This window comes from Macaca mulatta, chromosome 7, assembly GCF_049350105.2.
Source record: "Macaca mulatta isolate MMU2019108-1 chromosome 7, T2T-MMU8v2.0, whole genome shotgun sequence".
In the NCBI taxonomy this organism is placed as follows: Eukaryota; Metazoa; Chordata; class Mammalia; order Primates; family Cercopithecidae; genus Macaca; species Macaca mulatta.
The window spans coordinates 80189028-80419149 of NC_133412.1; the positions used below are offsets into that span (position 1 = coordinate 80189028).

At 43.0% G+C, this 230122-nt stretch overlaps 2 protein-coding genes, 3 long non-coding RNA genes and 1 pseudogene across 7 annotated transcripts; 4 read left to right on the plus strand and 2 right to left on the minus strand.

Annotated features, from left to right (window-relative positions):
• Positions 1 to 45149: 45149 nt before the first annotated feature.
• Positions 45150 to 73322, minus strand: LOC144330109 (uncharacterized). Its single transcript, XR_013395984.1, has 3 exons — positions 73216 to 73322; positions 70369 to 71729; positions 45150 to 45196 (listed from the first exon to the last, which is right to left on the minus strand). It is a non-coding gene; the product is annotated as an uncharacterized LOC144330109 (long non-coding RNA).
• LOC702869 (gamma-aminobutyric acid receptor-associated protein-like 3 pseudogene) lies at positions 46377 to 47073 on the minus strand (annotated as a pseudogene).
• Positions 49555 to 66275, plus strand: ZNF774 (zinc finger protein 774). Of its 2 annotated transcripts, XR_013395974.1 has the most exons (5): positions 49556 to 49734; positions 52003 to 52125; positions 55908 to 56014; positions 56779 to 58258; positions 66070 to 66275. XR_013395974.1 is itself a non-coding variant. In XM_001097129.4 (4 exons), the coding sequence occupies exons 2-4, from the start codon at positions 52022 to 52024 to the stop codon at positions 58017 to 58019; spliced, it is 1452 nt and encodes a 483-aa protein (XP_001097129.2). In that variant the 5' UTR covers positions 49555 to 49734; positions 52003 to 52021; the 3' UTR covers positions 58020 to 59073. The 2 variants fall into 2 exon arrangements, 1 of the variants encoding a protein (XP_001097129.2); XM_001097129.4 differs by lacking the exon at positions 66070 to 66275 and having other exon boundaries at positions 49555 to 49734; positions 56779 to 59073.
• A 13806-nt stretch (positions 73323 to 87128) lies between the features above and the next one.
• IQGAP1 (IQ motif containing GTPase activating protein 1) lies at positions 87129 to 203696 on the plus strand. 2 transcript variants are annotated; one of them, XR_013395971.1, is made up of 38 exons: positions 87129 to 87248; positions 89629 to 89728; positions 123937 to 124093; positions 127441 to 127518; positions 131412 to 131488; positions 138067 to 138134; positions 139245 to 139358; positions 140231 to 140409; positions 142172 to 142256; positions 147642 to 147805; positions 148940 to 149024; positions 152127 to 152290; positions 152482 to 152642; positions 153791 to 153915; positions 155506 to 155669; positions 165203 to 165293; positions 165472 to 165639; positions 166659 to 166801; positions 172127 to 172297; positions 173009 to 173092; positions 173190 to 173261; positions 173361 to 173430; positions 173789 to 173997; positions 175954 to 176109; positions 176358 to 176521; positions 176955 to 177179; positions 181223 to 181363; positions 181460 to 181544; positions 182622 to 182854; positions 183795 to 183927; positions 185598 to 185700; positions 187177 to 187341; positions 187667 to 187795; positions 191429 to 191641; positions 192612 to 192778; positions 194788 to 194910; positions 198001 to 198109; positions 201454 to 203009. XR_013395971.1 is itself a non-coding variant. In XM_015143023.3 (38 exons), exons 1-38 carry the CDS (start codon positions 87194 to 87196, stop codon positions 201565 to 201567), a joined length of 4974 nt encoding a protein of 1657 aa, XP_014998509.2. In that variant the 5' UTR covers positions 87129 to 87193; the 3' UTR covers positions 201568 to 203696. The 2 variants fall into 2 exon arrangements, 1 of the variants encoding a protein (XP_014998509.2); XM_015143023.3 differs by having other exon boundaries at positions 187177 to 187312; positions 187708 to 187795; positions 201454 to 203696.
• LOC144330103 (uncharacterized) lies at positions 94038 to 96495 on the plus strand. The gene is made up of 2 exons (XR_013395978.1): positions 94038 to 95479; positions 95658 to 96495. It is a non-coding gene; the product is annotated as an uncharacterized LOC144330103 (long non-coding RNA).
• On the plus strand, positions 110387 to 113675 carry LOC144330107 (uncharacterized). The gene is made up of 2 exons (XR_013395982.1): positions 110387 to 110453; positions 110647 to 113675. It is a non-coding gene; the product is annotated as an uncharacterized LOC144330107 (long non-coding RNA).
• Positions 203697 to 230122: the final 26426 nt, after the last annotated feature.

Below are 230122 nucleotides of genomic sequence, written 5' to 3' on the forward strand. Positions count from 1 at the left end.
TTGGTCCTCTCATCTCTGAAATGGGCATGATACCAAATCCACGGACTCTTTGAGAGGCTTGAGTGAGGCTGCATCGTATGCACAAAGGGAAGTCCGCCAGTCCTACATGGCTGGAGCAGGAGGAAGAGAGAGCCAAGGGCAAGGTACCCCACATTTTACAACAGCCAGCTCTGTGAGAACTCTATCATGAGAACAGCAAGGGGGAAGCCTGCTTCCATGATTCAGTCACCTTCCACCCGGCCCCTCCTCCAACACCAGCTCAATCTTCGCTCACTGCAACAATCTCCGCCTCCTGGGTTCAAGCGATTCTCCTGCCTCAGCCTCCCCAGTAGTTGGGACTACAGGCATGAACCACCATGCCCAGCTAATTTTTGTACTTTTAGTAGAGACGGGGTTTCCATGTTGGCCAGGCTGGTCTCAAACTCCTGGCCTCAAGTGATCCACTTGCCTCGGCCTCCCAAAATGCTAGGACTTATAGGCGTGAGCCACTGTGCCTGGCCTGTCTTTTGAATAAAAGCTATTTTAACTGAAGTGAAATGATGTCTCATTGTCATTTTGATTTGCATTTCTGTGATAATCAGTGATGTCGAGCACCTTCTCATGTATCTGTTTGCCATTTGTATGTCTTCTTTTGAGAAGTCTCTATCAGATCTTTTGCCCATTTTTCAGTTGGATTATTAGATCTTTGCTATTGAATTGTTTGAGGTTGTTATCTATTCTGTTATTAATTCCTTGTCAGATAGGTAGTTTACAAATATTTTCTCCCATTCTATGGGGTGTCTCTTTAGTTTATTGATTGTCGCCTTTGCTGCACAGAAGCTTTTTAATTTGATATGATCCCATTTGTCCATTTTTGCTTTGGTTGCCTGTGCTTGTGGGGTATTGCTCAACAAATCTTTGCCCACTCCAAAGTCCTGGAGAGTTTCCCTAATGTTTTCTTTCAGTAGTTTCATAGATTGGAGTATTATAATTAAGTCTATAATCTATTCTGATTTGATGTTTGTATGTGGCGAGAGATAAGGGTTTGGTTTCATTCTTCTGCATATGGATATCCAATTTTCCCAGCACCATTTATTGAAGAGACTGTCCTTTCCCCAGTGAGTATTCTTGGCACCTTTGTCAAAAATGAGTTCACTGTCGATGTATGGATTTATTTATGGGTTCTCTATTCTGTTCCATTGGTCTATGTGTCTGTTTTTATGCCAGTACCATGTCACTTTGGCTACTTAGCTCTCTGGTATAATTTGAAGTCAGGGAATGTGATTACTCTAGTTTTCTTCTTTTTATTTAGGATAGCTTTGGCTATGGTGGGTCTTTTGTAGTTCCATATACATTTTAGGATTTTTTTTTCTATTTCTGTGAAGAATGTCATCAATATTTTGATACAGATTGCACTGAGTCTGTAGATTGCTTTGGGTAGTATGGACGTTTGAACAATATTGATTCTTCCAATCCATGAACATGGAATATCTTTTCATTTGTGTCCTCTTCAATTTCTTGTATCAGTGTATAGTTTTCATTGTAGAGAACTTTGGCTTCTTTGGTTAATTTCTAAGTATTTTATTTTATTTGTAGCTATTGTAAATGGAATTGCTTTCTTGATTTCTTTTTCAGACTGTTTGCTGTTGACATATAGAAATGTCATTTGATTTTTGTATGTTGATTTTGCATCCTGCAACTTTACTGAATTGATTTGTCAGTTCTAATAGTTTTGTGTGTGTGTGTGTGTGTGTGTGTGTGTGTGTGGTCTTTAGGGTTTTCTAAAAATAAGATTATATCATCTGCAAATAAGAATAATTTGACTTCGGCCGGGCGCGGTGGCTCAAGCCTGTAATCCCAGCACTTTGGGAGGCCGAGGGGGGCGGATCACAAGGTCAGGAGATCGAGACCACAGTGAAACCCCGTCTCTACTAAAAATACAAAAAATTAGCCGGGCGCGGTGGCGGGCGCCTGTAGTCCCAGCTACTCAGGAGGCTGAGGCAGGAGAATGGCGGGAACCCGGGAGGCGGAGCTTGCAGTGAGCCGAGATTGCGCCACTGCACTCCAGCCTGGGCAACAGCGTGAGACTCCGTCTCAAAAAAAAAAAAAAAAAAAAAAAAAAAAAAGAATAATTTGACTTCTTCCTTTCCAGTTTGGATGCCCTTTATTTATTTCCCTTGTCTGATTGGTCTAGCTAGAATTTCCTGAACTGTGTTGATTAACAGTGGTTAAAGTGGGCATCCTTGTTATGTTCTAGATCTTAGAGAAGAGGCTCTCAGTTTTCCCCCATTCAGTATGAAACTAGCTGTGGGTCTGTTGTATATGACTTTTATTATGTTGATGTATGTGCCTTCAGTTTTTAAGGGGCTTTCATCATGAAGGGATGTTGAGTTTTATCAAATGCTTTTTCAGCATTCATTGAAATTATCATGTTTTTGTTCTTCATTCTGTTGATATGATGTATCACGTTGATTGATTTGGGTATGTTGAATTATCCTTGCATCCCTGGGATAAATCCCACTTGGTCATGATGAATGATCTTTTTAATGTGTTGTCGAATTCAATTTACTAATATTTTGTTGAGGATTTTTGCATCAATATTCCTCAGTGATATTGGCCTGTAGTTTTATTTTTTGGATGTATCTTTCATTTTGGTATCAGGGTAATACTAGCCTTGTAGAATGAGTTTGGAAGTATTCCCTCTGCCACTATTTTTGGAGTAGTTTGGGTAAGGTTGGTATTAGTTCTCTTTAAATGTTTGGTAAAATTCAGCAGTGAAGCCATCCCAGGCTTTTCTTTGCTGGGAGACTTTTTATTACAGCTTTGATCTCATTATTTGTTGTTGGTCTGTTCAGGTTTTGCATTTCATCATTGTTCAATCTTGGTAGGCTGAATGTGTTTAGGAATTCATCCATTTTTTCTAGGTTTTCCTATTTTTTGCATGTACTTGCTTATTGACTGACTAATGATCCTTTGAATTTTTGTGGTATCAATGGTCATGTTTCCTTTTTCATCTCTGATTTTGTATATTTGGGTCTTCTCTCTTTTTTTCTTAGTCTTAGGCTAAAAGTTTGTCAAATTTGCTTATCTTTTCAAAAAACCAACTTTTCATTTCATTGATTTTTTTATTGTTTTCTTCATTTCAATTTCACTTATTCCTGCTCTGATCTTTATTCTTTTTTTCTACTAATTTTGGGTTTGGATTGCTCTTGTTTTTCTATTTCTTTAAGATGCATTGCTACATTGTTTATTTGATGTTTTTCTACTTATTTTTTGTTTTTGTTTTTGTTTTAAGATGGAGTTTCACTCTTGTTGTCCAGGCTGGAATGCAATGGTGTGATCTCGGCTCACTACAAACTCCGCCTCCTGTGTTCAAGTGATTCTCCTGCCTCAGCCTCCCAAGTAACTGGGACTACAGGCATACGCCACCACGCCTGGCTAATTTTGTATTTTTAGTAGAGACAGGGTTTCTCCATGTTGGTCAGACTGGTCTCAAACTCCTGACCTCAGGTGATCTGCCCACCTCAGCCTCCCAAAGTGTTGGGATTATAGGCATGAGCCACCACACTGGGCCTGTTTTTCTACTTTTTTAAGGTAAGGGTTTATTGCCATAAATTTCCCTCTTAGTACTGTTTTTGCTGTATCCCATAGGTTTTGATATGTTGTGTTTCCATTATCATTTGTTTCAAGAAATGTTTCCTTGGCCGGGCGCGGTGGCTCAAGCCTGTAATCCCAGCACTTTGGGAGGCCGAGGCGGGCGGATCACAAGGTCAGGAGATCGAGACCACAGTGAAACCCCGTCTCTACTAAAAATACAAAAAATTAGCCGGGCGCGGTGGCAGGCGGCTGTAGTCCTGGCTACTCAGGAGGCTGAGGCAGGAGAATGGCATGAACCCAGGAGGCGGAGCTTGCAGTGAGCCGAGATCGCGCCACTGCACTCCAGCCTGGGCAACAGCGTGAGACTCCGTCTCAAAAAAAAAAAAAAAAAAAAAGAAATGTTTCCATTTCCTTCTTAATTTCTTAATCAACCCACTGGTAATTCCAGAGGACATTATTTAATCTCTGTGTGTTTGTATGTTTCCAAAATTTCTCTTGTTATTAATTTCTAGTTTTATTCCATTGTGGTCAGAGAAGATGTATGACATTACTTCAATTTTTTAAAATGTATTAAGACTTGTTGTGTGATCTAAGATATGGTGTATCCTTGAGAATGATCTATGTGCTGAGGAAAAGAATGTGTATTCTGTAGCCATTGGATGCAACATTCTGTAAATATCTATTAGCTCCATTTGGTCAACAATACAGATTAAGTCCAACGTTTCTTTGTTGATTTTCTATCCAGAAGATCTGTCCAATGCTGAAAGTAGGCTGTTGAGGTCTCCAGTTACTATCGTATTGGGGTCTATCTCTCTCTTTAGCTGTAATAGTGTTTGCTTTATATATCTGGGTGCTCTAGTGTTGGGTGTATATCTATTTAAAATTGTTATATCCCCTTGCTGAATGACCCCTTTATCATTATATAATGATCTTCTTTGTCTCTTCTTATAGTTTTTGTCTTGAAATCTATTTAGTCTAATGTAAGTATAGCCACTCCTGCTCTTTATCAGTTTACATTGGTGTGGAGCATCTTTTTCCATCCTTTTATTCTCAGTCTATGTGGGTCTTTGTAGGTGAAGTGTTTCTTGTAGGCAACATATCATCGGGTCTTGTTTTTTTGTTTGTTTGTTTGTTTTTTCCATTCAGCTACTCTGCATAACAACTGGTTATGATTAGGGCCAATGACTCCCCCTCCACTTCCCGGCAGATAAGTCTCAGGTATTGAACAGAGAGTCCCTTTGGGCCCTGAGGATGCAGGAAGTACCTGCTCCCACCTAAGACCTCCATCATTGCTTCATCCAAACTACTTCCTAATGTCAGAATAAGAAACAAGTCTCTTCTGGGCCCACATAGGGTATGTGTCTCATTTTTGCTGGTTGTGTCATGGACTCAGGGCCACTAAATGTGATTGGGAAAAGACCATCAGGCAGTGTTGTAGAATACTGTAAGACTGGTCTAAGGAGAAGGAAAAGGCTAAAGGGGTGCTCATCTTAAGAATACCAGGCCAGGCGCAGTGGCTCATGCCTGTAATCCTAGCATTTTGGGAGGCTGAGGCGGGTGGATCACCTGAAGTCAGGTGTTTGAGACCAGCCTGAACAACATAGTGAGACCTCATCTCTAATTTAAAAAAAAAAAAAAAAAAAAAAAAGGCCAGGCACGATGGCTCATGCCTGTAATCCCAGCACTTTGGGAGGCCGAGGTTGGCAGATCACAAGGTCAGGAGTTCGACACCAGCCTGGCCAACACAGTGAAACCCCGTCTCTACTAAAAATACAAAAAAATTGGCTGGGCACAATGGCTCACCCCTATAATCCCAGCACTTTGGGAGGCCAAGGCGGGTGGATCACAAGATCAGGAGATCGAGACCATCCTGGCTAACATGGTGAAACCTTGCCTCTACTAAAAATACAAAAAAATTAGCCAGGCGTGGTGGTGGGCGCCTATAGTCCTAGCTACTTGGGAGGCTGAGGCAGGAGAATGGCATGAACCCGGGAGGCGGAGCTTGCAATGAGCCAAGATTGAGCCACTGCACTCCAGTCTGGGAGACAGAGCGAGACTGTCTCAAATAAACAAAAACAAACAAACAAAAAATTAGCCGGGCATAGTGGTGCACACCTGTAATCCCAGTTACTTGGGAGGCTGAGGCAGGGGAATTGCTTGAACCTGGGAGGCAGAGGTTGCAGTGAACTGAGATCACGCCACTGCACTCCAGCCTGGATGACAGAGCAACACTCCATCTCAAAAAAAAAAAAAAAAAAAAAAAATGCCCAGACAGAGACATTGAGGAGTGGGATCAGGGAAGTGTTGACTTAAAAGAGGGAGGAGTGAAATTCAGTCCAAGAAAGTGTCAGTGAATAATTGTGAAATCAAGTATTGCATGACGCATGCCCATGTAAAAAGAAAAGCTACAGCAGGAATTGTGTTTTTTTTAGAATTTTTTTTTCATCCCCCAAGGCCAGTATTGCTTGCATTTTGTATTAATGGTTTGCATTAAGTGTGACAGAGGGAGACCCTTTAGCTTTAGGCTTTGGACCTTGTGTTCCTCCTTGGAGGACACTGGTTTTTCTCTTAGTTCTCCTGTGCTGGCCTGAACTTGTCCAGGACTGGATTCCCTAGGCCCTGTTCCAGCCCCTTCTAGCCAAGAGGAGGAAGGAGAATGGATTTACAACCTCTAGCCAGTTCCCACGCCCTATTCTGAACTGCGCTATTCAAGGATACTTGTGGGAGGACACAGGGGTGCTTCGGGCTGCACAAAATGACTCAGAGGCAGCCCATGTGGGGCGGTCCTTGCCAAGACACAGAGACAAGAGTGGTGCTGGAGTGACTTGGGACAGAGTATGTTTTAGAGGGGACTTATCTCCGTAATCTTTAATGTCCCCAAGCTATTACAAGTAAAGACTAATTATAAAGACTGGAAGGAAAAACAAGGGAGGGAAAAAATTTAAATACATACACACGTATACATGCATATATATTTGTAGCCCCCCGGCTGTTTGGTTTATAGGAAGAAAATTATCCCTAAAATAATTAGTTGGCCATTGGAAAGAAAAAAAAATCTTGTAAACTTCAGTAAAAGCAGTGACTCTTGGCAAGCAAAAGTGGCTTTAAGATAAGTTCCCTAACCAGCTTGTCAAACCAGACTGCTGCTCCCAAACTACACCTATTACAAATATTAAAGCCACTAACTATGAGATTTACCGAACCACATGACCTGGAGATGGAAACATCCTCAGGGAATGGTCTGGTGCCAAAGACTGTTCCCTTAATGGCTTTACTGTTCCCTTAGTGGGCTTTTACTACTGTGTGTTTGATTCACTTCATATACACACAAGCAACTTGAATTTTTTTTTTTTTCTCCAAGAAGGAGTCTTGCTCTGTCACCCAGGCTGGAGTGCAGTGGCGCCATCTCAGCTCACTGCAACCTCAAATTCCTGGCACAAGTGATCTTCCCACCTCAGCCTCTCAAGTAGCTGGGACTACAGGTGCATGCCCTACATCCAGCTAATATTTTAATTTTTTTTGTAGAGACAAGTTCTTGCTATGTTGCCCAGGCTGGTCTTGAACTCCTGGCCTCAAGCGATCCTCCCACCTCAGCCTCCCAAAATGTTAGGATTACAGGTGTGAGCCACCACATGCCAAGCCATTAATTTTTTTTTTTTTTTTTTTTTTTTTTTTGAGGCAGAGTCTCTCTCTGTGGCCCAGGCTGGAGTGCAGTGGCCGGATCTCAGCTCACTGCAAGCTCCGCCTCCCGGGTTTACGCCATTCTCCTGCTTCAGCCTCCCGAGTAGCTGGGACTACAAGCGCCCGCCACCTTGCCTGGCTAGTTTTTTGTATTTTTTAGTAGAGACGGGGTTTCACCGTGTTAGCCAGGATGGTCTCGATCTCCTAACCTCGTGATCCGCCCGTCTCGGCCTCCCAAAGTGCTGGGATTACAGGCTTGAGCCACCGTGCCCGGCCTTTTTTTTTTTTTTTTTTAGACAGAGCCTCACTCTATCACCCAGGCTGGAGTGCAGTGGCATGATCTCGGCTCACCGCAACCTCCAGCTCATGGGTTCAAGCAATCCTCATGCCTGGCTAATTTTTTGGTTTTTTTTAGTAGAGACAGGGTTTCACCATGTTGGCCAGGCTGGTCTCAAACACCTGACCTCAAGTGATCCACCCCCATCGACCTCCTAAAATGTTAGGATTACAGGCGTGAGCCACCGCGCCCAGCCCATTAATAATCTTTAAAATGCAAATGAAAGCATATATACACACACACGCGCGTGCGCGCACACACACACACACACATATTTATCCTATAGTGTTGGGTATGGGCAACTTTTTTAAGTGTAATAATACACAATGGTGTTGGTAAGAAAATAATTCACTTTCACACTGTTGGTTATAGTATAAATTGGAATATATCGTATAGATGTAATCACAAAAATATGCCAATATATGTACAAGAATGTTTATTACAGCAATATTTATAACCAAAAGCAGAAAAACAACTAAATTATTTAAATGTTTGTGGACAGAGGCCTAGCTTTAAAACATATGGGACATCTATACCTTGGAATTCTATTCAGCCATTTAAAAAAAATGAGGTTGATTTTTACATACTTTAATTAATTTATTTATTTATTGGAGACATGGTCTCACTCTGTCGCCCAGGCTAGAGTCCAGTGGCACGATCTCAGCTCACTGTAACCTCCACCTCCCCAGTTCAAGCGATTCTCCTGCCTCAGCCTCCCGAGTAGCAGGGATTACAGATGCACACCACCATGCCCAGCTAATTTTTGTATTTTTAATAGAGACGGGGTTTTGCCATGTTGGCCAGGCTGGTCTTGAAATCCTGACCTCAGGTGATCCCCCTGCCTTAGCCTCCCAAAGTGCTGGGATTACAACTATGTGCCACTGCACCTGGCCATTTTTTTTTTTTTAATGTATATGCGTATGGTGTAGAGGCCAAGAGGATAAGTTCTTCTTGGCCTTCTGAAGTTTCCCTGAAAAATCAACTTGGAAAAGGCAGGTTAATAGGAGAAAAAGCACACAGATTTATTTAGCAAGTATACAATTAATGAAGACTCAAAGATACAGATGGAATTGTCTATTTTTATGCTTAGGTTTAACAAAGTATGGAGAGCCATGTAAAAATATGATTGGAGGCCGGGCGTGGTGGCTCAAGCCTGTAATCCCAGCACTTTGGGAGGCCGAGACGGGCGGATCACAAGGTCAGGAGATCGAGACCATCCTGGCTAACACGGTGAAACCCCGTCTCTACTAAAAAATACAAAAAAACCTAGCCGGGCGAGGTGGCGGGCGTCTGTAGTCCCAGCTACTCGGGAGGCTGAGGCAGGAGAATGGCGTGAACCCGGGAGGCGGAGCTTGCAGTGAGCTGAGATCCGGCCACTGCACTCCAGTCTGGGCGACAAAGCGAGACTCTGTCTCAACAACAACAAAAAAAAAAAAAAAAAAAAAAATATGATTGGGCCAGGCGCGGTGGCTCACACTTGTAAGCCCAATGCTTTGGGAGGCTGAAGGGGGGGTTGATCGCCTGAGGTCAGGAGTTCGAGACCAGCCTGGCCAACATGGTGAAACCCCGTCTCTACTAAAAATACAAAAAAATTAGCTGGGTGTGGTAGTGGGCACCTGTAATCCCAGCTACTCGGGAGGCTCAGGCAGGAGAATCACTTGAACCCCGAAGGCAAAGGTTGCAGTGAGCTGAGATCATGCCATTGCACTCCAGCCTGGGTGACAGAGCAAGACCCCATCTCGGAAAAAATAAAAAATAAAAAATAAGACATACAAATGGCCAACACGTTATGAAAAAATCCTTCATCTCATTACTCATAATGGAAATGCATAGCAAAACTACAATGAGATATATATCACCCCAGTTAAAATAGCTCTATCCATGACGAAACTCCATCTCTACTAAAAATACAAAAATTAGCTGGGAGTGGTGGCACATACCTGTAATTCCAGCTGTTAGGGAGACAGAGGCAGGAGAATCGCTTGAACCTGGAAGGCAGAGGTTGCAGTGAGCTGAGATTGCACCACTGCACTCCAGCCTGGGCAACAGAGCAAGACTCCGTCTCAAATATATATATATATGTATGTATATTACTGGACAGAAAGGGTATGGTCTACTGCGAATAGACTGAGTGGGGAAACCCAGCCAGGCCTGTCTGTCCAGATTCTTGGCCTTTCTCTGCAGCATTCCTTCCTTCTGGATAAGGGGCAGGGACCTCCCGGGAATGAAGGTCTTATGATCTACAGTCAAACAAGGTAAGTCAGATAATTTTTTTTTCTTGAGACTGGGTCTTGCTCTGTCACCAGGCTAGAGTACAGTGGCATGATCATGGCATACTGCAGCCTCAGCCTTCTGGGCTATAGTAATCCTCCCACCTCAGCCTCCCAAGTACTGGAACCACTAGAGTGCACTGCCACAGCAGGCTAATTTTTTGATTTCTATTTTTGTAAAGACAGGGAGTCTCCCTATATTGTCCAGGCTGGGTCTTGAACTCCTGGCTCAATCAAACCTTTGCCTCTGCCTCCCAAAGTGCTGGGATTACAAACATGAGCCACTACACCCATCCAGATAATTTCTTTTTTTTTTTTTTTTTTTTGAGACAGAGTCTTACTTTGTCACCCAGGCTAGAGTGCAGTGGCATGATCTCGGCTCATTGCAACCTCCACCTCCTAGATTCAAGTCATTCTCCCACCTCAGCCTCCCGAGTAGCTGGGACTATAGGCACACGCCACCATAGCTGGCTAATTTTTGTATTTTTTAGTAGAGATGGGGTTTCACCACGTTGGCCAGGCTGGTCTCGAACTCCTGACCTCATGTCATCTGCCTGCCTCAGCCTCCCAAAGTGCTGGTATTATAGGCCTGAGCCACCGCACCCCACCCAGTTAGTTTCTTTATGGGCAGTTTGACACAGAAAGGTGGAGGAAAAATTCGAGTAGTTTTTTTGTTTTGTTTTGCTTTTTTGAGATGGAGTCTCACTCCATCACCCAGGCTGGAGTGCAGTGGTGTGATCTCGGTTCACTGCAACCTCTGTCTCCTGGGTTCAAGCGATTCTCCTGCCTCAGCTTCCCAAGTAGCTGGGACTACGGGCATGCACCACCACACTCAGCTAATTTTTGTATTTTTAGTAAAGATGGGGCTTCTTCATGTTGGCCAGGCTGGTCTTGAACGCCTGACCTCGTGATCTGCCCTCCTTGGCCTCCCAAAGTGTTGGGATTACAGGTGTGAGCCACTACACCCGGCCTAGAGTAGTAGTTTTAAGTTTTATGGCTGACTATAGGGAAAAGGGACTCTCATTTTTATGGCTAACCTCGGGGGAGAACGGTACTGAGAGAAAGGAATGGAAGAGAAAGTCAGAGGAAAACGTTTGCTTACGAAGCTGCTGCTGAGGTTCTCATTTTAGGCTATTGTTTTCTGAACCCCAACAGTGGCCAGTTGTACCATAACAATCAGGATGCACTTAAAACTTTTTTACAAACTAGTTCTATCCTTTAACTACTGAATTAGCCAATTACCTCCTTCTTAGAGCTACTCCTTCTCTGGGATTGCCCAGGAACCTGAGGCATATGTAATGCACAAAGGAGTCCTGTGGACATTCATACCCCTTGTAGCTGAGCCCAGGCGTCCCTAGCGCTGGTCTGTGGCTGTTTCTGCCCTTGCTCTTGACCACCACAAGGTGTCACTCTTTGCTGCTCCTGCGCGTTCCCACCAAGGCGGTAACTGCTGTCAAGAGAGTAAGAATTCCGCTGTCCCAGCACCAGGTAATCGAGTCCTTACCAGTTCCCAGGGCTTCATTCATAGTGCCCAGCCCTTTCAGGCCCCCCCAGGCCTCGCCCCACAAGCCCCCCGCCAGCCCCAGCACTATGTCAGGACTGGCTCAGAGGAAAACCCATTCCAGACAGTAACAACATTTTCTTTCTTGCCCAGGTGTTTTCCCTTTTTTTTTTTTTTTTTTTTTTTTTGAGACGGAGTCTCGCTCTGTCGCCCAGGCTGGAGTGCAGTGGCGCGATCTCGGCTCACTGCAAGCTCCGCCTCCCGGGTTCACGCCATTCTCCTGCCTCAACTGTCTCCGAGTAGCTGGGACTACAGGCGCCCGCCACCATGCCCGGCTAATTTTTTGTATTTTTAGTAGAGACGGGGTTTCACTGTGGTCTCGATCTCCTGACCTCGTGATCCGCCCGCCTCGGCCTCCCAAAATGCTGGGATTACAAACATGAGCCACCGCGCCCGGCCTTGCCCAGGTGTTTCCAACCCTTAAACCAGACTGGACTTGTTCTATTTTTACTTCTTAAAATTTCAACTCCTCTAACTATCATTCCCAAATGGGCTTGTTCTAACTCCTTCCTGGACCATGGAGCTACAAAATTCCCCCAAGAGTGACTTCCAATAGATTTTTGGGCATCCTTGGTGTGCCCTTTCATACGTAAAGGTAGGTCAAGGGTCCCCCACCTTCCCTGACAATAGAGCCTGATTGTCTCCACTTGGGAGACCAGCCCTTTCAAACAGGTAAATTCCTTTTACTTTCCCTAGAGGAAGGGGAGCTCTGTGGGGAGTCAGCTACTCAGGGGCAGACTTTCTGGCATTCTTTGGAAAAGCAGTGAAAATAAAACTCACAAGTTACATCTTCAGCAGAGTATCTGCTACATATGAATATATTGTACACATATTTTATATGGTTGCAAACATAATAAATATAGGTCCATGTCCTCATTTTTCATGCACTGCAATGTATGTTGAGTATTTTCCATGTCATTGTAAATTCTTCATAATCATTATTTGCAGTGGTTGAATGATCTTTTTCATGATAGGGTTCTATTGTAATTTTGTAATAATTTACTTATTTTTAGACACTGATCATTTTGTTTTTTGCTGTATTGACTATTCTTATCATATATTTTTGTATGTATTTCTGATTATTTCCTTATAAGAGACCTAGTATTGAAATTACTGAGTCAAAAACATTTGCAAATCTTTTTGTTTACGCTGCAAAAAACTTCCTAGAAAGCTTGCATCATTGTGTACTATCAACAGCAAGTACCATAAGGAATGTGCACCTAACTGCACCCTAATCAAAAGTAATGAAAATAACTTTATAAATCTCTCTTATCAGTGCGCTGGTTAAAAAAAAAAAAAAAAAAAAAAAAAAGATGTTTTAATTTGCAATTAGGCTGGACGTGGTGGATCATGCCTGTAAATCCAGCACTTTGGGAGGCCAAGGCAGGAGGATCACCTGAGGTCAGGAGTTCGAGACCAGCCTGGCCAACATGGTGAAACCCCATCTCTACTAAAAATACAAAAAAATTAGCCAGGCGTGACGGCATGTGCCTGTACTCCCACCTACTTGGGAGGCGGAGTCAGGAGAATCGCTTGAACCCGGGAGGTGGAGGCTGCAGTGAGCTGAGATCGCACCATTGCACTCCAGCCTGGGCAGCAAGAGCAAAACTACCATCTTAAAAAAAAAAAAAGAAAATTCAATTAATTACTAGTATAAATGAACATTTTAAAATGTATATTTCTGTTTCTATAAATTGTTAGCAGTTTTTACTTATTTATTTACTTAGAGACAGGGTCTTGCTCTGTTCCTAGGCTGGAACACAGTGGCAAAATCGTAACTCACTGCAGCCTCAAACTCCTGGGCTCAAGGGGTCCTCCTGTCTTGGCGTCCCAAAGTACTGGGATTACAGGCATGAGCCATGATGCCTGGCCTTTTTACTTAGTTATTTATTTATTGGGATCTTAATTTTAAAATCCATTTGTATGACCCCTTTATTTATTGAAGATACCAATCTGTTGTCTGCTATATTGTTATAAATGTTTTCTCAATTAAGTCTATTGCTTAATTTATAGTTTTATGAATATTTTTGTCACAGGCTGAACCCCCAATTTTGGGGTTCAGTCAACCTGGGAGGCCATATGGGTTCTTGGCTTTGCACAAGAAGGAATTCAAGAGCAAGCCAACAGAATGAAGAGAAAGCACATTTAATAAGAAAGTAAAGGACTGCTGGGCGCCGTGGCTCACACCTGTAATCCCAGCACTTTGGGAGGCCGAGGCAGGTGGATCACCTGAGGTCAGAAGTTCAAGACCAGCCTGGCCAATACGGCAAAACCCCATTTCTAGTAAAAATACACAAATTAGCCGGGCGTGGTGGCACACACCTGTAGTACCAACTACTTGGGAGGCTGAAGCAGGAGAATTGCCTGAACCCGGGAGGCAGAGGGTGTAGTGAGCCGAGATTGTGCCACTACACTCCAGCCTGGGTGACAAAGTGAGACTCCATCTCAAAAAAAAAAAGAAGAAAGTAAAGGATTTTGGGAGGCTGGGATGAGTGAATAACTTGAGCCCAGGAGTTCGACACCAGCCTGAGCAACATACAGGGACCCAGTCTCTACAAAAAATTTAAAAATTAGCCAGGCTTGGTGTTCTGCACCTGTAGTCTCAGCTACTTGGGAGGCTGGGGCAGTAGGATTGCTTGAGCCCAGGAGGTAGAGGCTGCAGTGAACTATGATCATGCCACTGCACTCCAGCCTGGGCAACAGAGCAAGACACTGTCAATAAATAAATAAATAAATAAACTGAGCAAAATCCCCTGGTGACCATCCAGCAGGCCCCAGAGACAAAAACTCCCTGTCTGAGGAATTTGGAAGTTATTAGACTTCCCTGTTATCTAAAGACACTTGGTTCCAGGCCTCTTTTCAACTTAAACTGTATACGTAACTAGGATTTCTGTACATCTCCGGAATGCATGCATGCCAAAACTGGTTGTTCAACCCTTGCTAACATTAAGACACCAAAATGTCTAAAAATGTAATCATTTATCATGCAGGTTACCCTTCAGCTCCTGCTTTAGGTTCATAAACATCCCTAAGGAAAAGACCACCTCAGTGGCTCAGTGCTCTCGCTGACGCACCCCACTGCACTTTTCTGCAATGTTCCTTCTTTCTATAATAATAAAACTTTCCTTTTTCACACCTGTACTGTTGTCAGTAAATTCTTCTTACCCATCCTCAAGTCGACTGTTACCAGAAAGGGGTCCCAGTCCAGACCCCAAGAGAGGGTTCTTCGACCTCTCCCAAGAAAGAATTCAGGGTGAGTCTATAAAGCAAAAGCAAGTTTATTAAGAAAGTAAAGGAATGGGTGGGGCGCAGTGGCTCACTCCTGTAATCCCAGCACTTTGGGAGGGCGAGGCGGGCAGATCACGAGGTCAGGAATTCGAGACCAACCCGGTCAACATGGTGCAATCCTGTCTCTACTAAAAATAAGAAAATTAGTTGGGTGTGGTGGTGGGCGCCTGTAATCCCAGCTGTTTGGGAGGCTGAGGCAGGAGAATCATTTGAACCCAGGAGGTGGAGGGGGCAGGGAGCCGAGATCATGCCATTGCACTCCAGCCTGGGCAACAGGACGAGACTGTCTCAAAAAAAAAAAAAAAGAAAGAAAGAAATATATTCATGTACATTTCCACATTTCAGATAAAACAACATGGAGTCCATACACTATAGTCTATTTGTGGTTTTTTCCACCTCATTGTAGCCCCTTCTCAAGGCCCTAAAACTAGTGGAGCCAGTGAGCTATTGGGGAGTTCCTGAAGGGTGAGCACTCTTTCCACTCATTTCTAAAATAATAAGTTTTTTTTTTTTTTGAGACGGAGTCTCACGCTGTTGCCCAGGCTGGAGTGCAGTGGCGCGATCTCGGCTCACTGCAAGCTCCGCCTCCTGGGTTCACGCCATTCTCCTGCCTCAGCCTCCTGAGTAGGTAGGACTACAGGCGCCCGCCACCGCGCCCGGCTAATATTTTTTTGTATTTTTAGTAGAGACGGGGTTTCACTGTGGTCTCGATCTCCTGACCTTGTGATCCGCCCGCCTCGGCCTCCCAAAGTGCTGGGATTACAGGCTTGAGCCACCGCGCCCGGCCCTAAAATAATAAGTTATGAAAAAAATAATTTTTATCTGACTAACGCTAGTCCTTTTTTTTCTTTTCTTTTCTTTTTTCTTTTTTTTTTTTTAAAAAAGGTCTTGCTTTGTTACCCAGGCTGGAGTGCAGTGGCATGATCACAGCCCACTGCAGCCTCGACCTCCTGGGCTCAAGCAATCCTCCCACCTCAGCCTCCCCAGTAGCTGGGACTACAGATGGGCATCACCACACCTGGCTAATTTTTTTTTTTTTTTTTGTAGAAAAGGGGTTTCTTGGCTGTGTGCAGTGGCTTAAGCCGTAATCCCAGCACTTTGGAAGACAAAGGGGGGTGGATCACTTGAGTTCAGGAATTCGAGACCAGGGTCACCAACATGGTGAAACCCCCATCTCTACTGAAAAGACAAAATTAGCAGGGGGTGGTGGTGCATGCCTGTAATTCCAGCTGCTTGGGAAGCTATTATTTTTAGTAATAATAATAAGTTAGTAATTTTTGTATTTTGTATTTTCACCATGTTGGTCAGGCTGGTCTTGAACTCCTGACCTCAGGTGATCCACCCACCTCAGCCTCCCAAAGCGCTGGGATTACAGGCGTGAGTCACCACACCTGGCCACTGAAAACAGCTTTATTGAGGCAGCAGTGTTACAGCTCTGTAACTGCTCCTGCAGGACAGAGCTACCCAGTAGTCAGTGTGTTGAGAGTAGCAGCTAAGGGGCAGTTCCACAGTCATATTTATACCCACTTTTAATTACATGCAAATTAAGGGATGGGTTTTTCAGAAATTTCTAGGAAAAGGGTCTAACTCCCAGGTTGTTGCCATGGAAAGGGGGAGTAACTTCTGGGTGTTGCCATGGCAACGGTAAACTGACATGGCATTGGTGGACTGGTGGACACATCTTATGTAGAGGCGCTTTCCCCTCTTCCCTGTTTCAGCTAGTCTTCGGTCTGGTCTGGAGTAAAGACCTGCCTCCTACCTCACAACTGCTGCTAATCAGGGTGTATACTAATGGCAACTTGACTCTATGCTCCCAGTTTGCAATATCTAGCTTGACCCAAATAGAACCTCTCTCTTACTATTGTTATTTTTTTAGAGAAAAGGTCTTGCTCTTGTTGCCCAGACTGGAATGCAGTGGCAGGATCTTAGCTCACCATAACCTCAAATTCCTGGGCTCAAGCAATCCCCCTGATTCAGCCTCCTGAGTAGCTGGGACTACAGGCATGAGTCACCATGCCTGGCTAATTTTTAAACTTTTTGTACAGATGGGGTCTCACCATGTTTCCCGGGCTGTTCTCAAACTCCTGGCAAGCAATCCTCCCACCTCGGCCTCCCAGAATCCTGGATTACAGGAGTGCGCCACTATGCCCAGCCCCAAATAAATTCTGTACTTATTTTAATTTTGCTTCCTTTTAGGTTGACAGTTCCCAGTTGACTCTCAAAATGTTTATGAAATTAAGCCATTTCAGTGGGGCGTGGTGGCTCACGCCTGTAATCCCAGCACTTTGGGAGACCCAGGCGGGCAGATCACTTGAGGTCAGGAGTTTGAGACCAGACTGGCCAACATGGTAAAACCCTGTCTCTACTAAAAATACAAAAAAAAAAAAAAAAAAAAAAAAAAGTCAACTAGGCATGGTAGTGCATGCGTGTAATCCCAGCTACTCGGGAGGTTGAGGTGGGAGAATCACTTGAACCTGGGAGGTGGAGGTTGCAGTGAGCCGAGATCATGCCACTGTACTTCAGCCTGGGCAACAGAGAGAGACTTCATTTCCAAAAACAAAAAATAAAGGCTGTTTATTTAGTGATGTAAAAGTTTTCATGGACATATAAGGGAATCAGGCAGTCCTCAAGGAGGAAGAAGATGAAGCAACAGAGCAGGGGAGGAAGAGGAGGGAGGAGAATCTCCCCCCAGGCTGAGCAGCCCAGGGCACTGAGCTCTAGATGTTTGCACCCCTCCTTTGTTTTCCCCATCTCTTCCCTACTCCCCAGGCCAGTCACATGGCAAGGCCTGGACAACTGGAAGGAAAGAGAGTGAAGGATGGAACTGGGACAGCAGCTGTGATGGCCGAACAGGTCCTTCTGACTGGGCAGCATGGAGGCCACTTTTGTCAGCCTGAGAGTTGCAGAAGTAGACGGTAGGGAATCCCCTGCTTGGGGAATGGCACAGTAGGTAGATTAGAAAGTTGGAGAACGGGAACTGTAAGCCACTAGCAGGAACATGGTTGAAGAGACGACTGTAGAGTCCAGACTGAGGGGAGCAGGTAGAAAAGGAACAATAAGCGAGGAAGCAGAGGAGGCTGTGGCAAGGACAAGGGGCAGCCCCAGTTATTCTAAGGGAAAAGGAGAGATGGAGTTGAGAGGCTGAAATGGAAGGAGCTCTCTCATGTGGCCAGCGTTTCGAGGTTACTGGAGCAGAGAAGGTAAAGGGACCATGTGCACCAGTGGTGGAGCTGTGATAAATAAGTATGAGGCCGGGCGCGGTGGCGCATGCCTGTAATCCCAGCACCTCGGGAAACCAAAGTAGGTGGATCACTTGAGGTCAGGAGTTCGAGACCAGCCTGGCCAACATGGTGAAACCCCATCTCTACTAAAAATACAAAAAATTAGCTGGGTGTGGTGGCAGGTGCCTGTAATCCCAACTACTCAGGAGGCTGAGGCAGGAGAATCACTTGAACCCGGGACGCGGAGGCTGCAGCAAGCTGAGATCGTGCCATTGGACATGACAGCCTGGGCGACAATAGCGAAATTCTGCCCCCCCCAACAAAATAAATAAATAAATAAATAAGTATGCTGAAGCCACTGAGGATGAGGGCAAGACACTGGGATAAGGGGAGCCTGGTAACCAGGTCCCAAAGCCATTCCAGAGGGCTGCGGAATGGCCCAGAGAAGAAGTTCTCAGCTAAGGCAATGACATTAATGACTAATTGATGGTTGTAATCATTTCTTCCTCTTTTTTTCTTTTTTTTTTTTTTTTTTTTGAAACAAGGTCTTGCTCTGTCACCCAGGCTGGAGTGCAGTGGCCCAATCTTGGCTCACTACAGCCCTGAACTCCTGGGTTCAAGCGATCCCCCTTCCTCAGCTTCCCAAAGTAGCATTACAATCAGCACCAGGAATTGAGCCCAGCTGAACTGTGCCACCATATGCGTAGCAACTACAACTGAAATCTAGATGGGAGTGCCGTGTGTGAGGCAGGTGTTGGTAGGTGACAGTGGAGAGGACATGCAGATATCCTGCGCATATGTAACTACTGTTGGAGTTTGGAGGAGGTCAGTAAACAATGCCCCTCTTTTCTTCACCCAAGTTTAGAATTAATGGAGAGATGGACTCAGATGGAATCCATTCAGATGAATCGCTCACTCATTCAACAAAATTTATTGAGCATTATTTATATGTGCCAGGATGTACCAATGATTCAGAGAGAATAAAACAGCGAAATCCCTACTCTTGTTGAGCTTACATTCTGGTTGGAAGAGATGGACAGTAAATTAAACAATTAAATAAAGCATAGGCTGGGCATGATGGCTCATGCCTGTAATCCTAGCACTTTGGGAGGCTGAGGCGGGAGGATCACTTGAGGTCAGGAGTTCAAAACCAGCCTGGCCAACATAGTGAAACCCCGTCTCTACTAAAAATAAAAAAATTAGCTGGGTGTGGTGGCAGGCGCCTGTAATCCCAGCTACTTGGGAGTCTGAGGCAGAAGAATTGCTTGAACCCGGAAGGCGGAGGTTGCATTGAGCCGAGATTGCGCCACTAAACTCCAGCCTGGGTGACACAGCGAGGCTCCATCTCAAAAAAAAAAAAAAAAAAAGGAAAAAAAAATTAAGTAAAGCATATGGTATGTTAGAATGAAGCAGAGAAGAGGAGTGGAGAGTACCGGGGTGTGACTGTGAGCAAGATGGTCAGGAAAGGCCTTGCTGATAAGCTTATGAGGGGGAAAGACTGGAAGAAGATGATGGTTCACACCTTGCTGCTATCAGAAGGAAGAACATTTCAGGCAGGAAACTGCAAGGGCAAGGCCCCTGCCACAAGACTGGCTTGAAAGCATGATGTATGCTGATATAATAACAACAACAGCAACAACAACGACAACAAACGACTGTGTAGCCTATCTGAGAACTCTAAGCTAATCATGCTAATACTATTTTCCTTCCCAGTGACTGGTGTAAGGGGTGAACAATTCTGACACATGAGGTGATGTCACCTACCTAGGGGCTCGTGAGAATTGTTTCCACACTCTGACGAGAGGCCCACATTCTGTCTATGGACTTTTCCACAGTTGATGTGATGTCTGAAACTGTTGTAGCCATGTTGTGGCGAGAGGGGACCCAGACTGAGATGGCAGAGCCAGAAAGACAGAAGGAACTTGGGTTTTTCATGACATCAGTAAGCCACTGATAATGCCAAGGCTTCAGCTGCACGAAGACCAATTCAGTATCATGTCAACCCTGGGCAAGTTGGTGTGTATGGTTCAATGAATGTGTAGGTTGATGACAATGTGTATAAGTTCAGAAAATTATATGAGGATCCAGCTATTATACTTTTTCATTAAAACCTTATAAAAACAAAATATCATTATATGACAATCATATTGTCAAAAATAAAAAATGTCAGAGAGGGCTAGGTGCAGTGGCTCACACCTGTAATCCCAGCACTTTGGGAGTCTGTGACAGGAGGATTGCTTGAGCCCAGGATTTCAAGATCACGCTGGGCAACATGGTGAGACCTTGTCAGTATAAAAAATTTAAAAATTGGCCGGGTGTAGTGGCTCACGCCTGTAATCCCAGCACTTTGGGAGGCCGAGGCAGGTGAATCACCTGAGGCCAGGAGTTCAAGACCAGCGTGGCCATTATGGTGAAATCCAGTCTCTGCTAAAAATGCAAAAACTTAGCCAGGCGTTGTGATGGTAGCCTGTAATCCCAGCTACTCGGGAGGCTGAGGCAGGAGAATCACTTGAATCCAGGAGGCAGAGGCTGTAGTGAGCCAAGATGGCAACACTGCAGTCCATCCTGGGAGACAGAGTGAGACTTTGTCTCAAAAATAAAAATAAAAAATAAAATAAGGCCGGGCGCGGTGGCTCACGCCTGTAATCCCAGCACTTTGGGAGGCCGAGGCGGGCGGATCACAAGGTCAGGAGATCGAGACCACAGTGAAACCCCGTCTCTACTAAAAATACAAAAAATTAGCCGGGTGCGGTTGTGGGCGCCTGTAGTCCCAGCTACTCGGGAGGCTGAGGCAGGAGAATGGCGTGAACCCGGGAGGCGGAGCTTGCAGTGAGCCGAGATCGCGCCACTGCACTCCAGCCTGGGCGACAGAGCGAGACTCCGTCTCAAAAAAAAAAATAAATAAAAAATAAAATAAAATAAAATAAAAAACTATTTAGCATGGTGGTTCACGCCTGTAGTCCCAGCTACTAGGGAGGTTGAGGTGGGAGGATCACTTAAGCACAGGAGTTCAAAGCTGCAGTGAATTATGACCATACCACTGCCCTCCAGCCTGGGCAACAGAGAGAGACACTGCCTCTTTAAAAAAAAAAAAAAAAAGTTAGCTCTTAGTACACAACAGCTACCCATTCCCCACCCTACAGAAGGCAGCTGTGCACCAGTTCCTGGATCAGCATGTAAACAGCTTGCATGAGCCAGGGTATGCAAAAAAAAATATGCCTGATGTCCAAATATTGAGGATCTGTGCTCAGATCCCTGATTGCTGCTTTTCATCAGAGAGGTGCAGAGAAAGAGAGAGGTGGCCATTGTTTTCTGGACATCTCCCGTTGCTGCAAGCCCCTTCCACTCTGACTAACATAATTCCCAGGACATTTAAAAGGCCAGTGCCCTTTTTCTTCCTCTTTCATTTTTCTCTTTTTTCCCTTTTGAGGGCCACACATTAAAGACCAGGACATTAAAAAGGAACTACATATATGGGGGATATTAGAAGGTGAGTGTTCATGTTCAGGGAAAGGCTCAGGCTCAGAAAAGACCTGAAAACATAAGATTACTTGTCAGGATTATCATTCTTGGTACAGAGACAGCCTACAATAATTTTTTAAAATAGAAAAAAAACAATAACAACAACAACAAAAAACCCCAGCAAATCCTAGTGGAAGGAGAGAATCTGATTTCCAGAGTCATCCCATTATTAGATTCAAATGTCCAGTTTTCATGAAAAACTCACAAGATATACAAAGAAACAGGAAATGACTCATTCAAAAATAATAATGTCACCAGAAACCATCCTGTAAAAGACCCGATGGCAGATCTACTAAAGACTTCAAAACAACTGTCTTAAAGATGCTCAAAGAATTAAAGGAAGATATGCAGAAAGTCAAGAAAATTATGTATAGCCAGGTACAGTGGCATATGCCTATAGTCCCAGCTACTCTAAAGGCTGAAGCAGGAGGACCACTTGAGCCCAAGAGTTCAAGGATATGGTGCACTATGATAGTATCTGTGAATAAGTGCTGCAATCCAGCATGGGCAACATAGCAAGACTCTTGTCTCAAGAAAAAAAGAAAGGGAGAAGAGAAGAGAAGAGAAAAGAAGAGAAGGGAAGAGGAAAGGAGAGCAGAGGAGAGAAGAGGAGAGGAGAGGGAAGAGGGTAGAGAAAAAAGAAAAGAGAAAACAAAACAATGTATGAACAATATATCTATTGTTCAATTTATTCAACAATAAATTTCTATTTATGATAGAAATATCAATAAAGGCATAGAAAACCTAGAAAGAAACCAGAAAGAACTTCTGGAGCTGAAAAGTACAATAACTGAAATGAAAAATTTACTAGAGGGATTCAAAAGCAGATTTGAACAGGCAGAAGAAAGAATTGTTGAATATAAAGATAGGACAATAGAAATTATCAAATCTGAGGGACAGAAAGAACAAAGATTGAAGAAAAGTGAACAGCTCAGGAAATGCTGTGGGATGCCATCAAGCAGACCAGTATAGTCATTGTGGAAGTTCCAGAGGAAGAGAAAGAGGCAGAGAGAACATTTGAAGAAATAATGGTTGAAAACCTGCTAAATTTGATGAAAGACATGAATATAAATATCTAAGAAGCTCAACAAACTCCAACTAGGATGAATTTAAGGAGACTCACACCAAGACACATTATAAATAAACTTTTGAAGGCCAAAGACAGACAGAGAATCTTGAAAACAGCAAAAAAGAGTGATTTATCACATACTAGGAACCCTCAAAAGGATTATCAGCAGATTTCTTATCAGAAATTTTGGAGACCAGAAGGCAGTGAATTGATATACAGTCATGCATCACTTAATGACAAGAGTATATCTGAGAAATGCACTGTGATTTCATCCTTGTGCAGACATCATAGAGTGCACTTACACAAGCCTAGATGGTGTAGCCTACTATATATCTAGGTATATGGCATAGCCTATTACTACTAGGCTACAAATATGTATGGCGTGTGTGTGTGTGTGTGTGTGTGTGGTGTGTGTGTGTGTGTGTGTTTAGACAGAGTCTTGCTCTGTCACCCAGGCTGGAGTGCAGTGGCGCGATCTCAGCTCACTGCAACCTCCAACTCCCGGGTTCAAGTGATTCTTCTGCCTCAGCCTCCCAAGTAGCTGGGATTACAGGCACACACCACCATCCCTGCCTAATTTTTGTATTTTTAGTAGAGACAGGATTTCACCATGTTGGCCAGGATGGTCTCGATCTCCTGACCTTTTGATCCGCCTGCCTCAGGCTCCCAAAGTGTTGGGATTAGAGGTGTGAGCCACTGCGCGCTGACCAGCATGTTTGTTTTTTGGGGTTTTTTTTTTTTTTGGAGACGGAGTTGCACTCTGTCACCCAGGAGGGAGTGCCGGGGCGTGATTTCGGCTCACTGCAACCTCTGCCTCCCTGATTCAAGCAATTCTCCTGCCTCAGCCTCCCGAGTAGCTGGGACTACAGGCGCATGCTGCCATGCCTGGCTAATTTTTTGTATTTTAGTAAAGAGGGGGTTTCACCATGTTGCCCAGGCAGGTCTTGAAATCTTGAGCTCAGGCAATCCTCCCACCTTGGCCTCCCAAACTGCTAGGATTACAGGCATGAGCCACTGTGCCCAGCCTGTTTTGTTTTGTTTTGTTTTGTTTTTTAGATGGGGTTTAGCTCTTGTCTCCCAGTCTGGAGTGCAATGACGCAATCTCGGCGCACTGCAACCTCTGCCTCCCAGGTTTTTGCGATTCTCCTGCCTCAGCCTTTCAAGTAGCTAGGATTACAGGTGACCGCCACCATGCCCAGCTAATTTTTATATTTTTAGTACAGACAGTGTTTTGCCATGGTGGCCAGGCTGGTCTCAAACTTCTGACCTCAGGTGATCCACCCCCCTCTGCCTCCCAAACTGCTGGGATTACAGGCATGAGCCACCGCGCCCAGCATAGCATGTTACTGTACTGAATACCATAGGCAATTATAACACAATGGTAGGTATTTGTGTATCTAAATATACGAAAAGTACAGTAAGAATTCAGTATTATAATCTTATGGGACCACCGTCATATATGTGGTTCATTGTTGACTGAAACATTGTTATGTGGCACATGACTGCATATGCTGTTTATGGGAAGCTGTCTTTAGATCCAAAGACACAAACAGATTGAGAGTGAAAGGTTAAGGCCGGGCGTAGTGGCTGACACCTGTAATCCCCGCACTTTGGGAGGCCGAGGTGGGTGAATCACCTGAGGTCAGGAGTTTGAAACCAGCCTGGCAAACATGGTGAAACCCCGTCTCTACTAAAATTAGCTGGGCATGGTGGTGCACACCTGTAATTCCAGCTACTTGGGAGGCTGGGGCGGGAGGATTGCTTGAACCTCAGAGACGGAGGTTGCAGTGAGCTGAGATCGTGCCACTGAAGCCCGGGCAACAGAGTGAGACTCTGTCTCAAAAAAAAAAAAAAAAGAGAGAGAGAGAGAGTGAAAGGGTAGATGAATTCCATTCAAATAGTAACCAAAAGAGAGTATGTGTGGCTATACTAATATCAGACAAAATAGACTTTAAATCAAAACAGTTTACAAAACACAAAGAACATTACGTATTACAAAAACATTCCAAGCAACAAGATATAACAATTATAAATATTGTGCACCTAAGTTCAGACTACCAAAAATATGAAGCAAAAAACTAACAGAATTAAACAATTGTACTATTCTCCAATAATAGTTGGAGACTTTAATATTTCCCTCTCAGTGATGGTTAGAACAACCTCCCTAAACTCCTAAAGTTAGACTTTAATACCTCCCCCTCAGTGATGGTTAGACAGAAGATATGTAAGGAAACAGAAGATTCTAAAACCACAATGAACCAACTGGATCTAAGAGACATATACAGAACAGTCTACGCAATAACAATAGCATATACATTCTTCTCAAGTGTACATGGGATGCTTCCCAGGATAGGCCATATGTCAGGCTACAAATTAAGTCTCAATCAATATTATTTTATTTTATTTTTTGAGACGGGTGAAACCTGAGAACATTATAAGTTAAATAAGCCAGTCAGACAAAGACAAATACTGTATGAGTCAGCTTATATGAGGTACTTAGAGTAGTTAAAATCTTACAGGCCAGGCACAGTGGCTCACACCTGTAATCCCAGCACTTTGGGAGGCTGAGGTGGGAGGATCACTTGAGCCAAGGAGTTTGATGCTAGCCTGAGCAACATAGTGAGACCCTCTCTCTAAAAAATAAAATAAAATAAAATAAAATAATAAAATAGGCATGGTGGCACACGCCTGTAATCTCAGTTATTCCAGAAACTGAGGTGGGAGGATTAACTTTGAACCTGGGAGGTCGAGGCTGCAGTGAGCTATGATCACACCATTGTATTCCAGTCTGAGGAACAGGGCGAGACCCTGTTTCAAAAGAATAAAAAATTAAAAAATTATAGAGACAGAAAATATGATGATAATTGCCAGGGGCTGGGGACAGGGGCAAGTGGGGAGTTACTGCTTAATGTATGGTATAGAGTTTCAGTTTCACTAGATGAAAAGAGTTCTGCAGATGTGTGGTGGCGATGGTTGTGGAACATTATGAATGTACTTAATGTCACTGAACTGTACACTTCAAAACAGTTCAGGTGGTAAATTTTATGTTATGTGTATTTTGCCAAAATTTTATAAAAAATTAAAAATAAAAATAAAATAATGGGAGGCTGAGGTGCGAGGATTACTGGAGCCCAGAAGTTCGTGAGTAGCCTGGGCAACACATCGAGACCTCATCTCTATGAAAAGTTAACGATTAGCTGGGTGTGGTGGCACACACCTGTAGTCCTTCCTACTTAGGAGGCTGAGATGGAAGGGTCGCTTGAGCCCAGGAGTTCATGACCAGTCTGGGCAATACAGCAAGACCCGGTCTCAAAAGGAAATAAAATATAATAAGTAAAATATATTGGTAATATCCAGTTTGATAAAGATGCAGAAAAAGAGGCACTTCCATAAACTGTTAGTAGAAGCATAAATTGAAGGAGCCTTTGAGAATGTGATTTAGCAATACCTATCAATACTTTAAATGAGTACGTTCTTTGAATTAACTTTGTACTTTTGGGTATCTATTCTGAGAAATATTTGCATAGGTGTGTATAGAGACATGCACACATTGGCTGTAATGTAAAAAGGTTGGAATCAACAATGAGTGGTTACACTGATTATGGTAGAGTCATATTATTTAATTGTAAGTACAGTTGATGCTCATTATCTGAGGGAGTTGTTCTCTAATATCACACTACAAACACTGAATCCATGAATATGGAACCATTGCTCCTAGAGGAAATACAGGGTTGGTTCCTGTAAGCCTCTGGTCACAATATTTACATTCATCAATCATGTGTGCTTCTGTTTGAAATACATTATTCAGTATATTTTTCTTACAAATGATTGATTGCGTAGTCCTTCAAAGATTTAAAGCCTGGGATTTGGAGACTATTTGCATTATATAGGCTAATTTGCCAATGTCCTTGTAAAACAAGCCAGTCTCATCAGAGTTGAAAAACTGCTTTCCTATCTAACCCTTACCCTTTTTCCATATTACACTTAGCTTGTATAGCTTTATTTTATTTATTTATTTATTTATTTATGAGACAGGGTCTCACTCTGTCGCCCAGGCTAGAGTGCAGTGGCATGATCTCAGCTCATTGCAACCTCTACCTCTCAGGTTCAAGCAATTCTCCCACCTCAGCCTCCTGAGTAGCTGGGACTACAGGCACGTACTGCCACATCCAGTTAATTTTTGTATTTTTTTGGTAGAGGTGGCTGGTCTTGAACTCCTGACTTCAAGTAGTGATCTGCTTGCTTAGGCCTCCCAGAGTGTTGGCATTACAGGTGTAAGCCACCATGCCTGGCCTTGTATAACTTTTTTTCTTTTTTTGAGACAGGGTCTCTCTGTTGCTCAGGCTGGAGCGCAGTGACTCAATCACAGCTCACGGTAGTGTCGACCTCCCAGGCTCAAACGGTCCTCCCACCTCAGCCTCCCGAGTAGCTGGGACTACAGGTTCAAGAAACCATGCCCAGCTAATTTTTTATTTGTAGAGACAGGGTCTCCCTATGTTGTCCAGGCTGGTCTATGAACTCCTGGACTCAAGCAATCCGCCCACCTCGGCCTCCCAAAGTGCTAAGATTACAGGTGTCAGCCACCATGCCTGGCCTTTAGCTTGTATTTTTAAAATTCTTCTGCAGCCTCCCTATCTGTAGAACTTGTCTATAAAAGTAACATTTTTAAGGTTATAACACATTTTGAAACATTTGAGGCAGCAATACTAGCTAAGCCAATTTAACATTTTCCTGACCCAATGTGACTGTAAATTTCTTTGACTTTTCAGCCTCACAACAGCTGTTAAATGTCCCCCTTTTTTTTTTCGGTCATCATCTCCTGAATCCACAAATTTGGCCGCTTTCGTATCTTTTCCACAGCTTCACCATGCACTACACACATTACTCTATGTAGCACTTTCTGGAGCAGCCTCATGTACAGGTTGGCCAATTTCCTCTTCGTTTTTTTAGGTATGTTGTGTCGTTGATTCATTGAGGGACTCACAGCACTATGACTCATGTCTGAACGAAGCTTATCTAACTATGTCTGTCAGGCACATCCCATCACAGCCTTCTTGATCATATAAACACTGGATAACATTTCAGCACTGCACTACACTTCAGCTTTTTTGCATTTAAAAAGCAAAATCAGCCAGGCACGGTGGCTCACGCCTCTAATTCCAGCACTTTGGGAGGCTGAGGTGGGCGGATAATTTGAGGTCAGGAGTTCAAGACCAGCCTGGCCAACATGGTGAAGCCCATCTCTACTAAAAATACAAAAATTAGCTGGGCGTGGTGTCATACATCTAGTCCCAGCTACTAGGGAGGCTGAGGCAGGAGAGTCACTTGAACCCAGGAGATGGAGGTTGCAGTGAGCCAAGATCTCACCACTGTACTCCAGCCTAGGTAACAGAGCAAGATTCCGTCTCCAAAAAAAAAAAAAAAAAAAAAAAAAACAAAAACAAAATCAACAGCAAAAAGCATAAAAATTCAGAAAAAAAGTGGCACCAAACGGACCACAGGAAGAACACTTGTATGACAGCTGAAACAAGAAGATAGTGTCGCCCTGTTCAGCCTCATTTAGGAATGTGTGCGTCAAGCAACTCAGATTTATCACTGCTTTGCGCAAGTCTACAAATAATCCCCAAAGCTATATGAATATTGATTTTTGGGTTACAAATAAATGCAATGAGTAGGCAAATTCACACATATGGAATCCACAAATAATGAGGACAGACCATACCTATTAAAAATAATACAATAGGCCTGGCACGGTGGCTCAAGCCTGTAATTCTAGCACTTTGGGAGGCCGAGGCAGGTGGATCACTTGAGGTCAGGAGTTCGAGAACAGCCTTGCCAACATGGTGAAATCTCATCTCTAGTGAAAATACAAAATTAGCCAGGCATGGTGGTGTGTGCCTGTAATCCCAGCTACTTGGGAGGCTGAGGCAGGAGAATTGCTTGAACCTGGGAGGCAGAGGTTGCAGGAAGCTGAGATCACACCATTGCACTCCAGCCTGGGCAAAAAGAGCAAAACTTCATCTCAAAAAAAAAAAAAAAAAAAGAATACAGTAGATCGGTATGTATTTGCATGGAAGGATGCCTGTGATATGTTTTCAATCAAAAAAAGAAGCTAGGCCGGGCGCTGTGGCTCAAGCCTGTAATCCCAGCACTTTGGGAGGCCGAGACGGGCAGATCACGAGGTCAGGAGATCGAGACCATCCTGGCTAACACGGTGAAACCCCGTCTCTACTAAAAAATACAAAAAACTAGCCGGGCGAGGTGGCGGGCGCCTGTAGTCCTAGCTTCTCGGGAGGCTGAGGCAGGAGAATGGCGTGAACCTGGGAGGCGGAGCTTGAAGTGAGCTGAGATCCGGCCACTGCACTCCAGCCTGGGCAACAGAGCGAGACTCCGTCTCAAAAAAAAAAAAAAAAAAAAAAAAGAAGAAGCTGAGGCTGGGAGCGGTGGCTCACATCTATAATCCCAGCACTTTGGGAGGCTAAGGTGGGCAGATCGCTTGAGGCCAGCAGTTCAAGACCAATTTGGGCAACACCTGGTTGCCCAAAACCCTATCTCTACAAAAAATACAAAAATTAGCCAGGTGTGGTGGCCTATGCCTGTAGTCTCAGAGACTCATGAGGCTGAAGTGGGAGGATCACTTGATCCCAGGAGGCGGAGGGGTCTCAGTGAGCCAAGATCATGCCACTGCACTTTAGCCTGGGTGACAGAGCAAGAACCTGTCTCAAAAAAATAAATAAATAAAATAAAAGAAGCTGGTCATGATGGCATGTGCCTGTGGTATCAGCTACTCGAGAGGCTATGGGAGGATCGCTTGAGCCCAGGAGTTTGAGACCAGCATGGGCAACATAAAGAGAACTTGTCTCTACAAAGAAAGAGAGAAAGAAAGTCACAGAACAACACGTACAAAGGTTTTTTTTTTTTTTTTTTAAAAAAAAAAAAAGCAAACACTTGTAAAAGTCAGGCAGGCAACATAAAATGGTAAGGCAGTCCAGTGTAAGACACCTGGGAATGGTGGGGGCTGGAGAGGAGGAGATCTCGCTCTTCTACCAAGGGCAGCCCACTACTCAGTGTCAGTCAATTATTCCCAGGCAGCAGGGCAAGCCCAGTGATGCCTTATTTTTCAGGTGACTCCCGTGAAATATCCCAATTTTAAAAGCTGGCTACTAATTCAGAATATAAGAAGAAAATACTGCCAGGCATGGTGGCTCACGCCTGTAATCCCAAGCACTTTGGGAGGCTGAGGCGGACAGATCACCTGAGGTCGGGAGTTTGAGACCGGCCTGACCAACATGGAGAAACCCTGTCTCTACTAAAAATACAAAATTAGTCGAGTGTGGTGGCACGTGCCTATAATTCCAGCTACTCAGGAGGCTGAGGCAGGAGAATCACTTGAACCCGGGAGGCAGAGGTTGCAGAGAGCGCCATTGCACTCCAGCCTGGGCAACAAGAGTGAAACTCCGTCTCAAAAAAAAAAAAAAAACAGAGGCCGGGCGCGGTGGCTCAAGCCTGTAATCCCAGCACTTTGGGAGGCCGAGATGGGCGGATCACGAGGTCAGGAGATCGAGAGACGATCCCAGCTAACACGGTGAAAACCCGTCTCTACTAAAAAATACAAAAAAATAGCCGGGCGAGGTGGCGGGCGCCTGTAGTCCCAGCTACTCGGGAGGCTGAGGCAGGAGAATGGCGTAAACCCGGGAGGCGGAGCTTGCAGTGAGCTGAGATCCGGCCACTGCACTCCAGCCTGGGTGACAGAGCAAGACTCCGTCTCAAAAAAAAAAAAAAAAAAAAAGAAAATACTATACGAGTCAAACAAAACCCATTATGGAGCCAGGCTTGGTGGCTGCTATAGCTGGGACTATATACTATGTATGATGGTTGAGGCGAGGGCTCAGGAGTTGGAGGCGGCAGTGAGCTGTGATTGCACCACTGCACTCCGGCCTGGGTGACAGAGTGAATCCTCATCTCGAAAAATAAAATAAGAATAAATAAAAATCCAAAACCCATTATGGGCTACATTTGGACTACATGCTGGCAGACTGGGGCCTGCAGTGTGTGGTAGAATTTATGAGAAAAATATACACATGAATAGAAAGGTACAGAAAATGATCTATACCCCATTAGACCAGTAATAATGCGTACCTTGGGGTAGAGAAGAACGAGGTCACTGAAGGTATGGATTAGGTCTTTATCTTTTCTGTATTGTTTGTGACCTTGAATGTGAAAATGTAGTTACCTATTACCTATGTACTTTCTTTCTTTAACTTTTTTTTTTTTGAGATGGAGTCTCGCTCTGTTGCCCAAGCTGGAGTACAGTGGCACAGTCTCGACTCACCGCAACCTCTGCCTCCCAGGTTCAAGTGATTCTCCTGCCTCAGCCTCCCGAGTAGCTGGAATTACAGGAGCCTGCCACGACACCCAGCTAATTTTTTTATTTTTATTTTTAGTAGAGCTGGGGTTTCACCATGTTGGCCACGCTGGTCTTGAACTCCTGACCTCAGGTGATCCACCTGCCTCAGCCTCCCAAAGTATGGGGATTACAGGCATGAGCCATCGCGCCCGGCCTACCTATGTACTTTAAAAAGAAGAAAAGTGCCCCCTGAATTAGAATACCAAACATTATTAGTCCTGTGGCCCTCTAGGTTGGGCAATGTTAGAATTCTCTGCTTTGGATTGCAAGCCTTCAAAAACAAAGCTTATATTTCAAACTTGCTTTTTAAAAAAAGTCATAGTAATGTTTTCCTTATTTGGGGAATGCTGATTTTCAAAGAATGAAAACTCACTCAGAATAGCACCAGAACAAAAGAGGGATTTGGTGGGAAGGCATAGGGTGGTTTTGTAGCATCCAGGGCATGAATTGAAACCAGGCGCACAAGGAACAAGAACCCCAAGGCTGGAAGCCACGTGGCCCCAGAGCCAGTCTTCTTGTCTTCTCCTGTCAGCTTTCTGCTGTTTGTTTCTGCTGTTTATTCTTCTGCTTGTTTGCCCACTAGCTAGTTCGTTACACATGGCCCTATGGCACCGTCAATCACAGGGTTGCCATGACTTCACAAGTCCTGCACACTTGGGTAGGAGTCTCCAAAGTCCCACGTCCATATTCCTGGGACAGAGAATCTGACTGTGGCCACTGAGTTTATGACCTAGATCAAATGTCCTCTCCCATCCAACCACTGGACAAGAGGAAAGTGGGATCCTATGGTTGGTGCAAACTGGCCCCAGGGACCTTCTCCGGCAGGAAAGGGCATTTCTGAGAGATGGAGGATGCAGCCTGGAGAGGGGCCTCAAAAGGAATCCACAGATGCAGCTATTGTACAAGTTCCATGTTTATGGGCACTTGTGAATGCTGAATTGGATAGAACACATTTGTTCATAAGGGAGGTAGCAGAGCAAAGTGGCCGAGATCTGGGACTTCAGTAGGATGACTAACCATCCCAGTTTGCCTAGGACTGAAATAGGTTGTAAAATTGAAAGGACACAGCTTTTCATGTAAAATTGAAAGGACGCAGGCTTTCAATTTTAAAATTGGGACAGTTTTTAAAGATTTCCCAGCATGTGAGACTTTCATTGCCAAAACCAGGAAAGTCTCATGCAAACCACGATGAGTTGGTCCCCTTAGATTTTGGAGCTGGATCTAGTTATGAATCCTGGCTCAGCCGCTGCAGCTGTGTGACCCTGAGCAAGTCACTTTGCCTCTTATACCTCAGTTTTCTCCTTGCAAAATGAGAATAATAATAGTTCCCACAGTAAGATAAGCACCTACGAGTACTCAGTAGAATTAGGCAATTAGGTAATGTCGACGAAAAGAGTCAAACTCTATAACATATTTGAAGAAACTTATTCTGAGCCAAATATAAGTGACCATGGCCCATGACATAGCCCTCAGGAGGTCCTGAGAACATGTACCCAAGGTGGTCAAGGTGCAGCTTGGTTTTATACATTTTAGGGAGACGTGAGACTTCAATCAAATACATTTAAGAAATACATTGGTTTGGTTCATTCAGAAAGATGGGACAACTAGAAGCGGGGCATGGGTTCCAGGTTATAGGTGGGTTTAAAAATTCTCTGGTTGACAGTTGGTTGAGTTTATCTAAAGATCTGGGATCAATAGAAAGGAAAAGCCTGGATTTCCTTTCTGGAAACCAGAAAGGATTGCAGAGACCAAAGTTCTTATTTTCAGGGGAAGCCTTCAGAGAGAATACATTATAAAATGTTTCTTATCAGACTTAATGCCTGTGTTGATGTAAATGCCAGCAAGGTATAATGAGGCATGTCCGAACCCCACTTCCCTTCATGGCTGAACCAGTTTCTCAGGTTAATTTTATTATTTTTTTTTTTTTGAGATGAAGTCTTGCTCTGTCGCCCAGGCTGCAGTGCAGTGGTGTGATCTCAGCTCACTGCAGCCTCCGCCTCCCAGGTTCAAGCGACTGTCCTGCCTCAGCCTCCCAAGTGGCTGGGACTACAGGCACCCACCATAATGCCTGGCTAATTTTTTGTATTTTTAGTAGACATGGGGTTTCACCATGTTGGCCAAGCTGGTCTCGAACTCCTGGCCTCGGGTGATCCACTGTGTTGGGCTCCCAAAGTGCTGGGATTTCAGGCAGGAGCCAACTTGCCCAGCCTCAGGTTAAATTTTAAAAGGGCCCTGCCCAAGAAAGTACATGGTTGGTGGGGGCCTTAGAATTTTATTTTTGGTTTACAGTAATAATATATATGGTTAAAAAAATGTCTACAATCAATAATAATTTAATTGTACATTTATTTATTTATTTTTATTTATTTTTTTTTTTTGAGACGGAGTCTTGCGCTGTCACCCAGGCTGGAGTGCAGTGGCCGGATCTCAGCTCACTGCAAGCTCCGCCTCCCGGGTTCACGCCATTCTCCTGCCTCAGCCTCCCAAGTAGCTGGGACTACAGGCGCCCGCCACCTCACCCGGCTAATTTTTTGTATTTTTTAGTAGAGACGGGGTTTCACCGTGTTAACCAGCATGGTCTCGATCTCCTGACCTCGTGATCCGCCCATCTCAGCCTCCCAAAGTGCTGGGATTACAGGCTTGAGCCACCGCGCCCGGCCTTAATTGTACATTTAAAAATAACTAAAAGAGGGCTGGGTGCAGTGACTCACGCCTGTAATCCCTGCACTTTGGGAGGCCAAGGCAGGAGTATCACTTGAGCCCAGGAGTTTGAGACCAGCCTGGGCAACATAGTGACAGCCTGTCTCAGTTTTGGAAAATAATAATAAATAACTAAAAGAGTATATAATTGGATTGTCTGTAACACAGCGGCTTTTGAGGGGATGGATAACCAATCTTCCATGATGTGATTATTACGCATTGCATGCCTGTATCAAAATATCTCAGGTACCCCATAAATATATAAACCTACTATGAACCCACAAAAATTAAAAATAAAAGCAAAATTTCAGGCCAGGCACGGTGGCTCACGCCTGTGATCCTAGCACTTTGGAAGGCTGAGGTGGGTGGATCGCCTGAGGTCAGGAGTTTGAGACTAGCCTGACCAACATGGCGAAACCCCGGCTCTACTAAAATTACAAAAATTAGCTGGCCGTGGTGGCGCACGCCTGTAATCCCAGCTAACTCAGGAGGCTGAGGAAGGAGAATTGCTTGAATCTGGGAGGTGGAGGTTGCAGTGAGCCGAGATTGCGCCACTGCACTCCAGTCTGCGTGACAGGAATGAGACTCCATCTCAAAAAATAAAATAAAATAAAATAAAATTTCAAAATTGAAAGCAAAACAAACAGTGAAAAGTAAGACTCACTCCCACCTCTGTCGCTCAGGCCACAGGTCCCCAGTTCTCTTCTCCAGAGTAACCACTTAGCAGTTTCTTATGTATCCTTCCAGATAGTCTGTGAATTATAGAAAGGTATATACAGATCTTTTTTTTCTTTCTTTCTTTATTTTTTTTTTTTTGAGATGGAATTTTGCTCTCATTGCCCAGGCTAAAGTGCAATGGCACAATCTTGGCTCACTGCAACCTCCACCTCCCAGGTTCAAGTGATTCTCCTGCCTCAGCCTCCCAAATAGCTGGGATTATAGGCACCCAACACCACACCTGGCTAATTTTTTGTATTTTTAGTAGAAACTGGGTTTCATCATGTTGGCCAGGCTGGTCTCGAACTCCTGACCTCAGGCGATCTACCCACCTTGGCCTCCCAACATGCTGGGATTACAGGCGTGAGCCCCAACACTCAGCCCAGATCCTTTTCTTAATTTTTTTTTTCTTTTGAGATGGAGTTTCACTCTTTTGCCCAGGCTGGAGTGAAGTGGCGCAATCTCAGCTTGCTGCAACCTTCAACTCACCAGTTCAAGCAATTCTCCTGCCTAAACCTCTCGAGTAGCTGGGATTATAGGCGCCCACCACCATGCCCAGCTAATTATTGTATTTTTAGTAGAGACGGGGTTTCAACATGTTAGCCAGGCTGGTCTCAAACTCCTGACCTCAGGTGATCCGCCTGCCTCAGCTTCCCAAAGTGCTAGGATTATAGGTGTGAGCCACCACACCTGGCCCCAGATCCTTTTCTTATACAAATATTAGTAGACCACACATTCTGTTCTGTTGAAAGCTTTTTTCATGTAATACTACATCTTGGAAGCATTCCATATCAGAATGTTTAGGTCTATCTTTATTATTATTATTATCATTATTATAATTATTATTGAGACAGAGTCTTGCTCTGTCACCCAGGCTAGAGTGCGGTGGTGTGATCTCGGCTCATTGCAATCTCCGCCTCCCAGGTTCAAGTGATTCTCCTGCCTCAACCTCCTGAGTAGCTGGGATTACAGGAAACCACCACAACATCCAGCTAATTTTTTATGTTTTTAGTAGAGATGGAGTTTCACCATGTGGGCCAGTCTGGTCTTGAACTCCTGGCCTAAAGTGATCTGCCCACCTCAGCCTTCCTAGGTGCTGGGATTACAGGCATGAGCCACCGCACCCAGCCAACCTCATTATTTTTAATGGCTACATACTGTTTCATGGCCTTGGAATCATAATTCATTTAGACTTTCTCCTATTGATTGAGATTTGGGTTGTTTTCATTTATTATTATTATTATTTTTAGAGATGGAGCCTCACTATGTTACTCAGGCTGGAGTGCAGTGGCTATGCCCAGGTGACATAATAGTGTACTGTAGCCTTGAACTCCTGGGCTCAAGGGACTCTTCAATCTCAGCCTTCTGAATAGCTGGGGCTACAGGTATGTGCCACCATGCCTGGCTGTTCTACTCTTTTGTTACTACAAACATTATGACAAACAACGTAATATTGTCTTGTATACACAACTTTGTTTGCATTCATAAGTATCTCTAGGATAAATTCTTAGAAGTGGAAATGCTCGGTCAAAGGAGCTATTATTACCATTCATTGTTATTATTATAATTAATCTCTAAGAAGTCAGATGTTGGATCTACTCCTTCCTTCTAAAGGCAAATAGTAGCTGTTATATCTGAGCATAAAGAGATCTTCTATATCTACTGCCTTTTGTGAGTAAAAAATTTTTAAGTCCTGATACTGACATCTTGGAAAATTCCAGAATGCTTCTGCTATCTCTCCTATGTTTTCACACCCATTCTCTTTTCCCTATTTACATTGGCACATGACCACATTCCCACAAAATGTGTCGGTTGAGTTGGTGTCTTAGCCTGGGTTCCTTAGAAAACAGAGCCTGAGGCAAAGCTTTATGAGAGTGTAGAATCCCAGGAAGGCATGAGTAAAGGGAAAAGGGGAACAAGTCAAACAACGAGGACGAGTCAACATAACAGCGTGCATGATGGTCCTGACCACAACTTAGGCAACACAATTGCCTCCTCACTCTTAGAAGAAGCAATTGAGCTCGCATAGGGGAAACAAGTCTCTGAGAAGCCAGAGTAAGCCACTGCATCTCTGCACAGTCTGTGGAGTCACAGGAAGAGGCCCGGGTGGGGAGGGGGTAAGGAAGGGAACACATTTATCTACAGGCTGCCATCTCCTATTGGTCAAAGTTTGCCCCTCAGGGTGTCAACTCCTTTTAGCTTATGAGCTGAGCCACCTGACTCCTCCAGCAGCCATGGAGAAAGCCAGAACCCAAGACAGCAGTGTCAGCCTCTATGGCCAAGCATCAACCTGGAGGGTAAGCCACTGCACATCCATGAGGTTTGAGATGGTCCACAGGCTCTCTCATATCAATAGCAACAGGAAACCCACATGGCAAGAGGATAGGAGCAGAGATGCTGGTACAAGGCCAGGTGCTACTGTATCATGCCCTCATGTGACATGAGGAACCTGGAGTAGCCACCAAAGAGCAAGTCGTTGCTAGAGTTCTGGCCAGCAAGGCAAGCGCGGGATTTGTAATGGCATGTAAACTGAATCTGGTACAGGGCCAGGCTTGGTGGCTCATGCCCATAATCCCAGCACTTTGAGAAGCCGAGGCAGAAGGATCACTTGAGCCCAGGAGTTCGAGACCAGTCTGGACAACATAGAGAGACCTCCGTCTTTATAAAAAAAGATTTTTTGGCCGGGCGCGGTGGCTCAAGCCTGTAATCCCAGCACTTTGGGAGGCCGAGACGGGCGGATCACAAGGTCAGGAGATCGAGACTATCCTGGCTAACACGGCGAAACCCCGTCTCTACTAAAAAAAAAAAAACACAAAAAATTAGCCGGGCGAGGTGGCAGCGCCTGTGGTCCCAGCTACTCGGGAGGCTGAGGCAGGAGAATGGCAGGAACCCGGGAGGCGGAGCTTGCAGTGAGCTGAGATCTGGCCACTGCACTCCAGCCTGGGCGACAGAGCGAGACTCCGTCTCAAAAAAAAAAAAAAAAAAAAAAAAAAGATTTTTTAAATTAGCTGGGTGTGGTGGTGCACATCTGTAGCCCCAGCCACTCTAGGGGCTGAGGTGGGAGGATCATTTGAGCCCCAAACATTGAGGCTGCAGTGAGCCATAATCATGCCTTTGCACTTCAGCCTGGGTGACAGGGCAGGACTCTGTCTCAAAAAAAAAAAAAAAAACAGAAAACAACAAAAAAACCAGTCTGGTACAGGTGGGAACACTGGCACATTGCACTCATTCTGAGATGGACATTTTATTACCGTTTTTTTTCTTTGAGTTGGAGTCTTGCTCTGTCGCGGAGCCTAGAATACAGTCACGTGATCTCGTCTCACTGCAACCTCCGCCTCCCTGGTTCAAGCGATTCTCCCACCTCAGCCTCCCGAGTAGCTGGGATTACAGGTGCCCGACACTATGCCCGGCTAATTTTTGTATTTTTAGTAGAGACAGGGTTTCACCATGTTAGCCAGGCTGGTTTCGAACTCCTGACCTCAGGTGATCCGCCCATCTCGGCCTCCCAAAGTGCTGGGATCACAGGCGTGAGCCACCGCACCCAGCCATGTTATTACCTTTTAACATCATCGAAATCAGGATTTATCTCACAATTGACAGAATGTCAGAGTTTAATTGGCAGTTTCGTTCCCTTTCTTAGTGGTATATAAGTGGCCTTCTAGATGAAATAAGGTAATGTATTTAGACTGATGTGTACCAACAAACATGTCTCTTGATATCCTTGGCCCAGAAATGTTCTCACAAAAGAGGCGCTGCCCATCTCCTATGAGAAAGACCCACAATGGGGAAGAGCAATTGGCAAATTCGTAAGCCAGGGATGTTGCATTCCCATTGTCTATAACAAGCATTCATTACAATTACCATTAATATGACCAATTGTTGCTTATAGGTAGCGGTGTTGAAATGTTTGCTAATGTCAACCCCAGGCGGTGAAACAAAAGTTCATTCATGTGTTCATGATGAGTAATGGCTTTGGTTAAGTCAGAACTCAATGCTAAAAATCGATACCTCATTAGCCTTGATAAAGGAAGTGTAATGGGGTGTTTCAGCAGAGCCCAGGCTGGGAATCAGTTTGGTTGTATTTCGATCTGATGGGTCATGATGCTTTTGTGGATTTGTTTGCATGAATCATTATGTTCATAAATATGGTTAAGTTAAAGAAGCAAGTTACTAAATAATATCAACACTATGAGTTCATTATTGCTTGTTTGAAAAAAAAAAGTGTGTATATGTATCAGTGTGTTTAACCAGTGTGTTCCAGGTTCATGTCTACATTGATATCTTAAATCACTGTGCTCTAAAATGTAGACTTTGGTGTCTAAATCTTCACTACTCAAAAGCGTTGTCCTTGAACCAGCAGTATCCCAAGCAACACCTGGGAAGTTGCTAGAAATGCACAATCTCAAGCCCCATCCTAGACTGGCTGAATCAGAATATGTATTTAAAATGCAAGCTCCCACATTAACTGATGAATGGATAAACAAAAATGATACATTCAGTTGGGTGCAGTGGCTCATGCCTGTGGTCCCAGCTATTCCAGAGACTGAGGCAGGAGGATCACCTGAGCCCAGGAGTTTGAGACCAGTCTGGGCAACATGGTGAGGCCTCACCTCTACTAAAAAAATACAAAAATTAGCCAGGTGTGGTGGCACGTGCCTCTGTAGTCCCAGCTACTTGGGAGATTGAGGTGGGAGGATCACTTGAGCCCTGGAGGTTGAAACTGTACACGCTACAATATGGAGAAACCTTGAAACATTACACTAAGTGAAACAAACCAGACACAAAAGGCCACATGTGTGATTTCATTAGTGTAAAATGTCCAGAATAGGCAAAACCATAGAGACAGAAAGTAGAGTAGTGTTTGCCAAGGGCTGGGAGAAGGGGTAATTAGGAAGCACTGCCAATGGGTACAGAGTTTCCTTTTGGGGTGATGGAAATGTTGTGGAATTAGATGCTGGTGATGATTGCGCAACATTAGGAATAAATTTAAAAACACTGGGCCGGGTGCGGTGACTTACGCTTGTAATCCCAGCACTTTGGGAGGCCAAGGCGGGTGGATCACTTGAGGTCACAAGTTTGAGACCAGCCTGGCCAACATGGTGAAACTCTGTTTCTATCAAAAATACAAAAATTAGCCAGGCATCGTGGCACCTGCCTGTAATCCCAGCTACTCCGGAGGCTGAGACAGAAGAATTGCTTGAACCCAGGAGGCAGATGTTGCAGTGAGCTGAGATCATGCCATTGCACTCCAGCCTGGGTGACGGAGTGACACTCCATCTCAAACAAACAGACAAACAAACAAACAGAAAAAACAAAAAATAACATACTGAACTGTACACTTCAAAAATTTGAATTTTATCTTGTGAATTTTTTTTCTCAAAAAAATTAAAAAACAAAACCAACTTAGCATATTGCCTGGAAACTTTTAAAAATAGCATATTGCTTTCTTTTGTTCCCACAAAGGAGGAAAAGAAAATGCTGTGAAAGTCATCATATTCCAAAAAATTGCCATATGATATTTAATGTTCCCTGAGTACTCAAAAATACTGCGGATTTATTTTGGATCATCCATGTAAGTGTAACGTACAAGGTTCCTTGAAAATATAATGCTGCTGCTACCGTCATGAAAAGTAAAAATGATCAAATTAATAAAAGGTGTTTAAAAGTTTTTTTTTAAAAAAATGCAAGCTCCCCAGGTGTTTGAGATGCAATTTGAGAAACACCATCTCCTTAACTACATCGCCTCAGTGTTCTTTCTCACCGTCGTTCAGAAAATCCTTCCCTTTTCATTTGGGAATCTCCACAGGTGGCACATTTCGCATATGAAGCATATCCCCTGCCCTAGTTTGCAGCCTCCTCCACCTCCCCGCTGCCTGCACTGCAGCAGTCCTGCTTAGCAGCGTAGCGCTACCATGGGGAGCCACCGTCAGCAACTGATTAAGGACATGGCATTGCCTGGAACCAAGGTCTCACTCCTCTGTTCTCAGTTGCTGTCATGGGCTGGCAGAAGAAACCAGCTGACATCAGACTGTTCACCAGTGTCCTCTCTGCTTCCCTAGGCACCTCTGTACCAAAAATCTCCCCTCTCTTTAAACATAAAAGTGTTTACATTACAGGTTCATGCCTGTAATTCCTGTGATATGGGAGGCCGAGGCAGGAGGATCGCTTGAGCTCGGGAGTTGAAGGTTGCAACGAGCCGTGATCAATTTAAAAATTTTTAAAAAGAGAAAAAAAACACCAGATGTCAACACACATAGAGGATTCAAATGGAGTAGGGAAAGAAAGGAAGGAATCTCTCCCTCTCCCCAGAGATGTCTGAACTCTAGCTTCTGCTCAGAGACAATTTTCTATTGCACAGACTTGAAAGATATGTAACAATTTTTTTTTTTTCTTGAGATGGAGTCTCACTCTGTCCCCGGGGCTGGAGTGCAGTGGCAAGGTCTCGGCTCACTGCAAACCTCCATCTCCCAGGTTCAAGCAATTCTCTTGCCTCAGACTCCCGAGTAGCTGGGATTACAGGTGCATGCCACTACACTAGGCTAATTTTTGTATTTTTATTTATTTATTTATTTATTTATTTATTTTCTTGAGACAGAGTCTCACTCTGTCTCCCAGGCTGGAGTGCAGTGGTGTGATCTCGGCCACTGCAACCTCCGCCTCCCGGGTTCAAGTGATTCTCTAGCCTCAGCCTTCTGAGTAGCTGGGATTACAGGCACCCACCACCACACCTGGCTAAGTTTTTTGTATTTTTAGTGGAGATGGGGTTTCACCATGTTGGCCAGGCTGGAGGTTTTGTATTTTTAGTAGAGACAGGGTTTCACCATGTCGGCCAGGCTGGTCTCGAACTCCTCAACTCGTGATTGCCCTGCCTCGGCCTCCCAAAATTCTGGGATTACAAGCATGAGCCATCACACCTGTCCTAATTTTTGTATTTTAGTTGAGACGGGGTTTTACCATGTTGGTCAGGCTGGTCTCAAACTTCCGATCTCAAATGATCCGACTGCCTCGGCCTCCCAAAGTGCTGGGATTACAGGCATGAGGCATAGCGCCTTCAACAAGCATCTTTAAATAGAGAATTTCTGTCTTGCAAAAATTAGTGTACGAAGGTCACAAAGCCTTCCTCATACGGTTCACAGCACACAGAACAGTCTTTTTATAAAGGATGTGGGGTTGCAGAGACAGGAAACGAAGTTGGTTCCCAGATCTTGGCAGGCATAGATGGGGAGGCCCTCCAGAAATCTACTCAGGCCTCCCTCCTGCAAATGTGGGCATGCTGACCCCTGTTATCTGTAAAGAGGGAGCTCTTAAGATAACTGTCCATTATCAGACCAATTGGTGATAATCCCTGCCTGAGCCTTTTAAATCACTTAGACCTAGACATTAAATACTTTGTTTTGAATTTCTACCAAGAAGTTGAATTGGTTAATTATCCTGGAAGTGGTTCAGCTTAAAAGGGTTTGAGATAATTTTGCTATTTTGTTATTATTAGCAAGGATGAAAACCTCTCATTTTGTTTCTAATTTTATTCACTTTTGTGTGAATTATCTGGACTCTTTACAATGAATAATTTTAAATGGGTAATTCTAAAAACTGGTATTAAAAATTAATGTGTTCTTTAAGGTAGATTTAAAATACAGATGAGCAAAATGTATTCCTGTACTATATTTATGTACATGTATGTGTATATGTGTATACATATGCATGGATTCTTTTTTCAAACAGAAATGATGATGCATTAGTGGGAAATGTTTGAATTGCAAGTGCCTGGACTTTACCACTCAAACTATCTTAGGCAAGAAGGGAATATTTATTGACTCATAAAACAAACTTAAGGAAAATTCAGAGTTATTTCTGGCTTCAGTGACCCAGGACTCAAAATGCTCTTAAAAGTTTTCTAGCTTCTGCCCTCTGCTTCCCTCTCTCTGCCTTCGTCTCATTCTCTCGGAATGCGGTTCAGCTGGCAGGAAATACGGCTGCCATGGCCTACAGACTCACATCTTCCCATCTTTACTTCCAGAAAGGAACAGGTCCTTTTCCTTTGGTTCCAGCTTACAAAGTCCCAGGAAAGGTCCCTGATAGACTCAGCATGAGTCATCTGTGCTCTTCTTGACAAATCATTTTGGGCCAGATAGCACAGTTCTGCCGTCAGCTTGGTTTGGGTTGAGTGCTCACCTCCAAACCAGACCCTGTGATAGAGAGGAAGGATCAGGTAAGCAGATGGCAGCTCCCATCTGAACTATGCATGGGGTGCTGTTCTGTAAAGAAAAATCCGGTGCTATTTCCCCTAGAAAGATAGTGTGCTGGTAGACAAGTGACAGATATTCACCAGATGCGAATGGAATCATATTTCACATGTGTTTTGCCACACACTTTTTTACATCTTTCATTTGTCTATGTTCTATGACATAATTTCAGTGATAATAACATTTAATGACAGAGCAATATTCTATTCTGGAATACAGCCATGATGACTGGAAGCGACCATGAAGACAAGAGCCACCCACCAAGGTTGACAGAGCAGGAAGACAGAGAATACCCAGGTCCTTGACGGCATCCTAGAGTTGCTTTACTAGACATGTATTACTAATCTCTAGATTTTTTTTTTTTTTTTTTGAGACAGAGTCTCTCTCTGTCATCCAGGCTGAAGTGCAGTGGTGTAATCTCGGCTCACTGCAACCTCTAACTCCCAGGTTCAAGCGATTCTCGTGCCTCAGCCTCCTGAGTAGCTGGGATTACAGGCATGCGCCACCATGGCCAGCTAACTTTTTTGTATTTTTAGTAGAGACAGGGTTTTGCCATGTTGGCCAGGCTGGTCTCAATCTCCTGGCCTCAAGTGACCCACCACTTCAGCCTCCCAGATTGCTGGGATTACAGGTGCGAGCCACTGCAACCGGCCTTTCTCAACTTCTTGATACGTGAGAAAAATCCCTGATTTGGATAAACTACAGTAGTCAAGTTTCTCTTGCATATGGACAAGTGCAGTTCCCAATAAATACACTTCTTGACAGCCTTGCATGATTAAAGGTAGGCCAGGGAAATTAACATCAATGGGAAAGGTAGGGAAGGGTAATGATAGGAACCCCAGAGAGGTTGAAGGGAAGCTGAAATAAAGGACCTTGTAGCCTACTCCTTTTTTGAAGTGTTGAAGGAAACTGGCCCATAGAGCATCCTGGAGCCAACATTCGGTGGTTGCAACAGAGTAGAACTGGCATTCATAGCTGAATTGAGTAGCAAGAAGGTAAGAGGTAGTACCCAAGACTTTGATCCTATGTAGCATGAAGGGTTGCAGAAGTCTCTAAGGCTCCTAGTTTGAGTAATGGGATCATCTCCCCCATTCCCCATACATAGAGATCTTTAAGTTTCCTTAAAGAGCTGTCATAGGAGCATGACAGAGTACATCAAGGACAATGTCCTAAAGTCCTCTGTAGTCCCTGTGGTAGTCAGCCTCCAAGGTGGCCCACTATGATGGTTAATTTTAGGTGTCGGTTGGGTGTGGTGGTTCAAGCCTGTAATGCCAGCACTTCGGGGGACTGAGGCAGGAGGCTCACTTGAGCCCAGGAGTTCAAGACCAGCCTCAGCAACATAGCAAGACCTCCTCTCTACAAAAAATTTTAAAATTTGCCAGGTGCAGTAGCACATGCCTGTAGTCCTAGCTGCTTGGGAGGCTGAGGTGGGAGGATCACTTGAATCTGGGAGTTTGAGGCTGCAGTGAACTATGATCACACCACTGCATGGAAGCCTGGGTAACAGAGTGAGACCCTGTCTCTAAAAAAAAGTTTTAGGTGTCAACTTGACTAAATTAAGGAATACCCAGATAGCTGAGAAAGCATTATTTATGGTTATGTCTGTAAGTGTGTTTGGAAGAGACTGGCATTTAAATCAGTAGACTGATAAGGAAGATCTGCCCTCACCCAGGGTAGATGGTACCATCCAGTCAGCTGAGAGCCCAGATAGTGCAAAAGGACAGATGAAAGGCGAATTTTCTCTCTCTTTCTTCTGAGCTGGGACACCCTTCTCTTGATCTCAGACATTAGAACTCCAGGTTCTTCAGCTTTCAGACTTCAGGACTTGCACCAGCAGCCCCTCAAGTTCTTGGGCCTTTGAACTTAAACGGACTCACACTACTGGCTTCCCTGGTTCTCTATATCTATATATCCTATTGGTTCTGTCTCTCTGAAGAACCCTGACTAATATACCCACTATGATCCTTGCCTCTAAGTATTCACACCTTTGTGTAGTCCCCTCCCACACTGTACCAGGGTTGGTCTGTGTGACCAAAAGAGTATGGCAGAAATGATGGTCTATCACTTCCAAGGTTAGATTGCAGCTTCTGCTTCTTTCTATCTTAATCACTCACCCTGGGGAAGCCAGCTGACACATTGGGAGGAGAAGCTACAGGTGAGGAAACAGTCACATGAGGGAGATTGGGAGCAAGCAGATCGTCTGGCCCCAGTCAAGCCTTCAGATGACTGTAGTCCCAGCCAGTGTCTAGACTGCAACCGTGTGAGATACCTTCAGAGATACTCACCTAGGCTGTTCCAGATTCCTAATCAACAGAAATAAAATAATTTTTTTTGAGACAGGGTTTCACTCTGTCTTCCAGGCTAGAGTGCAGTGGTGCCATCCTGGCTTACTGCAGCCTCAGTCTCCCCAGGCTCAAGTGATCCTCTTACCTCAGTCTCCCAGGTAGCCAAGACTACAAGTACGCATCACCAAGCCTGGCTGATTTTTTGGTTTTTAGTAGAGACGAGGCCTTGCCATGTTGCCCGGGCTGGTCTTGAACTCCTGGGCTCAAGCAATCCTCCTGCCTCAGCTTCCCAAATTGCTGGGATTATAGGCATAATCCACTGCACCTGGCACATGTTTTGTTTTGTTTTTTAAGGTAAGCAATTATTTTATTTCCTTGGCCTGATGGCATTGACTTCATTACACAAGAACTTGCAGCTGACAGAACTGACACACAGATTTCCCCCAAGAGAAAGAACCCTTTTCATTTGCAGAGATGAATTGAAATGTCATGTCTGAGTGCAATTCCTGCTCCCCACTCCCACCCCAAAAACCCTAAAAGTGATAACAAATCAATAAATCAGTAAAATTCCCATGATTTACTAAAAGTCATCCCTGCAAACCTTTCTAACTAGCAGCTGCAGTGGATAACCAAGAAGGGAAGCAGTTGGCCATCACATAGTATTTCTGTGTGAGACTGAAGGGACAGTGGCATGGGAGCAAGAATCCTGAATGAGTGAGAGGTGTAGATAATCTACCTTACTTCATACCTGCCCCTTCCCTACATAAGACATCTCTGTCCTGATACATGGAAAATACTAGAGAAGATGCTAGGAGTGGTTTTATTCTGCAATTGGAAATGCCTGAAGCTTATTAAATTCCAAGGTAGGGGTGATAGAAGGAGCACCAGAGAGAAAGAACAGTTTAGACAGAGATGCTCAACACTCTGTCAATTCCAGTTTAATGCCATTTAATAACAAAACTGTCTTCTTAATCATAACCACCCTCATGCCTAACCCCTATTTTCCAAAAATAAGAGATCCCTGTCTAAATTTCTGGGTTGATGTCTACTGCCTCCCCTGGGGTGGCACTGTGATGTTTGTGAGATTGTAACTGGGATAGGAGAAAAGAAGTGTGGGACAGGGAAGATCAGGGGCCACGATGCATCAATTACAGTGGGTCTCTTTTGGTTCCCAGGTATGGTCCACTACCACAAGTCCCCTTTCCCTACCTTTATTGTGCAACTGTCAAAAATAGAATATGTGCCTAAAGAGAAGGGAGTACACGGAGTTGCTGCTGGACTGCCATCATCTCTGACCCCAACTTGTCCACCTCCTGACCCTTCTATGAAATTGCACAAAAATTAAATCTCAGGAATGCCGTAAAATTACATCATCCCCATTCCTCTATCAAAGCCAATGCAACAGCTCCGTCCTGATAAGCTTTCTCCCTGAGCTGAGGAAGCAGCAAAAAATATCAATTGAGCATGTGAAAATGTGATGACGGTGTATGCGGTGTAGTTTCTAGATGTCTTCACCTTCTGTCTCCTCGCGGTGGGAGCCGCCCTCTCTTTCCCCAAGTCGCGCATACACCCCTCCCCTACCCCCAAGTCCAGATGCTTCCATCTGCTGGGCTTCCAACCATTCATTTCCCATAGACACTCTCATTACTGTAGGCCACATACAGAAAATCATCTTCCTCATGACTGTCCTCATACAGTTGGCCCACGGTAGCACTAGTGGGAGGGACTGTGTTGTTGACAAAGAAGAATAAGGCGTCCTCAGGTCTCAGGTGGATTCTCTTCCGGATTAAGAAGTAGAACTGGCCATTGGTAAGGTCGGAGGGCACTAGGTACTTCCTCTTGTCCAGATCAGGCACCCTGGCTTTTGGAGCCTTCTCTACAATCACAGGTACCCTGTCCGGATATTTCTTCCGGATATTTTCTGCTTCCCTTTTCCGCTACTCAAAGGGATGGTCCTCCTTGTACTGGAACTTCATGATGAATCACATGGCTTCCGAGATTCCCGCGCAGGGCCTGCCTTCTTCGCCGCTGACCGCAGGCCGCGTCCCGCTCCCTCCGCTGATGTGTGCTCAGAATAGGGGCAGAAATATCAACAGCGGTGGTCCGAGTGTGCGGGCGGGCGGAATGTGGGGTGGGAGGGGGACCTCAGGTGCTCCTGCCTGGTGGTAGAGGAAAGCCAGGTGGAGAAATACTGGCGGCTTTTCCGAACAGCTGGGAGCACAAAACCAAATATTTGGTTTTTCAACCAATAAATTTGGGGGTAATTTGTTACACAGCAACAGATGATAGACTCTCTCTTTAAAAAAAAATCAGTTCTGGCCGGGTGCGATGGCTCACGCCTGTAACCGCAGCACTTTGGGAGGCCGAGGCAGGCGGATCACCTGAGGTCAGGAGTTCGAGACCAGCTTTGCCAACATGGTGAAAACCGGTCTCTACTAAAGATATAAAAAATTAGCCGGCGTGGTGGTGCACGCCTGTAATCCTAGCTACTTGGGAGGCTGAGGCAGGAGAATTGCTTGAACCCAGGAGGCGGAGGTTGCAGTGAGCTGCAGTCGCGCCACTGTACTCCAGCCTGGGCAACAGGGCAAGACTCAGTCTCAAAAAATAAAATAAAATAAATAAAACAAAATAAATTCAGTTCTATTAACTGCTGAAGTCTTTCTCTGTTTTCATGCTCCTTGAAGTCCTTTCACAGTTTTTCCTCGCTCCTCTATGCCTCCTCTCAGCCACGCCCTTTAGCACCCAACCCCCAACAGGTCATGATCCTCTCTTCAGGTGGCCATTGCGGGTACACGATTGGTTTCCTGCACTGACTGCTCTTGTCATGAGACCAAACTTCCTTTCCATCACTCCCCACACACCTGATCATTGTGAACAAACCGCTGAGAGAACAAGGTAAGGCAGAAGGAACAGAAGCTGGAGAGAGTGACAGGGATAGCCACCAGCCAGATTCTGTGACTCTTCATTCATCTCCCCACTCCAGTCCCAGATTGAAGAGTAATCTTCATGATCTCCCTGATGGCAAAATGCTAGAAAGACTTACCGAGGGGCCTGAAGATGCCTTCAGTTCTCCAGGTCCTGAACTCTGTCAGTTACAGAAGGCCTGGCAATCCCTAGGTTTCCTGGGCATTCCTTTGTTACTGAGCTCCTCTGGGATTTCCATTTTCCTCATTTTCATCTGACTAAATCTAACTACATCTAACTACCTCTGCTAACCAGGTATTTGTTCACAGTCGACAGAGTTTCTGAAAATGCAATGTAGTTATCTTGCAGATGACTACAATTGTAGCAAAATAACTAAGATGCAACTGGCTATATGAAAAAAAAAAAGACAAAATATTACTTAGGATTTTTTTTTTTTTTTTTTGAGACGGAGTCTCACTGTGTCGCCCAGGCTGGAGTGCAGTGGCCGGATCTCAGCTCACTGCAAGCTCTGCCTCCCGGGTTTTTACGCCATTCTCCTGCCTCAGCCTCCCGAGTAGCCGGGACTACAGGCGCCCGCCACCTCGCCCGGCTAGTTTTTTGTATTTTTTTGTAGAGACGGGGTTTCACCGTGTTAGCCAGGATGATCTCGAACTCCTGACCTCGTGATCCGCCCGTCTCGGCCTCCCAAAGTGCTGGGATTACAGGCTTGAGCCACCGCGCCCGGCCTACTTAGGATTTTGATACCTTTTATGGTTTATCTCCCCTTTTGGCCTGTAAACTTCATGAAGGTAATGGTTATGTATGATTCCCGAGTAACCACAGTTCCCAGAACGATCTTGAGTATAGAATGTTCCCAATAAATATCCACTGGAAAATGCACCCTATTTTTGTTGAAGGAATGGTGGAATTAGCATCAAAGGGATCTTCAACATTAACTCTATGGCTAGCAATTCTAAGCGTTTTATAGTACATCACAAAATGGTCTTTCTTTTTCTAAATTACACTGAATCAACAAACGGAGTAGACAGGCACATTTTCTTCACTTTAAGGAAAGACATTATTTTTTAGCTAGGGGCCGACCCAAAGTGACCACTGGCTTTCACATGAGACCCAGGAGCCTCCCCAGTTTGAAGCCCAATATCACATTTCCCAGAATACTTGATGCCCTCGCCCGCCTCCTCTGGCTATCAACCAGACGGAAAGGGGATGCGCCTGGGAGTTTGATGCCAAGGGAAGGATACGGAATGTCTGTTTTCTCCTAAGGGCGTCTGCTGGGCCTTCCTTATGTCCAGTTTGAGTTGGTCTGGGACCCGGCCTCCGCAAACACTCTGCAGGCTCCGGCCGCCGGGTGTGAGGTGGAAGACTGGGCAGAAGAGAGGCTGCAAAGGCCAGAGGGCTGAGCTGCTCTGCGCTGGGGAGGGGCGAGGTGCCAGAGCGCGGGAGACCTCACGTTGGGCACCAGGCTGCTCCGCGGTAGGTGGGTGAGGCCAGGAGATTCACATCAGCAGATGCCACACTGAGGGTACGGCATTTAGATCCCTAGGCTCCAAACAGGCGGTTCCTGGGGGCCGGTAGCTGGGGAATTGGGTTTAGCACTTTTCAACGCTTGGAACTGGATATCCAAGGCTCCGAGTCCTTTGAGGTCTTGCTCGGGACTACGTTTCCCAGAAGGCTAGGCGGTAATTGATAGCTCTGTCAGCCTATGGACAGAGAAACATTCTAGCCATGGAAACTAAAAAGCCAATAGCAAGAGGACAGGGGCGGTACTTTCCGGCTGCGAGCTGTCGAAGCCTGAGTCCCACCTGTGTCCCCACAGCCCTGTCACGAATCCCGGTCGGGTTCTGGGAGGGACCGCCTCGGGGTTGCGGGCCGGGTGCGGCTCGGCGGTGGAGGACTCACTTCCTGCTCCATCCCCAGCTGGGCCCTGGGGCGGTGAGTGATCCAAGGAGGGAGACTGCGGCGGCAGCGGCGCGCTGCTGAGAGGCGTGGAGGGGGCTCGCCCGCCACCCAGACGTTTTCTCAGAGGGGTTCCCACGCTGGCCTTTGGGAGCCCCCGGGTCTTGCTGGGGTGTGGGAGAGGTAGCTGTGGTCTCTATACCGTCGTCGAGATAAGTCATTCTCTTAATGAGTTTTCTTGCTTCTCGATGGTGGTCCCCGGGTTTCAGCTGATCTGCCACCCTCTGACCGCCGCACCCTGGTTAGGGCCCCAGCACCGAGAAGAAGAACGGGGTTCAGCCCCACGCGTGCAGTCATGTTCCTATTAATAAACCCGGTGAACGCACTGGAGATTCTCACAATGGCACTTAGTCACAGCCCCTCAGAGCTGTAGGGCCTTTGAGGTCATCTGCGCATGGGGAAAGGGACGGGCTGGGAAACAGGGTTTCTATAACCGTGGCTAAGAAGTCTCCAGCAAGGGGGCCCTGCAGCTGTGTTTTGTAATGAATGTAGAAATAAAAATTATACTAAAAGCTCTTTTTTTTTTTTCCTTTTTCTTCTTCTACTTTTTTTTTTTTTTTTTTTTAGAGGGGATTTCGCTCTTGTTGCCCAGGCTGGAATGCAACGGTGCTATCTCCCTTCACTGTAGTCTCTGCCTCCCGGGTTCAAGCGATTCTCCTGCCGCAGCCTCCCGAGTAGTTGGGATTACAGGTGTGCGCCACCACACCCGGCTAATTTTGTATTCTTAGTAGAGACAGGGTTTCACCATGTTGGCCAGGTTGATCTCGAACTCCTGACCCCAGGTGATCTGCCCATCTCGTTCTCCCAAAGTGCTGGGATTACAGTCATGAGCCACAGCGCCCGACCAATACTGAAAACTGTTATTACCATTTTTACTTTCTAATTACATTATTGTTGTTTGTTAAAGTTTTAAACCAGAGCAATGGTTTTTAGATCCTTAAAAACTCAATACTTTATAAATGACCAATAATAATGTCTGTAAATACATAAATATTTTCCCCAAAAGTGTGTGTGTGTGTGTGTGTGTGTGTGTGTCTGTGTCTGTATCTGTGTTCCAGTAGTAAATAGGTGCTTTGTAGTGGGACAAAAGATGTGAAAGAGTAAAACTTCTTCACCCTAGTCTGGTCCTTCCTCCCGTGAAATGCAATATTCTTTGTAGTGGGTGGTCATGCTGGCTGAATTTTTTTTTTTTTTTTTTAAGGGAGAGACAGGGGCTCACTCTGTTGCTAGGCTGGAGTGCATGGAGTGCAGTGGCGCCATCATAGCTCACTGCAGCCTTGAACTCCTGGGCTGAAGTGATCCTCCCACCTCAGCCTCCTGAGTAGCTGGGACCACAAGTGCATGCCACCATGCCTGGCTGATTTTTAAAAGTTCTTTGTAGAGAAAGGGGTCTCAATATGTTGCTGAGGCTGGTGTATTGGAAAGTTTTTAAGGGAAAAAACATTATCTTAATTTCTTTGTGACTCCTATGCCTGGCAACATATTGATTGTTGAATAAATTACTGATCCATCCAGTAGTTGACTCTGACTATCCTCCAAAAAGTAATGTTTTTCATGATATTGCTGTCAATTTATTAATATATTAATGATTGGTTTCAGCCTCTAAGAGTTGTGTTTTGTGCTTATCCCCATTGACTTTCACTTATTTTTACAACCTATCCATGTCTTTTTTTAAAAAAAAAAAAACATGTCTTTTTCAGTCTTATTTCTGACTCCATTAAGATCTTGAAATAGAGTGGTATCCAACACAGTTCTCTTTGGGGTTCTGCATAATCTGTCCCTTGAGGTTGACCCCAAATCTGCAAGCCAAGAAGTCAGCTGTTCTCATAACTAATATGAGTATAGTTAAGTCCACAATTTCCTTGGTTGCTGAGGAAAATGAAGTTGGGGAGAATCAAAAGCTTTCCAGAAATCAAATTGTACCTACCAACTCTCTCCTTTGTTTACCTTGTTCATCGTGGACAATTTTTTCCTCAAAAAGTTAATGTATCTAAAAGACTGGGTTCTGTCCATGTGTTTGGGAGGCCTAGGCCTCTCTTAGTAATGGGAAAGTTGGCCAGGAGAAGATGTATGTAAAAACAGACTAAGAAAAGCAACCCTCTGTGGTTGACAGAATTTACCTCAGGACCATTCTGATCAGGTGTGGGGGGTTGTTTGTGTACACTGATGGCCATTTTTTGGCTTTCAGACAATGGTGAGAATACCTAGGGAGCTACTGATGCATATCGAGGTCTCTTGCTTTAGGAACTGATGACCCTTGATAATGTGGCTGAGGACTTCAGGGAAGAGTGGGTTACCTGGACACTGCTTAGAGAATCCTCTTCAGGAATGCCACCCAGCACAGTTAGAAGAATGGGCTATCAAAGGGTAAGAATGCTACTCTCCTTTATTTTATTTATTTATCTTGTTTTTTTGAGATGGGGTCTCGCTCTGTCATCCAGGCTGGAGTGCAGTGGCGTGATCTCGATTCACTGCAACCCTTGCCTCCTGGGCTCAAGCAATTCTCCCACCTCAACCTCCTGAGTAGCTGGGATCACAGGCATGTGCCACCATGCCCAGCTAGTTTTTGGTGTTTTTAGTAGAGACAGGATTTTGCTATGTTGGCCAGGCTGGTCTCAAACTCCTGAGCTCAAGCAATCCACTGCTTCCACCTTCCAAAGTGCTGGGATTATGGGTGCCACCATGCCTGGCCACTACTCTCCTTTAATTTGAAACTTAGATAAAGGGCCCAGGTCTGAGTAGTCTCTGGTGTGTTGGTGCCTTAGAGCTCCAGACCTCTGTAAGATTCATTGTTGCCTCCTTGGCAGAAAAAGAATTACGTCTTTATGCATTTTATGGTTTGTAAATATCTTTGCTATTTATTGTCTTTTTAATATCTCATCATAACTTTTTGATATATGTATTACTGTCCCCCTTTTCCAGCCTGGGTTGAACTCTCACCTCTGCCACTTAACTTTTGAGACTTCTGAGGTCTTTGTGGAAAAGGAGGTAATTTTTTCTGTCACTTAAAAACAGGCTGGGTGCAGTGGCTCACGCCTGTAATCCCAGCACTTTGATAGGCCGAGGTGGGTGGATCACAAGGTCAGGAGTTCAAGACCAGCCTGGCCAACATGATGAAACCCCATCTCTACTAAAAATATAAAAATCAGCTGCGTGTGGTAGCAGGCGCCTGTAATCCCAGTTACTCTGGAGACTGAGCAGGAGAATCGCTTGAACCTGGGAGGCGGAGGTTGCAGTCAGCCGAGACCGTACCATTGCACTCCAGCCTAGGCAATAGAGCAAGACTCTGTCTCAAACAAACAAACAAACAAACAAAATACCTCCAATTGCTCTTTCCCAAATATCCTGGCTACCCTTCCTTCTGCTTTACTTTTTTTTTTTTTTGTGGCAGAGTCTCACTCTGTCACCCAGGCTGTAGTGTTGTGGTGCGATCTCGGCTCACTGCAACCTCTGCCTCCTGGGTTCAAGCGATTCCTGGATAATTTTTTTGTATTTTTAGTAGAGATGGGTTATCTCCATGTGGGCCAGGTTGGTCTCAAACTCCTGACCTCAAGCGATCCGCTCACTTCGGCCTCCCAAAGTGCTGGGATTACAGGAGAGAGCCACCGCACTCTAATTTTTGTATTTTTAGTAGAGTTGAGGTTTCACCATGTTGGCCAGGCGGGTCTTGAACTCCTGACCTCAAGTGATCCACTGGCCTTGGCCTCCCAAAGTGCTGGGATTAGATGCGTGAGCCACTGCACCTGGCCTACTTCATCTATTATACAAGTAATGTATACTCATTAAAGCAAAAGACAATCAAAATGAAAACAAACGTCATCCCTAATCCCACCACTGAAGAGTTACTATCCTACCAGCATTTTTCTAAGCATGTATATGATTTTAAAACAAGCACAAAAGGATAATATTGGGATTATACTGTACATTCAGCTGCACATTCTTTCTTCCATGTTGTATCATGAATATATTTTGACAACAATAAATATCTTTCTTTACATCACTTAAAATAACCACCTAGTGTTTTGTTTTATGGAATACAATATTATTTTGTTGTTGAAGTCAAACATTAGATTGAACCATATATCTGACCTTTTTTTAACCTATAAAAATAGCAATTGCCTGAGCTACTTGGGAGGCTGAGGCAGGAGATCCCTTGAGCACAGGAGTTCCAGGCTGCAGTGAGCTATATAATTATTCCTTTGTTGTGGGACATTTAGGTCATTTCTAAATTTTCACCAGGTTGTGATAAACCTCTTTTAACTCATTTTTTAAAAGTGTTTTTTTATTGAAGTATAATTTTATCATTTCCTTAGAATTCTCAGAACTAGAATTGGTAGGTCAAAGAACAGATACATTTCTAAGGTATTTAATACTTTGCAAAATGCCTTCCAAGAAGATCGAATCAATTGATTTATTCCCACAAACATTATATGAAAGTATCCATTTCTTTATATTCTACCTTTCACAGTGGGTATAATAATTTAAATAGTCTGGGGCTGGGTGTGGTGGTTCATGCCTATAATCCCAGCATTTTGGGAGGTTGAGGCAGGAGGACCACTTGAGCTCTGAAGCTCAAGACCAGCCTGGGCAACATAATGAGACCCTGTCTCTACAAAAAGTTACATTAGCCAGGTGTAGGGGCTTGTGCCTGTGGTCCCAACTACTTGGGAGGCTGAGGTGAGAGAATCGCTTGAGCCAAGAGCTCGAGGATGCAGTGAACTGTGATTGTACCAGTGCTCTCCAGCCTGGGTGACAAAGCAAGAGCCTGTCTCAAAAACGAACATGCACACAAAACACAAAAAAAGAGTCTGGGAAAAATAGCAATGATAGTTAACATTTATTGAGTCTTTTTTTTTGGAGATAGAGTCTGTATCGCCCAGGCTGGAATGCCGTGGTGCAATCTCAGCTCACTGCAACCTCCGCCTCCCAGGCTCAAGCAATTCCCATGCCTCAGCCTCCCAAGTAGATGAGATTACAGGTGTGCACCACCACATGTGGCTAATTTTTGTATTTTTAGTAGAGACAGGGTTTCTCCGTGTTGGCCAGGCTGGTCTTGAACTCCTAGCCTCAAGTGATCCATCTGCCTTGGCCTCCCAAAGTGCTGAGATTATAGGTGTGAGCTACTGCACCTGGCCAATGGATCTTATTGTTATCCCTTTTTTTTTTTTTTTTTTTTTTTGAGATAGAGTCTCACTCTATAGCCCAGGCTGGAGTGCAGTGGTGTGACCTCAGTTCACCACAACCTCTGCCTCCCAGGTTCAAGCGATTCTCCTGCCTCAGCCTCCCAAGTAACTGGGACTACAGGCCTGTGCCATCATGCCTGGCTATTTTTAGTAGAGACGGGGTTTCACTATGTTGGCCAGGCTGGTCTCAAACTCCTGACCTCGTGATCCGCCTGCCTCGGCCTCCCAAAGTTCTGGGATTACAGGCGTGAGTCACCGTGCCTGGCCTCTTATCCCTATTTTATTGATGAAGACATCAAGACACAGAGTTTAAGTAACTTTCTTAAGGCCACACAGCTTGTAAGAGGCAGGATTATGACTCAAACCCAGGCAGTGTGAATGCTGAGTTTGTACTCATTATCTCTACACTATATTGCCTCAGTGTATCATTGTTATAATGGAATTTCTTTGATTATAGTGAGGTTAAACATTTTTCATATATTTATAGGCTACTTAACAAGTGTTTATCTTTTTCTCGTGGCTTTTTTGACTGCTGCCATTCTGGGAAAATTTTAAAGCCCAACATTATAGTTAACTTCCTTTATTCTTTCTAAGGGTGAGGTCATGGCAGCTTTGTTTCTGATCAAACCCTCTCCATATTTAACTTTAGCCTTGTGCCTTCAGAAATGGTTATTGTATTTACTTATTCAGAGTTTCTGTCAACTGAGTCTGGTTTTTTTTTGTTTGTTTTGTTTTTGTTTTGTTTTGCTTTGTTTTTATGGGAGGAAAAGAGCTTTTTTTTCTTAGTATTTTGGGGAAATCACCCTGTTTTATCACTGTACCATGGCTGTACTTTTAATGAGACCAAATACATGTTAGAGTTTCCCTGGTGTTCTCTCATATCTAGGCAGGGAGTAGGGCTTGGATTTTGGTCAGGCCTTGTGTGATTGACTCAGACTCACATCCTATGTTTACATTCCTGTGTAGAATTTCCAGGCCTAGTGTAATCTCCCAGTTGGAGCAGAAAGAAGAGCCATGGGTCCTACCACTCCAAAACTTTGAGGCGAGAAAGATCCTGAGGGAAAGCCACGCAGGTGAGATGTGAGTGCTCCCCAGTGGAAGGAAATCTAGCATTTCAGCCTTGTTTAGATGAAGAATTTGGAATGCCGCCCTAGAATTTTGTTCCTACTAGCAGACATTTAAATTTGACTTAATGGTCAGTAGTTGACTAAATAAAGTCTACATTTTGACTAAGCATTTCACTTTTGTCTAACCTATGTTTTTTCTGAGATGGAGTCTCCCTCTGTCTCCCAGCCTGGAGTGCAGTGACACAATCTCTGCTCACAGCAACCTCCGCCTCCCGGGTTCAAGTGATTCTCCTGCCTCAGCCTCCCGAGTAGCTGGGACTATAGGCATCCACCACCATGCCAAGCTAATTTTTGTATTTTTAGTAGAGATGGAGTTTCACCACGTTGGCCAGGCTGGTCTCGAACTCCTAACCTCAAGTGCTCTGCATGCCTTGGCCTCCCAAAGTGCTGGGATTACAGGCGTGAGCCACCACGCCTGGCCTAAACCTTTAATATCTTCTAAAGAAACTGCCCAATATTGACAATATGTGGTCTTCACTTGAAGGATATCAAGATTCATCTGGCCATCTTAAAATTTAAAAAGTTTAGGAATTCATATGTTCTGACAGCTCAATGAACCTCAATAAACTTTTCACAAAGTGAAAAGCAGAACGGTTGAATTAAGTGCAATCTGCTACAGAAACAGGGATTTTAATCTTTTTCACTGTTTTCTGATATTCCTTCCTGGTAACTGATAACTTTATTCTCTGTTACTTACATTAATTTTTCAGACTTTGAGCATCAGGTGGCAAAGCTCAATCAGGACATTTCTGAAACAGCAGAACAATGTGGAACATCTTCAGAAAGAACCAATAAAGATCTTTCTCATACTCTTAGTTGGGGAGGAAACTGGGAGCGAGGCCTAGAATTAGAAGGGCAACATGGAACCCTTCCAGGAGAGGACCAGCTGGAGCCCTTTTCACAGGAGAGGGATTTAAACAAGCTCCTGGATGGATATGTAGGAGAGAAGCCTATGTGTGCAGAATGCGGGAAAAGCTTTAACCAGAGTTCCTATCTCATAAGACACCTAAGAACCCACACTGGCGAGAGGCCCTATACGTGCATTGAGTGTGGGAAAGGCTTCAAACAGAGCTCAGACCTTGTCACCCATCGCAGAACACACACAGGAGAGAAGCCCTACCAATGCAAGGGGTGTGAGAAAAAATTCAGCGACAGCTCAACACTCATCAAACATCAGAGAACCCACACAGGGGAGAGACCCTATGAGTGCCCAGAGTGTGGGAAGACTTTTGGGCGGAAGCCACACCTCATAATGCACCAAAGAACCCACACAGGCGAGAAGCCCTACACGTGCCTGGAATGTCACAAAAGCTTCAGTCGAAGCTCAAATTTCATCACTCACCAGAGGACCCACACAGGGGTGAAGCCTTACAGGTGTAATGACTGTGGGGAGAGTTTTAGCCAGAGCTCGGATTTGATTAAGCACCAACGAACCCACACAGGAGAACGGCCCTTCAAATGCCCAGAGTGTGGGAAGGGCTTTAGAGATAGTTCCCATTTTGTAGCTCACATGAGTACTCATTCAGGAGAAAGACCTTTCAGTTGTCCTGACTGCCACAAAAGCTTCAGTCAGAGCTCACATTTAGTCACGCACCAAAGAACACACACAGGTGAGAGACCTTTTAAGTGTGAAAACTGTGGGAAAGGATTCACTGACAGCTCCGCCCTCATTAAGCACCAACGAATCCACACAGGAGAAAGACCGTACAAATGTGGGGAGTGTGGGAAGAGCTTCAATCAGAGCTCCCACTTTATTACCCATCAGAGAATCCACTTAGGAGACAGGCCCTATCGATGTCCTGAGTGTGGCAAGACCTTCAATCAGCGTTCCCATTTCCTCACACACCAGAGAACGCATACAGGAGAAAAACCTTTCCACTGTAGTAAATGTAACAAGAGCTTCCGTCAGAAAGCGCATCTTTTATGCCATCAAAACACCCATTTGGTTTAGGAAATAGTCTTGAGTGTTCTGCTGCTCCCTTGTGAATTTTCATTGCTACTGTCTTCAAGCACCCCAAATAGAGAAAACCTGGGCATCAGTGGCTCAATTCAGGCCCTGATCTATCCTCCCTCTTGTCTATGTTATAACAGAGAGGATAAACTTAAAGGGACCAAATAACGGTCTGAATACAAAAGGCATTCCTTCAGTGTGTGACTGACTCTTAGGGAAATGTGAGTTTAATAGTTGATGCTGGCCAGGCGTGGTGGCTCACGCTTGTAATCCCAGCACTTTTGGGAGGCCAAGGCGGGTGGATCACTTGAGGTCAGGAGTTTGAGACCAGCCTGGCTAACACGGTGAAACCCCGTCTCTACTAAAAATACAAAAACTTAGCCAGGCGTGGTGACGGGTGCCTGTAGTCCCAGCTACTCAGGAGGCTGAGGCAGGAGAATGGCGTGAACCCAGGAGGTGGAGCTTGCAACGAGCCAAGATTGAGCCACTGCACTCCAGCCTGGGCGACAGAGTGAGACTCCGTCTCAAAAAAAAAAAAAAAAAAAAAATTAGCTGGGCGTGGTGGCACGCACCCGTAGTCCCAGCTACTCAGTAGGGTGAGGCAGAAGAATCATTTGAACCCGGAAGGTGCAGGTTGCAGTGAGCTGAGATCACGCCACTGCACTCCAGCCTGGGCAACAGAGTGAGACTCCATCTCCAAAAAAAAAAAGGTTGATGCCTAGTTACTAAATGAGAAACGAGAAAAATGTGGCCTAGAGATCATACATTAACCACCTAGTACAGTGCCTGGCACAACATAGATGCTCAATAACTAAATGGTCACATCATTATTAATGATTAATATTTGAGGTCTTATATAAAGCCTTTAGTGCACTACCTGGCCCTTAAAAGACACGCAATACAAGATTGGTGACTTTTATCAGTCTTATTACTCAATTAGAAATTTATTAGTGTAATCCCCCCACCCCAAGCTCAGAACTTGAAAGAAATTAGATTATAACTGGAAGGTTTGGCATTGGAATACACAAATTGAATAAAATGGAAATGCACTCCCAGTTCAGTGCTGTGCAGGCATTAGTCACCAGATGTCTCACTGCCATGACAAGGCTGAATTATCGTAGAGGATGTTTGCGGTCTTGTGACTTGGAGACTGAAATAATTTCAGAAGCTCTTTGAAATGGCAGTGTATGAGGTACTTCTACAGGAGGTTTGCTGTCATCTGACACAGAGAAAATATCCTACAATGAACAAGCCAGAGGGACCTGGTAGAGGACTGTAAAATTGTGGAAGCAAAATTGCTGAGAATGTCAAATGATATTGCAGTGGTCCTCCGTGGCATTTAGCTGAAGACTAACAACTCTTGTTTTCTAATTTGCTGAGTCATTGGCCATTTAGTTTTAGGTTAATATAATTCTCTGATCCTTTTAGGGCCATCCAGGTTATGCACTAGTACATTCCTACATTCAACTGAAATCAATTGAGGGAAGGCAGTGTGTTGGAAAGAACACTGACTTCATTGAGAAGGTAAAGTATTTGAGTCCTGGCCCTGATGCTTAATTTGGCCAGACTTTCATCTTCTCTCAGCCTCAAGTTTTACCTACCTCACAAGGTTGTTGTGAAGATCTAAAAATACACACACACACACACACACGCACGCTCTTTGTTGGTTAACTATAAATGTAATATCTCTAATGTTATAGTTCTGTTGCTAATGTCTTTTTTCCAAGAAAATTTTGGCTAATATTTATTTAAGTATTCCCTTTTCTCTCATACTGGGGGACTTAAAAAAAAACTGTTGAAAATTAGGGTGTAAAAATGCTAAATGACATGACTCATCATGGGCCACATAGTTAATGGAAGGGCCAGATTTGGCTGCAAGTCACTAGATTTCTAGCTTGCAGTCCTCCTCTGCAACAACAGACCAGCTCTGGGATTTGCTACAGTGCCTGTGAGACACTACAGGACCAGAGGACCCATATTACATCCATTAAACCAGTCTGAATTTGGAAATGATGGAGGGGTATAGTTCTAGGGAGCTTTGCAAGACCCTGTGCTGGGGTCCTTGATCCTGGTGGAATGGAAGTGGAGGAGTAAGCGCAGGTGCAAGGGGTTAAGGAGGGAGCTCGGTAGTTACCACTTTTTAGAGAACAAAGTGACGGATTAAAGGTTTTTTCTTTCATTCTCTTCCATTACATGGAATGCCATCTGAGTGCTGTGGCTCATGAAGGATAGAACTCAGCTGATAACCTTACCTCCGTTTTTGAAAGCATCATTAGATAATTGACCAGAAAGTTTTTTTTAGTTAATCCAGTGCAGTGGTTCTCAAACTGTGAGCCCAGACTAGTAGCATCAGCATTATCTGGGAACTTTTCAGAAATGCAGATTCAGGCTGGGTGCAGTGGCTCATGCCTGTAATCCCAGCACTCTGGGAGGCTGAGGCGGGAGGACCACCTGAGGTCAGGAGTTTGAGACCAGCCTGGCCAACATGGCAAAACCCCACCTATACTAAAAATACAAAAATTATCCAGGTGTGGTGGCATGTGCCTGTAATCCCGCCTACTCAGGAGGCTGAGGCAGGAGAATTGCTTGAACCCAGGAAATGGAGGCTGCAGTGAGCTGAGATCACACCTAGTCTCGAACTCCTGACCTCAGGTGCTCCGCCCGACTCAGCCTCCCAAAGTGCTGGGATTACAGGCGTGAGCCACTGTGCCTGGCCACCTATCATTTTGTTTGTTTTTCATGTTGTTCAGTTATTGTAAGATGTAAGCTCTGTTTTTTTTGTTTTGTTTGTTTTTGTTTTGTTTTTTTTGAGACAAAGTCTTGCTCTGTTGCTCAGGCTGGAGTGCAATGGCGTGATCTTCGCTCACCGCACCCTCTGCCTCCCAGGTTCAAGCAATTCTCCTGCCTCAGCCTCCCGAGTAGCTGGGATCACAGATGCATGCCACCATGCCTGGCTAATTTTATATGTTAAGTAGAGACAGGGTTTCACCATGTTGGCCAGGTGGGTCTTGAACTCCTGACCTCAGGAGATCCACCTGCCTTGGCCTCCCAAAATGCTCGGATTACAGGCAAGAACCACTACACCTGGCCACCTATCACTTTGATTTTCATGTTGTACAGCTATGGTAAAATGGAGCTCTCGAAGGGCAATGTGAGATTTGCTTTGTGGCCCTGCCAATCCCCTCTCTCCTCCCTGTCTTCCTGCCCATCCTCCCCCAGCCATGAGCAGGGAATATTTCAGTACTATTGCTGAGAGTGAAGGTAACCCTTTCTATAGTTTTCTTTTCTTTCTACCTCATGACTAGATGATTTGCTGCTTTAACATGCTCCACATATCCGTTCTTTCTCACTCCAACATTGAGGTCATCACCAAGCCCCATTAATTTTACGTCCCAGATTCCTCTCAAACGTATCTGTCAAACCTGTCCATCTTCACTGCCACTCTTCAGTCCCAAATGACCAATCTCTTATATGAATTCCTGCAGCAGCCTCCAAACTGATCTTCCTGATACTATTTTTGCTCTGAAAAAACTCTGGTTTCACTCACAGAAACCAGAGTGAACTTTTAAAACCCTAAATCGAATCACATCACTTCTCAGCAGCTTTCCATTGCTTCTAGAATGAAGACCCAAATCCTTACCGAGGCCTAAGAGACCCTTGTGGTTTTGTTCTCTCCCCCTCCAGCCTCTTGTGATGTCCCCTTCCCTCTCCCTTGCCTCATTTCAGCACTCTTGAGTTCTCTGCTCCTTGGTCATGCCAAGGTTGTGCGCTCTTTAGACCCTTGGTACTAATTGTTCCCTCTGCCCAGAATGTTCCTCGCCCAGACCTTTGCATTGCCTCCTATTTGTCAACCAGGGTTCAGCCTAAACCTATCTCCTTAGGAAGACTTTCCCTAATTATCCCATCTAAATTAGTCACCCTCCATCACATTATCCTCTTTTTTCATCAAAGTCCTTATACCTGTCTGATAATTTCTTATTGATTTGTTTTTGGTAAACTCTGCAAAAGGTGTGAGTCATTTCTCTTGTTTCCATTCTTTCCATGGCACTTAGAACAGTGCCTGGCACATGGTAGGTGCTCAATATGTGTTTACTGGATGAATTAATGAGTGCATGCTCATAGGCAAGGATCTCATTGTGCTGGAAAAGTAGCAGAGTGAGACAAAACTGGCCAGGTGAGCGAGCGAAGGTCACACCAAGAAGGTTCTTAGCTGCCAAACTAAAGAGTTTGGATCTTACTCTCTGGAGAAAAGGGCACAGCTAGTGGTTTTATAGGACAGGAGAGGCGTGATCAGCACTTGAGAAGGTCAATTTGGCCGCTATGTGTAGGTCATATTATGGAGAAAAAAACTAAAGGCTTTGAGACAATCCATGATGTAAAGTAAGTCTCCAGCGAGTAGTTGTTATCACCAAGCACCAGGGCAGGCACCACAACAAAAAGACAAGATCTCTAACCCTTCTTTTACCTCGAAATAATGCCTCCTAGACCTTATCATTGCAGTCCTTCTCTTCCCCTTTTGTCAAACTTCCACTCACATGTAGATATTCTCAGGGTTATCATGCCTAGGCCCTTTTAATAGGGCCACTTACCCTAGCATGCTTCTACAACTGGAACCTCAAAGGTCTTTTAGGGCTGAGTGTGGTGGCTCACACCTGTAATGCCAGCACTTTGGGAGGCTGAAGCCAGAGGATTGCTTGAGCCCAGAAGTTCAAGACCAGCCTAGGCACCATAGCCAGACCCTGTCTCCACAAAAAATAGTTTCAACAAATTAGACAGGCATGGTGATGTGCGCCTGTCATCCCAAGTACTTGGGAGGCTGAGGTGGGAGGATTGAGGATTGCCTGAGCCCAGGAGTTCAAGGCTGCGGTGAGCTGTGATCGTACCACTGTACTCCAGATTACATGACAGAGCTAAAACTTGTCTCTTAAAAAAAAATAAAAGAACTCTTTACTGTTTGATGCCATTTACATATGTTTTTTTTATTATTTTTTAGAGATGGGGTCTTGCTCTTTTGCTGAGGCTGGAGTGCAGTGGTGTGATCATGACTCACTGAAGCCTCAACCTCCCAGGCTCAAGCAATCCTCCTGTCCCAGCCTCCTGAGTAGCAGCTAGGACTACAGGCACATGCCACCAAGCCCGGCCTTTTAAAATTTTTGGTAGAGGCCAGGTGTGGTGGCTCATGCTTGTAATCCCAGCACTTTGGGAGGCCAAGGCAAGTGGATCACCTGAGGTCAGGACCAGCCTGGCCAATATGGTGAAATGCTGTCTCTAGTAAAAGTACAAAAATTAGCCAGGCGTGGTGGTGGGCACCTGTAATCCCAGCTACTCAGGAGGCTGAGGCAGGAGAATCATTTGAACCTGGGAGGCGGAGGTTGCAGTGAGTCGAGATCGTGCCATTGCACTCCAACCTGGGTGACAAGAGCGAAACTCCATCTCCAACAATAATAATGATAATAATTTTGATAGAGACAGGGTCCCCCTTTGTTGCCCAGGCTGCTCTTGAACTCCTGACCTCAAGCAACTGTCCCACCTTGGCCTCCCAAAGTGCTGGGATTACAGGTGTGAGCTACTGCACCAGGCCCATATGCCTTTTTTAAAAAATTATCTTTTCCATTGGTGATTATGAGGTTGTGAGATGATTCGCCTACATTTCTGGATGCTCCTCTTCAAGTACCTTCCCTGGCTCCTCTGGTTTTTGTTTTGTTTTGTTTTGTTTTTGAGACAAAGTCTTGCTTTGTTGCCCAGGCTGGAGTGCAGTGGCACGATCTCGGCTCACCAGTTCACTGCAACCTCCACCTCCCAGGTTCAAGGGATTGTGGTGCCTCAGCCTCTGGAGTAGCTGGGACCACAGGCCCAGCTAATTTTTGTACTTTTGATAGAGACAGGGGTTACACTAGGCTGGTCTTGAACTCCTGCCTCAGGTGATCTGCCTGCCTCGGCCTCCCAAAGTGCTGGGATTCTAGGAGTGAGCCACCGCGCCCGGCCTGGCTCTTCTTCTACTCAGATATGCCTGACGCGTCAACACTCTGGTTGAGGTCTTCTTTCTTCTTTCTTTTTTGTTCTGCACATTAAGCTTATGACTTCAACCATCATTTCTCAGAGCATGGGTCTGGCTCAGCCTCTCTCCCGAATTTCAGACCTACAAGTCTAGCTACTTGGTGGAGACCTCCCCCAGATGACCTGCTGCTTCCCAAACCCAGACTCTCCAAATTACAGTCAGTATCTCCCCTAGAAGCATTCCCCCAGGCATTTCTCTTTCTGACTTTAATTCCCCATTCTCCTACATTGCCTTGCCAGAAGCCTCCTGGTCAGCTTGGGTTTCTTTTCGTCCTTTTTTTTCTATATTTTGCTGGTGCCTAGTCACGTAGTTGCTGCCTCTACACTTTCTCTTCTTTAAAAAAAAAAATTATAAAAGCATCACATGGTTGCTGAAAACATTTCCAAAAAATACAGAAGTGCTCAAAGCGAAAAAATGGAAATGTCTTGTCCCTTCCTCATTCCCTCCCCCAACCTCACTCCCCATATTCAGCTCTGTAATAGTCTGGCATGCCAAGTCTTATTTCCAGCTCCTCTTTTCCATCCCCACTGCCATCATCTGAACTAAATGGATTGTTTTCCATCTGGTCTCCTTGACTTTTCCTTTCAGTGCAGCTCAACAGACATTAATCAAGTGCCTTCCACACACCAAAAGTCCTACCCGAGATCCTAGAGGTTCAAAGACAAGTAAGATGGTTAGAGATCCACATTCCAGAGCTGTTTAACTTTGGGCAAGTTACTTAATCTCTCTGACCCTTACTTCCTTATCTGTAAAATGATGCTAATCCCAGAATCTTCTTCATGGGGTTGGACGAGGATTAATGAGATGATCCATGAAAAACTCTTTGTACTAACTACCTGGTATATTGTATCTGCTCCATAAATGTCAGTGACAACAATGATAATAATGATAATCTTTGGAGGATTTTATAGTTTAATGGAGAGACTTAAAGCATAAGAATTATATAGGTGAAAAATATGAGAAAATATTTTTTGGAAAAGGAAAACAAACAGTTCTACTAAAATTAAAAATAAAAGGCTGATGTAGAGAGTTGGGAAACTGGGAGGTAAGAGCTCAGATTTTGTCCTCTAAGACAGTAATTCCTGAAGTGTGAGCAAAAGTCACCCTGCATCAGTCTTACTTGGGGTGATTGCTCAAAATGAGGATTTAGTGGCTGCACTTCTGAGCAAGTTGGTAATTTACATATCGAATGCTATCCATCAAGGAAAACCGGCAGACTACAGTTACATGCATCAACACAGACAAGCTTCAAACAATATTGAGTGTAAAAAGCAAGACATAGAAATATATGTTTAAGGCCGGGCGCGGTGGCTCAAGCCTGTAATCCCAGCACTTTGGGAGGCCGAGACGGGTGGATCACGAGGTCAGGAGATCGAGACCATCTTGGCTAACACGGTGAAACCCCGTCTCTACTAAAAAATACGAAAAGCTAGCCGGGCGAGGTGGTGGGCGCCTGTAGTCCCAGCTACTCGGGAGGCTGAGGCAGGAGAATGGCGTAAACCCGGGAGGCGGAGCTTGCAGTGAGCTGAGATCCGGCCACTGTACTCCAGCCTGGGTGACAGAGCGAGACTCCGTCTCAAAAAAAAAAAAAAGAAATATATGTTTAGTAAGAGTAAAAATACAGTGAAGGTAAAAAAGAGGCAAAACTAAACAATATATTGCTTAAGCAATAAGGATACACAAACTAATGAAAATCAAAGAATTTACTAATACAAACTTCAGTATAGTAATTATTTGGAATGGGAGAGAAAGGTACAAAGTTTCTATTTCTTTTTTGTTTGTTTGTTTTGATTTGTTTTGAGACCAAGTCTCATTCTGTCACCAAGGCTAGAGTGCAGTGGCACGATCTCAGATCACTGCAACCTCTGCCTCCTGGGTTCAAGTGATTCTTCTGTCTCAGCCTCCCAAATAGCTGGGATTACAAGCATGCACCACCACACCCAGCTAATTTTTGTAATTTTAGTAGAGACAGAGTTTCACCATGTTGACCAGGCTGGTCTCAAACTCCTGGTCTCAAGTAATCTGCCCACCACTGCCATCGGTTTCTATTTCTTAAGTTGGGTGCTGAGTACACAGGTTTTCTTTGTGAAATAATTATTTAAATTGTTAATATGCATTACTTATATGCTTTTCATTTACAATGTATTTCACAAGAAAAATAAAAGAAAGCAAATAAGAAAACAGAACACTTCTCCCGAGATTGACCTTTTTCACTCAAATCTCATTGAGTTATACTGAGGGGGAAAAAGAGTAATCTGAGTGCCTGGACCCTGAACAGACACTAGATCAGTTCCTTCATTCCCAGTCAAACACATGCACACACACACACATTTTCTTATATTTCCTTCAGCAAACGCCCCTCCAACAAACTCCAAAACACCCTCTGCTCCTTTCTGTGTATAAATTAGAGCAAACAAATGTCCAAAAGAGTATAGGCCATCTTTCTATAAACAGTCAATCTTGGACCTGGTGTCTGAATCGGGGATGCCCTACTGCATTAAAAATGCTCATGTGAATGTTTTGTTGCTCCCCAGAAAAAAACTTCCCACATTTTAGATTTTCACAGGATGAGAACAATTTTACACCTTCCTTACTTGCTGCAGAATTTTTTTTTTTTTTTTTTTTTTTTGAGACAGGTCTTGCTCTGTCACCCAGGCTGGGGTGCGGTGGCACGATCTCGGCTCACTGCAACCTCTGCCTCCTGAGTTCAAGCGATTCTCCTGCCTCAGCCTCTTGAGTAGCTGGGACTACAGGTGTGCACCACCATGCCCAGCTAATTTTTTGTATTTTTAGTAGAGACAGGGTTTCACCATGATGGCCAAGCTGGTTTCAAACTCCTGACCTCAAGTGATCTGCCCACTTCGGCCTCCCAGAAGGCTGGGATTACAGGTGTAAGCCACCACACCTGGCCACTGCGGAATCATTTTTAAAGCTATTGTATCAATTTACAGTGTTCCCAACAGTAAATGGCTACTAGTCTCATCACACCCTCATCTTTAAAAAAGTTTTGCTAATTTAATATACATTATTCTTACATATTGTTTTAATTTGCATTTCTTTGATTACCAGTGAGGTTGAACATTTTTTTCTATGTTAGAATCTTTCTTGTATTTCTTCTGTTGTTGTCATTAGTGTAAATCAGAGCAGGATTGGGAATATAAAAGCATGAACGTGGCCGGGCGCGGTGGCTCAAGCCTGTAATTCCAGCACTTTGGGAGGCCCAGACGGGCGGATCACGAGGTCAGGAGTTCGAGACCATCCTTGCTAACACGGTGAAACCCCGTCTTTACTAAAAAATACAAAAAACTAGCCGGGCGAGGTGGCGGGCGCCTGTAGTCCCGGCTACTCGGTAGGCTGAGGCAGGAGAATGGCGTAAAAACCCGGGAGGCGGAGCTTGCAGTGAGCTGAGATCCAGCCACTGCACTCCAGCCTGGGCGACACAGCGAGACTCCGTCTCAAAAAAAAAAAAAAAAAAAAAGCATGAACGTTTGATTTTGAGAAAATCTTTGTTTTCCTGTTGTCTTCCTTCCCTCTCTCTGCTTTATTATCTTTTATTTCATGTTCATTTATAGAAATATCAGAAAATACAATTAAGCAAACAGTAAATTCCACTTCCCAGAGATAACCACTACCGTTTGTTGTATATCCTTTTAAGCTTTTTCTCTGCCAAAAAATATTCACAGATATATCGCTTAGTCTTTCTGAGCCTGTTTCCTCATGTATCGAATGGAATACTTGTTCTTCAAGTTGATAATTAACTGGTGGGAGCACATGAAAGTATTTTATAAAGTGCACAAATGCAAGTTGCTGCTCTTCTGACAAAGAAAAAATGTCTTTTATTCTGCCAAGCAGAATGATGACACTTTGTTTCCTGAACACAGCCTGCCCTCTCCAGTACAATTTCTTCTCTCTAGAATAGCTTCTTGCTTCACTTCCTCCTGCTGAACTACTATCTACTATCTACTCTTGAAAAAAAAGTCAATATTAAAATATACAACAATTAGTGTAAAGAACAACCATGTGCCCACTGTACAACTTAGGGAAAGAGTTTGGCATTTCTCACTCCTATGCTTTTATATATATTTGCTTTTTTCCCTGTCTTTCTCTATACATACATATATATTTAGTAAGAGCAAAAATACAGTAAAGATCAGGGCGGGTGCGGTGGCTCACACCTGTAATCCCAGCACTTTGGGAGGCCGAGGCGGGCGGATCACGAGGTCAGGAGTTTGAGACCAGCCTGGCCAACATGGTGAAATCCTGTCTCTAATAAAAATACAAAAATTAGCCGGGTGTGGTGGCTCACACCTGTAGTCCCAGCTACTCAGGAAGCTGAAGCAGAAGAATCCCTTGAACCTGGGAGTGGAGGTTGTAGTGAGCCAAGATTGTGCCACTGCACTCCAGCCTGGGTGACAGAGTAAGACTCCGTCTTGGAAAAAAAAAAAAATACAGTAAAGGTAAAAAACAGACAAAACTAAATATGTTGCTTAAGCAATAAGGATACTCATACAAACTAATGAAAATCAAAGGATTTACTAATATGAACTTCAGTATAGTAGTTAATTGGAAACATATGTATAATATATATAATATACATGTATTATATGTATACGTATGTATGTGTATATATATAGAAAAAGCAAATATATGTATACATACATATATATCTATATATGTAAAAATTTTATTTATAAAATGTTTTTGAGTATGAAACGATATCTCATTGTAGTGTTAATATGCATCTCAGCTGGGCATAGTAGGTCACACATGTAATCCCAGCATTTTGGGAGGCTGAGGCAGGAGGATTTCTTGAGCTCAGGAGTTCAAGACCAGCCTGGATAGCATAGTGAGATCCCATCTCTAAAAAAAAGATGAAAAATTATCTGGCCATGGTGGCTGGTGTCTGTAGTTCCGGCTACTCAGGAGGCTGAGGTGGGAGGATTGCCTGAGCACTGGAGGTGAAGGCCGCAGTGAGCTATGATCATGCTGCTGCACTCCAGTCTGGATGACAGAGGCAGATCCTGTTTCAAATAAATAAATCAAATTAAATTAAAGTAAAAAGTGTCTCCCTGATTAGTGGGGAAGTTACCCAACGTTTTTTTTTTTTTTTAAAGGGAGTCCCACTCTGTCTCCCAGGCTGGAGTGTAGTGGCACGATCTCCTCTCACCGCAACTTCCACCTCCCAGATTCAAGCAATTCTCCTGCCTCAGCCTCCTGAGTAACTAGGATTACAGGCGTGCGCCACCATACCTGGCTAATTTCTTGTATTTAGTCGAGACGGGGTTTCGCCATGTTGGGCAGGCTGGTCTCAAACTCCTGACCTCAGGCGATCCCCCTGCTTGGGCCTCCCAAAGTGCTGGGATTACAGGCGTGTGCCACCGCGCCCAGCAGTTATACAACTTTTACAAGTTTATTGTTGTTCATGTTGCCTCTTCAGGGAATTTTGTTTATAAAGTACCTATTCTTCAAGGCCCATTAAAACACCTCCCTCTCCATAAAGTATTTCCAGATCTCCTCCATCAAGCAGATAGGATTTCCTTTGGACTTCTGTAATCCTTTCTTTCTACATCTTGGGTTTCACTCACTTCTTATTTCATCTTGCGTTACAGTCACTTGTGTACTTGTCTAAAGGGCAGTGACTGTTTAACTCAACTTTATACCCTTGTTCATACTAGTACAAAAGTAAACATTTCATAAATCTTTGTTGAATCAAATCATACTCCTCCCCTGCTTATAAAATCTTAAATCATTTCCTATTGTCTACAGAAGAGAGTGGAATGTCCTTTAATGTAGAATTTAAGACCCTTCCACAGGCTGTAGCATCAACCTTCCTTTCTTGCTCTTCTCCTGGGAGGACCTTGCTTTCTGCCCCAGATACTAGATCATTCATCCACAATAAGATCCCAGTCCACTAATGTTTGACTTTTCTCTCTGCAGCTGGAATGGCAGGTTGGTCCCACCCATTTTAGTTGCCTATAAAATTCTTTTTTTTTTTTTTTTTGAGATGGAGTCTTGCTCTGTTGCCCAGGCTGGAGTGCAGTGGCATGATCTTGGCTCACTGCAACCTCCGCTTCCCGGGTTCAAGCGATTCTCCTGCCTCAGCCTCCCGAGTAGCTGGGATTACAGGCACCTGCCACCATGCCTGGCTAATTTTTGTATTTTTAGTAGAGATGGGGTTTCACCATGTTGACCAGGCTGGTCTTGAACTCCTGACCTCAGATGATCCGCCTGCCTCCGCCTCCCAAAGTGCCGGGATTACAGGCGTGAGCCACCGCGCCCTGTCTGAGCCACCGCGCCTGGTCTAATTTTTGTATTTTTAGTAGAGACGGGGTTTCACCATGTTGGCCAGGCTGGTTTTGAACTCCTGACCTCGTGATCTGCCCGCCTCGGCCTCCCAAAGTGCTGGGATTACAGGCATGAGCCACCACGTCCAGCCCAAATTCTTTAAGAGAAAAATCTCTTGGGATCCTGAAGCCAGAAGCTTGATTTTATTACTGAGTCTGCCCTGAATCTGTCAGTTATGTACTAAGAATACATAAATTTCTTGATCCAGGTGACTTGGGCTTAACTGAAGGAAACTTGAAGCATCTAAATGTTAGCACTTCAGCCTGAGTCTAGGCACCAGCATAGCATGTCCTCCCTCTCCAGAGTCAGAGGCATGTTACAAACAGAATATATGGACACACATCAAACCCCACATTGTATCTCTCTAATTTATTCAATTTAATTCAGTAAACACTCATTACCTATTATATCCAGGCCTAGTTGAGGGTGCTTGGGATACAGGTATAAACATGACAGTTCTCTTGAGGAGCACACAGAGTGGTTGTGGGAAACAGACATACAGACACGTAGTTTCTTTCTTTCTTTTTTCCTTTTTTTTTTTTTTTTTTGAGACAGAGTCTAACTCTGTCCTTCAGGCTGGAATGCAGTGAGGTGATCTCACCTCACCACAACCTCTACCTCCCGGGTTCAAGCAATTCTCCTGCCTCTGCTTCCCCAGTAGCTGGGATTACAGTCATGCGCCACCACACCCAGCTCAGTTTTGTATTTTTAGTAGAGACGGGTTTTTGCCATGTTGGCCAGACTGGTCTCAAATTCCTCACCTCAGGTGATCCTCCTGCTTCGGCCTCCCAAAGTGCTGGGATTACAGGTGTGAGCCACTGCGTCCAGCCCAGACACATAGTTTCGATACAAGAAGTATATGTCAGCCAGGGAAGGGCTATCTTGAGAGTCAAGGAAGGCTCCCTGGAGGAGGTATCACTTATGCCAGTTGGTCCATGAATGAGAAAAATGCATACAAGCCATGATACTGAAATAAAGCTTTGTTTAATTAACCTTGACATGTAAATTCAGTCACAGAAGACATTCTGATACATGGGGGCATTGCCAGTGATTCCACAAAACTGAATAATGTGATTGATACTTGTGACTGAGAGAGCTTGTTTCTGTACTGTAAGGAAGGTGGCAGAACCTGGCCTCTTTAAAAAAAAAATCAAACTGGACATGTGTCAATGAACTCACTGGAGTCTTAGGGAGGAACATTGCTGCATAGCTGTATGTCTCTCACGTTTTTTCCTGTGTTAGTCTTTTTTTTTTTTAATTTTAATTTTTTTTATTTTTTCAGACAGCGTATCACTCTGTTGCCCAGGCTGGAGTGCAGTGGGGTGATCTTGGCTCACTGTAAGCTCCGCCTCCCGGGTTCAAGCAATTCTCCTGCCTCAGCTTCCCAAATAGCTGGGACTACAGGTGCATCTCACTATGCCCAGCTAATTTTTGTATTTTTAGTAGAGACAGAGTTTCACCATCTTGGCTAGGCTGGTCTGGACCTCCTGACCTGAGGGGATCCACCTGCCTCAGCCTCTCAAAGTGCTGAGATTACAGGAGTAAGCCACCTTGCCTAGTCCTTTTTTTTTTTTTTTTTTTTTTTTTTTGAGACAAGGTCTTGCTCTGTCTCCCAGGTTGGAACACAGTGGTGCAATCATAGCTCCCAGGAGTCTCGACCTCCCCAGCTCAAGTGTCCTCCCACCTCAGCCTCCCCAGTAGCTGGGGCCACAGGCATCCACCACTATGCCCAGCTAATTGTTTTTATTTTTTGTAGAGATGGGGTCTCATCATGTTGCACAGGCTGGTATCCAACTCCTGAGCTCAAGCAATCTTCCTGCCATGGCTTCCCAAAGTGCTAGGATTACAGGTGTGAGCCAGTGTGCCCATGTGTTAGTCTTTACATAACTGAATAGTGACTGAAGTCTTGCAGTTTCTACCTTGCCCTGCTCTGGCATTATAAGTTGTAGTAGAAGCCAGGCTCGGTGGCTCATGCCTGTAATCCCAGCACTTTGGGAGGCTGAGGCGGGTGGATCAGAAGGTCAGGAGATCCAGACCATTCTGACTAACACAGTGAAACTAAAAATACAAACAATTAGCAAGGCGTGGTGGCGGGTGCCTGTAGTCCTAGCTACTTGGGAGGCTGAGGCAGGAGAATGGTGTCAACCCGGGAGGCAGAGCTTGCACTGAGCAGAGATTGTGCCACTGCACTTCAGGAGTTGGATACCAGCTTGTGCAATATGATGAGACCCCATCTCTACAAAAAATAAAAACAATTAGCTGGGCATAGTGGTGCATGCCTGTGGCCCTAGCTACTGGGGAGGCTAAGGTGGGAGGACCACTTGAGCTGGGGAGGTTGAGACTCCTGGGAGCTGTGATTGCGCCACTGTGTTCCAACCTGGGTGACAGAGCGAGACTCCGTCTCAAAAAAAAAAAAAAAAAAAAAAAGTTGTAGTAGAAATGTCACTCATTGCCTGTAATCTCATGAGAGGCCTAGTTAGATTTTTCTGTACTGTACTTCCACAGGAGCTTATGGGAAGGTGACTTTCCATAAAGGATGTGAGCTTTCTACCACCCAAATATCAGTTCTAAAGAAAATGAGGAGTGGCCGGGCGCGGTGGCTCAAGCCTGTAATCCCAGCACTTTGGGAGGCCGAGGCGGGTGGATCACAAGGTCAGGAGATCGAGACCATCCTGGCTAACATGGTGAAACCCCGTCTCTACTAAAAAAAAAATATAAAAAACTAGCCGGGCGTGGTGGCGGGCGCCTGTTGTCCCAGCTACTCGGAGGCTGAGGCGGGAGAATAGCGTGAACCCGGGAGGCGGAGCTTGCAGTGAGCCGAGATCGCGCCACTGCACTCCAGCCTGGGCCACACAGCAAGACTCCGTCTCAAAAAAAAAAAAAAAAAAAAGAAAAGAAAATGAGGAGTGATAAAGGAAGAAGGTATTGACAGGTGAAGCCAGCTGGGCTTCTGGGTCAGGTGGGCACTTGGGGAACTTTTCTGTCTAGCTAGAGGATTAAAAATGCACCAATCAGCACTCTGTGTCTAGCTAAAGGATTGTAAACACATCAATTAGCACTCTGTAAAAACACACCAATTAGTACTCTGTGTCTAGCTAAAGTATTGTAAATGCACCAATCGGCACTCTGTAAAATGGACCAATCAGTGGGATGTGGGTGGAGCCAAATAAGGGAATAAAAGCTAGCTACACCAGCCAGCAGTGGCAACCCGCTCGGGTCCCCTTCCACACTGTAGAAGCTTTGTTCTTTCATTCTTCACAATAAATCTTGCTGCTACTCACTCTTTGGGTCCACATTACCTTTATGAGCTGTAATACCACGAGGGTCTGCAGCTCCATTCCTCAAGTCAGCAAGACCACGAACCCACCAGGAGGAGCAAACAACTCCGGACATGTCACGTTTACGAGCTGCAACGCTCACTGAGAAGGTCTGTGGTTCACTCCTGAAGTCAATGAGACCACGAACCCACTGGAAGGAATAAACTTTGGACACATCTGAACATCTGAAGGAACAAACTCCAGACACACCATCTTTAAGAACTGTAACACTCACTGCGAAGGTCCATGGTTTCATTCTTGAAGTCAGCAAGACCAAGAACCCACCAAAAGGAATACATTCTGGACACAGTATTTACAGCCCAGTGTCCACCCATTCCCCATGTAGCAACGCATGGTACCTGAGGAAAAAGGTCACAGCCTCTGCCAATGGTGGGCATCTTTCCAAAGAGGTTCCACTTGGACTTTTTGAAACATCATGTGGCTGTTAGTGAAGCCTGGGGTGAAGTTTGAGAAGCCTGGGCTGTTTGAGAAGCCTGGGGTGAAGTTAACTAGACAAGAATCAGGGCATGATTGCACATGCACACACCTCTGCAATTTTTCTAGCTTGGTTTACACTGTTACTGCAACTTATGCCCTTTCTCACCCTTTCCATTGGTCTTCCCCGCAAAGTCTTCCTTTTTTTGAGATGAAGTCTCGCTCTGTTGCCCAGACTAGAGTGCAGTGGCACGATCTTGGCTCACTGCAAACTCCACCTCCTGGGTGCACGTCATTCTCCCGCCTCAGCCTCCCAAGTAGCTGGGACTACAGGCACCTGCCACCAGGTCTGGCTAATTTTTGTATGTTTAATAGAGACGGGGTTTCATCGTGTTAACCAGGATGGTCTCCATCTCCTGACCTCATGATCTGCCCACCTCAGCCTCTCAAAGCGCTGGGATTACAGGCGTGAGCCACCATGCCCGACCCGTCAACTGTTCTGTTATCTGTGCTCCTAGATTTCTGTCTTGATGTCTGAAAGCTTCTTGAGAGTGCTTTGTCGAGTCTATATCCATCACATTCCTTGGTGGATGTGGCCTCACAAATCTTTCAACTCAGCCCTCTAGGTCCTTATGTGCATTGGTGGAGAATAGCGTTCACATATGTGGGCTTTGGGTCCAATGCAGTTTGAATTCTGAGTATGTCACTAACTAGTTATGTAATCTTTGGAACATTAATAACCTTTCTGATCTCAGTTTTCTCATCCTTAAATTGAAAATTCTAGTAGTTCCTACCTCATAGGATTGTTGTGAAGGCCAAATGAGATCAAATACTTACAACTGGACCTAAAGGGCACTGGTTACGAGTTAGCTGTTGTTACTAGTAACCCATTGTCATCCCTGTCGATGTTGCAGGAGTTTGCCATGGGTAACCCTGCCATGCAGGCTTGTCTCGGGTTCTAACCCTGTGATGGGGTCTGGTGTTCCATGCCTCATTTACCACTCTTTCCCCATACTTTGGTCTGACTCTCCAATGAGCTCATGATTCTTATGAGCTATTTCTGTCTCTTGGTGAGTCCTTAGATTTGTCCTTTGTCTTAGGCCTTGAAGACTGCAGTAGAACCTTGTGGCCTATTCTAACCCCAGCCCGGAAACCAATGCCCCAACTCCATTCTGAGCTGACTTCCTGGCTTCCTCCCACAACTTCCGGGTCTCTGTTTTTATATATTGTCCCTAGACTAGGACACGGGTGTTCACACATGTTCGTTGAAAGGTTTTCCGAGGCAATTAGGCATATTTAAGAGATGAATGAACACCTTCTTATTGATATGCTGTCCATAAACTAGGACACAGTGTTGAATGATGATTTGACAGAGATTTTAGAATCAGAGAGATAGAGGCTTGATCCTAACTCTGAAATCTTATAGCTTAAGCAAAATACCTAACCTCTTCGTGCTTGTTTTCTCATTTGTAAAACGAGGATAATTATATTTCTTCATGGGGTTATTGTGAAGATTAAATGAGACAATATAAATAAAGCACCTAGCATTTTCTGGAACATGATAAGCAGTTGGTAAATAGCTGCAACTACCAACAGGTAGTTCAAAACTTTTCCTCCATCTGAAACACCAAGAGTTGAAGAAATGGCTGAAGTCGGAATACCTGGCAAGAACTGTGCTTAAACACAAGATCTGGAATATCTGAATACCTTTAGGACAAAGTGAAATAGGTTTCTCTCAAACGAGCTGGTTAAGGAGTTAAGCGATGATAGGTAATACTTGAAGTTTCACAAGGATGAAAACTGGTACTTTACAGACAGCCACTTCATGGTATTCTGAAGTTTACTGGCCCTTTGTTCTATCTCTAGAACAAGGTGTTCTATCTCTTTTCCCAAGGTATTCAACATATAGAGAGACAAAGAAGATCAGTAATTACATAGACCAAATGGAGTATCTGATTTATTATGGGCTACATCTGCTCAAAAGACTCATGAACTATATGGAGTTAGTCTTATCAGAGAGAAGCAGGGTGCCCAGCTAGCTCATAGTCCTTTTTATACAAAATTTCACCATTAGCATATTTGGCAACATTATTTATAAGCCACCCCAACCCCCTCCCCATACACTCAAGTTTCCTTAAGTGTATGTAATAGTTTTCTATTGAAGTACAGGCAAGCTTGACTGGGTTCTTTGCTCAGAGTCTTACAAGGTCAAGATTAAAATATTCACTAGATTAAGGACTTATCTTGAGGCTGTGAGGAGAATCTGCTTCCAAGCTCATTTAGGCTATAGGTAGAATCAAGTTCCTTGCAGTTGTAGTTCTGAGGTCCCTGTTTCCTTGCTGACTATCAGTCAGGGGCCACTCTTAACTTTTCAAGGCTGCTCTCGAGTCCTTTCCATGTGGACCCCTCCATATTCAATACCAGGAATGACCCATTGAACCATTCCATGCTTTGAGTCTCTGACTTCTTTTGTCAGCTAAGGGAATCTCTCTGCTTATAGATGGCTCATGTGATGACCAGGATAATCTCCCCATCTTAAGATCAACTGTTTAGTAGCCTTAATTGCATCTGCAAAATCCCTTCAAAATAGTGCCTAGATTAGTGTTTGATTGAATAGCCAAGCATTGGGAATCTCGGACAGTCATCTCAGAATTCTGCCTACACAGCATACTCACAATCTCCTGAAAAGCTATCCTGTGAGGCCTGACAGTTATAGTACAAGCCTCGGATAAACACTCCCATTTCAAAATGGAGAAATCAGCCAACAAGAAAGGGGCTACAGGCCCCATGCAAGTTCGAAAGCTGGAAGGGCAGTCATTAAATCTTAAAGCTCTGAAATAATCTTTGACTCCATGTTCCATATGCTGGGCACACTGTTGCAATGGGTGGGCTCCCAAGGCATGGGGCAGCTCTACCCCTGTGGCTATGCATGATTCACCCATGATTGCTCTCATGGGCTCGAGTTGAGTGCCTGTGGCTTATGCCAGGCACAGAGTGCAAGCTGCTGTTGGATCTACCATTCTTGGATCTACAGGACGGTGGCCCTCTTCTCACAGCTCCACTAGGCAGTGTGCCCATTGGGAACTCTGTGTGGGGAATGTGTATTAATCTGTTCTCACACTGCTAATAAATACATACCCAAGACTGGGTAATTTATAAAGGAAAGGGGTTTAATTGGCTCACAGTTCCACCCTGGGGTGGGGCTCACAACCATGGCAGAAGAAAAATGAGGGGCAAAGTCACATCTTACATGGCGGCAGACAAGAGAGCTTGTGCAGGGCAACTCCCATTTATAAAACCATCAGATCTCATGAGACTTATTCACTACCACTAGAATAGTATGAGGGAAACCACTCCCATGATTTAATTATCTCCACCTGGTCCCACTCTTGACACGTGGAGATTGTTACAAGTCAAGGTGAGATTTGTGTGGGGACACAGCCAATCCATATCAGTGTGCCAACCTTACAATTCCCCTTGGCACTGACCTAGTAGAGGTTCTCTGTGAGGGTTCCACCCCTACAGCACTCTTTTGCCTGGACACCCAGACTTGTCCATACACCCTCTGAAATCTAGGTGGAGGGTGGCAAGCCTAAAGTCTTGTGCTCTGTACACCTGCAGGCTTAACACCACATGGAAGCCACCAAGGCTTTTGGCTTGTACCATCTGGAACTGCAGCCCAATCTGTACCTGGACCCCTTTGAGCTGTGGCTAGAGGTGGAGCAGCCTGGATGTGGGAAGCAGTGTCCCAAGGCTGTGCAGGGCACCAAGGCCCTGGGCTTGGTCCAGGAAACCATTCTTCCCTCCTAGGCCTCTGGGCTTGTGATGGGAGGGGCTGCCATAAAGGTCTCTAAAATGCCTTTGAGGTCTTTTTCCCATTGTCTTGGCTATTAGTTCTTGGGTCCTTTTCAGTCAAGCAAATTTGTCTAGCAAGTGGTGGCTCCAAAGCCTGCTTGAATTCCTCTCCTGAAAAAGCTTTTTCTTTCTTTGCCACATAGCCAGGTTGCAAATTTTTCAAACTTTTATGCTGTGCTTCCTGTTTAAATATAAATTCCAACTTTAAGTCATTTATTTGCTCCCACATTTAAGTTAGGCTGTCAGAAGCAGCCATGACACATCTTGAACGCTTTGCTGCTTAGAAATTTCTTCTGCTGGTCAGGCATGGTGGCTCATGCCTGTAATCCCAGCACTTTGGGAGGCTGAGGTGGGCAGATCACCTGATGTCAGGAGTTCGAGACCAGCCTGGTCAACGTGGTGAAACCTCATCTCTACTAAAAATACAAAAATTAGCTGTGCATGGTGGCGGGTGCCTGTAATCCCAGCTACCCAGGAGGCTGAGGCATGAGAATTGCTTGAACCCGGGAGGCGGAGGTTGCAGTGAGCTGAGATGTGCCACTGCACTCCAGCCTGGGTGATAGAGCGAGACTCAGTGTCAAAAAATATATATATATATCTTCTGTCAGACACCTTAGATCATCACTCTTTAGTTAAAAGTTCCACAGATCCCTAGGGCATGGACAGAACACAGCCAGGCTCTTTGCTAAGACATAACAAATATGACCTTTATTTTAGTTCTCAATAAGTTTCTCACTTCCATCTGAGACCTTGTCAGCCTGGCCTTCATTGTCCATATCACTATCAGCATTTTGGTTGAAACCATGTAACCAGTCTCTAAGGAGTTCCAAACTTTCCCTCATCTTCCTGTCTTCTTCTGAGCCCTCCAAACTTCCAACCTATACTTGTTACCCAGTTCCAAAGTCAGTTCCACATTTTCAGATATCTTTATAGCAGTACCCTACTCCTTGGTACCAATTTTCTGTGTTAGTCCATTTTTGCATTGCTAGAAAGAAATACCTGAGACTGGGTAATTTCTTTTCTTTTTTTCTGAGACAGAGTCTTATTCTCTTACCCAGGCTGGAGTGCAGTGGTGCAGTCTTGGCTCATTTCAACCTCCACCTCCTGGGTTCAAGTGATCCTCCTGCCTCAGCCTCCTGAGTAGCTGGGATTATAGGCACACACCATCACACCTTGCTATTTTTTTTTTTTTTTTAGTAGTGATGGGGTTTCATTGTGTTGATCAGGCTGATCTTGAACTCCTGACCTCAAGTGATCCACCCACCTCCACCTCCCAAAATGCTGGGATTATAGGTGTGAGCCACTGTGCCTGGCTGAGACTGGGTAATTTATAAGAAAAGAAATTTAATTGACTCATGGTGTTGGAGACTGTACAGGAAGCATAGTGGCATCTGCTTCTGAGGAGGCCTCAGGAAGCTTCCAATCATGGTGGAAGGTGAATGGGGAGGAGACACATCACATGGTGAAATTAAGAGCAAGAGAGAGAGAGAGAGAGAGAGTGCCACACACTTTTTTTTTTTTTTTTTTTTTGAGACGGAGTCTCGCTCTGTCTCCCAGGCTGGAGTGCAGTGGCCGGATCTCAGCTCACTGCAAGCTCCGCCTCCCGGGTTTACGCCATTCTCCTGCCTCAGCCTCCCGAGTAGCTGGGACTACAGGCGCCCGCCACCTCGCCCGGCTAAGTTTTTGTATTTTTTAGTAGAGATGGGGTTTCACTGTGTCAGCCAGGATGGTCTCGATCTCCTGACCTCGTGATCTGCCCGTCTCGGCCTCCCAAAGTGCTGGGATTACAGGCTTAGAGCCACCGCGCCCGGCACACACACTTTTAAATGACCACTTTTAAATGACCAGATCTCATGAGAACTCACTCACTAGCACAAGAACAAAACCACCCCCATGATCAAATCATCTCCCACCAGGCCCCATCTCCAACACTGGGGATTATAGTTCAACATGAGATTTGGATGGGGACAAATACCCAAACTATATCAACAATTATGTTACTTCTCCATCTACTTTTCTCCTGGTAGCTGGCTAGTTTCTTTTAATACTGATTGTAAGACCTGTCCTGATTTCAGAGGCATTTAAATATTAAAAAAACTTGGGACATATGTCTTGAAAATGTTGTATTTACTAGACAGCAAGACTTATTTCTGAAGACACCTGGTTTCTAAAGTACTACTGGGAAATATAACAAATGAGGAAGTGATTAATTTTGCCTGGGGAGTAGGTGACATTTGAATTGGGTCTGGGAAGTTCAGTAGGAGTTTCCCAGGCAGATAATAGGCTAAAAGGTATTCCAAGCAAGGGAAACTTCTATTATGGTGCTTATCTCAAGATATCTTGTTAATATTGCTTGACTTCTGCTGGCTTATAAATTGTTTGTGGTCATGAACCAATTTTGACTCCCCAAATGACCATTTACCTCATTATTTTGTCATTTATTCATTTCATATTTAATAGTTTTATTCATATTTGTATTTGCTGACAAAATAGTATTTCCAGCAGCTCATTTTAAATACAAACAAGCAAGCAAATCCCACACAAATCCAGTGTAATAGCACTGCCTGGAGAAGCAACTGTTAATATATTGGTGTCTATACTTCAAGGCTTTGTCTGTTCATATGCACATATCCATCAATGTATCTATCTATCTATCTATATTTAAAACAAAATGGTATCATATTTATTAATCATAATTTGATATTTTCACTTAACCACAATATTAAAATATCGTACTGCCAGCCTGTACATTTTTTGCCCACCCAGCCTCCCACTGAAGGAAATAATGCCCAGCTCATAGTTCTCTATGCTTAATTGTCTGTATCTCCTGATCACAGTTGACTGAAGTAAAGGATCAGCATCTAATCTAAGGGCAGCCTGCCTGTGGGTGGTCAGAGATGTACCCACAGGGTGGAAAGCTGAGCTGGGTCAATCATATGCCACTCTGTGGGTTATGGAGTTAGGCAATTGAGATGATCCTCAATGGAGCTGATGATGTAAGGATACCATGACCTTCAGTCAAAGCCATGGCAAGGCAAGCAGAAAAAAGACTTGTGAGGGAACAGAAAAAATTAAATGGAGGAAGCTGGTTATCAAAGAGTGGAGAGTAGAGCCATTCTGTGGAAAAGCAGAGATGCTCAGAGGAATGAAACCATGCCTTTAAGCTTTCATTAGTCCTGGTTTTTTTGTTTAGTGTAATTTTGTTTTTGGTGCAGTTCCAGTCCATACAGGCCTTTATAATAAAGGCCCCTCTTCCAGTCTTTTTTCCTCTAGAAGTAAAACTGTGCATGTCTGTTTCCTGTAGCCAGTCAAGCCTGACCAGACCACAGATCATCACTGTTCATGGCTATATGGCATTCTATTGTGTATAGCTGCCATTACTGATTTAAACACCTACTGATGGAGATTTGAGTAATTTCCAAGGAGCATCTTCATGGATAATTTTTGCGCATTTAATAAAAACACAATATCCTTATGATATATTCTAAGAAGTGAATTTTTTTTTGGTTGAAGAATAGATGCATAATGTGAAACTGGTCTTTAGAAAGACTATATTAATTTATTGCCTACTAGCATTGCATAAGAGTGGTTGCTTTTTTACCCCTTTGCCAATAATATCAATTAAAAAGACAAACCAGAATGTTGCTACATATGATAGGCAAGAATTGATATGTGGTATGTTATTTATTTATTTATTTATTTTGGTGATGGGGTCTCACTCTGTCTACCTGGGCTGGAGCACAGTGGCGGGATCACAGCTCACTGCAGCCTCAACTCCCAGGCTCAAGCAATCCTCCCACATCAGCCTTTTAGGTAGCATGCCACCACGCCAGGCTAATTTTTTGTATTTTCTGTAAGACGGGGTTTTTCATGTTGCTCAGGCTGGTCTTGAACTGCTGGCCTCAAGCAATCCTCTCGCCTCTGCCTCCCAAGGTGCTGGGGGATTATAGGTGTGAGCCATCATGCCTGGCCAGCATGTTATTATCTTAACGTCTATTTCTCTGAATCTTGAGTTTTTTCACCAGGAATGTGGGCTTTGTCATTAGACAGGCCTGGGTTTGAGTTCCAGCTCTGCCTCTTGCTGTGTGGCTTCAGGTAAATAACCTAGGTCTCCATTTTTCCAAGTGTAAAATGGACATAACGGGATTATTACAAGGATCAGCTGAGAAAATAAATATGCAACACTTGGTATAGTAAGGTATCAGTGCAGTTGGTAACTGTCTTAACATTTCTGTGGCTTTCACCTCAGACAAACTTTATAATTAAGTAAAGAAACCTTTATGGAATAAACAATCGGATTAATATGTTGGAATTAAGAAGAAATATTTCCGCTGGGCATGGTGGCTTACGCCTATAATCCCAGCATATTGGGAGGCCGAGGTGGGTGGATCACCTGAGGTCAAGAGTTCGAGACCAGCCTGGCCAACATGGTGAAACCTCACCACTAGTAAAAATACAAATATTAGCTGGATGTGGTGGTGTGTGCCTGTAACCCCTGCTACTCAGGAGGCTGAGGCAGGATAATCACTTGAACTTGGGAGGCTGAGGTTGCAGTGAGCCGAGATCGCGCCACTGTACTCTGGCTTGGGCGAGAGAGTGTGGCTCCGTCTCAAAAAAAAAAAAAAAAGGAAAGAAAAAGAAATATTTCACATTTTACGTATTCTCAATGTTTAAGAAAATTTGGCCTATTTGAGTGATAGCTTTTTTTTTTTTTTTTTTTTTGAGACGGAGTCTCGCTCTGTCGCCCAGGCTGAAGTGCAGTGGCACAATCTTGGCTCACTGCAAGCTCTGCCTCCTGGGTTCATGCCATTCTCCTGCCTCAGCCTCCCGAGTAGCTGGGACTACAGGCGCCTGCCACCACGCCCGGCTAATTTTTTTGTGTTTTTAGTAGAGGTGGGGTTTCACCGTGTTAGCTAAGATGGTCTCAATCTCCTGATCTCATGATCTGCCCACCTCGGCCTCCCAAAGTGCTGGGATTACAGGCGTGAGCTACCGCGCCCGGCGAGTGATAGCTTTTTTGTAAATAATTTAAAATGTGTAATTGAGTTAGTTTTAGACTTAGGTTTTTGAGTTGAAAGCTTACTAAGTTTACATATGGAATCAGGCCATCTAAGAGAATGTTAGCTTCGTTATGCTTGTATGTTTATTTATAGGAATTACAAGTTTTGAAAAAGTTTAAACAATTGAATGAATTAGAAAGAAAATCTAGGCTGGGCGTGGTGATTCACACCTGTAATCCCAGCACTTTGGGAGGCAGAGGTGGGTGGATCACCTGAGGTCAGGAGTTCAAGACCAGCCTGGGCAACATGGTGAAATCCTGTCTCTACTAAAAATACAAAAATTAGCTGGGTGCAGTGGCGTGTGCCTGTAATCCCAGCTACTCAGGAGGCTAAGGCAGGAGAATCGCTTGAGCCCAGGAGGCAGAGGTTGCAGTAAGCCGAGATTGTGCCATTACACTCCAGCCTGGGGGACAGAGTGAGACTCCGTCTCAAAAAAAAAAAAAAAAAAAAAAAAAAAAAAAAAGTTTTGAGAAATTTTTAAACAATTGAATGAACTAAGAAGAAAATCTAGGCCAGACACGGTGGCTCACGCCTGTAATTTTAGCACGTTGGGAGGCTGAGGCCAGCGGATCACAAAGTCAGAAGTTTGAGAACCCAGCCTGGCCAACATAGTGAAACCCCATCTCTAATAAAAATACAAAACAAAACAAAACAAAAAATTAGGCAGGCGTGGTGGCGGGTGCCTGTAATTCCAGCTACTTGGGAGGCTGAGGGAGGAGAATCGCTTGAACCCGGGAGGTGGAGGTTGCAGTGAGCCGAGACTGCGCCATTGCACACCAGCCTGGGTGACAAGAGTGAAACTCCATCTCAAAAGAGAGAGAGAGAAAAAAAGAAAGTCTGATAGAAAGTCTAATATAGACAATAGAATAGGCACAATTCATTCTTTATTTTTAAATTTAATTATTATTATTATTATTTTTTATTTTTGAGATGGCGTCTCACTCTATTGCCCAGGCTGGAGTGCAGTGGTGCAATCTCAGCTCACTGAAAACTCTGCCTCCCGGGTTCACGCCATTCTCCTGCCTCAGCATCTGGAGTAGCTGGGACTACAGGTGCCTGCCACCATACCCAGCTAATTTTTTTTTTTTTTTTTTTTGTATTTTTAATAGAGATGGGGTTTCACCGTGCTAGCCTGGATGGTCTCGATCTCCTGACCTCGTGATCCGCCCGCCTCCGCCTCCCAAAGTACTGGTATTACAGGCGTGAGCCACTGCACCCGGCAATTATTATTTTTTAAAAGACAGTCTTTCTCCATCAACCAGACTGGAGTACAGGAGCACGATCTCGGCTCACTGCAACCTCTGCCTCCCGGGTTCAAGTGATTCTCCTGCCTTAGCCTCCCGACTGGCTGGGACTACAGGCGTGTGTCACCATGCTCAGCTAATTTTTTTGTATTTTTAGTAGAGACAGGATTTCACCATGTTGGCCAGGCTGGTCTCGAGCTCCTGACCTAAGGTGATCCACCCGCCTTGGCCTCCCAAAGTGCTGGGATTACAGGTGTGAGCCACTGTGCCTGCCCTAGCAGGCATAATTTTAAATATTTGAAGATGTTGAATTAACTGAGTGAGACTTAAAAAAAAAATTCGGGAAATTTCAGAATGCTCCGTGTCCTCGCCGCCATTGCGGCTGCCTTTCTTAAGAATGCCTGGCCGAGGCCGGGCGCGGTGGCTCACGCCTGTAATCCCAGCACTTTGGGAGGCCGAGGCGGGCGGATCACAAGGTCAGGAGATCGAGACCACAGTGAAACCCCGTCTCTACTAAAAATACAAAAAATTAGCCGGGCGCGGTTGTGGGCGCCTGTAGTCCCAGCTACTTGGGAGGCTGAGGCAGGAGAATGGCGTGAACCCGGGAGGCGGAGCTTGCAGTGAGCCGAGATCGCGCCACTGCACTCCAGCCTGGGCGACAGAGCGAGACTCCGTCTCAAAAAAAAAAAAAAAAAAAGAATGCCTGGCCCAAGTTGCAGGTGCTGGTTCTGTTCCTCACCATCGGGGGCCTAGCTATAAATCTGACCCCATTCTGCCCCTATACCATGTACTCCACCAGGATCAACCGGGCCACGCCCCACAACAACCTAGTGCTCCTCCGAGATGATGGGAACATACTGGATATTCCCAGCCACCCCCAAGGCCCAAGCTTGGAGTGGCTCAAGAAACTGCAAGCACTTCCATTGACATGGAGAAGACCATGTCCCCTATGGCCCCCAATAAAAATGTGACCCCCCCCAAATAAATAAATCATTCAGTTTCTGAAAAGTGTTTGGTAAAATGTGCTAGACTTATAAGTAGAACAATATGATTTGTAAAGTGAATTTAAAAGCTTAAGAATGGAATAACTTTTTACTTTGTAGATTTAATAAATCAAACACTTGTCCATTTTTCTACAGCGGTGTTTTGTTCTTACAGGTTTTCAAGTATCTTTAATAGTTTGGAGGAAGAGTGAATACATTGAAAATAGCTGGAGCAAAACATCTGGAGTCAGGCTATGATTTGGCATGCTAAATCATGCTGAACTTGGCCCATTATCTTGAAGGGAGTAATAAAAAAAAAATTAAAAAGAGAAACACAATTGCATTTGCACTCTAGAGAGAACACCGTGGTAACTGTGAGGATCTGGTTGGCAGAAGGGAGACTACAGCGTAATCACAACGGAGATGGAGACAAAAGTAGACACCTCAGAAATAAACACAGATTGGATGTAGGGCGTGAGGAAAGGAGCCTGGGGTATTCCCAGCGGGAATTGAGTACTTCTATGAATGGAGAATATAGCAGGAGCAGGGTCAGTATTTGACACGTGGGATTTGAAGTGTCTGCGCTATACACAGGTGAAAGTGTTCATTAGCTGAAAATACCAAGGGACTTCCAGATGATCTGGTCTGGTGATACATATTGAGGGGTCCTCAGCAGTTATAGGCGAGTGTAGAAAAGGTTACTGAGTGGGCAAAGAATAAACGGAAGAGGGCCGGGCGCGGTGGCTCACACCTCTAATCCCAGCACTTTGGGAGGCCGAGGCGGTTGGACTGCCTGAGGTCAGGAGTTCAAGACCAGCCTGACCAACATGGTGAAACCCCGTCTCTACTAAAAATATTAAAAAAGTAGCTGGGCGTGGTGACGGGCGCCTGTAATCCCAGCTACTTGGGAAGCTGAGGCAGGAGAGTCGCTTGAACCCGGGAGGCAGAGGTTGCAGTGAACCGAGATCACGCCACTGCACTCCAGCCTGAGCGACAGAGCAAGACTCCGTCTCAAATAAATAAATAAGAAAAAGAAAAAAGAAAAAACAGAAGAGGGCTGCGCTCATAATACCGTTGAATACCAATATCTGAAGGGCAAGCCACAAGGTGCAGGGGGCAGAGGCATCCCTGGTAAGGGAAAAGAGTTCTTTAGAAAAGAACTTGCAAAGAACAATGTCAAGGGATCTAAAGGTAGGGAGTTTGGACAGAGTTCCGCTTTAGCATCTGCATCTCAAATACCTGGGTAATCTGGTGACTGCTGCCGAATCTAAGAGGACTGAGGCCAGGTTGCCAAACTGCGGAGAGTGGGGTTGGAGGGCTTTTATGGCAGTTTGGAGCCTGCTTGTGTCCGACAAGATACCCTGGGCCACCTTCTCCGAGTATTGGTGCAGAGGTTAGCTGGGCCGGCAAGAGAAGGGAGATGACCCACTACTTTGATTTCAGGCAGCAGACACCCGCAGTTTTTCGGTTAGAGTTGCGGATAGGGCGGTGGCCCTGGGGGCGGGGCTATGAACCTGGGCGGGCATTCCCGGCAGGGCAAGCTCAGCGTGAGCCCGATTGGAGGATGGGCTCTACCTTCTTCCTTCCGCCTACGGAGACGGTAGCGGGATGCAGAGCGGGGCCGGGCTGAGGGGGCGGAGTTGGGGGCGGGGTATGGTGACGCTAGCCCCGCCTCTTTCCGGCCGCTCTGGGCGGTGCGGCAGGGCGGTGTCGCTCGGGCGGTCCCGCTGGGCCTGGGCCTGCGGGGTGGGGTTGACGGCATGGGCGGGGCCTCGGGGACCCGGGCAAGCCCGCGCACTTGGCAGGAGCTGCAGCTGCCGCTGTCCGCGCCTCCGAGGTTTCACGGCTTCTTCAGCGGAGACCCGGGCTCGGCCGCCATGTCCGCCGCAGACGAGGTTGACGGGCTAGGCGTGGCCCGGCCGCACTATGGCTGTGAGTGCGGGGCTCTGCGGCGCGGGGCTTCGGGGCCGAGCTAACTGCAGACGAGGCGCGATTTCCTTGGGGGCTCGGCCGGGCGGGTGGGGCAGGGCGGCTGCCGGCAGCTCGGACCCGGAAGAGCCGCCCGGGTGGGTCGGCGGGCGGGGAGGCCCCTGGTGCTCGCTCCCTCGGGGTCCGAGGCGGCGGAGAGGACCTCCGAGGCCTCCCGCCCTAGCTGGGGCCGCGGTAGGGGGGAGCCCCACCCAGCCCCTCCCGTCGCCCAAGCTCGACCGAGATTGGGGAAGACGGCCTAGGGTGAGGTGGCAGGAGGACCGCGCAGGGCGTGTCCCGGGGACTGGGGTCTGGGTACGCGGGCTCTGCCCGTTTCGTGGAAAGGCGCTGCCCTAGTATTGCCTGCGGGGTAGACCAGGGTCCAGACCTGTCCGGCCCCAGGCTAGGTAAGAGGTGCCGTCCTGGGCAAGTCACTTAAGTTTTCTCGGGCTTAGTTCCCTCCTCAAGATTTCAAAAGTAAAATAGTAAAAAAAAAAGAAAAAAAAAAAAAAAAAGAAACAAAATCCTAAGACTTCCTCATTTTCTGTTGTCGGCCCCGGACGTCATTGAACTGCAGGCAGGATTGGCTAAAGGAGGACCCTTTGAGATTATGAGGTTTTCGATTTTATTTTATATTCTGGGAATAATGTTCTTTTTTAAAGGATCAACATTTCACGCATCAACAGTTATTTGTGAGGTATTGTGCCACATTTATGAAATTAAAGATGAGTAAGATCAGGCCCTGCCTCCAAAGAACGTTTTAATCAGAGAGTCGGACAGGTGTGCATGCTAATAATTATAAGGTGCAATAACGATGAAAGATGCTGAACTTACTAGCCATACAGAGTAATGTAGGTAAGGAGAAGGGGCTTGGGGAAGACAGTATGAGCACGGAAGGTGACTTTTTTTTTTTTTTTTTGAGACAGAGTCTTTCTCTGTCGCCCAGCCTGGAGTGCAGTGGTGCAGTTTCAGCTCACTGCAAACTCCACCTCCCAGGTGCAAGCGATTCTCCTGCCTCAGTCTCCCGAGTAGCTAGGACTACAGGCGTCGGCCACCACACTGGCTAATTTTTGTATTTTTAGTAGAGACAGGGTTTCACCGTGTTGGGCAGACTGGTCTCAAACTCCTGATCTCAAATGATCTCCCCGCCTCGGCCTCCCAAAGTGTGAGCCACTGCACCTGGCCTGAAGGTGACATTTGAACAGAACCTTGAAGAATGCTGTGTAGAAAGTTTGACAGGTGGCCAGGCATAGTGGCTCCTGCGTGTAATCCCAGCACTTTGGTAGTCCAAGGTGAGAGGATCGTTTGAGGCCTGGAGTTTGAGACCAGCCTGGGCAGCATAGTGAAACTCCATCTCTAAAAAAAAAAAAAAAAAAAAAAAAATTAGCCAGGCGTGGTGTCCCACGCCTGTGGTCCCAGCTGCTTGGGGCTGAGGTAGGAGGATCATTTGAGCCCAGAAAGTTGAGGCTTCAATAAGCCATGAATGTGCCACTGTACTCCAGCCTGAGTGACAGAACAAGACCCTGTCTCAAAAGAAAAACAGTTTGATAGGGCATGTGGAACAAGAGACAGGATTTGAGGGAAGGACATGAACAAAGGTATTGAAGAGTAGCGGGACACTGTGTTGGGAACTGAGTGGTGTGGACTGCACAGTGATGGGAGGAAAGGCAGAGGAGAGTTTCCAAAAATAGTTGGGACCAGACTGGGAAAGGCCTTGAATGCCTTCCCAAGGAGTTAGGAATTTATTCCATACCTGGTGCCCATGAAGGAAGCAGATTGCTTCAAGGTTAAGCTCAGGCTTTGGAGACAGACTCTCCGGGTTTGGATTCAGGCCCTGCCACTTATTTGCCATGGGCCTGGGCTCACCCAGCCTCAATTTCTTCATCTGTAAAATAGGACTGATAATCACAGGATTGTTGTGGGGTTTCAATGAGAGAATGCATGTAAAATGCTTAGTACAGTTGCTGTCACTTATTTCTCAATAACTGCTGGCTTTGGTCATTAATAAAAGAGGGAAACAACATTATCAGATCTGTATTTAGAAGGAGTTCTGGCAGATAGGGACAGATTTCGGCCAAAATCTCAAGACAGTATTTTTCAAGATTACACTAAAACTTAGTACATATTTATACTATCATCCATGTTTAAAAAGGTCAAGATGAGTATAGTTGAAACCACATAGTTCTTGTTTTAGGAAAGTCATTGTAGTACATCTGGCTAGCTACACACTCATTAGTTACCCTGACTTTCTAGGTGAGTAGCAGGAAATTGATACTGTGGCAATCTTTTATCACTCAGGAACCCTACAGATCCTGGTGTTTACATTCTTTCTTTTATGTTTTAGCTGTCCTGGATAATGAAAGACTTACTGCAGAGGAGATGGATGAAAGGAGACGTCAGAATGTGGCTTATGAGTACCTTTGTCATTTGGAAGAAGCAAAGAGGTAAAGATTGGCTGGCTAGAGAGAAGATTAAGAGAAGGGAACTGATAATAGTGTGAACACAAATAAAGATTTCTTTGAGGCTGAGCACAGTGGTCCATGCCTGTAATTCCAACACATTGGGAGGCCAAGGTGGAGGGGAATCACTTGAACCCAGCTGTTTGAGACCAGATTGGGCAACATAGTGAGACCCTGTCTCTATAAAAAAAATTTAAAAAGTTAGCCGGGCATGGTGGTGCGCGCCTGTAGTCCTAGCTACTTGGGAGCCTGAGGAGAGAGGATCACTTGAGTCTGGGAGGTCGAGGCAGCAGTGAGCTGTGTTCTCATCACTGTGCTCTAGCCTGCCTGGGTGACAAAACTGTTTTGGGGGCAGGGGAAAAAAGAAAAGATTTATTTGGTATATTACAGATGTAACTGGGAAGCTGGTTGTTGAGGGAATAAGTATAGGTAGGGTATTTATGGCAATAAGTAGCCTTGAGGACAGTTTATCATGAATTACTGTGATGAGCATTTAAGTGTACTGAAAAATTTTCCAGGTTTGTATTGTTCAGTTTTATGCTTATTGTACATGTTTTGGGCATTACCAACTGTCGGGTGGAAATAGCATTTTTAGGGTTTGAAGTTTTTGGCTTTAATGTTTCACTTATTCTTCATGAATTTTGATTTATATATGAATTGAGTCTCCTTCTATGACCTGTGGAGTGGGTGCTTGGTTTGGGAGGCTTAGCAGTGTAGTACTGTTGGTGTAGGTCCATCTGTTTGGCAATATTCAGAGGCAGCATCCTCTGCATTCTTTGTGAAGTGAATTTGTAAGGCTATTCTTTTTCTTTTTCAGATGCCCTACAACCTTGTGGTCTTAATTTTAGAGTGTCAGTTTGGTATTATTGATTCATTTCTTTTGTTCTGGTGCTTGTGTTGTTTTGCAGAGTCCCAGGGTAGATGTAATTATAGATCATGTATTCTATAAGTGACCTTTGGTGAAGGCAAGTGAGGGATAATGAAATATTTGTAATTAACATTTAATAAAAGGGGTGTTTGAAATGGTGCTAATAAATGTGCACGTGTGTGTGTGTGTGTATGTGTGTGTTTTAATTCTGAAAATCTTAAAATGCTACAGGAAATTCCAGAGAACAATACAGCAAACATCTTTGTATCCCAGAACTAACAAATGTTAACACTTGAGATATTTCCCTTTCCTCTAAAACCAAACAAAACAAAACCAACATCGCTGCATTTAAAGTCTCTTTTGTGCCCCTCTGGTCCCGTTCTTCCTTCTCCTGGGGCAAACACTAACCTGTATTTTGCATGCCCTCTTGTATCTAGGCTTCTTTTCTGAGCTTAAAACTTCCAGGAAACTGGAGCTTGGGTTTCAGTGATGACTTAGGAGGATAACACTTGTCTTTCTAAATAATAGAAGATGACATAGCAAGACATGCTATATCACTAGAAAAGGGCACATTTTCTCATGAAGTTTATAAGAAAACAAAAATTGTAAGTTCTCTGCCATTTAAATTGTGGATTTCTAGGTTTGGAAGGTCAAAGAATTTGAAAGCTGCAGCCGTTCTAAGAGACCATCTTGTGCTCTGTGGAGCTTTGGTGATTCCACTGAGGTGACCTGGGGGTGAGAGGGAAGAGCCTCAACACACCTTCCAAAGTAGCTCTGCTTTTGTTTTACTGTTGAATTTCCTGAAAAAATTCACTTTTTACAGAGGGTGTTTTAGCTAACACCTCCCCTTCCCCAAACACTACCACTAATCTAGTTCAACTGCTAATCTCGTTCAACCATCTCATTTAATGAGGAAACTGAAGCCTGAGTTTTTTGGTCTACTTGTAGTTTTCTTGATTGAAGAATAGTTTCCATCTTTTTTTTTTTTTGTAGAGTCTCGCTGTGTTGCCCAGGCTGGAGTGCAGTGGCGTGATCTTGGCTCACTGCAACCTCTACCTCCCGGGTTCAAGCAATTCTCCTGCCTCAGCCTCCTAAGTAGCTGGAATTACAGGCACCTGCCACTACGCCTGGCTAATTTTTGTATTTTTAGTAGAAACGGGGTTTCACCATAATGGCCAGGCTGTTCTCAAACACTTGACCTCAGGTGATCTGCCTGCGTCAGCCTCCCAAAGTGCTGGGGGTTACAAACGTGAGCCACTGTGCCTGGCCTCATCATTTTTTTAACTGTGGTGGTTAACCAGATGTGTGCATTAGAATCACCTGGGTAACTTTAAAAAAAAAAAAAAATACAGCTATCTGGGCCTTACCATAGAAATTGTGGTTCAGTAGATCTGGGTGGGAGGTCCAGACACATACATAGTAGTCCCTCGGTATCTGTGGGGGTTTGGTTCCAGGACACCTGCAGATACCAGAATCCACAGTTGCTCAAAGTTCCTTATATAAAATGGCATAGTATTTGCATATAACCTTAGCATATTACATATTATATACTTTAAAACATCTCTAGATTACTATCATACCTGATCCAATGTAAATGCTACATAAATAGTTGTTACACTGTATTGTTTTATTTGTATCTTTATTTTTTTTCTGACTATTTTTGATCCATAGTTTGTTGAGTCCATGGATGCAGAACCCACGGATAAGGAGGGCCGACTGTATTTTAAATGCCTCTAGTGATTCCGATGGTCCTTCCTTGCCCCCCACTCCTCCCCCTGTTGAGAAACAAGATTTAAAACAATTTTAGAACTTTGCCTTATGCTGGGATATCATGGCCTGAGTAAAATGTTACACTTCATCATATTTTCTTCATCAGGTGCTGCATTAGCAAGACATTTTATTTTCAGCTACTCTAGAGTGTCTTTTTTCCTGTCAGATGTTTTTTTCCAGTATAGTAGCCCATTTCCTTTAAAGACCACCCAGGGGCATGATCCCCTGGGGTGTTTTTTAGTTGAGTGCTTTTGCATACTTAAAAAGTAACTGTCCCGGTTGGTGTCTTATGCCTGTAATCCCAGCACTTTGGGAAGCTGAGGCAGGCGGATCACCTGGAGGTCAGGAGTTGGAGACCAGCCTGAGCAACATGGAGAATCCCCATCTCTACTAAAAATACAAAATTAGCCAGGCGTGGTGGCAGCTGCCTGTAATCCCAGCTACTCGGGAGGCTGAGGCAGGAGAATTGCTTGAACCCGGGAGGTGGAGGTTGTGGTAAGCCGAGATAGTGCCACTGCACTCCAGCCTAGGCATCAAGAGTGAAACTGTCTTAAAAAAAAAAAAAAAAGGCAGTGGAGCCATTGTGATGATCTTTGGGTTTTTTTTTTTTTTTTAAGGGAGGGCATAATAGTGGCATATTACCCTAGCACACCCTGCCCATTGGCCTGGCATCATGGAAAGGTGCCTGGTCTATTTTATGGAGGCAATCATAAAACTGGGTGTGGTGATTTTTGTTGTTGTTTAAGGCTTTGTTTTTAAAAAATCAATGTTGGAAGCACCTATTTAGATTGTATAACTAGAGAGGGCAAAGGAAAGAAGCCTGGGAATGTTATGGTGAGAGAAGAGGACTAGAATCCCTGTCAGCCACCTATGTGGCTGTTGCCACCCCTAAAACGTGTTGGGAGTGCACCAAGGACAAATGGCATGCTCTTTGTTATTAGCTAGCTATTAATCTCTTCCAGTTCTTTCTCCTGCCTTGGTGAGCCGGGCTGTATCTTGTGTGTTCCTAGGGCCCCTCTTTCCCCTCTAGCACTAGGCCCAGTTTGCCTTTTTGGTTTGGTTCCATCCTGTTTCCTTCATAACCTCCACCCCTCCCAAGTTGGAGGAGCCCCAAGATCTGGGATTTACGGTAACTCCAAGGCCAGGAATAAAGATCATAGAGATCGGAGAGAGAAAAGGTTCCCCTCCTCAGTTCTATTTATAATACCTCTACTCCTCCTACTAAAAGCTCCACCTTTTAGTACAGTGGCCCCATTGTGTATCCTGGGGCTCTCCATTTTCTCCTCTGCCTGTAACAGAGCTCTTTCTTGGGAAAAGAGAGGAGTGTGTAGAGAGTGAATATGACTGTGTAGAGGCAGTGAGTATAAGTAAGAGAGTATAAGTGTAGAGAGACGAGAGTTTTCTGTCGGTGTGGGTTTGTGTTTCCCTGAAAGGTTAAGTGGGAAAATTTAGGGGTAATTCCTATAAATGAGCACTGGGAGTGGTTGAGAAATAGAAAATGTAGAGATTTCTGTTTTTCTTCATTGTTTGGAGAGCAGCTTCAATATTGAAATTAAGCCGCTGTTGTAATGAAATATCACCTAATGATTCAAGGCTTTTTGCTAAGGGCTACACAATAGATCAAGGATTTTATGAGTCGTTTATACATCTTAAATTACTATTTATGCTTAAATCAAAGCTTATTTTTATCCTTTTGCCTGTTCTTATTGAGTTTTACATTTGTTTTGGCTAAGGAGCAGTTGTGTAGGAGTGATGAATACCATTTCATTCAGTTGAAGGAAATAACATTTAAATGTGTGAGGTATGTTCAGTGCTCAGGTCTTGGACAGGAGGAAGTAATAGATCAGAATAAGGTTCAGGTGAAAAGAATCAAGAAGAGAATATGTCAGGCAGGACAGAACAGGGAAGTCTGCACGTGAGAAGAAAGTATGATTAGTACTGGAAATGGAAGAAAATTCAGCTAGGTTAAAGGTCACAGGAAGAAAGTTAATTCCAGCATTCTGAGTTTCAGACAATTCCTGGTGTGCGCTTTCAAGTCTGTCATGGGCCACCTTTCTGCTGCTGAGTGCCCGTACCCCAACTCAAGGAGTAGGGCAACCCCTCTTGTAGAAGGGAAAGTAGGAATGCTGGCTGGTTGGAGATTGTCAGCAACTCCACGGTGGTAAGTTGAGCTTAGCACTAAATAGAAGCGTGTCACTTTTTGTAATTTAGAGGAATTGGAAAGGTGTCTTGGAAAGAAATTAGTTCTTGGGAACAAAGTCTTTTTTGTGCATATGTCTTTACTGTTGGCATAGAGCATTTTCTGGGATGGGCTCTTCAGATCTCTTCTCCCTGTAAGTGACATCAGAATTCCATGAACACTGGGATATGTCCAGGCTGGCACCCTGTGATCATGCAAATAGAAGTTAAGACATTTAAGAAGCAAGAAAACAAAATGGTTAGGCAAGGTGACTAGGAAGAATATCATGCCCAGCACTTCTAGAATTCTCAAAATGAGGAACTTCACTTAAATGTTGAGGGAAATCATTTTTAGGATGGTTACCCAAGCTCTCTTTGTACAGATGAGAAGTCTAGTTATCTCATGAGACCCAGTGTGACTAAGGGACCATAGCATGTAGCTGTGTAATGACATGGTGGCACTAGGAGCTGATCTATTCATTTATTTATAATTATAAATAAATTATTTCCCCTTCCAAGGGGAAGTATGGGGTGAGATTTATTCTTAACTCTTAAAATGGTGACATAGACCATTTTAAGAAGAAACCTCCATTTTTTTTTTTTTTGAGACGGAGTCTCGCTCTGCCGCCCAGGCTGGAGTGCAGTGGCCGGATCTCAGCTCACTGCAAGCTCCGCCTCCCGGGTTCACGCCATTCTCTTGCCTCAGCCTCCCGAGTAGTTGGGACTACAGGCGCCCGCCACCGCGCCAGGCTAGTTTTTTGTATTTTTTAGTAGAGACGGGGTTTCACCGTGTTAGCCAGGATGGTCTCGGTCTCCTGACCTCGTGATCCGCCCGTCTCGGCCTCCCAAAGTGCTGGGATTACAGGCTTGAGCCACCGCGCCCGACCGAAACCTCCATTCTTTTTTCTGATTTTAATTTAGTGCAACAGCCTTGGACAGGCTCCACCATAAGAAGTGGGTTGCATTTAAAAGTGTGTTTGTTAAAAGTGGTTGAAGCTGAGTGCTTTTCTACATCGTAACAATGTTGCAAATGGGGCATATTCATTTCTAATGTCGCTGCTGAAAGCTTTTTACCCTACCACGTAGCTGAAAATGTAGCAAAAAAATTTTTTTTTTTTTTTTTTTTTTCCCCCGGAGATGGAGTCTGGCTCTGTGGTCTAGGCTGGAGTACAGTGGTGCGATCTGGGCTCACGGCAACTTCCGCCTCCCAGGTTCAAATGATTCACCTTCCTCACCTCCTGAGTAGCTGGGATTACAGGTGCCTTTCGCCGCGCCTGGCTAATTTTTGTGTTTTTGGTAGAGAGGGAGTTTGTCCATGTTGGCCAGGCTGGTCTCGAACTCCTGACCTCAAGTGATCCACCCACCTCGGCCTCCCAAAGTGCTGGGATTGTAGGCGTGAGACACCGCACCCAGCTTAGCAAAATTTAAAATTAAGAAATGTAAAGAGTCAACTAGTTAGTACCCATTATTATTACTAAGAAAAGTCATGTGATTCTATATTCTCATAGTACAAATAATTAAGTAAAATAGAAATTCAAAAAGTCTGAATAAAATGTCTTTGAAAATCTTGAATGTTGAGATATCTTACCACAGTGAAAAGAATCAGACTTTCTGTTTTGGCAGGTGTGAGTTCTGATTCTGGTTTTGCAAGTTGCTTAACCTCATGGAGTGAGCCCAAATTTGTCCTTTGCAGAATGGGAACACTATGCATCTTACACAGTTACTGTGATGGTTAATTGCTTGGCACAGTGAAATACAGTAGGCACTCAATACACTTTTTTTTTTTTTTTCCGAGATGGAGCCTTGCTCTGTCTCCCAGGTTGGAGCGCAGTGGCCCGATCTCGGCTCACTGCAAGCTCCGCCTCCCGGGTTCACGCCATTTTCCTGCCTCAGCCTCACGAGTGGCTGAGAGCACAGGCGCCCCCCACGATGCCCACCTAATTTTTTTCCTTTTTTTTTTTTTTTTTTTTTTTTTGAGACAGAGTCTCGCTGCCTCCCAGGCTGGAGTGCAATGGTGGGATCTCATCTCACTGCAAGCTCCGCCTCCCAGGTTCACACCATTCTCCAGCCTCAGCCTCCCGAGTAGCTGGGACTACAGGCGCCCACCACCACACCCGTCTAATTTTTTGTTATTTTTTAGTAGAGACGGGATTTCACCGTGTTAGCCAGGATGGCCTTGATCTCCTGACCTTGTGATCCGCCCGCCTTGGCCTCCCAAAGTGCTGGGATTACAGGCCTGAGCCACCGCACCCGGCCTGCACTCAACAAACTTTTATCCAAGCACCTGGATAAAGGATATCCTGAATTTTTTCCTTTCTTTCTTTTTTTTTTGAGACGGAGTCTCACTCTTGTCACCCAGGCTGGAGTGCAGTGGCGCTACCTCGGCTCACTGTAACCTACACCTCCTGGGTTCAAGTGATTCTCCTGCCTCATCCTCCCAAGTAGCTATTACAGGTGCCTGCCACCACACCCAGCTAATTTTTTATATTTTTAGTAGAGACCGGGGGTTTCACCATGTTGGCCAGGCTGGTCTCAGTCTCCTGACCTTGTGATCCACCCACCTCAGCCTCCCAAAGTTCTGGGATTACAGGCATGAGCCACTGTGCCCGGCCTCTTGAATTTTCACATTAAATCTGCAAAAGGAAAAGCAGATTTAACGTGAAGATGACAGGAATTTTCTTGCCACTTTCAAGGTCCTAAGGTTGGTAACCCTAGTTTTTTCACTTCAGACCTTAGCTTTTGCCTGAAGGAAAACACCAGAAACAGAGGATACTTCTAGGGATTGGAATGGGGTTAGAGGGTGTGAGTCTTCCTTTTTACTTAATACTGTACTATATATTTAAAATGCTTTTTACAGTGATAATTTTATAATGAAGGAAAAGAAGGGATTAAGAGGAGAAACTGTGTATATAATTTTTAGATCTAATCACAAATTCAGATTTTTAAGTTACTACACAGATGTTCCTTGATTTATGAAGGGATTATATCCCAATAAACCCATTGAAAATTGTAAACATTGTAAGTCAGAATGCGTTTAATACACCTAACCTACTGAATATCATAGCCCAGCCCACCTTAATTGTGCTGAGAATACTGATGTTAGCTTACAGTTGGGCAAAATTATATAGCACAAAGCCTATATTACAATAAAGTATTGAGTATCTTGGCTGGGCGTGATGGCTCACACCTGTAATCTCAGCACTTTGGGAGGCTAAGGCAGACGGATCACTTGATTCCAGGAGTTCGAGACTAGCCTGGCCAACATGGTGAAACCCCATCTGTACTAAAAATACAAAAAACATTAGCTGGGTATGGTGGCATGTGCTTGTAATCCCAGCTACTCTGGAAGCTGAGGCACAAGAATCACTGGAACTGGGAGGTGGAGGTTGCAGTGAGCTGAGATCACGCCACTGTACTGCAGCCTGGGTGATAGAACCAGACATTGTCTCAAAAAAAAAAAAAGGTGAATATAGGAAATTTTCCTTGAAAGAACAAAGATACTCCTACCTCAGCTTCTCGGGTACCTGGGACTATAGACCCACTCCATCTCACCTAACTAATTAAAAAAATATATTTTTTTGTAGAGATGGTGATTCTCTGTGTTGCCAGGCTGGTCTCCATCTCCTGGGGCTCAAGCTGTCTTTCTGCTAAAGTGCTGGGATACAGGCGTGAGCAGCCACACCCGGCCTGTATTGTCTTGATTTACTCTTTTCAGTGGCCATCTAATGTTCATAATTTATTTAGGTTTATTCCTGTTTAAAGTTCTATTGCTTTGATTGCTGGAGAGGTTAAACATTTTCTTATATATTTGTTTATCAGTATTATTTTCTTATGCAAATTTTCTATTTTTGTTATGTGCTTGGCTTCTAGGATCATGATGTTAACTTTTGTGAGCTCTTTTATAACATGGACATTGACTTTCTCTCGTATTTGCTACAAACATTTTCCCTTGATGTTTCATTGTATTTGTTTTCTTCATTGTAGTTTTAAATTTTTTTGAGTCTAAATGTCAGTCTTTTGATTTGTGATTTATTCTATCAACTCGAAGTCTAGCTAGTTTAATTTCTCTAAAACGTTGCAAAATTTTCAGTTTAATAATCTGTTGGCTTCATTTTTATATATTTGTAGAGATGGGGTCTTGTTATGTTGATTGTAAGGGGAACTTATCTCGAACTTCTGGCCTTAAGTGATCCTCCTGCCTCAGCCACCCAAAGTGGTGGAATTACAGGCCTCTAATATAGTTTAAAAACCAGCTGTTTATTATTAGCAATTGATGTCTATTTTGTCAAATATTATATATATATTTCTAGTTCTGGACTTTTACATTCTATTATGGTGAACCATATTTCATTTTTCTGAGAAAAATATATGTGACTTTGTTTACTTATACCTTATTATTGAGAAACAACATCTGAAGCTAGCTTAATTTTAACTCTATGACAAGTAACTTGACTTTTTTTTTCTTTTCCTTTTTTTGTGACTTGAAATTTGTAGAATTGTTGTTCCTTGAGGTACAAACATTTCCCCAGTTAACGTGTTAGGGTTGATACTGGCTTAGCAATTTTGCCTGTAATGTGGAGACTCTTCTTGGTTTATAATGTCTCTTGTTTGTTTATTTTAGCTCTAGGAAATTGTCCGTTATGCCTGTATTGATTAATTCTGATCATTAGTTAGATCTATGTAGTCTATGACTCTTCTTCATTTTGTTTATGTTAAATAAGCATTCTAGGTATGTGTCTCACATACATCTTTTGTTGCACTGACTTGATTTTCTACAGTCTTGATATTTTTTCCTTGGTTCTGTTAACCGCAGTTGCTTTGTCCTATTGTAGTTTTTATTTTTAATTAAGTCCTTTTCTGTCTCCATTCTTGTTAATAACTTAAATGATCTCTTTTTAGTTCATGAAGAATAGTGTGGCACAAAAGATCCTTTCAAGGTGAAAAAAAAGAAGCGGGTAGCCAAGAGAGTTGGGTTACATAGTTTACCACTTTCCCTTATAATCAATAGGTGTTGAAATAGATGTGACTATGAAAAACCAGTGTTAATTGGGCAGCTGAGTGAATGGATTGTCCACCAGTCAAGGCTGGGGAAAAAATCTGGCTGGGCTAAGTGTGGCCCATTAGTTTGACCTCATTTGGCATGTATTTCTTCTAGTCTTAAGGTCAGAGCAACTGTTTTTATATATTTTAATATCCCTAATGACAAAACAGTAAAAATACATTTGAGGACCCAAGTTGGCATGTTCTGGGAATTTCATTTTCCAGCTTAGTGTGGTGACCTGCCTCTGATTGCTGTACAATTCCTTCTGCTTCACAGTGTCACATCTGGGAATACCAGTTGGTAGTGGAACCTGTTTTGAACAATTTTTTTTTTTTTTTTTTTTTTTTTTTTTTTTTTGAGACCGAGTCTTGCTCTGTAGCCCCGGCTGGAGTGCAGTGGCCGGATCTCAGCTCACTGCAAGCTCCGCCTCCCGGGTTTACGCCATTCTCCTGCCTCAGCCTCCGGAGTAGCTGGGACTACAGGCGCCCGCCACCTCGCCTGGCTAGTTTTTTGTATTTTTAGTAGAGATGGGGTTTCACGGTGTTAGCCAGGATGGTCTCGATCTCCTGACCTCGTGATCCGCCCGTCTCGGCCTCCCAAAGTGCTGGGATTACAGGCTTGAGCCACCGCGCCCGGCCTGTTTTGAACATTTTTAAGCCTTGTGGTATCTGATGGACACTTGGTTGTTTCTAGCTGGTGCTAAATAAACCCCTTTACAAGTATTTGTGTAAGAAAGTGCTGGTAGGCAAAGTGAGAACATCCGGAAGTGATTCATATTACTGTGGTTGTTTGCTTAATTCAGGACTTGGTTGCCTAGAGACCGTATCTTTGAGCTAGCTGAGTGAAGCGCCAGTGGAACGTGGAGGGCCTGTGGCCTACCGGATCAAATCAGGGCTCTGCTCCTTCATTTTTTTTCTAGAAGTCTCTTAGTAATCTGATTGATCTCTGTGGTTTGACAGTGTGTGAATTAAAAAAATCTTAAACATATAAATGTTTAAGAAAGATCTGGTTAATGGTTTATTTTGAAGAGTAAGAGTTTACTTGCTTAAGTTTGAATGTTGGGTTAAAATTTTTTTTTAAATAGTTGTATGTTGGGAAGTATTAGTTATTTCAATACGGCATTTTATTCTAGAAACCTCCGTACTTTACCTTTTTTTTTTTTTTTTTTTGAGACTGAGTCTGGCTCTGTCGCCCAGGCTGGAGTGCGGTGGCTGGATCTCAGCTCACTGCAAGCTCCGCCTCCCGGGTTTACGCCATTCTCCTGCCTCAGCCTCCCGAGTAGCTGGGACCACAGGCGCCCGCCACTTCGCCCGGCTAGTTTTTTGTATTTTTTAGTAGAGATGGGGTTTCACCGTGTTAGCCAGGATGGTCTCGATCTCCTGACCTCGTGATCCGCCCGTCTCGGCCTCCCAAAGTGCTGGGATTACAGGCTTGAGCCACCGCGCCCGGCCAGTACTTTACCTTTAAGGCAGCTAAAGGAAAGCCAAAATAATCCCACAAAACAAAAAACCAAAAACCTGCAATTTGCGAGACAATCATAATCTAAAATATTTTCTGTCTGTCCCAAAGTCAGCGTATTCCCCTTGCCTCTCCCCCTCTTCCTCATTGTCATGATCAGTACCGTTTATTGCATACTTTCTACGTGCAAGGCACTGTGCTAAGCACATTACATGCTTTATCTAATTAGCTATTCTTGAAGCCCTGTGAGGTGCTTATTATCTACATTTAACAGATAAGAAAGCAAAGCTCAGAGAGGTTAACTCATTCATCTAGTAAGTGGTTGATCCAGATTTTAGGTTTGGCAAGGACTCTGAAGTCCTTTCTCTTAACTGCCATATTAGTCTGCTGCTGCTGTACTTCTGCTTCTAAAAATAATGACAACAGTAGTAACTACTGTTAATTAAGCGGAATGATGATGGAGTTTACATATAACATTATTGTGAGATAGGCGTTATTTTTATTTTAAAGAGGGAAAAAAATAGAGTTGATAACACTTTTCCCAAGGTCATATATTGGAATTCAAGCCCAGGTTTGTGACACCAAAGCTGGTGCTCTTAACTTCTGCAGGCGCTGAAGTAGCAACATTGAAGTCCAACCTCTTTAATTGGTGCCCAGAGACATTAAGTAACTTGTGTAGTTTTCAAGTCAGTAAGGGAACTCTATCAGTTTCCTGCCACTTATTTTGGAGTCTCTTCCACCAGCCACCTGAGGGAAAGTCTGCAGTTGTCTTACGTATTTTTGTGTCTAACTAGCTTGTTGGACCCTTCCTAATTGCTTCTCTTCTTCATAACTTGGTATCTGCTTTGGATTTAGCTTAGAAAGGTGTTCCTTCCTGCCACTTTCTTGTTTGTTAAAGAGTTACTTCATACAGACAGGAGTGGCAAATTGGATTGGAAATTGCCTTGGATCATTTGGTAAGAACTGTATTTTGGGGTTGTGGGAGGAGGAAAGTCCTGTCTAAAAGCCTCTATTACTTCTTTACTCAGAATACCTTCCTGTTGACTCATTGGAAATCATAACAGAAAGCAGAAGGAACATTGGAGAGGCAGCTGCCAGCCCAGGGCTTGGCTTCTGTTGGGGCAGCTGTTTGGGGGTTGAGACACACTGGGCTCTAAGAGCTGTGAGGTTTCTGTAGCAGAAGGAAATTGTATTACTCTGATAGGTATTTATTCATCAAGTTAAGAAGTGTCAGACTGTTGCTTGGGATCATTGATAAACAACATAAGAAATTAAAAATATTTTCTCGAATAGAATTAACTAGTGATCCTAAAAACAGAATGAACTGAGGAATACAACAGGGAATGGGGCAAAATTAGAAAAGGAAAAGTTGAAAAGAAGAGGAAAAAAAACTTAGGATCATTAAAAATAGGAAAATGATAACATTTAAATAGAAAAAGTCTCACAGATATGCAGTGTGCCTTAATCAGCAGGTCATTTTACTATAAATAACATATCTCAGATGACCTTTAAAACAGCTAAAAGTAAACAAAGTTTGTCTTTTACTTAAATGACTATCATAACAAAATGTTTTTTGGAGCTGGGCACTGTGGCTCACACCAGTAATCCCAACACTTATGGAGGCCGAGGAGGGAGGGTAGCATCAGGCCAGGAGTTCATGACCAGCCTAGGCAACATATTCAGACCCTGTGTCTACAAAATATAAGAAATTTAAAAAAGTCAAGTGTGGTGGCACACACCTGTAGTTCCAACTACTCCGGAGGCTGAAGTGGGAGGATCACTTGAGCCTAACTAAGAGTTCCAGGCTGCAGCAAGCTATGATCACACCGCTGCACAAAAATGTGTTTCTTCCCTGAAGACATACTATGTCATTAGTTTGGGCAATGCCTTTTCATAATTGATAGTTTGAAAAGGTAGTGTTTGACAATGGCTTGACTTTTGGGTTTTCCTTAATTTGAGAATCCCCATAGAAATGTTTTTTTAGATAGATTTGGTCTTAATTTAAAAGTTGTAAATTTAAAACATTTTGTTCTTAGAAACAGGTAATACACAGACATGATACATAATTCAGAGACTATGCAAGTATATAACACTGAAAAAAGTCTATATTCTTAGTCTTCTTTCTCTAGCTATTCAGTTATTTTCCGCACATGGAACTGCTATCATGATTGTGTCTCTTTCCAGAGATATTCTGTGCATATAAATACACATCACTTTGATTTATTTAGAAGTGGTAGCACACTGTACATTTTGCTTTGCATCTTTTTGTTGTTGTTTTTTGAGATGGAGTCTTGCTGTGTTGCCCAGGCTGGAGTGCAGTGGTATAATCTTGGCTCACTACAACCTCCACCTTCCAGGTTCAAGCAATTCTCCCACCTCAGCTTCCCAAGTAGCTGGGACTACAGTCATCTGCCATCACGCCTGGCTAATTTTTGTATTTTTAGTAGAGAGAGATTTCACCATGTTGGCCAGGCTGGTCTTGAACTCCTGACCTCAGGTTATCTGCCCACCTTGGCCTCCCTAAGTGTTGGGATTACAGGCATGAGCCACTGTTTTGCTTTGCATCTTAAGATTCATTTCACATGAGTGAATGTGGAATGAAGTGCCTCTTTTTTTCCCTCACAGTTCCTTAGTTATCAGTTTTGGAGTTAACCTGTTAATGGACATTTTCTCTCCAGCTTTTGCTGTTATAAAAAGTGCTGTGGTTAGTCACTTTGTAGGTATGCCATTGTGCATGTATGAGTATTCTTGCCGGACAAATTTCTAAAAGTGTAATTTCTGGGTCAAAGGGAATATGCATATTTAGTTCTCATAAATATTGTCAATTTGCTCTCCTAAGAGGTTGTACCAGTTTACACATCTGCCTGTCAATAATGTACATATAAGAAGGCTATTTCCCCTTTAATTTTACCAATCCAGAGTATTACAGATTTTTTACATTTGCCAGGTTCATAGGTGAAAATGGTATTTCATTGTAGCTACATTTTTAGATTATCTAATTATGAGTGAAGATGAGCATCTTTTTTTTTTTTTTTTTTTTTTTTTTTTTGAGACGGAGTCTGGCTCTGTCGCCCAGGCTGGAGTGCAGTGGCCGGATCTCAGCTCACTGCAAGCTCCACCTCCCGGGTTTACGACATTCTCCTGCCTCAGCCTCCCGAGTAGCTGGGACTACAGGCGCCCGCCACGTCACCCGGCTAGTTTTTTGTATTTTTTTTAGTAGAGACGGGGTTTCAATGTGTTAGCCAGGATGGTCTCGATCTCCTGACCTCGTGATTCGCCCATCTCGGCCTCCCAAAGTGCTGGGATTACAGGCTTGAGCCACCGCGCCCGGCCGAAGATGAGCATCTTTACATGTGTTTAAAAGCCATTTGTATGTTCTTTTCTGTGAACTGTTTCGGCAGAATCCTTTGCTCATTTTTCTATTGGATTATTGTTCTTTTTCTTATTGGTAAGAGCTCTTTATATATTGAGGAAATTGGCTCATTGTACACTATGGATGTTATAAATATTTATTCCGCTTTGTCCTTTAATTTTTTTTTTTTTTTTTTGAGAAAGTCTCATTCTGTTGCCCAGGCTGGAGTGCAGTGGTGTGATATCGGCCAGATTCAAGCGATTCTTGTGCCTCATCCTCCCGAGGAACTGGGATTATAGGCTCTTACCACCACACTGGGCTAATTTTTGTATTTTTTAGTAGAGACAGGGTTTTGCCATGTTGACCAGGCTGGTCTTGAACTCCTTATCTCGGGTGATCCGCCTGGCTTGACCTCCCAAAGTGCTGAGATTACAGGCATGAGCCACCTCACCCGGCCATTGTCCTTTAAATTTTGACTTTGTATTTCAAATAAAGTTTTAAAATGTTATTGAACTTACTAATATTTTACTTTTAGCTTTTGAATTTTTTGCATGATTTTTAAAGAGTCCTTATCTATCCTGAGATTATATAAAAATATTCTCCCATGTTTTCCTCTAGTATGTTTAGGATGTAAAGTGTTTTAATATTTAACTCTTTTATCCATTTGGAATTTATTTTGGTGTGAAGAGTGAGATAGAGATCCTGCTTTTTTGAGTTTTGGATTGTATCTTACATTTCGAATCTTAGCAGTGTCTTAGGAAATGTGCTCTGGAGGGTGTCTTGTGCTCTAGTTTATGAACTGATATCTTAATTTTTTTCAGAACAAGGCAACTTCAACTGTTGAGCTTTTTGAAACATATGGCTTAACTATCCTTTTAGGGAATTTGGTTAGGATTTTCCAGAGTGCTTTCAAGCAAGTTATATTGTAATGCTAAACAGATTAATTGTGTGTAGTAAAGTTGACATTGAGAAAACAGGTTTTGGATTAACAGCTTTGACATAAAGACTGTGAAGAGATGACTAGACTTGCCAAACTAACAATTTATTCTTTGTGTTAAAGAAGAGTGCAAATTTGGAGTTTGAAAAACTGTGTGGCTGACTTTCTAGATCGGTATTTTTTGAGGTATATTGTGCTGTGATGTTAAAGAAAGGGTTTAGTGGTGAAATAAGTTTCAGAAATACTGAGTTAAAACCAAGCCAAATATTATTTAAGTGGCAAATTACTTGGGATCTTTATCATAGACTTGTAAATTCTGTCTCCAAGGCCAAGGATAGTGTATGCAGTATTCTTCAAACCTACTTTATCAGTAGTGTTCCAGGTTTTTTTTTTTTTTTTTTTTTTTGGTTTGCGAACACTTTTTCTATCAGAGTTATGGATTTAAGGGACTATTTTTTCTTTCTTTTACTTTATTTTTTATTTGTGAACTCTAAGACTTTCTTAAACAGAGACTATTTCAAATAAGAATTTGGGAGATGTTCATTGTCAATTCTCAGCTATTTTGTGTTTTATGATAGTTTGTTTACATTCTCCATTGAGTTATCCAGTTCTTGGCTTATAGAGCTTAAATTAAAGCCATAATTGTACTAATTGGATAGGTATAATTGCTTAGTGATCTTTAAAGCATTGCAAAGATGGGAGTGTGATTTTTAAAAATGGGGGTTGCAAATGTAGTAATTATTAAAAAGGAAAAGATAAATATCACAAATTCTGGTCTAGTAAACTAGTTTCTGGCAAAACATTGGACCAGAAAAATTCCAGAGCCACGTTGTCAGATGGATAACTTATGAACACTTAGCGAGAAAAGTGATGCTTGGGAGCCAACATGAGCTCCCTAAGAAAAGCCCTGTCACATTAACATCATTTCCTTTTGGACAGGGTCACCAGATTGGTGAATCAGAGAAAAACACACACCTGGCAATTTTTTGTATTTTTAGTAGAGACAGGATTTCACCGTGTTAGCCAGGATAGTCTCGATCTTCTGACCTGGTGATCCGCCCGCCTCGGCCTCCCAAAGTGTTGGGATTACAGACATGAGCCACCGCGCCCGGCCGGGGTTTGTTTTTGGGTGGTGAAAGTGTTCTGGAATTAGATAGTGATGATGGTTGCACAACATTGTGAATATTCTAAAAGCAACTGAATTATATATTTAAAATGAGTTTATGTTACGAATCGTATCTCAGCAAAAAGAGCTGCAGATTTTTAGTTCAGAGAAAGCACTTTTAGGGCATGTTATTTGTAAACATTTTGATTGGGACTTACTAGGGCGTCAGTGACGTGTCAGTGAAATTTGGGTTTTACTTGTTTCTGGAGAGATGGTTAATATATTGTAAGACACATTTTGCTTTCAATATACCGTGAATCTAATAATGAAATTCATTAGTAGTAAGTGTGATATCCTACATTGGAGTTCAAAAAGTGTACAGGATAAGGGAGAGAAGTAGTGTTAGTGGGAATAGCATAAGTGGGAAACGAAAACAAAATGAAAGAAACCTGAGAAGTTCATTAACTCATTAGTAGATATATGGTATATGCAGCCAAGGAAAAGACGGTTCCACTGTCCTCTGGACTAATCAGAGGCTTCCTGAAATTGGCATTTAGTTCTGGAGGCCATACTTTAAGATGGATCTTGTAGTGTAGAGCAAGGATGTTAGATTTGTGGTAGGTTATTTCACACCCACAGCAAGCACTGCTGATAGATCAGAATGCTTTTCAACATAGAAGCTGAAGAACCCCTCCCAATCAGTGGGTGTTGGTCGTCCATTAGTTGAGACTTGGTTATTGCTCTGGGATGAGAGGATGTTTGATGAGCATGACCAGGATGATAAAGGGTCTACTAATTATGATGTATGAAGAATAATTGAGAATACTGAGGCTATATAACATGGAAACAAGATTTAGAAGGAATATAAAATCAGAATCTCAGAAGCTCAACCTTTCATCCAGTTTAGGAATTCAGTCAACTGTCATATTAACATTTTACTACTTCACTAAAAAATTCCTGGGAGATGGGAGAGAGGTTCATTTTGTCATATGTGGTGCCAGGGGAACAGAACTGGACAATGGAAATCTGCTTAATAGGAGGATAATTTCTTATATAACAATAAAGAAATTTCCAAACAGTGTCTGAGCTGCTTTGGGAAAACCCATTTGCAGATTTTCAGTCTTAGACTGTGTAACAGTTTAATGGAAGATTGTTATGTTCTAACCTAAGTATTTTCTCAAGTTATTTAAAAACAGTTTTTATTTTCATTTCCTGTGTTATTAAAAACCATTTTTATTTTGAATGACTTGATTCTATTCCATTGCTCATTTTTTTCTAACATGGCTAAGAAGTTGGGAAAATTCCTCCAATAAAATAATTACTTTAAAGCAAGTAAGACACATTTTTAGCTCCTCCATTGTTCAGGACACTCTGGGAGCACTGAAGAAGATGCGAAAGTATAAAACAGCCCTGCCTTTAGGAGGTTACGGATCAATTGAACAGACAGGGCATAAACATTTGAAAAGTTACCCAACATCAGAGAATGAGAGGTCTCAGTATCACAAGGCAATATGTAATTGCTGAGGAAATGATGCACATAGTTAATGTGTGAGAGTTTAGATGAGGGAAAGATTATTTTATGGCTGGGTTTTGCAAGATAAGCTGGCATTGTATGGTCAGGCTTTTCCCTTTCAAGGGAAAACATAACACTATGTATATTTGTCTTGTTCTCTGTGCTCCTTTAGAGCTGAAGCTCTTTCCACTTCCTGGCACCCAATGGCACCTGTCACTGCAGTGCTTTTCACAAAGTAGGTGCTTGGGGATATTAAGTTGAATGAGTACAGAGTTGTGTGGGATGTGGGGGTTGTGGTAGGAAAAAGAATTTCAGTGTTATGGTGATAAGAGCTTGGGTAATTTTCTGTTTTTGTTTTGTTTTTCTTTTATTATTTGGTTATAATTGAGACCAGGAGTAATATGGTCCCTAAGCAAGAGAGAAAGAACAGTGTGTGTCTTTCAGTAGAGTCTTTCTAATTTATTCAAAGATAAATTAGAAAAGGATTCCACCCTTATGTACATAAATAACTATTAGGCGATAAAGAGATATAAAGTTCCATAAGAAAATTTAGAAGAAGTTTGGAACGAGAAGAGATTATTTCTGATGGTAGGTCATGAAAGGTTTGTGGAGGAGAGGTGACTTTTGAAGGTAACATTTGAATTGGCAGAGATGGGTGGGGCTGATCACCTAAAAGTTATACTAAACCTTTTATTCTTTGTTGGCATCCCTGTCTCTACCTTCCTGCATCATGGCTTGATGACATCTGTTTTCTCTCAAAACTTCTTCACGTTTTGGCCCTAACAAATTTACCCCATCTCATTTAACATGGTCTCTTAAAAAATTAATTATTTTTTAGAGAAAGGATCTTGCTCTCTTGCCCAGTTTGGAATGCAGTGGTGCAATCATAGCTCATGGCAGCCTGGAACTCTTGGGCTCCAGCCATCCCCAGACCTCAACCTTGTGAGTAGCTGGGACTGCAGGTGCATGCCACCACGTTGGCTTAACATGCCATCTTGACCTCCTTCCCTGTAGCAGTGGGAAAAACATATTTTTTCTCCTAACACTTAACCTTCTATCTGTGATCTAGATCTAGATCCTGTCCTACCTTCTTGTCTTCTAGGGTTCTTACTCCAATATGATTTTCCCAACTATAACTTGCACTTTTTTCCTGCTGGTTCTTTCTCTTTAGCACATGAACATCCTCACCCGTTCAAGATACACTTCCTTAATCCTAGACACTCTGATTGTTGTCCCCTCTTTGTTCTTTCAAGGAAAATTTCCTATAATCACCTTTTTTTTTTTTTTTTGAGATAAGGTCTGGCTCTGTCACTCAGGCTGGAGTGCAGTGAGTGGCACGATCTTGCCTCATTGTATTTTTAGTAGAGATGGAGTCTTACCATGTTGGCCAGGCTGATCTCAAACTCCTGACCTCAAATGATTCACCCGCCTTGGCCTCCCAAAGTGCTGGGATTACAGACGTGAGCCACTGTGCCAGGCCTTAATTTTTACATTTTTTGTAGAAACGGGTTTCACCAGGTTGCCCAGCCTGACCTGGACCTCATGAGCTCAAGTTATCCCTTCACCTTGGTTTACCAAAGTTCTGGGATTACAAGTGTAAGCTACTGTGCCCTGCCCCTATATTCACTTCCTTATCTTAACTCATTTGGATGTAATTCCTGTGCCTTCCTTTTCCCCATTGAAATTTCTCTTGCTCATATAACCAATGACCTAATTGCTGTGTCCCATGGCAATTTTTCTAGTACTCAATCTCTGCAGCATATGTCACTCTTGCCTGTCCACTTCATGGAGTTTTCTTCCTTTTAATTGGGTATCTTTTTTATACTTTCTGAATTTCGAACTGTGTATTGAAGTATTGACCTGTGTAAAAAATATATTGCTTATCTAAGAAAATCAGTTAGCGTTCCTCTGGGAAACTCACTTGGCCATCCTTCCTTACCCCAGGTCTAAGTTAGATGTTCCTCTCTCATGTATCTTTATTGTAATTTTTCTCTTCCCTAATACATTGTTAGCCTTAGAAGGCAAGTACTCCCTCCCCTCCCCTCCCCTCCCCTCCCCTCCCCTCCCCCTCCCCTCCCCTCCCCTCCCCTTCCCCTCCCCTCCCCTCCCCTTCCCCTCCCCTCCCCTCCCCTTCCCCTCCCCTCCCCTCCCCTCCCCTCCCCTTCCCCTCCTCTCCCCTCCCCTTCCCCTCCCCTCCCCGTCCCTTCCCCTCCCTTCCCGTCCCTTCCCCTCCCCTCCCCTCCCCATCCTTTCCCTTCCCCTCCCCTCCCCGTCCCTTCCCCTCCCCTCCCCTTCCCTTCCCCTCCCTTCCCCTCCCCTTCCCTTCCCTCCCTTCCCTCCCTTCCCCTCCCCTTCCCTTCCCTCCCTTCCCCTTCTTCTCACAGGTTTCACTCTGTTACCCAGGCTGGAATGCAGTGGTGTGATCTCGGCTGGCTGCAGCCTGAACGCCCCCAGGCTCAGATGATCCTCCTTGCCTCAGCCTCCCAAAGTGCTGGGATTATAGGCGTGAGCCACCTCACCTGGCAGTACTATGTTCTTTTTTTTTTTTTTTTTTTTTTTTTTGAGACGGAGTCTCGCTCTGTAGCCCAGGCTGGAGTGCAGTGGCCGGATCTCAGCTCACTGCAAGCTCCGCCTCCGCCTCCCGGGTTTACGCCATTCTCCGGCCTCAGCCTCCCGAGTAGCTGGGACTACAGGCACCCGCCACCTCGCCCGGCTAGTTTTTTTTTTGTATTTCTTAGTAGAGACGGGGTTTCACCGTGTTAGCCAGGATGGTCTCGATCTCCTGACCTCGTGATCCGCCCGTCTCGGCCTCCCAAAGTGCTGGGATTACAGGCTTGAGCCACCGCGCCCGGCCAGTACTATGTTCTTAATGTGTATCATAGTTAACCCCCATTATTATTTTCTTACTAAATAATAGATGTGAAAATTAAATTTTTGACATAATATGGCTCTAGCGGAGGATTGCTTTTACAAAGAAATAGGTATCTGTCTTCTACTTTGTAGAGGACTCTTACCTGTTTTTTTCTTAAGAGCTGCTCACAGGTTAGTAATGATTAGGCTGTAGCTTCTGAGACTTAGCTATCTTCTAGATTTAACTCAGTTTTGGAGTTTCATTTCATTTCAAGATTAAAAAGTTTTTCATGCTCTCTGATAAGTGGTAAACTAGGGATGGATGGATAGATAGACAGCTGACCATGGTAATGTTTCACCAGACTCTAGATCTGAAGACTTGATCAAGGAGTAGGTAGTTAATCTATTAGCCCAGACTTAAACAAACAAACAAAAAACTTTATTGGAGTTTAATACACATCCCACAAAATCCACCTGTTTTTAATGTACAATTCCATAATATTTAGTAAATTTACTGAGTTGTGCAACCCCTCACTATGATCTAGTTTCCATTGCTCCAATAAGACCAGGGACCCTATTGAAATAAAACAATTCGACATGTTATTTTGACAAGTCGACTTGACCTCCTCTGTCTGATTATGCTAAGAATGAAGTGATTTGCTCAGGGGTCTGTATTAGATATAAATATACACAGAAGTTAAATATGTAACTTGAAGCAAAAACATTTCCCTGTTTTTCACTTATTCCTATAGCTTTTCAGATTGGCCTAATTTATACTCAAGTTTCCTTTGAAACGAATACTACCAAGATTTCTCATTTTCCTTTATGGTTTGGAAAACAAGCCTTTTTTGTTTCTTGGCTGGATTACTGCAACACTTTCTCTAGTGTCTCCTCACTTCTCTCTAGCCCCTTCTCCTAATCTACAACTGCTCAGAATGGTCTTTTGAATTAAATCTTATTAATTCCTGTGTAAATCCTTCCAAGGGTCTGCACATTCTCTGCCCTTGGCCTGATGTATTCTCCCTTATCAGCACACACCGCAAGTCTTTCAAGACCTATAAAATCAATACCATTTTCTCTGGGAAGTCATCCTGATTCCCTTCTCTCTGCGTATGGTGAAGAATGCTTTATGGAATACTCTGCATTCCTTTGTCTCAATACTTAGATTTACCATTACCATATGGAAATTTCTAGGCTGTTTCCAGTGCCTAGGTGGTGCTCAGAAGTGTTAGTGGTTTAGTAGAATCCTAATTGTAGAGAAAGCCAAATTTGGGAGGTTTTTAACATAGAGTAACCCTGGCATTTGGTGATGTTTGCTGTGCAAGATGGGTGTGGTACCAGAGGAGCTGTTCCTGGAGGAACTGAATCTCAATGGCTTGAAGTAGTCAGTTCCTGCATTGGTATGTTCCCCTTCTGTATTGCACAGAGCTGGGAAACCACTGAAGTCATGTGCTCTGCAGAACTTGTTCAACTGGTTTCCTCTCCACAGACCCCTAATTCAGATTTCCACCCATATTCTTTTCTACATATGCTTTTAGTCTGGGCTTGTTTTAAGGATTACCACAGTAGAGTTCTCAGTATAGTTATTTCTTTGTCTTGCTGAGTGTAGAGTGGGTAGGGCCAAGTATATACTCCGTTTGAAAAATGTTATCAGTAAGACAAGTTAGGTATTACATAAATCATGAAGTGTCAGACTCCATTAGTAGGTTTATTTCTGTGGATCTAACCGTTTCACCCCCCACACTCATGTATACATACACATATACATAGCTATCATTATTTAGAGCCTACTACTAGTTGCTGGGTGAGGTATCAGAGCCCTGGCATTGGAAAGCAGTCAACTTGCAGGTTGATAGGAAGAATTTACTGATAACAGTATAGGTTTGAAAAAGGAAAGTTTTATTAGAAAGAAGGAACTCTGCAGAAGAATGCCTCAGCAAGAGAGAACTGAGCTCAGGGTGGATTTTTCCTTAGGGTATTTATGGAACTTAAAGCAGGAGCTTAAGGGTAATTTGGACCATATTAGCCACATTAGGTCATGATAAATGATTACATTTTTAGACGTAATGTCAGCAAGGGTTGCACAGTGAGTTTCGGCATGGCATTCCAGAGATGTATAGAAATTCTAGTTACTTACACATTTTAAGTTGAAAGAGGGCTAGAACCAGGTGTTGATTTTAGATAATAGGGAAGTCTGATTACTTCTAAATTCCTCAGATAAGAAGTTTTGCCTCTGGATGGTCTCCTTAGTGGACTCCAGGTGATCTTTGCTCTCCTCACTAGTATTTGGTATGTATCATTTCATTTAATCCTCACAACAACCTTATGAAGTTTGGTGTGTTGCTAATCCTGCTTTATATATGGAAAACGGAAGCTCAGAGAAGTTGGCTGGATAACATGTCATTCTTGGTTGTTCTTATTTCCTTCCCTCTTTTCTCAGGGAAGAAGTGGGGTATATTCCTTTCTGTAGCTGGCTGCCGCCTCTGCTCTTCAGAACCTTACTTTCTTTTGTTCTTATTCCTATATCTTTAGCCCCTCCTTCACTTGTTCTTTTAAATATATGCTTTTTCCACAATCATTTAAAAAAAAAAAGACACTTTCCCAGGACATGTCACCATCTCAGACTAACTCCTTCTCCATTCCCCCTAGTTTTTCCTCTTCCCTTCTTATACTTCTAGAAAAAGAAGTTGGCTGGGTGCAGTGACTCATGCCTGTAATCCCAGTACTTTGGGAGGTGGAGAAGGGGGCGGGGAGGGAGTTGGGGATTGGAAGGCAAGAATCTCTTGAGTTCAGGAGTTCCATACCAGCCTGGACAACATAGTGAAACCTTGTCTCCGCTATTAAAAACAAAAATTAAAAATTAGAAAAAGAAGCCTACATCTGCTATCTCTCCTTCCTACCTTTAGTTACTTTTCTAGTTCTTTTAATTGGTCTCCTGTGTCACCACTCCACTGAGACTTCCCTTATGGGAGCCAAAGATGACCTTCTTGCTTGTGTGCCACATCCTTTTCTCTTCATCACCTGCCTCTTTGCAGCATTGAAAGCTGGTAACCTCTAATAGTTTGCTGATTTTTTCCTTCCTTGATTGCCATTGTGTGATTCTCTCCTGGTTCTGAACTTGATCACAGACACTGTCTTTGTCTCTTTCACCTCTTAAATGTTGGTGTTCCCTGAGACACAGTGCTTCAGCTTTTAAATTTTTCTCCACAACCTCTTTTTCTGTGAGATTATCTACTCTTGTGGTGCCATTTTCCAGATTTAGGTCTTTAACAACAGGTCTCCCTCCAGAGACCTGTGTTTTCAACTGCCTGCAGGATGCCACTCTCTGGATGTCCCATTGACATTTCAAGCTGAACATGTTTCAACCATGAATTGCTCATCCTCTCCGACTTTTGTGGGTGTCCCCAGTCTTGTTTAATGGCATCATCTTTTATGCAGTCATCCATGCCACAGGTCACCAAATCATCTTTTAAAAATAAGAAAAAACTTTCTCTTTTTTCCTTTTATAGAAATGTTTGTCAGTTTGCTATAGATGGTATATGGTGCCAGATTTTCTCCTAGAATTGTGTGTCAGAATGTGGGGTTTCCCCACACACTGGACAACAATAAGTTATTTTTAAAAACCTTTGCCAGTCTGATAACTGAAGATGGTGATATTGTTACTTTAATTTGCATTTCTTGGGTTAGTAGTAAGATTGAGAGATTTTCATATAAATTACTGGCCATATGTATATTTTATGAATTTTTTTGTTTGTGTTTCTAGCATATTTTTCTAGGGAAATGTTTGTCATTTTATTTCAAGTGTTTAAAATGTATATACATATAAAGATTATATAATATTGTTAGCTCTTTGTTATATGTGGTGATTTTTTTGCTCCAGTAACCTTTCCTGTTAAAGTTTTATTTAGTTCTTTAAAAATGGCCTTACAGAAGTTTAAATACTAGCCAATTTATCTTTTCCTTTCTGATTTCTGCTTCTGTAGTCTTGTTTGTAAACTTTCTCATTTCAAGAGTATATAACTATGTTTTCTTTTTAAAAAAAATTCTCTAATCCATTTGGTGTTTAATGTTAGTTATGAACCGTGAGGTCTGGCTCTAACTTTGCTTGCCCACCCTCCATGCCCTCTGCCTTTTCAGTCATCTATGAAATTTCACATCTTTCTTACTGCCCTTCTAATCCCCATCGCTCATCTAACAGATTGTCAAATGGAGTCAATTCTACCTTTGTAATTGTTAATCATTCTGTTTCCACCATTGTCCCAGTTAAAGACTGTATTACCACTCACCTGGATTACTGAAATGGTTGCCTAATATTTCTCTCTGGATTCTGTCATCTATGCTGTTGTCCAAGTTCTCCTTCTAAGTCTACTTGAAAACCTCCCATGGCTCCCATTCCAGCAGCTTAAATTACTAATCCAGATACTTTTCCACCTACTTCTCTACCACAGTGACTTACCATTTCCTGAGTGTGCTATTTGTTTTCAGCCTTTTTTTTTGTCCTTTGTTTATGCCATTCCTTTATGTTACGTGTCTCATTTTCCCATTTTTCACAACTCTAAATACAATTTATTTGAGCAAAGCCTAGTTCAAATGTCATCTCCTATTGTAGCTAGCTGTTTAAGCATAACTCTTACCAAAGAGTAATTCCCTTGAAGGTAGGGACTAGTATTCAGCACAATGTTCTACCACTGATAAGTGCTGCACAGAGTAGTCAGTTCGAAATGTTTCCTGAATGAATACATGAGTGTCAGAGTAGACACCTTTTTTTGTTTTTGTTTTTTGAGGAATTGACTTAAAATACTTATAAAACAAAACTTTAAAAAATAGAATAAATATGAAAGGATATAAGAATTACTATGTAGGCTGAGCACAGTGGCTCATGCTTATAACCCTTGCACTTTGGGAGGCTGAGGTGGAAGGATCCCTTGAGCCCAGGAGTTCGAGACCAGCCTGAACAACATAGGAAGTTGCTGTCTCTACAAATAATTTTAAAAATTAGCCTAGTGTGATGGTACACACCTGTGGTCCCAGCTACTTGGGAGGCTGAGGTGGGAGGATCACTGAGCCCAGGAAGTTGAGGCCACAGTGAGCCGTGATTGGGCCACTGGACTCCAGACTGAGTGGCAGAGCAAGACGCTGTCTCAAAAAATATATAAAAAAACTATGTTATTAAAGATAGCCTTTTGTATAAGCATTCATTTTTGTACTAATTGTATCAGCTTCACCAGTGTGTAATACTAGGCCTCTCCCTTAGCGCTTGATAGAAGGGTTGTTAATGAGGTTATATATTGTGGTGTGAGATACTTCAGGAAGCCCAATTTCAGAACTTGAGCATTTGTAAGGGAATGTTCAGTAGGTGGTAGCTGTTATTATTGTTGAAGGAGGAAGTACCCTGTAGCAATTAAGAGTATCAGCTTCAATGCTAGGTTGGTGGCTCACACCTGTAATCCCAGCACTTTGGGAGGGTAAGGCAGGCGGATGACTTGAGCCCAGGAGTTTGGACCACCCTGGGTAACATGGTGAAACCCTATCTCTACAAAAAATTGCAAAAATTAGCCGGGTGTTATGGCATGTGCTTGTGACGCCAGCTTCTTGAGAGGCTAGGTAGGAGGATCCAGAGGATTGCTTGAAATCTGAAGTCAAGGCTGCAGTGAGCCATGATCACACCACTGCACAGACCCTGTCTCAAAAAAGAACAAAAAAAACAGAGTATGGGCTTCAGAATCACACCAACTTGGGTTCAAGTGAGAACTTACTTGCCAGACAATCTTGAAATATACTTTTTGGAACCCACAGTTTATCTGTAAAATAATTACAGTAATACTTCAGAGGTTGTTAAAAAGATTGAGATAATCTTGTAAAGTATTTGGCTTCATGTCTGCCACATGGTGTGAAGATTATTTTTTAAGTGTCATTTATATTGAAAATGAGTCATTTTATGTTACTTCTTTCCTGTTTAGTAATTGTGTTTCAGATCTGACATCACCTTTTAAAAAATTTTGCATTTGAGTGAGATTTGCTAATGCAGTTCTGGGGTTAAACTTGAAGAGAAAATATTGAATATTTATATTTAATATCCCATGTGAGAGGAGAGATTAAGAACCCTGCTGTCTGCTTGTTACACCTCTCATGAAAAATATAAAAAATATAAGACTGTTGTTGCTGAACTCTACTTGTGGTTTTGGTCGAGTTCTGATCACATGTACACCTGCTGATGTCACACCACTTGGTATGATATTCTCCAAACTTTGTCTAAAAAGCTGCTTATTTGTTAAAACATTTGTACTTGTTTGCTATTGAAGAAAATTTAAACAACCCCACATTGTTGCCAAAGTGATTTTCTGAAACAGATCTGATCAGGCCACCCTTAAGTGTCCCCCAAGACTAGGATGCAGTAAAGGTTTCTAAGCGTGACAAATAAGGCCTTGTATGATCCAGCCTGCTGACTTTGTCATCGTCTCCTCCAGTTGTCCCCTTGCCTTTACCTTCCAGTAGTGCTGGTGCTGAGCTACTCTGTGACACATGTTGTTTTCTTGTGCCTCCCTGCCTTTGTACATGGTGTTTCTACTATTTGGAGGCCTTCTCTGCCTTGGCTATTTGGTAAACTCCTGTTCATTCTTTAAAGCCCATTAGTATTTGTGGATGATGTGATGTGAAGCTGGAAGAGAATATTTTGGGTGGTGGAATTAGGAACCAAGAGATTCTGACACTAGGGACAGTTGGCTTACTCTTATCATGAAGATATGTCATGGATATGAGTGCAAATAATGATTTAAATATGGAATTGTAGAGATAAAGTTTAGCAGCTCTATATTTGGGGAAAAAACGAGTCTCTGTTGATTGAACAAGCATAATAAAATAATTTAATCTGAGGCTTTGTGGTTATGGAGTGTCAGAATGAAGAAGATGATAGTCCTGTTCCATTTCAGGCTGGTCATACCATACCTGGAACACAGAATTCAGTTGGTGAACGTTCAGAGATGCGCAAAAGACGTGACGGGGCAGAGATGATGTCTAATACTGCTAATATAATACCTGGTAACGTTTTGAGTACTTACTCTGTGCCAGGCACTGTTCTTAGTATCTTATATGTACTATCATCTCTTTAATCCTCATAAACATTCTGTGGGTAGGTGCTATTATTATTCTGTTTTTATGACTAGTGCTTGAAGGAGCTGGAATCATTTTACTTATGGAATTGTCAGCATGTGACTCATCATGAGGGGATAGGAGGAAAGGCACAAATATTTTTTTCAATACCCAGCCAAGCACTGTGCTAGCTCTATATTTCACTTGCAATCTTATTTAATCCTCAGTGACAAACTTTGGAAGATACTATTAGCCTTTTTTAACAAATGAAAGAACTGGTTAAGTGGCTTGCTGTCTTTCTTGGTAAGTGCCAGAGACAGGACATAGAACCAGATCTTTCCAAGTCCATGGCCAGTGCTACTCACATTATGCTTTTATTTTAACATTCTCTTGCTCCAGGAGGCAGCTTAGGGTGCCAGTAGAGAATTGATGCTGGCTTAACAAAAACTTTCTGACTACTGGAATCCAGAAATGAACCAGGTTACCTTGAATGTTCAATTCTCGGTCAGTATTCAGGTTCAGCCTGCTTCCTGATTTGGCTGAGATGTTTTGGGAACATTAAGGTATCAAATTGGGGATGGAGTAGAACATGTGAGGGGAGTGGAGGAATTGAGATGGCCTAAAAGATCTTTAATGAGCCTTCCAGCCTTGAGATTCTATGGTTATTGCTAGGACAGGGTTAAACATGAGAATTGGTAAAAAGTTGTGTTGGCCAGTAATTTTCTTTTGTGCATAGATTGATAGATTTTGAGACAAGAGTTTCAGTCTGTCGCCCAGACTGGGAATGCAGTGGTATGATCACTGCTTACTGCATCCTCAAACTCAAAGGCTCAGGCAACCCTCTCACCTCAGCCATAGTTTTATTTTTAAATGTATTTATAGGCCAGGCGTGTCTCACGCCTATAATCCCAGCACTTGGGCGGATCACTTGAGGTCAGGAGCTCAAGGCCAGCCTGGCTAACATGGTGAAACCCCGTCTCTACTAAGAATACAAAAACTAGTTGGGCGTGCTTATGGGCACCTGTAATCCCGGCTACCCTGGAGACAGGAGAATTGCTTGAACCCGGGAGGCGGAGGTTGCAGTGAGCTGAGATCATGCCATTGCACGCTAGCTTGGGCAACAAAGTGAGACTCCATCTCAAAAAATAAAAAAAATTTTTAAAAAGTCTTCATAAAGCTAAATTATAAAAGAGCTAGAGGCTGGGCGTGGTGGCTCATGCCTGTAATCCCAGCACTTTGGGAGGCCGAGGCGGGTGGATCACCTGAGGTCAGGAGTTCAGGACCAGCCTGGGCAACATGGTGAAACCCTGTCTCTACTAAAAATATAAAAATTAGCCAAATGTGGTGGCACAGGCCTGTAATCCCAGCCTTGGGAGGCTGAGGCAGGAGAATTGCTTGAACCTGGGAGATGGAGGTTGCAGTGAGCTGAGATCATTCCCCTGCACTTCAGCCTGGGTGACAGAGCCAGACTCCATTGAAAAACAAAAAACAAACAAAAAAAAAACCTGGAGATATGGTTTAGCAGCTCTGTATTTGGGATAAAAAGGAGTTTCTGTTGATTGAAAAAGTGTAATTAAATAATTTAAGCAGAGGCTTTGTGGTTAGGGAGTGTCATAATGAAGAAGGTGATAGTCCTGTTTCATTTCAGGCTGGTCAGACCATACTTGGAACACAGTATTCAGTAGGAGAATGAATTCTGCCAGGTTGGTTGGTTTGTTTTTTTAAGACAGAGACTTGCTCTGCTGTTGCCCAGGCTGGAGTGCAGTGATGCGATCTCAGCTCATGCCTCAGCTTTCCAAGTAGTATCTGGGTTTACAGGCATACTCCACCATACCTGGCTAATTTTTGTATTTTTTGTAGAGATGGGGTTTCACAATGTTGGCCAGGTTGTTCTCCAACTCCTGACCTCAAGTGATCCACCTGTGTTGGCCTCCCAAAGTGCTGGGATTACAGGTGAGAACCACTGCACCCTGCCAAACTTAACCAGTTCTAAATGTTTAAGTTTAATAAGAAAAGTTTTGTGTCTAAGTTGAGAATCAGTGGTGGATTTAGTTAAACTAAAATACCTTTAATTATTAAGTAGGCAGAATGTGGAGATAAACCAGTCTTTTTCCTTCATGTTAGTTCTGAGATTTTTCCCTATTTGGACAGCCTGTGAGCTCAGCCCCTTTTGGTTTTTCAGGTGGTGTAGTGAGAGCAACAGTGATATTGCGAGGAGGATTATAAATCTAGCAGTTAGTCTTGTTATTCCGTCTTTGCCGCTAGCTATTGGATGACCTTGGATCAGCCTCATTCTTATTTGTAAATGGGGGGAAGTGCAAATACATTATTAGCCTCTGAGCAGGCTTATGGGCAGTTAGATTCTTTTTCAATGTTTGTATTTTTAATTTTGGAGTTGTACTTCTAAGGACCTTTCCTGAGGAATTAATTCTAAATAAAGAAGAACACTGTGCACAAAGATATTCCTTGCACTTTATTTAATGGTTAAAAACATTTAGAAATGACATAAATGTCTAACATAGGTGACTGATTAAGGACTTGGTTAAATTTTTATGTAAACTTAAAGTCTTCAGAAACTAAATAATATGGAAAATATTCATAAAATTTTCAGAAATGTTTGTCTCATATATATCTATATATATAATTTTTGAGACAGAGTTTTGTTCTGTTGCCCAGGTTGGAGTATGGTGGCACGATCATAACTCACTGCAGCCTTGACTTCCTGGGCTCAAACAGTCCTCCTGCCTCAGCCTCTCAGGTAGCTGGGACTACAGTACAGGCATGTGCCACCACGCCTGGCTGATTTTTAAATTTTTTGTAGAGACAGGGTCTGGCTGTGTTGCCAGGCTGGTCCTGAACTCTTGGGCTCAAGCAGTCCTCCTGCCTTGGCCTCCCAAAGTGCTGGGATTACAGGCGTGAGCTACTGTGCCTGGCCATTTTTAGATATATATTACCTTGAAAACAAAGGGATTTTCCCTAGAAGTGCATTTGCTTCCTGGCTCTCACATTTTCTGATTCTGTGATTTAGTGGAAGAAGGGGAAATCTCATGTGAGCTGTAGAGAAAGACTGAAAGAAGTATTTGTTGTGTCATCTTGGAATTTGAGTAGAATCTAAACTTCTGCTAACATTAAAAATTATAGTAACATGGCACTTTACTGTTTAAAGTCGTTTGGTCCTAATTTGTTCATTTGTGACAGGATTTCACTTTGTCACCCCAGCTAGAGTGCAGTGCCACCATCTCAACTCACTGCAGCTTCTACCTCCCAGGTTAAAGTGATCCTCCTGTCTTAGCCTCCCAAGTATCTGAGACTATAGGTGCACACCACCACGCTGGCTAATTTTTGTGTTTTTAGTAGAGATGGGGTTTCTCCATGTTGTCCAGGTTGGTCTTGAACTCCTGACCTCAAGTGATCGGCCTGCCTTGGCCTCCCAAATTGCTGGGATTACAGGTGTGAGCCACCGCGTCCTACCTAGTCCTGATTTATTTTATAAACAAACCAGGTGATACTCCATTGTGAAATAGCTCAGATTGGCGGGCAAGCCACACGTGTGGTGACTTGGAGGGCAGCTTCAGGTTTGAGCAGTTGTTTAGAAACACTGTATTTTGCCTCCCTATTTATTCTAGCTCATTCTTTCTACTTAATCGCTTTCACCAAATCACAGTTGGCCTTTCTTCTCTGACCTGACTGCTGTGTTACACGAAGAGTATTCTACCCAGCTATAGGAAACATCTAAGTCAGGACTGTTTTATAGCAGTTGGACTAGGGAAAGGAAATATAAAGAATGGTGGGAGATGTTACCATGGGCTCTCCTTTTATTTTTATTTTAGTCTAGAAATCTCAGAAAAGAGGAAAACCTAAATACCTCTGGTAACTGGCTCTGATTCAAGGCAAAAGTATCTACTGTGCTCTTTATCCATAGTTTCCCTGTGTGTTTACTTCATTTTAAAAAGAAAAATAACTTTTTTTTTTTTTTTTGGTACTGTTACGTGCTTGAGGGCCATTTTTGGCTTAGGCTGAGGTTGTTAAGTTTTCCCTGTTAATGAGAACCCAAGTTAGATTGTCCCCTGAGAGCTGGAGTTGCCAGTAGTTGTTTGCCAGAATGATTTTATCAGCATCTTTTTTAGCGGTAAAAAGATGAGATGAGTCCCTGAACTACACTATTTTCCATACCGACAACTGTCATTCTTTTCCACATTGCCCTTTGGGTCTTTAGTCTCAGTAGAGGTATAGTTTAGATTTTTGTAGCCATTTCAAATTGGTATCTAATTTAATTATTATGACAACTCTTGTGGAAAACTCATTTGTTTCGTTTTTCCCCTTTCTGACAATTTAAGTTCTACTATTTGAAAGAAAGAAAAGACAGCAGAGAAGCTTATCAAGTATAGGAAACAACCAGAAAATTATCTGGCCCATTCATATACCCATCAGGTTTCATAAGTTAGAGAGTACGCTGGCTGATTTAAAGGTAGAGTAGATTTAAAAGCAAGATTGAGCTGGGAACGGTGGCTTACACCTGTAATCCCAGCACTTTGGGAGGCCGAGGCGGGTGGATCACCTGAGGTCAGGAGTTCAAGACCAGCCTGACCAATATGGTGAAACCCCATCTCTACTAAAAATACCAAAAAATTAGCCGGGTATGGTGGCACAGGCCTGTAATCCCAGCTACTTGGGAGTCTGAGGCAGGAGAATTGCTTGAACCCGGGAGGCAAAGGTTGCAGTGAGCTGAGATTGTGCCATTGCACTCCAGCCTGGGCAACAGAGCGAGACTCCATCTAAAAAAAAAAAAATTGAGTGGAATAATTTTAAATTAGGAGTTTTAAATCTGGGGTTCCTAGAGTCAATGAAGTCTCTGAAATTATATGTAAAATTTAAGTATATGTATATTTTTCTGCGAGAAGGGTCTATAGCTTTCCTTAGATATTCACAGGATTCTGTGGCTCAGTGGTTGAAAACTGTTGCCATGGTCTGGGTCCAGTGGCTCACGCCTGTAATCCCAGCACTTTGGGAGGCTAAGATGGGCAGATCACTTGAGGTCAGGAGTTTGAGCGAATATGACAAAACCCCGTCTACTAAAAATACAAAAATTAGCTGGGCATAGTGGTGCACGCCTGGAGTCCCAGCTACTCAGGAGGCCGAGGCGGGAGAATTGCTTGAACCCGGGAGGTGGAGGTTGCAGTGAGCTGAGATCACACCACTGCACTCCAGCCTGGGCAATAGAGTGAGACTTTGTCTCAAAAGAAAAAAGAAGAAAAGAAAAGAAAACCATTGCCATAAATGATTTTTAGTTACCTATGTTTCTGTTGGTAGAAAATACATGTAACTAAACTTTGTTTTATCTTAGGCTTTCCTGAAATTTCCTAAGAGGTATTTGAAGGGGAAAATACAGTTTTCTTTTTTTCTTTGTTTTATTCTTTTTCTTTTTGGAAAATAGTTTTCTTTTCCTATCCTTTTCGCAACCTCCTCCCTGACTCCAAAAATCTAAGAATTCATTATTTACTGCTTCTATAGGAGTTTCTTTTAATATTTTAGCTGAAATAATTGATTCTGTTTTGATAACCCCCAAACATCGTTAAAACTTGGACCTAGAAATTCACTGTGGATTCTGAGTTCTGAAACTAGAAGAGAATGTCAGCAACAAATGTAAGCTTCTGAACAGTTGAAATGGTGGCTTCAGTTACAAATGGCTTTTCTTAAGATTTGTTAAAGAGCAACCTAAGGACTGAGGGAAAGGGTCTGAAGTTTCATGGAGCAGTCAGGATCTGGGGAGCCCAGCTAGCTGTGTTGCTGCAGCAAAGGAAAGCAGAGTAGAGAAGAAAGTGGCATTCATGCTCAGGAATTTTCCTAAGTTCCCCGCTTCTGAGATCTGACTGGGCCAAGCAGGGTAAGGATGTGTGTGGAACTGATTGTAAAAGAGTGCTATTATGTTCAATTTAAGCTTCTCCAGGGAGAATGGAAATTAAGCTTAAAATCTCTAAGGAAAAGTTCTGACCTTCCCTTTCTTTTTTTGCATCCTCTCTCCTTTTGTGCAGGTGGATGGAAGCATGCCTAGGGGAAGATCTGCCTCCCACCACAGAACTGGAGGAGGGGCTTAGGAATGGGGTCTACCTTGCCAAACTGGGAAACTTCTTCTCTCCCAAAGTAGTGTCCCTGAAAAAAATCTATGATCGAGAACAGACCAGATACAAGGTGAGTCCTTCCTTGTTTAGTGCTTAGATTTCTGTCAACTTGGGAAAGTTAGCATGTTTTATTTTGTGTAAGAGTTATTGAGAAGTATGTGTAAGGTATGTTTGTTTCAACAAAATATAGCCTTTAAAATGCCTGGCAGAATGGAGAAATTTGTTCAAAGACAATATGTACTAGGAAAATAGTATTACATCTCTTTTAGAATTTATCTGGAAAACCCGCCTTCCCCCACCCCGTCCCCCCACAAAAAATATATGTACTAGGAAAATAACTTTAGCTGTCTGTGTTTCTGGTAGAATTCTTATGATGTTATATATCTAGAAATTTTCCTAGTTGTAGATGAATTTTTTAATTCTTTAGAAGGTAGAAGAAGTAACTAGGAGGATTACTACTTTAAATCTAGTTTTGGGGCCGGGCGCGGTGGCTCACGCCTGTAATCCCAGCACTTTGGGAGGCCGAGGCAGGCGGATCACAATGTCAGGAGTTTGAGACCAGCCTGACCAACATGGCGAAACCCCGTCTCTACTAAAAATACAAAAAGTAGCCGGGCGTGGTGGTGCATGCCTGTAATCTCAGCTACTCAGGAGGCTGAGGCAGGAGAATCATTTGAACCCGGGAAGCGGAGGTTGCAGTGAGCCAAGATCATGCCACTGCACTCCAGCCTGGACAACAAAGCAAGACTCCGTCTAAAAAAAAAAAAACCTAGTTTTAGGCTGGGCACGCCGATTCTCACCTGTAATCTCAGTACTTAGAAGGCCAGGGTGGTAGGATCTCTGAAGACCAGGAGTTTGAGACTACCCTGGGCAATATAATGAGACCCTGTCTTACAAAAAAAAATAAAATAAAATTAGCTAGACATGGTGGCACATGCTGTAGTCCTGTCTACTTGGGAGACTGAGGCAAGAGGATTGCTTGAGCCTAGGAGGTTGAGGCTGTAGGGAGTTAATATTGCGCTACTGTACTCCCACCTGTCTCCTTAAAAAAAAAAAAGGAAATGAATTTTAAGCACTGAGATGTGTTGGCAAATTGAATGCAAAAGTAACTTCATGAAAAAACATCACCCTGTGATACTGGAGTTCAAAGTACAATGGGAAAGTGATTCAATTTCAGAAAATTGAGATAAGTGAGAGGGTTTGATTCCTGTGCTATATGATTCAAGGTGCTATAAAAAAGACGACTGCTTAATTAAGTTGGGATGTTGGGCCGGGCCCAGTGGTTCATGCCTGTAATCCTAGCACTTTGGGAGGCTGGGGCAGGCTGAACACTTGAGGTCAGGAGTTCAAGATAAACCCGGCCAACTTGGTGAAACCCTGTCTCTACTAAAAATATAAAAATTAGCCGGGCTTGGTGGCGCACATCTGCAATCCCAGCCACTCAGGAGGCTGAGGCAGGAGAATCACTTGAACTCAGGAGGCGGAGGTTACGGTGAGCTGAGATCATGCCACTGTACTCCAGCCTGGGCAACAGAGCAAGACTCTGTCTCCCCTACTGCCCCCCCCAAAAAAATGGGGATGTTGACAAGGACCAAATTTTATTGTCTAAAGCCTCTGTAGGGAGCTTACCTGTGGACTCTTATTTGAAAAAGGATGACTATGAAAGATAGTGGAGAATTGCATTACCAAGACCAAATGTAAGGGTGGGCAGCTGTAATAATTGGGCCCAAACTCAGAATGAGTAAGGCTGCAATGTCAAAGAGATTTTTTATGTTTTATGTTTAAATTCAAGGGAAAACAAGGGAAAGTATAGGTACTCAGCCAAAATTAACATCATACACAGAAACTTTTCTTGGTCAAAAAGACTTATATGTTCAGTGGGTTTTTTGTTGTTGGTTGATTGGTTTTTGTTTTGATACAGGGTCTTGCTGTGTCACCCAGGCTAGAGTGCAGTAATGCCATCATGGCTCACTGCAGCCTTGACCTCCCTTGGGCTCAAGCAATCCTCCCACCTCAGCCTCCCTAGTAGTTGGGACTATGGGAGCATGCTACTACACCAGGCTAATTTACACAAATTTTAGTGTAGAGATGGGGGTCTCACTATGTTACCCAGGCTGGTCTCCAACTCCTGGGCTTAAATTATCCTCCCACCTTGGCCTCTCAAAGTGCTAAGATTACAAGTATGAGCGAGCCACTGTGCCCAGCCCTATGCTCAGTTTTGAATACACAGTTATTCTGAAGACAACTCTGGAGCTATTCTATAGGCAGAATGGGAAGATAGTGTAAAAGGAGAGTGGAGACTTTGCAGATAGTGTAAAAGGAGAGTGGAGACTTTGCAGCAACAATTTAAGAAAAATGGCTGGGTGCAGTGGCTTGTGCCTGTAATCCCAGCACTTTGGGAGGCTGAGGTGGGAGCCCTCACTTGAGTCTAGCAGTTCGAGATCAGCCTGGGCAACAAAGTGAGACCTCTGCTCTACAAAAAATAGAAAAAAAATTAGATGGACATGGTGACATGCACCTGTAGTTCCAGCTACTCAGGAGGCAAAGGTGAGAAGATCACTTGAGCGGAGGTAAGGCTGCAGTGAGCCGATTGTGCCACCGCACTGCAGACTGGGCAACAGGGTGGAGCCCTGTTTCAAAAAAAAGCAGACATTGAAGGCTAGAGGGGATATCTATATATAGAGAGAGAATGAAAGCCCTGATTGATATTTTTTGAGATGGAGTCTCATTCTGTTGCTGAGGCTGGAGTGCAGTGGCGCCATCTTGGCTCTCACTGCAACCTCTGCCTCCCAGGCTCAAGCGATTCTCCTGCCTCAGCCTCCCAAGTAGCTGGGATTACAGGCATGCGCCACCACACCCAGCTAATTTTTGTATTTTTAGTAGAGATGGGGTTTCACCATGTTGGCCAGGCTGATCTCAAACTCCTGACCTGAGGTGATCCGTCCACCTTGGCCTCCCAAAGTGCTGGAATTACAGGAATGAGCCACTGTCCCAGCGTGGTATTTTTATACAGCATTTTGTGAATATCTTCTATGTGTTCAGATACCATACTAATGTAATTGGTTTATGTGCATTATCTCACTTAGTCTTTATACATACAGAGCAGCTGTTCTAGATGGTAAAACTCTGTCCCTAAAGGATGAAGTGGCTAAGCCAGTAATTGAATCCAAGATAATTTAACTCCAAAGACCACATGTTCTGTTGAGCACGCTATACACAGGAAGGCTCTCCAGGTGGTTCCTAAGTGAGAGGAACTGAGATGTGGATTTGGCTTTTTGGTATTGGAATGTGAGCATAATGACCTCAAAATTAAAGAGAATTTGTCAAATCTCATGAGGAAACTTTTGCGAAGAGAGTTTTTATTTAATATTTGCTTCAATACAGCCAACAGAACCTAATTTTTTTTTTTTCTTCTAGGCGACTGGCCTCCACTTTAGACACACTGATAATGTGATTCAGTGGTTGAATGCCATGGATGAGATTGGATTGCCTAAGGTAACTTACCTGAGATAATAGTTTAGGCTTTGTTCCAGCTGTTTTGGCATAACCCCCAAACAACCTGTTCTCATTCTACCTGTAAAATTATTCTCAGAATCTTTGGTGTTTTTTTAAATACTGAAAGATGTCTTTCTTTTTGACTTAGGAAATAGTTTTGTTCTTTTTCTTTTGTAATCCTCATACCTGTTTCACCTTACCCTAGAGAAATTCCCTGTGATGACATCTACTTTTACTACATCAAATTGTAGACATACATTTTACTATTTTTCCTTGGATAGAATTCACATGCTGTGAGATTCACCGTTTTAAAGAATACCAAATCAGTGGTTTTTATTTATTCACAAAGTTGTTAGCATTAAAATTTGACCTTTGGAAATATAAGGAAATGTTTTAGAAATCTGTAGGGAGTATGAAGGGTCGTTTTATATTTTAAATTGTAGGGGTGATGACGTTACTTCCTGTGTCTGTTTTTGGTCATGGCTGCAGTTTTGATTGGAGTGTACATCTTCTGGGTGTTTTGCTCAGGAGTTTATTTAGTGTTGCTTTCAGTGAAATTGTCATCCCACTCCTGCCTGAATCTGTAATTGCCACACTGTATTGTCACTCTTAGAGACATGAATGGATTGATTGATTTCGTTCTTTCTTTTGTTCTCTGTTTTTTTTCTTTCTATTTATATCCTTTGACCTAAGAATTCTGCTTCTTGGAAGTTATCCCAAATAAATAATCAGAAAGCACCAAAAACATGTATATATAAGGATTTTTTAGCATTGACTATGATAGAAAAAATTGATAGCAAAGTACATGTTTCTTCACAAGGGGTATTAATTGTGTTACAGCCAAATACTAGTGCCATTAAAAAGGATATCAACCCAAATAAAGGGCCTTTGATGTATTAAGTGGGGAAAAACAGTTGAAGGTTATAAGAGTTTGTGTTCTAGCTAAGATCAGATCACTATTTTTGTCTGAAAATAAAGTGAGTGTTCTTGGGAAAAATTTGTAAGGAGATAAAACAGTTTTCATTTCTGTGTGATGGGATTAAGGGTGGTTTTTATTTTCCTTATACTTTCCTGTAGAGTTCAAATTTTTGTAACCAAAGGAAAATTTATTTTTAAAAAGTGAGATGTAGAGTATCAGAAGGTGGCTAAAACCATTTTATATTTTGTATTTTGTGCAATATATAAATATTGTATACACATATGTATATTGTATAAATATATATTACATATACAATATATTGTTATAATATACAATTATATATTATATATAGTATATTTTAATAATGTATATTAATATATATTATTACAATATATAATTATATGTTGTATATATATAGTATATGGATATATATATAATATACTACAGATATGTATTGTTGCATACATACCTGTCGAATTGAGTTAAATCAGAGCCGAGTCTTTGCAGAAGACTAGCTTTTTTCCAGAGAAAGTGCTGAAGTTCTCTTCCTTGCCACTGGTATGTTTGAGAATTAGGCCCCACAAGTGTTAGGAAATGCAGTACGTCAAGTTCTTATATTTATGTGGCCTGTCTGTGCACCTGTAACTTCCTTTCCCTGTTTTTTTTTTAAAATATAGTATAAAATACTGTACTATATATAGTGTAAAATATTAAACTGTGCACCTGTTTTTTATATAGTATATTGCCAGTGGGCAATGACAATTTAACCTCATTTGAATAGTACTAAGAGCTTTGTTAATATTTTCTATTGCTAGTAGTATTGTTACTATGAGATGCTTTTTTAATGATGTAATTTTATTACCTTTTTTGGATTACTAACAGTAGTATATTGTCCTGGACTACAATTGGAACAAATATAGAATGTATTAAAGGCTTTCAGGGACAACTTGATAATCATGGCTGTAAACCTTGAATTGTCCACCCTACATTTAGGCCCAGAAGACTTCTGAGTAATAAGAACTAATGATAACCTAAAAATGTATTGTTGTCCTTAATATAATGTATAATACGTAATTGACAGTACATATATGGTGTTTATCGGGATGTCTTTTCTAATCTCTTTATGTGGTACATGCTGGCCTGTTATAGAAACTTAATGCAGTAATTTTTTGGTTCTTATCCTTTTTGACTCTTCATTATAATTGGTACTGTTGGCTGCCTTTTCCCTGAGATATTTCTTAGTTTGATTTTTTAAATTGTTTTTAATCTGCTCAACTCGTCCTGTTTTCTTTAATTATTCTACCTTCCGTGTTCTAGTGATGGACATTCTTTAAGATGCAATCCTTGTTAGATACATTTTCCCATTTTCATGGTTTCCTTTATTCTCAAGACTTGCTGACATAAGATAAACATAGTATCTTCAGTTGGCTGCTGGATATTTCTCCTTGGATAGCTTCCTGTCACCTAGAATTTTTCATATCTAAAACTAAATCTACCTTTCCCCCAACTGAACTTCCCTTCCTCTATAATAAATGGTACCATGTCATCATTTTCCCAGTCATCCAGTCTCAAAACCTTGGAGATACTTTGAACTTCTAAATGTGGTCATTCCCGCTACTCCATTTATTTGAAATACCTCTTTTATCCATCCACTGTTAACAACAGCCTCCCAGCCTACCTCCCCAGCTCGTCTCCCATTATTCAACATACGCTATGTCCTGTCTCCAGTCAGATCTCCCCAGGGCTCTATTTTTATCCTTAGCTCCAAAGCTAGGCTGCCACTTTATGTCCTGCTTATCAAGTTCAGACTTGTCTGACTTTAAGTTGCTCATAATCATCTGATTTTATCCTACCTATCCAACCTTATTTTTCTGTTATTTTCTAGAATGTATTCTGTAGATTTTAAAAAACAATAGGGTATATTGCCTTACTGTCTCACATCATAATTATTTCTGCTTTATTTATTCTGGCTATTTCTCTTGTTTGGAAGGCCTTTTGCTCTCTATCATGATTCACTCATTTCTTTAGTTTATGATTTCACAGTCTTAATATAGGCCTTTATTGCTTATCCAAATTCTTCTCACCTCATTATTCAGTCTTTTGCTTATCCAAACCACTGTCACCCCTTATTTCCCTAAATTACAGATTGAATTGTATGGTGCCACACGACTGTGACAATAGGTCTTGAAATTCAAGGCTATTCCCAGTCTAAATCTATTCTGTTCTTATCCTACGTCATTCACTAACTTTAGAGCTCCATGACGCTGGCTCTGGGCTTGATATCAAAGATATGGCAGTGAATAAATAACATAGATCTAGCCCTGCCTTCATGTGGCTTATAGTCTGTTGGAGTAGCCAAACAGATAAACACAAATGATTGATCTTGGTAAGTGCTACCATGGAAAAGTACTTGTCTTCCAAATTCCCTTATACATGCTCTATTCTAGCTACTTCATCTGTGTAGTTTCCCATTTCTCCCAAGCATTAAACACATTTTAATATTTTATAGTTTTTTCAATGTCTAAGTGTAGCAGGTTGCACAAACTAAAGCACTTAGTAAATGTTCATTGTTGAGTTGTTTCTCCATCTAGGCATGGTAGATAGTAACTAGGAGCATTGTGGTTCTGAAAGCCTCATACTCAGATCAGTCCAGTGATTTAAACTGGACTAGAACTTGGTCTTCATATGCCTGTGTCTGGGTCTGAAATAAGTAAATCACCTTCTCACACCTAATGAAATTCAGTGGGTTGACCAAATAAAGATTTTCCAAGTAGTACTTTTTCTTCTGTATTACAGCATTTCATTCCTTGCAGTTCTGATGATGAAATGTCTGTTCACCCTAATGAAATTATTTACTGAATGCCACTGATGTTTTCTAACCGTCCATTGTTTGATTTGTATTATTGATGATTGGTGAATGTCAAATGAACACAGTGAATGGATACCTTACTCTATTTCTTTTATTTCTCCCTAGATTTTTTACCCAGAAACTACGGATATCTATGATCGAAAGAACATGCCAAGATGTATCTACTGTATCCATGCACTCAGGTAATCAAATTTTCTTGGCAAAATAAGGAAATTATGAATAACATCTGAATTGAGTGTGTAGTTTTTTATGCTTGAGGTAAGAATGAAAAAGTTTTTTCATTAGTTTCAAAAGTTCCAAATAGGATAACATACTGTTATCCGAACAAAATGGTGAGAAACAGCTGTGTTTTTCTACGGAGTACCGAGAAAGGATTTATTTATTTAATAGCAGATAATTTTGTTCTAAAAACATGGTATCTTCCATAATTGATCTAGTGTTTCTGTGAACTATGCCTTCACTTGGAGTGCAGTCTCTTATTTAATTATCTAGGTCCTTGCCATCGTTAAGCCATTTGTTCATTCATTCAATAATTTTTACAAGCCAGGTGCGGTGGCTCACGCCTGTAATCCCAACACTTTGGGAGTCCGAGGCGGGTGGATCGCCTGAGGTCAGGAGTTCGAGACCAGCCTGGACAACATAGCAAAACCCCGTGTCTACTAAAAATACAAAAAATTAGCTGGGCATTGGTGGTGGGTGCCTATAATCCCAGCTACTCGGGAGGCTGAGGCAGGAGAATTGCTTGAACCCGGGAGGCAGAGGTTGCAGTGAGCCAAGATTGCACCATTGCACTCCAGCCTGGGCAACAAGAGCGAAACTCCATCTCCAATAATAATAATAATAATAATACTTTTTATACCAACACAAACATGATAGTAGGAAATGATACAAAATATATTTTTTTCCCATAATGTCATGGTAAATTTGGAATGTGGCTTAATTTTGAGGTCCCCAGAATCCTAAATTAAATTGGAAGGAAAAGATACAAGTCTGGAAGGATAGTGGGATGGTTAGTAGTAGATGCTTATACAGGTTAAATACAGAACAGGTTCCTTATCTGAAATGCTTGGGACCAGAAGTGTTTTGGATTTTGAAGTATTTGCATTATACTTACCAGTTGAGCATGCCAAATCTGAAATGCAGAATGCTCCAATTATAGCATTTCCTTTGAGGGTCATGTTGGTGCTCAAAAATTTTTAGGTTTTGGAGCATTTTGGATTTTGGATTTTTAGATTTGGTATACTCAACCTGTGGTACAGTAGTGTAGTATTTTAGCAGATTTACTTGGTGGCCACAGGACTAAAGGAGATGGTGGCAGAGCAAGTGGGACATGAGTCAGATTTTTGCTTGGGCTGCACTTACATAGCATCATCTATGTGTGCTTGCTAAGTGTTAATTACATTGGAGTAGGTATATAATACTGATCTATAAGAAGACTGTTGTCTCGTTTCTTGATCGAACATGTACTAGATCTGTGGTATCATTGGAATCAGTGTGAAACATACAAAAGAATGAATATAGCTGAGAACTAGTGGATCTCGTGTTGAGAATGTAGCAATTTCAGATACGTGTCTGAGGCTGGGTAGGTACAGTGGCTCACACCTGTAATCCCAGTGCTTTGGGAGACCAAAGCGAGAGGTTTGCTTGAAGCCAGGGGTTAAAGACCAACCTGAGCAACGTAGCAAGACCCCATTTCTACAAGAAACAAAACATTAGCTGGGCATGGTGGCATACGCTTGCAGTCCTAGCTACCCTGGAGGCTGAGGTGGGAGGATCACGTAAGCCCAGGAGTTTGAGGCTGCAGTGAGCTATGATTGTGCTACTGCACTCCAGGCTGGGCGACAGAGCAAGACTCTGTCTCTAAAAAACAAAACAAAACATTACCAAATATGTGTGTCTGAGTCCAGATCACATTAATTCTGAGTATTGTGTTTGACTTAGTGTTGCATGAGATTTGTCTATGTTGATAATCTTGTGAAGGCCGTACCTGCGATGGATATCTGAACATGGAAGCAGAATTCCTCTCTGCTAGTTGTGTAGCCACTACTCTTGCAGTGTAACCTGGGTTCCAGGCCCTCAAATTCTGTGTAGTAGAGGCTAAAGAATTAACTATGCCTTCCTAGTGGTAGAGTCAGAAAGAGAAAGAAAGGAAGTCTGCTATTGTTTTCCATTTCTCTTGAATATGCAGTCTGTGCTTAGAAAGTATATATAGAGTGGTGTGTTTTGTGATTTATGGTTTTTTTTTTTTTTTAATGGTGTTTTTCCTGAAGGGTGGATTGGCAACATTTGATAATATGTAGGAAGTATTTATAGTTGCTGAGAGTTTCTTCTTTTACCACAAAACACAACCATGTTCAAAGCAGGTTCCTCACCTCACTGTATTGGATAAGGCTCCATCTTCTTTGGATCAACAGTGACAGAAAAGTACTAACTGTCTGTCTCCTCCCTGCTTGCCGTTTTTTTTTTCCCCCCCTCTGAAGTCTTGATTGGCATTATTCCAGAGATAGTCACTGTGCTTTAATCATACTATATTACTTTTGTAGATAACATTCCACTCTTAGATAAGACCCCAGTTTTCCATTCTCAAAATACTTGTATACTTCCTGTTTCCCCGTTTTGTTATTCTAATAACTGATTTTGGGGTTAAACAGGTCCATAATCTCTTATCCTAAATTAAAACCCTAAATTATCTGAAAATTGATTTTAAGTTTGTTGTAAGCTCATTTGTCTCCTTAGTATGATTATGTTTGTGTGTTTCTCTGCAGAAAGTAATGTATTGGATTGAGGATGCTGCCCCAGGGCTTGCTGGGGATACTTTATAATACTATATACACTGTAAATAGAAATACACTTTCTAATATCTGAGAAATTCAACATTAAAATATATCTGGCTCCAAGAATTTGGGTAAGGGACTGTGGGCCTATAGTAGATTCTGTTTCCTAATCACCTGCTGTGTTCCAGGGTCTTTATTAATCATTTTGAGATTGACATAGTGACTTCTAGGTTACTCACCATTCACAGAAAAGATAGTTAGAATCCAGATAGGTTAACACAGCTTCCTTCTGCCCATTGCTACAAAGTTCAGCTTAAGTAGAAAATAAGAAAAATAAATCTTTTTTTTTTTTTTTTTTTTTTTGAGACAGAGTCTCGCTCTGTCACCCAGGCTGGAGTGCAGTAGCCGGATCTCAGCTCACTGCAAGCTCCACCTTCCGGGTTTATGCCATTCTCCTGCCTCAGCCTCCCGAGTAGCTGGGACTACAGGTGCCCGGCACCTCGCCTGGTTAGTTTTTTGTATTTTTTTTTTTTTTTTGAGACGGAGTCTCGCTCTGTCGCCCGGGCTGGAGTGCAGTGGCTGGATCTCAGCTCACTGCAAGCTCCGCCTCCGGGGTTTACGCCATTCTCCTGCCTCAGCCTCCCAAGTAACTGGGATTACAGGCGCCCGCCATCTCGCCCGGCTAGTTTTTTGTATTTTTTAGTAGAGACGGGGTTTCACTGTGTTCGCCAGGATGGTCTCGATCTCCTGACCTCGTGATCCACCCGTCTCGGCCTCCCAAAGTGCTGGGATTACAGGCTTGAGCCACCGCGCCCGGCCTTTTGTATTTTTTTAAAGTAGAGATGGGGTTTCACCGTGTTAGCCAGGATGGTCTCGATCTCCTGACCTCGTGATCCACCCGTCTCGGCCTCCCCAAGTGCTGGGATTACAGGCTTGAGCCACCGCGCCCGGCCGAAAAATAAATCTTAAGCGCAGTTACAGGCTGACCCATTATAGGTGCCTAACAGTGTATTTGTGGAAGTAGGCATGGGAGAGCAGGAACAAAGATGGGAAAGTGCTGTTCACCATTAGGGTTTATAAGTTTCAGTGTGAAGCTAAGTACTTTTCATTGTGGGTAAGAGGACTTAACTGGCCATTTTGAATCCATTCATAGCTCCAGTATCGCCATAAAATACTTGTAATAATTAAAGAGAGTTAAAAGAAAGATGGTGCCCATGTCTACTTTTTATGTCAGCCAGTGATATGGTTGTAGCACCTTTAATTTACCATTGAAAGACATTAAAAGCTAATTTAGTGTTCTTGGTACTGTGAAAGCAACTGTATTAGTCCGTTCTCGTACTGCCATAAAGAAATACCTGAGACTGGGTAATTCATAAAGAACAGAGTTTAATTGGCTTAAGGTTCCACAGCTTCTACGGGAAGCATGGCTGGAGAGACCTTAGGAAACTTACAATCATGGCAGAAGACAAAGAGGAAACAGTCACATCTCACATTGCAGGAACAAGAGGAAGAGAGAGGTGGGGAGGTGCTTACATACTTTAAAACAACCAAATCTAGCGATAACTCACTCACTGTTAGGAGAACAGCAGCAAGGGGGAAATCTGCCCCCATTGATCCAGTCACCTCTCACCAGGCCCCCACCTGGGGATTACAATTTGACATGAGATTTGGACAGGGGCACAGACCCAAACCATATCTGCAACATTCTTGAACTTTCTTAAAATTTCTTGTTCCCTATTTCCAAGTAGGAATAAATGAGAAAGAAATTCTTGGAGAAAAATATTCTCGCAATTAAGAATGCAGGTGTGATGTATTAGTGAGAAAAATATATAAGGGAACATATTACATGTATAGAAAGTTATTAGTTATTTTACTTTGGAATTTCTTTTTTAAAGAGGCAGGGTCTTACTCTTTTGCTTAGGCTGGAACACAGAGGTGTGATCTTGACTCATTGTAACAACCTCCAAGGTGAAAGCTATCCTCCTGCCTTAGCCTCCCAAATAGCTAGGACTACAGGCATGCACCACCATACCTGGCAAATTAAAAAAATTTTTTTTGTAGAGACAAGGTCTTGCTATGTTGCTCAAGCTGTTTTGAATTCCTGACCTCAAGCGATCCTCCTGCCTCTCCTTCTCAAAGTACTGGAATTACAGGCGTGAGCCGCTACACCCAGTCTGGAGAATTTTTTGAATACATTTAAAATCTTCTGAGAGAGGAGCTTTATATATCCATCTTGAGTGTTTTACCTGAAAGAAAAGCATTTAATCATATACATACGTCTTATACTTGCACTTCTCTGAGAAAATGATTAGCTTCTGTGGATGCATAAAGTCTAGTGTGTTTTGAGAATACTTGATTTTTTTTTGTTTTTCTGTTATACATTTGGGTTTATTATATACAATTTAAATTTTGATCAGTTCTGTGATTGCAGTGTACATGATGCATGTTTGTATTTAGATGATACTGAGTTTATAGATTATTTACAAAAACTGTATACCACTTCAAGTTTCTATGATTTATTTTTTATATATTTCTTATTTCCCTGCTTACTTTAAACTGTCGATTTCTTGCTTTTGTCAGTATCTGTGAAGTACCCTTCTGATCTCTTCTAATTTGTTGGTTCCAGTCAGCTAGGGCTTTAGAATCCACTTAACACAGGCTTATGGACATTGATTTATCTGTCCATTCATCTGTCAAATATTGATTAACATTTATTAATATATGCTAGGCTCTGGGTAGACATTAGTGAATGAGCCCTGTATTGTCCCTACTTGCGTGAAGCTTAGAGTCTAAGTGATTTTTTTTTAAGTTTAAAAAGTAAAAATAATTTTTACCAACCTGATACTTAAAAAGTAAAAATATATGAAATACTATTTATCTAAAACTGTTAAATTACCTGGATTAAACTTTTCCATCAGTAATATGAATTCAGTTTAAGTAAGATTTGCCATCTGAATCATTTTTATGAGCTTTTCTAAGATGTCTTATTATTTAAAACTTACTGATTACAGGAAAGCAAACAAATGAAGAGACACTTCACTATTAATTACATTAACATTAATGTTAACATCTTTTTTTTTTTTTTTTTTTTTTTTTTGAGACGGAGTCTCGCGCTGTCACCCAGGCTGGAGTGCAGTGGCCGGATCTCAGCTCACTGCAAGCTCCGCCTCCCGGGTTCACGCCATTCTCCTGCCTCCGCCTCCCGAGTAGCTGGGACTACAGGCGTCCGCCACCTCGGCCGGCTAGTTTTTTGTATTTTTTAGTAGAGACGGGGTTTCACCGTGTTAACCAGGATGGTCTCGATCTCCTGACCTCGTGATCCGCCCGTCTCGGCCTCCCAAAGTGCTGTGATTACAGGCTTGAGCCACCGCGCCCGGCCTCTTTTTTTCTTTTTTGAGATGGAGTCTCGCACTGTTGCCCAGGCTGGAGTACAGTGGTGGCAGTCTTGACTCACTGCAGCCTTTGCCTCCCAGGTTCAAGCGATTCTCCTGCCTCAGCCTCCTGAATAGCTGGGATTATAGGCACATGCCACCACGCCTGGCTAATTTTTGTATTTTTGGTAGAGACGGAGTTTTGCCATGTTGGCCAGGCTGGTCTCAAGCTCCCGACCTCAGGTGATCTGCCCACCTCAGCCTCCCAAAGTGCTGGGATTACAGGCATGAGCCATTGTGCCTGGCCATTAACATCTAATTGTACATTGACTTTGTGCCAGAACCGGGACTTGAATTTGTGCCTACTGATTTCTCCCAGTCCAGTGCTCTTTGCATTGTGTTATGTGACTTTTTAGGACAATGCTGTCATTTAAACTAAAACAAAACACTCTGAGGTAAATAGAGTATTGTAACTACAAAGGAGACTGTTGTAGGTACTGGGAGTCTCAGTGTTCAGAATGCTTCTATTTTATTCTTCATGCTGATTTTCCCCTTTTAAGGGTGGCAGCTAGGCACTGCTGGGAGGCCTAACCTTTTGCATATTGTATCTTCTAGTTTGTACCTGTTCAAGCTAGGCCTGGCTCCTCAAATTCAAGACCTATATGGAAAGGTTGACTTCACAGGTAAGGAGTTACAGACTTGGCAGGAAATGGCTTGAATTACGTGGAAATAGCCTGGAGAGCCAGCAGTACCAATTTTAAAGACCTAAGGCTTTAAAAATACTCTGGCAGTGGAGGTGAAAGAAATATTAATAACTTGCTTCTCTAATGTGGGGTAAAGAACACTAAACTTGGAATTTCAAGCTCTGTTCTCTCACTTATAATGTGAACATGATTAGTGAGTCTCAGTTTTCTTGTATATAAATTGGGGATAACATTAACATATATAAAACATATAATAATGTTAACACATAACATTAAATGTTTGGGTATGTTGAAAAAAGCTTTATAACTATCTTTGCCTTTCCATTCCGGTAAGCATCTGTTGTGGGCAAAGCAAGAGGGAGAGTGGGGAGTGAGATGACACAAAGATGCCAATTTAGTAATTTTAAAGTTTAAGCTTATTTGGATGGGTGTTTCTATGTGTATTTGCTATAGCCAGATGCTTGAAGAGATGAGGGATTAGGGAGAAAAAGGGCAGTGGTAATATTGTTTAAGGGTAAGATAGATTCAAGTCTTTCAAAGTGGTGATTGTTTTGTAGGCTTGAAAGTTTAAAACTTGGTAAGAAATTTTTTGTCCATGATATTTTTTCCTTCCAGGGAAGTTATTCACCAGACCTGGGGAAAGGGCCAGACCTTACATGTTTTCTTTATCATTTGGCTTTCTGCCTTAGAAATGAAATTGTTGAATAGCAGCTAATGATTTGGATTGTAAAGACTGAGATAACTGACTTAGTTTGTGATTCACTTATTGTTGAGCTCACATTAAAGCTGTTCCATTTATAAGTTCGTTGTAGGAAATGCCACAAGTAGCAATTCTGAACAACTATTTCCTGTAGGACCGGCTCACTTTATAGTTATGTTTGATGCCCTTGATAATAATAATGTTTGACTGCATTTTATATGCCAGTTACTGTGTTAAGTGCTTTCCATACATTTTATCTTTATATCTTTATAACACCCTAAAAGGTAAATGCCATTTAATCCCATTGCATAGTTGAGGAATATGTTTCCTTCTCTTGGTTATGGAAAGGTGCCTAGCTTGATTGACTGAGTATTAATTCCCTCCTGTAGAAGAAGAAATCAACAACATGAAGACTGAGTTGGAGAAGTATGGCATCCAAATGCCTGCATTTAGCAAGATTGGGGGCATCCTGGCTAATGAACTGTCAGTGGATGAAGCCGCATGTAAGAAGAGAGAAATCTCATGGGTTCAACTGAGATTGTTGCCACCATTTCCAATAATTAATTCTATAGTGATGATCTAGGACATTGTGAATCTTGCTAGCAAGTTTAAGTCCATAGATGTAGTTGTAAACACAGTCTTCCATGCCGTTGTTATTTGGAAATACATGATTAATTCTGATTAAAGTGAAAGCATTTAGAAAAGAAGTCCTGACTGGACACAGTGGCTCACGCCTGTAATCCTAGCAGCTGGGAGGCCAAGGCGGGTGGATCACCTGAGGTCAGGAGTTCAAGACCAGCCTGGCCATGGTGAAACCCCATCTCTACTAAAAAGACAAAAATTAGCCAGGCGTGGTGGCGCGTGCCTGTAATCCCAGCTGCTTGGGAGGCTGAGGCAAGAGAATCACTTGAACCCAAGAGGCGGAGGTTGCAGTAAGCCGAGATGGCACCATTGCACTCCAGACTGGGCAACAAGAGAGCAAAACTCTGTCTCAAAAAAAACAAAAGAAAAAAAGAAAGGAAGTCCTACATTTCCGTGGCTCATTGAGTTTCTTATTGTTTTATGGTGTTTACTCGGTAATTAAGGCAAATACCTCCAGAGCAAGTGCTCCTTGCAAGGCTCTCTTATGAGTATTTCTCTGTGAGATTCCAAATTCATCATCCCAAACATGGATCACAGATGCAGCTGTGGCTTTGTATACCGTAAGGAAGAGGGTAGGCTCATAGGGCCCAGGGAGCCAGTCTTTGAACTCCAGTTGTTATTTCTCTGTGAAAAGGAGCCTCTGTCTCTAATGGGGGGGTGCAGTGTTGCTTTCTATTGTGATATACATCCTTTAATCTATATAATCTCAGTGTTTTTGTTTTTGTTTTTTTAGTACATGCTGCTGTTATTGCTATTAATGAAGCTATTGACCATAGAATTCCAGCCGACACATTTGCAGCTTTGAAAAATCCCAATGCCATGCTTGTAAATCTTGAAGAGCCCTTGGCATCCACTTACCAGGATGTACTTTACCAGGCTAAGCAGGACAAAATGACAAATGCTAAAAACAGGGTAAAAATGCAACATCTATTCTTTCTAATTAATTTGTTATTCCATCATTTGATATGGCTCCAGTTTAAACATCAATTTTATTGAGATGCAATTTACACACAGCAAAATTCACCGAATTTTAAATGTACAGTTTGAGTTTTGACAAATATATGTGATCATTTAACCATCACCCCAGAAAGTTCCTTAGTGTACTTTCGCAGTCAGTTTCTACCTCACCCACACCCCTGAGCCCAGGCAACTACCAGTCTGTTTTCTATTGCTGCCATTTACCTTTTTTAAAAATGGAATGATGCAGTGTCTAATCTTTTGGTGTGAGACTCCATATTGACCTCTACTTCTTGAATTTTATGTAAATAAAATTCTGGAGTGTAGCCATTAAAATTAGTAGTGCCCTTTGGAAAGATTATCTCTAAATATTAACATAGTCTTTTCTCTTTCCCAGATTCTTTGGGGTAAAATGTTTGTGTACAATTGTTAGGGGTATGTAGAAGTTCGTTAAATGATTCTGACTTGGAAAAACTGAATCTAGGAATCCCATTTAAGACTTCACACAGGCTGGTCATGGTGGCTAATGCCTGTACTCCCAGCACTTTGGGACGCCAAGGTAGGCGGAACACCTGAAGTCAGGAGTTTGAGACCAGCCTGGCCAATATGGCAAAATCCCATCTGTACTGAAAGTCCAAAAATTGGCCCAGCGTTGTGGTGGGCTCCTGTAATCCCAGCTACTTGGGAGGCTGAGTCAGGAGAATCGCTTGAACCTGGGAGGTGGAGGCTGCAGTAAGCCAAGATCACACCAGCTGGGAAACAGAGCGTGACTCTGTCTCGAAAAAAAAAAAAGAAGCTTCACACAAATTTATCCACCCCTTGTTAAAATTAGTGGTTGATGACAAAACGAAAACAACCCTGCTCTCAGAACATTCTTTGTATCTCTTATCGTAGAGCAGGGATTTCAGTTTCCCAGTTAGGTGCCAAACTAGCCTGCAGGCAAGTAGCTGCTGCCATGCCCCTGCGTATGTCACCAGTGAGACTCCAGGATCGTGGATCTGTATGTGCCCATTCTGCTCAGATCTGAGGCAAGGATGTGCTGCCTCTAATCCCAGCACTTTGGGAGGCCAAGGCAGGCTGATCACTTGAGGTTAGGAATTCGAGACCAGCCTGGCTAATGTGGTGAAACCCTTCTTTACTAAAAATACCAAAAAAATTAGCTGGGCCTGATGGTGCATGCCTGTAGTCTCAGCTACTTGGGAGGCTGAAGCAAGAGAATCACATGAATCCAGGAGGTGGAGTTTGTAGTGAGCCAAGATCGTGCCATTGCACTCCAGCCTAGGTGACAGAGCGAGACTCTGTCTCAAAAAAAAAAGTCTCACTCTGTCGCCCAGACTGGAATGCAGTGGTGCAGTCATAACTCACTGCAGCCTTAAACTTCTGGGCAGAGCAATCTTCCTGTCACAGCCTCCTGAGTAGCTGGGACTACAGGCGTGTGCCACCACATTGGGCTAATTAAAAAAAAAAATTTGTAGAGATGGGGTCTCGCTATGTTGCCCAGGCTGATCTCAAACTCTTGGCCTCAAGCCATCTTCCCGCCTTGGCCTTCCAAAGCACTGGGATTACAGGCATGAGTTACTGTGCCTGCTTTGTTCTTTATAAAGGATCTTAAGCTACACCCATATTCTTAGTAGTGTGCAGGAGGAGCACAGGTGTATTTATGTGGTCCTCTTAGACACCTTAGGCTAACTTAATTATGTTTTTTACTCATCCTCAGACAGAAAACTCAGAGAGAGAAAGAGATGTTTATGAGGAGCTGCTCACGCAAGCTGAAATTCAAGGCAATGTAAACAAAGTCAATAGTAAGTATGTTCCTGAGTCAGGCACTTAAAGGGATATTATAATATAATGTGAATGTTGATCTATTCTGGGACTTACAACATGGTTTAATTTACTTACTTTAGACATTAGTGGATTTGTTTAGCAGCAATTGCTTATTAACAATCTTTTGTGTTTCTATTCCTCCGTTTTAAATCTTCAGTCAGCCCCTTGTTCCTACACTGACAGTAGCGTCATAGTAGTCTTTTTGGCTATAGTTTCACTCTTTCACCCTATTACATGCTTTTAAAAATTATTTTCCTGGCCAGGCGCAGTGGCTGATTAATCCCAGCACTTTGGGAGGCCAAGGTGGGTGGATCACCTGAGGTCAGGAGTTTGAGACCAGCCTAGCCAATATGGTGAAACCCCATCCCTACCGAAAATACAAAAATTAGCCGGGCATGGTGGCGTGCGCCTGTAGTCCCAGCTACTCGGGAGGCTGAGGCAGGAGAATCGTTTGAACCCGGGAGGCACAGGTTGCAGTGAGCTGAGATGGTGTCACTGTACTCCAGACTGGACAACACTGAGACTCTGTCTCAAAAAAAAAAATTATTTTTTTATTTTTTTTAAGTAACATTATAGTTTTGTTTTTCCTTTAAAGAATAATGCAAACTGTCTAGATATTAAACAATAAACCACAAAAATTAGACTCCATCACTTAGAAATAATCATCACTTAGAAATAATCATTACTGGCATTTTTTTGTATGTTCTTCAAAGTGCGTCTGCGTGTGTGTGTGTATGTGTGTGTGTGTGTATATATATATATATATTAAAAATTTTCTTTTTTCTTTAAGAGACAGAGTTACACTCTGTTTCTTAGGCTGCAGTTGCGATTATGGTTTACTGCAGCCTCAAACTCCTGGGCCCAAGCCATCCTTCTGCTTCACATTCCCTAGTAACTAGGACTACAGTCATGCGCCGCCACACCCAGCTGCTTTTTACAATTTTTTTGAAGAGACAGAGTCTCGCTCTGTTGCCCAGGTTGGTCTCAAAATCCTGATCTCAAGTGATCCTGCCACCTTGGCCTCCCAAAGTGCTGGGATTACAGGCATGAGCTGCCTTGCCCAGCCTCCAAAACATATTTAAACAAAATTGAGATTATACTTTTAATATTGACTTTTATATGTGTGTTACTTTGGGGAAATTAATTTATTGAAATTATCATTTTGTCGCTACTCTGCTAAAGAACTCACCATGACTTCTTCATACTTGCCAGACAAAATGCAGATGCCTAGCCTAGTGAAGTTCTTTATGCAATATTTCATGCGTACAGCTCTCAGTAGAAGCTCATTTGCCTAATTACCTCCCATACTCATTCTGTACATTTTATGACTTAAAAAGAATCAGGGCCGGGCAATTCCGACATTTTGGAAGGCCAAGGCAGGTGGATTGCCTGAGCTTAGGAGTTTGAGACCATCCTGGGCAATGTGGCAAAACCCCGTCTTTAAAAAAAATACAAAAACTAGCTGGATATGGTGACACGCGCCTGTAGTCCCAGCTACTTGGGGGCTGAAGCAGGAGGATCGCTTGAGCCCAGGAGGTTGAGGCTGCAGTGAGCTGTGTTCGCACCACTGCATTGTAGGCTGGGCAACAGAGTGAGACCCTGTCTCAAAAAATTAATTAATTAAATTTTCTTAAAAAAAGAATCTGGCTGTGAAGTGGTACTGACCTGGTATTTGATCTCTTATTCCTCTGTTAAAAGCTGTGTAACATTGGGCACCTGCAGTAGAGTTGTTATGCAGATAATATGAGATAGTGTATGTAAATGGCCAGCTATTTAGTAAGTACTCAGTGAACATTAGTATTATCACTTTGTTAGTCATGTAATCTCTCTACTGTAATGCCCTCATGCCTCATCTCTTCCTAATCCAAATTGTACCCATCATTCAAGATCCAGTTCAATTTTCACTTCGGTGCCTATCACAGTTCAATATGCTTGGCTTTCAAATCTCCTGTGTCATACACAGGCTCATCCCTATAAATTTGTACTTAATTATGTATTGTCTTGTATTGCTTGTTCTTCTGACGTCTTTGTAAACTCCTTAAAGTAGAGATTATATATTCTACTTCTTTTGAAGTGCTCCTAATTCCTATCATAGGTTTAGACTCACTAAAAAAACTAAAAGGTTTGATTTCAACCAGCTAGGCCAGGCTTAATCTTGTTTTGCTCAAGATACTCATAATAATAATAATAGTAATTGTTCATTTGGAGGACCAAATTTCTCATTTGAACTAATAAGTAGAGAAGATTTTACCAATTCCGTAGGATTGGAGTTCTAAGTCCTGACCAGCATTCTTGTTTTTTGGGTTTTTTTTTTTTTTTTGAGACGGAGTCTCGCTCTGTAGCCCAGGCTGGAGTGCAGTGGCCGGATCTCAGCTCACTGCAAGCTCCGCCTCCCGGGTTCACGCCATTCTCCGGCCTCAGCCTCCCGAGTAGCTGGGACTACAGGCGCTGCCACCTCGCCCGGCTATTTTTTGTATTTCTTAGTAGAGACGGGGTTTCACCGTGTTAGCCAGGATGGTCTCGATCTCCTGACCTCGTGATCCGCCCATCTCGGCCTCCCAAAGTGCTGGGATTACAGGCTTGAGCCACCGCGCCCGGCCTTTTGGGTTATTTTTTATTTTTTGTTTTTTGAAACAGAATCCAGGCTGGAGCGCAGTGGCGCAATCTCGGCTCACTGCAATCTCTGCCTCCCAGGTTCAAGAGATTCTCCTGCCTCAGCCTCCCAAGTAGATGGACCAGCATTGTTTGTATTCTGCTGCCTTTGGGTTCATTTAGGATAATGACCTTCCGAGCAGAATAATCCATTCAAATGTGGATGGTATCTTGTGCTGAATCTGTATTAATTCTTAAGTCAGCAAATATAAACTGGAGTGTCCTTATGGTTGGTTCTCTGTGAGAAGAAAGTCCAGCATGTTTCCTGTTGCATAGAGTACATAAAATATTTTTTGTTTTACTAAGGGATTTTTCTCTACCTTACTGTTTGGTATTTTATAACCTTTGTAATTTTACCTTGCTAATTATGTAAGAATCAGTGGTGAGCACATGTAAGGAAATAACAATATGTATATGTTCTTAAAATGTCCTATTCATATTATTATTATGTAGTCAGAGGAGCAAAATAATAAAAATTCCCTCAAATACCTTTCAGTATAGTCAGGAGGATAGACATGCAAATGAGTACTTTTAGGGCAGCTTGATTAGAGCAAGGTGCCAAGAGTGCATGCAGTGTAGTCATAGAATAAAGAAGGGAATGATGATTTCTGTCTAGAAGTTTGAGTAGGTTTTCAGCGTACATGGATCTTCACAGGGATCCTTAGGATAGATAAGAGGGTGAGGATAAGGCAGAATTCCCTATGAAAGGACAGTCTTTTCCTAATTGTAGAGAAAGTCTGAGGCAAAGGAAAGTTAGATGCCAGGAGGGTATAGGGACTTCAGGTTCCAGGAATTAATGTAATTATAGATGAGATTCTTTGCCTAGGGCATTCGAAACAGCAATGACGCCATTGATGCTGCCCCGGGAAAAAGCTACAGGCCAAACAGTTAAAAATTAGAAAAAGTTTTTATTTTTTGTTAAGTAGAATATGGAAAATTAGAGTTATATAACTAAAGTTCAGTGAGAGGAAGTATTTAAGTAATGTTCCATACTTTATTATCTTTGCAATAGAAATGTTTATAGATATTCATTTAATATTTACATATTTGAGTAGTATGTATACACTTCTAGAAAAAGCAAAATTTACTAGGTGCTTTTGTAGAGAGATACTGTAAGATTCTATGCTATATACCTAGAGAAAGTCTAGTTTGTTATCTACATTGATTATATTTTCTGTCTCTAGCTATTATGAAAGCTCCATGAGGATAAGGATATTTGGTTTTTTCACTATTATGTTTGCAGCATATAGCAGATCCTCAGTAAATATCATTGAAGGAATGGATAATTAGTTGGCTAATAGCCACGTAGACCTGCAGACATGACTTGAGAAGCCACCACCTTGGTTTGGTGCCCAGTTGAATGACGGGTATAAATACTAGGAAGAAATAAACAGTATCTTAGGAGCCTACAGTGAGACCTCACATCCATACCAATGTTTTAACCTTTTCTTCCCTTCCCCCCCCCTTTTTTTTAGTAGTTCTAGTCTCCTCATTGCCCCTACTTCCCATTTTCTAGTTTGAGACTTTATTTTCCCTTGGGCTGTTTTGATTTTCTTTGTAACAGCTTATTAATTTTATTTTGTTTTTTACTAATGAAAACATTTGCAATTGATAAGTACTACTATTCCCCAGATATTTTTATTTTTGGTATTTTATTGATTTCTTTTTGCTACTTGGATAAAATCAGATGTTTATCTGTGAGTGGTGGTAGGGACAGGCATTTTCTCTTCAAAGAATAAGGAAATGGAAAGTAATAAACTAATTATGATTCCTTAGTGGCTGTCGTTTCTGAAATCAGAAATTACCTTATTCTGTCTTTCAGGCTAAGAAGACCTTTTTGGTTTTGTTTTGTTTTTTGTTTGTTTGTTTTTTTACAGTATATGAAGTGCTTCTATGTATATGATTTTATTTAATCTTAAACCTATTCCTATGAGGGAAGTTATCTTCATTATCATTTTCAGATGAAGGAGCATCTGGGTTTTCATTGTCATGTATTGTATTATAGAGCTTGTGTGACCTCAGATTCTATGATTAGAAGAGAGAATGTAGAGAGGGGGAAGATGGCCCCTTTCACTCTGCACAGGTTGGCTCACCCTTGATATCTGGGCACTGACTGTTGTGGGTGGAGTGTGTGCAGGAAGTATCAGGGTAATGAGAGGATTCAAACTGATGGTATGTAAGACATAGTTAAAGAAAATAAGGCTGCTCGTAAGGCATTTGCTGTCATGGGGGGGCAGTGGAATGTATTCAGTGTGAACTTTAGGGTTGAAGCTTTAAAAATATTTTTGAAACAAAATTGTCCAACGGTATAGTAAATGGCCATGGGAGATACTTTCTCCTGTTTGGCGGTCTGTAAGTATAATCTGGACAGCTACTTGGCATTTTAAGGGAATTTAAGCATCATGTTGGTCTGGATTGTTGGCTCCATATTGGTGCTGAGCTGTCTACATTTGGAAGTTTTTAAGTGGGCTGGGAGTGTGGCCCAGGAATCTGTATGAAATCCGACGAACAGCTTGTTGGGAACCCCAGGACTTGATGACTCTAAGGTTCTTTTCCAATCCGAAGATCTTATGCTTCTGAGAACCACAGAGTAAAGGCTCTCTGAGTTATATTTCCGTATCTGGAACTGAGATTGGTTTTGGGGAAGGAAAACTATTCTAGGCTGTTCTGTTCACATAGTCCTTTCATAAGCTTTTGCCTTTTTTCCTCAGCATTTTCTGCATTAGCAAACATCGACCTGGCTTTAGAACAAGGAGATGCACTGGCCTTGTTCAAGGCTCTACAGTCACCAGCCCTGGGTCTTCGAGGACTGCAGCAACAGAATAGTGACTGGTACTTGAAGCAGCTCCTGAGTGATAAACAGCAGAAGAGACAGGTAAACAGTCTGGATTGAAGCTGCAAGAGTTTGTATATATCCATTTGAATCTCATGCTGTCATTTAAAGATATATATGCTGCCTTTTTTTTTCCCACAATACAACTTTTTCCTCTGCATATAAGTTAGTTTAAAAAAATCCTCAGGTAAAATACACATTGTCTTCAACTCACTTTTGCTTTTAGAGCTATGAATCCTCTTTTAAAATAGACAGTATCCACCCATCCCCAGTCTAACCACTCCTTCACTTCAGCTGTCTCTCTCTCTCCAACTAAAAGACATTGGGGAAAACCTGAATATTTTTGCATTCTTACATCAGAATTTGCACTTAAAAAAAAACTGCACCCCATTAGTTTGCTCTAGTCAACACTGGAAAGGTACTTACTGTGCAGTCAGGGTAGATGGTGTGGTATTGTATTTTGTGGGGGTTTTTTTTTTTAGAACAAACATGAGGGACTTTCTTTTTTGTCTAAATAAGGGCAAGTATACATTTTACCAATACCCAGCGTACATTGGTCAAAGTAAGTAGCATTAACGTGCTTAAGATTCTACGAACACTTTTCCCTTAGAATGTTTTGAGGCTTGGCCGGGCGCGGTGGCTCAAGCCTGTAATCCCAGAACTTTGGGAGGCCGAGACGGGCGGATCACGAGGTCAGGAGATCGAGACCATCCTGGCTAACACGGTGAAACCCCGTCTCTACTAAAAAATACAGAAAACTAGCCGGGCGCGGTGGCGGGCGCCTGTAGTCCCAACTACTCAGGAGGCTGAGGCAGGAGAATGGCGTGAACCCGGGAGGTGGAGCTTGCAGTGAGCTGAGATCTGGCCACTGCACTCCAGCCTGGGGGACAGAGCGAGACTCCGTCTCAAAAAAAAAAAAAAAAAAAAAAAGAATGTTTTGAGGCTTTTCATGTAATATGTTTAAGAATGTACTGGTATCTGTAAAGTCACTCTACCCCAGCTTTGGCAAAGGCATTTGGCTCTAGCTGGGGCGGCCACCTTGGCTACGTGTAGCCTGAGCTGTCACTTATGACTATGGCTCTCTGTCCCTAGTGACTGCTTTTGAGAGATGAGAACCTTAAGACCTGGAGTCATAGGAATGAATAATCTTTACATAATTTTCTTTGCTTTTATCAGAGTGGTCAGACTGACCCCCTGCAGAAGGAGGAGCTGCAGTCTGGAGTGGATGCTGCAAACAGTGCTGCCCAGCAATATCAGAGAAGTAAGAGTCCATTGAAACAGTATGGGAGGAAAGTTGTGGCTTTGTGTTACTAAAGGGTCTGAGGTTAGCTTCTGTCACTCTCATCCCCCACCTGAGCCTACCAGCCGTAACCAACTGCCAGGTACTTTTGGTGGCAGGAGGGTTCCTCCAGTTTGTTGTTGTTGTTGTGGTTTTAATTGCTATGTAATAGTTGTACATATTTTGAGGGTACATGTGTTTTGTTTTGTTTTTTAAACCAACCAAGAAGCACTGACGTATGATATTTTGATACATGCATACAATGTGTAATGATCAAATCAGGGTAATTGGAATATCTGTCACCTAATACATTTATCTTTTGTTGATGTTGGAAACATTCCAATTCTTCTGTCTATTTTGAACTATACATTATTGTTAACTGTTGTCATCCTACTGTGCTATCTAACACTAGACCTACTTCTTGTATCTAATGGTAATTTTGTACCCATTAGCCAACCTCTCTATCTCCTCCTCCCCACTACCCTTCCCAGCTTCTGGGAACCACCAGTCAACTTTACCTCCATGAGATCCACTTTTTTAGCTCCCATATATGAGTGAGATCAGGAGGTATTTGCCTTTCTGTGTCTGGCTTATTTCACTTAACATAATGACCTTCAGTTTTTATGGCTGAATAATATTCCATCATGTGTATATACTACTTTTTTTTTTTTTTTTTTTTTTTTTTTAACCATTTATTCATTGATGGACACTTAGGTTGATTTCATATTTTGGCTATTGTGAATACAGCTGCAATAAACATGGGAGTGCTGATTTCCTTTCTTTTGGCCATATACCTAGCAGTGGGATTGCTGAATCATATGTAGTTTTATTTTAATTTTTTGAGGACTCTCCGTACTGTTTTCCATGGTGGCTATAGTGAATTTACATTCCCATCAACAGTGTATGAGCCCTTTCTCTGCAGCCTTGCCAGCATTTGTTATATTTTGTCTTTGATAAAAGCCATTTTAATTGGAGTGAGAAGGTGTCTCATTGTGGTTTTGATGTGTATTTCCCTGATGATTAATGATGTTGAGCATTTTTTCATATACCTTTTGGCCATTTGTGTGTCTTCTTTTGATAAAAGTCTATTCAGCTTATTTGGCCATGTAAAAATTGGATTATTTGTGGGTTTTGTTTTTGTTTTTGTTTGCTGCTGTTTGAATTTATGTGTTCTGGTTATTGTTGTCTTTTCAGATGGATCATTTGCAAATATTTTCTCCCGTTCTGTATGTTGTCTCTTCACTTTGTTGTTGGTTTCCTTTGCTTTGCAGAAGCTTTTTAGCTTGACATAGTCCCATTTGTCTGTTTTTGCTTTCATTCCTTATGCTTTTAAGGTCTTAGCTAAAAGGCTTTGCTCAGACCAGTGTCCTGAAGCATTTCCCCAATGTTTTCTTCCAGTTGTTTCATAGTTTCAGGTCTTAGATTTAAGTCTTTAATCTATTTTGATTTATTTTTGTATATGATGAGAGATAGGGATCTAGCTTTATTCTTCTACATATGGTTATCCAGTTTTCTCAACACCATTTATTGAAGAGACTGTCTGTCTCAGCTCATTTTATGTTGCTATAAAGGAATACTTGAGGCAGGGTAATTTATTAGCTCACAGCTCTGCAGGCTGTACAAGAAGCAAGGCACCAGTATCTGCTCGGCTTCTGGTGAGGGCTTTTGTGTTGCATCAAAACATGAAGGAGAAGATCAAAGGGCAAATGGACTCATGTGAGGAGGGACCGATCCCCTGGGGTAGTGAGTAGGGGTCCTGGCTTTATAACAGCCCATTCTCATGAGAACGAATCCATTCTCCCCAAGAACCAATCCAATCTTGCAAGAGCTCACTACCACGAGAATGGCACGAAGCCATTGATGAGACATTTGCTCCCATGACCCACACAGCTCCCACTAGGCACTGCCTCCCACCACCACACTGGGGATCAAGTTTCTTCTTCTTTTCTTTTTTTTCATACCCTCAGGGTGATGTCAGGGATCAAATTTCAACATGAGATTTGGTAGGGACAAACAAACCGAATCCAAACCATAGCACTGTCTTTTCCCTAATGTGTGTTCTTGGTGCCTTTGTCAAAAAATGTTCTCCTCATGACTGTAAATGTGTGACTTTATTTCTGAGTTCTCTCTAGTGTTCCATTGGTCTGTGTGCCTTTTTGTTGTTGTTGTTGAGACTCTGTTGCCAGGCTGGAGTGCGGTGGCGCGATTTCAGCTCACTGCAACCTCCGACTCCCTGGTTCAAGCGATTCTCCTGCCTCAGCCTCCCGAGGAGCTGGGATTACAGTCACGTGCCACCATACCCACCTAATTTTTATATTTTTAGTAGAGATGGGGTTTCACCATGTTGACCAGGATGGTCTCGATCTCCTGACCTCGTGATCCACCTGCCTTGGCCTCCCAAAGTGCCGGGATTACAGGCATGAGCCACCACACCTGGCCAAGTTACTCCAGTTTTGGAAGTAGAACTGGAGTCAATGTAGGCTCACTTTGGCTCTCACACACTTCATGGTTTGTTAGGGAAATATCTGGAGAAGGTGAGACTTAAGGGTTTGCTAAGATTTGGATGGTGAAAGAGGAGAGAAAACGTTCCTAGTGCAGGACAATGAGGGAAAAAGGAGGCGGGAGCCAAAGTACAGTTGTTGAAAGACATCTTTAAGGAATGGTGGTTAGAATACAAATTTTGTAAATGTTTTGGGCTGAGTTGTGTAAGATCAAAGGGTGGAAACATTGTAGAAAGCTTTGACGGTAGCTTAAGAAGCCAGGCAGTAAGTAGGAGAAGGAAGAGATGGTTTAGGTGGGAAGTAGTGGTAGATATAGGATGAATTGAATAGGAAGAAAATAGGGATGAGGAGAACAGGTAGGAGGCTGCTTTTTGAAGAAAACATCTTTATTGAGATATGGTTCACATAACGTACAGTTCGCCCTTCTTCCTACAGAGGAGACTGCTTTTTTAAGATGCAAGTTCCACTTCAAACTTGATGGTTGATAGCCACAGAATGTAATTTTTTTCCGTGAAGTTTGGCACCTTCTTCCCCTGAGGGCTCTCTAAGCCCACTGCATTTCTGACTCCTGTTTTCTACACAGGATTGGCAGCGGTAGCAGTGATTAATGCTGCAATCCAGAAGGGTGTTGCTGAGAAGACTGTTTTGGAACTGATGAATCCCGAAGCCCAGCTGCCCCAGGTGTATCCATTTGCCGCCGATCTCTATCAGAAGGAGCTGGCTACCCTGCAGCGACAGAGTCCTGAAGTGAGTTCACTAAACCTGTCCTGTTTGTGAGCAAAGTTGGGTGGAAGTGAATGTAATACCCACTTCTTGTGGTTAGGTAGAACTTTTTTTGCATAAACTTGGTTTTCTTTTGGTTTTGTTAAACTTATAACTCCCTGGGTCTTGGAGAATGTCTTTCCTCACTGTTTTCCCTTCTGTCCCTTTCTGTACAGCATAATCTCACCCACCCAGAGCTCTCTGTTGCAGTGGAAATGTTGTCGTCGGTGGCCCTGATCAACAGGGCATTGGAATCAGGAGATGTGAATACAGTGTGGAAGCAGTTGAGCAGTTCAGTTACGGGCCTTACCAATATTGAGGAAGAAAACTGTCAGAGGTGGGTGTCCAGAGTGAAGTGAGTGAATCCATTACGTAGCTGTTAACTCTGTCTTTTGTATGTCAGTGCTCCGATTTTCTTTGCAGGCATTATTACTTTATCATGGTCATACTTTTGTTTGGTTCTACTTTGATTCATTTAATTCTTTGTTATGCTGAAAAATATGACATTCCGTTCCTAAATATGTAAGTAGGCTTATTGAAATATGTTACATAGTCAAAATAACACTATCTCTGACAAAGTTAAATAATACTTTTAAATATCATCTAACCCTAGCTAGTTCATTTTCATTCTTCTTCAGTTGTTCTCAAACTGTCCTTTATAACTGTTTTGTTGAAAACAGGATCCAGCCTAGGAACATGTATTATATCTGGCTGTTGTGTCCGTTGGGTATCTTTTAATCTAGAATTGTCTCTTTCTTCATGACACTGACTTGTTAAAAGGATGGGACCAATTGCCATGTAAGACGTCCTATTTTATGGATAGTTCTAGTTGCTTTCTCATATCTGCCTTATTCCTGTAAATTAGAAATTAAATCTATATGTTTGTCATGATTCAGTTCAGCATTTTTGGTGATGTGTATTTCATATTGCCTCATATCAATAGGCATATAAAACCCACGTTTTCCACCATTAGAGATACTAAGATTGATCCCTGGATTAGGGAGACCACTTACATTTCCATTGCATATTTATGTTTTTCCCTCATCACTAGAACATCATCTCTTTTGCACCATCAAAATACCCAGTTTTCCCTTAACCTTTCCTGTGATTTTTTTTTTAACCTAATTGATAATCTTTCCTAAATCAGTACCTTCAGTAAAAGTTGCCGATGATGATTTGTTGCTCTGTCATTCCTTCTGCATTTATTAGCTCATGTCTAGCCTTTTTTTCTTGTCTGTGGAGGAATTGCTTGAACTGCTGCCTTTGATTCTAGAGTTAGTCTTAATGTGGAATTTAGAATATGTGACAGGATATTGAGAATAAGTGATTTCTACTGCATTTTTGCACTTTGTTTAAAGCAACTATGCGGTTCCAAAACTGGCCTTGAGAATATATCAAATGGTTAGGATACCCTAGCAATCTTTGTTCCTTGAATATTTAAAAATGCTATGCTTAATGATCTTTTTACTTGGGGGTCTGGGGCAGGTATCTCGATGAGTTGATGAAACTGAAGGCTCAGGCACATGCAGAGAATAATGAATTCATTACCTGGAATGATATCCAAGCTTGTGTGGACCATGTGAACCTGGTGGTGCAAGAGGAACATGAGAGTGAGTTATCTTCCTGTCCTCCCCAAATAATGTCACCAGTAATGATGATGTGATTCCATGAAGTGGTTCAAAATACTATTCCTAGAAGGATTTTTGGGTGAGAGATTAAAAATATCTATATAACACAAAAAGCTAGAGTTGGATGTTGTTTTGAGAACACCAGGCAATTGCTATAATTAGGTATATGTCCAATAAGAACTAAATTTTGGGGGAGGTGAATTGAACATGATCTGTTATTTTTAAATGCTGTTATAACAAGTAGTTCTGACACTACATGGAATCGGGTGAAATTGCATAGGTTGTAGGCATGTTCCTCCACAAGACTCCTCTCACTTCAGACACCAGCTGAAAGCTGCAGAGTTCCCAGGCCACTGTACTTCTGAACAACTGGCTGCAAATTTGGAGGAGCTGTCTATCCCCTTAGTTTAATAATTTGCTAGAATGACACAGAACTCAAGAAAATGCTAGACTTATGATTACAATTTTATTATAAAATATATAAATCAGGATCAGCTGAAAGAAGAGAATCATCAGGCAATATCTGTGAGAGTCCCCAATATGAAGCCTCTGTGTTCTCAGGATGTGTCACTCTCCTGGCACATTGATATGTATCACCAACTAGGGAAACTCACCTGAACTTTGGGTGTCCAGAGTTTTTATTTGGGCTTCATTACATGTGCGTGATTGATAGTATTGGCTTTGCGATTAAACTCAATTTTCATTTGGCCTCTGCTCCCTGGAGATTGGGAGGCCAGGCTGGTATCACATGACTCTAAACCTCAAAGTCAATGGCTAGCCTCCATCCTTAAACTCTCAAGAGGCCAACCAGGAGTCATTGGTTGGCCTAAATTCAGGTGCGGGCAGAGGGGCCCACTATGAATAACAGAAACATACCTATCACTCAGGATATCCGAAGGTTCTTAGAGGCTCCTCCAGAGACAAAGACCAGCCAGACTTTTTATTATACAGCAGAGTCCTTACAAAAGCAGTACGGCTGCCTAAGATACCTGGGGAATGAACATTTCTAATTTTAATTTGTATTTCCTGTGAGAAATATTCAACTGACTTAGTGGGAAGAGCCTTGCCTTGCATTAGGGAGCCCTGGGCTTGGATCTTTCTTCTGCCATTTGTTTGCTGTGTAATGTTGGAGAAGAGATTGCTAAGCCTTATTATTTCTTCTATAAAAGTGTTAAATTAGGTGACTTTTTAAGGACACTTGAACCTTTTTAAGACTCTGTGAATCCTTTGTGACTCAAGAATGTTTTTGATTACACATTCCAGTGTACCTGAAAGCTATACAGTAAGGCCAGTTTCATAAAAATCCTCATCACTTAAGTTAGAGCAGTTAAAAATGAAACAAAATGACTTGAGCGTTCAATAGGAATATGAATACAAGCAAGTTTAGATGAAACAAACACTAATATTTAAAAAATTAAAACAGTGCTGCTTAATGGATGGTAAGTTGCAATTTGAATCATGGTTACTCTTAGGTGGATTTATGATTAGTTATGATTAGTTAGTATGTTTCATGATTGATTTGTTTATATACTTCCTTAATTTGAAAAAAAAACTTTATCTCTTTATATTTAGGGATTTTAGCCATTGGTTTAATTAATGAAGCCCTGGATGAAGGTGATGCCCAAAAGACTCTGCAGGCCCTACAGATTCCTGCAGCTAAACTTGAGGGAGTCCTTGCAGAAGTGGCCCAGCATTACCAAGACACACTGATTAGAGCGAAGAGAGAGAAAGCCCAGGTGAGTGGCATCGGAATTGTTCTTTCTGTTTAGAGCACCTCAGCCCTCCTAGAACAAAGATAGAGGTAGGAATATCTTCCTTGATTCATTCCGTGAATGCTTTCTGGGCACCCTTAGAATGAAAGCACTGGAGGGACACAAAAATGTGAGAGACATAAACTCCACCTTCCAGGAGCTCATGCTGTTTTACACATTTGGGTTTTTGTTCTTTTATTTGTTGTTGACAGTCTTTTGTGTCTCTTTCAGTAAATTCTTTATTGAAATATAAGATCCAGGGCTGGGCGCGGTATCTCATGCCTTATAATCCCACAGCACTGTGAGAGGCCAAGGTGGGCAGATCACTTGAGGCCAGGAGTTCAAGACCAGCCTGGCCAACATGGTGAAACCTCATCTCTACTAAAAAAAAAAAAAATGCAAAAATTAGCTGGGCATAGTGGTGCATGCCTGTAATTCCAGTTGCTTGGTAGGCTGACGCACAGGAATTACTTGAGCCTGAGAGGTAGAGGTTGCAGTGAGCCAAGATTTTGCCACTGCACTCCAGTCTGGGGGACAGAGTAAGACTCTGTCTCAAAAAAAAAAAAAAAAAAATATATATATATATATATGAGATCCAGAAAAATGAACAAGATAGATGGGTATGCAATTGCATAAATTTTCAAAAGGAGGCACACCTGTGTATTTGGCATTCAGATTGTAGAACCCATTACCAGCTCCACAGAGACCTTCCTCATATCCCCTTCCACCCTTAGCCACCCTCCATTTGATGGTAACCACTATTCTGATTTCTATTAGTAACACCACAATTCATTTCTGTCCACTTTTGAGCTGATTTAAGTGGGCTCTTTTGTGTCTGGCTTCTGTTACCCTACATAATGTTCGTGACATGCATCCATGTGGTTGCATGGAGCCATCCTTTGTTCATTCTCATTGTTGTGTACTATTTCATTGTGTGATTATAAATTATTAGTGAAGTTTCTTGTTGTTGTTTTGTTCGTTTTTTTCAGACAGTTGTAAATAGGGCTTCTTTTTTTTTTTTTTTTTTTTTTTTGAGATAGAGTCTTGCTGTGTCACCCAGGCTAGAGTACAGTAGCGCAATCTCAGCTCACTGCAACTTCTGCCTCCCAGGTTCACATGATTCTCCTGCCTCAGCCTCCCAGTACCTAGGATTACAGGCAAGAGCCACCATGCCCGCCTAAATTTTCGTGTGTGTGTGTATTTTTAGTAGAGATGGATTTTCACCATGTTGGCCAGTTTGGTCTCGAACTCCTGACCTCAAGTGATCTGCCTGCCTCAGTCTCTCAAAATGTTGGGAATTACAGACGTGAGCCACCGCCCATGGCCTGTAAATACTGCTTCTATGAATATTTTAATTTTGGTTTATATATATATGTATATATACACACACACACATATATATGCATTTCTGTTAGGTATACATTTTGGAGAGGAGTTATGGCCATAGGGAATACATACATGAAGCTTTAATAATGTCATGAAGTTTTTTTTATGACGACTTAATTGAAACATAATTCACGTATCAGACAATTCAGTGTAAGTGGACTTTTAGTCTAATGTTGATAGAATTGTGCAGTCATCACCACAGTCAATTTTTGAACATTTTATCACCCCAAGAGAAACTCTGTACCCATTAGTAGTCACTCATTTTCCCTTAATCTGCCCCAGTGTCTATGGGTTTGTCTATTCTGAACATTTCATATAAATGGTATTACACAATGAATAGTCCTTTGTGATTGGCTTCTTTTAGCTTAGTTTATCCAAGTTGTAGCAGCAGCACTTCATTTCTTTTTGTTGCTGAATAGTATTCCATTGTATGGCTGTACCACATTTTATTTACTCATGAGTTGATGACATATGGATTATTTCCACTTTACCACATTTATCCATTCATGAGTTGATGACATATGAATTATTTGTGCTTTATCTATTCGTGATTTGATAGACAGCATGAGTGACAGCTATACAAGGTATATCTTCAATCTACTTCCCTTTTTAGATATGGAAGCCGACCTAGCTTATTCTCCAAAACCCCACTCCTCTGACAGTCAGATATAAGGCTCCTTTTGGAATTTCCTAGCAGCAAAAACAAACATTGCTACCACTGGCATACATAGAATCATTGCAGCCTGACACATTAGAGATTCTTAATCAGTAGAATTAGACTTTAAGCTTAGGAATCTGTATTTTAAAAATGACTTTTTCATTGTTCTGATGACCAGCCAAGTTTCGGAAACACTAATCCAATAAAATGATCAAAGACAGAGACTTCCATTTCTAGCTTCCCTAGAGCCAACTGCTTCTTACCCGTGTAAGTAAAATCAGTTGATCTCAATTTCCTGGCTATGAAATAGCAGTTGTGATTCAACCCTCTCCACAGCATCAAGTGACATTCTGCATAATAATGTCTCTTAAATGAAACCTGGTGGTATCTATCAGATACTACATTTACATGATTAGGACATGGTAATGTCAACTACTGCCATGGCAATGTAATCAAAGGAGATCGGTCAACATCATAATATTACCAACATACAAAATTACCCACTCCTCTACCCTTCACCCAAACTTACAGAGCCCACATGAGTGTCATGTGCAAAAAGCTCCAGTACACTAAAACCTTGGTCTGTTTTTATACCTCTGGCTACTCAGAATTAAAAATTTCTTTTAGCACTTCCACTTGCTGTCTCACTTCAAGAATCTTCTGAAGGCTATGGTTCTATCCAGTTGTTGTTACTTAGTAAGCACTGAAAAGGAGATCACAGTTAGAAAATAGATGTTAATTATGCTTTAATCAACAATTATTTGAGGGCCTACTACATACAAGGCAACTTCCTAGATAGCAGCAGCGTAAAAAGAGGCATAAACCATGTCAATGTCCTCAGCAAACTAGGTAGCAGGTAATACAAACATTTTAAAAGATGAGTTTGTATTACAATTACTTTGAACAACTTTATCTTCATAGTAGCATTATTCCTGATAGCCACAGTGGATAAAAAACACTGTTTATCAAGTCACAAATAGATAAAGTGTAAATAATTGAAAAGGCTGTGTATGTGTTTTGTTTGGGTCATCGGAGATAAACTTTTTGAGGATGTGACTATAGAGTTTGAAGCATTTCCTTTGCTGTGGAATAACTTTTCAGACTTCATCAAAGGCGGAGGAAGTCAGGGGAGTTAAAGGAAAAATTGCTTAACATTGCCAGGCCCATCTGGATGAACTACACATTGAGTGGAATTGTTTTTTGTTTGTTTGTTTTTGGTTTGGGTTTTTTTTTTTTTTTTTTTTTTTTGGTTTTTTTGTTTGTTTGTTTTTGGCATCACCTGAGCATCTGAGTCTCCATCAGCCATTTGGGAGTGCTTTTAAAAATGCTTATCACTGAGTTACAAATTTAACAAGCAAAAGATCTTAATTTAAATTTGGTCTGTAGTTTTATTTTCTTCTGGTATCTTTGTGTTTGGTTTTGGTATCAGGGTAATACTGGCCTCATGACTTGAAGTTTTCCTTTTATATTTTGAAAGAGTTTGTAAAGGATTAACTAGTTCTTTAAACATTTGGTACAAGTCACCAGTGAAGCCACATGGTCGGGAATTTTTTGTGTGGGGGATATTTTTTGTTTTGTTTTGAGCTGCAATACTGTACGGGAAAGGGGTCCTGATCCAGACCCCAAGAGATGGTTCTTGGATCTCACACAAGAAAGAATTCAAGGAGAGTCCATAAAGTGGAAGCAAGTTTATTAAGAAAGTGAAGGAATAAAAGAATGGCTACTTCATAGACAGAGCAACCCTGAGGGCCGCAGGTTGTCCATTTTATATTAATTGACGATATGCTAAACAAGAGCTTTATTAGATCTTTTCTGAGCCTGTGCACAGCCCACACATGCACTGTGGCCTCCTAGATCCCATCCAGGAATATGTCAAGCTGTCAGAGTTCTCCACGAACATCTCATTCTCCAGCTCTTCCTTATAAGGTTTTTAGTTAGTCTCTTGTTTGCCTAAACTGTTATCCTTAATGTTTTTGACAATTGCTTCTGGAGAAAAGGCTGTTTGCACTGGATGAGCTCTTGGTCAGGTCAAATAAAGACAGCCTTGCGAGTGTGACCTCTGAACAGGTCAGCTAATGACAGTTCTCTGGGAATGAGGCTTTCAGGGGGTGATAGGAGGGGCAGATTGGAATTAGGGGAGTTTAAAGCACCACAGAACTCACTGTTCTGAGTTTCAGCTGTTTTTCTTGAATACACTCTCCAGTTTCTGCAGGCCTTTGGTTAATTTCTGTTGTATTGAAAAAACTGCCGGGTGCAGTGCTCATGCTTGTAATCTCAGCACGTTGGGATGCCAAGGCGGATGGATAGCTTGAGCCCAGGAATTTGAGACCAGGCTGGGCAAGATGGTAAAACCCCGTCTTTACAAAAAATAAAAATATTAGCTGGACGTGGTGGTGTGCGCCTGTGGTCCCAGGCACTTGGGAGGCTGAGATGGAAGGACCACTTGGGCCTGAGGGGCTGAGGTTGCAGTGAGCCAAGATTGCACCACTGCACTCCAGCCTGAGTGACAAAGCAAGACCCTGTCTTAAAAAAAAAGGCTGGGTGCAGTGCCTCATGCCTGTAATCCCAGCACTTTGGGAGTCCCAGGCTGGCAGATCACCTGAGGCCAGGAGTTCGAGACCAGCCTGGCCAACATGGTGAAACCCCATCTCCACTAAAAATACAAAAAATTAGCTGGGTATGGCGGCGGGCACCTGTAATCCCAGCTACTCAGGAGACTGAGGCAGGAGAATCACTTGAACCCAGGAGGCGGAGGTTGCAGTGAGCGCCGCTGCACTCCAACCTGGGTGACAAGAGCAAAACTGCATCTCAAGAAAAAAAAGAAAAAAACTGATGCTGGTGATTGTTTGCCAGTGTGCCAGTGTTTTTTGTTTGTTTGTTTTTCATGGTGGAGAGGATTTTCAGAAATCTTTACCATTTTCACTCATGTCTTGTCTCTCTTTATTTAAATTAAGCATTTGTGGGACTCTTGATAAAAGTGGATTACTAATCATGAGTAGTAAAGTCTGAATGCAAGACATGGATATCAGGGCTCCTCTGGATCTCATTTTATAATTAAGAATATGAATGACTTGGGCCATATGTGGTGGCTTACACCTATAATCCCAGCACTTTGGGAGGCCAAGGCAGGCGGATGACTTGAGGTCAGGAGTTTGAGACCAGCCTGGCTGACATGGCGAAACCCCATCTCTACTAAAAATACAAAAATGTTCCAGGTGTGGTGGCACACCCCGTAGTCCCAGCTACTCAAGAGGCTGAGGCAGGAGGATTTTTTGAACTCAGGAATAGGAGGTTGCAGTAAGCTGAGAGATCTCACCACTGCACTCCAGCCTGGGTGACAGCAAGGCTCCACCTCAAAAAAAAAAAAAAAAAAAAAACAAATAAAATAAAAGAAGAAAGAATAAGAATGAGTTAAATCGTCCGGGCACAGTGGCTTATGCCTGTAATCTTTGTACTTTGGGAGGCCAAGGTGGGTGGATCATGAGGTCAGGAGATGGAGACCATCCTGGCTAACAGGGTGAAACCCCGTCTCTACTAAAAATACAAAAAAAAAAAAATTAGCCCGGCATGGTGGCGGGCGCCTGTAGTCCCAGCTACTCGGGAGGCTGAGGCAAGAGAATGGCGTGAACCCAGGAAGCGGAGCTTGCAGTGAACCGAGATCGGGTCACTGCACTCCAGCCTGGGCGACAGAGCGAGACACTGTCTCAAAAACAGGAATGACTTAAATCTCTCTCTGACCTCCTTGTGTGTATATGCACTTGTGCACACATGCTTATATGCATGTAGCTAGTAATCAGCTGGTTCACACCGGCACAGCTGTACCAGTTGTTAGGACATTGAAATACTTCTATTTTGTTTGGTACATTGTTACTGTCCCAACCCTCCCAATATGTGTGCCATCACTCCCCAACTCTAATTGAAATCCCACTATACGGCAACTAAACCAGCAGTGGCCATAAGGACTCTGCTCCATCCTAATTGGTCAGTGCTTATGCTGTATAGTTGATAAATATGTTGTACAGATTTGTGTATGTGTGTTTATGTGTGTATGTGGTATATATGTGGTTATGTATTTATATATGTAATATTGTGTCTATCATCACACATGCAAACCATGCCACATAGTAAAGGCTTTTTAAAAAGTTTTGAGTGGTGAGAGGTGCCCTTTAGAGGGATGTGTAAGTGTGTGCTTTCCATATACATATGTACATAACATAGTCATTCTTTTGTCTCTTCTCTTTCCCTGTGTTTTGTGTCTTCTTCACCTCTTCTACCTCCAATCATTGCCCTCTCTTTTTAAATTCTGACTTCTGGTCCTTATCTCTTTACCTCTTCTGAAATGCAATGAGTGTTTCTAAGTGTCAGAGTTGTTAGAGAGCTGTACTTTAATATATCTTATATAGCATTTTTACAGCAAATCTGTTTTCTGTCCATAATATCTAACCTGGGTTTTAACACTCTGCTCAGTGATTTGAGTTAATCTTAGGTGATCTCTTTAAAATAAATTTTACCAGAAGGATTTAGGTTTTGTCATTTTATTCAGTCTAATTGGAGCAGAAAGAACCTGGGATGAGGTAGTGTATGCTCTCTCTTTCCTTTTTCATTCTGGTGAGGGGCTTTTCTCTATTATGTTTCCCTGAAACACCTGAGACACCCATCCATTCACTTTTTCTTGCCTTTCATACTATTGCTCTACTGCTTATTTCTTAAGGAGTATGTATGAAAGGTTTTACTTTAATCTGCATGGGGCAAGGAAGAAAGAATTCTGAATGCTCAGAAAGGCTCTGCCTTTCTCTCTGAATGCAAGGGAGGTTGTGCTAAGTCTCACAACTTTGCTTACAGCAGATTCTGCTCAGATATCTGTTGTATGATTATCCCAGAAGTGAACCAAAAATGACTTGATTCTGTGGAAATGCTTCTGTTTTTATGATGCACGGAGTTTTATACTGCTTCTCTTGGAGACCGGACCATCAGCCCTCTTGCTTATGACTTGTCAGTTTAAGTTGTTACAAGCCTGCAGCTGACTCATTGTATTGTCTCACATTGGAAATATTGCCTAGTATTTCCAGTAGTTATTCTTAGGACTCTAGGGGATTGTGTGTTGTCAGTTTCTATTTTCGGTAATAGGAAGCGGCTAGTGGTAGGAAGGTACTAGGTTCTGCAGCTTTTAAGTGATTTATTTGTTCTTGCATTCTGTTTATCTGTTTACTCTTTTCCTATCCCAACACTGTGAGCTTCTTAAAATTGGGACAGTGCCTCTTAGAATTGTAAGGCCAGAATCTACCACAATTAGGTTAAATGATCTTTCTAAAAGACTCCATTTAGGAGAAATCACTGCTTTCAATTTCAGATGCTTTCCCTTGCCCTTATTCTGTCACCTGCACTCTTTATAAATTGTAGGAATTGTGGCTGCCTCACTATATGGAATGAAATGTTGTGTCTTTCTCTGATAAAACAGGAGGAAAGCCAAGCCTTCCCTAAGGTTTTGTGACTTCAGCTGTTGGGCAGTCAAACATTTCACTTTGCGTCACAGCTCAGACCCTCATTTGGACACAGTTATGGTGATTTATTGAGTTCTTTATTCTGCCTCATTCGTGCCTTGGCAAATTATATTCACATCAGGCAATCTAAATGAATTTTTGAGCTGCTGTTTATACCAATTGCTGTTAGCTCAAGCCTCATGAGTATGTTAATTTTGTTGGGTCTGCCCAGATCACCACAAACATGACTCCCACAACCTGGCCACTTTAAAACCTGAAGTGTCTTGTCTTTTCTAGAGAAGAGTGCCCCAGTATTCTGCTGAATTGATGCTTTCTGTAAAGACCTTACAGGCATCTTAACAAAGGACCCCCACTCTTTGAAATCGTTGAAGCTTGCAAAACCTCAATGTGACCACGGAAATCTAACGGGGTTATCAGCAGTGGTTTCTAATTCTGACTCTCACACTGCGAGTAGGTAGAAGTAGAATCCTGTTGTGCTAACTCTCAGTAACGGTAGTGACTACCTGGGGCTAATCCTTAAACTACTTCCCCAAATTGGAATATGGCAGCCACATTCTTGAAAATTGGAAGATACGACTGGGCGCCGTGGTTCACGCCTGTAATCCCAGCACTTTGGGAGGCCGAGACGGGCGGATCACAAGGTCAGGAGATTGAGACCATCCTGGCTAACACGGTGAAACCCTGTCTCTACTAAAAAAAAATACAAAAAATTAGCCGGGTGTGGTGGCGGGTGCATGTAGTCCCAGCTACTCGGGAGTCTGAGACAGGAGAAGGGTGTGAACCTGGGAGGCGGAGCTTGAGTGAGCAGAAATTGCGCCACCACACTCCAGCCTGGGCCACAGAGCGAGACTCCATCTCAAAAAAAAAAAAAAAAAAAAATGGAAAATACTAGAGGAATATATTTCTACTAATCTATTTCTGTTTAAAATGCCGTTCAGAGCAAATGCTCACCAACAAGCTCTTTTAAAAAAGAAAATTGTCTTAACGAATTTAGAAAGAGGAACGTAAGTCACCTCCACTACATCATACATCTTCTCTGTCTGCAATAGTCAACTCAGACTATGCTGTGAGGCTGTACTAAGGAAAGTAATCACAACATTCGTTATGTTTCTCTGTGAAAATTTGCTTTTAAGTTCCCAGCAACTGATTTAACATTCAAGTTTTAGGATATCAGCTGGTAAGAAATGTAGACTGCCTGTAGTGACTCCTGGCTTTAAATGTGATACTTCAAAGGTTCTGGTTAAAGTAAGACTTGGCAGTCTTAAAAACATTAGTAGTCATAGAGAACATTAACTTCCTCTGAATATTGTTGGCAAAGGAGGCTTTCAAATAAGTACTGCATATTTATATATATACCCTGGCCCTTGTCACCCTGTTAAAGTCTCTGGACCCCTTCCCAATCTATCTGGGCCTCTTGCCCCTTCTAGCTGAACTACTCCTCCTGAATCACTTAAATTCATCTTTATATAATCTTCACCTACATGTGAGCCATTTCCCTTATGACCTTTACCAGTTTGTTCATTTTGGGAGACAGGGTCTTACTATGTTGCCCAGGCCGGAGTGCAGTGGTAAGAAAACGGCTCACTGCAGCCTAACCTCCTGGGCTCAAGCAATCCTTCTGCCTCAGCCTCCCTAGTAGCTGGGACTATAGGCATGCACCACCATGCCTGGCTAATTTTTTTAGAGAGAGATGGGGTCTCATTATGTTGCCCAGGCTGGTCTCGAACTCCTGGGCTCAAGCATTCCTCCTGCCTCAGCCCCCCAAAGTGTTGGATTACAAGTGTGAGTCACTGCACCCAATCTTTTACCAGTTTTTTGATGCCTACTTCTTCCATTTGACTAACCCACGTGTCTCATATTTTTTAAGCCTGTTCTTCCATATTGAATTGTGTCTGGGAAACCCCCCTCATCACATGTATGTTACAGGTACCCCAATTTCATGACTTTAATATTTTGGTTTCAATGATATGTAGGAAATCCAGGATGAGTCAGCCGTGTTATGGTTGGATGAAATTCAAGGTGGAATCTGGCAGTCCAACAAAGACACCCAAGAAGCACAGAAGTGTATGTATCACCTGTTTTATTTCTGTTTTGGTGGAGGCTGGGGGTGACAAGGTGCTCCATACAGCTTGACCAAGATAGGTATGGGGGAACAATTTGCCAGTAGATATAGTTAAGTGAACCAGTATGTGAGTTAAGACACTCTCTAAACTATTCTAGTAACAATTCTTTCCCGGAATAGTTGCTTTAGGAATCTTTGCCATTAACGAGGCAGTAGAAAGTGGTGATGTTGGCAAAACACTGAGTGCCCTTCGTTCCCCTGATGTTGGCTTATATGGAGTCATCCCTGAATGTGGTGAAACTTACCAGAGTGACCTTGCTGAAGCCAAGAAGAAAAAACTGGCAGTAGGTGAGTTCTGGGGTAATACATATGTGCCCTGAAGCTAACCCTTGAGTATACGAGGGGACAGATGTAGAGGAAAGGGATAAGCTATAGGGAAAGATCTTTTAGCATAGATGTACGGTACTTAGGCTCATTTTAAAGGAGATAAAAATCCCTGTTTTTGAAAATATCCTTTTCCCCCCCTTTGTGGACAGCTGTGTTAACAAGGCCAATTTTCTGAGAATGTGGGAAAGATTAAAATATTTAACTGCTTATCTTTCACAGAGTAGCAGTGGTTCTGATTAAGCCTATAGGCAATTAAAAGTAGTTTGAGTATAAAAACCAGGAAAAACTTAAGATTTTTTATGACATTTTATGGACTTTTAAAAATTGAAAAACTGGGCCGGGTGCAGTGGCTCACGCCTGTAATCCCAGCACTTTGGGAGGCCAAGGCGAGTGAATTGCCTGAGGTCAGGAGTTCAAGACCAGCTTGGCCAACATGGTAAAACCCTGTCTCTACTAAAAATACAAAAATTAGCTGGGCGTGGTGGCGTGCGCCTGTATTCCCAGCTATCCAGGAGGCTGAGGCAGGAAAATCACCTAAACCCAGGAGGCAGAGGCTGCATTGAGTCAAGAGCGTGCCACTGCACTCCAGCCTGGGCGACAGAGCAAGACTGTGTCTCAAAAAATAAATGAATAAATAAATTGAAAAATTGGAGAGGCTCAATGGTTGCAAATTTTTTAAGACAGACAGGCCTTAAACATAGGCTTTGGAATAAACAAAGTTAATCATGGTTAATTCCATAATTGCACATCATAGGTATTTTCTTCTTACAGACATAAATGAGCTAAGTTAGTCATTACAAAGCCATAATTTAATGGGGGCTTAGGATCCCGCCTTTACTCTCACAGATCCAAGGAGCAGCTTTTGGAGTGGTCTTCATTTAGACTGTGAGAACTGACTGTAATAATCCTGCAGTTCGGGATGTGTACAGCTGGGGAGTGTGGCTCTGGGTGTCTTCTATCTTTCCTTTATTTTCTGCCAGGAGATAATAACAGCAAGTGGGTGAAGCACTGGGTAAAAGGTGGATATTATTATTACCACAATCTGGAGACCCAGGAAGGAGGATGGGACGAACCCCCAAATTTTGTGCAAAATTCTATGCAGCTTTCTCGGGAGGAGATCCAGGTAAGTCACCTTTCTTCACATAAGAAGAAGCTGAGAGAAAGTGTTTTCAAGCTATGATATTACTAAGAGGAAAAGGGCGTGTGGTCAGAAACCCTAGACTAAAACTGAGGTTATGTAATGAGCTGTTTTGGGCTAATTTTTTTGTAGTAGTTGGGGTAGTGACTAAGGCCTGAATTTGTAAAACATCTGAATTATAGAATTAAGTGATATGAACCATGTGCTAAGAAAAGTTAGATGATCTATAAAAGAAAAATGGAAGGTTGCTGACTCCATTAAATGCAACTTCTTTAATCTTTCCCAGTTTGTATTTTCAGTCTCTTTTCTGACTGTTCCATGAATTATATTAGCTACAACCTGCACTTTCAAATAAAGGTAGCGTTTTCATAGAGCTTTTAAAGTACTTTTTCATCTTCTGTGTCTTTGTGTCTTTGCTTATGCTGTCCAACAGTTTTTTGTTGTTGTTGTTGTTGTTGTTGTTGTTGTTGTTTTGAGACAGAGTCTTACTGTGTCACCTAGGCTAGAGTGCAGTGGTGCAGTCTCGGCTCACCGCAACCTCCACCTCCCTAGGTTCAAGCGATTCTCCTGCCTCAGCCTCCCGAGTAGCTGGGATTACAGACGTGTACCACACCTGGCTAATTTTGTAATTTTAGTAGAGACGAGGTTTTGCCCTGTTGGCCAGGCTGGTCCCGAACTCCTGGCCTCAAGTGATCCACCCACTTCAGCCTCCCAAAGTACTGGGATTACAGGTGTGAGTCAGCGCACCCAGCCCATTCAACAGTTATTTGTCAGATACCTCAAATGTAGCAGGTACTCTTCTAAGGAATGGGGATATAGTCATGAACCAAAGTCTCTGCTGTCGTGAGATGTCTCTCCCCTGCCATCCATATCTGTCAAAATTCTATCCTTCCCTTTGTACTGATTCTTGATACAAAAAAAGAAAAAAATTCAGGCTGGGCATGGTGGCTCACACCTGTAATCCCAGCACTTTGAGAGGCCAAGGCAAAAAGACTGCTTGAGCCCAGGAGTTCAAGCCAGCCTGGGCAACATGGTGAAACCTCATCTCTACAAAAAATACAAAAATTAGCTGGGTGGGCGTAGTGGTGTGTGTCTGGGATTCTAACTACTTGGGAGGATGAGGTGGAAGGATCAGTTGAACCCAGGAGGTCAAGGCTATAATGAGCCACGATCCCAGCACTGCATTCCTGCCTGGGCAACAGAGCAAGACCCTGTCTCAGAAAAATAAAATTTAATTTAAAAATTCAGTCCTCCTTAAAAATTCAGTCCTCCAAACACACCCATCTCAAGTCACCTCCTCTAAGAATCTTTTTAAAATTTCCTTTCCTTACCCCCTTCATCTTCCTTTGAAGCTCCCAAAGAACTTTGTATTCATTCAGAATTTAATGTACTTGGATTCGAATTTTAGTCACATTTGTGCTTGTCTATGCCCCCTAGTAGTTTTTAAGGTGAGCTGCTAAGTTTGCAGTACTTTCTCTAAGTGGGAGTTACATTGTCGTTGATAGACTGTTGAGGACTTTTGAGGCTTAACTTGGTGCTGCACTCCTGTCAATTAAACCAGAGTTGTTTAATGAATGTTAAAGGGGAAGAATATATACTGAGGGAAGATGTTCAGTAAGCTCCTGTAGGTCATGATTAGATACATTACTAATAGACATTCAAGATTCCTAGAGAAAAAGGACAATAAAATATTTTCAAAAGGTCATTGACTTCCCTTTGTCAATATTTCCCAAATCCTGTGTGGAACAAGTCAAAAATACACCTGTGGAAAAAGTGAAATAGTTCCTTTATTCAGGAGTTACCATCAGATGATTTCTACCTTGTGGTTAAAGTTCTCTTTATATGGTGGGTTACAGTGTCTTACCTTTCCAGTGTTTCATTTTCATTGCTAATGATTTCACAGGTGATGAAATTTGAATTCACTGAACTCTGTTCTGGGCATTAAGAAGATAGAAATAGGTATCAGAGAGTCTCTACCTCCCAGTATTTCACAGTGTTGTGAAAACAGCAGACACAAAACCGAGTACTGTAATGTAAGGCAGAGAGAAGTGGTGCTCTAATAACAGCACAATAAGGGAAGTCTTAAGGGAAATTTTAATTTTGTCCTGGAGTAACATAGCATAGATAATATTTTAGCAGCTGAGAAAAAAAGAAAAGGCTGTTCTAGACAGAAAGGGAAAGTTAAGGATGAGCTTGCTGAAATTATAAAAAGAAAGTAGGAAAGAAAATAGAAAAGGAAAAAGCACAGAGTACTGAAAGGATATGGACCCCTGAGGGAGAGATGAATGGTGTATTACCTGGCACATGGTAGGTGTGGCAGGACAAGAGGCCCAGATTGAAGCTTGAGGGCCTAATATGCTGTGCTAGGGAATTCAGGGTACAACTTCTAGCAGAGTGATTTTTAACTCTTGTTAGGTCAGGGACACCTTTGAGAATCTTATTAACCTCCACAGAAACACTCATGTTTGAATAGTGTTTTGCATATATGGACCTAAGAATTTAAACGGGAAGGGATGCTACCTCATTTTCAGCATGTGACCTGACCTTTTACCTCCCCTGCCAACAATAGTGGCCATCACATATAGATCCTCCCACTCTGTACTCCCCACTCTCTGTACTTTCAGCTTACTTGGATTTTCACTGATTCCTTCTTCATTTTCTCTCCAGAGGAAACAGCTATCCTTTCTAAAGCTCATTATTTATCTTACTGCTTGATTTCATCCTCTCCCAGTTCCTTGCAGACCTTATACTTTTCATGCTCTTCCTCCAGTGTTTGTCAGGATTTAATGTCTGTCTGAATCACCTGGGATCTTGTTAAAATGAAGGCTCTGATTCTAGTGTGAGTTCTGAGAAAATCTACATTTCTGACAAGCTGCCAGGTGATGTTGATGCTGCTGGCCCAAGGACTGTATTTTAAGTAGCAGCCTACATACGTAGGCATCTTTATTTCCCACATCTTTGAAAAAATAATAATACAAACATTTTTTAAAGCCCATGGAATTTCCCTGAACTGGGCTCACCTACATCCATACTCTTGCTAAGGGCCTTGATCTGGCCTCACCTACATTCATACTCTTGCTAAGGGCCTTGAAAGTTAGTCTACTCGTCACTAATTCACTGTCTGTTAGCATCCACTTCTTAGCTCACAGCAGTGTGGTTTCCTGTCCAGCTTTTACTTAGTAAAACTCTTATTTTAGAATTCATCAATAACCTTTTAATTGGCAAATTCAGTTCTGAGCACTCATCGTATATGACTTGTCAAAAGTCTCTTCCTCAAACCCTTAATTCCTTTGGCTTCTCCCATACAATTCTCTTCTGATTTTCCTACTTCTGAATGTTCCTTCTTAATCTCTCTTGCTACCTTCCTTTCTCTACCTCTGCTTGAATTATATGAAGATTCCATTGGCCCTCTTCTCTTCGTCTACGCATTCTTTCTGAGTGATCTCTTTCAAGCCTGTGGCTCCAGCCCTTAACCCTGTGCTTGTGACTCCTAAATCTGTACTTCCAGACATTAGCACTTTTCCCCACCACCAGGTTTTTGCCCTTCCTTTTGCAGTCCAGAAGTCCAGCAGACACCTCAAACACAGTTAAATAGGAAAAAACCAGAGGCTGCAATAGTGTGTAAGGTTGTATTTTTATCTCACGTGAAATGATTCTGCAGTTCAGCAGTCCAGGGAAAATGTGGCTCCATGGTGTCATCTGTCCCAGGATCCTCCATCTTTGTGCTCTGTCATGTGGCTTCCATTCTCGAGGTCACCTTGTTACCTATAGTGACTGCTTGGAGCTTTGACCATCAAGTTAGCAGTCCAAGCAGGAAGTAGGAAGAAGGGGAAGGAAAGCGAAAAAGGTGTGCTGCCAGCTGTCTCTCTCAAGGAGCTTTCTCAAAGGTCTTGCCGTACTACTGCTGCTCACAGCGCATGACCTCTCTCTATCTCATGGAGTTTTTTGTTTTTTGTTTTTTGTTTTTTTGTTTTTTTTTTTTTGAGACGGAGTTTCGCTCTTGCTGCCCAGGCTGGAGTGCAGTGGCGTGATCTCGGCTCACCACAACCTCCGCCTCCCGAGTTCAAGCAATTCTGTGTCACCCTCCTGAGTAGCTGGGATTACAGGCATGCACCACCATGCCCGGCTAATTTTTGTATTTTTAGTAGAGACGGGGTTTCTCCATGTTGGCCAGGCTGGTCTCCAACTCCTGACCTCAGGTGATCCACCCACCTCAGCCTCCCAAAGTACTGGGATTATAGGCGTGAGCCACCGCGCCTGACCACTCGTGGAGTCTTTTAAGTGCGTACAGTGTTGCCCAGAAAAAAAGAAAAAAAAAAAAAATCAAGGCTCTGTTACCAAGGAGAAAGGAGAAGGTGGATATTGGATAGGTAACCAGATGTTCCTAACCATTCTCACTCCTGCTGCCCTTGTTGAAGCCCAGGCCATCTCTCACTTGGATCGCAATAGCAGCATTGTAATTCACCCCCTTGGTTGAAGTCTCACCTCACTCTAATCTGTCAGCTACTTTCCTAACAGTGTTGTTTTTCTAAAAATAATCTCCACCCTGGACAATATAATGAGGACTTATCTCTTCAAAAAATGTTTTTTAAAAAATTAAAATTAGCCAAGTGTGCTGGTACGCTTATAGCCCCAGCTACTCAGGAGGTGAGCTGGGAGGATTGCTTGAACCCAGGAATTTGAGGCTGCAGCAAGCTGAGATTGCACCACTGCACTCCAGCCTAGGTGACAGAACGAAACCTTGTCTCTAAAATAAATAATAAACATCTGATTGTTTTATTCCTTTGCTTGACAGAGTTTTCTGGTTCTCCAGTATCTTTAGTAACAATCCAAACCCTCTAGGCTACTTTTCAAGACCATTTGCAATCTGCCTGGGGAAGCAATTTTCAGTCCTCACCTCTGGTCTCTCCCCCTGAAATGTCCTGCATTGTAACATTCTAGGGGTCCCTTGATATTTGGCACACAGCCCTGTTCGGTACCTGTCACTCTTTTCTTGTCTGCAGTGACCCCAGATCAGCCAGCACAGTGCCCAGCCTAGTCAGTGTTGGATAGATGGATAAGTGAGATGACATATGAAGCAAAAGAAGATTAAGTTTTTGTTTATGATGTTTTCTAGGTGGGAGGAGGTGTGTGAGAACAACCTGGTTCTGAAAAACAGACTTGAGGGCTTTGTTCATGTCGCGTAGCTAATGATACAGTATAGACTTAGGAAGCAGGAGTGTTAGCTTGTGTGCTGTGGATGATACTTTGAGAAAACCTGCATCCATTCTTGCCTGTAAATGTCTTTGAATGTAACCACTGCTTTTTCAGAGTTCTATCTCTGGGGTGACTGCTGCATATAACCGAGAACAGCTGTGGCTGGCTAACGAAGGCCTGATCACCAGGCTGCAGGCTCGCTGCCGTGGATACTTAGTTCGACAGGAATTCCGATCCAGGATGAATTTCCTGAAGAAACAAATCCCTGCCATCACCTGCATTCAGGTATTTCAGAACCTATCACACAGACAGCAAGCGGGCATCTAGAGCAGGGGTAATAAACAGTCAGCTGTCACCATTGACTGACTGAGTGTGATTTTTGAGTTCTGGACTCTTAGTCTTCTCTTTTCTTTGACAGGTACCTCCTCTTTACTACCATATAACCGTAGTGTGCCTACAGGTGTTTAATGGTGGCACAGTGGCAGTTCTTGGGTACCTCTTCCTCTCTTCTTCTAAGACTATACCTTTCTGTAAGATTTGAACCCCGAGGAAAACAACTGTGGTTTTGCTTCAATGATAAGGCGGAACAATGTCCTAGAAAGAATTCTGAGTTAGGAATGATGGTTGCACTGCTACCAGACAGTGGTGAATCTCCAAGTTTGTGTCCCCATCTGTAAAAGGGGAATACCCCATTGTATCTTATCTTCCTCACTTGATTTGTTGGAAAAAGCCAGTAAATGAATCTGTATGGCTGCACTATAAAAGGTGTGCAGGGCTGTGCTGACGTTGGGGAAGTAGAATGTAGCCATCGTGTTCTTGCAGTGGAGGGATGGCCCATGCCCTTGTTCCCCTGTCACTGTTGGAAGTGGTCCTTCCTAAAACTTCATCATGAAATTGTACTTGGATCATATATCAAGATGAAAGGTTTTTTTTTTTTTTTAACTTCCATTGATGCTTGGGAAGTAATATGTCCTCTGTAACATTTGATTGTTTCAGTCGCAGTGGAGAGGGTACAAGCAGAAGAAGGCATATCAAGATCGGTTAGCTTACCTGCGTTCCCACAAAGACGAAGTTGTAAAGGTATGGTAGCCTGAGCAGGGTTTCTCCATGAGGGGTGCAGGTATAACACATGTTGAGATGAAGGACTCTTCTAATTTTCAGGATCCCTTTTCCATAGATTCAGTCCCTGGCAAGGATGCACCAGGCTAGAAAGCGCTATCGAGATCGCCTGCAGTACTTCCGGGACCATGTAAGCACCCTTGGATCATACAGGCCATTAGGAGCTGCTTTGCCATATTTTTGGTAGACAGATGAACAGAGGAATTTCTTCTTCTTTTTTGTTCCTTAGATAAATGACATTATCAAAATCCAGGCTTTTATTCGGGCAAACAAAGCTCGGGATGACTACAAGACTCTCAGTGAGTAACTGGCTCCGCGTGAAGAGTTGAGGCAGTGGCTTGGAGCCACCAAGTTCAGGGTATTCTCCACAGACCTCTTTTACTGTCCTGAAGGCAAGGCTTGGGGGAGAGGGTGTGACCTGTGACATAAGTCCCTTTGCTAACATGTGGCTAGGTATCTGGTTGGCTTGTTGCATTAACCTTTTTATCATAACATAGCAATAGCCTGACACAGAAGACTGCATCTGATAGTTGTCTTGGCACATCTCAAAATTAAATGTGTGTGAATAGAACTACTTTTTCAAGACAGTGCTATTTCCTGAGACATAGTACTTTTTCTGGTAACTCCATTCTTTGTCTGATGCATACTTTCTGTCAGTCAATGCTGAGGATCCTCCTATGATTGTGGTCCGAAAATTTGTCCACCTGCTGGACCAAAGTGACCAGGATTTTCAGGAGGAGCTTGACCTTATGAAGATGCGGGAAGAGGTTATCACCCTCATTCGTTCTAACCAGCAGCTGGAGAATGACCTCAATCTCATGGATATCAAAATTGGACTACTAGTGAAAAATAAGATTACATTGCAGGTATGGCCCAGTGCCAGCGGGGTCTTGGAACACTTCATCCTGCTTTGTAACCCTTGCATTTCCCTTTCTGACTGGTGGGGAGGGTGGAGGCTGACCTTCTTCTCAGTTACTGCCATAAGCCTTTTTTTTTTTTTTTTTTTTTGGACCAAATCTCACTCTGTTGCCCAGGTTGTACTGTGATGTGGTCTCAGCTTACTGCAACCTCTGCCTCCCAGGTTCAAGCGATTCTCCTCCCTCAGCCTCCTAAGTAGCTGGGATTATAGGCATGTGACACTACACCTGGCTAATGTTTTTTATTTTTTGCTTTTTGGCTTTTTTTTTTTTTTTTTTTTTTTTTTGAGACTGAGTTTCCCTTTTGTCGCTCAGGGTGGAGTGCAATGGTGTGATCTCGGCTCACTGCAACCTCTGCCTTACAGGTTCAGTGATTCTCCTGCCTCAGCCTCCCAAGTAACTGGGATTACAGGCACATACCACTACACCCTGCTAATTTTTGTATTTTTAGTGAAGGCAGCGTTTCGCCATGTTGGCCAGGCTGGTCTTGAAGTCCTGACCTCGGGTGATCCACCTGCCTCAGCTTCCCAAAGTGCTGGAATTACAGGTGTGAGCCACGGCACCCAGCTTTTTTGCATTTTTAGTAGAGACGAGGGTTTCACCATGTTGGCCAGGCTGGTCTCGAACTCCTGGCCTCAAGTGATTGATCCACCCACCTTGGTCTCCCAAAGTGCTGTGATTACAGGCTGAGCTGCTGTGCCCGGCCATCATAACCTTTTTAAAAAGTTGTATAAGACAGGTCAGGCTTGATGGCTTACACCTATAATCCCAGCACTTTGGGAGGCCGAGGAGGGCGGATCACTTGAAGCCAGGAGTTTGAGACCAGCCAGGCCAACATGGTAAAACCCTGTCTCTACTAAAAATATAAAAAATTAGCTGGACATGGTAGTACATGCCTGTAATTTCAGCTACTCAGGAGGTTGAGGTGGAAGAATCACTTGAACCTGGGAGGCAGAGGTTGCAGTGAGCCAAGATTGCACCACTGCACTCCAGACTGGGTGACAGAGTGAAACTCTGTCTCAAAAAAAAAAAAAAATTATTTAAGACATAAAGCAATTTAATAGACAAAATTTAGATAGAGAAAAGAAGATAAATGTCTTCCCCTAATTTCACCTACCCCAGTCATTTTGTATCTTACGTTCTTACTTCATATTAAAGGATAAGACTCTTTCGCTATGAAAAGTAGTCAAAAATTTTTTTTTTTTTTTTTTGAAACAGAGTTTCCCTCTGTACCCCAGGCTGGAGTGCAGTGGCATGATCATGAGTCACTGCAACCTCGACCTCCTAGGCTCAAGTGATTCTCCCACTTCAGCCTCTCAAGTAGCTAGGACAACAGGTGCGCACCACCACACCTGGCAAATTATATTTTTATAAGAGGTAGGGTCTCTCTGTGTTGTCCAGGCTGGTCTCAAAACTCCTGGGCTCAAGTGATCCTCCTGCTTCAGCCTCCCAAAGTGCTGGGATTACAGGTGTGAGCCACTGCACCCAGCCGTAAGTATTATTTTTAACAGTAGCATAATAGATTTTTAGAAAATAATACTATAATTTACCTCTTTTTCCCCTGGTATTTGACATTTAGGTTGTTTTCCAAGCATTTATTATAAATAACATTGCAATTATTGTTTCAGTATATATGTAGCTATTATTTTTATAATAGATTGCTAGAAGTTGGTTTCCCAATTCAGTGGACATTCTTGTGGCTCAGGTTCTTTGTTGGAACATAGGAATGGATTTGATTGGTATACTGAAAACAGGATAAAGTGTAGTGATTTTAAAATATTCGGTGGGAATCTGCCAGTGCAGTAGACCTTCATGTGAGTTTGCACGTGCTACAAAACCTTTCCTCAATGCCCAGAGGTTCATCTTTGAAGGCTTTCTGATCTATGTATTGATTTTTGTTTACAGGATGTGGTTTCCCACAGTAAAAAACTTACCAAAAAAAATAAGGAACAGTTGTCTGATATGATGATGATAAATAAACAGAAGGGAGGTCTCAAGGCTTTGAGCAAGGAGAAGAGAGAGAAGTTGGAAGCTTACCAGCACCTGTTTTATTTATTGCAAGTAAGTGGCTCCTGGAATCAGTGTTATAAAAATTTAGTGAATTTGTTTTTCCACAAGAAAGCCTTACCCATTGATCTCTCTGGAAATATTTTTGAATTCCACTGAGGGGTGAGTGACGGGCACTGTAATACGTTAATTTATTAATTTTTTTCTCATATATATTCTAGTCCTTCAATTTTAAATAATTGAATATACCTTGCCAGCCTTTATATTACCTACAGATGACTTATCCCTTGGTTTTATTTCAGACCAATCCCACCTATCTGGCCAAGCTAATTTTTCAGATGCCCCAGAACAAGTCCACCAAGTTCATGGACTCTGTAATCTTCACACTCTACAACTACGCATCCAACCAGCGAGAAGAGTACCTGCTCCTGCGGCTCTTTAAGACAGCGCTTCAAGAGGAAATCAAGTATGAACAGACTTCTTAAGGGCATAGGCCCCTTCCCACTAACACAGGGGCTCCCAGTTTGAGATTCATGCCTTCCTGATCTTTTCTTGATCTCGATTAATTTATGAAAAATACTTACTCTAAAGAAGCATCTAATTTTTAAATAACTGATATAAAATCTTGCTGCTTCTAGGGAAGGGATAAGTTAATTTTAGGAACATTCTGTATTAAGGTATAATTTCAAAATGTGATCTGAACAGGAAGATTTCACATTTTTATCTAGTAGCGGACCTAATCATGACCATGATTGAGTGTACAGCTGCAGGAATGTTCTGTGAGTGCCAGGGAGTGTTTCAAGAGAAACCGTTTCAGGGAGATAGATCTTTAAGCAGGAAGGATCTTTTAAGTTGATGGATTCTGTGACAAGTTTAAATTTTTATCTGATGTTTTATAGGTCGAAGGTAGATCAGATTCAAGAGATTGTCACAGGAAATCCTACGGTTATTAAAATGGTTGTAAGTTTCAACCGTGGTGCGCGTGGCCAGAATGCCCTGAGACAGATCTTGGCCCCAGTCGTGAAGGAAATTATGGATGACAAATCTCTCAACATCAAAACTGACCCTGTGGATATTTACAAATCTTGGGTTAATCAGATGGAGTCTCAGACAGGAGAGGCAAGGTATGTTAACCATAATAACACTTTTCTTTCATGTTGTTATTTTCTTTCCTGCTTTTTTCCCCCTCTTTATTTATAAACTAATATTAGTTCAAATAATTTTTCTTTTCTTTCTTTCTTTTTTTTTTTGAGACAGTTTCACTCTTTTCGCCCAGGCTGGAGTGCAGTGGCACAATCTCGGCTCACTGCAGCCTCCACCTCCTGGGTCTAAGCAATTCTCATGCCCTAGCCTCCCGAGTAACTGGGATTACAGTCACGCGCTACCACCTCTGTCTACTTTTTGTATTTTTAGTAGAGAAAGGGTTTCGCCATGTTGGCCAGACTGGTCTCGAACTTCTGATCTCAAGCAATCTATCTGCCTCAGCCTCCCAAAGTGCTGGGATTACAGCCGTGAGCCACCACACCCAGCCTGAAATAGTTTTTCTTTAGAAAACTCTGCTTTATAAGTTGTTGACCTGGTAATAAACTCACTTATTTAGCAAATATTTATTGAGTACTTACTGTGTGCCAGGCATTGTGTTAGAGATGTGTACAGTAATGCAATAATGAGTGAAACAGACATGCTCCCTGCCCTCTCTTCATAGTTCATTGGGTGGAAGAGACACCAACCAGATACATAAAAATAAAAGCATAATTAAACATTGAGGAAAGTTTTATGAAGTAGGGTTCTGTAATGGAGACTTTATAAGAGGGAACTAACATAAGGTGGTTAGGGAAAGCCTATCCCAGAAGATAAAATTTCATTTAGCTGAGGTCCAAAGGCTAAGAAGAACCCAGCCTTACTAAGAGCTAGGTGCAGTGTTCATGTCTAAACACTCTAAGGTGGAGGGTGTAGGACTTAAAAGGACCTGGCATAACTAGGGATGTGGTTGAATGAGAAGGTTCATATAGATTGGGTGAGATCACTGTGTTTCAATAAAGGAAAAAGAAAATGGTGTGGGGTGAGCTGCCCTGAAATATCAAGAGTTGGGCTAATTAAATTAACATATTACAGGAGATAACTGAGCTAGGGCCATAGCATAACCACCAACATTAATTGATCTAAAGCAAAAGTGTGCCAATCAAATATGGGTAATGCTGGGGAAAGGGAGTTCAGAATGCCAAAATGTTTCTGGTTTTATTCATCTTGGGTGAGGACCCAGAGGGGTGGGAAATGGAGGTGTGAGCAGCGTGGTCTGTTGTGGTTTCTTCTTGTTGTTGTGGAGTAGGGTTAGATCATGCATGAAGCTCTCTGGGCACAGGCGGAGTAGCAGCTCTCCACACCATTGTTACTCAAAGTGTGCTTTGCACACCAGTAATGGAAAATCAGCTGTGCACACTGTTTAGTTCAACTGATACTTTTTTTTCATAGCAAGATTTTCTTAATGACGGAAGCAATGTATTGATTTATATTCTGACTCATTCTCTTTATCTTGTCTTTGATCAGTTTGTAGACTGGCACTGGTCCACACTTTGAATAACACCATTCTGCATCATTCTACTTTCCATTTACCTGGATGCCAGGCAAACAGGGAGGTGTACCCTGGGTGGAGAACAGAACATTCTGCTGACTCCTTGAAAGGGCTTATCTTGCCAGGCGTGGTGGCTCACGCCTGTAATCCCAACACTGGGAGGCTGAGGCAGGAGGATTGCTTGAGCTCAGGAGTTTGAGACCAGCTTGGGCAACATAGGAATACCTTGTCCCTACTTAAAAAAAAAAAAAATTAGCTGGGCATGGTTGTGCACACCTGTAGTTCGACCTATTCCAAAGGCTGAGGCAGGAGGATCGGTTGAGCATGGGAGGTTGAGGCTGCAGTGTGCCTTGATGGCACCACTGCACTCCATCCTAGGTTGACAAAAAAAGAAAGAAAGGGCTTATCCTTATTAGGAATCATTTGGCATCTGATTGGTTCTCAGTACCATGTAGGTCTGTTATCAGGACTCAGATCATTGCAAAGGTCTTTTTAACTTTTTTGCCTGCATACCTGAGGCCTGCACATCCAGGAATGTGGTCAGCCAAGTGCAATACTTGTCTGGGAAGTTTTGCCTGCAACCCAGGGCATTCCTTACCGATAGCCCCATATACACCGGCTCAGGGCTTCTCAGTTATTTCCTCTGACAGTCCATGAGTCAGTCATTTTTAGATCCAAAGCCTGCTGAACATTTCAGGATTGGTTTTCTTGTGGGTACCTATGGGAAACTGGTCTTATTTTGCCTTTCATAAAATGGAAATTGAGCCAGGCATGGTGGCATGCACTGGTAGTCCCAGTTGCTCAGGAGGCCAAGACAGGAGGATTGCTTGAGCCCAGGAGTTGGAGTGCTGCCTGGGCGACATAGACCCCATATCTTAAAAAAAAAAGGAAATTGATTTGAACTCTTTTTAAGATACCAGTGACTATGAGGTGTGGTGATGTGGTGGGGATCTGTCCTGCAGGTAAGCGTCACATGTCCCTTAGCTTTCTTCTTTTACTTCAGCCACAATACATGTAGCAAACTGGAATCTTGTCACCTCTTGGGAATGTTCTTTCCTAAAAATCTCAGAAAGTTAATATCCTGTTCTATCACCAATGTTTTTTAGCGTATTGATTCCCTTGCTGGTTACTACTTTTGAAAATCATATAAATAATAAAATATGTAATATTCTTTATTGTAAGTTCCATGTATTTATTTATTTCTCATAGAATGTTTCTGTTGATTTTTGCAGAATTCTTGTATTCATAGCCTACCTATTTTAAATTAGCCATGCTGTGACAAATGAAGAAGGGTATTCCTATCTACTTGTATTTTTCTTTTGTTGTTGTTGAGACAGAGTCCCGCTTTGTTGCTCAGGCTGGAGTGCAATGGTGTGATCTTGGCTCACCTCAACCTCTGCCTCCCGGGTTCAAGTGATTCTCCTGCCTCAGCCTCCTGAGTAGCTGGGATTACAGGCATGCATGCGCCTCCATGCCCGGCTAATTTTTATATTTATAGTAGAGATGGAGTTTCTCCATGTTGGCCAGACTGGTCTCAAACTCCTGACCTCAGGTGATCTACCCACCTCCGCCTCCCAAAGTGTTGGGATCACAGGCATGAGCCACCACACCTGGCCTCTGCTTGTATTTTCTAAGGCTGCCATAACACATCACCTCAAATTTGGTGGCTTAAAACAACCAAAATTCATTGTCTCACAATTGTGGAGGCCAGAAATCTGAAACCATTATCATGAAGTCGAGGTGCTGGAAGAGCCATACTCCCTGCAGAGGCTCTAGTGGAAACTGTTTCTTGACTCTTACAGCTTGTGGTGACTGTTGACATCCCTCAACTTGTGGCTGTGTGGTTCCAGCCTCTGCCTTTGTGGTCGCATTGCCTTCTCTTCCCCTTCTGTGTATACCAAAGCTCTCTCTGCCTCTTTTTTTTTTTTTTTGAGACAAGGTCTTGCTCAAGCAATCCTCCCACCTCAACCTTCCTAGTAGCTGGGAATGCTAGTGTGTGCTGCTGTTCCTGGCGTAGCGCTCCTATCTTTGAAGACCTCCCTCTGGTTTCTAGCAAAGTCCAGATTTGTCAGTATCATATACAGGGTCTGCCATGGCCTGCTCCCTGTCTGCTTTCCCACTCTCATTTCTCCTGTCTCCCTTTCCTTCCTAGAAGACTCTTCCTCTCCCGTTTTCTTGAGTTCAAGCATCCCTTCCTTTTGGAAGCCTGCCTGCCTTTTTCCATTCTGAGTTGAAGCCCTTTCCCTATGGTCCTGTAGCACTTTTGGTGAACTGATTTACAGCAGAATAGGTTTATAATCATTTGTTTGTGTGTCACTCCCACCAGACTGTAAAAGACTCAAGAGAAGGTATCATGTCGTGTATAACTTTTATTCCCAAATGCCTATTATTGTGCCTGGCACACAATTCAGGCACCTGATTCACAGTTAAAAACCTGAGTTCAGATTCTAGCCTTATCACTTACCAGCCCTGTGAGCATGAGCTTAAGCTATCTAATATTTCTGGGTCTTTCAGTTTATGAAAGATAGGACACTTGCTTCAGGCTGTTCCTGGCTGTTAGTCTAACATAGTTGGGTATAATTTCTCTCTTCCCAGCAAACTGCCCTATGATGTGACCCCTGAGCAGGCGCTAGCTCATGAAGAAGTGAAGACACGGCTAGACAGCTCCATCAGGAACATGCGGGCTGTGACAGACAAGTTTCTCTCAGCCATTGTCAGCTCTGTGGACAAAATCCCGTGAGTGCCATCAGTTGTCATGACCCCCAGTAGAGCCCAGCAGTAAGTGCCTTTCTGCTCCTTGGCCCTTCTCACTAAGTTTTGTCCATCCCGCAGTTATGGGATGCGCTTCATTGCCAAAGTGCTGAAGGACTCGTTGCATGAGAAGTTCCCTGATGCTGGTGAGGATGAGCTGCTGAAGGTAAGAATCTGATAGCCGGCAGACTCCTGCCCTTTGAGGACAAAGCTATAAAAGCAGGACTGACCGTAGATCATTACTAACTGCCTAAGTGTAGGTTCTGGCAGTAGCTTGCCATTGATTGTGAGCTTTTGAAAACAATTGTAATTGGTAAATGATACCTCTCTTAGGATGAAACACTTCCTATAGTTTGGCGCACAAACATCAAACAAGTAGAAAGATGGATTTTTCCTGTTTTCAGATGAGTTTCTTTGAGTCCTGTCTTTTCGCTGTAGTATTGTTCCCTCTGCTGGTGACCTGGCAAATAGTAGCAAGCACAGTTATTTCTGCTAAGGCTGTTGCTGATAGCTCTTTCTTACTCAGCTGTGCTCTTCTCTTTTCTTTTTTTTTAATCTGAATGCTTTTTTCTTCTCTCTCCTAGTTCTGTGCTTTCCTACAGTGAGGCCTCGATTCTAGACTTTCTGTTCAGGTGAATTAATTTTATTTCTTCTGAATGAAACTCTAGGGGAAATGCTGTGACTGTCCCTGAATTCTTCTGTGGAACAGATGTGTGTTAAGTGAATTTAATTTCAGAGGCATGAACTTGGCCTTTGAAGTCTGCAGCATGAGAATGTTGGGAGGTGGGGTTACTCTATGCTGATTGGGTCATGTTAAGGAATTTAGCTATGTTTGTTAGCTTTTTATAAGGAAAACCCATCTACATGAAAGTACAAAGTGCACGTGGGTGACACCAGCCTTATTTGCTACCATGATATGTGAACAAAAGATGTCCTGAAATACTTAATAACAGACTTTAAGTGTATCATTTTTACCTTCTGAATCTGCTCTTTCATTAACTACTGGCAGTAGTTTTCAGTTCTGTTCTCATTGTTTTCCTGTATTGAACAAAGGGATATTTCATTTAGTTCCAGGCCATGAGAAAGAGTGTGTATATGTGCATGCGTGCATGTGTGTATGTATTTTTTATTTATTTTTTACTCATAGGACTGCATTTTCTGCTTTTCTTTGCTAGCAAAGTCATTTGTGGCTTACTTGGTGGTATGTCTTTTAATACCCATCTTTCTGTTTCATCTGTTCCAGATTATTGGTAACTTGCTTTATTATCGATACATGAATCCAGCCATTGTTGCTCCTGATGCCTTTGACATCATTGACCTGTCGGCAGGAGGCCAGCTTACCACAGACCAACGCCGAAATCTGGGCTCCATTGCAAAAATGCTTCAGCATGCTGCTTCTAATAAGATGTTTCTGGGAGATAATGCCCACTTAAGCATCATTAATGAATATCTTTCCCAGTCCTACCAGAAATTCAGGTAAGGGGAAAGGCACAAGTGCTTAAGAGAGTCTGTGGATGTATTTTTATCATTGAGGGAAAAGATAAGATTAAAAACCACCCCTCACTTTCCCTGACTGCCATATTGTAGAAGACATGTTTGATGTGCCCGGGACTCCAGAAGATGATCGATGTACTTTGAAGAGAATTTTCTTTTTTTTTTTTTTTTTTTTTTTGAGACGGAGTCTCGCTCTGTCGCCCGGGCTGGAGTGCAGTGGCCGGATCTCAGCTCACTGCAAGCTCCGCCTCCCGGGTTCACGCCATTCTCCTGCCTCAGCCTCCCAGGTAGCTGAGACTACAGGCGCCCGCCACCTCGCCCGGCTAGTTTTTTGTATTTTTCAGTAGAGACGGGGTTTCACGGTGTTCGCCAGGATGGTCTCGATCTCCTGACCTCGTGATCCGCCCGTCTCGGCCTCCCAAAGTGCTGGGATTACAGGCTTGAGCCACCGCGCCCGGCCGAGAATTTTCATATGAAATACATAGTAGTTAACACTTATGAAATAGATAGTAGTTAACATAAAAATAATGATGATTATGCATTTAGTACGTTACCTTGTAATCAGAGAAGAATTGGAGAATGCTTTTAATTTTTGTAAATTAACATCTAGTTTTGAATGCTTCAGAGCACTGTCTTAGAGATAGAATTGGTTCTCCTAATGGTGCCTGAGAACAGTTTTAAATCATGGTGCAATGGTTCTTAAGGATAAAACTAAAACTACAAACTAGGTGGAGAAAGAAGTTATTAGAGCCAGTATCCCAAGGTTGTCAAGCACAGCAAACACACAGCACTTTCTCTTGAAGTAACTATATTGACTGGCTTCTGTTTGCACTCATTGTGTGAGAGGTTTGTGAAATGTCCTCTTGCCAACTTCTCATGCATATGTCCCTTTTTGGGGGGCTGCTTCCTGTGCTTATTTTAGACGGTTTTTCCAAACTGCTTGTGATGTCCCAGAGCTTCAGGATAAATTTAATGTGGATGAGTACTCTGATTTAGTAACCCTCACCAAACCAGTAATCTACATTTCCATTGGTGAAATCATCAACACCCACACTGTAAGTATTTTTCTTTAATTACTTAATTTCATTGTCTTTAATTATTATCCCTGGCTGCTGGTTATCATCTCTGGTAGCCAGGTGTCTCACCTTCCTGTGATCTAACTGACGTGCATCTCCTTGATGTCTCTTTTTTTTGCTTGTTATTCTTTTTTATTTATTTATTTAGAAATGGAGTCTCACTCTGTCGCCCAGGCTGGAGTGCAGTGGTGTAATCTCGGCTCACTGCAAGCTCCACCTCCTGGGTTCACGCCATTCTGCCTCAGCCTCCTGAGTAGCTGGGACTACAGGCGCCCGCCACCACGCCTGGCTAATTTTTTGTATTTTTAGTAGAGACGGGCTTTCACTGTGTTAGCCAGCATGGTGTCGATATCCTGACCTCATGATCCACCCACCTCGGCCTGCCAAAGTGCTGGGATTACAGGCTTGAGCCACCACGCCCGGCCTTTTGCTTCTTACTCTTAACAATATCTACTGCTAGGTTTCTAAAATGTCTTCCCAGGCCATCTGCATCAGAATCCTATGGGCTAGTAGTTAAAAATGAAGTTTCCTGGAGACCGCCCAGGCCTACTGAATCAGAATCCCACTGAATTGATCTAGTACTTTGATAAAATAGTGCTTTTACTCTTCTTTCTTTTTACCCCAGCCCTCTGTGTTATTTTTCTAACATGATCTAGAATACTAGCTTCTTTCTCTGTGTAGCCTTGGAGTGGATTTTTCCCTTGGAAGCTGGAGTTCCATGTTTCTTCAGATTTTTCAAATCATTTTTTCCCCTCTGGGGACATGGACATGTAAAACAGGAACAAGGACATGTGTGAAAATGTAAATGAAAGTTCAGGTTACTGTCATTTCTGAGGGCATCACTGGGGATAATGGCACCTTGAAGGCTTTGTTGAGTGCTCCTACAATAATTATAACATTGATTTGGTATACTTTTCTCTGAATTACATCATGTCATGCACTGGAAACATTAAGTAAAAGTCTGCATGTGACTTATTTGAACTGGTAGTAGGGTACATTGATGACTTTGGGTATTGAACTTTGAGTTTCAATGTTTTGTGTTTTTTGTTTGTTTTGTGTTTTTTTTTTTTTTTTTTTTTTTTTTTTTTGAGATGGAATCTTGCTCTGTCATTCAGGCTGGAGTGCAGTGGCGCAATCTCAGCTCACTGCAACCTCCGCCTACCAAGTTCAAGCAATTCGCCTGCCTCAGCCTCCCTAGTAGCTGGGATTACAGGTGTGCACCACCATGCCCAGCTAATTTTTGTATTTTTAGTAGAGACAGGGTGTCATCATGTTGTCCAGGCTGGTCTTGAACTCCTGACCTCAGGTGATCCACCCACCTTGGCTTCTCAAAATGCTGAATTTACAGACATGAGCCACCACGCCCAGCCACAGTGTTCTTTCTTACACAGGGAACATTTGAGTCCTTTATGGCCATGAGATTAAGAGAGTACCAGTATTTCCTCTTCTTACATCATAACAAGTCATTCAACAGAGCCCAGTGTGGTGCTTTATATATCATATTGTTTATTTGGGTTGATTTGCTTGTTGTTTCTTTGAATATAGGAACTTTGTTGGAATCTCTTTGTGAAGATTATTGTTAGGCGTTCTAGGGAGGGATGGGCTGGAGAGTTGAATGTATAAATGGAGTTGATCATTGGTGTTTGCAGCTCCTGTTGGATCACCAGGATGCCATTGCTCCGGAGCACAATGATCCAATCCACGAGCTGCTGGACGACCTCGGCGAGGTGCCCACCATCGAGTCCCTGATAGGTAAAGTTCTAACTTTTTTTTTTTTTTTTTTTGAGATGGAGTCTCACTCTGTCACCCAGGCTGGAGCGCAGTGGCCAGATCTCAGCTCACTGCAAGTTCCGTCTCCCGGGTTTACGCCATTCTCCTGCCTCAGCCTCCCGAGTAGCTGGGACTACAGGCGCCCGCCACCACGCCCGGCTAGTTTTTTTGTTATTTTTTTTAGTAGAGACGGGGTTTCACCGTGTTAGGCAGGATGGTCTCGATCTCCTGACCTCATGATCCGCCCGTCTCGGCCTCCCAAAGTGCTGGAATTACAGGCTTGAGCCACCGTGCCCGGCCTTAAAGTTCTGACTTTTGCCTGGAAGGTCAAAGGGGAACATGACAGAAAAGTGTAATTGTCACCTCCTCTGTTTTTTGCACTATACCAAACTCTGGATATACATTGAGAAATAAAATAGATGTGATCCTGATAGTTTCATAAGAGACAAAACAAAAACAACAATAACAAAAAAAGCCCAGATGTGATCACTATCTATAAGGAACTGGAGACAGAGGAAGAGATCATTTTAAATGCAGATACATACTGCCAGCGTGTGTTTAAAAAAAAAAAAATTGCAGATACACAAATAATTACATAACTATAAATTAAAAGTCCTCTAAAGGAAATAATTTTTTTTGTTTGTTTGTTATGAGACAGGGTCTCCCTCTGTTGCCCAGGCTGCAGTACAGTGGTGCAGTCATAGCTCACTGCAGCCTCAAATTCCTAGGCTCAAATGATCCTCCTGAGTTTTTGTTTTTGTTTTTGTTTTTGTTTTTTTGAGACGGAGTCTCGCTCTGTAGCCCAGGCTGGAGTGCAGTGGCCGGATCTCAGCTCACTGCAAGCTCCGCCTCCTGGGTCCACGCCATTCTCCTGCCTCAGCCTCCCGAGTGGCTGGGACTACAGGCGCCCGCCACCTCGCCTGGCTAGTTTTTTTTTTATTTTTTAGTAGAGACGGGGTTTCACCATGTTAGCCAGGATGGTCTCGATCTCCTGACCTCGTGATCCACCCATCTCAGCCTCCCAAAGTGCTGGGATTACAGGCTTGAGCCACCGCACCTGGCCCCTGTTTTTTGTTTTAATAGAGATGGGGTCTCACTATGTTGCCCAGGCTGGTCTCGAACTCCTGGCCTCAAGCCATCCTCCTCCTTTAGCCTTTCAAAGTGCTGGGATTGCAGGCCTGAGCCACTGCACCCAGCCAGAAAGAATGCTTTGAGAGAGAATTGTGAAATTGTAATGTTGAAATAATTTCTTAAACATTTATGAAGTTATTATGGATCCTTTGCCTTTATCATTTGGCATAATATCTTATTTCTCAGTAAAAGTTGTTCTCGTCACACTGTACATGTTAGGTGATTCAAGTATTATCTTAGACTTGCATCATCTTTTTAATTTGTATTATTTCCCCCCAATATCTCCCCTTTATTACGCTGACTCTTTCCACCCTCCCAAAACTTCAGGGGAAAGCTCTGGCAATTTAAATGACCCAAATAAGGAGGCACTGGCTAAGACAGAAGTGTCTCTCACCCTGACCAACAAGTTCGATGTGCCTGGAGATGAGAATGCAGAAATGGATGCTCGAACCATCTTACTGAAGTGAGTATCAAAAGTAGGATGAAATGAATGTAATCCAAAGGTTTCTTGACCTTTGGAGAGGAACCTGCTGGGTCATACCTGAAATGACCATCCTGACCTCTCATACTTTTCATAATCCCAGTCACCAATCACCTCGCATACTGTACTTGGCACAGGATTTTTCTGCCTTATTTTGCTAATATGCTACAATGAAATGTAAATCTTGGAAATCCTAACCCTTGTACCTACTTATGATATCGTTGGGTAAATAAGCCTAGTGCCTTGAGTACTGTGTGCTGGCAGCTGCTGCTTGGGACTTCTGTGAGGTACTGTTTGTGCTGCTGCTGCTGCTTCGGTCCACTTGAGAGGAACTAGAACACTGGTAATATTTAAATGCTTCCCCCATCTTTTTTCAGTACAAAACGTTTAATTGTGGATGTCATACGGTTCCAGCCAGGAGAGACCTTGACTGAAATCCTAGAAACACCAGCCACCAGTGAACAGGTAAAATTTAGGGTCTAACATACTCCTTTGTTTGGTAGATAAGCTCTCCCGATAGGCGCATGTCAGAGAAAGGAGGAGAGACACAAATAAGAGTTGGTAACCTAGGGGTGAGCGTGAATGTAACTGGGGGGCAGTGGTAGTTACAGCTCATCTGAGAAAGTTTTTGGTTCCATTGTGTCCATCCAGTATATCCGTCCCTTGGTATCCACAGGGGTTACTTTCCAGCACCCATTCCCCCCACCCCCAGCCAATACCAAAATCCATAGATGTTCAAGTCCCTTATATAAATTGGTGCAGTATTTGTCTGGGCGCGGTGGCTCACGCCTGTAATCCCAGCACTTTGGGAGGCCACGGCGGGCGGATCACAAGGTCAGGAGATCGAGACCATCCTGGCTAACACGTGAAACCCCATCTAAAAATACAAAAAATTAGCCGGGCGTGGTGGCAGATGCCTGTAGTCCCCCCTACTCAGGAGGCTGAGGCAGAAGGGCATGAACCCGGGAGGCGGGGCTTGCAGTGAGCCAAGATCATGCCACTGCACTGCAGCCTAGGCGACAGAGTGAGACTCCGTCTCAAAAATACTAATAATAAATAAATAAATAAATAAAATGGTATAGTATTTGCATATACTTACACACATTCTCCCATATACTTTAAATCCTCTCTAGACTACTTATACCTACTACAGTATAAATGCTATGTAAATAGTTGTTACTGTATTTTTAAAATTTGTACTTTTTTTATTGTTGTATTTTTTTTTCAAATAGTTTCAGGGTTGGTTGAAACCATTAATGTGTAGGGTATTGAATATTACATATTTGGAATTCTGTTATGTGCCATGGTAGATAGAAGAAAAGTACAGAATGTGGCTCCTAAACTCAGTGAACTCGTGATCTTGTTGGGGAATTGTGACATGTATTCCTGAAACAGTGATGAAACCATTCAAAATTAACTATGATACTGACTAAAAAATAATAGAAGTTTCAGGAAAAGAGGCCAGTGAAGTAATGCATTAGGAAGGCTTCCTAAAACAAGTGGAACTGGAGCCAGCCGTATAAAGGTGGATAGGATTTGGGTGTGCATGTAAGACAAGAGAGGGCATTCGATGCAGGAGAGTGATGTGAACAAAAGTACAAAGGAGGGAAGAGCATGATGCGACCAGACTTCATGTCTAGAATGGAGCTGTGGGTGGAGGCGAGTAGTGAGAAATAAAACATGAGACCAAATTATTTAGAACTCACAAACTAGATGGGAATTTGGCACTGCAGAGATAAGAAATAAAGAGCCTCTATAAGGTTCAAGACCATTTAATGTTAATTAATTCAGCAATGCTATGAGAGCAGATGGTGGTTAAGTCATCTAGGTGTGTGATAAGGTCCAGTGGGGTGGGCAGATGGGGGTTGGGACCTGGCATTATGTAGGGTTGGATGAGTCATGTCATATCTAAGACCTTTGTTTCTTTTTTTTTTCTTTTTTTTTTTTTCTTTTTTTTAATTTGAGACAGAGTCTCACTCTCACCCAGGCTGGCCTGCAGTGGCGTGATCTTGGCTCACTGCAACCTCCACCTCCTGGGTTCAAGTGATTCTCCTGCCTCAGCCTCCCGCGTAGCCGGACTACAGGTGTGCACCACCACGCCTGGCTGATTTTTATTTTTGGTAGAGACAAGGTTTCACCATGTTGGCCAGGCTGATCTCAAAAACTCTTGACCTCAGGTGACCCACCCCCCTTGGCCTCTCAAAGTGCTGGGATTACAGGTATGAACCACTGTGCCTGGCCAGAAACCTCTGTTTCTCATTTGTCAAATAAGGAAAGTAGGTCAGGCCATTCATTTCCAAATTTTAAGCATGGTAATCTGTTTCATTAAGTGACAACTTACCTAGAAGCCCAGTATATAAAGCAGGTACTCTGCTACTCTGCTAGCCAGGAATAGGGCATCTGAAATCCAGCCCTATAGGACTCTGTGGTGCCTCTGGCAAACTCTTAAGGCTGCAGAGAGAACTATTTGGAAACCATTGTTTTAAATGAAGTCTCAGCTCTCAGTTGCTATGACTGATTACCGATTAGATATGTGTGAAAGGCAAGTAAGGATGTATAAACCAATACTTGAAACATGTTGAACCTAGAAGGAAATTTGAAATAAGGAAGGAGGAGCCCGTCTTTATTGAGAACCTAGTATGTGTTTGGTGCTCTCACCTCTGTTCTTTCATTTAATCCTTGCAACATTCCCATGAGTCGAGTCTTTTCATCCTTATTTTACAGATGAGGAAACTAAAACCCTTACAGGTTAACTGGCCAAGATCATCAGCTTGTAGTGACAGAACCAGACGCAGATCCAGTTCTGTCTGCTTCCAGAGCTTATGCTCTTAACATTATGTGATGCAGAGTAGTCTTGACTTTAGAAGATAGGGGACTATTGGGAAAGGGAATTGCTCCAGTTAGGGGGAATTACAAGCTTGAAGTATAAACCATCCCGAATGTAAACATCCCAGTGCAGACAGTTGAGAATATGGCACCAGAGCCATGGTCACAAAGATTTGGGATCTGTCAACACAGAGGCAGTCGTTGAAGTACTGAGAGGAAACAGAGAGAAATGGAAGTACAAAACAATGCATCGAGCAAGAACACAGTGCAGAGAAGATGAGCAAGGTGACAGAAAAGGATTGGATTTTGGACAGGGTATGGTAATTGGTGATGAGAGCAGTAAAGAAGAAAGTGCTGGAAGAATGAAACAGCAAGTATAGATCATATGTTAGACAGGGACAGACAATGGATGGTGACTGAAGGATGGCAGTATCAAGGGAAGGTGTTTCCCTGTTACTATTGGGGTGTCTGCAGCATGTTTGAAAGCAGAGGCAGTGCTCGAGCATGATTCCGCCAAATGGAAAGTGACAAAGTGACAAAAAGAATTAGCAAAGATTTACTAAGCGTTGCTCTTGTTGTGTTAGTATAGTTATAACATTTATACAGCTATGTTTTTAATAAAATTAAATGGCTTCCATGTCTCAAAATGTGATAGAGAAAAATGACTTTGTAGCCGGTACAGTCCCGTCTCGGTGATTGTATCTGGAGTCCACCAAAGAAGCCCTAAGCAGTTGTGTGCCTTTTTTTTTTTTTTTTTTTTTTTTGAGACAGAGTCTCGCTCTGTCACCCAGACTGGAGTGCAGTGGCACGATCTCAGCTCACTGCAAGCTCCGCCTCCTGGGTTCACGCCATTCTTCCGCCTCAGCCTCCCCCAGTAGCTGGGACTGCAGGCGCCCGCTGTGACGCCTGGCTAATTTTGGTTTTGTATTTTTAGTAGAGACGGGGTTTCACCATGTTAGTCAGGATGGTCTTGAACTCCTGACCTCGTGATCCGCCCACTTCGGCCTCCCAAAGTGCTGGGATTACAGGCTTGAGCCACCGCGCCTGGCCCAGTTGTGTGATTTTGTAGATATCATCTCTTCTAGGTGGAAAGAAGTGCCTCTGCTTCATGCAGTTTCTCATCTGTTACTTGGCAGGAGTCAGAGTTTGTTTCCTTCTGTTTCGAGGTTGGAGTTTAAGATCTGTATAAGTTCAGGTGTGGATGTGCTATATAAATTCAAGTTTAGGATTAGTGTGGTGAACTTGCTAAGAACTTCTTTTTCCCATCTGTAGGAAGCAGAGCATCAGAGAGCCATGCAGAGACGTGCTATCCGTGATGCCAAAACCCCTGACAAGATGAAAAAGTCAAAATCTGTAAAGGAAGACAGCAACCTCACTCTTCAAGAGAAGAAAGAGAAAATCCAGACAGGTTTAAAGAAGCTAACAGAGCTTGGAACCGTTGACCCAAAGAACAAATACCAGGAACTGATCAACGACATTGCCAGGGTACTGCGTTTGGGGGACAGAGGGGAACTGGCCTTGTTCAAAGCTGAGAGGCTCGAGAGACAGTAACTGTCCAGATAACAGCATAGCTTCAGTTCATGGGCAAATTAGTGCCCTCCTCTCTGAGAAACCATATCTGACTCTCCAGCATGAGGGCCTTGCCCGACCTGAGGTGGCTTATTCCATGGCCTAAATTACTAGGGAGAGGACCTTAACTAGAGCCTCCTATGACCTTAAAGAATTTGTCTTCAGCCTTAAAGAATTCTTCCAGATCTTTTTCATGATTACTGTGAAATATAAATTCACATCAAGCTGATGAAATCCTTGATTTGTATGAATCATCTCAAGCGAGGGGCTTTGGTGAGGACTAAGAGCTTAGGTGTTCTCTGCTGTTGCACTAAGGTAATATTATGCACACCTGGGAACTGGTAGTTGATGTATTATAATTCTCTTTTTCTCCCTTTCCCAACAAAATAAATTTAAGAGGTCCAAACCAGCTTTGCAAGTAAATTCTAAAAATGTGTAAGTCTAAATGTAACGCATTTCCCTGCTAGAAGATACAAATGGGGGAAGAAAATTTGAGATCTGAATTTCTCTATTAATTTGTGAAAACAAATCTCAGCACTTTCGGAGACCAAGGCAGGAGGATCACTTGAGACCCCATTTCTACAAAAGAAAGTTTTTTAATTAGCCAGATATGATGGCATGTGCCTATAAGTCCCGGCTACTCTGGAGGCTGAAGTGGGAGGATCACTTGAGCCTGGGAAGCTGAGGCTACCATGAGCCATGATCTCAACCACTGCACACTCCAGCCTGGGCAACAGAGCAAGATTCTGTCTCAAAAAAATAAAAAAGTATGGAGTCATATTTAAGGCAGAGTTAAGCATTGCTGGGTTCTAGTGTGAAATGATAATCACTCAAGAAGTGCCTGATACCTGTCATTATTTTTCTAACTCTAATAATTATGTCTCAGGATATTCGGAATCAGCGGAGGTACCGACAGAGGAGAAAGGCTGAACTAGTGAAACTGCAACAGACATACGCTGCTCTGAATTCTAAGGCCACCTTTTATGGGGAGCAGGTGGATTACTATAAAAGCTATATCAAAACCTGCCTGGATAACTTAGCCAGCAAGGGCAAGTGAGTATTTTTTCTGTTTTAAAAATTGATGTCAGGGAAAAGAATTAGAGTGAGGAAAAAGCAGAGGCAACTGAAATGACGCTGGAAATTTTTGCTTAAAATACACTGGATCTATTTATCGCATTAGTCTTTTATTTTACCTCTAATCATTTGTATAATTGCCTGTTCCATTTGTTAGTGTATGATATAAATAGTGGGTGGGGGATTTCATGGATGCTTATCGCTAAGTAATGCTTTTGCAAAATACCTTCTTGGGGCCCGTCAAGGTGGCTCACACCTATAATCCCAGCACTTTGGGAGGCTGAGGTGGATGTGTCACTTGAGGTCAGGAGTTCAAGACCAGCCTGGTCAACATGGTGAAACCCCATCTCTACTAAAAATACACAAATTAGGTGGGCATGGTGGCATACGCCTGTAGTCCCAGCTACTTGGGAAGCTGAGGCAGGAGAATTACCTGAACCTGGGAGACAGAGGTTGCAGTGAGCCAAGATTGCACCACTACACTCCAGCCTGGGCGACAGAGCCAGACTCTGTCTCAAAAAAAAAAAAAAAATCTTCTTGGTGCTAGAAATTAAAATCATGAAAGGAGATCATCTAGTGGTCCCAAAATCACTTAAGGAATATTATGCAAATTTGGATCCCCTTGCTTCTCTGTATTCTTCCTGAGGACAAGATCACAGGCTCTGATTTTCTTCCTGGGTACTGAGGAAAGTCTGATCCAGCTTTCTTGGCACTGGCCGCCAGCTATCAGCATGCCCATTTTACAGGGAGGGAACTGAAAACCCAGAGACGTGGGTGATAAGAGCAGGTTTTACTTGTAGGGTAGTTTATTATTTATTCCTAACTTTTTATTTTAAGAGTTTTCAAATCTCAGAAAGATGGAATGAATAGAACAGTAAGCATCCATATGCCCTTCACCTAGATTCACCCATTTCTAACATTTTGCCATATCTGCTTCCCGTTTCTCTGGCTTGTGCACTTACTCTGTTTTTCTCTTTCTCCCTGGAAGACTCCCTGGGATCAGGCAGGGCTGATGGGAAGGGATGAAAAATAGGCCCACCTAACCCGGCTTGCAGAGCTGACTCCTGTGAGCTTTTGACGTGTTTCCATTGTTCTTTGTGTACTTCCTGACACAAGATGTTTCATGTTCAACCTGTAGTTTCCCCTCCCCAGGCCCAGAATGAACTGTTTTTCCAAGAATCCCTGGTTTCTTTGAATGAAGAATGGTATTTAGAAACCAAGATCTAGAACTGAGTGTGTTCACTGCCAGATTTGTCATGGCCTCCAGGCCTTCTAAGCAGGCAGACCTGGATTCTCATTTTTTTAATGCTGCGTATTATTCCATTATACAGATAGATATAACAATTTACTTAAGCAGTTCTCCATTGATGAACATTTGTTTCCAGTTGTTTGTTATTATTTTTTAAATTCTGCAGCAAATAATCTCTTGTACATATGTCTTTTGCAGATGTGGGCATGTTTCTGAAGTTACCACTTTTTGCCTTGATTATCCTAATAGCCTCCTAACCTGTTTCTTTTTCCTTATTCTCGTTCATCTGTAATTGCTGTGCTGGCTTAAATGCTTTTAAAAAGTATTTATTTGATATTATTTTTATTTTTTCCCTACACAGCTGAGGGGCTTAGAGTAACTCCTTCGCTGCAGGGATTCAGTACCATTCCCTCAGGCTGGCATATGAAGCTCTCGTAGTTACTTGTTAGGAACTGAAGTTCCCAGAAGGACATGGGAGGATTAAGACACTGTTAAATTCATGGGAGTGTTCTCAAATATAATTTAGACTAAAAATAGAAGCAATTTAGTAATCTTTCCCCTGTTTTGCAGAGATATTGCTTAGGCTAATTCTAACATTTGTTTCCCATTTTAGAGTTGGTATGTTACTTATGCTTATGTCTGGAAGTTTGGTGTCTGACCTTGTTTCCTTCAGTTACCAATGATGAAGATTCAGAATAGATGGTTACTTGTAGAAAGTGACATGATGTGATTTTTACAGAGTCTCCAAAAAGCCTAGGGAAATGAAAGGAAAGAAAAGCAAAAAGATTTCTCTGAAATATACAGCAGCAAGACTACATGAAAAAGGAGTTCTTCTGGAAATTGAGGACCTGCAAGTGAATCAGTGAGTCTTTGCTTTTTGTTTTATAAGTTGATTTTTATTTCTACATTTATCACATCTTTGCCTTTTTGTCTTTATTTCTCTTTTCTGGATGGTTACTTTTAATATTTTTTACGTATTTATATATTTTTATGTGTAGAATTAGGCCTCATACTCAGAGTTAATTTGTCATAAAAGAGTTTTTCTTTTCCTTGTTTGTAGAACCTTTGTCTCAGGTCATGTTCACTTCTTTGGGTCTGATCTTAATTTTTCATCATTAAAGCAGGAAGCCACTCCTTGGATTTCTTCTGTTTCTGAACCAAGAATAAATTAAGAGTAACAATAAGAGGAGTTTGCTTTATTCCACTTACAGCTAGGAACCAGGCACTTAACCTTCATTTTCTTTTCTGGGAAGTATCAGCTTGCTTTGCAGGTGGTTCATGGACCTGACATGTCATCCTCCCATAGATCCTGGGCCCAGCCTCATTAGCAAGCATTTATTAAGCGTCTGCTCAGTCAGCCCTGTGACGTCAGGCTACTGATCTTTCCCTTCTTGTGTCTGGGGAAAAAAAAAAAACTTTTAAAAAAAGAACTTTTACAGTTTTCTGATTCTAAAATAATATGTATTCATTATTAAACTTTGAAGATACAGTAAAGCATAAAAAAGAAAACACCTGTAATTTCACAAGCCAGAGATAACCAGGGAAATCATTTTAATGTATTTTTTTTCTATTCACATAAAGATTATCCACAACTCACCCACTTATTTATCTAACTACTTTATATATATTTTTTTTTGTTCTTCTTCTTCTCCCCCCCCCCTTTTTTTCTTTTTTTGACGGAGTCTCTCTGTCACCCAAGCTGGAGTATGGTGGCGCGATCTCAGCTCACTGCAACCTTGGCCTCCAGGGTTCAAGCAATTCTCCCACCTCAGCCTCCCAGTTAGGTGGGACTACAGGCATGCATCACCACACCCAGCTAAGTTTTTGTATTTTCAGTAGAGATGGGGTTTCACCATGTTAGCCAGGATGGTCTTGATCTCCTAACCTCGTGATCCTCCCATTTCGGCCTCCCAAAGTGCTGGAATTACAGGCCTTTTTTTTGGAGGGGGAACAGTCTCTCTGTGTAGCCTAGGCTGGAGTGCAGTGGCATAATCTCGGCTCACTGCAACCTCCAGCTCACTGTAACCTCCGCCTCCCAGGTTCAAGTGATTCTCCTGCCTCAGTCTCCCAAGTAGCTTGGATTACAGGTGCCTGCCACCACATCCAAATAATTTTTGTATTTTTAGTAGAGACAGGGTTTTACCATGTTGGCCAGGCTGGTCTCAAACTCCTGATCTTAAGCTGATCTGCCCTCCTCAGCTTCCCAAAATGCTGGGAGGATTATAGGGATGAGCCATTGCACCCAGCCTAAAATAACTACTTAATATTTTTTAACACAAACTGGGACAATACTGTTTATGGTCATGTATCCAACTTTTTTCTTATAACATTATGCTGTGAGCATTTTTTATATTCATTGAAAGCATCCTTTTTAATGGGTACATAATTTTTAAATTTTTTTCTAGAGAAAGAGTCTTGCTATGTCACCTAGGCAGGAGTGCACTGGCATGATCACAGCTCACTGCAGCCCTAACCTCCTGGGCTTAAGAGATCTTCCCACCTTAGCCTCCCATGTAGCGGGGACCATAGGCATGTGCCACCATATCCAACTAATTATATTTTGTAGAGACAGGGTTTCACTTTGTTGCCCAGGCTGGTCTTGAACTCCTGGGCTCAAGCAGTCCTCCTGCCTTGGCCTCCCAAAGTGCTGAGATTACAGGCATGAGTCAATATTGCCCTTCTTTTTGTCATTATTTTCCACTACTGTTCAAGTGCCTACCTCTATTTGCCTTTCTTTCTTCTTTTTAATTTGCTTCTATGGGTTTAGAAACTAAATAGCCAACTAAATCTGATAAAATTATTTATCACTTAAGATAAATATCTTTAAGGAATAACCCGTGAGGCATTCCAGTTGAATAAAATGCATGTATGTTTCAGTGCATGGGTTTTTGTGACTTCTCCTTTAACTCTCAGTGACCTTTTTGCATCTTTCATGGTTCTCAGCCCTGTTTGTAATAGGTAAGGTAGCTCCATAGTTGAGTTCTGGAAATCTGGGGTGCTATACTTTGATCACCCAGAGAATGCCTTAATCCCCTTTTTTTTTTTTTTTTTTTTTTTTTTTGGAGACGGAGTCTTGCTCTGTCACCAGGCTGGACTGCAGTGGCACTATCTCAGCTTACTGCAACCTCTGGCTCCCGGGTTCAATCAATTCTCCTGTCTCATCCTCCTGAGTAGCTGGGACTACAGATGCATGCCACCACACCCAGCTAATTTTTGTATTTTTAGTAGAGACGGGATTTTACCATGTTGGCCAGGATGGTCTCGATCTCTTGACCTTGTGATCCACCCGCCTCGGTCTCCCAAAGTGCTGGGATTACAGATGTGAGGCATCGTGCCCGGCTGCATAACCCCTTTTCCTTTTGGCTTCCTAAAATTTCCTGGCAGGTAACATGTTGTGAATGAGTGATAACTTAAATATTTTTAATAATAACAATTTATCTTTGGTAATACTGAGTGTGCTTATGTACACAGCACCTACTCTTTCTAGAAAAACCTCCTCCCTTGGAGCTTTTTTTACTGACCCCCTTTTGTTTATTTACTTCTCCCAGTCCTCAAACATGCATGTATTCAAACACACATACCATCTCCTTCCACCCCAGTTTCCTGTTTTCTCCTTTTATCATTAGGTTTCATTTTTGGCCATGTGGAAGTGAAGAGAATTACTATGATGTCATCCCTTCACAGGCCACTTGTGGCACTCCTCAGTGGTTCTTCTTTTATAGAATGCAAGTGCTGCAGGCAGAGAGAGGTTGCCATTCCTCTCTCCAAGTCCCAGAGCAGATGGTACTTAGGCATGGCAATCCGTGCTGCTTCAGGTGCAGAAGTACTTTTGACCTGTATTTTCTACCCCTTTTCACCCTTGAAGACTTGGTTCATCTCCTTTCCCCATTTCACAGAATATTTTTATATAAGAACATAAAAACCATACCCTTACGATGTTATCTTTCAACAGGTTTAAAAATGTTATCTTTGAAATCAGTCCAACAGAAGAAGTTGGAGACTTTGAAGTGAAAGCCAAATTCATGGGAGTTCAAATGGAGACTTTTATGTTACATTATCAGGTGGGTATGCACCAGCAGGAACCAAAAGCTTTCTGGATGAGATTCTTGTCCAAGTAGGAGAACTAGATAAAGAGGAGACTCATCTGAGGAAAGCTGTCTACATTCAGCAGTGAGCTGGGCTCCACACTGTGGGGAAAGAAGCTGAGTGTTGCAGCACGTCTGGTTTGGTGTGTACACTCTGGAGAGCTTTTGCAGATGTAAATCTTCAGAAAACATTTATCTGAAGCTTCCACTTAGTGCTGCCACTAAATTGAGCTGATACCTTGGACTTGAACAAAATGCATAAGTACACATGCTGACATTGCAAAATTGTAAGTCCACTCAGTAGCTTGAAATTTTTTTCTCATTTTGATTTGATGTAGGTACTTAAAGGTTAGATGCACTTCTGACAAGGTGTGTGTAAAGTTTATGTTTGTAAACCACATCCTATCTTAAATCCAAAAAGAACTCGGGAGTAATTCATTTTTACAGCATAAAGATCCCTAAGTTTTATTTTGAAATATCTGATTTTTACACGTTAAAAAATAGCAGGGGCATTGAGAGGATTCCTAGGTGACGTCCAGACTCCTTTAGCTTTGTGTGTGTGGCACCGGTTAGTCTGCTCCTGTCTCCTTTCTTGCACTGCTTCACACAGCCACGCCCTGCCAGCCTGGGCAGGTGCCTTCCTGTGAATGTGCATTTGGACTTCTGCTCATGCTGCCCTCCCTCCCCTCCCCTGCCTTCCAACCCCACCCCTTTTGTTCCTCCATCATTTGTCAAGTACTTCCATGTGTGTACCTCCCCCAGCCAAGCCATAATCGGTGGTTTCCCCTTCGCTTCTGTAGCCTTTGCAGACATCCTCTGTTTACAGTAGGTGTTGACTTACTTCCCCTCTCCCCGCTAAAGCCATAAACTCCTTAAGGACAGGTAGCATTTCTTAGTCATCTTCGTTTCCTTGTCAGTGACCAGTAGACCATTAAAACATGTTAGCTAAACAAATGTGAAATGATTTTGTGATGCACACAGCTAACTGAAATACTTCCACCAAAAAAAAAAGGAACCTCATTCCCTCAGTTCACCAAATAGTTATTGTTTTAATTTTAAAATTTTTTTATTTTATTTACGTGGAGTTATCAGAACATATTTTTATTTTTAAATTTCTTAACCAAATTGTGTTAGGCCAACCAGTCTGCCTATGGTAATTTATTAATTTATGTACAAATTCATTAAATGTGGGGTGACTGCCAGGTGTGGGGTATTATGTTAGGCACAGGTGCCAGCAGCCTTCATGGAGCTGCTAGGATTTTTCCAGCAGATGATTGAACTTGTGGGGTCCTTTCTTTTTTTTTTTTTTTTTTTTTTTTTTTTTTTTTTTTTTTTTTTTTTTTTTTTTTTTTTGCGGTTGGGTGGGGGAGCGGCGGAGTCTCACCCTGTCGCCCAGACTGGAGTGTAGTGGTGTGATCTCCACTCACTACAACCTCCACCTCCTGGGTTCAACTGATTGTCCTGCCTCAACCTCCTGAGTGGCTGGGATTACAGGTACGCACCATCACGCCCGGCTAATTTTTTTTTTTTTTTTTTTTGAGACAGAGTTTCGCTCTTATTGCCCAAGCTGGAGTGCAATGGCACAATCTCAGCTCACTGCAACCTCCACCTCCCGGGTTCAAGTGACTCTCCTGCCTCAGCCTACTGAATAGCTGGGAATACAGGCGTGCGCCACCACGCCGGATGCCCAGCTAATTTTTGTATTTTTAGTCGAAACAGGGTTTCACCATGTTGGCCAGGCTGGTCTCTAACTCCCCACTTCATGATCCACCTGCCTCAGCCTCCCAAAGTGCTGGGATTACAGGCGTGAGCCACCGCACCCGGCCTTGTGGGGTCCTTTCAAGCCTTTTGACCCTTGCTTTCTCATCACCATTTTTCTAAAGTTTAGAAGTGAGAATGCTCAGATTTCTTAAACTTGTTCAGGACAATGGCGAAAGTAACAGGAAAAGCAAGAGCATTGCAGTCAGATCTGGATTTACCACGTCCATCTCTGTCCTGTGGTGCAAGTCATTTAACATCTCTGAGCCTCGATAGCTCATCTTTAAAGTTAGGATGATCGCACCTCATAAAAATTTTTGTGAAGACTTTTAAAAGATGCTGTATAATGTGCTTACACAATACCAAGCACATGGCAGACACCTAATAAAACATCAAGTTCTCTCTTTTCTCCTTACCTTCAGGATAAAAAGTTTTCTCATGTTACCGGGTGCGGTGGCTCACGCCTGTAATCCCAGCACTTTGGGAGGCCGAGGTGGGCTGATAATGAGGTCAGGAGATCGAGACCATCCTGGTTAACACGGTGAAACCCCGTCTCTACTAAAAATACAAAAAATTAGCCGGGCGTGTGGTGGGCGCCTGTAATCCCAGCCGCTCGGGAGGCTGAGGCGGGAGAATGGCATGGACCCAGGAGGCAGAGCTTGCAGTGAGCTGAGATTGCCCCACTGCACTCCAGCCTGGGTGGCAGAGCGAGACTCCGTCTCAAAAAAAAAAAAAAAAAAAAGTGAGTGTTCTTATGTGGAATAGAAATTAAGAATCTAGGGCCGGGCGCGGTGGCTCAAGCCTGTAATCTCAGCACTTTGGGAGGCCGAGACGGGCGGATCACGAGGTCAGGAGATCGAGACCATCCTGGCTAACACGGTGAAACCCCGTCTCTACTAAAAACTACAAAAAAAAAACTAGCCAGGCGTGGTGGTGGGCACCTGTAGTCCCAGCTACTCGGGAGGCTGAGGCCAGAGAATGGCGTAAACCTGGGAGGCGGAGCTTGCAGTGAGCTGAGATCCGGCCACTGCACTCCAGCCCGGGCTACAGAGCGAGACTCCATCTCAAAAAAAAAAAAAAGAAATTAAGAATCTAGCAGATAGTATTGAGGTGACATTACCAGCCTTGTCTCATTTCCCATGCTTAGTATATTTTATCGTAGGTTTAATCTTCACCTTTTCCAGATTTATTAAAACTAGTGACCCATAACATGGATGAAATGCGAAAATGTCATTGTGACTTGTGAAATAAAAAGCATAGGTGTGTGTGGCAACTGAACATGTTTCTTTTTCTTTCCATGTATGATGAATTTTGATATGAACAACATGACTTCCTAACTCCAAATCAACCAGAAGAGCCCCTTGGCCAGTGCGCCCTATTGCTCCAGCTCTCAGGCTGGTTGTGCAGTGGGTAGTTTCCTAGCTAGGAACTTTTCTTTCACCCCAGTTCACATCTGGCACACAAGGCAGGCCTCAGTCCATCTGGAGCCCTCCCTACCTTGTGTCCTTTTTCCTTGTTCCACAGACTTGATTAACTGTCAAAATGTTTTGTTTTGTTAATAGGACCTGCTGCAGCTACAATATGAAGGAGTTGCAGTCATGAAATTATTTGATAGAGCTAAAGTAAATGTCAACCTCCTGATCTTCCTTCTCAACAAAAAGTTCTACGGGAAGTAATTGATCATTTGCTGCCAGCCCAGAAAGATAAAGGAAAGAAGCACCTCATAGCTCCTTTCTAGGTCCTTCTTGACTCATTGGAAGCAAAGACCTAGCCCACAACAGCGCCTCAGTCTGATACACTCCCGATGCCACATTTTTAACTCCTCTCGCTCTGATGGGACATTTTGTTACCCTTTTTTCATAGTGAAATTGTGTTTCAGGCTTAGTCTGACCTTTCTGGATTCTTCATTTTCTTCCATTACTTAGGAAAGAGTAGAAACTCCACTAAAATTTCTCTGTTGCTACAGTCTTAGAGGTTGCATTACTTTATTGTAAGCTTTGGTGTTTGTTTTAATTACCAATAGGGATGGTAGGATTCAAATTTTTGTCATTTAGAAGTGGAAGCCATTAGCACCAATGACATACATACAGGATGCACAACTAAAATGTCATGTTATTAACAGTTATTAGGTTGTCATTTAAAAGTAAAGTTCCTTTATATTTCTGTCCCATCAGGAAGATTGAAGGATATGGGGAATCATTTGTTATCTTCCATTGTGTTTTTCTTTATGGACAGGAGCTAATGGAAGTGATGGTTGTATGTTCAAAGGAAGTATTTCTAGAAAAAAGGAGATACTGTTTTTAAATTTCATCATCAAACTTGGGCAGTTCTGTTTGTGTAACTCCCCGACTAGTGGATGGGAGAGTCCCATTGATAAAATTTAGCTACTTAGATAAATTTGGAATGGGTTGAGACACCTGCCTGTTTGTGTTGGTGCACAGAGATTGACTTGATTCAAAGAGACAATTCACTCCATCCCTATGGCAGAGGAATGGGTTAGCCCTAGTGTAGAATGTCATTGTTTTTAAAACTGTTTTATATCTTAAGAGTGCCTTATTAAAGTATAGATGTATGTCTTAAAATGTGGGTGATAGGAATTTTAAAGATTTATATAATGCATCAAAAGCCTCAGAATGAGAAAAGGTTTTTTTTAAATTGGTTTATCTGTATATCTGAACTCTTGAAACTTATAGCTAAAACACTAGGATTTATCTGCAGTGTTGCAGAGATAATTCTGCCTTAAATTGTCTAAAACAAAAACAAAACCAGCCAACCTATGTTACACGTGAGATTAAAACCAATTTTTCTCCCATTTTTTCTCCTTTTTTCTTTTGCTGCCCACATTGTGCCTTTATTTTATGAGCCCCAGTTTTCTGGGCTTAGTTTTTTAAAAAAATCAAGTCTAAACATTGAATTTAGGAAGCTTTTGTTCTTAGATAAAAAGTCATATACTTTAAAAAAAAAAAAAAAAAAACTTTTTCCAGGAAAATATATTGAAATCATGCTGCTGAGCCTCTATTTTCTTTGATGTTTTGGTTCGGTATTCTTTTATAAATTTTTAGCATTTAAAATTCAGTGATGTACATTAAGCCAATAAACTGCTTTAATGAATAACAAACTATGTGGTGTGTCCCTATTACAAATGCATTTGGAGAAGTATTTTTATGGGACTCTACTCAGGTCCATGGTTACAGCCCACAGGGAGGCGTGGAGTGCCTGGAAGGATTCGCCACTACCCAGACCTTGTTTTTTGTTGTATTTTGGAAGACAGGTTTTTTAAATAAACATTTTCCTCAGATTAAAAGATAATGCTGTTAACAACTAGCATTGCCTCAAAAACTGAGGCCAGCCAAAGTGTGTCAGCCCTATTTCCTTAAAAGAGGCTATCAATCCCAAAGGCCACATCCAAGACAGGCAGTCATGAGCAGAGTTTAGAGCTCCTTTAATAAAATGCGTCAGTTACTTGTAAGGATTATAGTTCCCTCAACATGACTGCTAATGCAGAATAGTGTAAAATGCACTTCAAGAATGTTGATGGTGATGATGATACAGAACTGTGGCTTTAGTAGCATCGAAGATGCCCCAACAAACTCATGGTGTTGAAACCACGCAGTTCTCATTACTGTTATTTATTAGCTGTAGCATTCTCTGTCTCCTCCCTCTCCTCCTTTGACCTTCTCCTCAACCAGCCATCATGACATTTACCATGAATTTACTTCCTCCCAAGAGTTTGGACTGCCCATCAGATTGTTGCTGCACACAGTTGCCTTTGTATCTCTGTATGAAATAAAAGGTCATTTGTTCATGTTTGTGTTTTTCTCAGTTTCATTGTTAACAGTTTGCTAAACACCTTGACTAGAGTGAGATGTAATAGTTAAAACCACAACAGCAAACAACCCCTTTTAAAGGAGAAAACAAGTCCACCATCAAATCACTGAATGTCTCAGAGTGATTTTTAATATGTGAATTTGTGACTTTAGCCTTTTTAATGAATATGCTTAGGTTATCTTCACCATAAAAAGAAGGGGGTTGTGGGAAGCAAACATTACATGTCACTTAACTCTGATTGACAAATGGTAGAAAGTTTAAAATTGCAACAGCATTTAACCTTTGTTGATCTGAGCACATAGAGTGTGCCCCTTACGGGATTTCTATGTTACATGCAAGTCACCAGAAAAGACTAGGGGATGTTGAGTGTGGAAAAAGTAAACCACAGCAGTAATAAAAGAAAAGGGGCCGGCGTGGTGGCTCACGCCTGTAATCTCAGCACTTTGGGAGGCCGAGGCGGGCAGATCACCTGAGGTCAGGAGTTTTAGGACCAGCCTGGCCAACGTGACGAAACCCCTACTAAAAATACAAAAATTAGCTGGGTGTGGTGGCGTGTGCCTGTAATCCCAGCTACTCAGGATGCTGAGGTAAGAGAACCGCTGGAAGCTGGAGGTGGAGGTTGCAGTGAGCCAAGATCACAGCACTGCTCTCCAGCCTGGGAGACAGAGCGAGACTCCATCTCAAAAAAAAAATAAATAAATAAAAAGGCTTCCTTGTTAGAGGGCCGCCTTATTTAAACATATACACATGCACATAAGCATCCTATTGTGTTGGTAAACTGTGGCCAGACTATATTGGAAAATTAATGACAGGTTGAAAAAAGGGGAGAAACGGAATAATTCTAAAATAGGGAAAATGAAAAATTGGAGGTAATGATTTGTGCGAGTGGCTGGAGATGACCCCATGCACCTCTGAGGAAGAGTGAGGGGAAGAGCATGGCTCTCCTGGTGGGACTCTGGAAGGTACCCTTCTGAGCCCCACATTTCTCATTCTGAAATGGAAAGGATGCTGTCTAGTAGCTTTGTTATTGAAACCTGAAATATTTTAATAACATGCTCTATATTGTACTGCAAAGAAATCAAGGGAGTTAGAAAAGTGCTTATCAGGACCGGGTGTGGTGGCTCACGCCTGTAATCCCAGCACTTTGGGAGGCCAAGGCGGGTGGATCAGAAGGTCAGGAGATCGATCGAGACCATCCTGGCCAACACGGTGAAACCCCATCTCTACTAAAAATACAAAAAACATTAGCTGGGCGTGGTGGCGCATGCCTGTAGTCCCAGCTACTCAGGAGACTGAGGCAGAATTGTTTGAACTTGGGAGGTGGAGGCTGCAGTGAGCCGAGATCGCGCCACTGCACTCCAGCCTGGGCGACAGAACGATACTCTCTCAAAAAAAAAAAAAAAAAAAAAAGTGCTTATCGGCCGGGCGCGGTGGCTCACGCCTGTAAATCCCAGCACTTTGGGAGGCCGAGGCGGGCGGATCACGAGGTCAGGAGATGGAGACCATCCTGGCCAACATGGTGAAACCCCATCTCTACTAAAAATACAAAAAATGAGCTGGGCGTAGTGGCGAGTGCCTGCAGTCCCAGCTACTCGGGAGGCTGAGGCAAGAAGAATGGCGTGAACCCGGGAGGTGGAGCTTGCAGTGAGCCGAGATCGCGCCTGTAATCCCAGCACTTTGGGAGGCCAAGGCGGGTGGATCGCTCGAGATCAGAAGTTGGAGACAAGCCGGCCAACATGTTGAAACCCCGTTTCTACCAAAGATACAAAAATTAACCCGGCGTGGTGGCACGCACCTGTAGTCCCAACTACTTAGGAGACTGAGGCAGAAGGATTGCTTGAGCCTGGGAGGTTGAGACTGCGGCAAGCCATGATTGCACCACTGCACTCCATCCTGCTTAACAGCAACACCCTGTCTCACAAAAGAAAAAAAAAAAAAGAAAAAGAAAAAGAAAGAAAGAAAGGAAAAAGGAAAAAAAAAATCAAAGTAGGAAAGTAAGATGGAACGTGGAGCAATGGCGGAGTGAATGCCATGGAGTCCCAGCTGCTGCTGGTGGTGCCACTGCACCAACAGGGAGGGAGCCGGGGTCGTCACAGCCCTGCTGCTCATTCTTTTGCCTGTGTATCCCTGAAAATAATTTGGGAAAACGTATACATCCCTTCACACATTTTAAGTTTGATAAATGCATTTTTAATGTTTAAATCATAGAGTACCTGCTAGCATGTGAATTTCAAGATAAAAATTACGTCATAAAAATATCTAATGGAACCCACCTTCATTCATTTTTAAAGGTACATGAACAAAGCTCTTAGTTGGAAATTTATTTTTTATTTTATTTATTTTTTTTTTTTTTGAGACAGAAGTCTTGCTCTGTCGCCCAGGCTGGAGGGCAGTGGCGTGATCTCGGCTCACTATAACCTCCGCCTCCCGGGTTCAAGTGATTCTCCTGCCTCAGTCTCCTGAGTAGCTGGGACTACAGGCGGCTGCCACCATGCCCGGCTAATTTTTTATGTTTTTAGTAGAGATGGAATTTCGCCATGTTAGCCAGGCTGGTCTCGAATTCCTGACCTCAAGTGATCTGCCCACCTCAGCCTCCCAAAATGCTGGGATTACAGGTGTGAGCCACTATGCCTGGCCCTGGAAATTTAAACTCTTCACAAATTTAACGGTTTTGGGTTTTTTTTCTACTCTGCTTCCTTCAGAATTTCATCCTAGTGAAATATTTTAAAGGATATCTTATCTTTGTTATCTGTAACAAAAATAAAAATTTGTTTTCTGTGACCATAAGCCTATTAACCCAATCCAGAAAAACGTCTTGCATAGTTACAGTTTTAGTGCATATTTGATTGCAGTAATTTTTTTTTTTTTTTTGAGTTGGAGTCTTGCTCTGTTGCCCAGGCTGGAGTACAATGGTGCAATCTCGGCTTACCACAACCTCCGCCTGCCAGGTTCAAACAATTGTCCTGCCTCAGCCACCCGAGTATCTGGGATTACAGGAGCCCTTCACCATGCCCGGCTAATTTTTGTATTTTTAGTAGAGACGAGGTTTCACCATATTGGCCAGGCTGGTCTCAAACTCCTGACCTCGTGATCTGCCCACCTCGGCCTCCCAAAGTGCTGGGATTGCAGGCGTGAACCACTGCACCCGGCCCAGTAATGTAATATTTCATCTTGACAATTCTAAAAGATATTCAAAATGCATTTCTTTTTTTTGTTATTTTGTCATAAGTGTCTAATGAAATGCATTTATTGATAAGACAAATGAAGGTCTTTTAAAATGAAGGTTTAAAAACATTGTAGATAAATATTCTTGCTAGAATGAGATGGGGCTCATGACCAATTCTATTTCTATTTTTCATTTTTATAACTGTAAGCTCCAAGAAACATTGAGGTGTTTTGTTATAGCAATGTCACCCATTTCTTAGGACTCCTTAGTTACTAATCCAAAAAAAAATTCAATGATTTATAATAAGTTATAACATGAATAGGTTCTCCAACTTTGTTGAAAGCAAAAATTAAAAAAAAAATAATTACCTAATTTGGAGAATTTATTATGCATGCAAACATTAGGTTATTCACTTTCTCAGGACTTGGGAAGTAGACCAGGGGCTTTACCAAGACTTTTAAAGAAACTCAATTATAACTTTTTTTTTTTTTTTTTTTTTTTGAGATGGAGTCTCGCTCTGTCGCCAGGCTGGAGTGCAGTGGCGCAATCTCGGCTCACTGTAATCTCTGCCTCCTGGGTTCAAGCAGTTCTCCTGCCTCAGCCTCCAGAGTTGCTGGGATTACAGATGCATGCCACCACACCCAGCTAATTTTTGTATTTTTAGTAGAGATGGTGTTTCACCATGTTGGCCAGGATAGTCTCGATCTCCTGACCGCGTGATCTGCCCGCCTCGGCCTCCCAAAGTGCTGGGATTACAGGCGTGAGCCACCGTGCCCGGCCTATACTTACAACTCTTTAACTTAAAGACAGCTTATTTAATCCAATCTGTTAATATGCTTGGGAAAACAGAAATATTTTAATACTCCTTTGGTACTATAATTTTTAAACTTTTATTGCAGGGAACTTTCAACATATACGTGGGGAATAATGTAATGAGCACCCATGTGTCCACTATCCAGCCCAACAATTATCAACACACAGTTAAGCTTATTTCACCCCTACCTCTGCCCAAACCCTCTTGGGTTATTTTGACAAAACCCAGGTATAGTATCATTTCAACCATAAATACTTCAGTATGTGTCTCTAACACAGTTTTTTTTTTAATCACAGAAGATATTTGGCTGTTTGGAAATGTTTTTAATTGGCCTGACGAAAGAGGTGCTACTGGCATCTAGTGGGTAGAGGCAAGGGATACCACCTGACATCTTTCAGTGCAACAGGACAGCCCACCACAACCAAGAATGATCCAGCCTCAAATATTAATAATGCCTGGGGTGAGACGCTGCTCTTACAGATAAGGACTTTAAAAAAATCCCCATCCCATCATCATACCTAACAAATTATTTTAAAATATCAAACAGTCATTGTTTAAATTTCCCTATTCATCTTATCATTGTTCAGTTTGTATCTTCGAATCAGGTGCCAGACAAGATCCACTCATTACATTTAGTTGATAGGTCTCTTAAATACTTTTTCTTTTCTTTTCTGTCTTTTGAGACGGAATCTCACTCACTCTGTTGCCCAGGCTGGAGGGCAGTGGCTCGATCTTGGCTCACTGTAACCTCGGCCTCCCAGGTTCAAGTGATTCTCCTGCCTCAGCCTCCCAAGTAGCTGGGATTACAGGTGACTGCCACCACACCCAGCTAATTTTTTGTTATTTTTAGTATGGACGGGGTTTTGCCATATTGGCCAAGCTGTTCTCAAATTCCTGACCTCAAATGATCCACCTGCCTCGGCCTCCTAAAGTGCTGTATTTTTACAGGTGTGAGCAGCCGTGCCTGGCCATATATAATTTTTTCAATGCTCAAATTGTCCCTTCTTTGACCAGTAAAAGTTCCTTCACGGTGACTGTTGAGTACTTTTGACGTGACCCTAGTAATCTTTGCTACTTTCCTTGATTTCTAGCATAAGATGTTCCAGACTCATCTTGTGACAGTTCTCAACCCCAGACCTGGAGTCCACCATTTCTCTGTGGAGCCCTGGTTGCTGTTAGCTGGTAATGGTATTTCAAGGCTGACGTCTAGGTGGATGCTAGGGGTGTCCCTCACCATTAGGTTGGTCATTGTGTCTTTTTGTTTTGTTTTGTTTTCTTGAGACAGGGTATCGTTCTGTCACCCAGGCTGGAGTTCAGTGGCGTGATCTTGGCTCACTGCTACTTCCACCTCCTGGGTTCCAGCAATTCTTCTGCCTCAGACTCCTTAGTAGCTGGGATACAGGCATGTGCCACCATGCCCAGCTAATTTTTGTATTTTTTAGTAGAGATGGAGTTTCACTAAATTGGCCAGGCTGATCTCAAATTCCTGACCTCAAGTGATCTGCCTGCCTCAGCCTCCCAAAGTTTTGGGATTACGGGCGTGAGCCACTGCACCCAGCCTTTTTTTTTTTTTCCTTGCAATATATTTGATGCTAATCCTGTAGAATCACATTCTGGGTTTCTCATGTCATCCTGTGGATCAGACTCAGTTTCAATCTTGTGGCAAGAATACTTCGGTTTTCTTATCACATCATGTCAGGGGCTTATGTTTTTACGATGTAAAGGCTGATCATTGGATTCAGATGCTGCCATCTTGACCCGTTCATTATAGTTTCCCATCAGCTTTCACCACGCATCACATGGATTCAGCAGCCACTGCTAATGGCTGCCTACATTTATTTATTTATTTATTTTACTTTTTTTTTTTTTGCGACGAAGTCTTGCTCTGTCACCAGGCTGGAGTGCAGTGGCGTGAGCTCAGCTAAGAGGCGGGTTCAAGTGATCCTCCTGCCTCAGCCTCCTAAGTAGCTGGGACTTAAGGCGCGTGCCACTATGCCCAGATAATTTTTTGTATTTTTATTAAAAACGGGGTTTCACCACGTTGGCCAGGATGGTCTCAATCTCTTGACCTCGTGATCCGCCCGCGTTGGCCTCCCGAAGTGCTGGGATTACAAGCGTGAGCCACTGCACCAGGCCTATTTTTTTTACTATTTTTTCACTTTTTTAGAGATGAAGTCTCACTATGTTGCCCAGGCTGGTCTCAGACTCCTGTGCTCAAGTGATTCTCCTGCCTTGGCCTCCCAAAGTCTTAGGATTACAGGCATGAGCCACCATGCCCAGCCTCTTATTTCATTAGGGGTTGCAAAATGGTGATATTCTATTAATATCATTCCTTCTTTATTTAACAGAATTCTCCTTAAAAAAAAACTTCCTCTCATCAATGATTTTGTTGCCTTGTGGGACACTCATTCAGGAACAGATGATGAGTGCTTGATTCTCTCCCTTTGTCTACCAGTTTTCAGAATGAGCTGCTTCCCTAGTGGGCTCTAAATGACCAGGGAGCCTTTGTTTTTCAAAAATCATTATGAACCCCTGGCTTTTAAATATATTCCATGTCTTTCAATCCACTGTATGTATATAGATATACGTGTGTGTGTGTGTGTGTGTGTGTGTTTTCTTTTCTCAAGATGAAGTCTCACTCTGTCTCCCAGGCTGGAGTGCAATGGCACGATCTCAGCTCACTGCAACCTCCACCTCCCAAGTTCAGGTGATTCTCCTGCCTCAGCCACCCGAGTAGCTGGGTTACAGGCATGTGCCACCACGCCCAGCTAATTTTGTATTTTTAGTAGAGATGGGGTTTCACCATGTTGGCCGGGCTGGTCGCAAACTCCTGACCTCAGATGATCCACCCACCTCGGCCTCCCAAATTGCTGGGATTATAGGCATGAGTCACTGCACCTGGCCTCTAGCTTTTTCCTTTTTTTAAAATTTTTATTTATTTATTTATTTGTTTATTTACTTATTTATTTATTTATTTTGAGACAGAGTTTCACTCTTGTTGCCCAGAGCTGGAGTGAAATGGCATGATCTTGGCTCACAGCAACCTCCACCTCCCGGGTTCAAGCGATTCTCCTGCCTCAGCCTCCTGAGTAGCTGGGATTACAGGCGTGCACCACCATGCCCGGCTAATTTTTTTTTTTTTTTTAGTAGAGATGGGGGTTTCTCTATGTTGGCCAGGGTGGTCTCAAACTCCCGACCTCAGGTGATCCGCCCACCTCAGCCTCCCAAAGTGCTGGGATTACAGGCGTGAGCCACCGCGTCCAGCCTAAGCTTTTTCAATGGAAAAATTTTTAAAAGAGGAAAACACTTCGTGAGTTTATGACAAAACAATTTTTAATATAAAATACTTTTACCTAATATATGTGAGCTCAGTGAAAGGAAAAAGTGCCTTGAGTAGTAGTAGCATTTGCCAATTCTGTGGTATAAATATTTCCCCAAAGCTGATTTCAAGCTGCCAACTTGCTGTTGTTGGTCACAGAAAGTAGAGTTGAGAAGAGACGCTTGCAATCAGCTCCCAGGAGCTAGTATCAAATTTTTTTTTTTTTTTAAGATGGAGTTTTGCTGTTGTCACCCAGGCTGGAGCACAGTGGCGCGATCTCAGTTCACCGCAACCTCTGCCTCCTGGGTTCAAGGGATTCCCCTGCCTCAGACTCCCAAGTAGCTGGAATTACACGTCACCGCCACCACACCAAGCTAATTATTGTATTTCTAGTAGAGACTGGTTTTCACCATGTTGGCCAGGCTGGTCTCGAACTCCTGACCTCAGGTGATCCAACCAGCCTCAGCCTCTCAAAGTGCTGAGATTACAGGCATGAACCACTGCGCCTGGCCGAGTACCAAATTTTATTCCAAGGATGAGGGGCAGGGGGGCAATCGATGGATTTGAAGAAGAGCGAGAAGAGGTCAGAGATGTGCAGGATGGATGAGGGCAGGGAGGCTAGGTGCAAGGTTGTGCTGGATATCTCCTTTTTGTCCCTCGAGATCCATTCTCCACCTCTCACCCTCCCCTGTGCCCTGGGAAGCTGGCCACATGGACTGCATCACTGTCTCTCTCCGGCTTCTGGGTGGGTTTGGCCAACAGGAAGCACTACCAGGAGACCAAAGGTCTGGAAGAAAGCAATTCTGCCAGGTCACTAGGAATCGGCTGCCTCTCTCTACAAAGGCCAGAGCTCCCGTCAGGCAGCTCCCTTCAAACAATCACCTCTCCCCACTGCAGTAAGCAATTCCCCGCCCAACTCCCTTCAGGCCTAGAAAGCTAATGATTCCTGCTGTAACTAGCCTCAGGGGGTCCTGCCATATCCCTAAACTCCACCCTTTCTCTTTATTAACTTCTCTTCAAATTACTCAATTGGATTATGCCACCTGTGTTCTGCTGGGTCCCTGACTGATGCACAAGTGGACCAATTAAGGCCTCAATTAGTGAGGGATTTGGTGGCCTGAATTAGACAGTGGTTGTTAGGATGGAAGAGGTGGTGGGAGAATTCTAGAGGTATTTAGGAAGTCAAATGGATTCACTGAACATTGTGGGAAGGAACAGTATGGCATGGGGCTGGCAAGTACTCCTGAAGAAGTGCTCTGTGATCAAGGAAGTTTGGGAAATGCTGTATTCTGTCATATTTGGAAGTCACAACACATATGTAAAAGCTCTTAGGGCTGGGTATGGTGGCTCACGCCTGTAATTCCAGCACACTGGGAGGCTGAGGGAGGTGGATCACCTGAGGTCAGGAATTTGAGACCAGCTTGACCAACATGGTGAGACCTTGTCTCTACTAAAAATACAAAAAATTAGCTGGGCATTGTAGCACGCACCTGTAATCTAAGCTACTCGGGAGGCTGAGGTAGGAGAATCTCTTGAACTCGGGAGGCAGATGTTGCAGTGAGCCACGATCATGCCATTGCACTCCAGCCTGGGCGACAGAGTGAGACTCCGTCAAAATAAAGAAAACTCTCAGAAGTTATAGTCAAGAAACTTGTTTAGCTTTGTGTAGTGTAGCTTTCCCCAAATGTATCTGACCACACAATCCTCTCCCTCTTATCCTTTAGGAAGCTCCTATTAGCCATCAATGAAACTCATGTTCCATGGAACACATTCTTCGAAATCCTGGAGAAAAGAGGAAGCTAGAACAGAACCCGACTTTAAGCTTTCAACAAATGATAAATATTACCTAGGAAACAGAAAAGTAAAAAGGTGCATTTGTATGTCACATTTGTCAAAGAATTTTGGACTCCATTCTACATTTCTATTTTGGTAAGTTTGTTTAAAACTTTTGTTCTTAAATTGCAGATATTTGTTCTGTGTAAATTTTGCCCCCACTTGTCTAGAAAATAATTTTGATGTGATATATAAGAATGTGCACTTGATAAACTTACGATAGTTGCTCATAGTCACTGGCCTTTGTTTTTGGAGAAAAATATTCCCAATTCCTATAGGGATGGAGGTACAAAGACCTGTATAGTGGGAGCTGAAAAGGCACATGACAGAAAAAATAATGTGACGAGAATTAAAGTCGACCTCCTCCTGTTTAACGCTAACTCCGAGGCCAGGCATGGTGGCTCACACCTGTAATCCCAGCACTTTGGGACGTCAAGGCAAGTGGATCACCTGAGGTCAGGAGTTCGAGACCAGCCTGGCCAACACAGTGAAACCCCGTCTGTACTAAAAATACAAAAAATCAGCTGGGTGTGGCAGTGCATGCCTGTAGTTCCAACTACTCTGGAGGCTAAGGCAGGAGAATCACTTGAACCTGGGAGGGAGAGGTTGCAGTGAGCCGAGACCACGCCACTGCACTCCAGCCTGGGTGACAGCTAGACTCTGCCTCAAAAAAAAAAAAAAAAAAAAAAGCTAACTCAGAGCTAGCTCCCAGAAAAAAGGAGAACCAGTGCCCAAACACCCTTCTCCACTAAAAGAAACCAGGGCTCCATGGAGAAATGGCTGATTCTGGGGCCAAGCAGACAAAGTACAAGATGAGCCTAAAATATTGGGTGCCTAGAAAGGAAGAAATACTAAAAAAAAAAAAAAAAAAAAAAAAAGAATGGAAACATGGTAAAAGGACGCAGATGGCAAATCTGGGATAATTTTTTTTTTTTTTTTTGAGACAGAGTCTCACTCTGTTGCCCAGGCTAGAGTGCAGTGGCACAATCTCTGCTCACTGCAAGCTCCGCCACATCCCAGGTTCACACCATTCTCCTGCCTCAGCCTCAGGTTCACACCATTCTCCTGCCTCAGCCTCCCAAGAAGCTGGGACTACAGGCGCCTGCCACCACACCTAGCTAATTTTTTTTTTTTTTTTTTTTTGGTATTTTTAGTAGAGACGGGGTTTCACTGTGTTTGCCAGGATGGTCTTGATCTCCTGACCTCATGATCCACCCGCCTCAGCCTCCCAAAGTGCTGGGATTACAGGCGTGAGCCACTGCGTCCGGCCAAATCTGGGATAATTTTAAGTACTAAAATAATAACAGAAATTGCAGGGGTCTGTCCCGCAGACCCAACAACAGATGAATAAAGTACACTGACACAGATATTCTGCTTTGCCAGTCCAGCTGAGAATCCAGGCCACTTACAGTCTCCAAGAAGAGTGCTAAAAGAGTAGCAGCTGTGGCCTCGACCAGCCAGCGAGACTCACATTTGTTCAGTAAAGATTAATTGACAAAGGCTGGAGTCAACACGACTAGAGGGTAATTGACATTGCCGACCTCCTAAGTAGAAAACAATTAAGCACCCACAGTAGATCAAAGATTAGTCTTAGGACCATATGAGTAAACAAGCTAGTTAGATAAACTCCCCCACATTCCTTTGTATCTACTTTTATCTATTTAAAGGTAAAGGGACTAGGCTGCCTTCAGCCAGATCTATTACTGAAATTATGCAAACTCTCAGGCCTTCCAAGAGGGTTTGTGGCTATTATAACTAAAATTTTTCCCACCAGCCTGACGGAACCCCAACAAGTAATGAATTATAACCCATTAAAATTAGAATTCATGAGTCCATTCTGATATAAACAAGTAAATGGGACAGGGGCAATAATTATCAATGGATACTAAAACTAGTGGGTACAAGCTTGTGGAATAACAGGATTTTTATTTTATTTTATTTTATTTATTTTTGAGGCAGGATCTAGCTCTGTCACCCAGGCTGGAGTACAGTGGTGTGATCTCACCTCACTATAACCTCCACCTCCCAGGCTCAAGCAATCCTCCCACCTCAGCCTCTTGAGTAGTTGGGACCACAGGCACACGCCACCATGGCTGGCTAATTTTTGTATTTTTTGTAGAGACAGGGTTTTCCATCTTGCCCAACCTGGTCTTGAACTGCTGAGCTCAAACAATCTTCCTGTTTCAGCCCGAATAACGGCATGTTTATATCATCTCAGATTATCCCCCTTCAAGACACTTCTTGATTACAAAAAGAAATAATAGAAATTTTACAGTGGTCTTGTGCGGTGGCTCACACCTGTAATCCTAGCACTTTGAGAGGCCGAGGCAAGTGGATCACAAGGTCAGGAGTTCAAGACCAGCCTGGCCAAGATGGTGAAACCCTGTCTCTACTAAAAATGCAAAAATATTAGCCAGGCATGGTGGCACGCGCCTGTACTCCCAGCTACTCGAGAGGCTGAGGCAGGGGAATTGCTTGAACCTGGGAGGCAGAGGTTGCAGTGAGCCGAGATCATGCTACTGTACTCTAGCCTGGGCAACAGACCAATACTGTGTCTCAAAAAAAAAAAAAAAAAAAAGGAATTCTATATTGGAGAAACCTGGCAGACATCACCTTAACCAAATGATCCAAGTTTAATATCAGTAATGGGACACCTTGACATCGTGTCCCTCCCGATATGGATAAACTGAGAAGAACACAGTGTTTCTCCTGTGTGATTCCTGCCAAAAGTGCATAATCTGAAAATAATCATGAACAAACCTAAGACAAAGCCTAATTAAGGAATATTCTACAAAATAACTGACCTGTCACTTCAGAAATTTTCGGTCATGAAAGACAAATAGACTGAACAACTGTTCCAGATTAAAGTATCCTAAAGAGACATGATACCTGAATATAATGAGTTGTCCTAGAGTGTCGTTTGCCATAAAGAATATTATTGGGGTTGGGCACAGTGGCTCACACCTGTAATTCCTGCACTTTGGGAGGCCGAGGCCAGTGGATCACTTGAGGTTAGGAGTTTGAGACCAGCCTGGCCAACATGGTGAAACCCTGTCTCTACTAAAAATACAAAAATTAGTTGGGCGTGGTGGCAGGCACCTGTAATCCCAGCTACTCGGGAGGCTGAGGCAGGGGAATTGTTTGAACCCAGGAGGCAAAGGTTGCAGTAAGCTGAGATCATGCCACTGGACTTCAACCTGGGTAACAGAGGGAGACTCCGTCTCAAGAAAAAAAAAAAAAAAAAAAAGAATATTTTTGGGAATTGGGACAGTGAGTCATAATTTTAATAATATCTGTAAATTAGGCCGGGCGCGGTGGCTCAAGCCTGTAATCCCAGCACTTTGGGAGGCCGAGACGGGCGGATCACGAGGTCAGGAGTTCGAGACCATCCTGGCTAACACGGTGAAACCCCGTCTCTACTAAAAAATACAAAAAAAAAAAGCCGGGCGAGGTGGCAGGCGCCTGTAGTCCCGGCTACTCGGGAGGCTGAGGCAGGAGAATGGCGTAAAAACCCGGGAGGCAGAGCTTGCAGTGAGCTGAGATCCGGCCACTGCACTCCAGCCTGGGCGACACAGCGAGACTCCGTCTCAAAAAAAAAAAAAAAAAAAAAAAAAAAAAAAAAATCTGTAAATTAGATAATAGTATTATACAATGTTAATAATTTCCTGACTTTGATAATTATGCTGTGATTATGTAAGAGAATATTCTTGTTTTTATGAAATAAAGTATTTAGGAGTAAAGGAGCATCGTATCAACTTACTCTTAAATGGTTTAGAAAAAAATGATAAAACTAGTACAGTAAAATGTTAACATTTGGAGGACCTAGGTAAAGAGTATATAGGAATTATTTGTGTTATTGCAACTTTTCTGTAAGTCTGAAATTACATAAAAATAAAAAGTTTGGTTTTTGTTTTTGTTTTTTTTTTGAGACGGAGTCTCGCTCTGTCATCCAGGCTGGAGTGCAGTGGCATAATCTCGGCTCACTGCAACCTCTGCCTGCTGGGTTCAAGCGATTCTCCTGCCTCAGCCTCCTGAGTAGCTGGGATTACAGGCACACACCACCAAGCCCAGCTAATTTTTGTACTTTTAGTAGAGACGGAGTTTCATCATGTTGGCCTGGCTAGTGTCGAACTCCTGACCTCAAGTGATCTGCCTGCCTCGGCCTCCCAAAGAGCTGGGATTACAAGCATGAGCCACTGCGCCCAGTCAAACGAAAGTTTTTAAAAAGAAATGAAGATCTTTACCTAACCATATCTGGAGTAGTTTTGGCTGCAAGAAATGCAAAAACCATTGGGCATGGTCGTGCACACCAGTTACTTGGGAGGCTGAGGCAGGACAATTGCCTGAGCACAGGAGTTCAAGGCTGTGGTGCACTATGATCGTACCTGTGAATAGCCACTGCTCTCCAGCCTGGGCTACATAGTGAGATCTATCAGAAAGAAAGAGAAAGGGAGAAAGGGAGGGGGTTGGGAGAGAGAGAGAAAGAGAAGGAAGGAAGGAAAGAAGAAAAGGAAAACTCAGCAGTTTAAACAAACAGGGTTATCTTTATTTTACATAATAAGTTTACAGGAAAACAGTTACAAGCTGATTTAGCTACTCAGCATGCGAACACTGATTGAGCTTGTTTTCTATCATTCTGAATATTGAATGTTTTTATGCTCTCTCTTTTCATGGTTGCAAGGTGGCTCCATTGCTCCAGGCATCATATTTGTATTCAAGATACAAAGGAGAAAGGGGCTAGTGGCAGCTGGATATGTTCCTCTTATCTGAAAACTAAAGTTTCCTAGAAGCTTTCCAATGGGCTTTCCCCTAAGTCTCAATAACTATGCTGGTCACACCGCCTACCCTGTCTGTGAGGTGAGGCTGAGAAGTGGCGTCTGCCTTTATGGTCTGCAACAGATTATAGGGAGTATTTGCCATATCAAGAAGTTGATTATTTTCCATTTCAAAAGTATTAGTTATCTAACCCAGTCTGTGATTCCATTCTTTCCTCTTTTTTTTTGAGACAGAGTGTCACTCTGTTGCCCAGGGTGGAATGCAGTGGCGCGATCAACTTCTGCTTCCAGGGTTCAAACAATTCTCATGCCTCAGCCTCCCAAGTAGCTCAGATTATAGGCACCTACCACCGCGCCTGGCTGATTTTTGTGTTTTTAGTAGAGATGGGGTTTCACCATGTTGGCCAGGCTGGTCTCAAACTCCTGACCTCAGTTGATCCACCCCTCTCAGCTTGGATTACAGGTGTGAGCCACTGCACCCATTCTTATGATTCTTTTTTTTTTTTTTTTGAGATGGAGTCTCGCTCTTGTTGCCCAGGTTGGAATGCAATGGCGTGATCTGGGCTCACCACAACTCCCGCCTCCCAGGTTCAAGCGATTCTCCTTCCTCAGCCTCTGGAGTAGCTAGGATTACAGGCATGCACCACGACAGCAGCTAATTTGTTTTATTTATTTTTAGTAGAGACGGGGTTTCTCCGTGTTGGTCAGGCTGGTCTCAAACTCTCAACCTCAGTTGATCCACCCCCCTCGGCCTCCCAAAGTGTTGAGATTATAGGCATGAGCCATGAAGCCAGACTGAGTCCATTCTTAATAGAAGTATTTCCTAATGTTTGACCCATAGACCACCTATATCAGAATCATTTGTTTATAAAGGCACAATCCTGTGCCCTAGATCAGTAAATCATGGTCTTTGGGTTTGGTAACTAGGAATACAAAATTTAAACAAACACCTGTATTCCAACAAGGTCATAGACAAAGGTAAATGGAAACACCTAGAAATGCGGATCGAACATAATGCTGGTTCTAACACAATAAAAATGCACAGTTGAGGCCGAGCGCGGTGGCTCATGCCTGTAATCCCAGCACTTTGGGAGGCCAAGGCGGGTGGATCACCCGAGGTCAGGAGTTCGAGACCAGCCTGGCCAACATGGTGAAACCCTGTCTCTACTAAAATACAAAACCTAGCTGGGCATGGTGGTGGGCACCTGTAATCCCAGCTACTTGGGAGACTGAGGCAGGAGAATCACTTGAACCTGGGAAGCAGAGGTTGCATTGAGCTGAGATCATGCCACTGCACTCCAACCCGGGTGACAAAAGTGAAACTCTGTCTCAAAAGAAAAAAAAAAACTGCATAGTTGAGTTCACAAGGAAACCCTCCAGTGACTGAAAATCAAATGGTAAATACATGGTTATCTATCCAACAATCCGGGAACTTTGGGTTTTTGCTTGTTTGCTCGTTTTAAATGGACTAAAATCCATACGTTGCCCAGATTTCCCTAGTTTTTATGTTTTTCCCTTCTAGGATCCCACTCAGAATACATTACATTTAGTCATCATGTCATCTTAGGCCCCTCTTTGCTGTGACAGTTGGAGTTCAGTTTTTGACACCCACTTGGTAAAAGGAGACGATGGACTTGCATGAGTCAGGGAGTTAGACCTAGAACCCAAGCCGGGACCCTCAAAAGGTTATACTCTCAAGGAAAATGTGTGTTTGGGGAGGCAATCCTCTATAGGCCTTGAGAATTCCTGGGCATTCTTGCTAGTTATCCACAAATGCAAAGCTCTGATCATGCTTTACTGGGCCATTTATCAGAGTTGTATTTGCAGTGAGCAACTCTGGGTAATGAGGTAATGTCTTCTTCTGGGACAAAAAGTAGGTTGTTCCTCTCCCATAACAGAACAGAACCCATTGTATGTGTAGGCATCCATCTGTATCTTTTCTGTGGGACTTAGTGGGCAAGGGGAACTGACACAAAAATGATCCTCATGCTACTTTGTAGTGAGTAATAAAGTATTTGTCTCTGACCCAGGAATATCATGCCTCCTGCAATCATCCATGAAAATAGGAACAGGCTGTAAGCTGTGTGGTGGCTCACACCTATAATCCCAGCACTTTGGGAGGCTGAGGGGGGCTGATTGCTTGAGCCCAGGAGTTCAAGACCAGCCTGGGTGACATGTGAAACCCCATCTCTACAAAAAATACAAAAATTAGCCGGGAATGGTGGTATGCGCCTCTAGTCCCAGCTACTTGGGAGGCTGAGGTGGGAGGATCAATCGTGCCTCGGAGGTTGAGGCTGCAATGAGCCATCATTGAGCCACTGCACTCCAGCCTAGGCAATACAGCAAGAGACACAGCTATCTCAAAAAAAAAAAAAAAGTAACAGGTAATGGATTAGTTTGTAAGTAGAGTAAAATTCCAGATCCGAAAAGGTAAAATCTATCCACTGGCAAAGTTAACAAGGGAGCTTGACTGTCTCTGGCTGGGCTGTGGGAGGGAAAAAAATAAAAAACCCCTTGAGATACCAAAAACCTGCTGGGTCTGGTGGCTCACACCCGTAATCTCAACACTTTGGGAAGCTGAGGTGGGAGGATTGCTTGAGCCCAGGAGTTCAAGACCAGCCTGGGCAGCATGGCAAGATTCTGTCTCTACAAAAATAAAAATAAATGAGTTGGGAGTGGTGGTATATGTCTGTGCTCCCAGCTACTTGGGAGGCTGAGGCGGGAGGATTGCTTGATCCCAGGAGGTTGAGGCTGCAGTGAGCCACATTCACACCACTGCATTCCAGCCTGGGTGACAGAGAGACTCCACCTTTAAAAAAACGGGTTTTTAGGTATGAATTTATAGGATCCATGTAATAAAATTCCTTTGTCTAGTAATTGATATCCTGTGACTCATGAAACAGAAACAAAACTATACTTGAGTCATATTCCTACTACCCAGGATTCTCACAAGAAAAAAAAAAAATTAAGCCCCCTTAAAGATAGAAGCATAGTGAAAAACATTAGAAAACAATCCACCAGAAGCAAGAGTCAGCAGATACAACAAATAGGTTTAGAGCTCCCAAATCCTGAGATAATAGAACTAGACGCTGAGAGAAAATTTTAAAAATTAGTATAACTAAAGTCATAAAAGAAAGAATTAAAAATAAGAACAGAGCAGCATTCTAAATAAAAAGGAGGCCAATTTGAAAAGGAATTAAATAGAATTTTCAGATGGGAAAATAATCTGTGAAGAAGAAAAAATGGTTAAATGGGAACCTGAACACGGTTCACTGCAACCTTGAACTCCTGGGCTCAATAATCCTCCATCCTCAGCCTCCAAGCAGCTGGCATTATAGACATGCACCACCACACTCAGCTAATTATTTTTATTTTTTATTTTGTAGAAATGGGGTCTTGCTAGGTCCAGGCTGGTTTCAAACTCCTGTCCTCAAGTGATCCTCCTGCCTCAGCCTCCCAAAGTGGTGAGATTATAGGCTTGAGCCACTGCACCCGGCCTGCCTTGACTTTTAACTTCTGTCCAGGTAGGGGCTTTCCAGGGGCAGGCCTAGCCATGGCCCGCCACACAAGGATCAATGGTAATCAACAAAGCAGAACATAGCAAGCTGACACCAAAGTGCCTGAGAGCCGAAGTGAAGGGGAAAAGCCAATAAGAAGCAAGCTGAACTTCAGGAGGACCAGAGGCACCAAAAGGGGAGCGACAGGGCTGAAAGCACAAAGATTGATGGAAACTGTGCAAGGAAGAGTTAAATGCCCAGATCCACTCCCCAACTGCTCAAAGCTAGATGACTACTTCTCCTCTCCCTAACTGTACACAAGATGTGAACTCTGGGGCAATTTAGCCAGAAAGATTCTGCACAGGGCAAAAGCTGGGATGGAGGTACCACTGAAAACAGGGGAATTAAGAGAAAGTCTACACATCAAACACTGAGACCTGCAGCTTCTCTTTTCTCTCTTCCCATTTAGCTCCTGGAACACAAGCAGCCAGGCTTACATACCTGGACAGAAGAATGGACAATTCTTCGGGCAGAAGAAAATTGACCTGTCCAAGAGAAAAATAAACAGAAAAACCCACATATAAACAAAAGAAAACACAGATCAAACCCTAGAGATACCAATATTTTGGGGACATACGGTACAAATAGGGCCGGGCACGGTGGCTCACGCCTGTAATCCCAGCACTTTGTGAGGCCGAGGCAGGTGGATCATGAGGTCAGGAGTTCAAGACCAGCCTGGCCAACATGGTGAAAAACCGTCTCTACTAAAAATACAAAAATTAGTTGGGCATGGTGGCACACGCCAGTGGTTCCAGCTGCTCGAGAGGCTGAGGCAGGAGAATTGCTTGAACCTGGGAGGTGGAGGTTGTGGTAAGCCAAGATCACACCACTGTACTCCATCCTGGTTGTAATGGAGCGAGACTCCACCTCAAAAACAAAAAAACAAACAAAAAAGCAAATAATTTAGAAATGTATAAAATGGAAGATAAAAGTTGCCCGGGAGTCCCCGCATTCCCAAAGGCAACTATTGTTAGCCACATCTTGATATGTTTATAACAATTTTTCTATTTAAGTATAATAGGTCCTAGTTAAGTTCCTATAACAAAGGCTAAAATAACTGGGCTTTGAACAAAATTGATGTTTATCTCTCAGTCATGTAACAGTCCAGAGGCAGCCCAGAGCTAATAATGTCGTTCCCCAGTACTGGGGACCCAGACTCCTTTGCTACCATTGTGCTGGCATTCTCAACACATAGTTTTCATTTCATGGTCTAAGATGGCTGCTCTGTCTCTCAGTCTTTAGAGATGGGGTCTTGCTCTGTCACCCAGGCTAGAATACAGTGGCACAATCGTAGCTCACTGCAGCCTCAAACTCCTAGGCTCAAACCATCGTCTTTGCACAAACAGCAAAGCAATGCATTCAAAGATCTAAATGAAAAGCATTTCCAGGGAAATTCTCTTCTTAGCCAAACTAACAATCAAATAGGAGGGTAAAATAAAACTGTCTTCACCAAAACCAGCCTCCTGCGTAGCTGGGACTACAGGTGTGTGCCACCACCCCTGGCTAATTTTTATTTTGTAGAGATGGGGTCTCTCTTTGTTGCCCAGGCTTGTCCCGAACTCCTGGGCTCAAGTGATCCTCCTGCCTCAGACTCCCAAAGTACTGGGATTACAGGCATGAGCCACTGTGCCCAGCTGCTGCTCCCAATCCTGTCACAATATCCACATGGCAGTCAGTGAGAAGACAGAAGAGAAAAAAGAAGACCATTTTTCTTTCGTATGAGGACAGAATCCCAGAGTTGTCCATATTACTTCTGCTCAGACCCCATTGGGCAGAACATAGTCGCACGACCATAGCTATTTGCAAGGGAGGATGGGAAATGTAGTCTTCAGCTGGCTTTAGCTGGGCCTAGATGTGCTCAGCTAAAGCTCAGGATTTCTTTTAAAAAAGGAAGAAGGGGACCGGGCGCGGTAGCTCACGCCTGTTATCCCAGGACTTTGGGAGGCTGGGCGGGTGGATCACGAGGTCAGGAGATGGAGACCATCCTGGCTAACACGGTGAAACCCCGTCTCTACTAAAAAAATACAAAAAATGAGCCTGGCGTGGTCATGCGCGCCTGTAGTCCAGCTACTCGGAGAGACTGAGGCAGGAGAATGGCGTGAACCCGGGAGGTGGAGCTTGCAGTTAGCCGAGATCGCGCCACTGCACTCCAGCCTGGGCGACAGAGCGAGACTCCGTCTCAGAAAAAAAAAAAAAAAAAAAAAAAAAAAAAAAAAAAAAAAGGAGGAAGGGACAGGGTGCGGTGGCTCACACCTGTAATCCCAGCACTTTGGGAGGCTGAAGCCAGTGCATCACCTGAGGTCAGGGGTTCGAGACCAGCCTGGTCAATATGGTGAAACCCCATCTTTACTAAAAATACCAAAAATTAGCTGGATGTGGTGGTACACGCCTGTAATCCCAGCTACCAGGGAGGCTGAGGAAGAAGAATCGCTTGCATTGAGGAGGCAGAGGTTGCAGTGAGCCAAGATCGTGCCACTGCACTCCAGCCTGGGTGACAGAGCAAGAATCCGCATCAAAAAAAAAAAAAAAGGGGGAGAATGAATATTGGGAGACAATCAGTGATCTTTGCTACAAAACAGACACACACACACACACACACACACACACACACACACAAACACACACACATATTTGAGATGGAGTCCCGCTCTGTCACCCAGGCTGGAGTGCAGTGGAACAATCATGACTCACTGCAACCTCCTCCTCCAGGATTCAAGTGATTCTCCTGCCTCAGCTTCCCGAGTAGCTGGGACTACAGCCGCGCGCCACCAGGCCCAGCTAATTTTTGTATTTTTGATAGAGATAGGGTTTCGTCACGTTGGCCAGGCTGGTCTTGAACTCCTAACCTCAAGTGATCCACCCACCTTGGCCTCCCAAAGTGCTGGGATTACAGGCATGAGCCACTGCACCTCGCCAGATACACATATATATTTTAAAATCTTTTATTTCCAGAAACAAGGAATCTATACATATTTAGTGTCTCTGACTAGTGGAGAGTCAAAGATCACCAAAGGTTTGAGGAAAGCCTGCAGAGGAAGATCAAAATGAACAAACAAACAAAAATGAATTCAGACAAAACAGAAGCTGACAATGTAAAAAGTAGAACAAAATGTAAAAACAGAAGTAACCTAAAATTAATATCACATCTATGAAATGAGTACAGAATGCTATTCAAAAAAGAAATTTCAGGGAACCACAGAGGGTTCTTATTAATCCTTTTTTTGGTTTGTTTTTTTTTGAGACAGGGTCTTGCTTTGTCACCCAGGCTAGGGTGCAGTGACAGAATTATGGCTCACTGCAGCTTCAACCTCCCAGACTCAAGGGATCCTCCCACCTCAGACTCCTAAGTAGCTGTGACTACAGGCACATATCACCATGCCAGACTAACTTTTTTTTTTTTTTCTGTAGAGACGAAGTCTTGCTATGTTGCTCAGCCTTAATCTTTTCCATTAAAAGATAATGGTAGAGGCTGGGCAAGGTGGCTTGCTCCTGTAATCCCAGCACTTTGGGAGGCCGAGGTGGGAGTATCACTCGAGGTCATGAGTTTGAGATCAGCCTGGCCAGCATGGTGAAACTCTGTCTCTACTAAAAATACAAAAAAATTAGCTGGGTGTGGTAACAGGCACCTGTAATCCCAGCTACTCTGGAGGCTGAGGCAGGAGAATTGCTTGAACCTGGGAGGCAGAGGGTGCAGTGAGCTGAGATGGCACCATTGCACTACAGCCTGGGCGACAAGAGTGAAACTCCATCTCAAAAAAAAAAAAAAAAAGATAATGGTACAAACAAAAGTTCAACAGAAGGATTGGAAAATAAAGCTGAGAAAATGTATCAGGAAATAGGAAAATAACAAAAGACAAAGAAAGAGAAAATAGGAGACAAAAGATAAGAAAATTAGAAGAGCAATCTAGGAGGCCCATTAACTAACAAAAGTTCCAGAAAGAGGCCAGGTAATCCCAGCACTTTCAGAGCCCGAAGAGGTGAAATGCTTGAGTGCAGGAGTTCGAGACCAGCCAGGGCAACATGGTAAAACCCTGTCTCTACTAAAAATACAAAAAAAGTTAGCCAGGCATGGTGGTGCGTGCTTGTAAACCCAGGTACTCAGGAGGCTGAGGCAGGAGAACCTCTTGATCCCCGGAGGCAGAGGTTGCAGTGAGCTGAGATTGCGCCACTGCGCTCCAGCCTGGGTGACAGAGCAAGACTCCATCTCAAAAACAAAAGAACAACAACAACAGCAGCAGCAACAACAAACAGGTCACCTACAAAGGAAAAGGAAACCGAATATGAGTGGCCTTCTCGGTAACAACACTGAAAGTGAGAAAACAGTGAACCAATGCATTCAAAGATCTAAATGAAAAGCATTTCCAGAGAAGCCCTACTCTTAGCCAAGCTAATAATCAAATAGGAAGCTAAAATAAAACCATCTTCACACATAATCTCAGATATTTTATGTTTCACGTACCCTTTTTCTCTCCAGGAAACTACTGGAGAAGGTACTCCACCAAAATGAAGGTGTACACATGTCAAGACGACTACCTGGGATTCGGGAAGCAGAGGTGAGAACACAGGAGGCAGAGGGAAGCTTGGGGTGATGGTGAGGGGCGCTGCACCACAGCGGTGCTGTAGGCTGGGGAACAGCCCAGGACGCAGCCAGAAGGCACAGTGCTCCAAAAAAGAAGCTTCCCCCAAAACCAATCATTCATAGATTCAGTCATATGTTTCACAGCTCTGTCGGAGTTTGGGAAAGGATGTATAATGGCTTGAGAGAAATCTAAGCAAATCAACAACAGAGGCAATTTTTAACTCCAAAAAGAAATTTGTACCAAAATAGAACTATGCTACACTATGTGAACACTTAATATTGCCAAGCACAGTGTAATCCCAGCACTTTGGGAGGCCGAGGTGGGAGGATCCCTTGAGCCCAGGGTTTCGAGACCAGCCTGGGCAACATAGTAAGACTTCATCACTACAAAAAAATGAACAAACTTAGCCAGGTGGGGTGGCGCACGCCTGTAGTCCTAGCTACTTAGGAGCCTGAGGTGGGAGGATTGCTTGAGCCCAGAAGGTCAAGACTTCAGTGAGCCAAGATCATGCCACTGCACTACAGCCTGGGTGACAGAGTGAGACCCTGTCTCAAAATAATAACAATAATAATTTAGAAACCACTTAATATTGATTTACCAAGAATAATCACATAACTACATTGAAAGAATAAGGTCAGGGAAAATTATATTTTTTGGGGGGCATAAAATGGCCAAATCATCATTTTCTGTGATAGAAAATGAACAGTTACTATCTAAAATTTTAAAATATTATAAAACAGCAGGATTAACTTCATTTAAAGTAGGACTTGAGGGCCACGTGTGGTGGCTCATTGCCTGTAATCCCAGCACTTTGGGAAGCTGAGGCGGGGGGATCACTTGAGCCCAGGAATTCAAGACTAGCCTGAGCAACATAGGAAGACCTCGTCTCTACTAAAATTTTTAAAAAACCAGCCAGGGATGGTGCCACGTACCTGTAGTCCCAGTTACTGAGGGGGCGCTGAGGTGAGAGTCTCTGAGGCTGCAGTGAGCCCTGATCTTTCCACTGCACTCCAGCCTGGCTAACAGAGCAAGAGACCCTGTCTCAAAAAAAAAAAAAAAGGCCGGGCGCGGTGGCTCAAGCCTGTAATCCCAGCACTTTGGGGGGCGGAGACGGGCGGATCAGGAGGTCAGGAGATCAAGACCATCCTGGCTAACATGGTGAAACCCCGTCTCTATTAAGAAATACAAAAAAAAAAAACTAGCCGGGCGAGGTGGCGGGCGCCTGTAGTCCCGGCTACTCGGGAGGCTGAGGCCGGAGAATGGCGTGAACCCGGGAGGCGGAGCTTGCAGTGAGCTGAGATCCGGCCACTGCACTCCAGCCTGGGCGACAGAGCGAGACTCCGTCTCAAAAAAAAAAAAAAAAAAAAAAAAAAAAAAAAAAAAGGACTTGAGAAATATTTTTACAATTATAAGCCTATAAATTTCACTTTTAAAATAATTCACATTTTTTTATTAGAAAATTATCCCAACTTCTCAGGAAACTGAGGCAGGAGGATGGCTTGAGCCCACAAGTTCAGGTCCAGCCTGGGCAACACAGTGAGACCCTGTCTCTAAAAAAAAAAAAATTTTAATTTAATATGATTAAGTTAATCAAATAAGAACAGAAATAGAATGAATATACTCCAAATCAGATTGCAGAAACATTGAACCAGAGTGCAGCTACGAAGGGTGTCTGTGCTGGTGAATTGGTGGACAGATAATGGTAGATTTAGTTTAATACTCATCTCATCTCAATATCTTTCTTTCTTTCTTTCTTTTGTGAGATGGAGTCTCCCTCTGTCACCCAGGCTGGAGTGCAGGGGCGCGATCTTGGTTCACTGCAAGCTCCGCCTCCCGGTTCAAGCCATTCTCCTGGCTTAGCCTCCCAAGTAGCTGGGACTACTGGCGCCTGCCACCATGACCAGCTTATTTTTATTATTATTATTACTTTTTTTGTATTTTTAGTAGAGATGGGGTTTCACCGTGTTAGCCAGGATGGTCTTGATCGCCTGACCTCATGATCCACCCGCCTCAGCCTCCTCAAGTGCTGGGATTACAGGCATTAGCCACCGTGCCCGGCCCATCTCAGTATCTTTCTACAGTCCTCCCTACATTGCAGAAGCTGAAAGGTCGAACCTACATTTCCTAGATGACCTTGTGGCAGGGATCTTGGACACAGTTTTGGTTTTTCCAATCATTTCCTCTCATGAGATCTATAAGGTGGAGGTGAAGTGAAGTCTGCATGTACTATTTATGCTGGGGAGTGATGTGGTGGAGATGTTTGATTTTTTTTTTTTTTTTTTTTTTTGAGACGGAGTCTTGCTTTGTCGCCCAGGCTGGAGTACAGTGGGGTGATCTTGGCTGGCTGCAATCTCCGCCTCCCGGGTTCAAGCAATTCTCCTGTCTCAGCCTCCCAAGTAGCTGGGACTATAGGTGCCTATCACCATGCCTGGCTAATTTTTGTATTTTTAGTAGAGACGGGGTTTCACCTTGTTGGTCAGGCTGGTCTCAAACTCCTGACCTCAGGTAATCCACCTGCCTCAGCCTCCCAAAGTGTTGGGATTACAGGCGTGAGACACTGAGCCCAGCTTTTTTTTTGAGACAGAGTCCCCTCTGTGGCCCACGCTGGAGTGCAGGGGTGTGATCTTGGCTGACTGCAACCTCCCCCTCCCGGGTTTAAGCAATTCTCCTGCCTCAGCCTCCTGAGTAGCTGGGATTACAGGCATCTGCCACCACACCTGGCTAATTTTTGTATTTTTAGTAGAGACAGTGTTTCACCATATTGGTCAGGGTGGTCTCGAACTCCTGATCTCAGGCTATCTGCCCGCCTTGGCCTCCCAAAATGCTGGGATTACAGGTGTGAGCCACCGCACCTGGCTGATGCTTGATATTTCTGCAGTGGCTTCTCATCATGATGATACTCGTATGGTTCAAGAGCTGGTAAGTGTAGAGACGGCTTTCCAACTTAGTAGATGGCTTCCTGATTTCAAAAGAGGCAGTGTCTCCTTTGGTGGCTCGTTTTGCAGCATAGCTCTCAAAGTCATTCCTCAAAGTTCAACCTGGAGTTGGTTGCTTCAGCCCTCTAAACAAGTCTGGAAGTCATTTTATACCCTGTAATATATTCTTTTGTACTTAAACCATCTAGAAGGTTCTGTTCTCTGAAACTGGACCCAAATAATGTAACAGAAAAGCAGAATGTAAAGAAAAAAGCTGGGCGCGGTGGCTCACGCCTGTAATCCCAGCACTTTGGGAGGCCGAGACAGGTGGATCACCTGCGATCAACAGTTTGAGACCAGCCTGACCAACATGGTAAAACCCCGTCTCTACTAAAAATACAAAAAATTAGCCTGCGTGGTGGCGTGTGCCTGTAATCCCAGCTACTCAGGGGGCTGAGGCAGGAGAATCGCTTGAACCCAGGAGGCAGAGGTTGCAGTGAGCTGAGATCGCACCACTGCACTGAAGCCTGGGCGACAGAGCTAGACTTTGTCTAAAGAAAAAAATTAGCTGGGCATGGTAGCACGAGTCTGTAATCCTAGTTACCCAGGAAGCTGAGGCACAAGAATCACTTGAACCCAAGAGGCAGAGGTTGCAGTGAGCTGAGATTGTGCCACTGCACTCCAGCCTGGGTAACAGAGCAAGACTCCGTCTCAAAAACAAACGAACAAACAAACAAAAAAAGCATGGTAAATAACACAAAATACAACAGAAAAATCCAGTTATAATAAAAATCACTAAATTCTAGCTAACAGATATATTTTCAGAATACATTTTCTAAAAAGTCCAACTATATGCTATGTCTGAGAGACAGGTGAAAAACATAATGGAATATTATCATATAAATGAACTGACACAAATATATCTCAAAAACATAATGGTGAATGCAAAAAGATGCAGAATGATTATTCAGTATGACGTCATTATTTCTAAAGTTTAAAAACGAAATTAGGTATTCCATATAGCACTGCTGGATCCCTACATCATATGTAATAAAAGTATAAAAACACAAACTGGAATGATATGTACCAACTTGAGCACAGTGACTATCTGTGGGGCGGAAGAGGAAATGAGTGAGGGGTCGTCGTTATGTCTAGTTTTGTATGTCTTTAATAACTCCCAAGTACATGCAGCAAAATGTATTGATGTCTGTTTAATCTTGACAGTGGGGGGCATGGGTGGTATTAATATTATTTTCCGTTCTCTTCTGTAGGCCTCTAATATTTCCCACTTTACAAAACACTGACACACGCTCAGGGCTCTCTGGGACGTCTTTGTGCACATCAACATTCGTGCTGAGAGTAGCTTCTGGACTCTAAAGAGGAAACTCTCCGAGCACCGTGGCCCACGCCTGTTATCCCAGCACTTTGGGAGGCCGAGGTGGTC

Excerpts from the sequence above, each read along its gene's own strand:
- ZNF774 (XM_001097129.4), top strand. The coding sequence starts at position 52,022 with ATGTGGCTGAGGACTTCAGGGAAGAGTGGGTTACCTGGACACTGCTTA. Across the intron at positions 52,126-55,907 it reads GAAGAATGGGCTATCAAAGG|AATTTCCAGGCCTAGTGTAA; the intron begins GTAAGAATGCTA and ends ATTCCTGTGTAG. Across the intron at positions 56,015-56,778 it reads CCTGAGGGAAAGCCACGCAG|ACTTTGAGCATCAGGTGGCA; the intron begins GTGAGATGTGAG and ends TTAATTTTTCAG.
- IQGAP1 (XM_015143023.3), top strand. The coding sequence starts at position 87,194 with ATGTCCGCCGCAGACGAGGTTGACGGGCTAGGCGTGGCCCGGCCGCAC. Across the intron at positions 140,410-142,171 it reads TGACAAATGCTAAAAACAGG|ACAGAAAACTCAGAGAGAGA; the intron begins GTAAAAATGCAA and ends ACTCATCCTCAG. Across the intron at positions 153,916-155,505 it reads GGTGCAAGAGGAACATGAGA|GGATTTTAGCCATTGGTTTA; the intron begins GTGAGTTATCTT and ends CTTTATATTTAG.